The sequence below is a fragment of the Phyllostomus hastatus genome, unplaced genomic scaffold (genome assembly GCF_019186645.2).
Source record: "Phyllostomus hastatus isolate PE091 unplaced genomic scaffold, TTU_PhHast_1.1 phas_contig_64, whole genome shotgun sequence".
NCBI lineage: Eukaryota > Metazoa > Chordata > Mammalia > Chiroptera > Phyllostomidae > Phyllostomus > Phyllostomus hastatus.
Genome location: NW_025333928.1, coordinates 8,868,613 through 9,149,854, shown reverse-complemented (window position 1 = coordinate 9,149,854; position 281,242 = coordinate 8,868,613). Strand labels below are relative to the sequence as shown.

The window sequence follows — 281,242 nt, the reverse complement described above, 5'->3', positions numbered from 1 at the left end:
CCTCAGCAAAGAAGTCATAAAGAGAGGGAAGCCTAAAGCCAAGTTGCTTTACAAGAATGAACTTAAAGAGCCCTAAATCTAATCCATTGCCTCCAGAGAATAGTAGGATCTGGCCCATGAGTCTCTTTGCTCCTCCCAGGCACCCAAGAAGGCCAAGAGAAGGGCAGCAGAGGGCGGGAGCTCCAATGTCTTCTCAATGTTTGACCAGACTCAGATCCAGGAGTTCAAGGAGGTGAGCAAAGGGAAAGGGGAGACTGAAGACTGACCAAAGGCACGCCCCCACCCTTCCCCCTATACCCATGCCCCAGCATGTGCACCTGTTTTAGTGGGAGGAAAAGGGTTTAGAATTCCTTGCTCCCTCCTTTCTTGGCATGTAAGAGGACAGCTGGCTGGGGGCCAGAATCTGATCTGCCTAGAGTAAAGATGCTAAAGCCTGGCCATGGGGGACCTAACTCCTCCCTGCCCCTGCCCCTGCCCTCCACAGGCCTTCACAGTAATTGACCAGAACCGTGACGGCATTATTGACAAGGAAGACCTGCGGGACACCTTTGCAGCCATGGGTATGCCCTGCCCCCCACCCCACCCGTAAATAACCAAGGCTGTAGAGTCCAGGGAATTCAGCAGCTTTGGGAGCCAGCCCTGCTGGCTCCACTCTGGGCCTCAGTCTACTCTCATGAAAAATGGGTTGATGATCTGAATTTATGAGAAGCATTACTCTAATGGACCCAAGATCCCACTCCAGCCGATCTTTCCCCCACCCCACTCCAGGGCGCCTCAATGTGAAGAATGAGGAGCTGGACGCCATGATGAAGGAAGCCAGTGGTCCCATCAACTTCACTGTCTTCCTGACCATGTTTGGGGAGAAACTCAAAGGTGAATGAAGTGTCCTGGGTCTGAGCTCCCAGCTGCCCCTTCCCGGACCTTTTAGGGACAGACCTTTCAGGGATCCTTCAGCTTCATGTGCCCTCTGACCCCAGGTGCTGACCCTGAGGACGTGATCACTGGAGCCTTTAAAGTCTTGGACCCTGAGGGGAAGGGAACTATCAAGAAGCAGTTGTAAGTGATCTCCGCCAGCTGCTTACCCACAGAAAGTCTCCTTAAATTCCTACCAAGGGTTAAGCACTGCCAGGGATAATGGAGAAATGAGGACTGTGGATTAGGATTAAATTTTCACAGCACATATGAGTAGAAGCACAAAAGCTAGGAAGCGTTTTGTGTTTGTGTTCGGAAGATCACTGGAAAGATCTAGAAAGACCCCGTTATTTTTAAGTCTTTATTTATTTTTAGACAGAGGGGAAGGGAGGGAGAAAGAGAGAGAAACATTCAGTGTGTGGTTGCCTCTCCGGCGCGCCCCCTCTGGCCCGCAACCCAGGCATGTTCCCTGACTGGGAATCGCAACCGCGACCCTTCGGTTCGCAGGCTGCAGGCCGCAGGCCGGAGCTCAATCCACTGAGCCACACCAATGAGGGCAGACCCCGGTTTTCAAGGCAAAACTGGGAATAGCAACAAGAATGAGGTGAGGGTAGAAAGAATTTACAAGGCCTAACCTCAACTCCTCCCATGTCACCTCTCTCCAGCTTGGAGGAGCTACTTACCACCCAGTGTGACCGCTTCTCCCAGGAAGAGGTGAGTCGGGGAGGGGCCCAGGTGAAGGGGAGGATGGGGGAAGGGAGCCTAAGGAACCGTTAGGAGACCCAGTCTTGCAATCTTTCCCCAGATTAAGAACATGTGGGCAGCCTTCCCTCCTGACGTGGGGGGCAACGTAGACTACAAGAACATCTGCTACGTCATCACGCATGGCGACGCCAAGGACCAGGAGTAGAGGACCCATTTAGGCCTCCGCTAGCCTTCCTCTTCCTGACAGCCTGACCCCCACCCCGAGTCGAGTCGTAATAAAATTGAACTGGTCTTTGTTTCTTATCCCCAGCGCCTTCGGTGTGCGGTTCCGAGGGACTCAGGTGGGAGAGTGGGCTGAAACGCTGCTGGTGCAAAGCGAGTGCCCAACAAAGGGAGGAAGGACTGAATGAAAACTGCACCCGCAATGTCCGCCGCTTATTCCCACTGGGAAAGAGAAGACGCTTGGCCTCAGGAAACAGTTTTTATAGAAGACACAGTTCGGGTGTAGAGGGGCGAGGGGCGGGGGCGGGGGGCGGGGGGGCGGGGGGGGGGATGGTGTGGTCAGTTAGGGGCTGGGCTGGAAGCTCGGGGTCCCGAAGTTGGGGGTGGGGGGCAAAGGCAGGACTACACTGGGATTGGGAGAACCTTTTAGCCGGAGAACCCCGTGCTTCTGTAGGCTTCTGGATTAGGCGGCGAGGCAACCTGGGCTTCAGGTATTGGACAAGACACGAACCCAAGACTGAGCCAAAGTAGAACTATACATCGGCGGGGGTCTCAGAGAGCGTCCGGCTGCTCCCCTTGAGCCTGGCTCTGCTGCATCTGGGCCTGCATCTTCTCCAGCATCTCTTGCATGCGACGCAGCTGTGCGGGGCAAGATTGCAGGCGATGGGGCTGGCGGAGGCCAGAGAGGGACTTTTTCAAAGAGGACAGGGGAGGCGAGGTGTTTGCTCACCTCTTCGTCTTTCTCACGGATTAATTTCTCTGTCTCAGCCAGAGGCAGCATGGGCAGCGGGATCTCTGTGGTGCTCCGGCGGGAAAGCTTACTAGGGGGTACAGAAAAGGAACAAGAATCAAGGGCAGGGACTGAGGTTGTGTCTGCAACGAGATTGGACTCCAGGAGGAGTGCCCTCGTTCTTGACAGTAGAGCCAAAAGTGGGTGGGGAAAGACTGGGAGAGAGGTCTAGAGGGTGAAGGTGGGGTCATGGATGTTGTTAGAGCGAGGCTTTGGAAGCACCTAGGAATCGACTCCGACTCTCACCTACGGCTGGCTCGATCACGTGCCCCAGGTCGGGCCAGGCTCTGTAGGCAGCGGGCCCGGTAGCCTTCATAGAGCAGATCATGTGTCACTTCCTTCAGGTCCTGCAGGTGTGTCTGCACCAGCATCCGACGCAGGTTCAAGAAATCACAGTGATGTGGATTCTCCACTGGAGGATATACCGCATGCCTCAGGGAGCTGGGTGGGATCTTGCTGCAGTCCCGCCCCCGCCCTAGGGGGAGGTCCACGCTGGCCCCCTCAAAGACCTCTCATTTGGCTCCTAGAACCTCCAAGACAAGAGCTGGCCCCATCATCACATGTTGGCTTGGAGGTGGCCTGGTCTCCCTGCTGGCTTCAGAACATGTGCCCGGCCTTACCTTCCACGGTACCCCAGGGGTAGTGGCGTCCCCTCACTGGTCGGGTCCCGCTGTCCCTCACTACCTCACTTGAACCAACAACTGCGAAAGGGATGCTTTCCTAGAGGGCAGTAGTCAGGGATCAACCTCTAAGGCAGAAACTTTCTCAGTTTCTACCTCCACATCCACCTCCCATGCTTCCTCCCTTCCTCACTTCCCCCCTTCCCCCCTTCCTCTGCACCTTCATCTCTGCATCCTGCCTCTTGAAGTCTTCATCCTCATCAGAATCACAATCAGGGAACTGGTAGATGTTGATCTCTTCCTCCTGCAACTGGTCCCGGATCTCGGAGAAAACAGGTATTGAGACAGTGAGTATGCTTCACAAAGGCGGTGAGCAACAGACATCACATGGCCAGAGACAGATTCAGATACATATATCAGGAAGTCAGAGACAGGAGGATGTGAAAGACAGAGATGGTGAGAAATGAACATCCAGGATGACCAAAACCAAAATCTCAGTGATAATGAGACAGACATAGATGGTGAAAAACTGAAACAAGGATACCCTAACAGGCAAGGCAGAGGCCTGGGAAGATTCTAAGATGCGGCAGATACCAAAATACTAGGAGACAGAGACATAAGCAGAAACAGCAGAAGAGGGCTCTGAAGACCCTGGGGGTGGGGTCATCATTCTATGCCTCCACCCTGGGATGGGCCTTGGCTAAGCATCCAGCCCAGGAATTCCATTCTGGGCTTCCAGAGACAGTTCCCCCAGGCAGCTTACTACCCACCTTCCTCAGAAACTCTCTAGGGCAGTGGGGGGAGATAGAAGAAGGTAAAGGTGGGATTAAAGGGTAATGGAAAGAGACGATTTGGGGTGGTAAACACAATGCAATATACAGATGATGTACTGTAGAATTATATACCTAAAATGTACATAATTTTAATAATCAATGTCACCCTGATAAATTCAATTAAATAACTTGGGGGGGAATAAAGAAACTTTCTTAGATAATGTAACATCATACATCATGCCCCAAGAATCCACCCCAAGATCAAATAAGTCAAAGCTGAGTTCAGGTTTAATCATCACTTTTGGCTTCACGTAGGGCCAAAGATCAGAAGTGACCACACACCTTCTGCTTGAGGGCCTGGGTTTCCCTAGGCATCAGGGCATCTGCTTTGCCAATGACTGGGATGATATTGACCTTCTCATGCACCGCCCGGAGAAAGGCCACATCTAGAGGCCGGAGCCTGTACCCAGGGATTGGTCAGGGTTTGGTGTCAAGGTACAGAGACACCCCCCAAACCCTCCCCAAATGCCCCAACCCCCAGGGTGCCCCCCAGACCCCCTGCCAAAGGGTGAGATGAAGTAGAGGCAGCAGTGGACACGGGAATCCTGGATGTTCTTCCGGTTCAGGCCACTCTCATCCCTAAGATACTGCTCAAATTGTTCCTCAATGAAGCGCACCACGGGCAGCCAGCTGGGGTGTGGGGAGAGGAAAGAGCTGTGGTCAGAGATCAGAGGCCACATGGTGGGGAAGAGGGCAAGGCTAGCCAGGTCTGTGGGGGTGGGAAGTAGTTCCTTTGTCTCTAACCAAAGAAATTAGGAAACTGGCAGGGTCATAAGTGAGATGTTGGGAAGCACAGGGCACTCTGGGCCACATGGCCATCAGAAACAGGCCCCCTGCATTTGGGTCAGGGTGGGTGGGAGACCATGGCAGACCAGCCCTATAACTGATCCCTCAGTCTCCACAGAGTAGCCAGTTTGGGAAGCCTATCCCTCATTCCCTCCCCCACTCCTCACCAGTCTGAGCAATCCACAGAGTCCCCAAAGCCAGGTGTGTCCACCAGGGTCAGTTTCACCTTAATACCCCCCTCTTCGATCTCCACACCCCGACGCTCGATAGTCAGCGTTTGTGTCAAGCGAGCTGTGGGGAGAGATTGGGAAACTGGGTAGGGGTCTGAAGTAGAACCAGTTTCCTTTCTCAGTATCACAGTCACCCCCACCTATTTTTTTCAGGGGAGGAAACCGTCTCAGAGAACAGTAAGCTGCCTGAGTGCCCCAAAAAGCCATGGGAGACCCAGATGAAAAAGAAGAGGGTGTAGCCTGGAGATCTAGGAAGGAGACAGAGGAGGGGAGAGGTCTTACCACTGGAGAGGTCCCCCTGGAGAGGAGGGGATGGGTCTTACCACTGGCCTCAGGCAGTTGCCGATCCTCATAGAGGTTGGTGAGAAACAGGCTGTTGATGAGGGTGGATTTCCCCAGGCCTGACTCCCCTGTGGACAGGTCAGGCCCAATTGCTCAAGTGAGGGGACAGCTAGGGTCTCTTGAGGACCCACCACCAGTCCCCTCTCCAAAGACCCCAGACCTGCCACCATGAGTGTGAAGTCAAACCCCTTCTTGATGGACTTGCGGTGCAGCTGGTTGGGGAGGGCTGCAAAACCCACATACTCCTTGTCCTGTTGGTGGAGGGTAAACAATATGAGGCTGCTGGGAGCAGCAGACAGGGCCACCAATAGAACCTGATCTCAAGGACTAGGAGAAGTCAGATCTTCTGTGGATTGACCTCGGCCTGGCTACCCTGGCGGTTGGAGCTAGGGGCAGAGATGCCTAGATTCCTGGGCATAAGGACTCACCATGGCCCGGCTAGCTGTTGCTGCACCTGCTGTCTCTCCCCACTTCCTCTGGTGGGGCAGGAAGTTGAGTGCAGCAAACAAGGGGGCGGGCAATATAGGAAGCTGAGATGCTTTAACTTGCCCAAGGAAAGCCAAGACCAAGAACACCTGGGGCCCTCACCGTCTGGATCCCTCTGTCCAGTATCCCTATAGGATTCTTCAGCTCCTCCTTTCTTCACACACCTTTCTCCCAAGCCCCATTGTCCCACCCGTCACTCTGGTGTGAGGTGGGGTATAGGCAGAGAAGAAGGAAGGAAGATGGTCTCTCTAGCTGTGAGATGAAGGCTTTGATAGGGATGGTTAAAAAAAAAAAATCCTAGGTCTGCTGGATCAAAAGCCAATAATGGGATTGGAGGTGGGAGGGGCTGTCGGTTTTTCCTGCTAGCTCACACAATGGATTTTTTTCTAATGCAATGAATTCTTAAAATGACATCAGGTCTCTGGACGACACAGTCAGAAAGACCTTCCTTACAATCCTGGCCAATGTGTTCCCCTGCTTGAAACCCTTCCAGGGTTCCCCACTGACCTCAAACCAAACTTCTGACCTGGCAGCCAAAGCCTTCCCTGTCTGGCCTCATCACCCCATGACCCACTCGCCCTTAGCAAGTGCCCACAGCCTTGACTCTGCCCATATTGAGCTATTCTTTCTTTTGCATCAGGTGAACTCTTCATCCTTCAAGGGTTTGCTTCAAAGGACTCTTTGTCTTTTGAAATCTTCCACAACTACCCCAGGTAGAGTCATTTTCCCTCCTTTGGACTTCCCAGCACCTTTAACGCGCCCCTCCATGACCACATTTGCTTACCCGGATGTCTCTTCTATTCACGGCTGAGCTTTCTAAGTGCAGGCACCATGTTTTCCTAATTTCTGTATCCCCAGTGTCTTACACAGAGTCTAGCACAAAGAAGATGCCAATAAACAGTATACTAGATGAATGCATGCATAAAAGAATCGATAAATGAAGTCAGTCAGGGCCAAAGGCTGGGAGGCTGTAGAACATGTAAAAAGAGCCTTGCTTTAAAGTCAGAAAGAACTTCCACCTACTATGGGATCTTGGGCAAGTCATTTGGCCTCTCTGAACTCCATTTTCCTAATGGTAAAATGAAATACACACATTCTACTTTGTTATCAGGACTCAGAATAGTTTTGGATGACATGAAATTTGGAGTCAATCAGTTATGTACAAATTGGCATTAGCGTTTGTGAACTTAGTGACCACTCTGAGCCTTTAAAGCCAGTCTCCTTACTATGGCTTACAAGGGCCTGCTTGATCTGGATCATGCCTACCACTTCAATCCTATTCTCTTTCTCCACTTCCTATGGATTTATTATTTCCCTTTTAGCCCATGACTGACTTGTGTTCCCCCAGAATTTATTTGTTGAAACCCTAACCCCCAAAGCGACTGTATTTACAGATAGGGCCTTTAAGGAGGTAATTCAGGTGAAATGAGGCCATAAGAGGGGGACACTGATCCGATAGGTCTGGAGTCATAAGGGATACAGCAATCTCTCTCTGCAGAGACGAGTGGCCATGTGAGGACACAGTGAGAAGACAGCTGTCTGCAACCTAAGAAGAAAGGCTTCACCAATACCAACCCTGCTGGTACCTTGAATTTGGACTTCCAATCTCCAAAACTGAAAAATAAATGTCTGTTTAAGATTCAGTCTGTGGTATTCTGTTCTAGCAGCCTGAGCAGATTAATACAGCCTCATAGTTCACCGTTTTCCCCTCTTCACTCTAATGAGCTTAATGTGTATTTTTTTTTGGTTTGTATATGAATTTTGAAAAGTGTGTGGTATACAGAACATGTTTATGCAAATCATCTTTTATATATATATATATATATATATATATATATATATATATATATATATATATATATATATATATGAATATACATTTCTGTTCATTGTTTCATTCAACACTATTTTTTCAGACTTATCTATGTTGCCCTGGCCAGTTTCTTAAGTTGGTTGAAACACCACCTGTACACCAAAAGATTACTGATTCAGTCCCCAGTCAGGGCACACACCTAGGTTGTGGGTTCAATTGGGGGACTTATGGGAGACAGCCAACTGATGGTCCTCTCTCACACTGATGCTTCTCTCTCTCTCTCTCTCTCTCTCCCCCCTCCACCTCCCTCTCTCCCTAAAATCAATAAAAATATCCTCAGGTGAGGATTAAAACAAAAGATTTATCCATGTTGCCATGTGTATATCTTACCCTTACTTCAGCCTCATTTCTAGTATTGATACCTTCATGTAGCCTTGGGAAGAATCACCTTTCTGTGCCCTACTTTCCTCATCCACCAAATGGGATTGGAAGCTTCTTCCACACTGAACTCACAGAAGTTGTGCAAACTTCATCTGGTTATAGAAACATGAAGAGCTGTGTCATTTTATTAGCTGTGTAACCATGGGCATTTTACTTTAACCTGTGACTTAGTTTCTTTATCTGTTAAATGGCATTATTAATAAATTCTACATAATAGGGTCATGATGAAGACTACATGCTCTAATACACAAAAAGCCTTTAGTACCATGCCTGGTGGATGAAATGGGCTCACACAGAATGCTAGTTATTGCTATTACATGAGCGGAGGGGTATGACAGTGCCACTAGCTCAAATCTAGTGATGGTTCTTGCACATTAGTTACTGAGGATACAAACAAAGTGGATCACTCAGGGTTACAGTCCTCTGGGGAGACAGAAACAGCCAAAAGTAAGTGTGGAAGCATTGTTGCCCAGGTGGTGTAAGAGAGGATAAATGGTCTTTCAAGAAGCCGAGGGAAGAAGAGTTCCAGCTAAGATGGACGCATAGGTAGAAACCCTTCACTTCCTCACTCAATCAAAAGGAGGAGAACAACCAATCTAAAATCAATAAACAACCAGAAAGTGCCAGAAAAATCAAACTGCATAGAACTCCAACAATCAAGGAATTAAAGAAAAAATCAACCAGAACAACCAGACTGGTAGGACCAGTGGATGGAGAGAATTCGAACAAGGCTGTGCAGGCAGGGCTAACTAAGAAAAAACACAGCGAGGCAGTGGACCCGTGGGCAGGGATGGCTGAAGGTGAAACTGACACTCAGAGCTGACTGTGGACTTTGGCAGTTGTTGAGGTGGGAAAAACTCTCAGTCTCACACCAGAGTCTTTGGAAAGTACGCTAGAGACTGGCGGGCAAGTTGCACTGTTCCCTCTCTGGCCCCTCCCCCACAGACAGTACTGCAGCACAGCAAGGAGGGTTGCCTTGCCCAGGTGAACACCTAAAGCCCTACCCCCTTACACCTTATCAGGAGCACCAAGGCAAAGAAATATGGCCCAAATGAAAGAACAGAGCAAAACTTCAGAAAGAGACCTAAGTGATGATGAGATAGCCAACCTATCTGATGGAGAATTTAAAGTCCTGGTAATCAAAATGCTCACAGAACTGATTGAACTTGGTCAAAAAACAAAAAAAAAACAAGTGAAAGATACCAAAAATGAAATAAAGCAAAATATTCAGGGAACCAACAGTGACAAGAAGGAAACCAGGACTCAAAGGAATGACTTGGAACAAAAGAGAAAAAAAAACATCCAACTGGAATAGAATGAAGAAATGAGAATTCAAAAAAAGTGAAGAGAGACTTATAAACTTCTGGGACAACCTGAAACATTCCAATATCCAAATTATAGGGGTGTCAGAAGGAGAAGAACAACAGCAAGAAATCGAAAACTTATTTTAAAAAGTAATGAAGGAGAACTTCCCTAATTTGGCAAAGGAAATCGACTTCCAGGGAGTCCAGGAAGCTCCAAGAGTCCTAAAGAAGTTGGACCCAAGGAAGTACACACCAAGGCACATCATCATTAAGCTACCCAAGATTAAAGATAAGGAGAGAATCTTAAAAGCAGCAAGAAAAAAGGGGACAGTTACCTACAAAAGAGTTCCCATCAGACTGTCAGCTGATTTCTCAAAAGAGACCTTGAAGCAAGAAGGGGCTGGAAAGAAGTATTCCAGGTCATGAAAGGCAAGGGCCTACATCCAAGATTACTGTACCCAGCAAATCTATCATCTATTCTAGATGATAGCTTTTCCCAGAAATAGTTTTTCCCAGAATAGTTTTTCCCAGATAAGGTCAAGTTAAAGGAGTTCGTCATCACCAAACCCTTGTTATACAAAATGTTAAAAGGACTTACGTAAGAAAAAGATCAAAACTATGAACAGTAAAATGATGACAGACTCACATCTATCCACAACTGAACCTAAAAACAAAAACAAAACCAAAACCAAAACCAAAACCAAACAGAGCAAACAACTAGAACAGGAACAGAAAGAATCACAGAAATGGAGATCACGTGGAGAGTTATCAGTAGGGAGGGGGAGCGGGTAGAATGAGGAAAAAGGTACAGGGAATAAGAAGCATAAATGGTAGATACAGAATAGACAGGGGGAGGTTAAGAATAGTATAGGAAATAGAGAAGCCAAAGAACTTATATGTAGAACCCATGGACATGAACTAAGGGGGTGGGAGCAGATGCGGGTGGGGGCAGATGCAGGTGGGAGGGGAGGTGCAGGGCACAGGGGAATAATGGTGGGAAAAGTGGGACAACTGTAATAGCATAATCAATAAAATATATTTAAAAAACAGAACTAAAGCTCTGGCAGATGTGGCTCAGTGAATTGAGTGCTGGCCTGTGAATCAAAGGATCACGGGTTCAATTCTCAGTCGGGGCACATGCCTGCATTGCAGGCCAGGTCCCCAAATAGGGGGCGTGTGACAGGCAACCATGCAGTGATATTTCTTTCCCTCTCTTTCTGTCTCTCTTCCCTTCTCTAAAAAATAAATAAAATCTTTAAAAAATATACAAATAAAATTTAAAAAAAAAAATTTACATCTAATATCACTACCATGATATAACCCCATTTTTTCTCTTTTTTTAAAGGTCCACTAAATGAATGTTCTGGGAACCCATCTGTATCTGTACTAGCTGGCATTGTTGTGAGAGGCTGCGTTCGGCTTCAGCAAATTTTTTTTAAGACTCTTTCAACACTCTGCCCATTTCACAATGGGTGATTTACGAGTGTACCTGCCCACACCACACTGAGTGTTCAGCAGTTTTTGACCAGAAACAGCATGACCCCGCCTCATCCCCCACTTTCCCTATTCACCCAACCTTGCTCCTAGCAACTGTTTGTTTCCCCAGATGAAAAGAGTCTTCAAAGAGAAACATTTTGCTGACGTGGAAGAGGTGAAACCAAAAAAAAAGGCAGAAGCACTAAAAGGCATCAAAATGGATGAATTAAAAAACTGTTTTGAGCAGTGGGAAAAAACATCTTGGTAGGTGTGTTGCATTGAATGCAGAATAGTTTGGAGGTGACCGAAGTTTAAACATGTAAGAATAAATACACAATTTCTTTGTAAATAAACTCTGTGTTCTTTTGGGGGTCCCATTCATATATTTATAATACTAGGATCATACTTTAACTTTGTTTGGAAACCTGTTTTTATCACTTTATGTGTTCTGTACGTCTTTCTATGATAATAAAGACACATCTACATTATTATTCTTTTAAAGATTTTATTTACTTTTGAAGAGAGGGTCAGGGAGGGAGAAAAAGGAAGAGAAATATTAATGTGCAAGAGATACAAAAATCGGTTGCCTCTTACATGCCCCCAGCTGGGGACCTGGCCTGCAACCCAGGCATGTGCCCTGACTGGGAATCAAACTCATGGCCTTTTGGTTCACAGGCCAGCACTCAATCCACTGAGCCACACCATCCAGGGTACATTATTATTATTATTATTATTAAAGATTTTATTTATTTATTTTAGACAGAGGGGAAAAGAGGAAGAGGGAGGGAAACATTAATGTGTGGCTGACTCTCGCACACCCCTACTGAGGACCTGACCTGGACCACAACCCAAGCATGTGCCCGGACTGGGCATTGAAACAGTCACCCTTTGGTTCACAGGCCTGCACTCAGTCCCCTGAGCCACACCAGCCAGCGTACATTATTATTTATATAGCTGCTTAGTATTTAGGTCGATTCCCATTCTTCACTATGATAACCAATGCTGAGCTGGGATGAACATCTTTATGGTAATATCATTGCGTACTTGTCCCACCATTTCTTTGGGCCTAATCCCTATGAAATGAATTACTGAATCAAATGAAGTCACATATTTAAGACATTTGTACCTAACAAACTGCTCTGTAGAAAAGGCACTTGGCTGGTCTTTGTGTTAAGTGTAGGGATGACAAGAGTTAATAGTGACAGAATATTCCACTTACATACTTTTTAACTCCAACAAATCATGCCTAGTCATCCATGTAATAAGGTCTGGGACTTGTTTAGAAAAAGGAAGTTCCCACCTTGAGCTTCCTATGTGGCAATGAGACAGCAGTAGACAGCAGTTTTTCCATTTAATACTCTTCTGGATTGATTGTTTTTAATCTTGCCATGTCTTCATAGCTACCTATGACCGCACCAGGCATTTCTGGTGGGGCTTCCGTATCTTTAAACCTGAATTCAGATTCAACCCTAATAACTCCAGGCTTTGTCTCTCAAAGTCAGAGCTAGCTCTGTCCCAGCCAATGTGGCTCAGTTGGTTGGGTGTCATCCTGGAAAGCAAAAGGTCACAGGTTCAATTCCCAGTCAGGGTACATGCCCAGTTTGTGGGCCTGGTCCCCAATTAGGGTGTGTGCTAAAAGCAACCAATCAGTGTTTCTTTCCTTCTCTTTCTCCTTATCTTCCTCCCCCTAAATAAATAAAATCTTTTTTAAAAAAAGCTAGCTCTGCAAGTGAGTATGGCATGTGCGCTGGTCAGCTTTAGGGGAAAGGTTTCTCCACAAAGGGTTGGCTATTTTGCCATTTTGTATCTTCTTACTGGTTTGCTAGCACAGGTGCCTGGCACATTTTGGACCTCCAAAAAATGTTTGTGATGCAAATGAATAAAGTTACTATACCATCTTTAGCTTCCAGTGCTTTCCTATTCTGTAAATTCATGACACATTACAATAAGACTATTCTCTATTTCCTTCTTTGAGGGTAGGTCTTAACCATCTTTGGATCCGAAGCTTCTAGCACATAATAGGTTTTCAGTCAGTATGAAAACCTATTCATTTCATACTGGGCCACTGTTCATTTCATTCCCTCTCTCTGGAGTTCTTCATTCAGCCATTTCAGCTAGACTCTGGACTTTGAAATCTTAGATGTCCTTGAAGTATAAGGTCAAAAATGCCACATCTTCCTTTGTTATTCCAGCCAAAAGAGAAATAATTGATATTTTTTTGCAAAGTGTTGTACACATATTCTCAACCATTCAAATTAGGTATTATGGGCCCTGGCTGGGTAGCTTAGTTGGGTAGAGCAGCGACCCAATACGCCAAGGTTGCAGGTTTGATCCCTAGTCAGGACACACACAAGAATCAACCAATGAATTAGTAAATAAGTGGAACAATAAATTGATGTTTTTCTCTCTCTCCCTTTCTCTCCTTTCCTGTCTCTAAAATCATAAAAAAAAAAAAAATAGCCCTGGCTGGTGGGGCTCAGTGGATTTAGCACCAGCCGGCGAACCAAAGGGTTGCAGGTTTGATTTCCAGTCAGGGCACATGCCTGGCCTGGGGCCAGGTCCCCAGTAGGGGGCGTGCAAGAGGCAATCACACATTAATGTTTCTCCCTTCTCCTTTGTCTAAAAATAAATAAATAAAATCTTTAAAAAAAAATAAAAATAAAGATAAAAAATAAAGAATCAAATTAGGTATTATTGTTCTCATTTTACCATTCAGGAAACAGTAGTAACCTCCCCATGGTCAAACAGTAGTAAGTGACAAGGCCAGGAATCAAACATAAACAAATGACCTTAAAGACATGTCCACAGCCACTAAACTCTACAGAAGTATCTCTTGCTCTTTCTCTGCAGTATGCTATTTTGAGTATAGGTTCTGTAATATCCTCTGCACATTTCCATACTCTAATGGGCTGAGAGCTCTCTGAGGAGTTTCCTTGCATTTCCAAGGCCTGGACAGTGTCTAGACATTCATTGGTGATCCTTAAGTATGTGTTGATTTGTGGTCCCTGTTTCTGTATCTAACATCCATACATACCAGGCACAAAGAATCAAGCAGACTCATTTCCACAGATTAGAACTCTTCCTGCTTTCCCACTATGGGTGCAAGTAACTCACACCTTATAGTTCTTCCTCACTATTTGTGTGTTTGTCCCTAAACTGACAGCACCCCAAGGACAAATCTTACATGTATTTTATCTCATTATGCCAAACTATTGGCTTATCACTGAATTGCTAATAATGTGAATTAATATTTGGTTACTGTTACCCCTCCCCATCGTCAGTTGGCTGCAGAAACATCAAGACACTCCTCCTTCCCAAAGGCAAGCTGGCCCAAAGTAGAGATACTGGGGATCATGCCCCTGGTTCCCTGGAACAGCCCCAGCAGGGCCCCACCATGCTGGAAACAGGGATTAATGTTCCAGCCTCTCCAGGCTTGGTTTCTGCAGGGCTGTCGACCTGTCCCCTAGTCTCCCCATGGCCTCTTTGTGTCTTTGCTTGTTTCATTGTCTTTGTTCCTCTGCCTCTAAACCTGTTTCTCTCGACTCCTGGCTTTTTCATGCAGCCCTCTGACTCAGCTTCAATGAGTTTTTATCTATCTCTTATCTGTTTCTACATCTCTGTCTCGGGCAGTTCAGGTTTTTTTGGTCTGCCTCTGTCTCGTCTCTCTCAGCCTTTGCATCTTCTCCGACTCAATGCTCTCAGGTTACGATTTTGAGTCTCTGGTTCAGGGGCTCCGTTCTGGAACCCAGATCTGAATCTATCTGCCCGCCTCTCCTTAGAGGCGTCCCGATTAGCATTCGCCTCTAACCTCTTCAACTTCGGTCGCTCCCCTTCCCCAAGCCCATCCCCCACGTGGGGCCTCAGCTTCCCCAGCCAGCCCCGCTTTTGTTTCCTTAGTCTCGCTTGGCCCCGCTTTGTTTCCTGCGTCTCAGAGCCCCGCCTCCGCCCCCCCGTCTGAGGTCTCTGCCGCCCTTTGTCTGCCTGGGTCTTTCCCCCGACCCCCTTCCCTGGGACCATCTTTAGATCTCTTTGTCTCTCCAGGTCTGGGTGTTTGGCATTGTCAGCGGACCCCACAGGTCCGCGCCGGTGGCCCAACACAGCTACAACTAGGCACAGTCTTCGGCCCTCATTGCCCAGCTCCAGCCCAGGAGGCACACGGTTAATACCACTGAGTTCGCGCCGTCGTCCTGGGCTTAGAGTAGCCCTCCTCGTGGCACACGGCCACCCACCGACCACCGAGCTGAGGCGGACGGGTCGGGGGCCCCTAACGGCGTGCAGCTCCTCCAGGTCCTAGAGCGGCTCGGTGGGGCCCAGCTCTTCCGCTTCCCGTCCCCGCCCACGGCAGCAGCCCTAGGGACACTTGGGGCCGAGACCCCCTCCCACCCCCGGTGGAACGCGGAGACTGCATCCTAGAGCTGTCGGTGGCTCAGGCACCCAAGCCTCGCCAAGGAGCTCCGGAGAGCACGGGGTGGCGGAGCCGGAGGCGGCGGGAGGTGAGGGATGGCTGCATGCCGGAAGGAGCAGCAGGTGCAGGAGCGCGGGCTGATGGGGTGGGGGCACTGGGAACCGCGCCCTGCACCTTGGACCCAGATGCTGCCCAGTGCTCACGCCAGCCAGCAGAGGGGGCAGGGCACGGGCCGCTTATGGCTGTGTGACCGAGGGATTGTTTCTGTCCCCTTACTCAGGTGGCGTGCCGGTGATGGAGCGCGTGGTGGAGCCATGGGATCCAGATCTCCATGGCCGGGAGGGAAGGGAGCAGCTGAGAGGTGCCCGAATAGGTGAAATCCGCGGCGATGTGCCACCTTGTGCAGGTAATAGCGGGGTGAGGAGTGCGATGCTGGGCTCCAGAAAAATCGGTAATGAACTGCACTTACAGGAGATGGGGAGGAGAGCAATAACCGACTGGGGAGTCAGTGTTTCTGCATCTACTGTGCACCAGGCCGGGAAGGGAATCATCTCAAGGACTCTGCCCCACCTCCCCAACAACGTCCTTACTGCCTCTGCCCTACTTCAGGCCTCATTGTGCCTCATCAGGCAGTTGCAACAGCCTTCTCTCAACCCTCTTCTTTCCAATGATGCACTCTGCAGCCACGCTGATCCTAGTCTAGGTCTAATCAGGTCTTCCCTCCCTAGCTCCCTTCTGCCCAGCAATTAAGAGCCTTAGCCTAGAGTTCAGTTCAGCCCCTAGTCCCAACATCCCTTTCTAGCTTTATCCTCCAGTCCTCTCCATGGTTTACTTTTTTCTTGCTGTGAAAGCCTGTTCCTATATCCTCATTTTCTCTCTCTTTTGTAGCAGCATAGTTATTCTGAGCCCACATGTATAATTAGTTTTGCTTTACCTTATCTGTCCTACCAGCCCTAAGCATCTTAGGGGATAGGTATGTGTCTCAGGTAAACACCAGGGTGACTGTGGTAATAAATTACAGAATGGGCTAATATAAAGAGATAATTGAAATAACAAATAACAGGTTTTTCAAATAGAGATAATATAATGTAGTAGCTAACACAGACTTGGGGATCAGACAGACCTGAGTTAGAAACCTGGCTTTACTACTTTATAACCTTGAGCAAATGACTTAAGCTCTCTGAGTCTCCAAATGAGGATAGTAATAGTATTACCTCCTAGGATAGTTTGCAAGTGTTCAGTAATGCTTAGTTCAGTGATTGACACATATTAGGGGCGGGGTAAAAAGAAATCACTATCACAAATGAGAGGCACAGGCAATAGTAAGTTCTTTAGAAGTTCAGAGAAGAGAGAGAGATCCTTGTGACCACAGATTGTCAAGGAAGCCTCTGGGGAGGTTGCAGCGGAAGATGAGCTGAGCCTAAGGACAGGTCTACAACTCCCTTTTCTTTCCCCAGGTCTAGAGGGTGAGCATGTGGAGATGTCTCAGACGGATGAGTTTGAACATACCCCACAGGAGGATGACTTGGCATTCAAGGAAGAAGATTTGGCCTCAGGTCATGAAATAGGAAATGCCTCTCTCAAACCCCAAGGCATCCAGACATGGGATGACTTGTGGGTCCAGAGAGAGGCGCCAGGGAAACCTCAGGCTAGAGACAGAGGCTCCCAGCTCCTGGGAGAATCACGCTGGGGCCAGGCTAGTGATCGGGCTGCTGTGTGTGGCGAATGTGGCAAAAGCTTTCGGCAGATGTCGGATTTGGTGAAACATCAGCGGACACACACAGGGGAGAAACCCTACAAGTGTGGGGTCTGCGGCAAGGGCTTTGGGGATAGCTCTGCCCGTATCAAACATCAGCGAACTCATAGTGGTGAGAAGCCCTACCGAGCTCGACTGCCAGCGCAGGGTCCCCCAAAGATTCCTCGGTCCAGGATCCCTGCTGGCGAGCGCCCCACTATCTGCGGTGAATGTGGCAAGAGCTTCCGGCAGAGTTCTGACTTGGTGAAACACCAGCGAACACACACGGGTGAAAAGCCCTACAAGTGTGGCATCTGTGGCAAGGGCTTTGGAGACAGTTCTGCCCGCATAAAGCACCAGCGGACACACCGTGGGGAGCAGCCCCCCCGGCCCATGGTGCCCGGACGGCAGCCCTCTCGTGCAGCCACGGCAGCTGCACAGGGACCGAAAGCCCAGGACAAGCCATATATTTGCACTGATTGTGGCAAAAGATTTGTGCTCAGCTGCAGCCTTCTGAGCCACCAGCGTAGTCATCTGGGACCCAAACCTTTTGGCTGTGATGTATGTGGAAAGGAATTTGCCCGGGGCTCAGACTTGGTGAAGCACCTGCGGGTGCACACAGGAGAGAAGCCCTATCTCTGCCCTGAATGTGGCAAGGGCTTTGCTGACAGCTCTGCCAGGGTCAAGCACCTCCGCACCCACAGTGGCGAGAGGCCACACGCCTGCCCGGAGTGTGACTGCACCTTCAGCCTCAGCTCCACCCTTCTCCGCCACCGCCTGACTCACATGGAGCCCCAGGACTTCAGCTTCCCAGGCTACCCTCTGGCTCCCCTGATCCCCAGCCCACCGCCCAGCTCAAGTCCACCCCCACCTCCTCTTGGTACCAATCCCCCACTAACACCTCGAAGCCCTTCACACTCAAGTGATGGGCCTTTTGGGTTGCCTGGCTTGGAGCCACAGGCTGGGGAGCCACCCCCACCACTAACAGGTGACAAGCCCCACAAGTGCCCTGAGTGTGGCAAGGGCTTCCGCCGAAGCTCGGACCTGGTGAAACACCATCGTGTGCACACGGGGGAGAAACCCTACCTCTGCCCTGAATGCGGCAAGGGTTTTGCTGACAGCTCAGCCCGAGTCAAACATCTCCGCACCCACCGAGGTGAACAGGCTCGGCCGCTACCACCATCCACACTCCTGAGGCCATATAACTCCCCAGGCCCAGCCCCCATGGCCCCTCGACCCCGAGTCCGGGCCCAGCCCTCTGGACTCAGCCAGCCCCATGTGTGTAGCTTCTGTGGGAAGGAGTTCCCCCGGAGCTCAGATCTAGTCAAACACAGGCGCATACACACTGGGGAGAAGCCGTACAAGTGTGCAGAGTGCGGCAAAGGTTTTGGTGACAGTTCTGCACGTATCAAGCACCAGCGTGGGCACCTGGTCCTGAGGCCCTTTGGGACTGGGGATGGTCTGGCGAGGTCCATCAAGGAGGAGCCACCAACAGGACTGGAATGATGGGGTACAGGGAGGGTGGAGGCCCAGGAAATCCAAGGGGTAGCACTTGCCTAAGTAGGGAAGAAAGGGCCTGGGAGGTGGTGGGAGGGAGAAGGAAAGCAGGTGGGAGGGGAAGAAATGGGAGAAAGGAGTGAATAGATGGAGATTGGAGACAATGACCTTGAAGCTCAGGAAACTGTCCCAGCTGGGCTCAGTAAGGGCCTTGCCAGTGTGGTTTATACCCTCAGCTTCTAGAACACTGCCTAGTACACAGTAGGTACTCAATAAATACTTGTCGAATTAATAAACTGGTCTTAACCTAAGGGCCCTTAAAGAACCCTAAATTTCTGCTGCCTCTTAATCTGTGAAGAACTGATCCCTCCCAACCTTGTCCCAGAAGACCAGCATCCTGATCCATGGTTTGTTTCACCCTTATGAGCTGCAAAAAAGACTTGGAATTCAGGGTGACAGAATTAGGCAGGGGCATCTCGATCATCCTTCTGATGAGAGTATTGATGTATGGCAGGCTGTACCCAGCCTCAGGCCACTGGACATGGTCTTAGCCAGGAAGGGAACTCTTGGTCAGAGGCCAGACCTACCTGTCCTAGGGGACCCCAACCCACCCTGACACCTGGACACTGGCACAATAGACCAGAGACAGCAGAAGGCACACTACTCTGTTCTACATGCTAAGCCCAGGTCCTGGTGCACATCAGCAGAGCGAAAGTGAGAGGGCAGGACTGGAGTAAGGAGAAGCCAGGGAAGCTCCAAGGTCAGACAGCCACATCATGTGTCTCCTTGCCAATAAACTGCTTCTTGTCTGAGGCTTGGGCTCCTGTCTCTGTGTATACGTGGTGAGGGGTGAAAAAAGTGTTGAAGTGTTATCATAGATAGCTGATTATTTTTTAAAATTTTACTTTTAAAGAGAGGGAGAAAGAGAGGAAGAGAAACATCAGTGTGCAAGAGAACCTCAAATTGGCTGCCTCTTGCACGCCCCCAACCAGGGACCTGTCCTGCAACCCAGGTGTGTGCCCTGACTGGGAACTGAACTGGCAACCTTTTGGTTCACAAACTGGCACCCAATCCAATGAGCCACACCAGCCAGGGTGATAGTTAGCTAGTTATTAGTAAGGGAACAAAGAGATAATTAGACATTGAGCTTAGTCAACCAGTTTGCCCCACCAGGAAGCTACAGTTTTCCACACTCCAGAAGATCACAGCATTGCCCACCCCCAAGGATTAACACCCGTCTATTCCTGCCTCCAGCACCTGATTCTGGTGGGGAGCAGGGGAGGGTGAGTCCACACACAATAGAAATCAAAATGGTACAGCGAGGAGTGCTTGACCATAGTAGCCTCTCATTCTAAGCAGAGGGTGGGCCCACTGTAAGTCAGGAAAGTTGATTGGGAAGTTGATTGGTTACTTAAACAAAACAAAACAACAACAAAACTGGTGCCCTGGCAGGTTGGCTTAGGTGGTTGAAATGTCATCCCATACACCCAAAAGTTGCAGGTTTGATCCCCAGTCAGGGCACATACCTAGGTTGTAGGTTCGATCCCTATTCGGGGTGCATACAGGAGCCAACTGATCAATGTTTCTCTCACACATTGAAAGTTTCTCTCTCACTTTTACTCTAAAATCAATAAAAATATCCTCAGGTGAGGCTTCAAAAATAATTAAAAATGCTTCTGATCGATCCTTTCCATGATATTACAATAATATAATCCCAGGGGAACAAAGAAGCACTTTCTCCCTGCATCCCAAGTCCCATCCTGAACATGTACTTGTCCTGTTTTCTCTTGCCTTCTCTACCCATAACCATGTGGCCCTATGAGACTCTAAACTCAGGCTCCAGCCCTGGCTGGTGTCTCACTTGGAGCGTTGCCCTGTAATGGAAAGGCTGCAAGTTCAACTCCTGGTCAGGACACATACATAGGTAGTGGGTTCGATCCATGATCGCCAGTTGGGGGCGTATGATCCCCAGTTTGGGAGTGGGCAGGAGGCAGCCAATATGTTTCTCTCTTGCATTGCTGTTTCTCTTCCTCTCTCCCTCTCTCTGTAAAAGCAATGAAAATAGGCCCTTGGGTGAGGTAAATAAATAAATAAAATGAACACAGGCTCCAAGTGGGACCCTGGGTGACAGTGCTAAGCTACCGAGATGGGGACTGAGATAGTTTAGCAGCTGCTGCAGGCTCTGAAGGACAAAGTTTTAATATGAGATGAATACTCTATAGACATTGGCCTTTGTTTTGACCTTGCTGAAGACATGGCTAGAGTTTTCCTACGGTAAAACCACAGAGATGGGACATGGGGGCAGCCTTCCACCCAAATAAACTTTGCTACACCACAGTCTCCCATGTGGGCTGGTGAAATGCTTTTCTCTCCACCCATAAAACAGCCCCACTTCTACTGCCAATAGAACAGTCACTGATGCAAAATCACCAAGCCCTGTATAAACTTGTGTGGGTTCCTTGCCCTCTTTGCACCAGTCAAAGTTGGTTTAGTCAGCTGATTTCTAGCTCCCACATCTAGTTAAACATCCACTGGGTCTGTCAGCATGTCCCAGACCTGAATTTTTCATGCGCACAGGCGCCACACATGCGACACCATCCAGCACCACCCTTAAAAGGGAAATCCACAGACACCAGGGGGTGGGGGTGTTCAGTGACTTCTATTGCTATGGCAACAAGCCTTTCTGGTACAAGCACAGAAGGCCCTGACAATGATGCTCTGACTGTGAAACCCCGCCTTTCTGAGACCCTTTTTCATTTGTCAAGAAACAGGTCATTTGGCTGCACATCGCAAAGAGAAGGCAAAGAGGATACCTCTTTATCCCCTGGAAAAGGCAAATGCATTTACCAGCAGTATTAGGAGCAGGACACCAGTTCCTAGTTTTTCCCAAGGAGGGCACCAATAGGCAGGAAAGGGTGAGAGGAACTGATATGACTGGCCAGGGGAAAAAAAGAATAGGCCAGTTCACCCACCTAGAAATAAAGTACAAGACTTCTTTGCAACTTCTCTGGTTCAGCCTCTCAGCTAATCTGCCTGCAGGAATGGTACCGAGACAGATGATCTCTGGTGAGATCTTGACCTTTGGCCAGGCTTCCCTTGGAACCAATAAAGGCTTGTTACAGTGTGGTCCCTGCTGGTCCTTCACCCCCTGCCAAGTGGTTATACACACTCGAAACCTTAAGTTTTGTATTCAGGCCTGGGATTCTTTGAGGCTTTGGCACAAACACCCAGGGCCTAAATGGAGGCCCTTTGGGGCTTTGCAACATCCTCTCTGCTGGTTTCTGCTCCTTGTCTCCCCTCCTTACCAGATTGGCCTTGAAGCGGGCCTGCAGTGAACTTTGCAAAATTACATCTGACTATGGCACTCCCCCAATTAAAAACCCTGCCATATCTTCACTTTTTAAAAAAAGATTGTATTTATTTAGCCCTGGCTGGGGTGGCTCAGTGGACTGAGCACAGGCTGCGAACCAAAGGGTCGCTGGTTCGATTCCCAGTCAGGGCACATGCCTGGGTTGTGGGCCAGGTCCCCAGTGGGGGGCACATGAGAGGCAACCACACATTGATCTTTCTCTCCCTCTCTTTCTCCCTCCCTTCTCTCCCTCAAAATAAATAAGTAATATTAAAAAATATTTATTTATTTTTAGAGAGAGGTAAAGGGCTGGGAAAAAGAGAGAGAAACATCCATGTGTGAGGCACGTGCCCTGACTGGGAATCCAACAGGCAACTAACTCTCTGACCCTCCAGCTTGCAGGCCAATGCTCAAACTACTGAACGACACCAGCCAATGCTAGTTTCAGTAAAATGAAAACTCCTAGGTTGGCATTCAAGGCCTTTCACTAGTGTAGTTTCAGCCCTGTGCCTCTGAAATGCTGTTTCCTTTAAGTGAATGCTCCTCCCCACACACACACTACTTGATTAACCTCTCCAGTCAAAACACCTGGAGCATTATCTCCTCTCAGAAGCCTTCCCTGAATCTCATCCTGGGTTAGAATCCCCTTCATCTGAGCACTTAACACATCAAGAGTTCCTTGAGGATACTTAGTCACTCTACAGCATTACCCAGTGTGTGCTGGTTACTGGAGATAGAAGGATGAGTAAGACAAAGTCAGCCCCCTCAGTTTCTATGCAGAAGAGTGACACTGAAGAAGTGATGCCAAGTGTGGTAAGGACTATGCAGGAAGCATACATGCAGGAGAGAATCCTACAGGATCCAAAGGCCTCTCCAAAGAAGCAGTAAAGAGTGACTTGGAGACTTCTGGCCAAGATGGAGGCGTAGGTAGACACACTGTGCCTCCTCACACAACCAAAAGAAGGACAACAACAATTTAAAAACAAAAAACAACCAGAACTGACAGAAAATTGAACTGTATGGAAGTCCAACAACCAAGGAGTTAAAAGAAGACATACTCATCCAGACTGGTAGGAGGGGCGGAGATGGGGGTGTGGAGAGAGCTCACAGCAAGGAGGACCTCAAGTGGCTGGAGGACCGGGGCACGCAAGGTGGCGGCTGGCTGGCAAAGGCTACGGCAGCAGGTGGTGGAGCAGGCAGTTCCACACTTGGGCACAGATAAACCGGGAGGAACAATTGGGGAGAGAGACAGACCATTCAACCCAGAGCTCCAGCGTGGGCAAATAAAGCCTCAAACCCCTGATTGAAAACACCTGTGGGGATTGAGGCTGCAGCAGGAGAAACTCCCAGCCTCACAGGAGAGTTGGTTGGAGAGACCCACAGGGTCCTAGAATGTACACAAACCCACCCACCTGGGAATCAGCAACAGAAGGGCCTAATTTGCTTGGGGGAAGTGGGGGAAGTGACTGAAATCTGGCAGAGAGCAGAGCAAGTGCCATTGTTCCTTCTTGGACCCCTTCCCTGAATACAGCGTCACAAAGCGGTGAGACGGGTTGCCCCTCCCAGGTGAACACCTCAGGCTCTGCCCCTCACTACCCAACAGGCCCATTAAGGCAAAAAAAAAATAATAATAAAGAAAGAAAGAAAGAAAAAGAAATAAGAGAAGGCCCAAATAAAAGAATAGCTCCAAGTTCTTGAAAAAATACAACTAAGCAACGAAGAGATAGTCAACCTATCAGATGCACAGTTCAAAACACTGGTAATCAGGATGCTCACAGAATTGGTTGAATTCAGTCACAAATTAGATGAAAAAATGAAGGCTACACTAAGTGAAATAAAGGAAAATGTACAGAGAAACAAAAGTGATGGGAAGGAAACTGGGACTCAAATCAATGGTGTGGACCAGAAGGAAGAAAGGAACATCCAACCAGAAAAGAATGAAGAAACAAGAATTCAAGAAAATGAGGAGAGGCTTAGGAACCTCCAGGACATCTTTACACATCCCAACATCCAAATCATAGGGGGTGCCAGAAGGAGAAGAGGAAGAGCAACAAGTGGAAAAGTTATTTGAACAAATAATAAAGGAGAACTTCCCCATTCTGGCCAAGGAAATAGACTTCCAGGAAGTCCAGGAAGCTCAGAGAGTCCCAAAGAAGTTGGATCCGAGGAGGAACACACCAAGGCACATCACAATTACATTAGCCAAGATTAAAATGAAGGAGAGAAGCCTAGAAGCAGCAAGAGAAAAAGAAGCAGTTACCTACAACAGAGTTCCCATCAAACTTCCAGCTGATTTCTCAAAAGAGATCTTGCAGGCAAGAAGGGGCTGGAAAGAAGTATTTCAAGTCATGAAAGGCAAGGACCTACACCCAAGATTGCTCTATCCAGCAAAGCTTTCATTTAGAATAGAAGGGCAGAGAAAGTGCCTTTCAGGTAAGGACAAGTTAAAGGAGTTCATCATCACCAAGTCCTTATTATATGAAATGTTAAAGGGACTTATCTTAGAAAAAGAAGATAAAAAATATGAACCGCAAAATGACAGCAAACTCACATTAACAACCACACGAAAACAAAAAGAAACTAAGCAAACAGCTAGAACAGGAACAGAACCACAAAAATGGAGATCACATGGAAGGTTATCAGCAGGGGAGTGGGAGGAGAGAGGGGGAAAAGGTACACAGAATAAGTAGCATAGATGGTAGGTAGAAAATAGACAGGGGGAGGGTAAGAATAGTATGGGAAATGTAGAAGCTAAAGAACTTATGACACATGGACATGAACTGGGGAAGGGAATGTGGGTGGGAGAGGGTGTGCAGGGTGGAGGGGAGTGAAGGGAGGGAAGTGGGACAACTGTAATAGCATAATCAATAAAATATATTTAAAAAAAGAGTGACTTGGAATAAGTAAGAAAGGAGGAGGAGGGGAATGGGATGGGAGGCGGAATGTTCTAAGCAGAGTGAAGAGTATGTACCAAGTCCCTGGGGATTCAAGAACTGAAGTTCCAGTGAGGCTGAAGGCAAATAGTGAAGTGCACAGTGATGAGTAAGGTAGCTTTTTCCAAATTCAACTTCAACCTCCCAGTTCTGAAAGGGGCCTGGCACACAATAGGCCTCACTAAATACATTAGTGAAATGTCATTGGACCACAGGGAGCTCCTCACAAGACATTATAATCTCACAAGCTGCTACTCCCTTGTCAATCTGGCAAATCTCTACTCACCTTTGAAGGTCCTGCGCGTGTATCTCCTCAGTGAGGCCTGCACCCAATATCCACTCCCTTCAAGGGAGTTATTCACTTTCCCCATGAGTCTGCCAGAACACCTATGGTTTCCTTTGCGTGTATATAGAAAAGTTATTTATAAATACTTACATGTATTTTTAAAAGATTTTACTTGTTTATTTTTAGAGAAAGGAGAAGGGAGGGAAAAAGAGAGGAAGAGAAACATTGATGTTTCTTTGTGTGTGAGATACATGGATCGGCTGCCTCTCACACCCCTCCAACTGGGGACCTGGCCTGCAACCCAGGCAGGTGCCCTGACTAGGAGTTGAACCTATGACCGTTTGGTTCGCAGGCTGGCACTTAGTCCACTGAGCCACACCAGCCAGGGCTCATGCATTTTTTATCACAGTCTTCTTTACTAGACTCTAAGATTATCAAAAAACAGGAACTATCCCCAATTCCAGCTAGATATTTGTACATGTTTGTAAAACAAATGGATGGAGTCATTGTCCTCCTTTTCAAAAGAATCCGTTTCCAAGTCCTTCCACAGCAGAACCCTCTTCCTGCTCCCAGCAGGGTCTCCTCACTGACTTCTGATCAGGGCAAGCAAGCCTTGCCTTTTGTTAGAGGTGGGGTTCCAGCCAGAACTTGGTCCCCGCCTACCTCTCTTCCACCTGCCACACTACATTTTCCCTCACTAACTTACTTGGCTCCAGCCACACAAGCCTTCTTTCTTTTTCTTAAACATGCCAAGCTTCTTCTTACCCTAAGGCCTCTGCAGCTCTGTTTAGAACTACACACTTCCTCCAGAGTTACAAATGGCTAACATTTTCTCATCATTGGAAGCATCTCAAATATCATTTCCTCAGAGATGCAGCCCCTGCCCACATTAAAGAAGTCCCCCGTCAAACCACTCCCTAGTAGTGCATCGTCTTGCTCTATTTCCTTCTTGCACTGACCAGTATCTGAAATTATCTTTATTGCTTGCAGTTTTGGATGTTTTTAATTCTCACCCGAGGGTATGTTTATTGATTTTAGAGAGAAAGGGAGAGAAACATCAATGGAAACATCGATCAGCAGCCTCCCATTCGCAGCCTGACTGGGGACCAAACCTGCAACCACAACCCTTTTGGTGTGTGGGACGGTGCCCCAACAGACTGAGCCACATGGGCAGGGCTGTAGTTGACATTTTTTTATACCCTTACAATGACCATAATAGTCAAGGTTTTTGTCTGTTTTAGTCACTACTGCATCTCCAGTACCTAGAATGGGGCCAGGCACTTAGTAGGGCTCAATAAATACTTGAAAGAATGAACACAATCAAAGTGGCTTTGGGGATCCTGAGTGTTGAGTATCCTGGCATTTGCCACCTCTTGCCAGCTCTGGGGAAGAACACAAGTTTGACCACATGTAATCCCGACATTCAAATTATGTCCCAGGCTCTGAGGACTGAGGCTCGGGGTTTGTGTCCCGAGCTCTGCTACCAAAATCCTCATGTAACCTCATTTGTGAGAGAGAGCTTAATGCAACAGAGAGAACACCAGCTTTGGAATCTGTTCCAGCTATATGACTTAGAACAAATTACTTGAGGTCTGTCTCCAAGCTTTAGTTCCCTCAATTGTCAAAGGGAGATACTGTTACTGATCCTCACACAGGAGTTGTAAAGGCGATGTGGGGATTTTAAGCATTTACTGAATGTTATTTCTCTTTTCTTTCTTTTTTTTTAAAGATTTTATTTTTTATTTATTTCTAGAGAGGGAAGGGAGAAAGAGAGAGAGGGAAACATCAATGTGCGGTTGCTAGGGGCCGTGGCCTGCAACCCAGGTATGTGGCCTGACTGGGAATCGAACCTGCAATGCTTTGGTTCACAGCCTGTGCTCAATCCACTGAGCTACGCCAGCTAGGGCTTATTTCTCTTTTCTTTCATCATACCTGATTCTTAGTTATCCCATTCATAAAATGGAAGAATTAGATGTCTTTTTAAAGAGATATGGGAAATACAGAGTTTTTACATGAACTATCCCACTTTTGAAATGTTGGGAATAAAAATGTGTTAAACACTTTTTTTTAAAGGTGTTTTTTTAATGTAAAAACACCCTGAGGGTCAAACAAGATACTTCTGTGGTCTGGACTTGGACTGTGAGCTATCAATTTTCCATTTAGGCTACTGGGTGTCAGGGATAGTTTACTTCCCAGAACTATTAGCCCCATCTTTGTAAAATGGACCCGCCTTTGTGCATATGAAAAGAAATCAACAAATTCAGATAGAGAGAACAGAGGGGAAAGGAGTGGGCAGAGGAGGATCAGGGTAAAGGTGGTCAAATATATGGTGTCCAAAGGTAACTAGACTTTGGGTGGTGATATTTTACCCCAATGCATTTTTTAAAACATTTTATTTATAATTTTAGATCTTTTTAATCACAGAGTTTAAATCGTAGTCGATAAAAAACATTGTTATCCGTTGTTGATTTTGCAAAAACACAGGATTGGGACCAGATCAGAGATCCCCCTGAATTCTGTGAGTGTGTGTGCTCCTCTAGTGCACGACTTATCGTGGGAAGGAGGCAGGGTGAACAGAGCATCTGTAATGTGCAGTCACTGTGCGGCTGTTAGCCGCTTTATAGAGTAGCATGCTTAAATTTTGTATCATGACCTCCACTTTCAGAAATGGAAATTGAGACTAATGTCGACAGAACAGAGGGATGTTTATTTTTTAGAGATGGGGGAAGGGAAGGAGAAAGAGAAGGAAAGAAACATCAATCATTTGTCTCTCAAAGGTTCCCAACTGGGCACCCAGCCTTGCAACCCAGGTATGTGCCCTGACTAGGAATCGAACCGACAACCTCCTGGTCCTCAGCCACACCAGCAAGGTCCCATTATATTTAACTAAAACAACAACAACAAAACAACAACAACAACAGACCCTTAGGGTGGCCCCAACCGGCGTGGCTCGATTGAGCGTCATCCAGCAAAACGACAGGTCACCAGTTCGATTCCGCTCAGAGTACATGCCTGTGTTAGGGCCTGTCCACGGTACTGATGGAGCGCATGCGAGAGGCAACCACACATCCACGTTCTCTCCCTCTCTAAAAATAAAAAAAATAAAATCTTTTTAAAAAGACGTGAGGTGTGCGAAGCTCTTAGCACAACGCTGGCACTTAGCAGGCCCAATACAAAACGGGTCAGCGGTATCTTTTTGTGGCGGTTGATTTAGTAAGTATGTATTCAAGGAGCAAGATATCTCAGGGACCAGATGACCGGAAAAGCGACCCCCGGTAAAGCAGAAAAGACAGCAAAATAGGAAAGGGAAAGAGTGAGGAGGTAACAGGGTCCGCCCTCCAGGCGGGGCGCCACCCTGAGGCCCTGGCCAGTGCTGGAGTGCACGTGGCCTAGTCTGGGCGGAGCGGACGCGCCCGGCCGCAGACTACACCTCCGAGTCCTCTGCCACGGAGGACAAGCCTCGAAGGTAGCAGGTTCCAACCGGACTGCGAGGACCTTGAAAGACCGAGTGGAGCGGCATGGGGTCTTTTGCGTTGAAGGACATAGGAAGGCGCTGGATTTGAGTTTCCCATCCTCCTGGGGCAGTTCGGCCCGGACATCTGGGTCCTCTGGATCCCTCCCCTAGAGGGCGGGGTTAAGTTTTCTGACCAATGACAGCGCGCTCCCTAGGCTGCCCCGCCCCCAGAACGGGGGTCTTACTGAATACCCTCACCACCCCGAACCCCGGCCTGGGGCTGCGCGAGCGCGGAATTTGCGGTGAGTGCGCCATCCCCTAGGTTTCCGCCTGGATCCATCCTCCAGCTGGTACTAGGCCGCTGACCCAGGCGCGGGAGAGTGACTGAGCACCGGGAGGGTGGCGATTTGCTGGGACTGGAGGTTCGAACTGCTCAGGGTCTTAAATGCTGGAATAAGTGGGGTGAACGAGTGTTCTCAGAGCTGGTCCCTAGGAAGTGCTGGTGCCTACGGCTGAGCTGGGGTGAGAGGGGAGAGGGCCAGACCCAGAGACCAGGATCGGGCTAGAGAAGCCAGGACTACACCACCTTGCCTGGGCCAGGGCCACGGTGGGGGGCGGGTCCTGAGCTTCTGACTCAGCTGCCCTCCCCAGGACACCAAGATGCCCGGCGAACAACAGACGGAGGAGGAGGAAGAAGAGATGCAAGAGGAGATGGTGCTGCTGGTGAAGGGTGAGGAGGATGAGGGCGAGGAGAAGTATGAGGTGGTGAAACTCAAGATCCCTGTGGACAACAAGGAGGTACGTGTCCCACACTCTGGGGCCCCGTTTCCCCTGACCTGGTTCGGTTCCAGTCTCCATGCTACAGAAGCCGGGATCCTGTCCCTACTTTTCCATGAATCTCAGGTTTAGGATCTGAGGGTTGGCAAAGCATCCTTGTGCCCCCACTTCCCATGCTGACGTCAGACAGATGTCACACCTACTGTGCCAAGCTCTGTGCTGGGTGATGGAGAGTAAATGTTATCCTTGGTTCCCCATGGAGCCTGATGTGTAGCAGGATAGACTGCTAAGTAACCACGCAGCTACAATTCTGTATGATGAGTGCGGGCACCAGGGTGGGCGCTGGGAGCTTAATGCAGACTTGAGTGGAGGCAGGTCCAGGTTAGGCAACAGTGACCTCTGACTCTTGGTAGCATTTACTATTCTTCAGACACTATTTTAAGCATCTTAGTTCTATAACATAGGTAGTATTTGTTCCAGGTGAGGAAACTGAGGCCCAGGATACTGGACAGTTTGGTGACTGGCCCAGGGTTTCAAAGTTAATAAAGAGATGGCTTATCTGAGACCAGGAAGAGTGAGGGGTAAAGTGGGTGACTACTCCAAACAGAAGAAACAGGACTTCAAGTGGCTCTGAGTGAGTGAGTGAGGAGGCACTGGGAGAAGTGAGTGCAGGTGGTTCAGCCGTGCTGTAGTGTGGATGAGGTTAGGGTGTTTGGCAGGTCAGATAGGATATTTGGGTTTCATCCTGAGGGTGATGAAGGTTTAAATAGTGTAGTTTTAAAAAAATTAAGAGCGGTGTTTTAATATCAGAATATGAGTTAGATTTCCCCATTCAAGACCCTAACTGCCGCCCTGGCCAGTGTGGCTCAGTTGGTTGGAGTGTCGTCCTCTGAACCAAAGGTCGTGGAATCGATTCCTGGCCAAGGCACATACCCCAGTTGCCAGATTCCGTCCCTGGTGTGGGCACATGCAAGAAGGAGCAATCCATGTTTCTCTCTCTCTCTTCCTCTCCCTTACACTCTCTAAAGCAATGGGGAAAAAATATCCCCGGGTGAGAATGAAAAAAATAAAGAAGACCCGAACTCCCACCCGCAGCCAGTGCAACTCTGCTTATCGCTGGAGAACTCCAATTGGGCCAGGTGTCTGGGACCAGGTTCTGATTTCTTCCTGCACTGGAGCCAGATCTCTGCGAAAGAAAGTTCTCCTGCCCCCTAGTGGGCATGATGGACACAAGGCAGAGGCTGCTTGTAGCTTGGGTTTCCTCCAGTAAAACAGAACTACTTAATTCTGTTTTCCTTAGGCCTCATTGGCCCATCATTCTAACTTAGTCTGACTTTTCTGATCCTGTGGATCTCCTGATCTCCCCATTCCTCTTGTAAGAACTCAGACACCAGCCTTGACCGGTGTGGCTTGGTTGGGCCACACCCAGCCAACTTTAGTTTCTCGATCTTTCTGAGAACTAAAGGTTAAGTGATCAAATCCTGGTGAGGGCAATGCCTGGGTTGTGGATTCGGTCCCCTGGGTGGGTACAAGAGGCAAGCAATTGATGTTTCTCTCCATCTCTTTCTACCTCTATTTCCCTCACTGTAAATCAATCATTAATCAATAAATCTTAAAAAGTAAAAAAAACCCTCAGACTCCAGAGCTTAGAGTGGATTTCCATCTTCATCACTTATCAGCTGTATGACCTTGGGCAAGTGAGGCAACGTCTTTTTGCCTCATGTTCCTTCTGCAGGTTTTTCAACTCATTTTTATCAAAGGCCTTTTTAGGCTGAATCCTGGGTCTGGGGGTGAAAGGGGAAACCAATAGAGAGGCCTAGACAGCATCGAGGGCAGCCAACTCAAGGCAGTGGGGCAGGCTTTACAGAGAAAGCTTAGTGCGGATTTGGAAAACGGAGGCAGAGGAAGGGCATCCCAGGAGGAGGAAAAAACAAAAGCAAAGGCTCAGAGGAGATGGGGCCCCGAGAGTAAAAGGCATTGAGAGCCAGCATAGGAACTTAACACGTTGTGTGAAGTTATGCCGTGTTATCCAAAGCCTCAAATCAGAAGAAAAACTTAGATTTTCTATTTAGAAGATTTCTTGTCTGTTGTGGGAAGAACAGGCCATATAAGGCTGGTAGCTTGCTCTAAGGTAGTGACAGCAGTGGAGAGAAGTCGGAAAGCAGGGGATATTTGGGCACCTTGGCTGGACTGGCTGGAGCTAAGGATGGGGAGGTGGAGGGTCATGAGATGTAAGTGGGGACAGACTGTACATGGTACCTGGAGCAGTTAAAAGCATTGGTTCAAATTCTGACTACACTGTTTATCAGCTTTGCCTGTGCTTTCTTGTCTGTAAAATGAGATGTTGAAAATCAGATGTTTGAAAGCCAGTCTAAGTGTCATCTGGGTGACTGCATTTGGAGGAAGAGGGTGGAAATGAGGATTACTCACACACACTCCATACACATTTAGCACTGCACTGTGCCCACAACATAACTCATCAACTTGCAGTGTGGTGTCCCTGAATCCCAGTTTCTATGAAAATAGTGATCTCAAAAGCCTCTTCCAGTGCTGACATCCTATAACTCTTAGCTGTCACCCAGTCCTAAGGCCAGTCATTGTCCGGGACAGGCCTTAATTATGCTCCACAGAGGGGCTGAAGCATTCTCTCACTGCCTGTCAAAAGCCAATCTCTTTAATGAATACAGAGATTTCCTCAAAGGGCTCTCTGCACATCCAATCCTCTCTTTCTCTCCCCCCTCTCCCTCTCCTTAAACCCATGGGTTTCTGTTTCCCTCAGGATAAAGTCCTGGCTCCGAAGCCTGGTGGCATTCAAAATCTTCTCCATGGGACTCGTGTACTGGCTTCATCACCCAAGCCCCTTCCTGTGCCCCAGCTTCAAACGGCTGGAGAACTGTGGCTGAGCACGTTTTCTGGGCCCAGGCTCAGACTTCGCACATGTGGTCTTTCAGCCTGTAAAACCCTCTTCACCTTTCCATCTGCTTTCTCCAGGAGTTTCTCCACTCTCTTCTGGATAGTGTCTAATGTCAACATGCATGGAAATCACCTGGGAATCTCGTCGCAGTGAAGATTTTGACTCAGCAGGTCTGGGGTGGGACTTGAGATTCTAACAAGTTCCCAATGATGCTGATTCGGCTGGTCTGTGGACCACACTTCCTGCAGCAAGGGGATGGAGGATAGGCACCACATTTTATAGTTGGTGCTGAAAAGAAGGGGTTTCTGAAAACGTCCAGGGGAGGGAGGGACCTCCCTAGGGAGTGACCTCTAACTTGTGAGATAGAATTGCATCATGACTAAGAGAACAGGTGTTTTGACAGTGGCAGACTTCCAGTTCAGACCCTGCTTCTGCCATTGATTAGCTGCAGGGCCCTGGAGAGTCGCTTTACTTCTGAGCCTTATTTCCTTATTTATGAAGTGGAGCTCATGATACCTAACCCAAAGGGTTGTGAGAGTTTAAAATGAAAACAGGGGTGAAAAGCACATAGCACAGTCCCTGGCACATAGACTGCTCCATAAATGGTAGTTGTAATTGTTATTTTAAAGATTTTATTTATGTATTTTTAGAGAGGGCAAGAGAGGGAGAGAAACACCAGTGTGTGGTTGCCTCTCATGTGCCCCCTACTGGGGACCTGGCCTGCAACCCAGGCATGTGCCCTGACTGGGAATCAAACTGGTGACCCCTGGGTTTGCAGCCCACACTCAATCCACTGAGCTACACCAGTCAGGGCTGGTACCCTCTTGTTATAGTGCAGATACCATTTACTCTCATTTAAATCTAGTAGTTGTAGAATTTAAGACAGGTGAGGTCCTTTAATGACCACCTAGTCTCGTATTTGCCAGTCACCATGTAAGTCGCTCCCCTGCTGGCCTCATTTACTTAATGCTTTTCTTCTTTAAATCCACCTTCATCCACACCATATTACTGATGGAATTGTGGGTTTCACGTTGTCTATTGTTTTTCTAATATCTGTGAGAATGAATACATAAGGACTATAATGAGATAAAAGTGTGCCTACAGAAGACTTAGAATCCTCTTGTGTCCTGTGATGTGTGCATACCTCAAGTTTGGTAATTTTGATCTCACCTAGCCTGCCTCACCTTCCTTGGTTCACCATGGCCTGGGAAGGAGGTGACTTGCCTGGGGTCTCAATGAGCTAGGCTCAGCCCCTCTTACCTTGAGTCCCTGGAGCACCCAAGGCCCCTGTCCTGGAGCTGCAGATAACCAAGAACACTTGTGTGGAGAAGTTCTTCCTAAGTCAGTGAACCCAGCCTAAGGAAGCCCTCAGGCTGGTCAAAGTCATCTGAAAGAAGGGTGCCAAAGAAAAAGGGGCCAGAAGAAATACAGACATAATAGGGAAAGTTCTCTCTGCAAGGGCTGACCTGTAGAAATAAAACCAATAGGTGTCAAAACCCAGGCAAGTGTGACCGGGCAAGTGTCAAAAACCAGGAAAGTATGACCTTGAATTCAGACTGCCAAATCTGCTATGGGGAGTTTCTCAGTTTAAAGTATGAACTTGTAGTTTTAACTTTGAATCCCTCTTGGAGTGTAGCAGGGACTTGGAGTCCGTCCTCTGTCACATCTTGGCTGTGCAAGTGCAGGGAAGTACAGTGTAGCCTACTGCATGTTAAGGGTCCTGACCCCCACTGGCTATGGGGATTTCATCTCCTGTGCCTCAGTTTTCTTTCTTCCTTCTCCCGCCCCCCCCCCACCACAATTTTGTTTATCTATTGTTAGAGGGAAAGACAGAGAAAAAGAGAGGGAGAGAAACATGAATGTGTGAGAGAAACACCCATCAGCTGCCTCTTGCACATGCTGCTACCAGGGACCAGGCCAGCAACCTTTCTCTTTGAGGCATGATACCCAACCAACTGAGCTACACAGTCAGGGAACACCTCAGTTTTCTCAATTATCAAAGATAACACCTGACTCAAGGGGGTGAAAGGAAGATTTAATACAATAATGTATATAAAATAGCATTGTTGAAGATTCACACTGTAATGTTGGGATCACTATTACCACTCTGTGTACCGTTTAAAGTAGAGTTCCCTTGGCTGGTCATTAATTTCTCAAACTGCCTTCTGTTCCAATTTCTGAGTTACCAAAAAGTGACTGCCTTTTATCCAGGTTTCAAGACCTTGAATTTGCTGTCATTGCAATAAGAAAAATAAGGTGTTAATTGCTCCTTAGCTGTCACTTAGCCTCTGTTAACCTGTTTCCATATCTATAAAATAATATTGTGCCCTGGCTGGTGTGGCTCAGTGGATTGAGTGCCGGCCTGTGAACTAAAGGGTTACTGGTTCGATTTCCAATTAGAGCACATGGCTGGGTTGCAGGCCAGACCCCAATCGGGGGTGCTAGAGAGGGAACCACACATTGATATTTCTCTCTCTTTCTCCTTGCCTTCCCCTCTCTCTAAAAATAAATATGATCTTTTAAAAAATAAAATAATATTGTAATAACTACTCTGGGGAGAAGTTGATGTTGTCTTGTCCTTCATATGTGCTGCATATTTATTCATTCATGAATTAATAATGTGCATAATTGCTTGGCCAGTAGAAAATACTCGGCATGACTTTTGCAGGGATTAGCCTTCTCTTTTCTAGGGAGGGAGCCGTATGCCCTCAATATTCATGTTGTTTTTACTGTTAACACAAAATAGTAACATAATACAACATATTAATACTGTTAATACATTTTCCCTTCACCTGCCTTTTACAGAACACTTCTTTTTCTGACTTTATCTCTAGAAGCCCAGACTTTATGAACCTGGCTCATTTTCAGTTTAGGCCTCAGAATTGTATTTGGGTTTTACCCTTGCCTTCTTCACAGCTTAAAAAATGGTGGATCCTGGATCTTCAAAATTATTAAAAGGCCTGGATTTTCTCCTGGCCTGCCTTCTAAGACACCATCCTGCTCCTACCCTTACCTCCCCAGGCTCTCACTGCCCATTCCCTGAGTAACCTTATTCAGTTTCAAGGCTTTAAAAACCATCTATGGGCTGATGGCTTCCCAATTAACATGTCTAGTCTAGGACTATCTCCTGAGCTCCAGATGTGTCGAGAATGACAGATCACATCTGTCATCCTCAATGTGACAGGTCTCACATGTCAACTTGTTCTTCCCCAGCCATCCTGGTAGTTGCCAAATTCAAATCCTTGGAGTAATTCTGACTCCTTTTTCTTTATGTCTCCTATCTAATCTATTGATCAAATCTGTTTTCTCAAATGGCAAAATTATATTCAGAAGCAGACCATTTCTCACCACCTTCACTTCTCACCTGTCACCTGGATCTGAGCCACTGTACTCTCTTGCTAGACACTGCAGTACAGTAGCCTCCTCCAAGGGCCCCCTGCGTCTGCCCTCTTGCCTTCTGCAACCCCCAGCAACCTGATGGAGGCTTTTGAAATGAGTCTGATCTGGTCATGTCCCTACTCAAAACCTTCTGATATCTCCTCTAATGGTTCCGCATCTCATTCATATCGCAAGGCCTTAAGCTGAGAGATCCCCTCCAGGAGCACCCCATGGATTACTCTCCCCCTCATGCATTCTGCCCTAGGCACCTTCTCTTGCTCTTCCTGGAACTTGCAAAACTCCTACCTCAGGGTCTCACTGTTCCCTCTGTAGCCTGCTTTCTCACTTCTCTTAGATCTTTGCTCATGTTACACCAGTAGTTTCTTAATCTTATTAAATTTGCGGCGTCCCCCTACCACCAGCACTCCTTATCCATTCTTCCCAAAAGCAGGAATTTAGAAAATTCAATACTGAATCCCCAGTGCCTAGAATAGAGTCTGGTACATTGTATGTCCTTAATAAATATTTGTTGAATTCATAAAGAGTAGCCAGCATGACTCTGAACATTGTGACATGTGCATTAATGTAGTATGTAATTTAATGCGCACAGCCGTTCTGAGGCCGGCACCCTTGCTTTCCTGTTTTGCATAGGGCAAACTGAATGATTACAGCTTTCAGACACCTAGGTCCCTGGCTCTCAGGCTATATGGGTCAGGACTGACCTATCCCTTCTCTTCCCCTAGGTCCCAAGCGAGGCTCCAGCGCCGTCTGCCGATCCGGCACGCCCACATGCGTGCCCAGACTGTGGCCGGGCTTTCGCTCGCCGCTCCACACTAGCCAAGCATTCGCGCACGCACACTGGCGAGCGACCCTTCGCATGCACTGAGTGCGGCCGGGGATTCTCGCAGAAGTCGGCGCTGACCAAGCATGGCCGCACGCACACTGGGGAGCGGCCCTACAAGTGCCCTGAGTGCGACAAGCGCTTCTCGGCTGCCTCCAACCTGCGGCAGCACCGGCGGCGCCACACTGGCGAAAAGCCTTATTTATGCACACACTGCGGTCGCCGCTTCGCGCAGAGCTCCAACTACGCACAGCACCTGCGCGTGCACACGGGCGAGAAGCCCTATGCCTGTCCAGACTGTGGACGTGCCTTTGGTGGCAGTTCGTGCCTGGCGCGCCACCGACGCACGCACACAGGTGAGCGGCCTTACGCATGCGCTGACTGCGGTACGCGCTTTGCGCAGAGCTCAGCGCTGGCCAAGCACCGGCGTGTGCACACTGGAGAGAAGCCGCACCGTTGTGCGGTGTGTGGCCGCCGTTTTGGGCACCGCTCCAACCTGGCGGAGCATGCCCGCACGCACACGGGCGAGCGGCCCTACCCGTGTGGCGAGTGCGGCCAGCGTTTCCGCCTCAGCTCACACTTCATTCGCCACCGTCGTGCGCACATGCGGCGCCGTCTCTACATCTGCGCTGGCTGCGGGCGAGACTTCAAGCTACCCCCTGGAGCTACGGCCGGCACTGCCACCGAGCATTGCCCAGAGTGTAAGAGCAGCTGATCTCTAGTCTGGTGGCTGTGGGGTGCTAGTGTCCAGTACACCAGTGTTCCTGAACCAACTCTGAGGATTGCAACCCTTCGGGGCTAAGTTAACGTGATGGACTACTCCCCGGCACCCTGGTTTGGGAGAGGGTGGGATGGAAGGCCTGGCTTCCCAGTACTGGGACATGTGCGGATCCCTGCGAACCGTGCTCACTTCCCCTCACAAGTCCTCAGCCCGTGCTAGTAAATGAAGTATATCCTCACCTGGCCCTAGCCCGTGATTGAGGTGATTGGGGGGAGGAGCCAAGTTGGGGATTTCCCCAGACTAGGCAACTTAGGTGAACTCTCATGGAACCAAGTGGGGATATAAACCCAAAAGCCTACCTGGAACTGGTTTTGTATGTGTGGAGTCCTATCTAGAAGGGTCCATAAATATAGCACACTTGTGATCAAACAGGCATTACATTCCGCAGGGCATTGGTGAATTGCATGAACTTCATGGAGCTCAGTGTGTAATGAAGAGACAATATTTTATACCACTGTGTTTAGAGCTTTAAGTGCTTCATTATTATTAGGTCAGCTCATCTTCAAGCTCAACATCCTAAAGTTAAGTAAGTCTTATTTCCACTCCTTCAGGTAAGTATCTGACAGCCAGTGAAAGACAGACCCCTGTCTGTCTTTCAAGTAAATAGTAAATAGACAATTGCAGGCCATTGTCATTAGAGCTTTCGTGGAGAAAGATTGTTGGTTAGGTCTTTAATGCAGTCCTCAACTTCAGAGGTGATCATTTTAGGTGGTCTTGAAGGCTAACAAAGAGATGGGGATAGGGAACTGCACAGAGCCCCAGAAACTGCTTCCCAGACTTAACAGGTTGTAAACCTTTACTGGTGGAAGGCAGGGACAAAGAGCAGGAGGTTATCAGGCAATAGACCACTAGGGGTCTTAGAAGCCAGATGAAAGGATCCAAAGCAGCAAAGAAGCCTTGAGGGATGAGAGGGGAGGGATGCAGTGGACAGACTAAGGAGCTACAATTTGGGGGAGAAGGAAGATGGGGCTGACCTCATTTCTTAGCTTAGACGATAACAGGTAGTGTCACTGAGATGTGTAGGACAGTAGAAGTGGCAACAATTGTGATACCCAGTCCAGACATATTGAATGTGAGGTAAATGTGAAGGGGTCAGGGAGGTGATTGGAAATAACAGTTTGGGGATTATCAGGTCTGCAGTGCATGATACCTCATTCAGAAGACAGTAGCTAAGAAAAATCTGAACAGCCAAAGGTGGAAACAAATCCAGAAGTGTCACACTTGGAAAATCGAGAGGCAAGTTTCACACAGAGTGGTCCGCACAGATTCTGCTCTGGTGCCTGCTGTTTGTAGTTCGCAGAAGTGGGGGCAGTTTCAGTGGAAGGGTACGGATAAAAGCCAGCCTTGAGTGGGTTAGGGTATAAATGGGAGGATGGGGAAGCTAAGTGGCTGGGTATAGACAACCCTTCTCAAGAGGCTTGGCTGTGAAGCTGGGAAAAGTTTATTGGTTTTGTCTACGGGGAGATTAGTTTTTGTGCCGGTGGGAAGGCTAATGGGAAGAGGAGCTGATTGTATTGGGGGGACAGGGAGATAATTGACCAAGGAGCGGGAATGAAATCAAACCAGGAAGGATAAGGCTCCCGCTCTCACTGGTAGGGAGGAGCAGGGTGGTTTGGGAACAAAGCTGAAGCAGTTCCAATCTGGATACTTTTAGCTGGTGAGTTAGAGGTCACTGGTGAAGAGGGATAAGGTCACTAGAGGAATGAGGCCATTAAAGGGGATGATGACTCATCTCACTGATGGGGAAATAGGCCCATAAGGGCAAGAATAATTTAAAGGTCTTTCCCCCCAGCATTACCTCACCCTATGAGGGAGGCAGGTTACAGGCATCTCAGAAAGGAAGCGATGTGCCTGAGGTCACACAACAGATAAATTACACACAACTACCATATCTTTAGGTGTAAAGGTGGGATGAGAAATTGGTCTTGGGAGGGTAAGGGAGGGGGCAAGAGGCCCAAGCCCAAGAGGAGTGGAAGCCCTGTTCTGTTCCACATCCGAGACCTGACCCTGATTTGCTCTGGGTCCTGAGGCTCAGTCCTGGGCCCGGGCCTGCCTTAACTGGTGACGTTTCCTGCTGTGGGATCCAAATGTTTTGAGTTGAAAGACACATAACTGCAAACTTACTAAGTACCTACTATGTGCCGGGCACTGTCCTAAGCATTCTACCTGCAATAACTGACTTAAACTTTACCGCCCTATCAGGGAGATACTATTATTTTCACTTTAGGTGAAGAAACTGATGAACATCATCCAGCTGGTAAGTATCAAATACAGCATCTGAACTCTGATGTGCTGTCTCGAAAATCTGGGCTGTTACCACTAAGTACAGCCTCCAATCTTCTGTTAGAGGCTCCAAAGGGGAAACAGACCTGCAAGAGATCCCACAGGGGGGCCTGCTAGAAATGAGATCTCTGCACAGCAGGTGGGAGGTGCAGCAGAGAAACATGGGAGCTGGGTTCAGAGCAACCCTGCTGCCCCCCCCTGTAGTACCTGCTGAGACAGCCTCCCCAGGAAGGATCCAGAAGTTGCTAGACAAAACTTTTATTGAGAGAGGAGTACCAAGAAGCTGTCTTCCAGAGGTTCTTGAGCCTCAGACCTCAGACGTTGGGCTGCCAGGCCAGTGAGCTGGAAAGAAAGGGCTAGAATGAGGTTCCATGGCCAGGCAACCACCTGTTCCTCAGATGCCATGCTGAGTTGCAGGTGGTGGGTCCACGGTTCTAGGCTGAGGCCTCCTGGCGTGTGGATTCACAGGCAAGGTCTGTAGTCCCCACGGTCTGGTCTTCAGAGGTGGCCCCATGGGGCAAGTCCGTGTATTTGCGGGAGGAGCCACGGGACAGATGTGCTGGGTAGCGTCGCCGGTTTGTGTCCATCTTGGAGAGCACTGCTTGGGGCAGGTCCACACGGCAGCGGGCTGCTAATGCTACCAGGTAGATGAGGACATCGCTGAGCTCCTCCTGAAGGGCTGCCCGTTCCTTGGGGGGCCAGGTTTGGGGGCCAGGCTCCTCATCAGGCTTCCACTGACTGGGGGTGGAACAAAGGCACAGACACAGGTGTGACTAGGACAATGGGCTTCCCCTCTCAGAGCACCCTAGTCCTTGTAGCACTCAACTCCCACCTCCTAGAAATTTCCTTCAAGGACAGCTCAACCCGTCTGGGCCCTGGGTAGAGCCAGGGTGGGGAAGAGACACCAACATATGATTCACCCAGACCTCTGTGTCCTCACCTAAGCCACAGAGTTGGCAAGAGATCATTTTAGTCGTCAAGACCTGATTCTCCTTCTCTCCAGGTCTAGCAACTGCCACCCCAGACTAAATCTCAGACCTGGACCACTGGAGAAGCCTGCTAACTCATCTTCCACTCTTGCCCGGTATCAGCTTTTAAAAGCACAAATTACATTTTGTCCTTCCTCTGCTGAACCTCCCCTAGCTGTGCTTGGAATAAAATCCAAACTCCTGACCATGCACACCCTCCAGGTCCTGCATGAGCTGACTCCTGCCTCTTCCAATGTCATTATTCACTACTTTCCCAACTCCCCACCTACAAGTCACTCTGGCTTTTTCTGCCTGGCAAACAGGTCAAACTGTACAGGCCTTTGCACTTTGCCTTGAATGATCTTCCCCTGCTCCCCCCAGAGCTTCCCCATGGCTGGCTCCTTCCTGTTGTCATTCAGGTCTCAGCTCACATTTCTCCTCCTTAGAAAAGCTGTCTTCCTGTTTCCTTCCTTCTCACAACCTTGGGTTATTCTCCCTATAGAACTTATCACAATTTCCAATATTTTAACATTAGTTCGCTTATCTGTTGTCCATCTTATTGCACTGTGGAGATGGGAATGATGTGTATCCTTTGGAAGGCCACATCTCTTGACTTTAGAAGACCAAGTACACAGATGGTGCTCATAAATCGGTAATAAATGAACAGCCTGCCCTCACACACACCTCTGTGCCATCCCCACAGTGACTTCACTGGCTTAGACTTCACCACCTCTCCCCTGGTCTACACCAGCCCCCTCACTGGTCTGGTCCCACCCTAGTTCTCTTTCTAAAAAGTTTGTTAATACTCACCCGCAGATATGTTTATTGATTTTACAAAGAGACGAAGGGAGAGGGAGAAAGAGAACATCAATCAGTTACCTCCCCTACATACCCTGACAAGAAATTGAGCCCTCACACTTTTGCTTCACAGGAACACGTTTCAACCAACTGAGTAATCCCCACCTGGGCTTTCCCTGCCCCAATTCTTCTGGGGACCCAAACCACCCTGCAGGCACAGTGCTCTTTCTACCATTAAAATCTGTTTATGTCTTCTGTCCAAACTCCATCAATTCTTACCCCAATTTTATAATTCTCCATTCTATTCCACCCCTCTCCTCCAGAGCCCTACCAATTATTCAGTAGATATTTACTGAATGTCTGTTGTGTGTCAGGCAGTAAGAAGACAGCAGAGAATGAAACAGATACAAACTCCCATTCACCTCCTGTTTGGTGGTCAGATTCCTAACCAGAATATGGCCCAATTGTAGGGGACCCCAGTTCTATAGAACGCCTTTCATTCCACCCTAAAGGCAGGACTAACAGAAGGTTGCCACCCACCCCTTCTTAGACCTGGATCTGCCTCGCTGTTTTCTCTCCCAGGAAGCTGGGTGCCCCGAGAGGGCAGGGACTCATCTCATTATCACCAGCAGGAAGATCAGACCCTTGCAGTGAGAAGGGGAGATTGAATACATGGATATTTGAAGATCAAATAAATGTCCCCACCCCCACCACATTAAGACTCTTCCAGGAACCCTTTCATTTACTCACAAGAGCTCTGCCAACTCCCCCCACTTTCCCCCACCAAGGCCAGGAGGAGGTTCCGAGGCTTGTGGAACTGGTCCCAGTCTCTTTCAGCAGCAAACTCAGCATGGAGGCGGCGGCTGGTATGGAAAAAAGGGGTGGAAGCTCAGGTCCCAGGGTTAGGGGTGGGGGAGGACATGCAGGGCCCAGGCAGGTATCTCAGTGATATGTAATGGGGGACATGGGTTTCCAGCGGGAATCTGCAACTAACACCTTAGATGCTCTTAAACAAGCCATCTCTTTTCTATGGGACTATAAAATAGCCAAGCCCCTACGCAGACCCTAAACTCCATGGAAACCTAACAATAACCTCTTCCCCATTCCATCTCCTGCTGCTGCTTCTGCAGTTTCCTCCACCAGACACACCCCTATCTCTGCATCTATATCTATGTCCTGTGTTCTTACAGAGAACATGCAGGTCCACGGCACTGCCCCTAAGAAGCCTTTCTTGGTTTCCTCCAGCTAGATATAAGTGCCTCCCTGCATTTGCCACGTTCTACCTCCCACTCCTGGTGGGCAGAAACAGAAGCAGCAAGGAACCAATATTTCCCCTCAGGGCTGCTTCTAACATTCTTCACCTGGCGTCACCAATTACCCTGCCTCGTGTGTACATCGCTAAGCCCATTTTGCATATGAGGGCAAAAGTTTCACCCGCGGTCAGACAGCAGAGCTGGAACCTGAGAATTGGGACAGGAGCACAGGGGCTAGCTTCCGACCACGTGGAGGGACCCTCCCTAATAAAAGGGAGAAAGGGGGGCGATTTCCCCAGCCCAGACTGGGTAAAGACATCTTACATGTCCTCGAGCGTGGGCTCCGGGCTGAAGCTGAAGAGGCTGCAAGCATTAGTGCCGTCTCCTCCGCTGTCCCTACGCTCTTCCCCACCTGCACTGGACATGTCGCCCACGACTGCAGGCTCAACTGCTGAGAGGAAACCCGCGCTCAACTTAGGCCCGCCTCCAGAGGCTGTGACCAATCACAGGTCAGGTTAGCGATTGCTTACCGGGGCGGAGCCGCAGGAAGGCCCATCACTTCTGTGGAGTTTGCTATACCCCGCCCCTTATGCGGCCTGGACCAATTTGAGCAAGTTTCAAGCATCCGCTCTTAAACGGCTGCTCTGGAATTTTTTTCAGACGTAACCAAGCCTCTTAAAGGTGTAGGTATTGTGCCAGTTACCACCAGGGGAAAAGACAGAGGGCCGAGGTGGGGATTAGCGCAGGCGTGTCACTTCACTTACCGGCGCCTGCCTAATGACGATGCCGGAAAGGGAGAGGCACTTGGTGTAAGACGCCGGAAATGCAGGGTTTAAGCAAGAAGGGAGTTTATTGTATCGGTACAACAATATCTCCAGAATACAGCTGGGCTCTGGCAATAAATTGACACTAGGGTAGCTGTTTTAAGCATTTCACTTATTTAATCCTTACAACAGTAGGTAATAGCATCATCATATTCATCATGATGAATTCTCATCCCTGTTTAACCAAAATTACATTGAGTAATTTAACTTAAAAGCTACGAAAGTGGTAGCCAGGTTGCAAATTTCAGTTTGGCCTCCAAGTATGTTTGGCGTACACTATATTGCATCAAATGGTGATAAGTACCATGAAAACAAATTTAAACGTATTTAAACATGCAAAGTGAGGGCAACTAGGTTCCATAGTCCTGGGAAGATGCGGTAAAGCAACGTTGGTTACCTTCTCAGCTGCCCATTTCACGCCTGTATCTTTGCAGAACCGTGATTATATTCTGGGGTACACCCTTCTCTACTAGGCTGATCATGTGTCTGTCTCCTTTGCCCTGCCATCGGTCGATTTATGAGGTGAGCATGTGGCCCATTCTTGACAATGAGCAGTTACAGGAAGTACGTTAGAGACTTTGGGGGAAGGTTCTTGGTTCTTTTTCAAAACAGCACAAAGGAAGTTTCTACCTTTGATGTTGGTATGTGAAGAATGGATTGAGAGGAGAGCTAGCCCAGGAGCTGAGGCTGGTAGATGGCAAGATACAAAAGACTTGGGTCCCTGATGATATTGCTGGGCGACTTTTTTTTTTTTTTACAAGTTCCAGAAATGACCTAATTTAGGATGCTGGCTATGTAAGTTAATAAATCGCTCTGTTGCTCAAGTCACTTAATTGGTTTTTCTGTTATTTGCCTTTGAGAAATGACATTTAAGCCAAGCAAAAATCGAGTGGACTAGAATTCTAGGTAGAGGGAACCCCAATGGTTAAAGCAGGAAAGGTTCATCATGCTCTGAAGACAAAGGAATTCCAGTATAGCAGGGATGTAGTGAGGAAGGGAAAGAGTGGTTGGGTATGGTTTTAGAGAAGTAAACCGAGGCCAGGTTAGATCAAGTAGCCATGAATTTTCTATTACTTTGAATTTTAAGTATTACAGAAGCCCTCTGGGGGGTCTTAGGGAGGGGAGCCATATAATCATATTTTGTATTTATGAGCCCTCTGTCTGCTGTGTCCAGGACGAATTGGAGGAGGGCAAGAGTAGAAGGAGGGAGATGGGTTACTGCAGTTGCCAGGCCAAAGATGATGGTGATTTGGGCCAGGCCGATGGTGGGCACAGGTGGAGAGAAGTGGATGATTGGGAAGATATTTTGGAGGTACATCTATACATGGGCTTTGTTGGTATTGAAGTACAGGGAGGGGAGAAAGGGTAGAATCGAGCATGGTTTACAGGTTGTGAATGTTGAACAATGTAGTGGATAGATGACTCATACTGGGATGAAGAAGATGAGGTGCAGGATTGAACACACATGGCCTCAGCAGTTTGATTTATGACAAAGGAAATTGAAGATGCATGTCAAGTAGGCAGGTGTGTTTGAGCCTAAGCTTTAAATTAAAAACAATTTAAAATATGTTTATTGATTTGAGAGAGAGAGAGAGAGAAAGAAACATTAATTGGTTGTCTCCCATACATGGCCCACCCAGAGATCAAACCCATAACCAAGGTACATGCACTGATTGCGAATTGACTCCCCACACTTTGAGTGTAGAGCATGACTCACCAACCAACTGAGCAACACTGGCCGGGGCTATGAGCCTAATCTTCAGTGGAGAGATAGGAGAGATCCAGATTTGGTGGCCTCAGACATTTAGACAGTACTTGAAAGTCATGGAACTGCAGAAGCATAACTAATACAAGAATCTGGGCAGACAACACCGGACCTGGAGTACTCTGACAATTAGCGGTTGAGCAATGGAGAAGAGGCAGGTGAGGCAGGAAGAAAATTGGCCAAGTGTGTTGTTAAGGAAGCTAAGAGAGGAGAGTGTTCCAGAATGAGTGGACACTTGATTTGGATGCTGCTGAGCTACTGGGTTAGGTGAGAGCACTGAATTTGCCCCTGGATTAGGCATCATGGAAGTTGGATAGGGGACACAGGAGAATAGAGGGAGTCCTGGGTAACTGTTTTGAGTTTCTGGCTTGAGCAAATAGTTGGGTAGTTTGGCCAACTGCTGAAGAGACGACACAGGATCCGTGGAAGTTGGGGTGGGAGGGAAGATGACAAATTTAGTTTGGGACACATGGAGAGTTAGTTGGCTCTAGGGCATCCAGATGATGTGCAGCGGGCAGGTAGACACACAGGCCTGACGTTCAGAGCAGTGAGCTATGTTAGGGGTCTGTGAACTGGAAGTTTCAGGAGCCAAGGACCTCCCCCAGCACCTTCCTTGGTGTTTGCTAAGCTTCTCATATAAAAACCCAACTCTTTTACTGGAATATAAAACACACTTGGAGAGCAACTTTTTCAGGAGTCTTCTGCACCTCAGAGTTTTTGAAGAGCCAGGGACTGGGACTTCTAGAGCTCACAAGTCAGATGGTCTTTGGGGACTGACAGAAAGGAGGAGGCATTCTCTCTGGGAATGTCTCTACCTTCCTCCCATGAGACCTGCGAGTGATCTGTAAGGCTCTTGTGAAGTTTCCTTCAGAGACATCTAAGTTCTTTGCTCCACAGCATCATCCTCTGAAGACCAACCAACCCCAGCCACAGTACAGGACATAACTGGAGGGCAGGGGAGGCTCTCATGAGGGAGAGGGAACAGACCTGAACATATGATTGTACCTATCACCTAGACTTCTCATCCCAGACTCTTTCCACACCCTCAGCCCCACATGCAGTCAGTTTTCTCCATTCCTCTCAGCAATATCTAGGCCATGGGACCTTCCTGCTTTAGTCAGTGTGCTTGGTCTTGTCTTTTGGTCCACCTTTGTGATTGGCCCTGTATAAGCCTACCCCTGCCCCCCCAAAGATTGGACTGGGTGTCCTAGTCTTCCCAAACTAAAGATGTTTCCCAAGTGCAGGCCAATAAATGTTTAATGTAGGATGGATGGGTGGAGACAGACAAACGTGTGCATCAACACACATGGCCTTCTCCTGCTCAGAAGTGTTTGGCCACCTTCCCCATTAAAGTCAAGCTGTGCCACTGCTCTTTGGGAAGCCCTGGAGAGTGGAAGAGGTGGCAGCAGCTGGACCACAAAGTAGCAGAGGCCCATTAGCTGGTTGGGTGGGAGAACCTGGGCCAGTCAGAGATCCCAGAGACCACACAGTATGATGGGAACTGGGAGTCAGGTGGCTGGGACCCTATTGACCAATGCCCTTGGGAAGATTGTTTCCCTTCCTGAGCCTCAATTCCCCATGTATATAATGATGGCCTCCAAGGACCCTTCATGGTGTGCTGGGAGGACCAGGGCAATATGTATTGTGTTCATGGTTGTATCTCCAAATTATCACAGTGCTGTTCTTCCTGGAGGCAGAGCCATAGGGCTTGATAGTTTTGTACTGGGGGAAGGGAGAAAGAGTGTTGCTATAATTAAAAGGGTTTGTTTTTATTAAATGTTTCAGGGTGAGTCATGACAGAGGCTTTTTAGGAATCTCTGCCTTAGCCTGTTTGGGATAAGTCACCAACACTCTTTAGAACTCCTTCCCTGACTTATTTATCCAGCCTTGCCCCCTCCACACATGCTGAAATCCAGCCAGACATTCCCTGCTCTCCCACTTCCTGCCTTAGCTCATGCAGTCCACTGCTTCTGGAATGCCCATTACCCTTCTCTGCATATCCAATTCCAAATTCCCCCCAATCTGCAGAGCCATTCTTCAAAGCCACCTCCTCTGGGAAGACCTCCATGACTTCTTTCCCAAAGGAGGTAACTTTGTTTTCTTTTTTAAAAATAGTATTTTATTGATTATGTATTCCATTTTCCCCCATTTATCCCCCTTGGCCTTCCTCCACCCAGCACCACCCCCGACTCACTCAGGTAATCCCCACACCATTGTTCAATCCATGGCTCATGGATATATGTTCTGTGGATGGTCCATTCCTATTCTGTACTTTACATTCCCCATGCCTATTCTGTAGCTATCTATTTGTACTTCTTTATCCTCTTCACCCATTTCCCCACACCCCTCCCATCTGGCAAGCATCAAAACACTCCCCTGTATCCATGATTCTCTCTGTGTTCCTCTTGTTAGTTTAGTTTGTCTTTTAGATTCAATTGTTGATAGACATGTATTTGTTGACATTTTATTTATAGTGTTGATCTTTTTCCCAAAAAAGTCCCTTTAACATTTCATATAATAATAGTTTGCTGATAATGAACTCCTTTTTTTTTAATTTGGTCTGGGAAGCTCTTTATCTGCCCTTCAATTCTAAATGATAGATTTGCTGAGTAGTGTAATCTTGGTTGTAGGTTCCTGCTTTTCCTAACTTCAACTTTCTCTTGCCAATCCATTCTGGCCTGAAAAGTTGCTTTTGAGGAATCAGGTGACAGTCTTATGAGAGCTCTCCTGTAGGTAACTAAGTGCTTTTCTCTTGCTGCTTTTAAGAATCTCTCTTTATCTTTCTTAGGTTAAGAAAGGTTAAGAATCCCTCTTAACCTTTGGCATTTTAATCATGATGTGTCTTGGAATGTGCCTCTTTGCATCCATCTTGTTTGGGACTCTCTTTGCTCCCTGGACTTGCATGGCTATTTCTTTCACCAAATTAGGGAAGTTTTCTTTCATTATTGTTTCAAACAGATTTCCAAGTCCTTGCTCCTTCTCTTCTCCTCCTGGCACCCCCTATGATGTGAATGCTGGAACGCTTGAAGTTGTCCCAGAGGCTGCTTACACTATCCTCATGTTTTTGGATTCTTTTTTCTTTTTGTTGTCCTGATTGCTTATTTTTTGCTTCCTTATGCTCCAAATCATTGCTCTGATTGTTGGCTTCATCCACTGTACTGTTGCTTCCCTGTAAGTTGTTCTTTACTTCAATTAGTGTGTCCTTTGTTTCTGACTGGGACTTTTTTATGCTGTTGAGGTCCTCACTAAGTTCCTTGAGCATCCTAATGACTTGTGTTTTGAACTCTGCATCTGATAGACTGTTCATCTCTATTTTGTTTAGTTCTTTCTTCTGGAATTTTGATCTGTTCTTTCATCTGGGCCATGTTTCTTTGTCCCCTCGTTTTGGCAACCTCCCTGTGTTTGTTGCTCTGTATTTGGTAGAGCTTCTATGACTCTCTGTCTTGGTAGCATGACCTAATGTAGTTGGTGTCACATAGGGTCAATTGGCACAGCCTCCCATAGCACCCAGTTTGGGTGCTCAAGGTATGCCCTTCATGTGGGCTGAACACACCCTCCTCTTGCAGTTGAGCCTTGATTGCTGTGGGCAGGTCACTGGGAGGGATTTACCCAGGCCAGTCAGCTGCAAAGACTGGCTGTGAGCACTGACCACCAAGTTAGTTATCTGTAGCAGTTCACCCACACTAGCTCTCTTGGTACTACCACTTTTCAGCTTATTTTGGAGATGCCTGATGTCCCTTTTCTAGATGTCACTCCAGAGTGGGTCTCCTGGAGAACAGAAGCAGTGTCAGGCATTTGTTTCTCCAGGGCCTGTACTTGACTAGATCAAACAAATATTAACTGATGGAAGTATGTCCTATGGGATCTACACTCTGACTCCCCTGCTCTAAGTGGGTATGGCTGCACCTGTTTAATGGATGAGAAGACCGAGACCCAGAGACTCGTCTGAAATTGCCCAGAAAGGCATAGGCTGCAGCGCATCACAGTCTTCCGTGCTCCTCAGCAAATGAAAGGAGTCTCCCCTACTCCAGCAAGGGAGTAAAGGAGGCCACTCACACGTGCGTGGTCTGTGCTAAGGTCACCTACTTACTCACTGGCTTTTCTTCTGCCTTTCTGTCCCTTTTCTTCATCTTCCTCAAGCTTCAACTTCCCTTTTTCTTTTGTACCTTTGGCTCCCTTTTCCTTTTCTTCCTCTTCCTTTTCCTTCATTGCCTTCCTTACCTTTGTTTGTACCTGTGATTCTTTTCTAATATCTGCCCAAGGCACTGCTACCTTAATTTTGATGCCCAGACCCCAACAAGGGAATGTTGGATACGCACTTGCTCTGAACCCCTCTTCCTTTCTAAATTAACTAAGAGAGCCCAGGCCAGGGAAGTCCCAGTCATTTTCCTCCCCTTTTCTACTACCCACCCCAAGCTCGAAAATGAACCAGTTAGAGAGCTGTGTAAGTGGGCAAACAGAACCAGTGTTCAGATTTCTTTCCCAAAGACTTGCTTTAAGAGATTGGTGGTCTCAGCTTCTACTGCCAGGAGACAACAGGAGCAAGGAAAGTTTGAACATAGAGGGTCACTGCTCTAGATGCTTGGGAATACAGAACATCCCCTGCTATCTTGGAGTTTATATGCTAGCAGAGAGAGATAATTATAAAGTAAACTAGAAAAGTCCCAAGATTATTACAGATTAGGATAAGAGATATGAAGCCAATTAATAGGTAGAGTTAGCTAAGTGTTGGATAAGGTAAGATGGGGCTTTTATGAAGAGGATTTGAGTTGAGCCAGGACTGTGAGTGAGCCAGCCAGGTAGAGAGCCTGAGGTGAGGCTCCAGATGGAGGGAACTGGGAGCACAAAGGATCCTGGTTTGTTTAAAGCACCATGGAAAGGTTCATGGGCTAGAGTTTGCTGAGAGGGGGCAGGGGCAGTGCCATGAGATAAAGTTGGAGATATGTAGCAGGAACTTTATGGAAAGCCATTTAAGAGCTTTGTGCAGAAGAAAAACTGATGTGATCAATCAGTTATCTTTTTTTGTTAAAGTGTATTTACTTTATTAGCTATGTAAATACTTACTGCTATGGAGATCACATGGAGGGTTATCAGCAGGGAGGTGGAGGGTGGAAAATGGGGGAAAAGGTACAGGGAATAAGTAGTATAAATGGTAGGTACAAAATAGACAGGGGGAGGTTAAGAATAGTATAGGAAATAGAAAAACCAAAGAACTTATATGTATGTATGACCCATGGACATGAAGTCGGAGGGTGGGGAAAGCAGGTGGGAGGGAGGGCAATAAAGGTGGGTAAATGGGACAACTGTAATAGCATAAGCAATAAAATATATTCAAAAGAAAAAAGAATAAATAAAAATTCATTGCTGGGTACTGTATATGATTATATTTAATTTGTTATACAAGGTTTTGGTTTGGCCAGAGTCGATCTGCCTCATTCTTTTTAATCTTTGCTGGTTTCTATATTGTTGTTACATGCTATTGGTCAGCTCCAAGTCCTGGCTTGAATGAGTGATGTCCACAATGTCCTGCCCCTGGCAGCCCTGCTCAGCTCCTGTAGACTCATGGCTATGGCTCCTTTTACTGAGTTGATCCATCTCATATTTCATCTTCCTCTTTTCCTGCTGCCTTCTATTCTTCCCAGCATGATCGCCTTTTCCAAAGTACCCTGCCTTCTCATGCTGTGCCCGAAGTAGGACAGATTCAATTTTGTCATTTTTGCCTCCCCTGATGTTTCAGGCTTAATTTGCTCTAGGACCCAGTTGTTTTCTATATAATTATCACTACTTCTTTTTTACATCTTCCATTAACTTTCCAATACAACATTTTACAAAAATTAAATGCATCGTTATTGCATCCATTCCACTTTCCTTTTCCGAAAAGGAAAGCCTCCCAGGCCCCCCGTTCCAGCATGGACTGTTGTTCTCCAGGCCTGCTCTACCTAGATACCTCCCTTCACCTTCCTCCTCTGCTGAGTTGCATTTCCTGAACCCCATGTTTTTTCTTTCTTGGTTTGCTCCCTTGTTTTGCAGGAGTACATCTCCCAGTGGTTTCTTGAGAAAGAGTGCATGGGCTGAAACCACTTGGACACCTAACATGTCTATAAATATCTTTATGCTACATTTTTGAAAAATGTGGGTAGGTATAAAAGTATACATAGCAAAGTATTTACTCTTGAGAATTTTGAAGGGATTTCTTCATTGGCTTTTAGCTTCCAATTTGCTGTTGAGAAGTCTGATTCCATTCTTATTCCCAAAGTTTTGTATGTGATCTTCCCCTCTCTCCAGAAGATTTTAGGAGAGCATAGTGATTAGAAGCATGGACTGTGGACTTAGACCACCTAGAAGACTGCCTGTGTAACCTTGGGCAAATTTCTTAATCTCTCTGCACCTCAGCTTCCTTATTTACAAAAATGAGGTTGTTGGAACTTGTTATTTATTGATCTTTAGAGAGAGAAAGAGGGAGGGAGGGAGAGGGGCAGAGAGAGCGAGAGAGTGAGACAGAGAGACAGAGAGATTGATTCATTTGTTGTTACACTTATTTATGCATTCATTGGTTGATTTTGTATGTGGCCTGGCTGGGTTTTGAACCTGCAAACTTGGTGTATCGGGACCAACTGTCTAAGTGAGCTACCCAACCAAGGCCAGTTATTGGAATTTTAAACGAGTTGATACATATCAAACACTTGGCACAGTGCCTGGCAAAGAGTATCTACTATGTAAACATTTATTATTATTATTATAGGTTCTCTTTATTAAATTTGAATAATAAAATTAGTGTCTTTTTTACTCACCATGCTGGGTAACAAGAGGTAGTTACACAGCTTTTGAGTTTCATAAAACTTTCTTGTATTAGTCTTTGGTAAATTTTCTTTCTTCTCTCTGCTTTATTACTTCTTCCTGGAATGCCTCTTAGATGTTGAACATCCAGGCTCACCTGTGATTTTCATATTTCTCCTCCTATTGTATATCTTTTTTTAAAGACATTTTATTTATTTATTTTTAGACTGAGGGGAAGGGAGGGAGAAAGAGAGGGACAGAAACATCAATGTGTGGTTGCCTCTTGCCCTTCCCACACCGTGGGGAACCTGGCCTGCAACCCAGGCATGTGCCCTGACTGGGAATCGAACCAGCAACACTCTGCCTCACAGGCCTGTGCTCAATCCACTGAGCCACACCAGTCAGGGCTGTGTATCTTTCTTTTGGTTCTACTTTCTGGTCAATTTCCTCAGCTTATCTTGTATGTCTTCTGCTAAATTTTAAAATCGTAGCTGTACTTTCTGTTCTAAGTGCTTTGTTCCTATCTCTTTATGAATACTTTACCTTCTTTTATGTCTGCCTTCTGGTTTTTCTCCCATTCCCTATATTGTCCCTTTCCTGAATTTTTTTGTTGTAAGCTGTCTTCCTTCAAGTTGGAGGCTTGCCTCAGATGACTGCTCATTTTTAAGAATTAGGTATTAAAAAGAATGTGCTTGAGTGAAGCTTTTCAACTGGGAGGTTTCCACACACAGGGATTTTGACTGGGGGCTCCTTAAATGTTTCTATTTATAGGCCTTTTGGTGGGGGGGCACATTCATTTTCTCCAGTAGTGGTATAAGCTTCCTGCAGTGTGTTTTTAACAGCTGAGGAAGGGGTTTGGGGCCTCATTTTCCAGGTTTTATTCTGTTTTGGGTCAGGCCCCCTGTCTTCTGGTGTGCCTAGTAGCTCTGATTTTGCAGTACTTTTTTTTTCATTCACATTTTTTCCAGAGTATAAACCTCCCTTTACCTGCCAAGGTGAGGAGCAGTCTTCTCCCCGCCATTTGAATAGGGGAGATGTTTCAGAACGTCAAAGATATAATTACCCTGGATAAACTTTCAAGGAGTATGTTTTTACACCCACCTTTGATCCCACCTGCCCTAGTACCTCTGGGGCATATCTCCTCACTGCCGGTTAGTATTCCCCAACTCTGAAGGCATTTACACTTTGGCTTCTTCTCTTCTGCTAAGTCAGTTACCCCTCTTCCACCTACTTTTCATTTTCCAACAACTGTGGACACTTTTGCTATTTCCTCTCCCACCTTCTAGCCCCCTGGGGTTTCTTATGCTGTTGAGTCCTTTTCTGTCAACTCAGGGGAAGATGCAAACCTAAATCTGGGTGTTAAATCCCCTGGTCCAGGACTGGAGAAAACATGAGAAAACTCTCTACTTTGCCAGACTCTAAATGTATCAGTTGATTCATTTTTATCAGACTTTAAAAGACTCAGAATTCCAAGGATCCAAACATTAGCCAGAAGAATTTCCAACAAAGTCCTTTTAATTTATTACACTAGAAATCATGTCGCTGACTAAATCACCAGGAATTTTCAGCACAAAGTTTAACATCTCAGTGACCACCAAGGCCTGGGCTCTGGGGCTAGCTCTGCCTCTCCCAGTCCTTAAAGGGGTTTAGAGGGAGAGACTTCATTAACAGAGACCAAGTCAGTGGTTGCAGGTCCTCCTTTCCCAGTCACTGGACAAGCTGCTCAACTCTTGTCCAGAGCAGGAAAGAGACAGTATTTCAGAAAAATCTAATCAAGAATCTGACACTGCATTATAAGATCTTTCTCAACAGTTTAGATTTATCAACTCTATTAATCCAAATTTATTTGCTTCTGATATTTCCCCCCTGGCACTTCCCTCAAACTGGAATAACCTCATTTTGCTCTTGGAAAGAGGAAACAGGTTTTTCTGCTCCTCTTCCAAGCAGAAATTGAACAAACCTCCCCACCGAAGTCCAAAATGTTACTTTTGGCCCTGGAATGTGCAGTTTGTGACGGGCTGATTGAAATCACCTAGAAAGGGCAACTGTGCAACTGATATTCGGGCAGCCGCCTCTGGAAATTTGTTCCTAAAATCAACTCTTGAGAATCATCCATGACTGCGTACAAAGGCTCCAAGGTCCAAACAACTTCTGCTACTCCATCTCACAAGCTCGGCTCAGAAGAGGCACTGGAATTGTCGTGGGCAAGAGCCGCGGCGGTGGTCCCACGAGGTAGGGACCTCAATAACCCGAGGCTTGTCAATGATCCTGGCCGTCCGGTTTCCCTTTTCCACAATGCCCACGATCCATGCTTGGTGACCCTCCCCATACTTGGAAGACTTGATTTCAGAACAAAAGCGAGCAGCCTGTTCCCTTGGCAAGCAAATCAGCAACCCCCCCAGAAGTTTCTGCTGAGGTTCCCTGAAGGAGCCCAAAGCGCCCACTGGCCTTGCTGATGGCAGCCATCTTGGCAATGATTGGCAGATTATGAATGACAAAGGAAACCTCATTTCTCTGTTGTTTTGCAAGGTTCTGAGAGTGTCCCAGAATACCAAAGCCTGTGATATCCGTGGCGGCATGGGCATTAAATGTGTGCATTAACCCAGCAGCAGTTCTGTTTAGGGTAGCCATGTTGAACATGGCTTCCTGATAGGCCAGCTCTACCTCTTCTTTGGACACCACCATCTTTATCTTATTCCATCTTTCAGGATTGTCCAGCCATTGGTGGGCATTGACAGCAACTTGGGTGCCTAAGGGTTTGGTTAACACCAGCACATCCCCAACAACTGCACTGTCAGGCATTATGAATTCATTTGGCTGACACACCACAGTGGCAACCCCACCCACGATAATCCAAGGGTTTACCACAGTTTGTCCACCAGTCACTGCAGTCCCTCCTTCCTCGGCAGCATCGCGAAAGCCTTTGATCATGAGTGGGGTTATCTTTTCTCGTTCCTCTTCAGACATATTCTGGCTGACGCTGAGTAACATCAACATGTTGTCACACTCAGTGATGCCCATGGCATAGAGGTCACTCAGCACATTGGCACAAGCTATGCGTCCCATCATGTAGGGATCTTCCACCAAGGGGTAAAAGAAGTCTGTGGTTTGCACCAGCGACAGGCCTCCGTGCCTCAGGGGTATGACACAGGAGTCCAAGCCAATGCCCAGGGCTGGAAAACTTGGGCTGGATTCCGCCATGACCGGCAGGCCGGCCTCCTGGGCAGCCTCCTCCTGGCCTCCGACCGGTCCCCGGCCCAGCGGGGGCCCGCACGTCCGGCCGCGTCAGTCCCGCCAGGAGTTTGAGCAGCGTCTCCTGGGGGACCTTGCAGCCTCAGCCTTTCATGCCTGAGAAGCCGGTCAGCCGCCAGCTGGGGCTGAGGCCCAGCGCCTGGGGCTCGAAGGGCCGGTAGCTCGAGAAGCCGCGACCCAAAGACCAGCCCGCGGCTCCCGCGGAGCCTTCCACCGCCGCCGCCGCCGCCACCGCCGCCACGGCCTCCCCGCTGGCTCCAGTCACTGCGGTTTCTGCCATTACGCCTGCCGGGCAGGGAAGGAGAAGAGGAGACGTCCCTTTTATTTTCTACTCCACTTAGTACGGAGTGCCGTCAGATATTACCGCAGAGACGGTAACCCACGCGCTTCCTTCGCCCGGAGGGACTCAAGCCACGCCCCACCGCCCTGGCCTTCCTGAGTGAGCAACCGACAGCCACTCATATAGAGTCCCTGCTGATTGACAGTCGTTCTATCCAATAACGGCCTTGCCACGGAGAGGCGGGCTTCCTTTGGTCTAAAAGACTTAAAGCATTACAAAATCGACCACCAACTTTCGAAATTTGGTCCCGGGTAGATTCCAGAGCAAGTGCTTTGGTTTGCTCCGGGTGTTGTGAATTGAGTGACCTTTAAGGGGTGAAGGTGGCTGACGGAGCTCGGCTCCCCTAGAGGCTGTTTACCAAGTACCGCCTTTTGAAAGACTAGGGAAGATCCATAGCTTGCAAACCTCTAGCCGGCCAGAATTGTCCAAAGGTCACTTGTCAGCGCGCATGATGATCAATTCGGGGTAAGAAAATAGCTAGTGGAAAAAATCATAAAGAACAATAAGAAATTAGATAAGTAATCTGTAATATCAAAATAATGAAATGTTTAGAAGGGCTTTAATGAATTTTAGGACCCTGTACACCTGCATAAGTTCTGGTGATGTTCCCACCATTAGGTATCTGAGTTACTTTCCATCTCATTGTGTCAACAAAGTAGCTTACCTAGGTGTCTTCTGTTCTGAAGTTTCTGTATCTCTTTAATTTAATATATATGAGAACATAGATGTATCCATGAACGATAGCTTGGCAATATCTATTAAAATTATAAGGACATTTTTCCCTTAATGGCTTGTGTCGCTCAGTGCATTGAGTGCTGGCCTGTAAACCCAAATGTTAGTCAGGGCACATGCCTGGGTTGTGGGCCAGGTCCCTTTCTGGTGCCTAGAAAAGGTACCAATCAATGTATTTCTTTCTTTTTTTTTTTTTTTGAAGATTTTATTTATTTATTTTTAGAGAGGAAGGGAGGGAGATAGAGAGAGAGAGAAACATCAATGTGTGGTTGCTGGGGATCATGGCCTGCAACCCAGGCATGTACCGTGACTGGAAATCGAACCTGTGACACTTTGGTTCGCAGCCATTCTCAATGCACTGAACTACGCTAGTCAGGCAATCAATGTATTTCTTGCACATTGATGTTTCTCATCCTCTTTCTCCCTTCCTTCCCTTCTGTCTAAAATATATATAAATAAAATCTTAGTAAATGTTACAATGGCATTTAATACATTAAGTGCAGTGGTTGCAATTCTAGGACTTTATCCTATATCCTACAGATGTGAGTGTGAAGTGATATGTTAGTTATTCCTGTGCTGTTTGTAATATCAACATACTGGAGACAACTTAAATGTTTATCCACTATGGTTAAAAAATTGTGATACATTGACATAACAAGCTACCAAGCAATTGTAAAACAGAATCAGAAAACATTGATGGAATTATACTGATAACAATTACAGTTCTAATAGGCACAGTTCTAAATGCTTTACATATATTAACTAATTTCATTCTCATAAAACCTTTTGAGTTACGATTCTTTCCACTCCTTATAAACATGGTATATAAGACACCGAGTAATAAAATCACCTAGTGGAGGTTACAGGCAGTTTATTGTGAAGCACTATATTCATTATGTATCCAATCTGCCCCAGAGACCACCAGGTTAGACTGCCTATGGTGTGTGTTAAAAGAAATAAGCAAGCTTCAGAACAGTATGTATAGAATGATACTATTTGTTGTAAAAGAGGAATTACATACTTTAGTCTATTTCTGGAAGGGTAATCACCAGAAACTGGTAATACTGATTGCCTCTGGAAACAGAATGAGGTGGTTAGGGGATGAGAGATTTTCAATTGTATTGTCTTTTTGTTCCTTTGACATTTGGAACTTGAATAACATTTTAAACCATTTGAAGATACTACATACTTTTAAAGCATTTTAAAAATTTAAAACCTTAAAACGTTTTAAAACATTTAAGACATTTGATGATATTGCATACTTTTTTTAGAAAAGGAACTGCTTATGGGAGTATAAATTGGTGCAGCCATCTTGGAAAAGAGTTTGGCCTTAACTGATAAAGCTGTGCATTCTGCCCATGGGTGGAATGCCTCAGCAATTCAACTTACAGGACATACCCTAGAGGAAATCTGGCACATGTGTGCCAGGATACAGGTACAAGAATATAAGAGCACTGGAGATGGATCACACAACAATGGGAATGTTCTTAACACTACTGAACTGTACAGTTACAAATGGTTAAGATGGTAAATTTTATGTCATCTTCATTTTTTCAGACTTTTGTTTTGCACGGGGGTGGGGGGGGGGACCATTAATGGAATTGCCTCTCACCACCACCACCACCACAAAAAATAAAATAAAATAAAAAGTTGCTTCTCCCATGCCCCCAACCGGGGACCTGGCCAGTGAGCCAGGCATGTGTCCTGACCAAATCCAACTGGTGACACTTTGGTTCTCAGGCCAGCACTCAACCCACTGAGCCACACCAGCCAGGGTATGTGCCATTTGTATTTGGACATAATTAAAAATATAGGGGCTACTTATAGATCCTATAGTATCGTGTTGGCCAAAAAGTCCAAATGATTTTTTTCATAAAATAGAAGACACATTTTTCATTTTCACCAGTAACTTTATTGATTTGGATATTTTGAGTATGTTGGCTAGTGGTATACAACACATGGTATAATGTTGCTTATTCTCAATTAATGTTTCCATTTGATTGCTATCAACTTCAACTTGATAAATAAAAGTCTGAAAAAATGAAGATGACATAAAATTTACCATCAACTGATCTCCCTGACCATGAAGCATCGTCCAGCGAGAAATCTCCAGCGCAAAACTTCACAAACCACTTCTGACACTGTGGGGTCAATGGACATGACCCTCACCCCTCCCATGGCTGAGGGTATATCAGATGGCCACTGGCCAGAAGGAATGTGTATTGTTTTGGGACTGGATTGTAACTCCCTCCTTATCCCTTTTTGGGAGCAGCTTTTTGTCCTATGCTGCTTCTTGACCTTTTACACACTGAGGTAATCTAGTTTAGAGTCACGCACAGGACATGTGCCTCCTTTGTTTGGGACCCTTTATAATGATCCTCAGACTAGAGAAGGCGAGGTCTTTCCTAACCTGCTGCCGTCGGTGCACCCCCATGTGATGTAGGTAATAAACAGCATGTCCACATCGGCTAGTCCACCAGGTGGGTTTTTTTTCAGAATATCATGAACACTTTAGCAGCTCCCAGGTTTGCATTTGGAGCTCCTGTGCTACAGACACATTTCATCAGTCACAGCACCTTCTCCACACACTACACAAATCTTTTATTGTGTTTTGGTCACATTTTTACCTTTCTTGAAATAATAAAGTATAATATGCTGAAAATGTTGCATATTTTCTTCCATCTTCAATATTAAAATGGCTACAGAAAAATTCACCAGTTTTGATGAGTTTTTTTTTAATGCACGCTGATATGACAGCTGTCACACTACAATCTAATGAAGTTGTTTCAAATGTAGTTAAAGACAACTAAGTGTGACTAGAGTCATCTTATGGAAAAAATTAAAGTTTTTGCTAACCCAATACATCATTACACTTGGTTTTTATTAGTGCACAACACAGTATTAGGGCATGGAGTGAATTAGAAGAACTTGTACATTAGAATAAGACTGTTGCAATCTTGGCTTGGGTGAATTGACCTTGGGTGAATTATCTAATCTCTAGAAACATAAGTTTCTTTTGCCTATAAAATAGTCCTGTCACCTGAAGATAACACATACCAGAGAGTAATGTTATGAAAATTCAATTTAAAAATGTGCGTAAAGCACCTAACATAGTTCTTGGCTGATAGTAAACTCAAAATAAATGGTAGAACCTATTATCACTCAATACTGTTAAGGTAGATATAGAACTGGAATTTAAATTGACAAAACTTAAAACATCTTGGAAAGATTTATTATATTTATTTTTTATTTTAATGTTGTTCAAGTACAGTTTTCTGCCTTTTACCCCGTCCCAGCCCATACCCCGAGCCCTCCCCACCTCCCTCCCATTTCTACCCGCCCCCTTGTTATTGTCCATGTGTCCTTTATACTTGTTCCTGTAAACCATTCACCCTTTTCCCCTGAAATCCCCTCCCTTCTTCCCTCTGGTCACTGTCAGCCTGTTCTCTATTTCAGTGTCTTTGCTTATATTTTGCTTGCTTGTTTGTTTTGTTGATTAGGTTCCTGTTAAAGGTGAGATCATATGGTATTTGTCTTTCACTGCCTGGCTTATTTCACTTAGCATAATGCTTTCCAGTTCCATCCATGCTGTCGCAAAGGGTAGGAATTTTTATAAAAATAAATTCATTTATCTTCCTTAAAAGAAAGAATATTACAGGGAATATATAAATAAACTATTTATGAAAATGAATTAAAGCCCTAAGAATCAATATGGATAATATAAAAAAGTGTTGGTAGTAAGAAGCAAGTTACAAAATAATACATAAACTAAGATTCCATTTACATAAAGTTCAACACAAGTAAGGGAGAAATGTGGCCAATGGCTTGGGCATAGGCATAAAGGCCCCAAAAATGATGCTTTTCCTACTAGGAAACCTTTTTCATTTGTCAAGAAACAGGTCATTTGGCTGCACATCGCAAAGAGAAGGCAAAGAGGATACCTCTTTATCCCCTGGAAAAGGCAAATGCATTTACCAGCAGTATTAGGAGCAGGACACCAGTTCCTAGTTTTTCCCAAGGAGGGCACCAATAGGCAGGAAAGGGTGAGAGGAACTGATATGACTGGCCAGGGGAAAAAAAGAATAGGCCAGTTCACCCACCTAGAAATAAAGTACAAGACTTCTTTGCAACTTCTCTGGTTCAGCCTCTCAGCTAATCTGCCTGCAGGAATGGTACCGAGACAGATGATCTCTGGTGAGATCTTGACCTTTGGCCAGGCTTCCCTTGGAACCAATAAAGGCTTGTTACAGTGTGGTCCCTGCTGGTCCTTCACCCCCTGCCAAGTGGTTATACACACTCGAAACCTTAAGTTTTGTATTCAGGCCTGGGATTCTTTGAGGCTTTGGCACAAACACCCAGGGCCTAAATGGAGGCCCTTTGGGGCTTTGCAACATCCTCTCTGCTGGTTTCTGCTCCTTGTCTCCCCTCCTTACCAGATTGGCCTTGAAGCGGGCCTGCAGTGAACTTTGCAAAATTACATCTGACTATGGCACTCCCCCAATTAAAAACCCTGCCATATCTTCACTTTTTAAAAAAGATTGTATTTATTTAGCCCTGGCTGGGGTGGCTCAGTGGACTGAGCACAGGCTGCGAACCAAAGGGTCGCTGGTTCGATTCCCAGTCAGGGCACATGCCTGGGTTGTGGGCCAGGTCCCCAGTGGGGGGCACATGAGAGGCAACCACACATTGATCTTTCTCTCCCTCTCTTTCTCCTCCCTTCTCTCCCTCAAAATAAATAAGTAATATTAAAAAAATATTTATTTATTTTTTAGAGAGAGGTAAAGGGCTGGGAAAAAGAGAGAGAAACATCCATGTGTGAGGCACGTGCCCTGACTGGGAATCCAACAGGCAACTAACTCTCTGACCCTCCAGCTTGCAGGCCAATGCTCAAACTACTGAACGACACCAGCCAATGCTAGTTTCAGTAAAATGAAAACTCCTAGGTTGGCATTCAAGGCCTTTCACTAGTGTAGTTTCAGCCCTGTGCCTCTGAAATGCTGTTTCCTTTAAGTGAATGCTCCTCCCCACACACACACTACTTGATTAACCTCTCCAGTCAAAACACCTGGAGCATTATCTCCTCTCAGAAGCCTTCCCTGAATCTCATCCTGGGTTAGAATCCCCTTCATCTGAGCACTTAACACATCAAGAGTTCCTTGAGGATACTTAGTCACTCTACAGCATTACCCAGTGTGTGCTGGTTACTGGAGATAGAAGGATGAGTAAGACAAAGTCAGCCCCCTCAGTTTCTATGCAGAAGAGTGACACCGAAGAAGTGATGCCAAGTGTGGTAAGGACTATGCAGGAAGCATACATGCAGGAGAGAATCCTACAGGATCCAAAGGCCTCTCCAAAGAAGCAGTAAAGAGTGACTTGGAGACTTCTGGCCAAGATGGAGGCGTAGGTAGACACACTGTGCCTCCTCACACAACCAAAAGAAGGACAACAACAATTTAAAAAACAAAAAACAACCAGAACTGACAGAAAATTGAACTGTATGGAAGTCCAACAACCAAGGAGTTAAAAGAAGACATACTCATCCAGACTGGTAGGAGGGGCGGAGATGGGGGTGTGGAGAGAGCTCACAGCAAGGAGGACCTCAAGTGGCTGGAGGACCGGGGCACGCAAGGTGGCGGCTGGCTGGCAAAGGCTACGGCAGCAGGTGGTGGAGCAGGCAGTTCCACACTTGGGCACAGATAAACCGGGAGGAACAATTGGGGAGAGAGACAGACCATTCAACCCAGAGCTCCAGCGCGGGCAAATAAAGCCTCAAACCCCTGATTGAAAACACCTGTGGGGATTGAGGCTGCAGCAGGAGAAACTCCCAGCCTCACAGGAGAGTTGGTTGGAGAGACCCACAGGGTCCTAGAATGTACACAAACCCACCCACCTGGGAATCAGCAACAGAAGGGCCTAATTTGCTTGGGGGAAGTGGGGGAAGTGACTGAAATCTGGCAGAGAGCAGAGCAAGTGCCATTGTTCCTTCTTGGACCCCTTCCCTGAATACAGCGTCACAAAGCGGTGAGACGGGTTGCCCCTCCCAGGTGAACACCTCAGGCTCTGCCCCTCACTACCCAACAGGCCCATTAAGGCAAAAAAAAAATAATAATAAAGAAAGAAAGAAAGAAAAAGAAATAAGAGAAGGCCCAAATAAAAGAATAGCTCCAAGTTCTTGAAAAAAATACAACTAAGCAACGAAGAGATAGTCAACCTATCAGATGCACAGTTCAAAACACTGGTAATCAGGATGCTCACAGAATTGGTTGAATTCAGTCACAAATTAGATGAAAAAATGAAGGCTACACTAAGTGAAATAAAGGAAAATGTACAGAGAAACAAAAGTGATGGGAAGGAAACTGGGACTCAAATCAATGGTGTGGACCAGAAGGAAGAAAGGAACATCCAACCAGAAAAGAATGAAGAAACAAGAATTCAAGAAAATGAGGAGAGGCTTAGGAACCTCCAGGACATCTTTACACATCCCAACATCCAAATCATAGGGGTGCCAGAAGGAGAAGAGGAAGAGCAACAAGTGGAAAAGTTATTTGAACAAATAATAAAGGAGAACTTCCCCATTCTGGCCAAGGAAATAGACTTCCAGGAAGTCCAGGAAGCTCAGAGAGTCCCAAAGAAGTTGGATCCGAGGAGGAACACACCAAGGCACATCACAATTACATTAGCCAAGATTAAAATGAAGGAGAGAAGCCTAGAAGCAGCAAGAGAAAAAGAAGCAGTTACCTACAACAGAGTTCCCATCAAACTTCCAGCTGATTTCTCAAAAGAGATCTTGCAGGCAAGAAGGGGCTGGAAAGAAGTATTTCAAGTCATGAAAGGCAAGGACCTACACCCAAGATTGCTCTATCCAGCAAAGCTTTCATTTAGAATAGAAGGGCAGAGAAAGTGCCTTTCAGGTAAGGACAAGTTAAAGGAGTTCATCATCACCAAGTCCTTATTATATGAAATGTTAAAGGGACTTTATCTTAGAAAAAGAAGATAAAAAAATATAAACCGCAAAATGACAGCAAACTCACATTAACAACCACACGAAAACAGAAAAGAAACTAAGCAAACAGCTAGAACAGGAACAGAACCACAAAAAATGGAGATCACATGGAAGGTTATCAGCAGGGGAGTGGGAGGAGAGGGGGGAAAAGGTACACAGAATAAGTAGCATAGATGGTAGGTAGAAAATAGACAGGGGGAGGGTAAGAATAGTATGGGAAATGTAGAAGCTAAAGAACTTATGACACATGGACATGAACTGGGGAAGGGAATGTGGGTGGGAGAGGGTGTGCAGGGTGGAGGGGAGTGAAGGGAGGGAAGTGGGACAACTGTAATAGCATAATCAATAAAATATATTTAAAAAAAGAGTGACTTGGAATAAGTAAGAAAGGAGGAGGAGGGGAATGGGATGGGAGGCGGAATGTTCTAAGCAGAGTGAAGAGTATGTACCAAGTCCCTGGGGATTCAAGAACTGAAGTTCCAGTGAGGCTGAAGGCAAATAGTGAAGTGCACAGTGATGAGTAAGGTAGCTTTTTTCCAAATTCAACTTCAACCTCCCAGTTCTGAAAGGGGCCTGGCACACAATAGGCCTCACTAAATACATTAGTGAAATGTCATTGGACCACAGGGAGCTCCTCACAAGACATTATAATCTCACAAGCTGCTACTCCCTTGTCAATCTGGCAAATCTCTACTCACCTTTGAAGGTCCTGCGCGTGTATCTCCTCAGTGAGGCCTGCACCCAATATCCACTCCCTTCAAGGGAGTTATTCACTTTCCCCATGAGTCTGCCAGAACACCTATGGTTTCCTTTGCGTGTATATAGAAAAGTTATTTATAAATACTTACATGTATTTTTAAAAGATTTTACTTGTTTATTTTTAGAGAAAGGAGAAGGGAGGGAAAAAGAGGAAGAGAAACATTGATGTTTCTTTGTGTGTGAGATACATGGATCGGCTGCCTCTCACACCCCTCCAACTGGGGACCTGGCCTGCAACCCAGGCATGTGCCCTGACTAGGAGTTGAACCTATGACCGTTTGGTTCGCAGGCTGGCACTTAGTCCACTGAGCCACACCAGCCAGGGCTCATGCATTTTTTATCACAGTCTTCTTTACTAGACTCTAAGATTATCAAAAAACAGGAACTATCCCCAATTCCAGCTAGATATTTGTACATGTTTGTAAAACAAATGGATGGAGTCATTGTCCTCCTTTTCAAAAGAATCCGTTTCCAAGTCCTTCCACAGCAGAACCCTCTTCCTGCTCCCAGCAGGGTCTCCTCACTGACTCTGATCAGGGCAAGCAAGCCTTGCCTTTTGTTAGAGGTGGGGTTCCAGCCAGAACTTGGTCCCCGCCTACCTCTCTTCCACCTGCCACACTACATTTTCCCTCACTAACTTACTTGGCTCCAGCCACACAAGCCTTCTTTCTTTTTTCTTAAACATGCCAAGCTTCTTCTTACCCTAAGGCCTCTGCAGCTCTGTTTAGAACTACACACTTCCTCCAGAGTTACAAATGGCTAACATTTTCTCATCATTGGAAGCATCTCAAATATCATTTCCTCAGAGATGCAGCCCCTGCCCACATTAAAGAAGTCCCCCGTCAAACCACTCCCTAGTAGTGCATCGTCTTGCTCTATTTCCTTCTTGCACTGACCAGTATCTGAAATTATCTTTATTGCTTGCAGTTTTGGATGTTTTTAATTCTCACCCGAGGGTATGTTTATTGATTTTAGAGAGAAAGGGAGAGAAACATCAATGGAAACATCGATCAGCAGCCTCCCATTCGCAGCCTGACTGGGGACCAAACCTGCAACCACAACCCTTTTGGTGTGTGGGACGGTGCCCCAACAGACTGAGCCACATGGGCAGGGCTGTAGTTGACATTTTTTATACCCTTACAATGACCATAATAGTCAAGGTTTTTGTCTGTTTTAGTCACTACTGCATCTCCAGTACCTAGAATGGGGCCAGGCACTTAGTAGGGCTCAATAAATACTTGAAAGAATGAACACAATCAAAGTGGCTTTGGGGGATCCTGAGTGTTGAGTATCCTGGCATTTGCCACCTCTTGCCAGCTCTGGGGAAGAACACAAGTTTGACCACATGTAATCCCGACATTCAAATTATGTCCCAGGCTCTGAGGACTGAGGCTCGGGGTTTGTGTCCCGAGCTCTGCTACCAAAATCCTCATGTAACCTCATTTGTGAGAGAGAGCTTAATGCAACAGAGAGAACACCAGCTTTGGAATCTGTTCCAGGTATATGACTTAGAACAAATTACGTGAGGTCTGTCTCCAAGCTTTAGTTCCCTCAATTGTCAAAGGGAGATACTGTTACTGATCCTCACACAGGAGTTGTAAAGGCGATGTGGGGATTTTAAGCATTTACTGAATGTTATTTCTCTTTTCTTTCTTTTTTTTTAAAGATTTTATTTTTTATTTATTTTTAGAGAGGGAAGGGAGAAAGAGAGAGAGGGAAACATCAATGTGCGGTTGCTAGGGGCCGTGGCCTGCAACCCAGGTATGTGGCCTGACTGGGAATCGAACCTGCAATGCTTTGGTTCACAGCCTGCGCTCAATCCACTGAGCTACGCCAGCCAGGGCTTACTTCTCTTTTCTTTCATCATACCTGACTCTTAGTTATCCCATTCATAAAATGGAAGAATTAGATGTCTTTTTCAAGAGATATGGGAAATACAGAGTTTTTACATGAACTATCCCACTTTTGAAATGTTGGGAATAAAAATGTGTAAAACACCTTTTATTTTTAAGCTGTTTTTTAAATGTAAAAACACCCTGCGAGTCAAATAAGATACTTCCATGGTCTGGATTTGGACTGTGAACTACCAATTTTCACTTAGGCTACTGGGTTGTCAGGGATGCTATATAATTTAGGCAAATCAGTTAATTTCCAGAACTTCAATTAGTCCATCTGTAAAATGAACCCACCTTTGTGCAGATCATAAAAGACGCCGAACTCAGATATAGACAACAGATTGAAAGGAGTGGGAGGAGTATGAGAATGAACGTGGTCCAATATATGGTCCGCGAAGAAGACAAGCCCTTGGGTAGTGATATTTTGCCCCAATACATTTAAAGTTAAACAGACGTGAGGGTGTGAAACGCTTTGCATACCACTGGCAAATAGCAGGCCCACCACAAGACACGACGGCGGTAGCTTTTTGTGGCTGTTGATTAGTAAGTATGTGTTCAAAGAACAAGATAGTCATGAGACTAGGAAACCGTAAAAGCGACGCGGAAAAATGAGAAAAGGTGGCAAAGGAGGAAAAAGAGGAAAGGGAAGAGGTGAGGAGGCAACAGGGCCCGCCCTCCTGGCGGGGCGCCACCCAGAGGCCCAGGCCAGGGCTGGCGCGCACGTGGCCTGGTCTGGGCGGAGCGGACGCGCCTGGCCGCAGCCAAGACCTCCGAGCCGGCCACGGGAGACACAACCCTTGAAGGTAGGTTCCAACCGGACTGCGAGGACCTTGAAAGTTGGGGTTGTGCAGCCAGGGGTCCTAGGAACTAGGACACAGCTGAGATCGCAAGGTCTGAGCTCGCCTCCCTCCAGTGGCAGTGCGGCAGGGACGCCTGGGTCCTCTGGATCCCTCCTTTAGGGGCGGGGTTAGGTCTTCTGACCAATGACCGACCGCCCCCGAGGCCCTGACCCGCCCCCGGAACCGCGGTCCTACGGAGTGGCCAACCACTGGGACCCTGGCCTTGGGCTGCGCGAGCGCGGAACCCGTGGCTGGTGAGTACGCGCACCTCAGGGTCTCCGCCCCATCCCTCCTGCAGCGGGTACCCTGCAGCTCTCGGCCGCGGACCCAGGCGTCAGGGAGTGACTCAGCGCCCGGGGAGGGTGGCGGTTCCTCGGGACTGGAGATTCAAACTGCTCAGGGTCCAAAATGCAGAGATGAGTGGGGGTGAACGAGTGTCTTCAGAGCTTGATCCCTGGGAAGTGCTTGTGCCTAGGGTCGAACCGGGGGGAGAGGGGAGAGGGCCAGACCTAGAGACCAGGATCGGGCTAGAGAAGCCAGGACTACACCACCTTGCCTGGGGCCAGGGCTATGGTGGGAGGCGGGTCCTGAGCTTCTGACTCAGCTGCCCTCCCCAGGACACCAAGATGCCTGGCGAACCACAGACGGTGGAGGAGAAGGAAGAGATGCAAGAGGAGATGGTGCTGCTGGTGAAGGGTGAAGAGGATGAGGGCGAGGAGAAGTATGAGGTGGTGAAACTCAAGATCCCTGTGGACAACAAGGAGGTACGTGTCCCACACTCTGGGGCCCCGTTTCCCTTGACCTGGTTCGGTTCCAGTCTCCATGCTACAGAAGCCGGGATCCTGTCCCTACTTTTCCATGAATCTCAGGTTTAGGATCTGAGGGTTGGCAAAGCATCCTTGTGCCCCCACTTCCCATGCTGACGTCAGACAGATGTCACACCTACTGTGCCAAGCTCTGTGCTGGGTGATGGAGAGTAAATGTTATCCTTGGTTCCCCATGGAGCCTGATGTGTAGCAGGATAGACTGCTAAGTAACCACGCAGCTACAATTCTGTATGATGAGTGCGGGCACCAGGGTGGAACCCCAGAGCTGGGAACTTAATGCTGACTGGGGTGGGGGATGGGCCAGGTTAGGCAAGGGTAACATCTGACTCTTGGTACAGTAGCATTTACTATTCTCCACTGTTTTTTTTTTTTTAATGATCTTTGCCATGTTTTTTAAAATTGTATTTTATTGTTTATGCTGTTACAGTTCCAATTTTCCACCCTTTGCTCCCCTCCATCCAGGTTCTCCCCTCCCCCCACCACACTCCCTCTGGCAGTCCATGTCCATGGGTCATGCATATATGTTTTATGTCTACTCTATTTCCTATGCTGTACTTACATCCCCATGACTATTCTGGAACTAGCAATTTGTACTTTAAAAAAAAATAATGTTGCCCTGGCTGGCGTAGCTCAGTGGATTGAGCGCGGGCTGCGAACCAAAGCATCACAGGTTTGATTCCCACTCAGGGCACATGCCTGGGTTGCAGGCCATGGCCTCCAGCAACCGCACATTGATGTTTCTCTCTCTTCCTCCCTCCCTTCCCTCTCTAAAAATAAATAAATAAAATCTTCAAAAAATAAAAAATAATATTTATTTTATTTATTTTTAGAGAGAGAGGGAGAGAAACACCAATATGTGGTTGCCTCTCATGTGCCCCCCTGCTGGGGACCTGACCCACAACCCAGACGTGTGGCCTGAGTGGGAATCAAACCAGTAACCCTTTGGTTTGCAGGCCAGTGCTCAATCCACTGAGCCACACCAGCCAGGGAAATATAATAATTTTTATTTTTAATATTTTTAATATTTTTATTATTTTTAATATTTTATTTATTTATTTTTAGAGGGAGGGGAGGGAGCAAAGGAGACAAGCATTGATGTGCCAGAGAAGCATCCATTGGTTGCCCTTGGCATGCTCTAGCTGGGAACCTGAACCACAGCCCAGTCATGTGCCCTGACTGGGAATCAACCTGTGACCTTTCGGTTCCCAGGCTGGCACTGAATTCACAGAGCCACACCAGCCAGGGCGCAATTTGTACTTCTTAATCTCTTCGTTTGTCACCCATCACCCTGACCTCCTTCCATCTAGCAACCATCAGAACATTTTCTGTATCTATGATTGTTTCTGTTCTGCTTGTTTATTTTGTTTTTTAGGTTCAATTGTTGATAAATGTGTATTTATTGCCATTTTATTGTTCATATTTTTTATCTTCTTAAAGAAGACCCTTTAACATTTCATACAATATTGGTTTGGTGATGATGAACTCCTTTGGCTATTTCTTATCTGGGAAGCTCTTTATCTCTTCTTTGATTCTAAATGGTAGCTTTGCTGGGTAGAGTAATCTTGGTTGTAGGTCCTTGCTTTTCACCACTTTGAATATTTCTTGCCAATGCCTTCTAGTTTGCAAAGTTTCTTTTTTTCTTTATTTAAAGATTTTATTTATTTATTTTTAGAGAGAGGGAAAGGGAGAGAAGAACAGAGGGAGAAAAATATTGATGTGTGAAACAGTGGTTGCCTCTCGCACCTGCCCCAACTGGGGAACAGGCCTGCAAGCCAGGCATGTGCCTTGACTGGAAATCGAACCAGTGACCTTTCACTTTGCAGGATAAAACTCAACCAACTGAGCCATGCTGGTCAGGGCTACCTGCAAAGTTTGTTTTGAGAAATCTGCTGACAGTCTTATGGGAGCTCCCTTGTAGCTAACTAACCACTTTTTTCTTACTGCTTTTAGGATTCTCTCTTTGTATTTAGCCTTTAGCATTTTAATTATGATGTGTCTTGGGATGGGCCTTTTTGGGTTAATCTTGTTTGGGATTGTCTGTGCTTCCTGGACTTGTGTGTCTCTTTTCTCACCAAGTTAGGAAGTTTTCCGTCATTTTTTCAAGTAGGTTTCCAATTTCTCTTTCTCTTCTCCTTCCAGCATGCCCACGATGCAAATAATTGGTATGCTCAAAGTTGTCCCAGAGGCTCCTTATAGTATCTTCATTTTTTTGGATTCTGTTTTGATTGGTAGTTTTTTGCTTCCTTATAACCCAAATCACTGATTTTATTCTTAGCTTCATCCACTCTACTTTTGATTGCCAGTAAATTGTTGTTTATTTCAATTAGTGTATCCTTCATTTCTGACTGGATCTTTTTTTATGCTGTTGAGGTTCTCACGAAGTTCATTCAGCAACCTTATAATCAGTGTTTTGAACTCTGCACCTAGTGGATTGCTTGCCTCCGTATTCTTTCATTTGGACCATGTTTTTTGCCTCCTCATTTTGGTAGCCTCTCTGTGTTTGTTTTTGTGTATTAGGAAAGCTGTTTAATAGAGTAGCCTAATGTAGTAGGTGTCGTGTAGGGTTCAGTGGTTCAGCTTCTCCTGTTATCCAAACTGGGTACTCAAGGTGCGCTCACTAGGTGGTCTGTGTACACCCTCCTCTTCTAGTTGATCCTTGATTGCTGTTGGCACATCCAGGGTCAGCCATCGCCTGTGTTCTCTCTGGGATCACACACCATAAGCTACACAATGATCTGCAGATGGATGCTACTTGTGCTGGGCTTGAAGGTGCCCATGCGAGGCCAAGCTGTGAACCAAGCCTGACTGCTGTTAGTGCTGGGATCAGGACAACTTAGCAAGATGTACAGGACTCCCAAAGCCAGATGTTGCTTGAGAGAATTTAGGAAAATCTAAAGCATGGTGCAAGAGAAGCCATTCGTGGAAAGCCAATGGACAGCTTGGGTGGGCCCAAAACTTGGGTGGGTCCAGGCTGCAGGGAATCACCAGGGTGGGGCAAACAGTGTGAACTAGGTTGATTGGTGTCAGATATAGCCCCCACCTGCAGGCTCCATGGAGATGCTGGACAATTCAGTTCTTCCCCATATGTCTGATGCCTTTCAACCTGCTGTTCCTCAGTGGAGCTCAGATGAAGTGAGCTCACGTAACTGTGTATGCAGGCCCTTTAAGAGGAACTGCCTGGGACTCCAGAAGTTTCTGTTTTCCACACCTCAATCCCTGCTGGTTTTTACAGCCAGGAGATGTGGACACTTCTTTTCCTAACTGGAACCCTGGGTTGGGTGGCCTGGTGTGGGGCTGGGACTCCTCCCTCCTGAGAAATCCCTCCTGATTTTTATCTTCTACATGTGGCTGTGGGACCAGCCCCTTCCTTGTCTCTGCTCCTCCTACCAGTATTGATGTGGTTTCTTTGATTCTGTATTTGGAAGACTTCCATTCAGGTTGATTTCTGATGGTTCTGGATGATGGTTATTTTATAGTTTAGTTGTAATTTTGTTGTGTTTGGGCAAGGAGGCGAGCCATGTTACCTACACCACCATCTTGACTAGAAGTCTCCTCCAGACACTGTTTTAAGCACCTCAATTCTATAACATAGGTAATATTTGTTCCATTACACGGGTGAGGAGACTGAGGCCCAGGAAACCACAGTTGGGTGACTGGTCCCAGCTCTCAAAGTTAGTAAAGAGATGGCTTATGTGAGACCAGGGAGAGTGAGGGGTGAAGTGAGTGACTACTTTAGACTGAAGAAATGGGCCTTTCAGTGGCTCAGCAAGAGTGAGGAGCACTGGGAGAATGAGTGCAGGTGGTTCAGCCATGGTGTAGCGTGGATGAGGTTAGGGTGTTTGTCAGGTTAAGTAGGGTATTTGGATTTTAGCCAAAGGATGATGGAGTTTTTTAAAAAATTAAAAGAGAGGAGTTTTAATATCAGAATATTAGTTAGATTTCCCCATTCGAGACCTGAACTCCCACCAATTCCAAGAACCCTACAGAACTCCCAGCCTCAGCCAGCCCAACACTATTTAGAGCTGGAGAGCTCTGGCTGGACCAGGTTTCTGGGTGCAGGCTCCAATTTCTTTCTGCACAGCAGCCAGTTTCTAGGGAACAAAAGTTCTGCTGCCCCCTAGTGGGCGTGGGTGTTTATTCATCTAAAAATGAATAGGTAAAATCTTTAAAAATAAAGGACTGACACTCCAGAACTTAAGGTGGACTTCCAGCTCCATCACTTACCAGTTTGTATGACTTGGACAAGTCTCTTAACCTCTACGTGCCTCACTTTCTTCATCTGTAAAAGCAAAACCGTAACAGCTCATACTTTTTCAGTTTGTGAGGATTAAATGAGTTAATACATGTAAAGAGTTAGAACTGGGTATGACACATGATAAACACTGTAAATATTTCCTGCTATTATCCATTCTTCTCACTAAAGTTTAGGACTTGGGTCTAGGTCATCCTTCTGGAAATTTTTCAACTCTTTTTTTTTTTTTAGATTTTCTTTATTTATTTAGAGAGGGGGGAAGGGAGGGAGAAAGAGAGGCAGACAAACATCATTGTGTGGTTGCCTCTCACATGGCCCCCACTGGGGACCTGGCCTGCAACCCAGGCATGTACCCTGACTGGGATTCGAACCAGTGACCCTTTGGTTTGCAGTCTGTGCTCAGTCCACTGATCTACACCAGCCAGGGCACAACTAGTTTTTATCAAAGGCCTTTTTAGGCTCAATCCTGGGGCTGGGGGTGAAAGGGGAAATCAATAGAGAGGCCTAGACAGCATCGAGGGCAGCCAACTCAAGGCAGTGGGGCAGGCTTTACAGAGAAAGCTTAGTGCGGATTTGGCAAACGGAGGCAGAGGAAGGGCATCCCAGGAGGAGGAAAAAACAAAAGCAAAGGCTCAGAGGAGATGGGGCCCCGAGAGTAAAAGGCATTGAGAGCCAGCATAGGAACTTAACACGTTGTGTGAAGTTATGCCGTGTTATCCAAAGCCTCAAATCAGAAGAAAAACTTAGATTTTCTATTTAGAAGATTTCTTGTCTGTTGTGGGAAGAACAGGCCATATAAGGCTGGTAGCTTGCTCTAAGGTAGTGACAGCAGTGGAGAGAAGTCGGAAAGCAGGGGATATTTGGGCACCTTGGCTGGACTGGCTGGAGCTAAGGATGGGGAGGTGGAGGGTCATGAGATGTAAGTGGGGACAGACTGTACATGGTACCTGGAGCAGTTAAAAGCATTGGTTCAAATTCTGACTACACCGTTTATCAGCTTTGCCTGTGCTTTCTTGTCTGTAAAATGAGATGTTGAAAGTCAGATGTTTGAAAGCCAGTCTAAGTGTCATCTGGGTGACTGCATTTGGAGGAAGAGGGTGGAAATGAGGATTACTCACACACACTCCATACACATTTAGCACTGCACTGTGCCCACAACATAACTCATCAACTTGCAGTGTGGTGTCCCTGAATCCCAGTTTCTATGAAAATAGTGATCTCAAAAGCCTCTTCCAGTGCTGACATCCTATAACTCTTAGCTGTCACCCAGTCCTAAGGCCAGTCATTGTCTGGGACAGGCCTTAATTATGCTCCACACAGGGGCTGAAGCATTCTCTCACTGCCTGTCAAAAGCCAATCTCTTTAATGAATACAGAGATTTCCTCAAAGGGCTCTCTGCACATCCAGTCCTCTCTTTCTCTCCCCCCTCTCCCTCTCCTTAAACCCGTGGTTTTCTGTTTCCCTCAGGATAAAGTCCTGGCTCTGAAGCCTGGCAGCATTCAAAATCTACTTCATGGGACTCGTGTACTGGCTTCATCACCCAAGCCCCTTCCTGTGCCCCAGCTTCAAACGGCTGGAGAACTGTGGCTGAGCACGTTTTCTGGGCCCAGGCTCAGACTTCGCACATGTGGTCTTTCAGCCTGTAAAACCCTCTTCACCTTTCCATCTGCTTTCTCCAGGAGTTTCTCCACTCTCTTCTGGATAGTGTCTTTTTTTAAAAGATTTTATTTATTTTATTTTTTTTAGAGAGGGGAAGGGAGGGAGAAAGAGAGAGAGAGAAACATCAACATGTGGTTGCCTCTCACGTGGCCCCCACTGGCCTGCAACCCAGGGATGTGCCCTGACTAGGAATAGGCCTGTGATGCTTTGGTTCGCAGCCCGTTCTTGGATAGTGTCTTAATGTTAACATGCATGGAAATCACCTGGGAATCTCGTCACAGTGAAGATTTTGACTCAACAGGTCTGGGATGGGACTTGAGATTCTAATAAGTTCCCAGTGATGCCGATAGGGCTGGTCTGTGGACCACACTTCCTGCAGCAAGGGGATGGAGGATAGGCACCACATTTATAGTTGGTGCTGAAAAGAAGGGGGGTTCTGAAAACGTTCAGGGGAGGGAGGCAAGATGGGTAGGTGACCTCTAACTTGTGAGATAGAATTGCATCATGACTAAGAGAACAGGTGTTTTGACAGTGGCAGACTTCCAGTTCAGACCCTGCTTCTGCCATTGATTAGCTGCAGGGCCCTGGAGAGTCGCTTTACTTCTGAGCTTTATTTCCTTATTTATGAAGTGGAGCTCATGATACTTAACCCAAAGGGTTGTGAGAGTTTAAAATGAAAACAGGGGTGAAAAGCATGTAGCACAGTTCCTGGCACATAGACTGCTCCATAAATGGTAGTTGTAATTGTTATTTTAAAGATTTTATTTATGTATTTTTAGAGAGGGCAAGGGAGGGAGAGAGGGAGAGAAACACCAGTGTGTGGTTGCCTCTCATGTGCCCCCTACTGGGGGCCTGGCCTTCAACCCAGGCATGTGCCCTGACTGGAAATCGAACTGGTGATCCTTTGGTTTGCAGGCTGGTGCTTAATCCACTGAGCCACACCAGCCAGGGCTGGTAGTTGTAATTATTAATAAGGAAAGCAGTGGCTAAGGAGGAAACTGGGAATTTTCTCTGGTTAAAAAAAAAATTGTACAGAAAGACAAGATCACTATCTTCAAATACTTGGATTACCATACTACTAAACTACATTGTATGCCCATGGTACCCTCTTGTTATAGTGCAGATACCTTTTACTCTCATTTAAATCTAATAGTTGTAGAATTTAAGACAGGTGAGGTCCTTTAATGACCACCTAGTCTCGTATTTGCCAGTCACCATGTAAGTCGCTCCCCTGCTGGCCTCATTTACTTAATGCTTTTCTTCTTTAAATCCACCTTCATCCACACCATATTACTGATGGAATTGTGGGTTTCACGTTGTCTATTGTTTTTCTAATATCTGTGAGAATGAATACATAAGGACTATAATGAGATAAAAGTGTGCCTACAGAAGACTTAGAATCCTCTTGTGTCCTGTGATGTGTGCATACCTCAAGTTTGGTAATTTTGATCTCACCTAGCCTGCCTCACCTTCCTTGGTTCACCATGGCCTGGGAAGGAGGTGACTTGCCTGGGGTCTCAATGAGCTAGGCTCAGCCCCTCTTACCTTGAGTCCCTGGAGCACCCAAGGCCCCTGTCCTGGAGCTGCAGATAACCAAGAACACTTGTGTGGAGAAGTTCTTCCTAAGTCAGTGAACCCAGCCTAAGGAAGCCCTCAGGCTGGTCAAAGTCATCTGAAAGAAGGGTGTCAAAGAGAAAGGGGCCAGAAGAAATACAGACATAATAGGGAAAGTTCTCTCTGCAAGGGCTGACCTGTAGAAATAAAACCAATAGGTGTCAAAACCCAGGCAAGACAGCAAAGTGTGACCTTGAATTCAGACTGTGCCAAATCTGCTATGGGGAGTTTCTCAGTTTAAAGTATGAACTTGTAGTTTTAACTTTGAATCCCTCTTGGAGTGTAGCAGGGACTTGGAGTCCGTCCTCTGTCACATCTTGGCTGTGCAAGTGCAGGGAAGTACAGTGTAGCCTACTGCATGTTAAGGGTCCTGACCCCCACTGGCTATGGGGATTTCATCTCCTGTGCCTCAGTTTTCTTTCTTCCTTTTTTTTTTCCCCCCACGATTTTATTTATCTATTGTTAGAGGGAAGGCAGAGAGAAAGAGAGGGAGAGAAACATGAATGTGTGAGAGAAACACCCGTCAGCTGCCTCTTCCACATGCTGCTACCAGGGACCAGGCCAGCAACCTTTCTCTTTGAGGCATGATACCCAACCAACTGAGCTACACAGTCAGGGAACACCTCAGTTTTCTCAATTATCAAAGATAACACCTGACTCAAGGGGGTGACAGGAAGATATAGTACAATAATGTATATAAAGTAGCATTGTTGAAGCTGTACACTGTAATGTTGGGATCACTGTTATCACCATATGTACTGTTTAGAGTTCCCTTGGCCGGTCACTAATTTCCCAAACTGCCTTATGCTCCAGTTTCTGAGTAGCGTACCAAAAAGTGACTGCCTTCTTACACAGCATTTTTAAGACCTTGAATTTGTACTCACTGCAACTTAAGAAAAACAAAAAGATGTTAACTGCTTCTTAGCTGTCATTTAGCCTCTGTTAACATGTTTCCTTACGAATAAAATAATAATGTGATAACTATGGGGAGAAGCTGACATTGTCTTTTCCTTCATATGTGCCAAGTATTTATTCATTCATGAAATAATGTATCTAATGGTTTGGCCCATAGAAGATACTCAGCATCACTTTTGCAGGGATGAGCCTTCTCTTTTTTAAGGAGGGAGCCGTATGCCTTCAAAATTCCTTTTCTACTGTTAATATAAAATGTTAACATGATCAGTGTTAATAGTGTTAATAGAATGTTTTTCCTTCACCTCCCTTTTACAAAATGTTTTCTGATTTTACCTCCACAACCCCAGTCTTCATGAGCGTGGCTTGTTTTCAACTCAGGCCTGAGAATTGTATTGGGGTTTTTACCCTTGCCTTCTTCACAGCTTAAAAATGATAGTTGCTTCCTGAGTACCTCATTCAGTCTTAAGGCTTTAAAAACCATCTATGGGCTGATGGCTTCCCAATTAACATGTCTAGTCTAGGACTATCTCCTGAGCTCCAGATGTGTCGAGAATGACAGATCACATCTGTCATCCTCAATGTGACAGGTCTCACATGTCAACTTGTTCTTCCCCAGCCATCCTGGTAGTTGCCAAATTCAAATCCTTGGAGTAATTCTGACTCCTTTTTCTTTATGTCTCCTATCTAATCTATTGATCAAATCTGTTTTCTCAAATGGCAAAATTATATTCAGAAGCAGACCATTTCTCACCACCTTCACTTCTCACCTGTCACCTGGATCTGAGCCACTGTACTCTCTTGCTAGACACTGCAGTACAGTAGCCTCCTCCAAGGGCCCCTGCGTCTGCCCTCTTGCCTTCTGCAACCCCAGCAACCTGATGAAGGCTTTTGAAATGAGTCTGATCTGGTCATGTCCCTACTCAAAACCTTCTGATATCTCCTCTAATGGTTCCGCATCTCATTCATATCGCAAGGCCTTAAGCTGAGAGATCCCCTCCAGGAGCACCCCATGGATTACTCTCCCCCTCATGCATTCTGCCCTAGGCACCTTCTCTTGCTCTTCCTGGAACTTGCAAAACTCCTACCTCAGGGTCTCACTGTTCCCTCTGTAGCCTGCTTTCTCACTTCTCTTAGATCTTTGCTCATGTTACACCAGTAGTTTCTTAATCTTATTAAATTTGCGGCGTCCCCCTACCACCAGCACTCCTTATCCATTCTTCCCAAAAGCAGGAATTTAGAAAATTCAATACTGAATCCCCAGTGCCTAGAATAGAGTCTGGTACATTGTATGTCCTTAATAAATATTTGTTGAATTCATAAAGAGTAGCCAGCATGACGCTGAACATTGTTGACATGTGCATTAATGTAGTATGTAATTTAATGCGCACAGCCGTTCTGAGGCCGGCACCCTTGCTTTCCTGTTTCACACTTGGCTAACTGAAAGATTACAGCTTGCAGGTCCCCGTCCCTCAGGCCTATGGGTCAGGACTGACGTCCTCCCTTTTTCCCCAGGTACCAAGCCAGGCACCAGCACCATCTGCTGACCCGGGGCGCCCACATGCGTGTCCAGACTGTGGCCGAGCTTTTGCACGGCGCTCCACACTAGCCAAGCATTCGCGCACGCACACTGGCGAGCGACCCTTCGCATGCACTGAGTGCGGCCGGGGATTCTCGCAGAAGTCGGCGCTGACCAAGCATGGCCGCACGCACACTGGGGAGCGTCCCTTCACGTGCACCGAGTGCGGCCAGCGCTTCTCGCAGAAGTCGGCTCTGACCAAACACATACGTACGCACACCGGAGAGCGGCCCTACAAGTGCCCTGAGTGCGACAAGCGCTTCTCGGCTGCCTCCAACCTGCAGCAGCACCGGCGGCGCCACACTGGCGAAAAGCCTTATTTATGCACACACTGCGGTCGCCGCTTCGCGCAGAGCTCCAACTACGCACAGCACCTGCGCGTGCACACGGGCGAGAAGCCCTATGCCTGTCCAGACTGTGGACGTGCCTTTGGTGGCAGTTCGTGCCTGGCGCGCCACCGACGCACGCACACAGGTGAGCGGCCTTACGCATGCGCTGACTGCGGTACGCGCTTTGCGCAGAGCTCAGCGCTGGCCAAGCACCGGCGTGTGCACACTGGAGAGAAGCCGCACCGTTGCGCGGTGTGTGGCCGCCGTTTTGGGCACCGCTCCAACCTGGCGGAGCATGCCCGCACGCACACGGGCGAGCGGCCCTACCCGTGTGGCGAGTGCGGCCAGCGTTTCCGCCTCAGCTCACACTTCATTCGCCACCGTCGTGCGCACATGCGGCGCCGTCTCTACATCTGCGCTGGCTGCGGGCGAGACTTCAAGCTACCCTCTGGAGCAACGGCTGACACTGCCTCTGAGCGCTGCCCAGAATGCGAGGGAAGCTGAGCGCAGATCTTGTTGCTGTGAGTTGTGGCTGACTACGGAGGGGTCAGGGACCTGCCTCCTAGGGGCTGAATTAACTTGGGCAATGACTCCAGGTCTCTGGTCTAGGAAAAGCTGTGATGGCAGGCAGGCTGGACCTAGGACGCATGGCGAATCCCCTACTGGAACCCTGGAAACCATGCCCAGTCCTTCTCAGTGCAAATTTTCAGCCTGTGTAAGTAAATAAAGTATTGTCCTCACCCCCATCTGTGCCTGTTAATGAGGTAGATGGGGAAAGGAGCAAAGTTGGGGCCGGGGAAGGCTTAGATGACTTAAGTAAAATGTCACGGAACCAAGTGTGCCTATAAGACCAAAAGGTATTCCTGGGACTCTGTGTGTGTGTGTGTGTGTGTGTGTGTGTGTGTGTGTGTGTGTAATCCCACATTCCTCCCTTGGGTATGTCCTTAACCTTAGATCTGGAAAATTCTATAAATACAGGCATTTGTGATCAGATAATGCATTCCGCAGAGCTTTGGTGAGCTGCCAATGAAGATCATGGAGCTCAGTGTATACAGTTTAAGCTGGCCTTGAAGGCTGACATATAGGGTTGGGGAAATAAATGGAGCATCTGAAACTGCACACTAGTCTTGTTAGATCTTGTTCAGATCCCCAAAAATCAAGGTTAACAGCAGATTGACCTCTAGAGACCTTAGTGGTCAATCCCCTGAGAGGAAGAAAGGATCCGAAGCAGCAAAGAAGCCTTGAGGGATGAGAGGGGAGGGATGCAGTGGACAGACTTAAGGAGCTACAATTTGGGGGAGAAGGAAGATGGGGCTGACCTCATTTCTTAGCTTAGACGATAACAGGTAGTGTCACTGAGATGGTACAAGATGTGTAGGACAGTAGAAGTGGCAACAATTGTGATACCCAGTCCAGACATATTGAATGTGAGGTAAATGTGAAGGGGTCAGGGAGGTGATTGGAAATAACAGTTTGGGGATTATCAGGTCTGCAGTGCATGATACCTCATTCAGAAGACGGTAGCTAAGAAAAATCTGAACAGCCAAAGGTGGAAACAAATCCAGAAGTGTCACACTTGGAAAATCGAGAGGCAAGTTTCACACAGAGTGGTCCGCACAGATTCTGCTCTGGTGCCTGCTGTTTGTAGTTCGCAGAAGTGGGGGCAGTTTCAGTGGAAGGGTACGGATAAAAGCCAGCCTTGAGTGGGTTAGGGTATAAATGGGAGGATGGGGAAGCTAAGTGGCTGGGTATAGACAACCCTTCTCAAGAGGCTTGGCTGTGAAGCTGGGAAAAGTTTATTGGTTTTGTCTACGGGGAGATTAGTTTTTGTGCCGGTGGGAAGGCTAATGGGAAGAGGAGCTGATTGTATTGGGGGGACAGGGAGATAATTGACCAAGGAGCGGGAATGAAATCAAACCAGGAAGGATAAGGCTCCCGCTCTCACTGGTAGGGAGGAGCAGGGTGGTTTGGGAACAAAGCTGAAGCAGTTCCAATCTGGATACTTTTAGCTGGTGAGTTAGAGGTCACTGGTGAAGAGGGATAAGGTCACTAGAGGAATGAGGCCATTAAAGGGGATGATGACTCATCTCACTGATGGGGAAATAGGCCCATAAGGGCAAGAATAATTTAAAGGTCTTTCCCCCCAGCATTACCTCACCCTATGAGGGAGGCAGGTTACAGGCATCTCAGAAAGGAAGCGATGTGCCTGAGGTCACACAACAGATAAATTACACACAACTACCATATCTTTAGGTGTAAAGGTGGGATGAGAAATTGGTCTTGGGAGGGTAAGGGAGGGGGGCAAGAGGCCCAAGCCCAAGAGGAGTGGAAGCCCTGTTCTGTTCCACATCCGAGACCTGACCCTGATTTGCTCTGGGTCCTGAGGCTCAGTCCTGGGCCCGGGCCTGCCTTAACTGGTGACGTTTCCTGCTGTGGGATCCAAATGTTTTGAGTTGAAAGACACATAACTGCAAACTTACTAAGTACCTACTATGTGCCGGGCACTGTCCTAAGCATTCTACCTGCAATAACTGACTTAAACTTTACCGCCCTATCAGGGAGATACTATTATTTTCACTTTAGGTGAAGAAACTGATGAACATCATCCAGCTGGTAAGTATCAAATACAGCATCTGAACTCTGATGTGCTGTCTCGAAAATCTGGGCTGTTACCACTAAGTACAGCCTCCAATCTTCTGTTAGAGGCTCCAAAGGGGAAACAGACCTGCAAGAGATCCCACAGGGGGCCTGCTAGAAATGAGATCTCTGCACAGCAGGTGGGAGGTGCAGCAGAGAAACATGGGAGCTGGGTTCAGAGCAACCCTGCTGCCCCCCTGTAGTACCTGCTGAGACAGCCTCCCCAGGAAGGATCCAGAAGTTGCTAGACAAAACTTTTATTGAGAGAGGAGTACCAAGAAGCTGTCTTCCAGAGGTTCTTGAGCCTCAGACCTCAGACGTTGGGCTGCCAGGCCAGTGAGCTGGAAAGAAAGGGCTAGAATGAGGTTCCATGGCCAGGCAACCACCTGTTCCTCAGATGCCATGCTGAGTTGCAGGTGGTGGGTCCACGGTTCTAGGCTGAGGCCTCCTGGCGTGTGGATTCACAGGCAAGGTCTGTAGTCCCCACGGTCTGGTCTTCAGAGGTGGCCCCATAGGGCAAGTCCGTGTATTTGCGGGAGGAGCCACGGGACAGATGTGCTGGGTAGCGTCGCCGGTTTGTGTCCATCTTGGAGAGCACTGCTTGGGGCAGGTCCACACGGCAGCAGGCTGCTAATGCTACCAGGTAGATGAGGACATCGCTGAGCTCCTCCTGAAGGGCTGCCCGTTCCTTGGGGGGCCAGGTTTGGGGGCCAGGCTCCTCATCAGGCTTCCACTGACTGAGGGTGGAACAAAGGCACAGACACACAGGTGTGACTAGAACAATGGGCTTCCCCTCTCAGAGCACCCCAGTCCTTGTAGCACTCAGCTCCCACCTCCTAGAAATTTCCTTCAAGGACAGCTCAACCCGTCTGGGCCCTGGGTAGAGCCAGGGTGGGGAAGAGACACCAACATATGATTCACCCAGACCTCTGTGTCCTCACCTAAGCCACAGAGTTGGCAAGAGATCATTTTAGTCGTCAAGACCTGATTCTCCTTCTCTCCAGGTCTAGCAACTGCCACCCCCAGACTAAATCTCAGACCTGGACCACTGGAGAAGCCTGCTAACTCATCTTCCACTCCTGCCCGGTATCAGCTTTTAAAAGCACAAATTACATTTTGTCCTTCCTCTGCTGAACCTCCCCTAGCTGTGCTTGGAATAAAATCCAAACTCCTGACCATGCACACCCTCCAGGTCCTGCATGAGCTGACTCCTGCCTCTTCCAATGTCATTATTCACTACTTTCCCAACTCCCCACCTACAAGTCACTCTGGCTTTTTCTGCCTGGCAAACAGGTCAAACTGTACAGGCCTTTGCACTTTGCCTTGAATGATCTTCCCCTGCTCCCCCCAGAGCTTCCCCATGGCTGGCTCCTTCCTGTTGTCATTCAGGTCTCAGCTCACATTTCTCCTCCTTAGAAAAGCTGTCTTCCTGTTTCCTTCCTTCTCACAACCTTGGGTTATTCTCCCTATAGAACTTATCACAATTTCCAATATTTTAACATTAGTTCGCTTATCTGTTGTCCATCTTATTGCACTGTGGAGATGGGAATGATGTGTATCCTTTGGAAGGCCACATCTCTTGACTTTAGAAGACCAAGTACACAGATGGTGCTCATAAATCGGTAATAAATGAACAGCCTGCCCTCACACACACCTCTGTGCCATCCCCACAGTGACTTCACTGGCTTAGACTTCACCACCTCTCCCTGGTCTACACCAGCCCCCCTCACTGGTCTGGTCCCACCCTAGTTCTCTTTCTAAAAAGTTTGTTAATACTCACCCGCAGATATGTTTATTGATTTTACAAAGAGACGAAGGGAGAGGGAGAAAGAGAACATCAATCAGTTACCTCCCCTACATACCCTGACAAGAAATTGAACCCTCACACTTTTGCTTCACAGGAACACGTTTCAACCAACTGAGTAATCCCACCTGGGCTTTCCCTGCCCCAATTCTTCTGGGGACCCAAACCACCCTGCAGGCACAGTGCTCTTTCTACCATTAAAATCTGTTTATGTCTTCTGTCCAAACTCCATCAATTCTTACCCCAATTTTATAATTCTCCATTCTATTCCACCCCTCTCCTCCAGAGCCCTACCAATTATTCAGTAGATATTTACTGAATGTCTGTTGTGTGTCAGGCAGTAAGAAGACAGCAGAGAATGAAACAGATACAAACTCCCATTCACCTCCTGTTTGGTGGTCAGATTCCTAACCAGAATATGGCCCAATTGTAGGGGGACCCCAGTTCTATAGAACGCCTTTCATTCCACCCTAAAGGCAGGGACTAACAGACGGTTACCACCCACCCCTTCTTAGACCTGGATCTGCCTCGCTGTTTTCTCTCCCAGGAAGCTGGGTGCCCCGAGAGGGCAGGGACTCATCTCATTATCACCAGCAGGAAGATCAGACCCTTGCAGTGAGAAGGGGAGATTGAATACATGGATATTTGAAGATCAAATAAATGTCCCCACCCCCACCACATTAAGACTCTTCCAGGAACCCTTTCATTTACTCACAAGAGCTCTGCCAACTCCCCCACTTCCCCCACCAAGGCCAGGAGGAGGTTCCGAGGCTTGTGGAACTGGTCCCAGTCTCTTTCAGCAGCAAACTCAGCATGGAGGCGGCGGCTGGTATGGAAAAAAGGGGTGGAAGCTCAGGTCCCAGGGTTAGGGGTGGGGGAGGACATGCAGGGCCCAGGCAGGTATCTCAGTGATATGTAATGGGGGACATGGGTTTCCAGCGGGAATCTGCAACTAACACCTTAGATGCTCTTAAACAAGCCATCTCTTTTCTATGGGACTATAAAATAGCCAAGCCCCTACGCAGACCCTAAACTCCATGGAAACCTAACAATAACCTCTTCCCCATTCCATCTCCTGCTGCTGCTTCTGCAGTTTCCTCCACCAGACACACCCCTATCTCTGCATCTATATCTATGTCCTGTGTTCTTACAGAGAACATGCAGGTCCACGGCACTGCCCCTAAGAAGCCCTTCTTGGTTTCCTCCAGCAAGATATAAGTGCCTCCCTGCATTTGCCACGTTCTACCTCCCACTCCTGGTGGGCAGCAAGGAACTAGCATTTCCCCTCAGGGCTGCTTCTAACATTCTTCACCTGGCGTCACCATTTACCCTGCCTCGCGTGTACATCACTAAGCCCATTTTGTATATGAGGGTAGAAAGTTCGGCTGAGGTCAGATAGCAGAGCTGGAACCCGAGAGATGGGTAGGAGCACAGGGGCTAGCTTCCGACCACGCGGAGGGACCCTCCCCAATAAAAGGGAGAAAGGTGGGCGATTAACCATCCCAGGCTGGGCAAAGACATCTTACATGTCCTCGATCGTGGGCTCCGGGCTGAAGCCTAAAAGCCCGGAGGCATCAGTGCTCTCTCCTCCGGCTTTTCCCCACCAACACTGGACCGGTTGCTCTGCGCCCTGCAGGCAGGACCGCACGGAGGAAACTGGCGCTCAGCTTGGGGCCCGCCTCCAAGGGGCTCTGACCAATCACAGGTCAGGTTAGCGATTGCTTCCCTGGACGGAGCCGCAGGAAGGCCCATCACTTCTGTGGAGTTTGCTATAGCCCGCCCCTTATGCGGCCTGGACCAACTGAGCAAATTTCAAGTATGAGCTCTTAGACCTCTGCCTTCCACTGTTTTCAGACGTGACCAAGTATCTTAAAGGTGTAGGTATTGCCCCAGTTACCACCAGGGGAGGAGACAGAAAGCCGAGGGGGAGAAAGAAAGCCGAGGAGGAGAGAGCGCTGGCGCGTCGCTTCACTTTTGGCCCTGCAAAGGACCACGGTGGAAGGAGGGGGCCGCTCCGTCTAAACCGTAGGAAATGCAGGGTGTTAGCAAGGAGGCAATTTATTGTACGGCTACAAGAATATTTCCAGAATACAGCTGGGCTCTAGGAAGAACTGACACCAGGGCAGCTGTTTTAAGCATTTCACTTATTTAGGCCTCACAACAGTAGGTAATACCATCATCATCCTCATTCCTATTTTACCGAAATTACATTGAGTAATTTAATCGGCTAGGAAAGTGGTAGCCAGGTTTCAAATTCAGTTTGGCCTCCAAGTCTGTTTGGCGTACACTATATTGCATCAAATGGTGATAAGTACTATGAAAACAAATTTAAACGTATTTAAACATTATGCAAAGCGAGGGCAACTTTAGGTTGCATGGTCCAGGGAAGATGCGGTAAAACATTGTTGGTTACCTCCTCAGCTGCCCATTTCATGCCTCTGTCTTTGAAGAACCGTGATTATATTCTGGGGTACACCCTTCTCTACTAGGTTGATCATGTGTCTGTCTCCTTTGCCCTGCCATCGGTCGCCTTATGGGGTGAGCATGTGGCCCATTCTTGACAATGAGCAGTTACAGGAAGTACATTAGAGACTTTGGGGGGAGGTTCTTAGTTCTTTTTCAAAAAAGGACAGGAAGTTTCTACCTTTGATGTTGGTATGTGAGGAATGGATTGAGAGGAGAGCTAGCCCAGGAGCTGAGACTGGTAGATGGCAAGATACAAAAGACTTGAGTCCTTGATAATATTGCTGGGCCACTTTTTTTATTTTTTTTTACAAGTTCCAGAAATGACCTAATTTAGGATGCTGGCTATGTAAGTTAATAAATCGCTCTGTTGGTCAAGTCACTCTTAATTGGTTTTTCTGTTATTTGCCTTTGAGAAATGACATTTAAGCCAAGCAAAAATCGAGTGGACTAGAATTCTAGGTAGAGGGAACCCCAATGCTTAAAGCAGGAAAGATTCATCATGTTCTGAAGACAAAGGAATTCCAGTATAGCAGGGATGTAGTGAGGAAGGGAGAGAGTGGTTGGGTATGGTTTTAGAGAAGTAAACCGAGGCCAGGTTACTGGCCATGTAGCCATGAATTTTCTATTACTTTGGATTTTAAGTATTACAGAAGCCCTCTGGGGGGTCTTAGGGAGGGGAGCCATATAATCATATTTTGTATTTATGAGCCCTCTGTCTGCTGTGTCCAGGACGAATTGGAGGAGGGCAAGAGTAGAAGGAGGGAGATGGGTTACTGCAGTTGCCAGGCCAAAGATGATGGTGATTTGGGCCAGGCCGATGGTGGGCACAGGTGGAGAGAAGTGGATGATTGGGAAGATATTTTGGAGGTACATCTATACATGGGCTTTGTTGGTATTGAAGTACAGGGAGGGGAGAAAGGGTAGAATCGAGCATGGTTTACAGGTTGTGAATGTTGAACAATGTAGTGGATAGATGACTCATACTGGGATGAAGAAGATGAGGTGCAGGATTGAACACACATGGCCTCAGCAGTTTGATTTATGACAAAGGAAATTGAAGATGCATGTCAAGTAGGCAGGTGTGTTTGAGCCTAAGCTTTAAATTAAAAACAATTTAAAATATGTTTATTGATTTGAGAGAGAGAGAGAGAAAGAAACATTAATTGGTTGTCTCCCATACATGGCCCACCCAGAGATCAAACCCATAACCAAGGTACATGCACTGATTGCGAATTGACTCCCCACACTTTGAGTGTAGAGCATGACTCACCAACCAACTGAGCAACACTGGCCGGGGCTATGAGCCTAATCTTCAGTGGAGAGATAGGAGAGATCCAGATTTGGTGGCCTCAGACATTTAGACAGTACTTGAAAGCCATGGAACTGCAGAAGCATAACTAATACAAGAATCTGGGCAGACAACACCGGACCTGGAGTACTCTGACAATTAGCGGTTGAGCAATGGAGAAGAGGCAGGTGAGGCAGGAAGAAAATTGGCCAAGTGTGTTGTTAAGGAAGCTAAGAGAGGAGAGTGTTCCAGAATGAGTGGACACTTGATTTGGATGCTGCTGAGCTACTGGGTTAGGTGAGAGCACTGAATTTGCCCCTGGATTAGGCATCATGGAAGTTGGATAGGGGACACAGGAGAATAGAGGGAGTCCTGGGTAACTGTTTTGAGTTTCTGGCTTGAGCAAATAGTTGGGTAGTTTGGCCAACTGCTGAAGAGACGACACAGGATCCGTGGGAAGTTGGGGGTGGGAGGGAAGATGACAAATTTAGTTTGGGACACATGGAGAGTTAGTTGGCTCTAGGGCATCCAGATGATGTGCAGCGGGCAGGTAGACACACAGGCCTGACGTTCAGAGCAGTGAGCTATGTTAGGGGTCTGTGAACTGGAAGTTTCAGGAGCCAAGGACCTCCCCCAGCACCTTCCTTGGTGTTTGCTAAGCTTCTCATATAAAAACCCAACTCTTTTACTGGAATATAAAACACACTTGGAGAGCAACTTTTTCAGGAGTCTTCTGCACCTCAGAGTTTTTGAAGAGCCAGGGACTGGGACTTCTAGAGCTCACAAGTCAGATGGTCTTTGGGGACTGACAGAAAGGAGGAGGCATTCTCTCTGGGAATGTCTCTACCTTCCTCCCATGAGACCTGCGAGTGATCTGTAAGGCTCTTGTGAAGTTTCCTTCAGAGACATCTAAGTTCTTTGCTTCACAGCATCATCCTCTGAAGACCAACCAACCCCAGCCACAGTACAGGACATAACTGGAGGGCAGGGGAGGCTCTCATGAGGGAGAGGGAACAGACCTGAACATATGATTGTACCTATCACCTAGACTTCTCATCCCAGACTCTTTCCACACCCTCAGCCCCACATGCAGTCAGTTTTCTCCATTCCTCTCAGCAATATCTAGGCCATGGGACCTTCCTGCTTTAGTCAGTGTGCTTGGTCTTGTCTTTTGGTCCACCTTTGTGATTGGCCCTGTATAAGCCTACCCCCTGCCCCCCCCAAAGATTGGACTGGGTGTCCTAGTCTTCCCAAACTAAAGATGTTTCCCAAGTGCAGGCCAATAAATGTTTAATGTAGGATGGATGGGTGGAGACAGACAAACGTGTGCATCAACACACATGGCCTTCTCCTGCTCAGAAGTGTTTGGCCACCTTCCCCATTAAAGTCAAGCTGTGCCACTGCTCTTTGGGAAGCCCTGGAGAGTGGAAGAGGTGGCAGCAGCTGGACCACAAAGTAGCAGAGGCCCATTAGCTGGTTGGGTGGGAGAACCTGGGCCAGTCAGAGATCCCAGAGACCACACAGTATGATGGGAACTGGGAGTCAGGTGGCTGGGACCCTATTGACCAATGCCCTTGGGAAGATTGTTTCCCTTCCTGAGCCTCAATTCCCCATGTATATAATGATGGCCTCCAAGGACCCTTCATGGTGTGCTGGGAGGACCAGGGCAATATGTATTGTGTTCATGGTTGTATCTCCAAATTATCACAGTGCTGTTCTTCCTGGAGGCAGAGCCATAGGGCTTGATAGTTTTGTACTGGGGGAAGGGAGAAAGAGTGTTGCTATAATTAAAAGGGTTTGTTTTTATTAAATGTTTCAGGGTGAGTCATGACAGAGGCTTTTTAGGAATCTCTGCCTTAGCCTGTTTGGGATAAGTCACCAACACTCTTTAGAACTCCTTCCCTGACTTATTTATCCAGCCTTGCCCCCCTCCACACATGCTGAAATCCAGCCAGACATTCCCTGCTCTCCCACTTCCTGCCTTAGCTCATGCAGTCCACTGCTTCTGGAATGCCCATTACCCTTCTCTGCATATCCAATTCCAAATTCCCCCCAATCTGCAGAGCCATTCTTCAAAGCCACCTCCTCTGGGAAGACCTCCATGACTTCTTTCCCAAAGGAGGTAACTTTGTTTTCTTTTTTAAAAATAGTATTTTATTGATTATGTATTCCATTTTCCCCCATTTATCCCCCTTGGCCTTCCTCCACCCAGCACCACCCCCGACTCACTCAGGTAATCCCCACACCATTGTTCAATCCATGGCTCATGGATATATGTTCTGTGGATGGTCCATTCCTATTCTGTACTTTACATTCCCCATGCCTATTCTGTAGCTATCTATTTGTACTTCTTTATCCTCTTCACCCATTTCCCCACACCCCTCCCATCTGGCAAGCATCAAAACACTCCCTGTATCCATGATTCTCTCTGTGTTCCTCTTGTTAGTTTAGTTTGTCTTTTAGATTCAATTGTTGATAGACATGTATTTGTTGACATTTTATTTATAGTGTTGATCTTTTTCCCAAAAAAGTCCCTTTAACATTTCATATAATAATAGTTTGCTGATAATGAACTCCTTTTTTTTTAATTTGGTCTGGGAAGCTCTTTATCTGCCCTTCAATTCTAAATGATAGATTTGCTGAGTAGTGTAATCTTGGTTGTAGGTTCCTGCTTTTCCTAACTTCAACTTTCTCTTGCCAATCCATTCTGGCCTGAAAAGTTGCTTTTGAGGAATCAGGTGACAGTCTTATGAGAGCTCTCCTGTAGGTAACTAAGTGCTTTTCTCTTGCTGCTTTTAAGAATCTCTCTTTATCTTTCTTAGGTTAAGAAAGGTTAAGAATCCCTCTTAACCTTTGGCATTTTAATCATGATGTGTCTTGGAATGTGCCTCTTTGCATCCATCTTGTTTGGGACTCTCTTTGCTCCCTGGACTTGCATGGCTATTTCTTTCACCAAATTAGGGAAGTTTTCTTTCATTATTGTTTCAAACAGATTTCCAAGTCCTTGCTCCTTCTCTTCTCCTCCTGGCACCCCTATGATGTGAATGCTGGAACGCTTGAAGTTGTCCCAGAGGCTGCTTACACTATCCTCATGTTTTTGGATTCTTTTTTCTTTTTGTTGTCCTGATTGCTTATTTTTTGCTTCCTTATGCTCCAAATCATTGCTCTGATTGTTGGCTTCATCCACTGTACTGTTGCTTCCCTGTAAGTTGTTCTTTACTTCAATTAGTGTGTCCTTTGTTTCTGACTGGGACTTTTTTATGCTGTTGAGGTCCTCACTAAGTTCCTTGAGCATCCTAATGACTTGTGTTTTGAACTCTGCATCTGATAGACTGTTCATCTCTATTTTGTTTAGTTCTTTCTTCTGGAATTTTGATCTGTTCTTTCATCTGGGCCATGTTTCTTTGTCCCCTCGTTTTGGCAACCTCCCTGTGTTTGTTGCTCTGTATTTGGTAGAGCTTCTATGACTCTCTGTCTTGGTAGCATGACCTAATGTAGTTGGTGTCACATAGGGTCAATTGGCACAGCCTCCCATAGCACCCAGTTTGGGTGCTCAAGGTATGCCCTTCATGTGGGCTGAACACACCCTCCTCTTGCAGTTGAGCCTTGATTGCTGTGGGCAGGTCACTGGGAGGGATTTACCCAGGCCAGTCAGCTGCAAAGACTGGCTGTGAGCACTGACCACCAAGTTAGTTATCTGTAGCAGTTCACCCACACTAGCTCTCTTGGTACTACCACTTTTCAGCTTATTTTGGAGATGCCTGATGTCCCTTTTCTAGATGTCACTCCAGAGTGGGTCTCCTGGAGAACAGAAGCAGTGTCAGGCATTTGTTTCTCCAGGGCCTGTACTTGACTAGATCAAACAAATATTAACTGATGGAAGTATGTCCTATGGGATCTACACTCTGACTCCCCTGCTCTAAGTGGGTATGGCTGCACCTGTTTAATGGATGAGAAGACCGAGACCCAGAGACTCGTCTGAAATTGCCCAGAAAGGCATAGGCTGCAGCGCATCACAGTCTTCCGTGCTCCTCAGCAAATGAAAGGAGTCTCCCCTACTCCAGCAAGGGAGTAAAGGAGGCCACTCACACGTGCGTGGTCTGTGCTAAGGTCACCTACTTACTCACTGGCTTTTCTTCTGCCTTTCTGTCCCTTTTCTTCATCTTCCTCAAGCTTCAACTTCCCTTTTTCTTTTGTACCTTTGGCTCCCTTTTCCTTTTCTTCCTCTTCCTTTTCCTTCATTGCCTTCCTTACCTTTGTTTGTACCTGTGATTCTTTTCTAATATCTGCCCAAGGCACTGCTACCTTAATTTTGATGCCCAGACCCCAACAAGGGAATGTTGGATACGCACTTGCTCTGAACCCCTCTTCCTTTCTAAATTAACTAAGAGAGCCCAGGCCAGGGAAGTCCCAGTCATTTTCCTCCCCTTTCTACTACCCACCCCAAGCTCGAAAATGAACCAGTTAGAGAGCTGTGTAAGTGGGCAAACAGAACCAGTGTTCAGATTTCTTTCCCAAAGACTTGCTTTAAGAGATTGGTGGTCTCAGCTTCTACTGCCAGGAGACAACAGGAGCAAGGAAAGTTTGAACATAGAGGGTCACTGCTCTAGATGCTTGGGAATACAGAACATCCCCTGCTATCTTGGAGTTTATATGCTAGCAGAGAGAGATAATTATAAAGTAAACTAGAAAAGTCCCAAGATTATTACAGATTAGGATAAGAGATATGAAGCCAATTAATAGGTAGAGTTAGCTAAGTGTTGGATAAGGTAAGATGGGGCTTTTATGAAGAGGATTTGAGTTGAGCCAGGACTGTGAGTGAGCCAGCCAGGTAGAGAGCCTGAGGTGAGGCTCCAGATGGAGGGAACTGGGAGCACAAAGGATCCTGGTTTGTTTAAAGCACCATGGAAAGGTTCATGGGCTAGAGTTTGCTGAGAGGGGCAGGGGCAGTGCCATGAGATAAAGTTGGAGATATGTAGCAGGAACTTTATGGAAAGCCATTTAAGAGCTTTGTGCAGAAGAAAAACTGATGTGATCAATCAGTTATCTTTTTTTGTTAAAGTGTATTTACTTTATTAGCTATGTAAATACTTACTGCTATGGAGATCACATGGAGGGTTATCAGCAGGGAGGTGGAGGGTGGAAAATGGGGGAAAAGGTACAGGGAATAAGTAGTATAAATGGTAGGTACAAAATAGACAGGGGGAGGTTAAGAATAGTATAGGAAATAGAAAAACCAAAGAACTTATATGTATGTATGACCCATGGACATGAAGTCGGAGGGTGGGGAAAGCAGGTGGGAGGGAGGGCAATAAAGGTGGGTAAATGGGACAACTGTAATAGCATAAGCAATAAAATATATTCAAAAGAAAAAAGAATAAATAAAAATTCATTGCTGGGTACTGTATATGATTATATTTAATTTGTTATACAAGGTTTTGGTTTGGCCAGAGTCGATCTGCCTCATTCTTTTAATCTTTGCTGGTTTCTATATTGTTGTTACATGCTATTGGTCAGCTCCAAGTCCTGGCTTGAATGAGTGATGTCCACAATGTCCTGCCCCTGGCAGCCCTGCTCAGCTCCTGTAGACTCATGGCTATGGCTCCTTTTACTGAGTTGATCCATCTCATATTTCATCTTCCTCTTTTCCTGCTGCCTTCTATTCTTCCCAGCATGATCGCCTTTTCCAAAGTACCCTGCCTTCTCATGCTGTGCCCGAAGTAGGACAGATTCAATTTTGTCATTTTTGCCTCCCCTGATGTTTCAGGCTTAATTTGCTCTAGGACCCAGTTGTTTTCTATATAATTATCACTACTTCTTTTTACATCTTCCATTAACTTTCCAATACAACATTTTACAAAATTAAATGCATCGTTATTGCATCCATTCCACTTTCCTTTTCCGAAAAGGAAAGCCTCCCAGGCCCCCGTTCCAGCATGGACTGTTGTTCTCCAGGCCTGCTCTACCTAGATACCTCCCTTCACCTTCCTCCTCTGCTGAGTTGCATTTCCTGAACCCCATGTTTTTTCTTTCTTGGTTTGCTCCCTTGTTTTGCAGGAGTACATCTCCCAGTGGTTTCTTGAGAAAGAGTGCATGGGCTGAAACCACTTGGACACCTAACATGTCTATAAATATCTTTATGCTACATTTTTGAAAAATGTGGGTAGGTATAAAAGTATACATAGCAAAGTATTTACTCTGAGAATTTTGAAGGGATTTCTTCATTGGCTTTTAGCTTCCAATTTGCTGTTGAGAAGTCTGATTCCATTCTTATTCCCAAAGTTTTGTATGTGATCTTCCCCTCTCTCCAGAAGATTTTAGGAGAGCATAGTGATTAGAAGCATGGACTGTGGACTTAGACCACCTAGAAGACTGCCTGTGTAACCTTGGGCAAATTTCTTAATCTCTCTGCACCTCAGCTTCCTTATTTACAAAATGAGGTTGTTGGAACTTGTTATTTATTGATCTTTAGAGAGAGAAAGAGGGAGGGAGGGAGAGGGGCAGAGAGAGCGAGAGAGTGAGACAGAGAGACAGAGAGATTGATTCATTTGTTGTTACACTTATTTATGCATTCATTGGTTGATTTTGTATGTGGCCTGGCTGGGTTTTGAACCTGCAAACTTGGTGTATCGGGACCAACTGTCTAAGTGAGCTACCCAACCAAGGCCAGTTATTGGAATTTTAAACGAGTTGATACATATCAAACACTTGGCACAGTGCCTGGCAAAGAGTATCTACTATGTAAACATTTATTATTATTATTATAGGTTCTCTTTATTAAATTTGAATAATAAAATTAGTGTCTTTTTTACTCACCATGCTGGGTAACAAGAGGTAGTTACACAGCTTTTGAGTTTCATAAAACTTTCTTGTATTAGTCTTTGGTAAATTTTCTTTCTTCTCTCTGCTTTATTACTTCTTCCTGGAATGCCTCTTAGATGTTGAACATCCAGGCTCACCTGTGATTTTCATATTTCTCCTCCTATTGTATATCTTTTTTTAAAGACATTTTATTTATTTATTTTTAGACTGAGGGGAAGGGAGGGAGAAAGAGAGGGACAGAAACATCAATGTGTGGTTGCCTCTTGCCCTTCCCACACCGTGGGGAACCTGGCCTGCAACCCAGGCATGTGCCCTGACTGGGAATCGAACCAGCAACACTCTGCCTCACAGGCCTGTGCTCAATCCACTGAGCCACACCAGTCAGGGCTGTGTATCTTTCTTTGGTTCTACTTTCTGGTCAATTTCCTCAGCTTATCTTGTATGTCTTCTGCTAAATTTTAAAATCGTAGCTGTACTTTCTGTTCTAAGTGCTTTGTTCCTATCTCTTTATGAATACTTTACCTTCTTTTATGTCTGCCTTCTGGTTTTTCTCCCATTCCCTATATTGTCCCTTTCCTGAATTTTTTTGTTGTAAGCTGTCTTCCTTCAAGTTGGAGGCTTGCCTCAGATGACTGCTCATTTTTAAGAATTAGGTATTAAAAAGAATGTGCTTGAGTGAAGCTTTTCAACTGGGAGGTTTCCACACACAGGGATTTTGACTGGGGGGCTCCTTAAATGTTTCTATTTATAGGCCTTTTGGTGGGGGGGGGGCACATTCATTTTCTCCAGTAGTGGTATAAGCTTCCTGCAGTGTGTTTTTAACAGCTGAGGAAGGGGTTTGGGGCCTCATTTTCCAGGTTTTATTCTGTTTTGGGTCAGGCCCCCTGTCTTCTGGTGTGCCTAGTAGCTCTGATTTTGCAGTACTTTTTTTTTTTCATTCACATTTTTCCAGAGTATAAACCTCCCTTTACCTGCCAAGGTGAGGAGCAGTCTTCTCCCCGCCATTTGAATAGGGGAGATGTTTCAGAACGTCAAAGATATAATTACCCTGGATAAACTTTCAAGGAGTATGTTTTTACACCCACCTTTGATCCCACCTGCCCTAGTACCTCTGGGGCATATCTCCTCACTGCCGGTTAGTATTCCCCAACTCTGAAGGCATTTACACTTTGGCTTCTTCTCTTCTGCTAAGTCAGTTACCCCTCTTCCACCTACTTTTCATTTTCCAACAACTGTGGACACTTTTGCTATTTCCTCTCCCACCTTCTAGCCCCTGGGGTTTCTTATGCTGTTGAGTCCTTTTCTGTCAACTCAGGGGAAGATGCAAACCTAAATCTGGGTGTTAAATCCCCTGGTCCAGGACTGGAGAAAACATGAGAAAACTCTCTACTTTGCCAGACTCTAAATGTATCAGTTGATTCATTTTTATCAGACTTTAAAAGACTCAGAATTCCAAGGATCCAAACATTAGCCAGAAGAATTTCCAACAAAGTCCTTTTAATTTATTACACTAGAAATCATGTCGCTGACTAAATCACCAGGAATTTTCAGCACAAAGTTTAACATCTCAGTGACCACCAAGGCCTGGGCTCTGGGGCTAGCTCTGCCTCTCCCAGTCCTTAAAGGGGTTTAGAGGGAGAGACTTCATTAACAGAGACCAAGTCAGTGGTTGCAGGTCCTCCTTTCCCAGTCACTGGACAAGCTGCTCAACTCTTGTCCAGAGCAGGAAAGAGACAGTATTTCAGAAAAATCTAATCAAGAATCTGACACTGCATTATAAGATCTTTCTCAACAGTTTAGATTTATCAACTCTATTAATCCAAATTTATTTGCTTCTGATATTTCCCCCCTGGCACTTCCCTCAAACTGGAATAACCTCATTTTGCTCTTGGAAAGAGGAAACAGGTTTTTCTGCTCCTCTTCCAAGCAGAAATTGAACAAACCTCCCCACCGAAGTCCAAAATGTTACTTTTGGCCCTGGAATGTGCAGTTTGTGACGGGCTGATTGAAATCACCTAGAAAGGGCAACTGTGCAACTGATATTCGGGCAGCCGCCTCTGGAAATTTGTTCCTAAAATCAACTCTTGAGAATCATCCATGACTGCGTACAAAGGCTCCAAGGTCCAAACAACTTCTGCTACTCCATCTCACAAGCTCGGCTCAGAAGAGGCACTGGAATTGTCGTGGGCAAGAGCCGCGGCGGTGGTCCCACGAGGTAGGACCTCAATAACCCGAGGCTTGTCAATGATCCTGGCCGTCCGGTTTCCCTTTTCCACAATGCCCACGATCCATGCTTGGTGACCCTCCCCATACTTGGAAGACTTGATTTCAGAACAAAAGCGAGCAGCCTGTTCCCTTGGCAAGCAAATCAGCAACCCCCCAGAAGTTTCTGCTGAGGTTCCCTGAAGGAGCCCAAAGCGCCCACTGGCCTTGCTGATGGCAGCCATCTTGGCAATGATTGGCAGATTATGAATGACAAAGGAAACCTCATTTCTCTGTTGTTTTGCAAGGTTCTGAGAGTGTCCCAGAATACCAAAGCCTGTGATATCCGTGGCGGCATGGGCATTAAATGTGTGCATTAACCCAGCAGCAGTTCTGTTTAGGGTAGCCATGTTGAACATGGCTTCCTGATAAGCCAGCTCTACCTCTTCTTTGGACACCACCATCTTTATCTTATTCCATCTTTCAGGATTGTCCAGCCATTGGTGGGCATTGACAGCAACTTGGGTGCCTAAGGGTTTGGTTAACACCAGCACATCCCCAACAACTGCACTGTCAGGCATTATGAATTCATTTGGCTGACACACCACAGTGGCAACCCCACCCACGATAATCCAAGGGTTTACCACAGTTTGTCCACCAGTCACTGCAGTCCCTCCTTCCTCGGCAGCATCGCGAAAGCCTTTGATCATGAGTGGGGTTATCTTTTCTCGTTCCTCTTCAGACATATTCTGGCTGACGCTGAGTAACATCAACATGTTGTCACACTCAGTGATGCCCATGGCATAGAGGTCACTCAGCACATTGGCACAAGCTATGCGTCCCATCATGTAGGGATCTTCCACCAAGGGGTAAAAGAAGTCTGTGGTTTGCACCAGCGACAGGCCTCCGTGCCTCAGGGGTATGACACAGGAGTCCAAGCCAATGCCCAGGGCTGGAAAACTTGGGCTGGATTCCGCCATGACCGGCAGGCCGGCCTCCTGGGCAGCCTCCTCCTGGCCTCCGACCGGTCCCCGGCCCAGCGGGGCCCGCACGTCCGGCCGCGTCAGTCCCGCCAGGAGTTTGAGCAGCGTCTCCTGGGGGACCTTGCAGCCTCAGCCTTTCATGCCTGAGAAGCCGGTCAGCCGCCAGCTGGGGCTGAGGCCCAGCGCCTGGGGCTCGAAGGGCCGGTAGCTCGAGAAGCCGCGACCCAAAGACCAGCCCGCGGCTCCCGCGGAGCCTTCCACCGCCGCCGCCGCCGCCGCCACCGCCGCCACGGCCTCCCCGCTGGCTCCAGTCACTGCGGTTTCTGCCATTACGCCTGCCGGGCAGGGAAGGAGAAGAGGAGACGTCCCTTTTATTTTCTACTCCACTTAGTACGGAGTGCCGTCAGATATTACCGCAGAGACGGTAACCCACGCGCTTCCTTCGCCCGGAGGGACTCAAGCCACGCCCCACCGCCCTGGCCTTCCTGAGTGAGCAACCGACAGCCACTCATATAGAGTCCCTGCTGATTGACAGTCGTTCTATCCAATAACGGCCTTGCCACGGAGAGGCGGGCTTCCTTTGGTCTAAAAGACTTAAAGCATTACAAAATCGACCACCAACTTTCGAAATTTGGTCCCGGGTAGATTCCAGAGCAAGTGCTTTGGTTTGCTCCGGGTGTTGTGAATTGAGTGACCTTTAAGGGGTGAAGGTGGCTGACGGAGCTCGGCTCCCCTAGAGGCTGTTTACCAAGTACCGCCTTTTGAAAGACTAGGGAAGATCCATAGCTTGCAAACCTCTAGCCGGCCAGAATTGTCCAAAGGTCACTTGACAGCAAGCATGATCAATTCGGGGTAAGAAAATAGCCAGTGGAAAAAAATCGAAAAGAATAATAGGAAATTAGATAAGCAAACTGCAAAGTCAAAATAATGATCGTAAGAGTGCTGGAGGTGGGTTGTACAGCAATGGGAATTTATGTGTATTTTGTTATAACTAAAAATATTGAAACTAGCCCTTTCCAGTGTGGCTCAGTTGGTTGAGCATCTTCCCCACAAACCAAAAGGTCGCAGGTTTGATTCTTGGGCAGGGCACATGCCTAGTTTGAGGGTTTGGTTCCTTATCAGGGCACTTATGAAGGGAAACCAAGTTATGTATCTCTCCCTCTTTTTCTCCCTCCCTTCCCCTGTCTAAACCTTCTCTCCCTTCCTCTCTCAATAAAAGCAATAGAAGAAAAATATCCCTGGGTGAGGGTAAAATACATATGTGACCTACTAAATATCTTATAGTACATGATTACGCTGGTTTATTAGTGCACAGCATAGTATTAAGTGATGGAGCGAATTGGAAGGAACCTGGATGTCAGAATTAGACTCAGTTGCAATGTTGGCTTGGGTGAATTGACCTTAGGTGAATTGTCTAGCCTCTAGGAACCTCAGTTTCTATTGCCTATAAAATAGTCCTTTTACCTTTGAAGATAATCCATACCAGATAGGAATGTTATGACAATTAAATTTTAAAAATGTGTGTAAAACAGCTAACATAGTTCCTGACTAATTGTAAACTGAAAATAAATGGTAGAACCTATTATATATTGCTGTTAATGTTGATATAGGACCTGAATTTAAACTCACAAAACTTATAACATCGTGGAAAGGTTTTTATAAAAATAAATGCATTTATCTTCCTTAACAGAAAGAATAGCTAAAACAGCAAAACACAGGAAATAACTCAAGTGTCTGTTTAAAAGGGGAATATATAAATAAATGTGGTATCATCATAGTGAAATATTATTTATTTGTGAAAATGAATTATAGGTCTATGAATCAATATGGATAATATCAAAAGCAAAATGTTGGGAATAAGAGGCAGGTTAGAGAATAATACAAAAACTAAGGTGCCATTTATCTAAGTTCAACACCAGGCAAAGCAATAATATATTAAGACAGACATAAATGATAAAAAATGTTTTTAAAAGGTAAGAGTGAATGAATAACAAAATTTAAAATAGGGATTACTTTTGGGGAAGGGTACATAGAGGGATCTCTGAGGTATGTTAAATTCTGTTCTTCCTCCTGGGTGGTAGTTACAAGGTGTTCTCTAAACCATACACATATATTTTCCTACACCTTTTTGTAAGTAAGGTATATTTTAACATTAAAAAATGAAAGCTTCTATATTTCAGAATAAAAATTCAAAAAGAAAAAAATGAGATCATGAAAAAGCAATAGATATGGAAGCAAAAGACCTCTGGATTTTGTCTTACCTTTGGACAGCTATCAGTGAGGTGTCTGGCTTTGTGGAAGTTACCGTATTTTGCCATGTATAATGTGCTCCCATGTATACTGTACACCCACAGTTTTCACCCAAACTTTCAGGAAACCAATCTTTCACTTCAATTATTTATTTATATTTAGATACTTGTTTTTTGTATTTCTAAAAGATTTCATTTATTTCTTTTTAGAGAGAGGGGAAGGGAGGGAGAAAGAGAGAAAGAGAAACATAGATGTGTGGTTGCCTCTCACATGTGCCTGGATTGTGGACCTGGCCTGCAACCCAGGCATGTGTTCAGACTGGGAATCCAACCAGCGACTCTTTGGTTCGCAGGCTGGTGCTCAATCCATGGAGCCACAACAGCCAGGGCTGCATTTTGTATTTTTAAAAAAGATTTTATGTATTTAGTTTTAGAGGAATGGGAAGGGAGGGAGAAGGAAAGGGAGAGAAACATCGATGTGTGAGACATACATGGACTGGTTGCCCCTTGCATGCCCCCAACTACAGACCTGGCCCCCAGCCCAGGCATGTGCCCTAACTGGGATTCAAACCAGCGACCTTTTGGTTTGTAGGCTGGTGCTCAATCCATTGAGCCACACCAGCCAGGGCTATTTTTTTTTGTATTATAAAGGAATTTTAGCTTTTATTTTTGAACATATTATGGTACAAGAAATTTTATGTAACAAATAATTATAAAACATAAGAACAGATACAAGGTATTTAGGTACTACTGATATATAATGCTCATCCTTATTTTTCCTCAAAAATTTGGGCAAAAAAGTACACTTTATACATAGCAAAATATGGTATATAACCTCTCTAAACCTTGTTTTCCACTTCTGTAAAATGAAGGTCATAATCTCTGCTTAGGATCTTGTGAGAGGATCATATATGAAAACCTCAACTATGAAAAGTTCTTTGCAAAATGTTCAGCATATTGTACACGTGAAGGATCCTCACGTCACTAAAGGAAAACAAAAACATTCTACCTGTAGTTACCTCACCTAGGTTAAAAAGTGACTAGCTCAGTTGCCCCTGGTTATTTGCTCTCTCCTTTGGACTTTTCCCTCTGGACTTTCCCCTCTCTGCATTTATCACATTTTTTTATTCCTTTTTTCTTCTAAGTTTTTATTAACTCGACTTTTAAAAAACAAGCATCCATACCAGGTGGGGAGTGAGGGTGGGAGAGTGGGGAGGGGAAGGGAGGGCAGGCCAGGGGGAAAGAATTCTGCTCTATTGGAAATAAAGCTCCAGGTTTATCCCATCATGGATTTCATCTCCAATTTGTAGTTCTTTATCCATGTAATTACACCGTGACTCTCTGTCTGCCCCACTAGCCTGTGAGCACCACGAGGCAGGGACTACAGTGTTTTGCCCACCCTGGTTTGTCTAGCACTTTATGTGGTAATAACATTTGTTGAATGAATATGTCATTTTATACATTACACTGCCGAGCACATATGATGAGCATTTCACATTTATTTACCTCCACATTGGTGTCACAGGAGATTAGCATTATTATCTCCATTTTACAGATGAGAAAACTGAGGTTCCATATAGGTTAAGAGTCTTGCAGAGGGTCACCATCTGGAAACCAACCTGTGAGAATTCAGACCCAGGTCTCTTTGAACTGAAGACAGGCATTCTATCCTTCATCCTGAGGTCTCCCTCGATAATTACAATAAACCTTACCATACCCCTTGAGTAACCAGGACTCTTTTAGGAAAAGTTTTCATTCTCATAGTTCCCTGTTGCTTCTACTTGGAAACCATGTTCACTTGGACCAGTGCACAGAATCTAGTCATGAATTTGTCTTGGCCAATAACCAACCCACTAGGCTCAGAACAAGTTCATGTGCCAGCGATTCACCTGGGACTCTTTTTTTTTTTAAGATTAAAAAAAAAGATTTTATTTATTTATTTTTTAGAGAGAGGGGAAGGGAGAAAGAAAGGGAGAGAAACATGGATATGTGAGAGAAACAATGATTAGTTGCCTCTCACCTGCCCCCAGTCAGGGACCCAGGCACGTGCCCCAACCTGGAATGGACCCTTTTTGCGGGACAATGCCCCACCCACTGAACCACACTAGCCAAGGCTCATATGGGACTCTTGAGGGTGATCTGTATGACTGTATCATGGACATCTGAAAGCATCCTTTAAAAAAAAAATCTTTTTCTTTTCTTTTTTTTTTTTTTTACTGAGAGATCCATTGATCTACATTTACCACTTGGGTTAAAGTGTGTGGGTCAAAGATCATAAAGGTAAAAACCAGAAGGTAAAGTTGGGAGAGCAGGCGAAGGAGGAGAAAGTAGAGTTTTAAAGTTAAGATGGTCTGAGTACCAGTCCCTCATTTGTTTTTAAAATGCAACAAAAGCACTGGGGCCAGGGCTATGTACAGTTTATTTCCCATTATGATAATAATTTAGAGTTACAACACTACATTTTAAGGTTCCGTATACTTTTTTCCAATGAATAAATGTATTCTTAATTATAGTTTATGCACATATTTTATCAGTTTTAGCCCACAACATAGTGATTCAACATTTATATGCCTTACAAAGTGATCACAGCAATAAGCCTATCGATCATGTCACCATACATAGTTATTATGATATTATTGACTCTATCCCTATGCTGTACATTACATTCCTATGACCTATTTTATAACTGGAAATTTGTATTTCTTAATCTCCTTCCCTTTTTAAATATACTTTATTGATTATGCTATTACAGTTGTCCCATTTTTTTCCTCTCCTTTATTCCCCTCAAACGTGTAACCCCCTCCCACCATCATTCTCCTACCTTAGTTCCTGTCCATGGGTCGTACATGTAAGTTCTTTGGCTTCTCCATTTCCCATACTATCCTTAACCTCCCCCTGTCTATTTTGTACCTACCATTTATGCTTCTTATTCCCTGTACCTTTCCCCCCATTCTCCTCCGCCCCTCCCAGCTGATAACCCTCCATGTGATCTCTATTTCTGTGAATCTGTTCCTGTTCTAGTTGTTTGCTTAGTTCATTTTTGTTTTTGGTTTTGTTTTTTTAGGTTTGGTTGTTGGTAGTTGTGAGTTTGTTGTCATTAATCTCCTTCTCTTTTTGTGCTCAATCTCCCATTACCTCCCTCTCTCAACCATCACTTCGTTCTCTTTATCTATAAGTTAGTTCCTGTTTCATTTTGTTTATTTGTTTTTGTTTTTTAGATTTTACATACAAGTGAAATCATATGGTTTTTGTCTTTCTCTGTAAGACTTATTTCACTAAGCATAATACCTTCTAGGTCCGTCTATGTTGTCACGAATGGCAATATTTCATTCTTCTCTCTCTTATTTTTTTTTCCTACAGCTTACAGGCAGAGGCTAGGGAATGGTTCAAGGCCACATTTTGCTCCGGCAAGGGGCACTATGAAAGACCCAAGGGACAGGCCTGCCATAAAGATTTCATTTTTTTAGTGGCAAAGTAATAAAGTAATTATGGATAGGTATGTGCTTATTGCCATTTTATTGTTTTCTGTGGGGTTTCTTTTTTGTAGTTCTTCTCTGTTCCTTTCTTCTTTCTTGCTCTGTTATACATTGATGACTTTCTTTAATGATTTGTTTGGGTACCTTCTAAAAAATTTTTTTTCTGTATCTATTATAGCTTTTTTATTTGTGATTGCCAAAAGATTCATATATAAGAACCTATATAATAGTAGTCTATTTGATTAAAAAAAATGTTTGTCCTCACTCGAGGACATTTTTTTTTTCATTGCTATTAAAAAGAAAGTAATGGTGGTGGAGAGAGAGAGAAACATTGATGTGAGATACAACAATTGGTTGCCTCTCGTAGGCTCCCCAACGGGATCAAACCCACAACCTAGGTATGTGCCCTGACCAGGAATCGAACCTGTGACCTTTAGATGTATGGGATGATGTTCCAACTAACTGAGCCATACTAGCCAGGCCTATAGCACTCTATTTTAAGTTTATGGTCACTTATGTTCAAATGCATTCTAAAAGCACTACTTTTGGGGGACCCAGAGTTATAAAAGAATAAATAAAAGCATCACTTTTAAAAATTCACCCCAACATTTGTTTTTTATTTCATATTTACATCTTTTTGTGTGTATATGTATCTCTTAATTCATTACTGTAGTTACACTTGCTTTTACTACTTTTGTCTTTTAACCTTCATACTAAATTTGTAGTCTGTTGTTCCACTACAATGACTGAATGTTTGCTTTTATCAGTGAGTTGTTTTTCTTTCCTGTATTTTCTTTAGTTTTGGCCTTTTATTTTTCACTTAAAGGAATCACTTTAACATTTTTTTAATACTGGTTTAGTGGTGATGGACTTCTCCAGCTTTTGCTTGTCTGGAAATTCTCTCTTTTTCAATTCTAAGTAGCTGCTGGATAGAGTATTATTGTCTGCAGGTCTTTCCGTTCTTCATTTTGAATATATTATGTCACTCCCTTCTGACCTTGTGTGCCACTAGCTCCTTTTCTCCTGCTTCTTTTAAGATTCTCTCTTTAATTTTTGGCATTTTAATTATGATATATCTTGGGGTGGGCTTCTTTGGGTTCATCTTTTTAAGATTTTATTTATTTTTTTTTTTTTTTTAGAGAGAGGGAAGGGAGGGGGGGAAAGAGAGGAGAGAGAGAGAGAGAGAGAGAGAGAGAGAGAGAGAGACATCAATGTGTGGTTGCTGGGGGTTCTGGCCTGCAACCCAGGAATGTACCCTGGCTGGGAATCGAACCTGGGACACTCATCTTTTTAAATATTTTTTTATTGATTGGTTTTTTTGAGAGAGAAAACAACATCATTTTATTGTTCCACTTATTTTTGCATTCATTGGTTGATTCTGGTGTGTGCCCTGAGTGGGGATCGCACCCACAACCTCAGAGTATCAGGATAACACACTAACCAACTACTCTGCCTGACCAGGGCTGGGTTTATCTTGTTTGGGACTCTCTGTGCTTCCTGTACTTGGATGAGTTTCCTTCACCAGGTTAGGGAAGTTTTCAGCCATTATGTCTTTAAATAGCGTTTCTGTACCTTTTTGTCTTTCTCTGCTTCCTGGGATTCCTATGATTCAAATGTCCCAGAGATCTCTTAAACTATCCTAATTTTTTTGGATTCCTTTTCTTTCTGCTGTTCTGATTGGGTGATTTCTACCAACTTGTTTTTCAGCTCACTGACTTGTCCACGCCAACTAATCTGCCATTGATACCCTCTAATGTGTGTGTGTGTGTGTATTTTAATTTCAGTTATTGTATTCTTTAGTTAATGATTGGTTGTTTTTAATAGTTTCAGTATCTTTTTGTTCTCACTAAGTTCATCTATTCTCCTGTGTTTATTGAGCATCCTTATAACTTGTGTTTTTAACTCTTTATCTGTGGAGATTGCTTGTCTTCATAACATTTACTTCTTTTTTCTGGGCTTTTGCACTAGTCTTTTGTTTGGAACATTTTTTTCTGTCTCTTCATTTTGGCTCTCTATGATTCATTTTGAATCATTTTGGCTGTCTCTATGTGTTTGTTTTTATGAATTAGGCAAAACAGAAACCTCACCTGGTCCTGAAGGAATGGCCTTATGTAGGAGCTTTCCCCTTGTAGACTGCATGTGCTCTGTGCTGGTATCTTTGACAGGCTAGCTGGAGCTGGAGCTGGCAGGAGCCACGGGAAGACCTGGGGGAAAGGCAGGTCAGAGCTGGTGCTGAAGCAGGCAAGTACCATATGAAGTCTCTGGGACAAGACTTGTTGAGGCTGCTTTGGTGGGCTGGTTGGGGCACTAGTTGGAGACAGCTCAGGCCATGCTAGTCCCTGGGGTAAAAAACTCTGGGGCCTGGAGCTGTAGTTGGAGCAGGTGTGGGCCATGGGAACTCTCAGGAACAAGCTGTGGAGCTGGTGTGGGCCTGGGGCCTAGTGCACTTACAGACTGCCTTGGTCACTTGGCTAGAGCACCTGGATTGTGCTCCTGCCTGTGTGATCAGAGGGGAGGGGGAGGGCCACAAATGGCATCTCTGACACAGGAGAGAGTTCCTGCAGCCCCCCTCCCATTTGGTAGATGCTCTAGTGGATTTCCTTTCCATATAGTCTACATGCTCTTTAAATCATTGGATTTTTTTTTAAGTCCTCACCTGAGGATATGTTTATTGATTTTTAGAGGAAGAAAGGGGCAGGGAGAGAGAGAATCATTGATGTGAGAGAAATATTGCTCAGTTGCCTCCCCTACACACTTAGACCGGGATCAAACCCACAACCTAGGTATGTGCCTTGACCAGGGATCAATCCCACAACCTTTTGGTGTACGGGACAATGCTCCAACCAACTGAGGCACCTGGCCAAGTCCTAAACCACTGTTTTGTTTTGTTTTGTTTTGTTTTACTGGCCTTTGAGTCTGCGAGCATGCCCTCCAATGATCCCTCTTAACAGCAGAGCAGTGTGTTGAGGGTGGGATATGGTATGGTATTTCCATTTTACCTACTATTTCTTAAGTGGTCTCTCTCTTGCTTGTTATGCAGAAGGTGTTCAGTCAGCTTTCAGTTCGTCTTCAGGGGCATGGCTCTGTCTGTAGGTGTAAATTCTATGTGTTCAGGGGAGGATGTGAGTTCAGGGTCTTCCTGTGCCCCCATCTTGGACTGGAACCAACACTTAAAAAAATGGTTTTTATTGTGGTAAACTACGCACTCAGTATATTTTCAGTACACTGAAATACTTCAGTAAGTTTAGTATACTTCTAATTAATTTTTTCTTATTCAAAGTCATTCTGTTATTGTAGGAAAATCACAAAATGCAGCTTAGTAAGAAAGTTAAAATAACTTGAAATCCCTCCCTCCTGGACTGAAATACTATTAGCATTTTAGCTGAGTGTATTTTATACAGTTTTCATGTACGTGGAGGGCTACTACCTCACACTGAACTCCAGGGGGCACCCCGTCCCTCCTTCTAAGCTGTGTTAAGCAGTGTACTGTGTGCTCTATTACACATACTTTTTTAAAAATGGGATCATCCCATTGTTGTTGTTTTTTTTTCTAGTAAGAAATAAAATAATGGCTGGAAAATATCTGGCACATTATAAATGCCCAACACTCTCCCTGGGTTCATTCACAAATATTTCTTGAAGACCACCTTTGTGCTAGTCACCACACTAGATACTAGAGTTACAGCAATGAACAGAACAGATCAAAAAACAAACAAAAACAAACAAACAAACAAAAAACATGTCCTCATGGAGCTGACATACTAATAGAGGTAGCAATAGTTATGATCAATCATTTGTTTGTTAGGGGTAGATACCAAGCAGAAAAAAATGAAGTCTGGAGAAAGGAGGGTAGGAATGTGGATTGTGTGATTGTGGTCAAGGAAGAACTGACTGAAAAGGTGACTTTGAAGTAAAGGACTAAGTAAAGAGAGAAATAACGTAGTTATCTGAGAAAGAGTGTTCCAGGCAGAGAAAATAGCAGTGTGATAGCAGCACAAAAAGGTAGGAGTGTGCTGGGGTTATTCTAGGAACAACAAGGAGGCCAGGGTGCCTGGTGAACAGTGAGAGGAGAGAGTTGTAGGAAATGAGGACGGACAGATGTGGCACAGGGTAGAGGAAGGTAGCCCAGGACTTGGGGCCTCGTAGGCCAAGATAAGACTGATGTAATCTGACCTTGCTATAGCTTTTAATCTGCATTCAAACCCCAGAGGTCAAAAACCTTTCCCATCAGTCTGAGCCCCCACCACTGTGGCCCAACATCCAGGTCAGTGTCCTCATTGCTGGTCCCTGATCCGGGCTTGGCACAGCCCGAGTTCTCAACCCTTACTCCCCTAGGCTTGCCCCATGGGGCTCCAGCAGCAGACTCTGCCTCAGGATATTTGAGAAATGACACCCATGGCCACAGCCCTCACACACTTAACCACCTTCCACCATCCCAAGTGACAGGGAGCTTCAGCTTTGTATCTGGGGCAAATGTGCAAAGCCCTGGTGAATCATCTCTTGTCATAAGAACGAGAGAAAGAGAGAGGTGGGAAAGAGACTCAGAGTGACAACAGAACTCAGGGAGTAGAGAATTTGGAGATAGAGAGAGAGAATGAGAGGATGACTTTGAAGTTGGTAAGGGAGAAAGTCATATGATATTCTGGGGGAACAGCATTCCAGTCAGAGAAACAGTCTTGGCAAAAGACCTGAGATGAAGCAAGGCTTATGCGTTGGAGGAACTGAAAGGAGGCCAGTGTGGTGGTTACAAGTGGACAAGGGAGAGAGCAAGAGGAGGTAATGTGAGAGAAGATATGAAAGGCCAGATGTATAAGGCCACTGTAAGGCCTTTGGATTTGGCTCTGGGTAAGATAGGAGCCATTAGAAATTTTAGACCAGAAGAGTGACATGATTACTCTGGCTGTTGGGTGAGGTTGGAAGGGGTAAGGGAGTGGATGCTGAGAAACTGTGAGGGAGTTCCAGCCAAAATCCAGGGGAGAGAAGATGGTGGCTCGTACTAGTTGGGCTACATTGGAAATGGTAACAGGTGATCAGATGCTGGATATTTCTTTAGTGCAGAGCCAACTGATTTCTGATAGACTGGATGCAAGGTCTGATGGGTCATGTGAAGGATTTTTGGACTTTTTGTCCTAAAAGAAAGAGGAAGCCACAGGATTGGTTTTAAACAGGTGTATGACATGGTTGCATTTGTTTTTTTGAAACATCATTCTGGCTGGTAGAGAATAGACTGGAGGGGCAGGATGCAGCAGAGGACCAGTGAGGGCTGTGGCTTGGCCTAGGATGGAGCAGGGTGGGGGGTAAACAGAAAACAACTCAGCTCTCCCTGTCTCTGGGCCTTTGCACAGGATGCTCTCAATCACCCAAAAGCCTTTTACTCCCAACAAACAGTATTATCTTCAAAACTCCAGGAAGTTCCTCTCCTAAGATTTCATAACCCTAGGACTTATTCTGTTCTACCATTTATTATGCCAGGTTTTCTCTGACATCTGTGAACCCCTCACAGCCGGGCTCCATAGCCCAAGGCCCAGTATGGGGTCTGGAGTAGAGAAGGCCTTAGAGAGCATTTGTTGAATGAATAAATGAGAAGCGTGTGACTGAGGGAAGAGATCAATATCCTAATATTCAGAGCTCACCAAAGGATTGTAAATCCTTTATTATTGCTGTTTTTTAATTATAAAAATAATATGTGCTCTTTATTTAAAAAAGAAACCAAACACTACAGATATATGTCATAGAATGAAAGTCCCCCAGACTTCATCCTCTATACTCTAGAGGTAACTTGACATCTCTAGAATTTAGAAATAAACCATGCATAATTCAGTAAAATCACCCCCCATTTGTTTAATATGTACACTAAAAAATTAAATGTTTAAGAGACAGAGATGTGGGAGAGAAAGAGACTGAGGAAGACAGACTGCCTGCTTGAGACAAATAAGATCTAACACACACAGTTTTGTAATTTGCTTTTTTCTACTTGCATCATCATGACAGTCTTTCTATGTTAATCCATGTAAATCTATTATATTTTCTTAAAAGTTTAATAGTATTCTACAAAATGGATTTATTTAATCAGTACAACCAACTTCCTATTATTACTGTTATTTATTTTCTTCCCTTTTATATTAAAAGATTTCTTGAAACATTGTTGTTGCATTTATTTTGAGACACCAGATTTTAGGAGGGTAGTTGAAATAGATGTTTCTCTTGGGGTGGTCAGAGGACTTGACACTGTCTTGTGGGGAAATAGATATAAATGACAAAAGAAGATTAAGGGGTGACATGAGCCCTGACCAAATTTCTGAAGGGACTTCCAGGTGGGGAAGAGAACAAACTTGTCCTGGGCATTTTCACAGGGAAGAACCTGTCTAAAGCATGGAAGTCAACAAGAAGGCAAATTGGCATGTAATATAACAAATCCTTTTTCTATAGGCTGTGCTACTGAAGACTCAGTGGATCTCCTTAAGAAGTCATGAGCATCTTGTCTCTGGAAGTGTGTGTATAAGCAGGGCCTGGTTGAAGATTTAGTAGAAAGTAACAAATAAGGGATTGTGTGAGATGGTGGAGGGTTGAATTAGGTGATATTCAGGAGTCCCTTTCAAATCTGAAATTTGCTACCACACTTCTAGTCAAAAGTATCACAAAGGATGGCAAGGGAAAGTTGGCATGATGCCACTGGGAAGATTTTGACAAGTGGTGATGGGGAATGCACAGTTTAGGCAATAATAGTAGGCTAATGAGGGACAGAGGAAGAAAAGTAGAAAATGAGGCTAAAGAAAGTTTGAGCCAAGTTATGGAGTAAGATTGAGCTTTACCCCAAGTAACAAAGAATTTTGGTGTTTCTGCCTAGCCCTACAAACTCTGCTTGAGAGCCATTTCCTCACCCACAGGTTGAGGATGAGATAGCCAGATGCTGGTTTGTATTTAGGATGTGACCTTGTTCCCTTGGCCACAGCTGATTGCTGTAGGGTGGAGATTTGACTCCAGCTGGCCCAATCAGATTCTCCCTCCTAATGGTGTAGAAATTCAGAGATCTTAGCCTCCTGGTCTTTTCAGTTAGATATAGGTAAAGTTGAGATGAGTTGCCCCCACTAGGGGCAACCACCTGCAGGCTTTGCTGAGGAGGGGAAAGGAGGCCTGCAGGGAGAGAGAGGGAGAAATGGGGGATATGTGGTGCCCTTTCTAATCACTTGGAAGACTGGAACACCCGATTGTATTGGGGTTCCTCTAAGGTCTTCATGATATCCTTCCAACAAAGTTCTCCTTTTCATTTAGGCAGCTCAAATGAGTTCCTATTACTTGCCAAAATATGAGATTTGACAAAGACCATCTAAATTGATATGGAGTCATCCAAGTGGTTGATGGGAGCCATCCACGGTTCCTGAAGGAGCTCCAAACATTCAGCTGCAGGAGTTGTGGCAGAAGGGGTTCAGAAGAGTCTGACTGGTGGTGAGATCAGGGAGGAGGCCTTGCTAATCTTTTAGATACCAGAGATAGTTGCCGCTCCCCACAAACACTCCACCTCATTAAACAGTGCAAACACATCACACAGTAATAAGCCTCCATGTTCTCTTTGATTTGTTTCCTAGATAAACTCAAGCTACCTAGTGAGAAGACAGGAGATATTTCCCTTCTGCCCACTTAGGTAGAGTGATGGAAGGGAGTTCTCTTTCCTCAGTGCAACAAATAAAACACGCTGAACATAGTGATAGCCCCATGATATATGTAGCAGGCCACACTTGGGTTTAGGTCACTTCTGAAGTTTAAGAATGACTGGGCATGCCTGGAGAATTAACAAAAGTGACCCTACAGAAAACCTTTTCAAGAGGGAGTAGAGGAACTTCCTGAAGGTGAGTGGGGGTGCAGGGGGAGGCTCAGAATAAACTTGATCCAGGGATAAAGACTTAGTTGTCAGAGGTGAGTATTGATGCTTCACATACATAGTGGCTATTTTTCAAGTATATGTCTGGCTCAGGCCCCTGAATATAAATCAGGGTTCAAAAGAGACAGATTAAGAAAAGGAACATGAGTAAAACCTGAAAGAGCAACTTCACTAGACTGCACACACTGGAGCCCAAGAAGTAGTGCCTGGGGACACCTTCTCTCGATGTAACAACAGAGAGAGTCTCCTCAACTCTACCACAATCTCCCCTCAGCTTTGGCATTTTCACAGGTTTGAGGCCAACAGTCAAGAATTGCTATATCTATATCTCCTAGGACAAAGGAAACAAAGGAAAAAAATAAATGGGATTACATCAAACTAACAAGCTTCTGCACAGCAAAAGAAACCATCAACAAAATGAAAATGGAACCCACTGTATGGGAGAGCATATGTGCCAATGATACATCTGATAGGGAGGTAATTTCCAAAATTTATAAAGTGTTTATACAACTCAACACCAGGAAGACAAACAATCCAATTAAAAAATGGGCAAAACCTGAATAGACACTTTTCCAAAGAGTACATACAGATGCCGATAGACATATGAAAAAAAAATGTGCAACATCATTAATCACCAGAGAAATGCAAATTAAATCCACGATGAGGTATCACCTTACACCTGTCAGAATGGCCATCATCGATAAATCAACAAAAAACAAGTGCTGGAGAGGATGTGGAAAAAGGGGAACCCTAGTTCATTGTTCGTGAGAATGCAGACTGGTACAGCCACTGTGGAAAGCAGTATGGAGTTTCCTCAAAAAATTAAAATGGTACTTGCGGCAAGATGGAGCCATAGGTGGATGCACCATACCTCCACACATAAGTAAGATTGGAACAACAACAATTTAGAGGCAGAATAACACCCAGAACTGATAGAAAATTTATCTGAATGGAAGTCGGACAGCCAAGAAGTTGTAATAGACCCGTTCATCCAGACTGGTAAGAGGGGCGGAGACCAGCAGCCGGGCGCGGGTTGGGTCGCTGTGCGGAGAACAGGGAGAATTGGGTGCATAAGGCAACCAGGAGCGTGTAAGGCATCTGGGGCGCACAGGATCGCAGCGGGTGGACCCTGAGTACACAGGCGGCATCTGGCAGACCCAGTGGGGCAGCGATTGTGGAGCAGGGCAGAGCACACAGCCCAGGATCCCAGGGAAGGGACTGAGGTCCCACGGAGAACAGAGCTACTGCCATTGTTCCCTCTCAACCCCGCCCTCACATTCAACGTCACAATCTGGCGACTGGGGTGCCCAGCCCTGGGGAACACCTAAGGCTCCACCCCTCACCATAACAGCAGTGACCAGACCAAAAAAAAAAAAAAAGAAAAGAAAAGAAAAGAGAGAGAGAGAGAGATGGCTTAAACAGAACAAATCAGTGCCCCAGAACTCATCATTTTGAGCAACCAAGAGATAGCTAACCTATCAGATGCACAGTTCAAAACACTGGTGATCAGGAAGCTCACAGAATTGGTTGATTTTGGTTGCAAATTACATGAACAAATGCAGGTTACCATAAAAGAAATGAAGGAAAATGCATAGGGAACCAATAGTGATGGGAATGAAACTGGGACTCAAAACAGTAGAGTGGACTAGAAGGAAGAAAGAAACAACCAAACAGAAAGGAATGGAGAAATAAGAATTCAAAAAAACAAGGAGAAGCTCAGGAACCTCCAGGACAACTTTAAACGTTCCAACATCTGAATTATAGGGGTACCAGAAGGGGAAGAGGTAGAGCAACAGTTTGAAAATGTATTTGAACAAATAATAAAGGAGAACTTCCCCATTCTGGCAAAGGAAATAGACTTCCAGGAAGTCCAGGAAGCTCAGAGAGTCCCAAAGAAGTTGGACCCAAGAAGAAACACACCGAGGCACATTGTAATTCCATTAGCCAAGGTAAAAATGAAGGAGAGAACCCTAGAAGCAGCAAGAGATAAGGGGACAGTAACCCACAAAGGAGTTCCCATCAGACTGTCAGCTGATTTCTCAAAAGAGACCTTACAGGCAAGAAGGGGCTGGAAAGAAGTATTCCAAGTCATGAAAGACAAGGACCTATATCCCAGATTACCAGCAAAGATTGCTATCCAGCAAAGCTTTCATTTAGAATGGAAGGGCAGATAAAGTGCTTCTCAGACAAGGTCAAGTTAAAGGAGTTCATCATCACCAAGCCCTTATTTTATGAAATGTTAAAGGGACTTACCTAAGAAAAGAAGATTAAAAAAAAAACATGTATAGTAAAAGGACAGCAAACTCACAATTATTAACAACCACACCTAAAGCAAAACCAAAAGAAACTAAGCAAACAACTAGAACAGGAACAGAACCACAGAAATGGAGATTACATGGAGGGTTAGCAACAGGGGGGTGGGAGGAGGAGAGAGGGGGAAAAGGTACAGAGAATAAGTAGCATAGATTGTAGGTAGGAAATAGACAGGGGGAGGGTAAGAATAGTATGAGAAATGTAAAAGCTAAAGAACTTATAAGTATGACACATGGACATGAACTAAAGGCGGGGGGGAAGTGGGTGGGAGGGGGTGTGCAGGGTGGAGGGGAGTGAAGGGGGAAATGGGACAATTGTAATAGCATAATCAATAAAATATATTTTTTAAAAAATTAAAATGGATTTGCCTTTTGACCCAGTGATCCCACTTCAGGGAATATACCCTAAGAATCCCAAAATACCAATCAGGAAGAATATATGCATCCCTATATTCACTGCAGCATTATTTACAATAGCCAAGATTTGGAAACAGCCCAAGTGCCCATCAGTAGATGAGTGGATAAAAAAGATATAGTACATTTACACGATGGAATACTGCACAACTGCTAAAAAAAAAAAAGAAGAATTCTTACCCTTTTCAAAAGCATGGATGAACCTGGAGATCATTATGCTAAGCGAAATAAGCCAGTCAAAGAACAACAAATACCATATAATCTCTCTTACATGTGGAATCTAATTAACAAAGTAAACTGACGAACAAAATAGAACCAGAGGCATGGATATGTGGAGCAGGCTGACAGCTGTCAGAAGGGAGGGGAGTGGGGGGCCTGAATGAAGGGAAGTGAAGAGATTAGCCATACAGGGTCCGGCAGAAGTACCACTGTTGAGTGTTGTTGGTAGGGTGCGTGAATGTCTTGCATGAGACAGCAATTTGAAATTTCATCTAAAATGTCATATGGTGCGCTTGAGTGTGATATTGTTATGTTACAGAATTACATGGTTATGATTTTGTAAAAAAAATATTTTTATGTAATAAAAGAGGGCCGTCATTTGTGCTGGGCCCTGCATATGCACAGCCCATTGCCAGGGAAGAGAGGGGGCAGGGGCTGCAAGGAGGTGGGCAAAGGAAGGGGGAAATGGATAACATTTGTAATGGTGCCGACAATCTAAAAAAATGCTATATGTAAGGTTTTGGCTACAGGACAATAGCCAAGGTGTGATCAGGAGCGGCTCACATGCCAGGGAGTAGAGCACAAGTAAAATACCACTGGACTCTCTGGAGTTACATGGGAATTTGCAGGAAGCTGGAGATCTTTTACTAGCGGGTGGGAACAATATGAGAATATTAAGATTAATATGATCCTATTTCAACTCACAGATTGGTGAGTCCCATAGAAATCTGAGCTACATACAGAGGAAGGAACCGAGACCCGAGGAGGTGAAATTCAACTGCACAATGTGGCAAAACACATTGTCAGGAACATGTTCCCATGTCTCTGTCCTGAACTGTATGCTCTTTTGACCACAAAAATCAATCACATGCCTAGAAGCTGGAAATGGAGCCTCTGGAGTGAGGTCACGCCGTGACAACTGAGCCCCATGGACTGGACTATATGTGAACACCCAAGGCATGCAATCCTTACTTAGCAAATTCCTACCTGTGGTGCGTTCAGCTCAGCCCTCCCTCAGAAATTTTGTGGGAATTTTCTAGAGTTTTCCAGAACTTTAGAATGTCCTGGCCCACCTTGCCATGATGTCATAAGGGCCTCAGAATAGGGTGTTAGCCTCCAAGCCCACCCACTGTGGTCCTGATGGATTAAAGGGACATTGAGAATCTGCCCTGTTTTTGCCTGAGCTGTGACCTTTGTTGTAAGAATGAAATATAGGCATGCTGTCTCCCAGGGAGAACTGGCCCTTCTCCCTGGGGAGATTAGTACTTTTAATATTTAACAGTTCCTTCGGGGAGAACTGGCCCTTCTCCCAGAGGGACCTGTTGGTTAGTCAAATCACACAAGGTCCTTGGTGCGTAGCTACTTTTGTCTAGAACATATTTTACCATAGCCCCTGAAGTGAGACTTGGGAATCTCACTGGAAAGGAGGACGCTTTGCTCGGAACTTTTCCCAGTCGGACCCCGAATGCCATCTCTGGGATTCCCCAGTGTCTGATTTCCAGTGTTGGTGATTTCCCATCTGGTGATGTATGATCTTGACTCTTGCTTTCGCTTTGTTCTCACTTAATAAAGTGCTTAGCTATTCAACTTTGACTTGAGGTTTTCATTGTCTGTGAATTCAAACTTCCAAATTAAGTGGCCACGATCTCATGCATGCCCCTTAATGGCACAGGGCCCCACTGGGGCTTCCTCCCCTCTAGTGAATTCCTTTCCTCTCCTCTTCTCTGAGGCAGGTAGGAAGAAAGGTAAAGATCAATGTGGTGACTCAGATATTTGTGTCAGAACCATCCTGACAAAAGTGGCCTTTGTCACTGTACCCAGGAGGAAGCAGTGGGTGGGGAGCCTGGGCCAGGAGATAGCAGTTGATGGCAATGAGCAGCATTTGCACCAGCAAATCTTTTGTGTGAATCTGAAGAGAGAACTTTGCCCTTATATACAAAAAAGGGGTTCTATGGAAGTAACCTCACAGGGTAACCTGATCGTTAATTCCTAACTGAGCAAGTGATGATGGGTAGTCATGCCCCAGGTCTATACTTCTGTAGTAAAAAGCTTATTTTTACCTTAAGCAACCCCTGTCTATTGTTTCTGCGCCTTTAGGTTAACACACCATTGATATGCCCCCTTTCAGACCTCTCCTTCTGAAATACATCACCCATAAGAGAGTGTATAATCTTAACTATCTGTGTGATCTTTCTTATGGTCACTCTTTACTTTCTTTTTTTTTTAAGATTTTATTTATTTATTTTTAGAGAGAGGAAGGAAGAAAGAGAGGGAGAGAAACATGGATGTGTGAGAGATACATCAATTGGTTGCCTATTGAATGCCTCCAACTGAGGAGGCATTCGTGCCCTGACTGAGAATCGAATCTGTGACCTTTTGGTTCACAGGCCAGCACTTAATCTACTGAGTCACACAGTTAGCGCTCACACCGTAATTTCAAATGCACAAAAGAAACTGCAAACTGTTATTCTCTGGAGCATTTGAGATCCTGCTCCCCAGCATATGTAGTCAGTTTGACTCAAATAAACTCACAAATTCTCCACATGTTTGGATGTTTCTTACCCCAACACCTGATTAATGCTAGGTTTGTAGGCAGTTGGGCCTGGTGGACTGGTTGGGGTAGGAAGGCTTCAGCCTGCTTTTCCTGCTGCACTCTTCATCTGCCAGAGGCCCACAGGTCCCCAAGCATGCCCAGAGGCTCACTGCTGTCACACCCCTGATTTTCTACATTTCATTTGTTCAAGAGCCACAAGAGAGAAACAGTTCAGCGTGAGAGTATGTGTGGGCTAGGACTAGAGAGGCCTCTGGGAATGGAGGTAGCCTTCCAAGTTATCAATCACTGTTCCTCATTCAATGACCTCACGGTTTATCTCTCATGTCTACTTCTCTGTTGTTCTGCACCATTCTCCCTTTATTTATATCTCGTCAATTCTCTCTACAGTCTTGGAAGGAACCAACTGATTGCTTACCTGCCTCCAGCTTATTATTTATCTTTATATATTTATTAAGTAAATTCCTAACTCTAGAAATTTGGCCTTCTTCTTTTAACTCCTTCAACCTTTTCCTTTTGGAGATAGAGCTTATTGCTTCTGAGAGCCTAGACCTTGGAAAGCAAGAAGCTTCTGAACTATCCTCAGGAGCAAGGCAGCCCCAAACAAGCACTCACTCACTCAGTTAATATTTACTGAGTATGTGTATACCTACTCTGCTCCAGGCACTTTTTTAGGTACTGAGGATAGAGCAGTGAATAACAATAAATAATATTAATGTTCCAGGGGAGTTTGCATTTTAGTTAGGGAAGATGGGCAATAAATTGGATGAATAATTAGAAAGTATAAACAGAAGTCTCTAAGTGTTAAGGATCAAAGATCTAAAGGAGATAAAGGCAGGAGCCATAAGGCTTTCTTGAGAAAGTCCAGAGAGAGCACAGCGAGAGTAAGTACAAAGGCCCTGAGGCAGAGGTGTGCTGGAGTGATGGAAGAGAGTGGCTGGAAAGGAGTGAGCTAGAGGAGGGTGAGGTTAGAGAAATAATGAGATATTTGATAGGTTAAGGCTTTGTGGGCCACATCGAGAACTTTGGTTTGTAGTTTGAATGAAATGGAAAGCCAATGGAGGGATCTGAGTGAGAATGTGACACAGTCAGACATAGTTTCAAAGGATCCCTCTGGCTGCTGTATAGAGAATAGGCTGTAGCAGGGGCAAGGATGGAAAGAGGTAGACCAGTTAGGGGAGTGCCACAAAATCCAGGAGGCACAAGATGATGATTTTTTGGACCAGGGAATGACCAGTGATGGTGATAAAAAATGGCCGGACACAAAATCCTGTTTACTCTTTTAAGTGGAGCAATAGAAAATGCTCTCTCATTGTTTATTGATAAATCTATAGAAAAATAAGACATTATTACAATAATTTTACTTTACAAAGGACACAGGGGACTTGAGGTATCCAGACTGCTGGCTCTGTGTTAGATGCACAGATTCTGTGTGCCCCAGAACTTCCCAGTCTAGGATCGCATTTGTCATTCATCTATGAGATTATACATTTGAGTCCATTTTCATGATCTTGCATGGAACAATTCATAGTCAGTAGAGTAACCAAGCCATCTTGAAGAGAGCTGGTATCTGTTGGGTTCAGTCTATCCATGGCTACCTTTTCCCTGGGCATTGATTTTGGGTCAGTCAGCCATCACTTGACCAGCAGGATCAGTTTCACATTGTTCACTTGATGAAGCCAAGATGACATCATGTAGAAAGCACCTACTGAAACTGCTTTCCTTAGAAGAGGCTGCCAGTATGGCCAGTGCTTCAAGTTTCATATGCTCCTCTATGGATACTTGGTCTATTTGAACACTGATGAGAAGTTTTGTAATTTAGAGCACGGGGTATGGAGAGGCAATGAGCCTCTTGAAAGCCACGCCAATGAGCTTGGACTTGATTTTGTGTATGCAAAAGGGGAATCATGAGAGATTGTAAAGACTAAGAGAGAGATGCTCAGATTTCTCAAGGTGAATTTGGTAGTACCTGGAAGATAGAACCTTCTCTAGGGGTGGCCACCTGAGGAAAGGAAATTGGAGTAGCAATAATGGTTCTATTGAGACCTGATGGAATTGCAAACGAAAGGAATAGAAATGAGAGACAGTTTGGAGGCCTAGGGCCCTCAGAAAACTGACAGTCAGAGATATGACGAAGTCAGCCTTGACTAAGAAGTGTGTGTGAGTGTAAGGCACATCCTGCCTCAGGACATCCACCCTGCCTCTGGGGCTGAGAGTTCTGCAGCCCAAGTCTTCAGGGGAATTTCCTGCTGTCTGGGCATTGAGCCCCTGACTAATTTCCAGAATCCTTGGGGTTTACTTGTAGTTTGTAGCTTCCTCAGCTTTATAGTCCTCAACCAGAGCAAGAAAAAAGTATTCTTTTCTTCTTAAACAGAACATGATAAATATGTAAATGAATATATTTTGCCTGCTGAAACATACACATAACCTGTATCCAAGCAGTAGACACTTTGAGATTATTTCCTGAATTCCTTTTATCCCAGGTGTTGCTATGATACACTTAGAGCTTCTATAAACTTTTTTCCTTTTTTTAAATATATTTTATTGATTATGCTATTACAATTGTCCCATTTCCCCCCTTCACGCCCCTCTACCTGTACACCCTCTCCCACCCATTCCCTCCCTTTAGTTCATGTCCATGTGTCATAAGTTCTTTAGCTTTTACATTTCTCACACAATTCTTACCCTCCCCCTGTCTATTTCCTACCTACAATCTATGCTACTTATTCTCTGCACCTTTTCCCCCTCTCTCCTCCTCCCACTCCCCTGTTGCTAACCCTCCATGTGATCTCCATTTCTGTGGTTCTGTTCCTGTTCTAGTTGTTTGCTTAGTTTCTTTTGGTTTTGCTTTAGGTGTGGTTGTTAATAATTGTGAGTTTGCTGTCCTTTTACTATACATGTTTTTTTTTAATCTTCTTTTTCTTAGGTAAGTCCCTTTAACATTTCATAAAAATAAGGGCTTGGTGATGATGAACTCCTTTAACTTGACCTTGTCTGAGAAGCACTTTATCTGCCCTTCCATTCTAAATGAAAGCTTTGCTGGATAGCAATCTTTGCTGGTAATCTGGGATATAGGTCCTTGTCTTTCATGACTTGGAATACTTCTTTCCAGCCCTTTCTTGCCTGTAAGGTCTCTTTTGAGAAATCAGCTGACAGCCTGATGGGAACTCCTTTGTGGGTTACTGTCCCCTTATCTCTTGCTGCTTCTAGGGTTCTCTCCTTCATTTTTACCTTGGCTAATGGAATTACAATGTGCCTCGGTGTGTTTCTTCTTGGGTCCAACTTCTTTGGGACTCTCTGAGCTTCCTGGACTTCCTGGAAGTCTATTTCCTTTGCCAGAATGGGGAAGTTTTCCTTTATTATTTGTTCAAATACATTTTCAAACTGTTGTTCTACCTCTTCCCCTTCTGGTACCCCTATAATTCAGATGTTGGAACGTTTAAAGTTGTCCTGGAGGTTCCTGAGCTTCTCCTTGTTTTGTTTTGGTTTTTTTTTTTTTAATTCTTATTTCTCCATTCTTTTCTGGTTGGATGTTTCTTTCTTCTTTCTGGTCCACTCTACTGTTTTGAGTCCCAGTTTCATTCCCATCACTATTGGTTCCCTGTGCATTTTCCTTCATTTCTTTTATGGTAACCTGCATTTGTTCATGTAATTTGCAACCAAAATCAACCAATTCTGTGAGCTTCCTGATCACCAGTGTTTTGAACTGTGCATCTGATAGGTTAGGTATCTCTTGGTTGCTTAAAATGATGAGTTCTGGGGCACTGATTTGTTCTGTTTGAGGCATGTCTCTCTCTCTCTCTGTCTCTTTTTCTTTGGTCTGGTCACTGCTGTTATGGTGAGGGGTGGAGCCTTAGGTGTTCCCCAGGGCTGGGCACCCCAGTCGCCAGATTGTGACGTTGAATGTGAGGGCGGGGTTGAGAGGGAACAATGGCAGTAGCTCTGTTCTCCGTGGGACCTCAGTCCCTTCCCTGGGATCCTGGGCTGTGTGCTCTGCCCTGCTCCACAATCGCTGCCCCACTGGGTCTGCCAGATGCCGCCTGTGTACTCAGGGTCCACCCGCTGCGATCCTGTGCGCCCCAGATGCCTTACACGCTCCTGGTTGCCTTATGCACCCAATTCTCCCTGTTCTCCGCACAGCGACCCAACCCGCGCCCGGCTGCTGGTCTCCGCCCCTCTTACCAGTCTGGATGAACGGGTCTATTTCAACTTCTTGGCTGTCCGACTTCCATTCAAATAATTTTTCTATCAGTTCTGGGTGTTATTCTGCCTCTAAATTGTTGTTGTTCCAATCTTGCTTATGTGTGGAGGTATGGTGTGTCCACCTATGCCTCCATCTTGCTGGAAGTCCAGCTTCTATAAACTTAAGCGATAATTCAAGCATCCAAATTTTGAAGATGGCCTAAAGGAAAACTGTCACACTGGAGGTGGCTAATTTGACTGTTAATTCCGAGTTAGATGTTCTTTGGTGAGATAATTTTTCCAAACAGGTCAAACCTTTATGGTCAACTAGAACGAACAATTTTTTGTCATAAAGAATGTGTGGCTCTAAATTGTTAACAATGGTTATTTTTGAGATTTAGGAGCAGGAGTGTTGGGAACCGCCCTGCCTGGTTTCAGAAGCTGTAACCCCCGCCAAGACTAAGGCTAGGTGAGCGATCTTGGGACCGTAAGCCACCAAGGAGGCAAAAGCTTATCTCTCTGGCAGGAGCACTGCTTCTGCTCCTTTTACTTCATCCGTAACTGTCCCCCAATGCTTGGTCGGTTAGCCAATGACGGGTAAGATTCCCCAAGGGGGGAACGACTTAAGACAGGCACGATCATGTGAGAGGCCCCCAAGGAAGGACTTTGGGGGTACAGCAAAAGGGGGTGATGGACCCTCACCCCTCAGCTTTGACAAAGCCTGAGTGCTCATTCTGTCTGCAAGAAGTCTCCTAATTCCTTGACTGCCTTACTTCCCCCGCCTGACTTAAGCCTGAAACAATGACAGAGGGTGGTGCAGCCCTGTGCTGGAAAGGGTGGGTTCCCCGGGCAATCAGACCTAAGAAAGAAGATGTAAAATCCTGTGGGACCTGCTTTGTTTAGAATGCTCTCAATTAAATGACAAGGGTCCAAGCAAGAAGAAAGTTTGTTCCTCAAAGTTTTATAGCTCTTTAGCTATCTGACCCTGACTCAAAATAGGCCCTCGGAGTTCTTTGTTAACTATTGTTTGATCCTTACTGCCTAACAATGATTAATGAGCTTTACCTGTATTCTTGTGCAAACGAACCCAATAAAAGCCCATTGAGGAAAAGGCTCTTGGCACTTCTCCTTTGAGAGATTGGCCACCTTTCCTCCCCAAGCAGATCACATCTTGGTAGACTTTTTCTCATCTGTCTAGGCTGGGGTGGGAGGGGCCTGTGGGTGGAGCCCCCCCACACGGGAGGTGGTTGTTAAAGAGAGTCATCATCCTTTACTTTAAATACTTCTGTAACTTTTGAATTTTAACATGTATATGTTTAAAATTTCAGAACAAAACAAAGAATTTGGTTAGATGTACATTGGAACTGCTGCACAGAGAATCAAAGGAGTTGCTCTGAACTATCTGATTTTAATTGAATTTGAAAAAGACCATCTGACTTGATCTAATTACTAGGTGCCAACCTAGCAGATTGAAGCTGCCTAGCAGTAGATTAGAAATAATCTACCTGCAAAAGCCTTCCCTGGGGCAGTGACCTTTTGGGTTGAGCTGGCTTTCCTTACAACACAGGGAAAATCTCAACGCCCTTTTCACTTTCCCATAAACAAATGCAGTTCCTCTATTCTGTTGTGTTTTTAATATTTTTGTTTTTCCAAAATTACCCATTTTACATCCTCATTGTAAAAACATTTTTTCAGACAATAAAGAAATGTATAAACCTTATTCTGTTTCAAGTTTGGTTGTGTCTTTTCAGATTTGTTTTACACTCATACATACATATACACATAGTTTCAACTCCCACTTTTAATTTTTTGAGATATAATTCACATACCATAATATTACAATTTTAAAGTATACAATTTGTGGTTTTTGATACATTCATAAAGTTGTACAACAATCATCACTATCTAATTCCAGGACATTTTATTGCCCCCAAAAGAAACCATATACCCACTAGCAGTCACTTCTTCCATACTTCCCCCGTCCCCACCACCACTAATCCACTTTCTGTCTCTATAGATTTGCCTATTCTGAACATTTCATTTAAATGGAATCATACAACATGTGACATTTTGTGCCTGACTTCTTTAACTTAGTATATTTACAAAGTCTATCCACATTGTAGCATGTACCAGTATTTTATTCCTTGTCATGACCAAGTAATATTCCACTGTATGCACACAAACCACATTTTGTTTATCTATTTATCAGTTGATGGACATTGCATTGTTTCCAGTATTCCTGATATGAATAATGCTGCTATGAGAATTTGCATATAAGTTTCTGTATAAACAACATATGTCTTCAATTATTTTGGGTCTATACCTAGGAGTTACTGGATCATATGGTAACTCTATGTTTACCATTTCTCTTTTTGGAGAAACCATCAAAATGTTTTCACAGTGGCTGCATCATTTTATATCCCCACTGGCAAAGCACAAGGGTTCCAATTTCTCCACATTCTTTCTCACACTTTTTATTTTTCTTTCTTTTTCATTCTAGCCATCCTCATGAGCATGAAGTGGTATCTTCTTTTGGTTTTGATTTCTATTTTTCTAATGACTAATGATGTTGAGCATCTTTCCATGTGCTTGGTGGCCATTTGCATATCATCTTTGGACAAATGTCTATTCAAACTTTTTGCCCACTTAAAAAATTGAGTTGTCTTTTTATTGTTGAATTACAAGAACTCTTTATATATTCAAGGTACCCATATCAGAACATATTAGGTCCCATATCAGAATATATAATATGCAAATATTTTCCCTCATTCTGTGAGTATTATTATTTTATTTTTAGAATTAAAATGAATTTCTAAATATGCTGTTCTGTAACCTGCTCTTTTTCTTTCACAGTGTGTTGTGGGCATCTTTTAATGTTAAGACAAAGCTATCCCATTATGGTTGTACCACAATTTATTTGATCTGTCCTCCCCTGAGCTGTAAAGAGTCTGAAGTTCATAAGTGGATGAAGACGAAGCTACAGCAGTTCTTGTCTGCCCCTGGATGATGTGAAAAATGCAAGCATGCACAGGAAATGTCTCTAACCTGCTTACACTTCCTCTCTGAACCCTGTGGTTTCACAACCCCTATCACCCCCTCCTTCTCCACCACCCAGTGTCATCAGCCTGGTGCCTCTGAGAATGTTCCACTGCAAGAGGCCTTGGAGCATAATCATTTTCCTCTTTCACCCTGTCTAGGTTGCCAGCAAATCCCAAGGGTCCTCTGAGACTGAGTCTGGGTCAGAATCTGACACCTGCTTGAAGGATGAACTCCTGCATCATCGTAATGAGGCTGCTGCTGTCCGGGCCTTATCTCTTTGGTAAGCAAAGGAGGAGAGGAGGGGAAGCAACATGTGTCTGTGATCAGGGAACCGCAAGGCTTTATGGACCAAGAACAAAGGAGGAGCTGCTGTAAGGGTGGAATTGTCCATATGTAATGTGGAGCCCAGGAATCCTAGGGAGAGAGGGGGACAAAGAAAGAAAGAAAGTCAGAGTCCAAAGCATAGGCAAGGTATGGAGACAAAGACACAGAAGGGAGACAAAGATGGCAATAGTGAAAGGTGGGGGAGTGAACCCCTAAAAAGGCAGATGGTAATGGGTGCCTAGAGCTGGGCTGGGGTCTGGTTCCACCGATGGCACCTCCCTGTGCCATCTTAGGCAAGTCCTTTCCCCTTTCTGGGCCTCAATCTCTTAATCTGAACAAATGGTGGGGCCTCATCTCTGACACCCTAGGATGCTGTGTAATAAGCCTGATGTCTGGAAGGAGATCAGGGTCTGAAAGGACAGTTTGGGGCTTACAGATGATGCCTAGGCTGCCTGAGATGGGGGAATCTGAGATGTAATGGTTAAGGAAGACACTGGACCCTGGTGGAGTGGGGAGTATGGGAGCATTAGAGGAATGAGGAGGCAGCTTCACAGGGATCAGAGGATCTTGAAACCATTAGTCTGTGGGAGAAAGCCTGGGGCTAATTATTTGAGTTCTCTGGGTGCCTGTGCCCCAGGACCAAGGGAGAAATGAGTGTGTGGGGAGATGCACCCCACCTTGAAGCATCCCCATCTCCTCAGAGAGGCCCTTCAGCCTGCTCCTTTCTCAGGAGCCTCTGCCTTCTCATCCTTCCTCCTTTGTTGAGAGGCTAAACGGGAAGTGTGTCCTTCCCAGGCCCTGGGACTGCCAGAGCTCTGGGTCGTAGGGAGTCACTGCTTCCATATTTCCCTGACCCAAGGCCCTCAAGGGGAAGTCCAGGGAGACCGGTTGCAGCTGTGCCTTGGGTGTGGGCTGCCTGGTTAGGAGGGAGCTTGGTTCCTGGAGGTTGGCCTGCCCCTTTGGGGCAAGTGGGTAGCAGACAATCTGCACACTGGACATGGAGTTGGGGGGATCCCTGGCAGAAAATGGCTAAAGTGCCCCTTGTCTCCCCCAGCCCTGGTCTCCAGCTACAACCTGGACGTGCGGCGTGTGCAAAATCTGTCTTTCCCACACGCCGGGAGGCACTTTGGGTACCGTGTCCTGCAGGTTGGAAACCGGTGAGCTGATGCCCCAGGTCCTCCCTGTCCCACAGAGCCCCAGAAGAGGTGCCCCCATGCCAGCTCTGGGGTTGGCCAGTGAAACCAGCAGATCACAAGGAGTCCGTGGTGGGATTTCTCAGAAATAGGAGCAAGCCCATCAGATAGTAGGATGAGGGCTATTCACAGTTAAAATGCCACATATGTGAAATAGAAAGGGAAACACCACAACCCCTAAAACACTTGGTAATACTTCCTAGGTTCCTGAGTCCCTCCCTAGCTAGACAATGAATTCCTTCCTGCTCCCCCCACCCCCAGCCTAGCACATAGTAACTATGCCATAAATTACTCTTGAATCGATGACTGATTGAATAGTTATAACATTCTGGCATATTCTCTGGGCCTCAGTTTTTCTAGACTTTAGATGGAAAAAATTCTTAACTTTCTAGAATTCTAACATATTGGATGATTTACCGGGAATTCAATAGGGAAGAAATTGGCAGGGACCTGAAAGAGAATGGTCCCTGAGCTGTATTGCTTTGAGATCCCTGGTAGAGGATTGGAAACCCCTTATTAGGTAGGAGTAGGTAGGTAAAGACCTGGGTAACTCCCTCTCACAAGTGAGATTTCTCATCAGGGTTGTTGTGGGAGCTCCAGGTGAGGGGAACAGCACAGGAAACCTCTATCAGTGCCAGCCTGACACTGGAAACTGCCTGCCAGTGAACTTGAGTGGTGAGTAACTGGCGAGGGAGCTGGGAGGAGTTGTGTCTCAGGGAAATTGAGGTTGGCCCCACCACACTGGGCTTGCCTAAATCCCTCCAGACCAATCAATCTTGCTGTGTCTACAGGTTCCAACTATACCTCTAAGTACTTGGGAATGACCTTGGTGACAGACCCCACATATGGAAGCCTTTTGGTAAGAGTTTTGTGTAGTGTGGTATCAGAGTCTATGAAGTTCAATGCTGGTAAACAGATTGAAAAGACAAGAGGAAAAAATGAATTAAAGACCCTGCAGAAGATTAAAGGTATCAGAAAGATTCAGATTCAATTAGTGTTTACTGAGAACAAATTATGAGCTAGCTATTTTCAAGACCTGACTTACCTAAGTTTTCTTCCAAATATTATACATCTATTAACAGTTGATAGTCAAGATAATTTTTGGTGGTACACAAACCTAATATTTTGATTGTTATATATTTATGTAATAGATTAGTGGAAAAATACACAAGCACATCAAATTCATGATTTCTTAAATTCTATTGCTTAGGGCAAGACTAAAGTTTTTTTTAAAGTAAATTTAAAGTAAATACAATTTTAAGTAAACAATAGGATGAATGATACCATAAGGCAGAAATTGTGAAGTGGTACACAAATGCCTAAAGTTTGGAAAACATTGCTTTATTTCTTAACCCTCAAGGCAGGTGAGTTAAGAATTAGTGCACACATTTTATGCATGAGAAAACAGGGCCAAAGGGGAGAGACTTGGCCAAGGTTACATGGTTTTAAAGAGGCAGAGCCAGGATTTGAATCAAATTCCCATTTGATTCCAAGTCTATTACTCTTTACAAGTCATCCTGGCAGCATGTGACAGCTACGTGAGAAATAGAAGACTGAGTGAAATATGGATTGTGTTTAATTAGAGCTTGTTTACTTAGCTGCTGCTATATGCCATACACTGTGCTAGGTTATGGCAGGGGAAGAGGAGTGAGATACAAAGATGATTGTGACATGAGCCCTGAATTTCAAGAAATTATAGTCCGGCAGGAAAGATAAGTCACAAATGAAAGGCACATCATTGTATATTCTGGGGATAGTGAATAATTTGATTTAGTTAAACACAGAATGTGTGATTGGAATGACAGAGGGTGGGCCTGGAAATGCAGGCTAGTGCCCAGCTGTAAACAACATGAATGCCAAACTAAGGATTTTAGATTTTATCCTCTAGGTGGTGATCATCCACTGGTGCAGAACATTGGTAGTAGGGACAGAGATTTGATATGAGAGACCTGGAGGCAGAAGTACTTTGGCTCAATAACCAGTTGGATGTAAGGCGTGACGTCAGGAGATGATAACCCTGAAGGATTTTGTTCTTGACTGATGATACCCAAAAAACATAGCAAGAGGAAGCTGCGACCATTTTATTTTTGTTTCCTTCAGGCTTGTGACCCTGGGCTGTCTCGGACATGTGACCAGAATATCTATCTAAGTGGCCTGTGTTACCTCTTCCACCAGGATATGAAGGGTCCTGTGCTGCAAGGTCGTCCTGGTTACCAGGGTAAGGAACTGGGGATCCAGTGGGTAAAAATACCTCCAAGTGGCTGCCCGTACATGGGACCCAGTGCAAGCAGGCCAGCCATCAGAAACACTTTACCAAGTCCCTTTGTGTCTGGCTTCTGTAGAATGCCTAAAGGGCAACGTAGACCTGGTATTTCTGTTTGACGGCTCAATGAGCTTGCACCAATACGAATTTCAGAAAATTGTGGACTTCATGAAGGATGTGATGAAGAAACTCAGCAACTCTTCCTACCAGGTAAATATAACAGTTAAGATTCCTGGTTGTAGGCAATAGATGTCTACCCAAACCAGCTTAAGGCATAAAAGGAAAATTTAGTAACAGGTGTCTCCAGAAGCTAAGGGCATGCCTATAAATTGGACCCCTGGAAGGGACAAGAACCAAGAAGTAGAAAGCTTCTGAAATTTTCTCTAGTTCTCATTTCTGTTTCTTTTTGGCTTTTGCTTCCCTCTTCTCTTTCTTTCTGTAGAATGACTCCCTCGGCTTCTTTCGATCACGTGGGCCTGTGGAAAGCTCTTAAGCTCATGTTTTCAAGTTTCAGGTTTCTTTTTTTCTCTTAATCTTTGTTTCAACTAACCCCTCCCACTGCAAATCCCAAATTCTTAGAGAAAAAGTTATTACTGGCCATTATTACTGGCCTCGCCTCAGTCAGGTGGCTGTCTTTGGCCAAGCCAACTGTATCCTATTTAGCAGGGTCACTCGCAGAATTATGGCTACTGGGAACCCTTCTTACTGGTGAGGCAGACAGACCCAGAGAAACTGAGCCCAGCGACAGTACTATACAAAGGGTCAGAGGTTTACTTAATTTTATTTTTGTGTTTGTTTATTTTCCAAAGAATGATTTGAGCCCTGGCCAATGTGGCTCAGTTGGTAGGAGCATTGTCACATAGACTGAAAGTTTGCAGGTTCAGTTCCTGGTCAGGGCACATACGCAGGTTGTGGGTTTGATCCCCAGCTGGGGCATGTATGAGAAGGCAACCGATTGATGTTTCTTTTTCATATTGATGTTTCTCTCTCACTCCCTCCCTCTTTCTCTGAAAGCAATGGAAAAAAAAAATCCTTGGGTGAGGATTAAAAAAAAGAAGAAGAAGAGTGATTTGAGGCCAGGGATGTGGAGTAGGGTTGCCCAGGTCCCGGATAAAAAATAGTGATTGGAAGCCCTTTCCGGGTAGCTCAGTAGGTTAGAGCATGTTCCCAGATGACCAAGGTTGTGGGTTTGATCTCTGGTCAGGGCACATATATGAAGAACAAATGAATGCATAGATAAATGGAACAACAAATTGATCTCTCTCTCTCTAAAATCAATAAATAAAAATTTTAAAAAGAAGGAACGATTGGAGCAGACAAGTGAGAAGGGATATATACTGTTTCATTTCTTCTTTATTCTTACAGTTTGCTGCTGTTCAGTTTTCCACAACCTATAAAACAGAATTTAATTTCTTGGATTACGCGAAGCTGAAGGACCCTGACCTTCTGCTGGCCAACGTGAAACACATGCGCCTGTTGACCAACACCTTTGGTGCCATAAACTATGTAGCGTGAGTTCCCTTTTGCACTATGTCGCATGAGTTCCCTTTTGCAGGAGAGAGCCCGTCCATCAGTTGTTCTGTGTGCACTAGCTTCTTTAAGTTGATATGTAGAGCTCAACAGGTGGGCCAGGAGGGGGAAGGTTATTGTAAGAATTCAGCCTGGCTGGGGCTCAGCAGATTGAGCTCAGGCCTGCCTGCAAACCAAAGGGTCACCAGTTTGATTCCCAGTCAGGGCACATGCCTGGGTTGCGGGCCAGGTCCCCAGTAGGGGACACTCAAGAGGCAACCATACATTAATGTTTCTCTTCCTCTCTTTCTCCCTCCCTTCCCCTCTCTCTGAAAATAAATAAACAAATAATCTTTTTAAAAAAAGAATTCAAGTGGAGCAAACTTTAGTCCAGGTTCTGGACTGTAAGGAACAGAAATTGACTTTATACTGACTAAATAAATCCCAAAGGGATATTGCAGGGATAGCTCATCAGCCTCTGGGACAGGGAGTATTGCCAGCCTCACAATGGACTAGAACCAGGACTTGCAAAGTGACTGTGAACCATGGAAGCCTCAGTAGAATTGCCTTGTAGACGGGGCCCAGCTTGGAAGTCAGTGTATGAACAAATAGTCAAAATTATCCTTGAAGAATTCCTTGAATTGTTCATAAAATTCAATATATTCAAGTCCCACACTGAAAATGAGCATATCTTAATTTCCTAAATTTGCTACATAAATTTATTCCCCCAAAGTTGGATCAGATTAACATGTTTAAATTGAGACCTAAGTGAACATAGCTGGATTATGTTGAAGGGCCATACTGTATATTTTTAAGATACCTATTTTTAAGCATTACACTAGCCATGGAAACTGCTACAGTACAGGAATTTGAAGAATAAGAGAATTATAGCTCCTATGCCATGTACCCCCTGGGTATACTGTCAAGTTGATGAAATAGCCAGAAAGATCTCCTGTACTATTGCACTTATTTCTCTCACTTTCATTTCTTTGCCAAGCATGTATAGTTGAATTTGCATAAGTTAAACATGCATGTGGTATATATCTCAAAGCTCTGCATGTGTGTTTCCAGATCTTTCCTTCTGGGGCTCCCTCAACCCGTCATGTTCACTTCATTCTTTTCTCTCTGTGGACAGCTTTGGTGGGTACACAGTTAAGCCATGTTCCCTGAAAAAATGGCAGCCTCAGTTCCTCTACCTGAATTCCAGCCTCCAGTTGAGAAAATGATTGGCTAAGCCTGGGTTAGGTGTCCACGGGTCCACCCAGCTATGGCCTCGGTCTGCTTTATGGTGTAGAGTCACACAGCACAAACATGAATTCTAGGGCCTCTCCATGGGAAAGGGGCAGTTCTTAGAGAAAAGGTCACCACAGGATGGGAAGACACCCTGAAAGGTGTCAAATGTGGGAGCAAAAGAGAGCAATCGTGGGAATGTATTTCATAAATACTTCTTGACCATCTGGCTGTGTGCCAGGCAGTGTTCCAGATTAGGAGTTGGCAAATTTTTTCTGTAAAGGGCCAGAGAGTATATATTTTAGGTTTTTCTGGCCACATACAGTGTTGGCTACATATTATTCTTTGTTTTTGTAACCCTTTAAAGACAAAAATATTTTTAAAAATTTTAGTTCATGGACGGCATAAAAACAAGCTGTTAGCTGCTTTGGCTGGCAGGTGGTTGTTTGCCACGTTCCAGGTGCTGGGACTATAGCAGCAAATAAAACAAAGAAAAATCTCTGCCCTCTTGGGAATTAATATTCTAGTAAGTGAGAGAAATACAATAAACAAGATAAATAAGTAAGTTAGAAAATACAGGAGGAGATATAAGTTTGATTAAATAATAAAACAATATTCAATAGAAAGGTCAGGGAAAGCTACATTTGAACAAAGACTTGTTAGAGGTGAGGAAGTGAGCCATGTGGAAACCTGGAGGAAGAACATTCTAGGCAGAGGACATAGCAAAGGCCCTGAGATTCTAAGTAAGATGAGAAGTTGTCAGAGGTTTGGAGCAGAGGAGTGATGATCTGCTTTGTTTTTAAAGGATCCCTCTGGCTGCAGGGTAGATATTAGACTGTGGAGGTACCAGGGATGGAAGCGAGGGGGCCAGTTAGGAGGCTATTGAAAAATGCAGATGAAATGATTTAAAATGGGGTGGAAATCCATGAACAGGAATTATAATAGGCCATGTCTGTGTGGATGGAGGTTAGAGAAATGTTTTGCTGGCCCTGGACAGGTAGCTTAGTTGGTTAGAGCATCACCCCTATGGCAAGGTTGCAGGTTCAATCACTGGTCAGGGCACATACAAGAATCAACTAATGGATGCATAAATGAGTCAAACAACACATCGATGTTTCTATCTATATCTCTCTCTCTCTCTCTCTCCCTCTAAAATCAATTTTTTAAAAAAATCTATGAAAGCCCTGGTTGATGTGGCTCTCACCCTGGTTGTGTGTCCTTTCATAAACTGAAAAGTTGCAGGTTCAATTCCTGGTCAGGGCACCTGCCTAGGTTGTGGGTTCAGTCCCCTGTCAGGTGTGTGTGAAAGGCAACCAATCGATCTCTCTCACATTGATGTTTCTTTCCTTTTCTCTCTTCCCCCCGCCCTCTACAATCAATACACATGTCCTTGGGTGAGAATATTAATTAATTAATTAATTAATTAATTAATTAATTAATTAAAATGCTAAAAAATAAAATAAAGTAAAAATAAAAGTAAGTGGTTTTCAAAACAAATCTATAGGAAAAAAAGAAAGAAAGAAAAGTTTTGCATCCAAGAGAACTAGAGGTCTTGACAGCAGGTGTTTCTGCCTCTGCCCACCAGAGCTCCTCTGTCTTTGGCAGCTTCCAAGTAACTCTTCAGCCCTCCTCTCTCTATCTCTCCTCCACCTGCCACTGTAGCCTCTCCATATGAGTTTCAGCTTCTACTACTAAGGCAGGTCATGTCACAGGCAAGGGCTGTGAATTGGCTGCTCTTGGATCAACTGTCCATCTCTGGTTAGCTGTGAGGTGGGGAGAGAAGGATCAGATGGTTCAAATGTAACTGTTGTCCCAGCAAAAGCTGTGGGCAACCTATCTTGCATCATAAGGAGGCTGTGGACAGGGCAGGAATTGGGAGAATTGGCCTGTCCAGTATTCAGTCCTCCCTTCCTTTTATTATTTTACATGCACTGAGCACCTACTCTGGGTCAGCAGCCAGGGATACAGCAGCAAATCAAACATGGTCCTTTCCTTGAGGAACTCATGTCATGTGAGTTTGATGGGAAACCAACACAGAAATTAGCTATTTCACATCCCTAGGAAACTTGCTGTAACAGAGATCTACAGGCAGCCTGGGATGGTAGGGGTGGCAGAGAAGGTACTATATGAGCTTTCTCTGGACAAGTGACTTTCCAGTTTTCTTTGGCCATTTGGAACCCATTTTTCTCTATTGAAATCTCATCTAAATCACCAGCATATGTGATTGAAGTGATAGTTGCCATGTAATTGAAATGGAGGGTAGGAAGCCCAGTTTCCCCTTACAAAATCTCCCCCTTACCACCCATAGACTCTGGGACAACTTGCTGACTACTCAGAATTCAGTTAAGACACTGGTTTAGAAGGAGAGGTGTGGCAGCAAGGGCAAGAAAGAAGGTTCAGTAGAAAACTTGAAAGTCTGGGAATAGCTACTGAGGAATGCAAGAAAGGCTTTTGCATAATCAGCAGGGAAATGACTTAGGGAAAGGGGGAAGTAGTGGAGGAGACTTCATATGATTTGGGGGGGAGTCTCTCATATTCCCTCTTCCTGGATGCAGGACCAAGGTATTCCAGCAGGACCTTGGGGCCCGGCCAGATGCCACCAGAGTGCTTATCATCATCACTGATGGGGAAGCTACTGACAGTGGCAACATTGACGTGGCCAAAGACATCATCCGCTACATCATTGGGGTATGGGCCGCTGGCCCCAGGCCTCTGGCTTCTTCCTACACCTCATCTTCCCTCTCCTATTCCTGAACCCTGTCCCCTTTCTCCTTGGGGCCATGGTCTTGTGAAAATAGTAGAAAATTGGTCCGAGATTCTGGGAATGTCAGCACTTCACTCTTCTCTCCCTCACAGATCGGAAAATATTTTGAGACCAAGAAAAGTCAGGAGACACTCCACAAATTTGCCTCAACACCCACTAAAGACTTTGTAAAGATTCTGGACACATTTGAGAAGCTTAAAGATCTATTCACTGAGCTGCAAAAGAAGATCTATGTCATTGAGGGTGAGTGGTAGACCTTGGAGAGAGAGTTCAGGAGATCGTATACAGAAACTCATCTTGGGATATTAGGTTAGAGACACATTGAATAATAGTCAGAAGCACTTACTCAGTATCTGACAGTGAGCTAAGAGCTCTCCTAAAAAAAACACCTTGAGTAGGAATTGAGGAGACAGCAAGTCAGGAGCAACCTCTATTCCCTCTGAAATTCTATCTTCTTGAAATTTAGCTTGGTCCAGGGTGGGGCCCAAAACTGACCTTTGTTTTGCTCGTGTCAGCTGAGCCCTGTAGAAGGACTCGGCTCTCTCATTTTCACTTTTCTTAGGACTCAAATTACTTAAGATGGGCAAGCGGGCTGGGGCTAATTGCAAGTATTCCATAGGCCCTCTTCCTTGGTCCACTATAAGAGAAGATTTTGATTGGCATTACCAGATGGAGGACTGGCTATGGGAAGGTATTTCCCCAGGAAGCCTAGTCTGCAGGAAGATACATGGTTCCCATGGGGAATGCCCTTTTGCTAGGACACAGCCTTGGTGTTCAGTTCAGCACTTTGGTGACTTCTGGCCCAGCCCCCATACCTTGCTGAAATATCTTGGTCCTGTGTCCAGGAAGGGGGAATGTGAGAATTCAAGAAGTAATGTGGTGTATATAGTAGAACCAGGCAGACCTGCTCAAGAATCCACTCTTGTGCAGTGTGACCCCAGCCCAGTGCCCCCAGTGTAACAGGACAATGAGCATCATTGTTCTCTGTTAAATGGTGATAGTAATACCAATCTCACAGAATTGTAAGGTTTAACTGTTGTATTAATTTCCTAAGTATGCTATAACAAAGTACAAAAAAACAGTGGTTAAAGCAGCAGAAATTTATTATCTCTTAGTTCTAGAGACTAGATATGAAAATCAAGGGGTCAGCAGGGCCATGCTCTTTCTGACAGTTCTGGAAGAGAAATTCTTCCTTGCCTTTTCTAGCTTCTGGTATTTGCTAGTAGCAATCCTTGGCAAACCTTGACTTGTACTGAATTGCTCCAGTCACATGGCTGTCTTCTTTCTGCATGTCCTCATGTTATCTTCTCTCTGTACATATCTATCTCTATGTCCAGATTTCCCATTTTATAAGGACATCAGTCATATTGGATTGGGGCCCACCCTAATGACCCAATTTTAACTTTATTGCCTCTTAAAGATCATATTTCCAAATGAGGTCATATTCTGAAGTACAAGGGATTAGGACTTCAACATGCTTTTAAAATATATTTTATTGATTATGCTATTACGGTTGTCCCAAATTTTCCTCCTTTGCCCCTCTGCCTGGTACCCCCTTCCCTCCAGCAACCCCACAACTTGGTTCATGTCCATGGGTCGTGCGCATATACTTTTTGGCTTCTCCATTTCCTACAGTATTCTTAACATCCCCCTGTCTATTTTGTACCTACTAATTATGCTTCTTATTCCATGTACCTGTTCCCCTACTCTCACCCTTCCCCCTCCCAGGTGATAACCCTCCTAACAATCTTCATATTTATGATTCTGTTCCTGTTCTGGTTGTTTGCTTAGTTTGTTTTTTTAGATTCAGTTGTTGATAGCTGTGAATTTTTTACCCTTGTAATGTTCACAGTTTTGATCATCTTTTTTTTAAATAAGCCCCTTTAACATTTCATGTAATAATGAATTGGCAATGATGAACTCCTTTAATTTTACCTTGTCTGGGAGGCATTTTATCTGCCCTTCCATTCTGAATGATAGCTTTGTTGGATAGAGCAATGGAGGTTGTAGGTCCTTGATTTTCAACACTTTGAATACTTCTTGCCTACAAAGTTTCTTTTGACAAATCAGCTGACATTCTACAAAGGAACTCCTTTGTAGGTAACTTTCTGCTTTTCTCTTGCTGCTTTTAATATTCTCTCTTTAACTTTTGGCATTTTGATTATGATGTCTTGGTGTGGTCCTCTTTGGGTCCAATTTGTTTGGGATTCTCTGTGCTTCCTGGACTTGTATGTCTATTTCTTTTGCCAAATTAAGGAAGTTTTCTTTCATTATTTTTTCAAATAATTTTTCAATTTCTTGCTCTTCCTCTTCTCCTTCTGGCATCCCTATGATTCAGATGTTGGTACGTTTGGAGATGTCCCAGAGGCTTCTTATACTATACTTATTTTTTTAAATTCTTTTTTTCTCTTTACTATTCTGGTTGAATGCTTATTTCTTCCTTATGTTCCAAATCCTTGATTTGAATAGTAGCATCCTCCCCTTCACTGAGGGTTCCCTGTGGAGTTTTCTTTATTTCACTTAATGTAACCTTCATTTCTTCCTTTATATTGTTGCCATCCATACTCAGTGAGTTCTTTGAGCATCCTGATCACCGGTGTTTTGAACTCTGCATCTGATAGGTTGGTTATCTCTGTTTCATTTAGGGGTTTTTTTCTGGGGTTTTGTTCTGTTCTTTCATTTGGGCCATATTTCTTTGTCTCCTCAATTTGGCAGTCTCTCTGTTTTGTTTCTGTGCATGAGGTAGAACTGTTTTGACTCCCTATCTTAGTAGTTTGGTCTATTGTAGAAAATGCACCTGTAGCCCTGGCTGGTATGGCTCAGTGGACTGAGTGTCAGCCTGTGAATCAAAGGGTTGCCAGTTTGATTCCTGGTCAGGGCACATGCTTTGAATGTGGGCCAGGCCCCCAGTAGGGGCCCTATAAGAGGCAACCACACATTGATGTGTCTCTCCTTCTGTTTCTCCCTCCCTTCTCCTCTTGCTAAAGATAAATAAATAAAATATTTTCTTTAAAAAAAAAAAGAAAGAAAAGGCACCTGTAAATTGTGTGGGGCAGAACCTTAGGTAATCACCAGGGCAAGGCAACCCGCTTCGTTGCTTTGCAGCTCTGTATGGGGGCAGGGCTTGGAGAGGGGACAGTGCCACTGCCTGGCTTCTGGAGGTTTGTCCAGCACTCACCCCATTTCCAGTCACTTTACCCACTTCCCATATGTGATTGGTTCCCCTTCCAGCTGTTGCTCTGGTTGCTCTAGTGCTGAATCCCACAGTGGGTGAGTTTGTGTTCATTCTAAGTCTGTGTGGGCCCTTTAAGCCAAGTCTCCTGAAAATCCAGCAGTCTCTTCACTTCCCAATCCCCCACTGGCTTTTACAGCCAGAAGTTATGGGGATTTATCTTCCTGGCACTGGACCCTGGCCTGTGCCTGGGGCTGCAATCACTCACTCCCAAGGTATCCCTTCTAATTTTTATCCACCATATGTGAATGTGGCTTTATCTGTTTTGCCACCACCATCACCTCTGCTCTGCACCTGCACCTGCGTGCTTCTCAGCCAGTCTCCATGACTCCACCCTTCTTACCCATCTGGATGAATGTGGCTTCTCTAAATCCTTGGTTGTCAGACTTCCATACAGCTCAATTTGCTGATGATTCTGTTATTTGTTTTGAGATCTAGTTGTAATTCTTTCCATGGTTGTGCAAGGAAGCAAAGAGTGTCTGCCTACTCCTCCATCTTGACTGGAAGTCTCAACATACCTTTTTTAGAAAACACAATTCATCCCCTAACAACTACTTAGCAAATTGCTTGGTGCCTTGTAGGCACTCACTAAATTGTAGCTCTTTTTATCTGTAGCCTTTATCTTCTCTCCTAATCTGCCCTTACTCATTCTTTAGATCTTAGGTTAGATGTTACTTCCTCTGGCAAGTTCTCACTGGTCCCCAAGCCTGGATTAGGGGTTCCTTTCCATGTACTTCTGTAAAAGAAAAAGGAAAAGAAAATGAAAATGAGATAGTCTTAACTGGATGAAGCCACTTTAGAGAGACTTTTCAAGGAAGATGCCTTTTTTAGTTGAGGTAACATTCACTCTGACATGACTTTTAACTAAGACATGAAAGATGAGAATCAAGCAGCCATGTGAAGAATGTGGGCAAAGGGCATTTCAGTCAGAGAGAAGAGCAGGTGCTATGGCCCAGAGATGGGGGAGGCATACTGGAGGAATAGAAGGAAAGGTCAGTGATGGGAGTATGGTGAGTAAGGGAGAAGAAAGGTTGGAGAGATAGGCAGGGACATTGAAGGCCCTAACAGGACTTTGAATTTTTGTCTAAAGAGTAATGAGAACTAATAAAGTATTTTTAAGAAGGTGATAGATTGGTCTGATATACCTTTTTTAAAAAGTTTACTCTGGCTTGCTCCATAGAAAAAAGGCATGAAAAGACAAAGAATGGAGTCAGAGACCAAATCAGTAAATTACCACATTAGTCAGGGAAGAGATGAGATTGGCTTGGACTACCGTGATAGCAATGCAGACTATTCAAATGTGTTTAGATGGTAGAACCACTATGATTTAATGATATGTTGGAGATCAAACAGGGGGAGGGGAAGAATTAAGGATTATTCCTGGGTTTTTAGCATGACTCACCAGGTGGGTCGGGGTGGCATCCACTGAAGTGAGGAAGTCTGAGTAGGAACAGAAATCAAGTGCTGCATCTTCGACATGCTGATTAGAGTAACTAGATACCCATCTGGGTTCATGGACTGTCACTGAGGCTCCAAGCATAATCCACTTCCCAGTCTGTCTGACTCTAAAGTTCATGCTCTTTCTATCTTGCAAATGCCGTGCTTCTTTCTCTGTCCTTTCCTGAATATCACTGTTTTTACTGCTTCTTGGGTCCCAGCCCATTCTCCTCTCCTTTTGTCTTAGGCACAAGCAAACATGACCTGACATCCTTCGACATGGAGCTGTCTTCCAGTGGGATCAGCGCTGACCTCCACAAGGTGGGTGGCAGGCCTGAAGCTATGGGCCAAGTGTTCTTGGGGGAATGTAGCTGTCCCTGCTTTGACCCTGCTTGTCTCCTTCCCTGGGCAGGGCCGTGGCATTGTGGGGACAGTTGGAGCCAAGGACTGGGCTGGGGGCTTTCTAGACCTGAAGGCAGACCTGCAGGATGATATATTTGTTGGGAATGAGCCACTGACACAAGAAGTGAAAGAAGGGTATTTGGGTGAGTACTTCTCCTTTATGTTGAGTTCTTTTGCTTTTAGGGGCCAGAGAATCACTCAGGCTGACTTTCAAAAAATAAATGAAAGCAATTAAGCAACAGCATGAATAAAACTCAGATTTTAAGTGTGGTTATAACATTCTCAACCTTTCTTTTAATAACTCCTCACCTGTGTATTAATCATGTTTTTATTTTCTGTACTTTATGAGATCTTGATATCTTGAAGCCTTGCTAATCATGGAGAGACTGCCCCTCCCAAGGCCGGCTCATTCTTACAAAGAGTAAACAACATGGCAGTGAGCAGGCCTTGCATATACCAGCCAACCAACCCAGAGGTTGTAGCCCCAACTGCCCCTTTTAGCTGACTTTGGCAAACCAAATCAACATTCCCCCTGATCTAACTCACCCCAAGGCCAGGTATTAGACACCTGAAGACCATCCTCGTAGCCCGAAGCCTGCCAACACTACTCAAACTATCCAATCCTAAACTTGCTCAAGCTTGCCCCCGCTGCCTCACTCATTCCTTCCCTCAGAAACCACAACAAAGACTCAGGCCATACTCACCCAGGCTCCTTCTGCCTCCTTACTAAGCCTGATGCTTCTCCCTGTGGCCCGGCATGGCCTGCCAGCCTGCCTCCTGCTTTGGGGAGCTGTAAGTAATAAACTTCTTTCAATGGCAGTGACCTCTTTGTGTTGTCACTTAGTCATACCTCTAAATTAAAGCCCAGGTCCATTTGAAAACAACCTGCCTCATTAGTAGGAGGAGCAGCAGGGACTCACTGAAGCTTCCTCCAGTTGAATTGTCCAGGAACTCCAGGGACTGAGTCTCCAGAGTTCTTCAGATGCCAAGCACAAAGGAAATGCATCTGGTCAATTCACAGTTGCTATTGTGTGCCTCTGCTTCCCCGCCCCACTGTTGCAGTCTTGTCCTGCCCAGTTCTGTAGATGCTTGTCTACCCAAGGTGATGGCCGCCTCAGACTACAGAGGGGCCCCACCTCTATGCTCGGAGGTTATAGCTCTTTTCGTTTACGTTCATGTAGTCAGCATGTCCCAAGGCCCAAAATGGCTCCAACAGCCCTGGAAGAGAACTGCTTCCAGGTTCTACCTTCTCACAGATTGAGAACCACCCTGACTCACCCATGACCTTTTGTCTAGGCGTGGGCCACTCCTTTATTAAACTCTCAAAACACTAAGATCTTATCAAATTCTTTCCTCGAGAAAATTTATGCCATTCACCTAGTACCTACCCTTCTAAGGGAAGCTGCCCTTGGTGATTTGGGGTTTTTTTTTTTTGACATTCTTTACTGAGCAAGACACTGTTATAAGTGCATGGCACGTATTAACATATTTTATCTCATTTTATCTTCACAACAGCTCTGTGAGTTGGCATTTTTATTATCTCTAGTTTACAGATGAAGGAACTAGATAGGTTAAATAACTTGCCTAGCCCTGGCTAGTGTGGCTCAGTGGACTGAGTGCCATCAATCAGGGCACATGCCTGAGATGTAGGCCAGGTTCCCAGCTGGGGGTGTGCGAGAGGCAGCTGGTCGATATATCTCATACATTGATGTTTTTCTCCCTCTCTTTCTCCCTCCCTTCCCCTGTCTCTAAAAATAAATAAATAAAATCTTTAAAAATAAATAAATAACTTGCCCAGGGTCACAAAACTGGTAGGTGGAGCCAGGGTAGTCTAGTCCCAAAGCCTGTGCGAGTACACCGCAGTGCCTGCACCACTGCTTTCAAGGTGGTTTTTCGTTCTTCAGCATCCTGCAGAAGAGCTGGCAGCGTTGCTCCAAAGCTAGGAACCTGGCCCACTACACAAGGGGGGACCAAAAAGAAACCCAGAATTATCTTCGGGAGGGTGGCCCTTTGTAGTATAGACTTCCCATGCTAGATGAGTGTTCTAGGAACCCATCTATATCAGTGTACCAGCCGGTGCTGTTGTGAGAGGCTGAGTTTGGCCTCGGTGAGTTTTTTTTGAAGACTCTTTCAATGGGTTTGCCCATTTCATGATGAGGGATTTATGTTGAGTTCTTTTGCTTTTAGGGGCCAAAGAATCACTCAGGCTGACTTTCAAAAAATAAATGAAAGCAATTAAGCAACAGTGTGAATAAAACTCAGATTTTAAATGTGGTTATAACATTCTCAACTTTTCTTTTAATAACCCCTCACCTGTGTATTAATCATGTTTTTTTTATTAAAAAACACCTGGCCACACAATGCTGAGTGTTAAGCAGTTCTTGACTAAAAATGGCCTAATCCCAATGTCCCATCCTCCATAGTCACCCAATCTTATCCTGAGTGAATCTTTGTTTGTTTGTTTCCCTGGATGAATAAAGTCCTCAAAGGGAAACTTTTTGCTAATGTGGGAGAAGTGAAACAAAAACAGCAGCAGCACTAAAAGGCATCAAAATCGATGAGTTCAAAACTGTTTCGAACAGTGGAAAAAATGTCTAGATGGGTGTGTTGCATTAAATGGGGAGGACTTTGAAAGTGACTCAAGTTTAAACGTGTAAGAATAAATACACAATTTTTTATAAATAAATTTTGTTTTTTGGGAGGTTCCTCCCCACACACATATGTACATATATATGAATAAATATAATCTTGAGAGTCTATTATGCTACTCTCTTTTAGGTCTTAGTTTAGACATCACTAGCATAGTGCTAAGCATTTTATATCCTTGGTCTTACTTACTCCTCAGAACCACACTATAAGGTTGGTACTACCCCCATTGTTTTTAGAGAAGAAAACTGAGGCTCAGAGCAAAGCAATTTACTCAAGATCACACAGCTAGGAAGCAGTAACACTAGAATTAAAACCCGTCTGTCCGATTGAAAAAGGCAAGTTCTTAACCCGTGTGCTTCAGCACTGTGTATGAATGAGTAGGAGAGTGGTTCAGCCTCCTCACTCTTCCTTTCACGTATGAAGATACGTGAAGCAATGTATGTATGTATGAAGATAGCCTGAAGCAATACCTTTAAGCAGGAAATTTTGTCAAGTCGCCTCCTTTATCTTTAATATTTCTGCAAACTTTGCATTCTTTTTACTAATATATCCCATTTTATGTTTTTTATTTTGTTATTTTTTAATATTTTATTGTTTATGCTATTACAGTTGTCCCAATTTTTCCCTCTTGCCCTCCTCACCCTCAGCACCCCCCCCCATATTTTATTATGTTTTTAAAAATATAATCTCACCAATCCTCAGGTGAACTGAGGCTCAGGAAGATGCACCACATTTAACTCATGGCTGCTTTCCTTGGGTGTATGTGTTGTCCACAGTGTGAGAAATGCAGCCTCAGATCAAGACAGGAGTTGTATTGCTTGGAGCACGTGGCTCCTCTTCCCAGGAGAAGCTCTTCTGGATGTTTCAGTGCATCTTTGCTACTGACCCAGTTTCCCAGGGTCTTCACTCCCCCTCCCCTGGGCTCTACCTTCTTCCAAGGCAGTCATTGTCTCTCCAAGTCCCATCCTCTCTCCTCAGGTTACACGGTGACCTGGCTGCCCTCCCGAGGTCTCATGTCACTGTTGGCAGCTGGAGCCCCCCGATTCCAGCATGTAGGGCGGGTGCTATTGTTTCAAGAGTCCAAGGACAAAAGACAATGGAGCCAGATCCAGGAGATAAATGGCACCCAGGTGAGTGTGACCCATGGGCGCTGCAGGTCAGGGGCTGGTATGACACTGTTCGTGCTCCCTGCTGCTTTCTGAACACTTACCCGCTTGCTGTGTGGCAGGCCCTGACAAGCGCTGTCACATTTGTTCCTCACAAAGTCCACTGAGGTAAACTATGTCATCCCATTTGCCAGTTAAAGAAACTGAACCTCAAAGAACCCAACTTGTCTTAATTCATACAGGCTCCAAGTAGGATCCAGAATGCAGACTTTCGTTTGAGACAGTGGATATAGCTGAGGGAAAAGGTGTATCCTGTTCACGGGCTCATCCTCAAACATCTTCCTCTCCCTGCAGATTGGCTCTTATTTCGGTGGTGAGCTGTGTGGCGTTGACATAGACCAGGATGGGGACACAGAGCTGCTGCTGATTGGAGCCCCCCTGTTCTATGGGGAACAGAGAGGAGGCCGAGTGTTTATCTACCAGAGAAAGCAGGTGGGGGTCAGAGCACTGAGCTGAGGGGGTGGGAGAAACAGATTTCCCAGGCCTGCGCAGGTCCCGGTTACTCTGAAAGGCCTTCCCTGTCTGTTCCCATGTTAATCAGACATACAATCAGACATACGATCTTTAGATCAACAATAGACAACAGCTACCACTCACTGACGGTAGACTGTATGAGGCCCAGTGCCAAAACTGTTACATATATAAGCTCTTCTTTGATCCTCACAATGGCCTCACAAGGAATTAGGAGCTTTATCTTACAATGGGAACACTGTGGGTTAGCAAGGCTGGGTGCTTTCCAAAGCCACAAAGTCACACACACAGCAAGAGGTGGAACTGGGACCTGAACTCAGGGTAGTCTGATGGAATTACCCGGATTCTGTGAGGGACCACACCCAACATTTCTTTAGTGTTCTTCACACATGAAATGTCTCACCCTGTGAAAGCCGAATGATTGAAGTGGAACTTGTCACCTTGCTCCTTCTTAGTGGGGGTTTGAAAGGATCTCAGAGCTGCAGGGAGATCCCGGCTACCCTCTTGGGCGATTTGGAGCAGCCGTCACTGCCCTGACAGACATCAACGGGGACAGGCTGACGGACGTGGCTGTGGGAGCCCCTCTGGAGGAGCAGGGGGCTGTATACATCTTCAACGGGCAGCGTGGTGGGCTGAGCAAACGGCGGAGTCAGGTGAGGCACCCTGCCTGCCAATTAAAGCCCATTCCCCAGATACCTGGAAGCCTCTAAGCCCAGACTCTATTCCCCGGCCTGACCCTTCCCACCCTCCAGTCAGTCCTCTTCCTAGCTTAGCATGAATTTCTCTCTTGGTCTCAGCGGATAGAAGGGATCCAGGTGTTCCCAGGAATTCGGTGGTTTGGACGCTCCATCCACGGGGTGAAGGACCTCGGAGGGGACGGCCTGGCAGATGTGGCTGTGGGGGCCGAGGGTCAGGTGATGGTGCTGAGGTAAGATGGGACTCCTGGGCGGCACCTAGCAGTAATTTCAGCTCTCATCCTTTGAACAGTTACTGTGTACAGGGATTGTGCTAACTGCTTATAGGCGTTAGCTCATTTGGTCTTCCCTCCAATCCCATAAGATGGGTTTTCTTTTTATACAGCCTCATGCCTTACTCCAAGCGAAACAGCTGCTTTACAGTGACAGAGTAGGATTTGGGCCCAAGCCTATCTGATGTTAAAACCTACAGAAGCAGCAACATGTGATGGCTTTAGAACCTAGTGACCTGGATTCAAGCTGAAGCTCTGCCATTTACTTGTTAGATGATCTTACCCCAGTCATGTAGCTTCACAGGACCTCAGTTTCCTCATCTCTGAGATGATGATTAAATCTCCTGCCTTACCCCATCTTAGAGTTTATTGGAAGCATCATGGAACATCATATAATGAATAGATATTTACTGAGCACCTACTATGTCTTAAATACTGAACTGGGTACAGAGTAAATGTGTGGGAAAGTATATAATAAAAAATTAAGCCAATAAAGATGTAATTATCGTTGTGATGAGTTCTATGAGGGAAATGAACGGGGTACTGTGAGAGAGAACAGCAGGGGTACCTACTGTAGATTAAGCATCCAAAAAAGGCCTCTCTGAGGAGGTGATATTTGAGCTGGTATTTAAAAGGTGAGAAACAGCCAGGCCTGCAGAAGTCGGGCTTAGGAGTTGTCCATGAGGAAAGCCCAGGAGGTGCCAAGGCTGCAACGGAAGGCAGCAGTCTGATATGGCTGGGACGGAGCCAGCTAAGGGCGAGTGTGGAGGAGGAAAGACTGGAGAGGAAGGCGGATGGTATGGATAGGAAAGAATCTGGACTTTATTGTATCACGTGGCGTCAGAGATGAGTTATAAGCATGGAAGTAGCTTGGTATGATTTCTCTTTTTAAAATCTCACTCTTCTGTATGGAAAATGGGCCAGAAGACTGCTAGCGTGAACTGGGGAGCCCTAATCACATACCATTTTTATCATTGCAAAGAGACATTGATGTTGAGGTCTACTTAGAGATGGAGGATCCCCCTGGCCTCTGATAGATGGAGCAATCCCTAGGTCTGCCTGGGGATTGCAGCTGAGGCCAAGGGAGAGAGTGGACTGTTTCCTGCCCTGCAGCTCCCGGCCTGTGGTGGATATCATCACTCTGATGTCCTTCTCCCCGGCTGAGATCCCAGTGCATGAAGTAGAGTGCTCCTATTCAACCAGCAACAAGAAGAAGGAAGGAGTTAACATCACAGTCTGTTTCCAGGTCAAGCCTCTCATGTCCCAGTTCAAAGGTCAGTACTGTCTTCCAGCTCCCCAGAACATCTATGCCCTTCCCCAGCACCCCGCCCACCAAAATCCAGGCTTATGGCCCCAGGATCCGCCACCATTCAACTCCTCCTTTTCACCCTGCTCAGGACTCCTGGTTGCCAACCTCGCTTACACTCTGCAGCTGGATGGCCATCGGACGAGAAGCCGGGGATTGTTTCCAGGAGGGAGACATGAGCTCAGCAGGAACATAGCTGTCACCCTAGTCAAGTCCTGCACTGAATTCTGGTTCCACTTCCCGGTAAGGGAACCGGCAAGGCTGCCCCAGGAAATGAAGGGGTAGAAGAGCTGATGCCCTGAGAGGCAGCACTGGGTGCAAGGCTTAGCTCTGGGTCATAGCTGAGTGACAAGTCACTTTGACCTCTCTATACTGTCATTTCCTCTACTGCACAACAGTAGTGATAATCTTAGTGTGTTTTCTTCTAGTCCTCCATCCATGTACAAAGACCTTTTCCACATGATTGTGATTATAAAGTACTTTCCATTTTTCCTACTCTTTTTTATACATCATGTATTAATAATGCTGCTACTCAGCTTTCATAATTATTTGTATGAGTTACAGAATATTCAGTTGGGGTAGTGTGTTATTATTTGCCTAGTACACATGGTCATTTATTATTCACATCCATCCCAGAAAAAGGTTTTTTTTAAATATTGATTTAAACAATTACTAAAACACTCAAAGACAGTTAGTTCATCATGGCCCTGTATAAAGTAGGTGTGACTATAAATTATTTGGTATATGATTGGTATATAAGATCTTGAAGTTGGTCTTATATTTTGTTATTATGGGAATTTTCAGACATACAAAAGTATAAGAAATAGTTGAATGAACCCCCGAGTACCTATCACCTAGTTTCAACAATTATCAATTGAATTTTATTTCATTCCTAACTCATCTTGGGGCCTCCTCACACCCTTATCTTTCTACCTCCCATCAGAAGACTTCAAAATTTTAAACATAAATGTGCCAGAGAAGAGGCATTGTGATGTGCTGGGGAAAACTAATGTTCAGACTTGGGAGCTGAAAAGATTTGGGTTCACTTATTAGTTCTAGTCCTTAGAAAAGCTATGCCACCCTTTTAGACCTTATTATCCTCCTCCTTAATGTGGATATGATATGCTTACCTCTCTGGGTTGGTAGAAACTTCAGGTGAGTGCGATTTGAGTGCCTTTAAAGTGCCAGTGTCAGGCACTGGCCAAAACAGAAAAGACTAAGCCCCACCTCTGCTCTCAAGGAACTAGGATTTCTAGAATAGTCTTTTTTTTTTACAGATTTTATTTATTTATTTTTAGAGAGGGAAGGGAGGGAGAAAGAGAGAGAGAGAGAGAGAAACATCAATGTGCGGTTGCTGGGGGCCATGGCCTGCATCCCAGGCATGTGCCCTGACTGGGAATTGAACCTGCGGTGCTTTGGTTCGCAGCCCGCGCTCAATCCACTGAGCTACGCCAGCCAGGGCTTAGAATAGTCTTTTATTGTGCAAATGTTAATAATGGTTGACTAGAGCAGTTTGACAAAGATTCAGGGGCTTCTGTCAGGACTCCTCTGAAAAAAGTGCGGTGCTAGGTTAACAATGTCTGCAGTGCAGTTGGGGTTGAGGAACAACACGAGTGCCAAGAAGCAACCCTGATGCCAGTAAATCCCTTTCTGCTGCTAGTAAGGAAGGCAACTAATTACTAGAATTTCATCATTTGTAAACTGTGGACAAGGTGTGTGTGTACCTGGAAGTGTAGTAAAAGTTTGCCTCTTGACATAAGATACATTCTTACCACCCTCAGGTTTGCGTTCAAGACCTCATCTCTCCCATCAACGTCACCCTGAATTTCTCTCTCTGGGAAGAAGAAGGGACATTGAGAGACCAAAGGGCGGTAAGCAGAGATCAGCTGGGGGAATTGGTAAGAAATAGAAATTTAATTTAGCAAGAATGTATTATAAAGGGGTCTTTGGATTAAAGCAACGAAAAAGCAAATATGGCTTACTTAAGCAGCAAAGGAATTGATGGGAGTTTGTATTTAAGAGAAATTTAGAAAAGCAAGATTGGGAGGAAGGGGTAGTAGGGTGGAGGCTCTGGGGCCCCTCCAGGGGAAGGAAAATGGGTGGACTCTCCAGGGCACACATCTCATTGGTCAGAACATAGTCACGTAGCCACACCTAATTACGAAAGGGCCTGAGAAACACATGAGGTCATCTGACCACATTAAAAAATAGAAGGGGAAGGTGAGGGAGGATATCCGGGGACAATGAGCAGTCTGCCATCAGCCTAATTTTTAAAAGGCCAAACTGTGTGATATAGGAACTCAGGATAGAAAAGAGCCCTGAGGTCACAGTTATCCAAAAATATTTTCGGGGGGAGGTGTTACTGTCTCAGGATCCTGCAGAATAAGTAGACTTCGGATGGGTAAAGAAAGGACAAGCAAAGCGAACAACAGCATGAGGAAAGGTATGGCGGTACGTTCAAGGTGAATGAGAGGTGTGCTCGGCTTCTGGCAGAGGGGCAGCTAAGCAAGAAAGAGGCCCTCAACGTCCATTTGGGAACTGGCTGTGGCCCAGGGGGTGGTGGGAATCCGTATGAATGTTGAGATTGGGTTCGAGCAGTCAGCAGAAGCTGCCAGGACTCTTGCCCCTCAAGAAAGAGTCTAGACGCTGCTTGGCAGGTGACCTGAAAGCACAGGACCCTGGAATCTCACTAGAATATACAGCTGGAAAACCATGAACTACTTCTGACTTCATTATGCTCAGAATGCAGTCCCACCTGCCTCACAGGGCTTACAAGGCCCAGGGGAAGCTGGACCCCTCTCCTCTCTCCTGCCCCTCTGGCGCACGGCACTCCAGCCAGCCTGAACGCTGTCCTGCTCCTGCTCCTGCACGGCACAGTCTCTCTTGCCTTGACCCTTTGTGTAGATTGTTCTTTCTTCCTTCCTCTCCATTTTCTTCACTTGGCTCCCTCTGGCTCATCCTTTAGATTTCAGTTGAGAGGCTATTCCTTCAGAAAGCTTCCCTGACCCCCAAGTGTGGGGTAGAATTTTCTTCTACATGCTCTAAAGATACCCTGTCCCATCATAACCCTGAAGATGCCAGGTCACTTCTCCCACCAGATCAGGAGGGCAGACCATGCATCCATTTTGTTCTTGGTGTTTCACAAATGAGTCCTGATCTCGCCCTGGCAGGGTGGGTCAGTTGGCTGGAGCATTGTCCTGGGGGGCATACCGGAGGCAACCGATCCATGTTTCTCCTCTTTCTCTCCGTCTCTCCCTCCCTGCCTTTTTTTCTCTCTAAAAATCAATAAACATATCCTCAGGCAAGGGGGGGAAAAGAAACTTAAAAAAAAACAAAACCTGGCCTTTATCTGACTAGAGAGCTGTTCTAGGGGGAGATGGGGTTTACAGAGGAGAAGCACAGTGAGAAGTCCCAGGTGGGTTTGCCCAGAGGCTGTGCAGCAGGCATTCCCACCAGAGGAGGGGACAGGCTAGGGGCAACTGTGGGAGCTGCCTGGTCAAAGCCCAGATCTCCTGCCCAGGAGAGGAAATGGACACACTGATCCTCAAGTTGCTGCCACAAGAGGAGGACTGCACAGATGGCCTTGGGCTGCATCCGGAGGGTCGGGCCTGCCTGAGAGGGGGCTGGCTCCTGAGAGGGGCTGACCACAGCTAGCCGGCTGAGCCACCGGCCCTGAGCTACAACCCTCTGCCTCCTTCATGAGTTCTGCTGCCTCAACTAACCTCTCCTGTCTCCCGGCCCTCCCACCCCTCCGTGTTCAGCAGGGTAAGGACAGACAGCCCATCCTGAGACCCTCGCCACACTCAGAGACCAGGGAGGTAAGAAGGGAAGAGTGGCCGACAGAGAGGCCAGGGCCAGGCCCTCCTGGGTCTGGGGGCCTGAGACTCCTGGTCCTTTCTTCTTGTTTCAGATCCCTTTTGAAAAGAACTGTGGAGAGGACAAGCAATGTGAAGCAAACCTAGGGCTATCCTTCCACCCTGCAAGGTCTGTAAGGCTCCCCACCCCTCCTCCTGCCCCACTCAGAAGACCCCTATCCACACTTGAGAGATGTTTTATCTGGCCTCATTGGCCTCCTGTGCGAAAGCAAGTCCCCCAGGCACTCTCGTCAGGATAAATGAGATCACAAAACTTAAAGCTGGTGCATAGGAGCTTATTTTGTGTGTATTTATTTTTTTCTGGACTACCAGATTCCTCCGTTGAGGACACCCCCACCACTGATCCTGCTTCCTTCACCTTGGCCCCAGTAACTTTTCCCTGATCTCCCCCTCAGATCCAGAGTCCTCCGTCTAAGCCCCTCTGCCAGCCTCTCTATGGAGCTGACACTGAACAACTCGGGAGAAGATGCTTACTGGGTCCGGCTCAGCCTGAGTTTCCCCTGGGGACTCTCCTTCCGAAAAGTGGAGATGCTCAAGGTGAGCGAGAAGGCAGGGCCTGCCCACATTACCCGCTTGACCCCGCAGCTTCTGGGAGCCATAGGCAGCTAGAACAGCCTGAAGACATGGGCAGCGGCTGGCACTCGGAGGTCCTAGGGCCACGTCTGGTTTTGCAGCCTGGTGGCCACCCTCAAGCCATATGACCCGAGATACAAGGTTCACCCAGTGTGAGCCTCAGATTCCACAACCAAAAAATGAGGCTGGGGACACCCACAGGATGAGTGAGACGGTCTCATGAAATGGAGCGTGACAGAGGCTCTGGGACCTGGGAACCAAGAATATGTTCACAGGTTTAGTGAAATCAACCTACCTTTTATAGATTGAGGGATGGCCTGGGTTGTTTGAAATACAACTTTTATTTTTAGAATTATTATTACAAAAGTAACACCCGATCCCCGTGGAAACTTGGAAGTTACAGAGAAGTTTAAAGAACATAATCACCCATATACTCAGCAATTACTACTTTTGCTATTTTGGTGTTTATGGTTCTGTTTGTACTACAAATCACAGCACTTATTTATTCTATATTTGAACTGAATTGGCATTTTGCTCTCCATACGGTTATTTTTTCTCCATGTTTAAAAAAATGTTTTTGTTGTGATAAAACATACATAATACAAAATTTGCCATTTTAACCACACAGCTCTGCGGCGTGGGCCACACTGACGACGTTGTGCAACCTTCGCCACTCTCTACTTTCAGGGCTCTCGTCATCGCAAACAGAGCCTCTGTGCCCCTTGAGCAATAACTCCCAGTTCCCCACCTTCTTCCCATTGTGACCTCTAATCTACTTTACATCTCAGTGGATTTGCACATTCTATATATTTCATATGAGCACAGTCATATATTTGTCCTTTTGTGTCTGTGTTACCTCACTCGGCATAATGTTTTTGAGGTTCATGTCATAGCATGTATGAATTTCATTCCCTTTTAAGGCTCAGTAATATTCCATTTTGTTTATCCACTCACCTGTCTGTAGACACTGGAATTCTTCTTATACAGCAATATTAAATGCTTCCTGAAGGGGCATCTAGTAGAGTGATAAAGAACTTGAGATCTGGAGTCAAACCAGCCCGTGTTCAAGTTCCTACCAGATCCCTGCCAGCTTCCCCAGCTGTGAGACTTTGGGGAAGTCACTTGACTTCCCTGAGCCTCTATTGCCTTATCTAATGCCCTTCCCAATCTGAGGCTGAAATTTTCACTCACAGAATGTGATGAAGATGAATGATTTTATACTGCTTAGTCTAGAATCAATCTCTTTTTGAAAATAATTGCTGCCCTAGCTGGTGAGGCTCAGTGGATTGAGCATCGGCCTGTGAACAAACCTAAGGGTCACAGGTTCAATCCCCAGTCAGGGCACATGCCCAGGGTGCGGGCCAGGTCCCCAGTAGGGGGCACGTAAGAGACAACCACACATTGATGTTTCTCTCCCCTCTTTCTCCCTCACTTACCCTCTCTCTAAAAATAAATAAATAAAATATTTTAAAGAAATAAATAGTTGCTGAATGTGCCAGTGTAGCAGCATTTTAACAGTATCACAATGTCCTCTCCTATAACCTCATCCCGGTTGACTGAACCACTCCAACTCTTCGAACTGCTTGATCACCTCCAGTTTTTCGCTATTATAAATAGTGTGGCAGTGAGCATCTTAGCACTAAACCTCTGGCTGCACCCCCGGTTCTTTGACCCCACCTTTCTGAGAATGTGCCCTGAAAGGGGCAGAGATGGAGGAGGTGGGCCCTGGGCACTGGTGGCCTCTGGGGAACCCCTCACCTTTCCTACTAAAAAGCTCGTCTTCTCTCCTCACCCCCAGCCCCATAGCCAGATACCTGTGAGCTGTGAGGAGCTTCCTGAGGAGCCCAAGCTTCTGACCAGGAGCCTCTCTTGCAATGTGAGCTCTCCCATCTTTAAAGCAGGCAGCTCGGTGAGTGCTTCAAGCCCCTAGGAACCAAGCAGCCAGGGCCTTTGAGCTCAGGATGGGAGGGGGCTCCTGGCCCTGGAGAAGGATGCTGGTGATTGGCAGAGAAGGGCTTACACCCCACCACCCCAAAGGGTATGTGTGCAGAGGTGATTTGTGTCATGTTTGAGAGCCTAGAATCACAAACTTGGAGTTGAGTTACTCATTTTCTGACCTTATACACACATGACTTAACTGTGTGTGATGGGGATAAAACACCTAGCCCAGAGCCTGAGATGTAGCAAGCCCTCAGTAAGCGGTTGCTGTTATTATGGATGTTGAGTATGGGAGCTGTGAGGAGCTAAGGCTGGCCCCTGAGGCTCAGGCCCTTCTTTCTTCATTGCCCTCTCTTCCCCTGCCAGGTTGTTATCCAAGTGATGTTCCACACGCTGCTGAACAGCTCCTGGGGGGACTTTGCCAAGCTGCACGCCAATGTGAGCTGGTGAGCAGACCCCAAACAGCACCCCCGGCATCCTGCCCTGGTCTCAGACTGCCATGCAGCTCTGGCCAAGCTCTGCTCTTGATACTGCCCTTCCTTTGCCCCAATGCAGTGACAATGAGGACTCAGGCCTCCTGGAGGACAACTCGGCCACCACCAGCATTCCAGTCCTGTATCCCATCAACATCCTCACGGAGAAGTGAGTCCTAAGCAGCATCTCACCCTCTCCTCCCACCCTCCCCACCCAGGGCCCAGACCTGGACTTCCTGAGTTACCTATCCCTCAAAACCCCTTCCCTGTCCTAGAGTACTCCACCCCCAGGGTAATTAGAACTGACTCCAGCTACAACCCCAACATTTTCAACACTCAGAAGGGCAAAGGCCCTTTAAGAGCTCTGAGTCAGATCAACATTTATGGATGGAAGCAGAAGCACATTGAGTACTGAGCTTCCATGAGGCCATGTGCCAGCTGTGTGCACAGCTGGTGACTTTCCCAAGGCTTTCACACCTCTTAAGCAGCTGTGCCTCCCTCCATTTTACTAATGAACAAACTGAGGCTCAGAGAGGGGAGGGACTGGCTCAGAGTCATACAGCTAGGACGTACTGACGCTGGAATCTGAACTTGAGTCTGAGTCCAAGTCTACAGCCAGTCTCTCTATTGTTTTCAGCTATGCTAGGTTCCTTTTTTTTTTTTTTTTTTTTGAGGGCTAGCACTGCTAGGAAAGGTGGGAGAAGAGTTTTCAGAAGGCCCTTGCCCACATAGAGCTTATATTCAGATTGAAGAGACCAAACTCACGCACACACAGGATCAGTGAGTCTCAGAATATTGCGGAAGGAAATGACCCATGAGGATCACTAGTTGGATTTTCTTATTTACAGAAAAGGAGATTAAGGCAGAAAAGTGGAGTGGCTTTTTAAGTTGGCTCAGTGAGGTAAAGACAGGGCCAGCATCTGAGCCAGGGTCTCTGGTGCTTTTGAACACAAATGCCAAACACAATGATATTGTTGGAATTGTGCTATAAAATTAGAGCCAGGAAAGATGATGTGGGTTAGAGGAGAGATGGAAGGGGTCGTGGAGAAGTTGGGGCTTGAACTGGGGTCTGGAGGGTGAGGACAAGGGCCAGGGAGGAAGGAGGACATTCTCATCAGGGACAGGAGCCTAGGTGAAGGCTCAGAGGCAGCAAACAATCAGACAGGTCAGGGAGCAGAGAGCAGGCAGGCAGACCGGGATCTGCCTTCAGACCTGACCCTGTGGGCAGCTAGGAGCCTTTGATGGATACCGTGTAGGTTTGTGGCAGGATCAAAGCATGGTGTTAGGAAGGTCAAGGGAAAGGCGAAGTGGGAGAGGGAGCCAGGGGCTGGTGCAGCTGTCCGGGAAATGAGCAGCGGGACCCGTACAGTGGAGACCCTAGGGAGGTGGTGTGCAGGGAAAGGAGCATGGCTCCAGAGACACATTCCCCTGGGTTCCAGGCCTGGGGCAAGAGGCCGACCCCTTCCATGAGCCTTAGTTTCCAAAAGGAAACAGCAGGGCCTTGTGAGGATTACATGAGGTCATGCCAGGGAGGTCCCTCGCACAGTGCTGGCAATTAAAAGTCTTCCCCTGGCCCCAGCCCCCAGGTTGCCTCTGGGTTGCTGTCTTCTTCACCTTCTACCTTGGCTCTTCTCTCTCTCCACAGCCAGGAGAACTCCACACTCTACATCAGTTTCACCCCCAAGGGTACCAAGATCCACCAGGTCAAGCACATCTACCAGGTACAAACCTTAATGTAAAAAGGTCCCTAAAGGTTGCATATTCACTCGGCCCCATCCTGGGGACCGAGGATACAGAGACCAATTAGACTCAGTCTTATCCTCAAGGGAGTCTAGCCCCCCACCTAGTTCTCCAGTCCTTTCTGTGTGGTTTCACAGCCTCCACCGACAGCATACTCACCAACTCCTTCCCACCACTGGGTAAATCTTTCTAGAATCACAGAACTTGAGAACCAGAAGGGCTCTGAGAAGAGAACCTGGTCTTTCACTGAAACATTTGATGAGACACTGTGCTCGTTTAAGTACTTTGCTAAGGCTCTGAGCAGGAATAGATAAAGCAGGGTCCCTGTCCACTTACCAAACCCTAGTAGTTCTGTGCCTGGTGCTTATGTACCCACCCCCTGTAATTCTCACACCAGCCTGTGAGAGCCCTATAACCTGCAGGAGGCGCTGTCACTCCCGTTTTACAGGTGAGAAGTCTGTGGCACAGACAGGTCAAGTAACTTGCCCAGGTTATACAGCCAATAAGGGGAAAGATGAGATCCAAGCACTTACTTGAACACCAAGATCCATGTGTTTAACCTCTAAGTTAAGGATCTGTCCTTTCTCATGCAACTGGCTCAGTGCTGTAGTAGTAGTCCTCCTTACAGGAACTCAGAAGAAGGAGGCTACCCCCCGAGCCCAAAGCTTGAGGAGTCTTAAGCTTTCTTAAAGTTAAACTCAGGAGAGGATTAGGCACTGACTGACCAGTCAAAAGCATTTTCATTTTACTGTGGAGAAGACAGAGGACCCAAAGAGGAACTGTCTCACCCGAGGCTGCACGGGGGTCAGGGCGGACTCGGAGAGGAGCCTGGAGCAGGTTTGGCCCCTTCAGAACAGAGGCCAGAGCCATCTCCCCTGGAGACTGTGAGGAAGGAGAGTGCCCTTTGGGAAGGTTGGATATCCACCCACTTGCATGGAAGTGGAAGGTTTGGAATAGCCAGTTGAGTTAGCTTCTAGTGCTGCTCGTTGGGATGGCTCGAGGTTCCCCCAGGAGGTTAACCGGGCCACTCCCTTCACCAGGAAGGCAGGATCCAGACCCCAGATCTGCCATTTGCACACTTATGTGGCCTTGGGCCAGTAGTTTATCTGTCTATGCCTCAGCTCCCCTGTCACAAATGGAGTTTGGAAAAAGAATTTCACAGGTGGCCATGAGGTTCGGTGGGTTACTTTCTGCCTGTCCAATGCTCGGCACCATGCCTGGGGAAGTGGAGGTTGTTAGAGGGGTGAGGTGGGTATTACGTGTGGCCCTGAGGTCCCCTGGCTACTGTGGAAGCCTCCTTACATTCTCGTCTCACTCAGCCCAGAACCATCTCAAACCCTTTGAGCTTCCTCTTCCCCTCAGAAGAGTCATCAGGACTAATACCTCCATCCACCTCACCACCCTCCAGCATCTTAAGCCAAGCAGATGGCTCCCCACTGCCTGGCCTCCAAGCAGCCACTCTTGCTGAAGGCCCTGATATGGTCTCTGTTTTCACTAAACCTGGCACAGTATGCGACATCGGTGATCCACACCCTCTTTCCTGAAACTGTCCTGTTACTCAGACCCTTTTTGCCACAAGGAGGTCAGCTGTAAGAACTGAGGTTTATTACAAGCTAGACAAGCATGAAACCCAGTGAGAACAGGACAGCTGGGCCATAGAGTCTCCTTCCTCAAGGTCACCAGCTCCCCTAGCTGGTAAGGAGCACAGGCTTCGTTTGGACCTGAAATCTTTTTGAACTCTGCATTTAAAGCTGTGTGGCCATAGGCAGTTTACTTGACCTCTCTGAGCCTCAGTTTTTCAATCTATAAAACAGAAATACTAACACCTACTTTATGGGTTGTTATGAGGAGCAAATGAGAAAATACGTGTCAAGTGCTTAGCCTAGTAGTTGATACATAAGGTATCTATCAACTTGCATGTCTTTAGAGTTATTATTACCACTGTTGCCTGAGGAATGTGATGGGGCGTAGTGATCTCAGCCTCTGGGTTAAAATGTCAGCTCTCAGACTCAGTAACTTCAGACAAAATAACTCAGAACTAAAGGAGATGATGCATGTATTGAGAAGCAGAAGGGGCCTTGAGCTCTCAGTGCTTGGAATGATGATATTATACACGGGTTCTAACCCTTTGTGTTCTGCTTCGCCACCACAGCCATTCCCTCACAGCAGGCATGTGCCCTGGGCCGGTGTTACTGACTGCTCTGGGTCAGTTTCCGTAGGGTCAGTGTGCCCCTTCCAACTGACAGCTCCAGATCGCGCCCCTCCTCCTTCTCCAAGCACCTGTCGCTGCAGCTTGTCACTCACCTCCCCTGGGATGTCTTCCTAGCATCTTTTTATTTTTGATCTTTTGACAGCTTTATTGATTCACATATCACACAGTTTACATGCTTAAAGTGCACAATGCAATGGGGTTTTTTAGTACATTCAAAAGTCATGCTGGCATCACTATAGTCTAATGTAAAACATTTGCACTGCTCCAAAAGAGAAACCCTGTGTCCATGTGTGGTCACTCCTTCATCCTCCCCCCGCCCCTGGCAACCACCACTTCTGTCTCTGCATAAATTTGTCTACTCTGGACAACACATGTAGCTGAAACCACACAACATGTGGTCTTTTGTGCCTGGCTTTTCTCACTTAGCATAATATTTTCAGGGTCAATCCATGTTGTAGGCTGTCAGTATTTCATTCATTTTTATTGCCAAATAATATTCCATTGTAAGATAGGCCACATTTGATGTATACATTCATCAAATCATGAACATTGAGGTTGTTTGCTTTTACTAGTATGGATAATGTACTTAAACATTCCTGTACAAGCTTTTGTGGGGACATGTTTTATTTCTCTTGGATATACAACTAGGACTACAATTGCTCCTCTTAAAACTTTGGTCTCAACATGTTCGAAATTTATCATCTTTTCCTATACCAGCATCTTCTCTGGCTTGCTTACACTGCTTTAAAAACACCAGTTTTTCCTCAAGCAAAATTCCCAAGTCTGGGTGAGTTTTTCCTTCCAGCGTGTCTGGACCTCCTCGTGCTCTGTAGTTTATATCCTCTTCTCTCTTTTGTCTCCGATACCGCTCCGCCTGGATTTCTCCTCTTCTTGCAAGGACTGCTGGCCCTGGCTCCCAACTTGGGCCTTGACCCACTTTTCCCAGCTTCTTCCCATTCCTGCCTGCAGTGGATGAGTCCCCTGGAACCGCCCCCTCCTCAGTTGCTTTCTATGACTCCCCCCTGCCCAGACAATGGTCCGCTGACTTCTTGCCACCAGGTCTTCTGGGCCCCAGTCTGATCCCTTGTCCCCTTTCCAGACTTATCTCCTACCTCTTCTTCCAAGTGCCCTGCCCTCTGGCCACATCACACTCACCTGGGATTGTCCTAACTCCCTGCACTTTCTCTTTCTGTATACCTTCCCCCATTCCACATGTTAATTTCCTATATTTCACAGTTAAATTCAAATGCTGCCTCTTACATTAATTAGACCTTTTAGTTCAGTATAACTGACATGTTTAAAGTGTCCACAAATGGTCCTGGCTGGGAGGCTCGGTTGGCTGAGCATCACCCTATGCAGCGGGGGCTCGCTGGTTCGATCCCCAGTCGGGGCACATACCCCAGTCTGGGCACATTTGTGAGGCCCATTGGAGGTCTCCCTCTCTTCCTCTCTCCTTCCCTCCCCCTTCCTGTCTCTCTCAGATCAGTGAACATATCCTAGGATGAGGATTAAAAAAATAATTTTTTAAGTGCCCACAAATGTTTGCTGAATGAATAAATGATAGCACACTTTAATTTGGATGTATATTTTCCCGCTCAACCTCCCTGAGACTTTCATAGCACTACTCTTGTGTCACTTTTTTAAACACTTACGGGTCTTCCAACCTAGCACAGGTAGCTTTTTTGCACAAAAGGTACTCAGGAAATATTTCTTAAACTATTGAACAGGGCTCAGTTCAAGCACTTGCCAAAACAAATCTTTCCCAACCTCCATTGTGCAAATAAGACTTGCATCTATCCTTGTTGAACATTACTGATTCTTTCACTCGTTCAGAAAACTGCTTTTCTGGAGCCTGTTATGTGCCAGCTGCTGTGTCAGGCAGTAGTGCCCTGCAGGGTAAGCGAACCACAGCTCCCGCTCTCACGCTCGCAGCCTGGTGCAGATGCAGACGCACAAGCAGACACGCTGGCATCTGGCTGGAGCTGTAGAGTGCTGGGGAAATGCAGGAGTGGGAAGCTGCCCTGTTCTTGAGGCAAACTTTCAGAATGATGTTTGAGCAGCCCCTTGCAGGATGTGTGAGGAAAGCAGAGAAGCACGTGTAACTCACACACGTAATCGAGGACAGGGCACAGCGCGGTGGTTACTGCCCAGAGCCTAACATGGGGACTGTTGTGCCTCAGCCAGTGAGGACTGGACCTGGGGTGACAGTTAGAATGGCTGGCATTCAGGGCTCAGCAGCCCTTTGTCCTCTGTACCAGGTGAAGATTCAGCCATCTGAGCATGACCATAACATGCCCACTCTGGAGGCTTTGATTGGGGTTCCACCGCCTCACCGTGAGGGGCCCATCACTCACACGTGGAGTGTGCAGATGGTGAGTGCTGCCGGAGGAGGAAAGGATGCCTGGGCCTGTGGGGGTGAGCTCGTAAAGGGGTGTTTGGGGAGGAAGTGAGGACAGATGAATCCTGTCACACTCAGTGATGTCTGAATCTGCCAAGAGCCAGGAGGAGAGAACTGGGGTACCAAGGTCATATCTTGGGGGTGGAGAGGAATGCCAGGTTCTGGCTTTAAGGGGCCAGTGTCCTCTCTCAGCTCTGGACTAACTAAAGATCCCACCTCATCATTCCTAGGAGCCTCCTGTCGACTGCCAGTATGAGAATCTGGAAAGGACACCCGGTGTGGCTGAGGTATGGACCTGTGGGCTAAGATGGGACCTGTGTACTGGGCTGAGTACAGGGAGAAAGACAAGCCTCTCCAAGCCCCCTGCTGTTCCCTATTCCTAGCAGCCTTGTTTGCCTGGAGCCCAGTTTCGCTGCCCAGTGGTCTTCAAGAAGGAGATCCTCGTCCAAGTGATGGGGACTGTGGAGCTGGTGGGGGAGATCAAGGTAGCACCTGCTGGCAATGGACATGAAGTGGTTGTGGGAGCCTCCTCCTTGGGTAGGGAATGGGCCCCCCACTAGGTGGCCTTCCTGCGTGTCCTGTTTTACCTTGATGAAAAGATCCCCAATGTTTACACAGTTGTGGGTAAAAAGGAACCGTGATCTGTTTGAAATTTGCAAGGCTGTTTCCATGGGCCTGTGCATAATTTTGATAGGTTCTTTATAGGAACACTTTCCTCCCAGCAACGGGAGTGGCATGTGGAATGCAGAGCTTCATAGGCGTGATGCTCCCTGCGGGGACCTGTTTCCTCTGCCTCTGCTCCTTGGGTTGAGGTGGGGCAGGAGTCAGTGGGTACGGGCCTCAGGCCTCGGGCCTTGGGCTCCGGCTCTGATGCCTTCTCTCCCCTTTCCCACAGGCCTCCTCTATGGACAGCCTCTGCAGCTCCCTCTCCATCTCCTTCAACAGCAGCAAGCACTTCCACCTCTACGGCAGCAACGCCTCCCTGGCCCAGGTATCTTTTTATCTCCTCAGAAGACTCGGGAACAGAGGTCAGCAGAGAGATCTGAGAAACCACAGGGCAGAGCTGGAAGAGTCAGAGCTAGAAATGGGCAGCCATGCGGGAGAAGGTTTTGGATTAGCACAGTAAGAACTTCCCCACAGCCAGAGTCATCAGCCTTGGCACAGGCTTCCATGGAAGCCACAAACATTCACCACAAGGTGAGCAAGCAGACCACGAGGTCCCCTGTCTGAGGTGCATCAGGTAAAGATCATTTTGATGGCGGCTCATCAGAGTTACCCACTCCACTGGCAGAGCACATGGGAAGACACTCTAAGCAGAGAGAGCAACAAGTGCAGGGCCCAGAGCTGAGAGAATGGGCAAGGCAGGTTTAAGAGCAGAAGGCTCAGAGCAGGAGAAGGGCAGTTGCAGCTAAAACGGTCAGCAGAAACCAGATTCTGGAAGACTTTGCGTGCTGAACTGGGATTCTGGCATTTTCTCCTGAGACTAAGGGGAGCCGTGTAAGGATTTAAGATGGGTCATGGTGCCTGTTTGCCAGTTCACTCCGGAGGCTGCTGTGGGAGGCATGCTGGAGAGAGGGGGCCTGCACCGGGGTCTGGTGTCGAGACACGGCCCAGGCTGGAAATGTGAAGACCTAGAGATTGAGGCCAGACTCCCAAGACATGTTAGGGGGTGGGGAAGGCTTCTTCCCTCCACTTCCCTCCTCTCATCCTCCCCCAGGTCATCATGAAGGTTGACGTTGTTTATGAGAAGGATATGCTGTACCTCTACGTGCTGAGCGGCATCGGGGGGCTGTTGTTGCTGCTGCTGATTTTCCTGGTTCTCTACAAGGTCGGACTAGAAGGAATGGGCATCACTGAAATGGACAGGCTAGGGAAGAGGGATTGGCAGGAGTCAGGAAGGAGAATGCCAAGACCAGGGAACATCAAAGCTTAAAAGGGGCCTCAGCCTACTCCCTCCATCTACAGATAAGGCTACTGAGGCCCAAAGAGCAAGCAAGACTTCCCCCATTACTCCACCAAGCACTGGAAGGGCCAGGGCTAGGGGCCCAGGAAGAGGGAGAGGGCTCTCCTGTATACACAGAGCCACGCTCTGCAATACAGAGGCACATCCCACAAACATGGCCCCTGCCTTTGTAAAGCTTCCAGTCTAGTGGGGGAGAGAGACAGGAACACACACGGTAAAGGCTCCTCTGTGGAGCCTGTATATTCTGGGGCTTGCAACGCAGGGGCCCAGCTTAGGCTGGGGTATCTGGGAAGGCCTCCCAAGAGAGGTGGCATTTGAGTTGGGATTTGAAGGATGAGTGGAGGTTAGCTAGATGAAGAAAGCTGGAGGGCAGATATTCCATGTAAAATATTCAAATATTCCAGAAAACAGAACATAAAAATCAAAGTTTCTGCCTATTGTAGCCCCAGAGGGTTGTCATGAACAACTTTTTTGTTTCTATTCTTCTAGGTTATAGTTTCATTGTTAACATATGTATGTACGTGTGAGCATGAGAGAGAGAAAGCAGTGCATGGGTGCATGTGTAGAACATGTAAATGGGATTAGACTGTACATACTGCTTGGGAACCTGTGTTCTCTCCCCCGCCCCGCATATTATACCTTGGTGTCTTTCCGTCCGAGCACCATCAGACCCCTTCTTGCTCCGTAACCTGGGTGGTTTTCTGCAGTCTGGGTGCCCTGCCTTTTATTTAACACGTTCTCTATTGATGAACAATTAGGTTGTTTGTAATTTATGTCTATTTCAAACACTATGACAAAAAGGCTCTTGTTGCCCACACCTTTGCACACTTGTCCAGATATTGTTTCAAATTAATTCCTAGACCTGGGATTGCTGAGCTAAATTATATATATTGAGCTTTCCACAGAGAGTAAGTATACACTTACTAAGCACTATTAGTATCACTAGATATTGTCAAGTCACCCACCTAAAATATTGTACATAATGGTTTTTTCTTTTTTTTTGTAGGGTTTTATTTATTTACTTTTAGAGAGAGGGGAAGGAAGGAATAAAGAGAGGGGAACAAACATAGGTGTATGAGAGATACATTGATCTGGCCCACAACCCAGGCATGTGCCCTGACTAGGAATCAAACCAGTGAATTTTGGGTTTGCAGGCTGGCTCTCAGACCACTGAGCCACACCAGCCAGGGTGTTCATTGATGATCTGATGAGCCTAAAGAATGAACCGGTTAATGTACAGCTTTTCAACATACTGCCAAGAACCAGGTGTGGCAGATACCTTCACCCCATCCCTGGAACGGACACCACGTGTCTGGGGCACATATGAATTCTTAACATAAAGAGTGTTTTCATGTTTTTCCAGGGCCAACTTGATCCATGGACTTCCTGCTCACTCAATTGTTGTCTTCCCACAGGTTGGCTTCTTCAAACGGAACCTGAAGGAGAAGATGGAGGCTACGATCGATGCCTCCAATGGAATCCCTGGAGAAGACTCTGGGCAGCAGGAGTCTGAGAAGGAGGCCATGGATCCGAGCGGCCTGGATCTCCTCCTCACGGAGAAGAACCAGGATGGAGGTAGCACAGACTGAGGCCCAGGCCTGATGCAGGGGGCCCAGGACTGGACTTGGGATGTCTTGTAGCCATCTGCCTTTACTTGCATGTCACTCTGTGTCCTCTGGCAAGTCGCTGCCTCACCCTAGGCTCCAGTTTTTCTGTCTTGAACATGGAGTTCATTCCTACCTGCCTCCTTTGCAGGATCATGGTGATTCACTGAGGGGTGGGCCAGGAAGGCTACCGAGGTGAGGCCTGGTAATTTGGTGCTCCTGGCTTCTATCAACCCCTCTTAGTTTCCTCCCCTGGAGGAGCATGTCTGATCTCAATTTGAAGAAACTATAGTCCCAGGACCCAGTGACATTCCCGACCCTCACACCCACCTGTCCTTGGAGGTCCATGGAGGTCCACAGAGGTCTCCAACTCCCAGAACTTGCCCTGCACTCTCTCCCGCATGGAGTCCAGTCAGCTTTCCATTCTGCTTCCTGAGAGCAGATCTGCTACATGTCACTCATTGCTACTGCAGACCCCTTGCTCTTTAGCTAAAGACCAAATTCCTTAACATGCCCTACAAAATCTGTGAAGTATCCTTAATGCAACACCAATGCAAAACTGGGCCCTTTTGCCCTTCTGGCCTCCTGTAGAGAGAGACTTCCCACCTCCCTTCTAAGCTCCAGTTACACAGGCCTTTATCACTTGCCAAGCTTTTTCTGCTCTCACTGCCTTCACCCAGATAGCTCTCTCTGCCTAGAACATCACCCTCCTTTTCCTAGCTAACTCTCTCATCAGTCTCCAGGTCTCAGCTCATGTATCACTTTCTCAGGGCAGCCCCCTGACCCCGACTCATTTGGGGTCTCATATATGCATGCAGACTATTATGCAATTGTCTGTATTAGCTGGGATCATATTTGTTAATTGTTAAATAATATACTTAATATTCATATTTCAAATCAAACAGTGAACTCCATGGGTAGGGATCATACCTTGGGAACCCTAATGATATCACAGAGCTAGACACATAGTAGGTAATTGACACAATTTCAGTCAATTAATGAGAGAGCCATGTGTGTGATAAGAGGAACAAATTTGGATGGGCCCACAGCGGGCTCAGTCTTCCACAGGTGCCTGCCCCCTCGATCCACAGCCCCGCCAGGACTCCATCACACCCTCACTCTGGCCTCCACCATGAGACTCTGAGCTCATGTCCATTCATCTGGCTCCCACTGCCAAGCACACTGCCTGTGTATATTTACCCAATAAATGTGAAATTCTGTCCAACTTTGTGATGTTTCTGTCTTGGTGCAACATTCTAGCCTGGCTCAATTAAATGAACATTTTGTTCTCGACCCTCTCACTAAGTGGGAACCAAATATAGCTCTCATTTTTCTTTTCTCGTTTTTCTTTTCTTTTCTTTTCTTTTTTCTCTTGTCTTCTCTTCTCTTCTCTCCTCTTCTCTCTCTCTCTCCCCCCTCCCTCTCCCTCTACCCACTCCTTTCTTCTCTCTCTAAAGAAATAAACATATTCTTTAAAAAGAGAGAGAGAGAGAGAAAGAGAGAGAGAGAAGCAGGGAGAGCTCTGGCCAGGTAGCTCAACTGGTTAGAGCATCATCCCGTGCACCCAAAGTTTGTGGGCTGGATCCCTGGTCAGTGCACACACCTAAGCTGCACAACTGATTGATTGACATTTCTCTTTCACATTGATATTATTTCTCCCTTCCTCTTTCTAAAAATCAGTAAAAAAGTATCAGTTGGGTGAGGATATTAAAAAGAGAGAGAAGCAGGGAAAGAGACACAGAAAGTGAGGAAATGTTAAAGAACCATTAACAATTTACTAAGACGTGAGAATAGACCCTCCCTTGCTACTGCTCCCTCCCCCATACCTTTTTTAAACCCTGAGTCCATCTCCAGCAGGGACTGAAGAGGCTAGTCACTACTTCCCTCTTGTGGTCAGTTTTAACAGGACTCGCAGAACTGCTAAAAAGTACAGCAAAGTGTCTGTAGGTAGGTCTGGTGAAGCATGTCAGGTTGTATTCATTCACGCAGTATTTCTTGAGTGCTTTGTGTCATACTCTGTTCTTTGCTCTAAAGACATGGTGATGAACATGACAGACAATTCCCTACCCTCAAGAAGCTTCACTCCAGTGAGGAAACAGAATGAAAATGTAGAAATGTGATTCCGGGCAGTGATAGGACTGTGAAGAAAATAAAGCAGGATAATGGGGTTAGAGGGCAATGGAGACAGTCCTTTTATACAGGTGGTCAGGAAAGTCTCTCTAAGAAGGTGATATTCTATGAGGGGAAAAAAGTGGATATTTGCATCCAGGTTGGAAGCAAAAAAAAAAAAAACCCACAAAATGGGAGAGCACAGTGTGGGAGTGCGGAATTGGGACAAATGTAATTGAACAATAAAAAAAAGCACAGAAGATCTGGGAGGCTCAGTTCAGAGCAGACCTGCCACCATCATCCCCAGGAGTCTATGTACCAACTCACTCATCAGCACCTGTCCTTGAATGCCTACACATCCTGTCCCACCTGTGTGCCTTTGTACGTGCTGTTCCCCTCACCAGCACGTGAAGTTCTACCTCTTTTCTACCCACAAACCCCCCTATTTCAAAGCACTTTGAAGCATTTCTTAATCCCATAATTTCTGGACAAAATGACCCATTCCATCACCACTTTGTTTATACCTCATTGGGGCACACAGCACTGACTGTTTGGGTTCCTGTCTCAAGAGTAGAAAGTTCTGGAAGGTAGGACTCAGGCCTCACTCATTTATGTTAAACATTGACCCCTCATCGGGACTGGCACAAAGGTTCAAATGTGGCCCTCAAATGTTTTGGTCTCAGGGCCCCTTTATACTCTTAAAAATTATTGAGAATCCCCAAAGAGCTTTTGTTAAATGGGATATACCTATTGGTGTTTGTCCAGTTAGAAATGAAAATGGAGGGAGCAGTTTAAAACATAACACCCAAGTCCTACATTCCACATAAGCTATCAGAGTGATGACATCTGCCATGACAAGTCATGCAACCTCTCGGAAACACTGTCCTCATGGGAGAAAAGCAGTGAAAAAGCAAATAACATCTTAGCATTGTTAGTGAAGTGGCCAGACCTGGTTAGCCCAAGGCTTGAATCCAGGCTCTGCTACATGTTGTGGGGCAGTCACTTCTCCTCTGTGGGCTCATTCCTTCATCTGTAAGATAGAAACAATGACTGTGCAAGGGCGGGTGCCAAAGTAGGTTTACAGTTGTTCTTATGGAAAATAATAAATAATAATACAAAAATAAACTCTGTTCCATGTACTCACAACTCTAAGCCTATGCTGCTCCACCCTGTGTATGAGTATACCTCAGAGCTGGTATGAGCGTTAAATGAGATAACACTTGTAAACTGCTGAGCACTGTTCTGAGCCCATCAGTGGTGGATAGAAATGGTTGTTTAGGTGAGCAGGATGGTGTGGTAAAAGCAGCGTCCTGCACCACAAATCAAGACATCTGGTGTTAGGAGTTCTTACCTCTTCCATTATTAGTTCTTCCACTGCGATCTCAGAGAAGACACATGCTCTTTCTGGGTTTGGTCTGCCCCTCCTGGCATCTGGAGGTACCTCAGGACTGTTGTAGAAGAGAGGGGTGGGGGCTGAGCAGCGGAGTCGCCATCCTCATTTGATGAGCTTTTATGTACTAATATTCTGTCCCTACAGGCTACTTTATCAATTAAGCACCACAAGCACCGTGCCCAGGACACCCCAGCTTTCAAGGGTCTATGAACATGGTTTGGAGGCTGAAAAAGCATTCAGCTCTAAAATATGAAAATTAAATTGTATAATTGAAATAAATGTTGAAGTCTACAAAAGTGGTATTCATTTCAGATAAACCAAATGCAGTTCTGTGTATATACTTACATATACAAACTACAGGGTCCAGCAGAAGTAAGGCCTGCCTGAGTGTGGTTGGTAGGGTAATCATACAGGTATAGTGATTTATAGTTTTAATGTGCACGTTTCACCTAAAATTTCATATGGTATATCTGAGTGTGATAGTGTTATGTTGCAGAATTACATGCTTATGATTTTGTAATAAAAAAGGGGTATTATTTGTGCTGGACCCTGTATATTAAATGTGGGAGTATTTTAAAATTTTGTGTGGCAGAGTACCTGTACAAAAATGTGCGTAAAGTTTACAAAGGTCTTTAAAAGACTGAAATTTTACTTTAAAAGTGTTCTACTTCCAAAAATAATTAAAACTTTGAAAACCACTAAACACAGCCAAAGTCTATTGAACTACATGATTCTTTTTTTAAAAATATTTTAATTTATTTTTAGAGAAAGGGAGAAAGAGGAGAGAAACATGGGTGTACAAGAGATTCCTCCATCAGTTGCCTCTTGAACACCCTCAAGTGGGGACCTGGCCTGCAACCCAGGCATGTGCCCTGACTGGAATCGAACTGGCGACCTTTGTTTGCAGGCTGGCACTCAGTCCACTGAGCCACACCAGCCAGGGCTGAACTACATGATTCTTAAGGCCCCTTCCAGGCTTGCAGACCATGAGAGGCCAGACTGAAAAGTGCTTAGGCCTTGGCACGGTAGCTCAGTTGGTTAGAGTGTCATCCTGATACGCCAAGGCTGTGGGTTTGATCAGGGCACATGCAAGAAGCAACCAATGCGTGCATAGACCAGTGGAACAACAAATCAGTGCTTCTCTGTATCTCTCCCTTCCTCTCTCTCTAAAATCAATAATTTTTAAATGTTTTTTTTTTTTAAAGAAAGAAAAAGAGATGTGCTTAGCCCTGGCTGGTGTAGCTCAGTGGATTGAGCGCTGGCCTGCAAACCAAAGGGTCACCAGTTCGGTTCCCAGTCAGGGCACATACCTGGGTTGCAGACCAGGTACCCAGTGAGGGGTGCTCAAGAGGCAACCGCACATTGATGTTTCTCTCCCTCTCTTCCTCCCTCCCTTCCCCTCTCTCTAAAAATAAATAAAATATTTCTAAAAAGAGGAAGAAATGTGCTTAGAGAAGTGATCTACCCTTGACAAGTTATAAGGCCCCAAGGATGGACATGGGGCTGGGGGTAATGTCAGTATCCTGAGGCCCATGAGCCCTTATAGAGCTACAACTGTAAGGTCTCTTGAGGCGAAGCTCCTGGGGGCAGGTGAAGCCAGACAGATGAGGTCTAAATGTCTGATCTGCCTCTTAGGTATGGAATGACTTTGAGCAGGTCACTTAGTCCTGTGACCTCCACTTTCCTAATCTGTGAAATAGAATAAATAAATCTTCACAGGGCACTGTCAGGCCATACCCCAGAATCCCCCAGAATCACTGATGACACCAACTTCCCACTCTTTCCTGAGGAGCCAACTGTTAGGAGAGCTGAAGCTCAGATGAAAGTAAGATAAAGGTGGGGTGGTAGCAGGGTGCTTACACCAAAAGGTCCAAGGATCCTAAAAAAGGAGGTGGAGCTGTAGCAAATCAGTAAATCAGCCCATTCTGGTCTGAGGATCTTAAAGGCTGACATCCAATTCTTGTACTGAGTCCAATACATGAACCCCTATGGGTGGAGTTGGAACTTGTGGTGGCCCTGACTCTGGTCAGGGTCTGCACAGAATGGTGGCAAGAGGTTGCAGCTGGGTTGGGGGAGGGAGAAAGACACAGCTGGGTGCTGGAAGCCAGGGAGAAAAGGTACACAGGTTCTATGCCTGGGTATGAGAATCAGGGTCTGCTTTCTAGCCCAAGGGCAGACACTTCACATTTGGGAAGAGGGATATCAACAAAGTTGAAGGGCTTTCTCAAACCCACAATAGGCCCTCTGTATCCGTGCAGCCTTCAAAGCACAGATGAACTTGGGCGGATATGGGCAAGTTGTGTCTCCCGAGCCTCTGATAAGGTTACAGTGAAACGCTTACTATAAAAGCACTTCCCAGGCAGAACTCTATAGCTGCACTGACTGCTGGTAGTTATGACCTGATGTCTCCCACTGCCCAGGACACTTCAAATGCACACATGTTAAGGACAGATTTCTTTCAGCACATAGAGGTTTTTATTGAACTCAAATTCAGGGGCTCAAAAGCCTGAGGAAGACAAGGGAGGCTGGGTTTGCACTGAGGCCCAGGCCCCACTCTGGGCTTTACTCCTCACCCCACCTACCCTAACCCCTTCCTGACTCAACAAGGGTCTCAGTAGCTACTGATCTAAGCTAACCCACTCTAAGAAGCCCTCCCCCTCCCCCCTCCCCCATCTAGCACTTTGCCAAGCAGGCATCCACCAAGAGGCAGGCTACTGCTGAGGCCAGGTCTCTGTTGACCTCTCTCTGGATTCTCCAAGCCTCCTGCTGCTTATTTGGCTTCCCTCCAACCCCTTTTCATTACCCATTTCCCATAAGTCTCCAGGGCACGAAACTTCCTCCACCCTAGCCCCTCTCCTCCTAATATCCTCAACTCCTCTTTTCTCCCCCAGCTTTTCCACTATTCTAAAGATTTTTCTAGCTCCGTGTCCCCACCTCTTCCAACCAAAACAGGCCTGCCCCTGACAGGGCCCCAGGTCAGCGACGGCCGGCAGCATGGGTCCGCTGGTGGCGGATGAGGTCAGAGCTCTGTGAGAAGGCTTTTCCACAGTCATCGCACTTGTAGGGCCGCTCCCCGCTATGGACTCGGTGATGCTGCAGCAGTGTTGAAGATCGGCAGAAACCCTTACCACACACAGCACATCTATAGGGCCTCTCGCCTGTGTGGGAACGCTGGTGCTGAATCAGCGTAGAAGAGCGATTGAAGGTCTTGCCACAATCTGGGCAGCTGTAGGTGCGGCCTGGCAGGTGGGTGCGTGCATGGATGGCCAGCACAGAGCTCTGACCAAAGCGCTTGCCGCACTCAGGACACTTGAAAGGCTTCTCACGGGCATGGCTTCGGGCATGGGGTATAAGTGCCGATCGCTGGGAAAAGCTCTTGCCACAGATGCCACAGCTGAAGGGCCTCTGCCCAGTGTGCACTCTCTGGTGACTACGCAGGGATGAGTTCTGGCTGTAGCATTTACCACACTCAGGGCAGCTGTAGGGCCGCTCATGGCTGTGAGTGCGCTGGTGCCGCAAGAGGTAGGAGCTGTCTCCAAAGGCCTTGCCACAGTGCGGGCACTTGTAGGGCTTCTGACCAGAGTGAGTGCGCTGGTGGCGAAGCAGGTAAGAGCTGTCAGCGAAGGCCTTGCCACAACGGGGACACTTGTAGGGCCGCTCCCCTGTGTGGGTACGCTGGTGTTTGATGAGGTCAGAGCTCTGGGAGAAGGCCTTGCTACAGACCTCACATTTATAGGGCTTTTCACCCGTATGGATGCGCTGGTGCTGGATCAGAGTGGAGCCCCGGCCGAAGCTCTTCCCACAGATGCCACAGATGTTAGGCCGAGGGCCCTGCCCACCCCTGGCCCGGCTCCCCCTTCGGCCTGTTCCTCGCAGGGTCCCTGTCAGGCCCAGGGGATTCTGGAGCATCTCAAACTGGGGTGTAGCCAACAGGGCCCCTGTGGGCATCTCAAAAGGTGGCCCTAAGGGAAGGTCCCCTGTGGGCTGCTCCCCAAACCCCTGGGTGAAGGAGTCCAAAGGATGGACTCCCAAGGGGATGCTCAAGGAAGTCTTTTCCTCTGGATTGAGAAGCATCTCTGTACTTTCCTGGAATTTGGAATTCTGAGCTTCAAATTCAGGGCTTTGGGTTTTGAACTCAGGGTTTTGGGGTCCATACCCTGGGCTCTGGGATTCATACCCAGGACTTTGAGGCTCATACCTAGGGCTTTGTGGTTCAAACTCAGGGCTCTGAGAATCTGACTCAGGACTTCTGGGTGCAAATTCAGGGCTTGGGGGCACTAACCCAGAACTTTGGGACTCAAAATCTGGACTTTCAGGCTCAAACTCTGGGCTTTGTGGCTCAAACCCAGGGCTCTGGGGTTCAAGCCCAAAAGGAATCTCTTCGACCTCATAGTCCCCAGTGCCTTCTTGCTGAGAAATTTCCTCTTCCTCATTATTCTCATGCATGTTGCCTGCAGGATCAGAGAATTACAGAAAACCCAGATTGTGTGGAGCCTGGAAGGTCATTGGGTCCCACCATTAGTTGCCACAAACCTCTCCCTCCTCCTCAAACATGGTTGCTGGCCCTTGAGCAGGTGCTGAAATTCCCACCTTCCCCTCAGCAAACCCGAGAGACTCGGTTCCTGCCCCCACCCCCTCCAAGTACCAGATGTCCAAGTCCCCGGATCTCTTTCGCTCCCATGGACCACCACCCCATCTCCCGACCCCAGACACGCTCCTTGGAGGGGCACTCCTTCCCTCACCTTTGAGGGACCCTTCAGGCCCCATTTCGTCAAGACTTTGCATATCCTGCGGCTCGAAGCCCCACTGCGACGCCTCCTGTTCCATCCCCGCTGACTCCCAGTGCAGCTGCGGCGGCGGCAATGGCGGACGATCCTGCGACCCGTCCTGCGGTCCCTGAGACCCAGGACCTCGACGCCGGCCCACTCAGCGTCGCCCAGGCGACCTGGCTGCCTAGCCTCGGCCCCCAAGGCCGGACGTTTTGACCCTGGGCCTCTCCTGCCGGCAGGGCCCCTCCCCTCCCCTCCCCGCCCCCACCCACAAGGTCTCAGCTTGCCTTGGGGCCCTCACAGGCCCCCACTCGTTGTGGCCTCGGAGATGGGGCGGCTTCACGACTCGCCCTGCCGCCCCCAGACAACACTCCCCACCTGAGACCCCACCGTCAGGCCCCCAGCCCCAGGCTGGGCTGCGGCAGTCGACCCCCTCCCCCAACACAGGAAGTGTCCGTCCACGGCCAGTTCCCCCCGTTGGCTAGCGCCGCGGCCTCTCTAGGAGTGGCTGGAGGTGGAAACTCGTTGGCATTAACCCTGGGCTGGATGGCCTCGGAGTTGAGGTGGGGAGGTCGAAGTATTCTGAAGCCGGCGGGAGAGGCTGGGGCAGTTTGTGTGTCTATGTCCTAGGTCTCCGTCTGTCCAGTGGCCTATCTGTCCTTCTACCGGGCTCTGCGTCCGTCAGTAACTGTGGCCAAGGGCGAGATCACAAGCGAGACCAAGGTCAGCGAGAAGGAGCGACGCTTCCCGGCGCCAGCGGGGGCGGTGTCTAACTTCTCACAGCTCTCGGGCTTCGGGGTCAACTCCGGCCGCGCCTGGGGAACCTAGACGGACCCTCGCACCTCCTGTAGCTCTACGACACTCTGGGACACCCTTCTCCCACTTCCCGCTCTAATTCCCCTACCCACCCACCGGCGTGCCTACCCCCACTCCGCCTGGCTCCCTCCTTTATCTGCTCCTAATTTCCACCCTCACTACCTCCGGCTGAGCTAGGATGGTTGCCAAGGAAACAGCTCCGCCTCTGATTTCCAAAGGCACCGCCCCTACCTCTGAAATGCTTAGGGATTGGCCAGTGAAGCTCATGCTCCTATCGTCCTGCCTTCTCCCACTACACCCACAGCTGCACATTAATGGTTGCCAGGAAACACGAGGTACCCTTTTTGATTCGTTGGAAGGTATTCAGGCTGGTTCCACCTCCCTTGTCAGCCAAAAGCTCCCTGTAGAAGGATCTCTACCTGGCGTCTTCCCTCGAGCTGGGCCTGTGCTTTCAGAACTTTCCCCGGTTGGGTTTACCCTTCATTTTGTTTTAACTTTCTAAGGAATAAAAGCCCAGGGATCTAAGGGCAGACACTCCTCCACTCTTTCTCAGCACTTTCCTGAAAAAGCCTGTCGGGAGATCCTTCCTCAGAAAGGAAGCTGCTTTCTTTTCAATTACCCTGCCTCTTCCCTCCACATTCCCCAAAGCCTGTGTTTAACTCAATCCTTGGGAGCCTTAGCTCATGGTTCCTGAATTGTCTCACAGGGAAGCAATGGTCATGTGGGAATTTCTTCCAGGTAAGGGTGGGGTGATAAGAGTTCAGAAGTGGAACTGGAGAGAACCATCGGTTCTTAAGACAGCTGAGAACTCTCCAGCCCTGTTCGCCTTGGATAGAAGCTTGTAAAGAAAGGAAACTTGAGAAACATTGCCCTAGGTGCAGCTTTGAATCAAGGGGGGGAAAGGACCCTGGAAAGACAAACTTAACAGGATCCAATTCTTGTCCCTCGCTGCTGAAAACTAGTTTGGTAGCTGTGTTGATAGCTAAAGAGCCAAATTTCTCCTGCCTGCTAAAAACTAGTTTGGTAGCTGTGTTGATAGCTAAAGAACCAAATTTCTCCTGCCTGAGCAATGCAGAGTCATGGTTTGTGTTTTCTTGCTGCTTTCCCAGATAAATGAAGGGAAGAAACTGGTTAAGAGGAAAATGGCACCTTCCATTCTCCTTAAAAGAGACAAGCACAAGAATTTGGAGAATTCCAAGTGGTAAAGGATGAAAGGATGATGTCAACAGAGGCTTACAATTAGAATCACAGAGATCTTCCTACAAATACAGCAGAAGTACTTCTCTGCCCTCCACAGCAGCAGCTTCCAGCTTCATACCTCTCTCCATCCCGATGTCTGTACTAAAACCTCTCCCAAGAATGGACACCCTACAGGAACTGGTTGGAAGAACTGGACTTGGTGTACTCCCCGGTCAGCCCCAAAGCACTCACACAAATGAAGAGACAAGTCTCCTTCATGAGACATGACTTTCTGACCTGCTTACCCACCAGAAATTTACACAGGAGAGCAGCTGCTTCTGCAAAGTGAATGGCAAAGATTCCAGCCACAGGTTTAAGATCCACTGCCTGCACTCTTCATAGCATGGATTAAAAGCCCACAGGTAGCAGAAGTTGGGCCAGGGCTTCAACCTGCTTTGGCACCATCATTTGCATGTGGAAATTCAGTCTCACTAGTGCCAAGAATAAGAGTGGTTGGCTGACTTCGAGACAGCCTCCTCTAGTACCAGAACTATGTAATAAACCTTCAAGAGGCAACCAGCCTCTGTCTGCCACCAGCCCAGAGCAGTGAGTCTCTAAGCACAGGGAAGCCTCTGATGAGGGTTCCAACTTGGCCTAGCACTGACTAATCCAAGGTGGAACTCCACTGACCTTGTTCTACCACTCTGTGCTGGTAAGGAGCCTTGTGTATGTCCCAAGCTGGGCAGTCACTTTCCCCATAGCATCACCCCCTGGTGTGCAGCACTACTGGGGCAGAGCTGTTAGTGTACACCCAAGGCTTATAGTCAGCCCACACTTGAACAAGACTTTGCAAGGGTCTCAGTGTGAGAGGAGCTCCTGAATGAACTGCTCCCTCCCTGCATGCAAAGGACAAGCTAAGAGGCCTTCTGTTATGCTACAAGAGATGCACCAGTATATTCAAGATTTGAAGTATACAGGAAGATACCAGGTACAGCACAGGACCCTTTGTCAAGAGCAGAGGAAATGGGAGTCCTTGTGTATGGCTAGGTCCTTCCCTGGCCTGTTATTTGGAACAGGCCCTGAGACCAACCCTTTCTCTTACAAAGCTAAGGGCAGCTAGAAAGGAACATTTTGTTCAAAGCAGTGGTTCTTAAAGTTCAGCAGGCATAAAATTCCATTCCTGGATCCAGACTCAATAGCTAGAGACAGGACCCAGGAAGCTAGCTACATTTTCAAGAAATAGTATGTGATTCTTTGGCAGGAAGATTCTTTTCTTTGAAAAATACGGGCCTAAAACAGGTTTTAGCTTCTTTGCATCACAAACATCTTTACAAATCCTGTTCCTATAGGTGCACATAAACATTCCTACAAATTTTAGAGATCTTTGGAATTCAAGTGAGTACTTACCCTTATTTTAGTTGGCTCGGACAAACTAGGGTCATGTGGTCATGGCCTGACCTCACACTGGCCATATGGATGGGCTTGTGTCTGGCACAGACAAGCATTTCTCTGGTGAAGTCCTAGAAAAATTCTCTTCCTGGCCTAAACTGCTTCAGGTTCTGAGCCTCAAAGACCCGCAGTAGCAGAGAGCAAGCCCTACCTTTGGTGGAAGTATCCATGCCAAGAAATGAGGAGCTAAGAATGGAGGGAGGCTGAGGCTTAAACATTTTCATGACATTCAAAAAGTGATTTACTAGTGGAAAGTGGGTCATGAAGGGAGGAAGCAGAGGAGTTAGGTACAGTGTTTGGGCCTGGAGCAAGCCTTGCAAACTTCAAAGCACTCAGAGAAAGTAGTAATTATAGCACCTTTAATTGGCAAGCTGAGGGTAGGGTCCAGATCTGGCTTTGAGTCTGAGCTGAAAACTAGCATTTCAAGCTGGGCTTTCCCCAGGCAGTCCTGAGAGTTAGAGGATGGGAGGGGTTGTACACTGGCTTCTCTAGGGAATTAAAAGCTGGTACATAGGTAGTTCCTACTACCAATGTGCCTCCTCTCTCACCATGTCCCACTTGGTGGCACATAAGCCAATCCTCCCAGAAAAGTTTAGGATGGGGAATCAACTCAGTTCATTACTTCACCTGAACAGTGTCTTTTCCCCGAATCTTCTACCTTTTTCTTTAGAAGTTTCTCCAGGTTGACAAATCTGGTTTCTTCCTCCCTAAGGTAGGCCAGACAAGAGGCTGAATTCAGTAAAGAAGGCAAGTGCACACAGGCCAGCAGAGGACACATCCTCTGCTACTCCTCAAGTCAAGGGGCATCCTGACCAGAGGCAGGACAGGGTCTGCCCAGGGCTGGTTGCTTCCATCACCTGGACAAGGTTGGGTTCTAACCACAAAGGAAATCATAATAGCTGTATAATGTACTCACATGGTGAGAGGGGAAAGAATGTGTACAGAGCTTGGGAATACAGATGAGTACAGTTCCCTCTGGCTACTAATCCCAGTGTTCCTAGGCTAGTTCCTCTCAGTTCACAATGGTGGGTACCTGAAGAGAGTGAAGATCAGGCTTTGCTCATTTGCCCTGAACTCTCAGGTTGGTTGCTGCCTTGCCTTGGTCTGCCATGTGGCTGTTTTGTCACTTATCCTACACCTGGGCTTCACTGACCCTGGGCTGGTCAGTCCCCAGTTCTGGTCAGTACCTGGGTGCCCTCATAGGGAATGGCAGATGCCTCCAGAATCCTGGCTGAGACACTGGCAAGAAATTCAGGAATGGTGTGGTAAAGAGAGCAGTAAACCAAGACCTTACCATCCGTGTGTGTGACCTTGGACAGGTTGCTTAGCCTTCCCCAGTTTCAGTGTCCCCAACTGCAAAAGTTTAGATCCCTTCCAGTTCTAGAATGTGATAAGGCTGGCCCTGCTGACTGGGTCTAGGGTAGATAAGGCCTGAGCCATAGGGCTCTCCCAGGGAGGCCCAAAGAGGGCTGGAGGGTGCTCTCAGGGCCTTCCCCTTTAGACCCAGGAACTGCTGGCCAGCTGAAAGCAGTGCTGTGATACAGCAGAGATGCCACTGGTTTGGGGAAAAAGATTCCGTGTGACTGCCTCTTCCAAGCAAGACGCTCCCCTCCTCGGGCAGTTATGAGGGTGAAATGAGTTTATGGAGAAGACAGTACTTTGTTAACAATAAAATACAATGCAAGCAAGCTCTAAAATAAAGCCTTTTACTTTGTTCCTGCCACCCTTTCACATACATGCTCTCTACCTGAATCCCTGATTTGGGAAAACTTGAATGCTATATGCAGTGGTTTGCAAACTCCAGTGACCACAGGAGCCCAAAAGGTCCTGTAAAAGAGCAGAAACTGGCCCTGGCTGGTGTAGCTCAGTGGATTGAGCGGGGGTTGGGAACCAAAGTGTCCCAGGTTCGATTCCCAACCAGGGTACATGCCTGGGTTGCAGGCCATAACCCCCAGCAACAGCACACTGATGTTTCTCTCTCTCTCTATCTTCCTCTCTTCCCTCTCTAAAAATAAATAAATAAAATCTTAAAAAAAAAAAAAAAAAAAAAAGAACAGAAACTACCAGATGGAGAGGGCCTGCTTTGCCAGAGACACGGTCAGACCACAAGTGCCAGCTGATGCTGGTCAGGAGCTGATGTGGAGCAGTGAGCTTGCTAAGCAAAGGGTACAGCTGCCCCCAGCTCCCACCAACTGTGGTTTTGTGGGAGCTTAGGGAGAGTTGCCAAATCTTTTGAACTTCTCAGGAGAAGTCAGAAACCTGGATTTTTGTATGAGAGCTTAACCAGTAATTTATAAGTTTTTAAAATTCTGACTCAACCAAAAAAATAAATAAAAAGATAGCTATAGGCCAGATTCAGTACATGGCCATCAGTTATTAACCCCTGCAGTAAAAAAAACAATGGGTAAAACAAGGTTCCCTTCTACCTCAATCCTCTTAACACATGGAAGCTGACAAACAGCCTTTTCTTCCTACAGTGGAGGCCTAGTGGGGGGTTCTAAGCCCAGCCCTAACTCAGTAAAGGGGACTTCTAGAGTCTAAGACAGTAAAGAATGAGGTGTCAGCACATCAAGCTGGTGAGGGCCTAAAATAAGATGGTTCTCACCCCCCAGGTCCAGCTCTTACAAGGAATTCTATGACCTCCCTGGACTTCCCAGAAGTTGAATACCTATTCCAGCTTGGCCCTCAGGAAATGTTCAGGTCCTCACGCTTTCTCTTTTCACCTTTGAGGCTATCACCCACATTCCTGGAATATCTCTGGGTAGTGCTGGAAGCCCACAGGTGGGTCTAGGTTCCCTCGCCCAGGGGATAGAGGTACAGGCAACCCACTCGTACCCTGACCCCTGCGTCTCCCAGCACCAGGCCTATGGACCCACTGGTGTTTGGCCATGGCTGACTTCTGGGCAAAGCACCTGCCACACTGAGGACAGGGGTAGGGGCGTTCCCCACTGTGGGTGCGCCGGTGGGCTGCCATTTCGGAGCTCTGTCGGAAGCAGCGTCCACAGTCTGGGCACGGGTAGGGCTTCTCGCCTGTATGGGTGCGCCCATGGCGCCGAAGGTCTGAGGCATGGGCAAAGGCACGGCCACAGTCTGGGCAGGGGAAGGGGGTCTCGCCACTGTGGACCCGCTGATGCTGGTAGAGGGCAGAGCTCTGGCTGAAGCAGTGGCCGCAGTCAGCACAGCGGTATGGCTTCTCACCCGTGTGGACCCGTAGGTGGGTGGTAAGGGCAGAGCGCTGGGTGAAAGCCCGGCCACAGTCAGGGCAGCGGTGAGGCCGCTCCCCACGGTGAATGGCCCGGTGCTTGCTCAGAGAGGAGGCTTGGCCGAAGCCCTTGCCACAGTCAGGACAAGAGAAGGGCTTCTCACCAGTGTGGGTGTACAGGTGCTCCACCAATGTGGAGCGCCAGGCAAAACTCTTCCCACATAGATAGCAACCATGACGCTGATCTGCCCTTGGAACAGGGGGATGGGCAAAAAGTGGGGGGCGACCCCGGTGAGGCACCTTGGATGATTGCTCCACACTGTAAGGGAGCCCAGCAGAAAGGGGTTTGAGAGCCTTCAGCCCAAGAGGCCAAGTGTCCATAGAAAGGATCTTCTCCAGTGCCTCAGTGCCTTCTCTTTGTCCTTTCTCTTCCTTGTTTCTGGAACCTGCTAGGAAACAAGGGGAGAGCTCAGACCCTGGCTCATTTCTCCTGGTCCTTGAAGCCCACATCCTATATCAGGAGCATCAAACTCATTATCACTGGGGCCCACATCAGCCTCATGGCTGCCTTCAAAGGGCTGAAATAATTTTAGGACTGTATAAATGTTACTACTCCTTAACTGTTAAGGAGTTGAAATTACATTCGGCCCTTTGAAGGCAACCTCGAGGTCGATGTGGCCCCCAGTGAAAACGAGTTTGACACTCCTGCCCTATAGGGTGACAGAGAAACCTCATATATAGCCACCTTCTGGACCCACAGATGCCCCTGGGACTCAGCTCAGTATAGGCAAGGAAACTTGGAGTGAAACTTTTCCTCAGCTGCAGAGGACAGAAAGAAAAGGAGCAGAGACAAAGTGGGAAGAAACAGTACATTCTACCTGAGACCTGGGGAAATGGCTGGGGGACAGGCAGAAGACATTTTAGTGGGATCAGTAGACGCTTAAGAGTGCTTCAGGCATCAGAAACAGCACAGAGAGGGATGTGAACCACGTTCAGAGGGGCTGGGTATTGTGCAACCAACTGCCAGGATGAACTGCTAGAAGAAAACAGTAGAAGCCAAGAGAAAGGAAGCAGCTACAAAAATAAAACAGAAAATAAACTCAAACACAGGATGTGGCAGAGGAGCTAGATGCAGGCAAACAGGAGGGATGACGTGGAGCTCAACAGAGCTTAGAGACCAATTAGATGCGAGGGGCTCAGATTTGCAGGAACTGGGAGTGAAGGCAGGTATGCCAGGGACCCGCACCCCAGCAGAGCCAGGACACACTCACAGCCCCTTTCTAGGCAGAATCCAGAAGCTGGGCAGCGGCCAGGCATCATCGCCTTAGCTGGGAATGCACATCAGGGAAGAAACGGATAAGCAGAGTAAGGAAGTGACAGAGGGTAGCAGGTCTGGTCAGGCCCTGAGGAAGACCTGAGACGGAGTCCCCAGTACTTCACCTGTGTCTTCTGACAGACACTCTCCCAACTCGGGATCTCGGGCATCTGAACCCCACAGTTCAGCCTCTTCCTCCATCCAGGAGATGAGGGCCGGCTTGGTTTCTTGGAATCCTGGCGGAGAAGAACGCAAACGCTGCCGAGGGGCCACCGCCCACCCCGCAGTCCCGACTGTCCCGACGTCCGGGACCGAAGAAGTCACACTCCCCGTGCACAGCCCGAAGGCTGGGCAGGGTGGATGGGGATGTGGACCCAAGTGAACAGTGGGGCTCTCACCGAGCGCGCCCAGGTGGCCGTAGGTCTCCCGCATCACGTCCCGGTACAAGGCCCTCTGCACAGGGCGCAGACACCCCCACTCCTCCGGGGAGAAGTACACGGCCACGTCCGCGAAGCTCACAGGCTTGCGGCTCCTCCCCTCGCGCACGGCCCCCTCTGGTTCACGTGCGGAGAAGGGGGCCGGAGGTGGCGCCATGGGAAGTGCCAGCCCCGGAGACAGGCCAGCGCTGTCCCTCGGTCCGCCCGGCCTCACGTGCTTCGGAACGCCTGCCCGGCCCGGGCGCCCCAGGTTCGGGGAGCGGTCAGTAAGGCCGGGGAAGCAGGCAGAGGCTTCCCCAGGGACCACGCGGGTGGCTGAAAGTTGGTTGCTGGAGGCACAGAGAATCGGGACTGGAGGACGTCTTCTTAAGAAATGGCGGCAACGCGGCCTCACGAACCTGGAACCTACGTAGTTTTGCCCAGATGATGTCAGCCCAGGGTCTCCAGGTTGCTTGGTCGCCAGCCCACAACCAAAATGGCCGCAACAGCTACCTGTGCCGGAGCAGGCGTCCTGCTAGGTTTCAGGACCAGCCGGACCACCCTTCTCCGCGCCGTCCCCGCCCCACTGCGCCCATTGGCGGGGCAGCGGCTCCGCCCAAGTCTGGAGGACCAACCTGGCGAGGCAGGAGGTTAGCGTGGGGCCACAGCTGTTCCAGCCCTGACCTGCCATGCCCCGCCTTTGGGAGTTATTTTTTGTGGTGAGGCGTTCATAATTAAGCCCCAGCGGCCCATTGGATGACAAGCAGCGTTTTCTCCAGTGCTGAGGGTAGAAAAAAGTAGTGAGTAAAAATGTTTTCTATTGGAAGATTGTCCGAACCTGAAAATCTGGGAGCTTCTATTTCAGGAGATCGTGAGGGCTGCTAGGAGAAAGTAAGGGTAAAATCTTAGAAAGGTCGGAAGGAACCTCTTTATGAAGGGCATGAGCCTACCCTCCCTCCACATGCCCTGCAGGTCGCATCTCGAACATCTGTTTGTGTCTAGCTCAGGCCTGGCTCCTGAGCTCCTCTTGATCAGAGAACCACCTACCACTTTGCCTCTGCACGGATGTCCCACAAGCACCTCAGACTTGGCATGGCTCAAGCTGAACTCATCGCTTCCTTCCCACAACCTGCCCCTTCTGAGTCTTTATCTCAGCAAATGGCACCAGCAATCCCTGGCATGTATAACTCCAAACCTCCTTCTCTCACTGGGCATATTTATTGACTTCCCACTCTGTGCTCCCACACACCTTCCTAAACATGCTGCCCTAAGAAGACTTGATACTTTTTTCTTCGGTCAGCTAAATCAATCACAGCATTTCACACATTTCTGGGAAATGCACTTGATACCTTTAATGGGTTCAGGCTCTAGTCTGAAACTCTTCTCTGTTTGCCTCCCTCAGTAGTAAGTAGTTAGGCATGAAGAGTGGAAATAATAGGCCAGGTACAGAGGGTCACCATCACAAGAGACCCAGGTACCTAGCAATGGGCAAAACTACAAGCCCTTGCAGGACTACTCTCCTAAGCATTAACCCCTGGAGATGACATCTAGGCCTCAGCTGGGTTTCAGCTCCAGGCCCAGACAAGCAGCAAAATCAGCTACTGCCATAACTGACATTAGGGCCAGCTACATTGACTAAAAACCCCATGCTCGCACTGACCAATCAGTGGGAACCACAAACCTGATGGGGAACACCTGGAAAGCTGATGAACACTTGAGATCCTCCCCTGAGACGTTACGACAGGGACCTTGTGTGTGCTCTCTTTCTGGAGTGTCCCGGTGCCTTTCCTCTTTCTTCCTCTCTCCCATCTCTCAAGGTACATCATATCTATCTATCTATCTATCTATCTATCCTTCCCCCCCACCACTGCCAAGCTCCAAGGCCCTTCTTTTGTAACTTGTTTCCTGAGCCCATTTCTTCTATGGCTCACTTCTTCTACCTCTGTGACTTTCTAAATAAACTTTCTCTTGCAATTTGAGTCTTGACTCTGAAGTATTTCTTAGCCAGAATTCAAGTACCAACGGGTTTGTGGAACTGAGGTCTAACACCCGGTGCCATTTTGCCACCAACACTTCCAAAGGCCTTCTTGAGTCTTCCGCCTGACACCTTGTATCTGGTAGATGCTTCTCCCTACAGCTGGGGAGCTTGAAAGTAAAGAGTTGATCACAGTAAAAAGGGGAGAGGAGAAGACAAAGTCTAGAAAGGGTAAGGACACAGAGTTGCCCAGGGACTCAACTTCAGTCCTAGCTCTGTCAGCCTCTCAGGCCCCTGAAGAACACAAGAGAAAACAGAAAATTCCCATTAAGTGCAACAGCATTTTGTCACCTGTCAGTGCCCACCCCTCACTGTGGTGCCTATGACACATAGGCCTAGAACAGCTCTGGGTAGCTCTGGAAACTTACAGAGGGTCTGAACCCTCCTGGGGAATAAACTAGGGCAGTTTGCCTGTGGTACCAGGCTGGTAGACCTCTGGCTGAAGCACTTTGCACAGCAGGGACAGAAGTAGGGCCACTTGCCTGTGTCAGTCAGCAGGTAGCATGAGAGGTACTAGCTAAGGCAGAGGCAGGTGCCACACTAGCTGGGAAGTGTCCCTTTTCAGAGAATACATTGGACCATGGTTAAAAGTGATGGCAAAGCGTGACTGCACTAGGGTGCTGCATTAGTGCTAGATATTAAAGACTGGGTGAAGACAGGGGAAGGGCAATGGAAAGGGCCTGGTTATGGGAAGCCTTGGCCACAGGCCAGGGAACAGGTCAGTGGTTGTTTTTTTGTTTTGTTTTAAGACTTTATTTATTTATTTTAGAGAGAAGGGACGGAGGAACGTCAATGTGTGGTTACCTCATGTGCCCACTACTGGGGACCTGGCCTGCAACCTGGCATGTGCCCTGACTGGGAATCGAACTGAGGACTCTTTGGTTCACCAGCTGGTACTCAATCCACTGAACCACACCAACCAGGGCCAGGTCAGTGTTCCTGACCCTGGGGGGCTCATGACAATTGATTCCCAAACAGGCTCTTTCTCCTGGCCCTTTCCAAATGTATTGTTTTTCTGAATGGCTGTTGTGACTGAGCAGATTCAAAACTGCTGTCACAACTTGTTATGACTGTTAATTGCCTTGTTAATTCTCTGAGGTCTACCAATGTTTGAGTGATGGAATCAACCTTTACAATGGCAGAAGCACTGAGATGGGTACCTAGCCCCTGGAAGCTCCCGCTAAACTGTGTTAGCCAATTAAAGGGCTCATGAGTCAGGGACATTCCCAACTACCTCAGGATCAACCAAAGAAGATACCTTCCACTGGAGGAGCAATGGTTACAGGGCCCAGGCACCTGGAGACAGAAAGGTGAGGTGCCTCCATCCTGAACTTGAATTCACATGCTGCCACTGAACTAGATTTTGGATGATTCATACAGCATGACTTGATCATGGGACCACTGGAGGCCTCAAAGTCACTTGAGAATGAGAGGGTTAAGATTTCAGTCTCCAGTGGGTGTCGTAAATTCAGATCAAGAAAAATAACGAACATGTATTTGATGGTTCTTGCTCAACAAAACATATTCCCTTCTGGCTGGAACTGAGACATTGCCCCCACTTCTCACCTTTCCATCTTTCGATGTTCTAAATGTTAGAGGCATTGGTGAACCAAGCTAACATTCCTGTTCTATATTTACACTAAACTCTAAATTTGCACTAGGGAGAGAAATAACAGGTATAAGGTCTGCTGGCAGAAGTATGGAGACCTTTGGGCAGACTGCTCAGGTCTATACAGACAGAGCCCCAGTTTTGTGGATATTTTCAGCAGGGGACAGAAGAGCTCCAAGAGGAACTTCTTGGAGATAGCATTTAAGAAGGATGTTACAGAACAGATGGGGGGTGGGGTGGGGCAATTATTGGTCTATCCAGGGACACCAAAAACTGTTACAGAACACATCCACACAGGACCAAGGGGGGGTTACTATATACTACTACCAAAAGGGCCCCCCACTAGGTTCGTTATGTCCACCACCTTATAGGAAAGACATCTCTCAATGCCAGAGATTTGTGGAAAGGAAAGGAAATGTTTATTTAAAGCTATACAGACTTAAAGTAGTGACCCAATGTCTTCATTAAAATATCAAAGTCCTTTAGGATACCCACAGATGCCCACAGTGCTTCCTTCTCCCCCGTCCTAATTTGGGGTACCGTATCTCAGGAAAAGAAGTAGACATCCGTGATTCTGGCCACAGACACCATCAGCTGTGTCGCCATCCAGGCAGGATCTCTAATTAATCCAAAGCCATGTAGCACCTTCTCATGGCCTACTGGCAAGAGTTCTTTGTACTCATTTTCCAGGCAAAGTGTCTCCTGCTTCCCAAGCCAAGTGATCCTCTTCTACCAAAGCTACAGGGGTCCCCACTCTGGCTAAAACTGCATGGTTCTTTCTTGGCAAAGCTGCGGGGAGGGGAGGGTCGCCACTCTGGCCAAAGTCAAAACCACTATCACCTCCTCTCAGCTAAAGCCGCATGGTGATTCTCTCTACCCATGCTGCGTGGATCTCCCCCTTACAGGGCTGCGGGGGTCCCCACTCTGCCAGAAGCGCGTGGCTCTCCCCTTTCTATTGCCACAGCCCCATAGTCCTCTTCGCACTGCTACAGCCACATATTCTCTCCCCAGTGGCTGCCACATCTGCATTTAAATCCCCATGCCAATCTTCCTCTACCCCATTTCCAACTCCTCCTACAATCAGTTACACCTGACAGCATTTCTGCATTATTCCAAGTTCACTGGGCTGCCATCATGAGTATGGGCAGGTGTGGCCCCATGTCATAGAGTCAATTTTCTCCAAGCTCTCATGCAGGCACTGTAACTCGGGGGACCTGCCCCCCAGTTACATCTTGGGGGGAAGTTCCTTCCATTCCCCTGGCTCAGAGTATGGCCACAGCTATTTAACATATCTATGCAGCCTGTTAAAGGTTATAGATACATTAAATGACCCTGCCAGAGGTTAGCTGCAAAGCTGTTGCTGTACAAAACAGCCCTGCATATTCCTGCTCCATGTGTCCCTTCCCCCAACTCACACCTGTGTGTGTGTGTGAGGGGGGGCGGTGAGGACATCCTAATATTTCCTGGACACCCTGAGTTCTGGACCCCATTCCAAATCCCTATTTGGGGCCCCCACCTTGGCTGCACACTGTATCAAGGGCATTGAAGGCTGTTAGATTTGGAGATATAGTGTATACAGAGCAGAACAGCAAGTATACAAGCCCATTGAGCTGGAGGCATGTCAAAAAACCAAAGACCCCATTTAGCTGGGACCAAATGGGACTGCTTGTCTGTAGGGAAAGATCTGGTTTGAATTGGAGGTTAGCATGCCATGGGCCTTCGCCTTGTGGCACGGGTGCTTACGTTTTTGCAGGAAGTACTGGAGAGCCAGTGGGGGAGTCTGTCGGGGGAGATTCAGTTATGAATTTCAGTTAGGGTGATCTGGCGGGAATCACATGAAACGGAGTCACCAGGGGCAGGAGTAGGGGCAAGTCAGGCACTTGATCATGCCCATCCCACCCGCCCCCTTCCCTTTTCAAAGATCAGGGAGGGACGGCCCTCACAGAGCACGCCCAGGTACCCCTAGGTCTTCCACATCACGTCCCAGACAATCCCACTCCTGGGGAAGAAATACACGGCCACCTCCATGAAGCTCACGGTGCCTGCCTGTTCACCCCCAAATCACCTTGCTTCCGGCCGGGCCTTCCCGGGCACCTCTGCTGGAAGCTAGGAGCAGGAACCGGGATAAAGCCATACCCTGCCGGGATCCAAAGTGGGATGCTGCCAGGGATTCGGCCTCGGGAACCAGGATCCTCTGGACCCAAGAGACCGGAACTAACTCCGGTTGGGGCCGCTCTAGGACGCGAGAACTAGTTACTGGAACTCGGTGGTCCCAGGACCGAGAAAATGAAGGCCCCTTCAGACAAGATGGCGGAACTCCAGCGTCTTATAGTTTTAGAGAAAGGCATTTAACAGCTTCAGTGTGGGTCTGGTGTTGATGACCAGGTTTATAAACCCCCTCGAGTTTCTTCTCTTGCTGTTCCGCAAGCGGCTTTGGAATCGCCCTCGCCCATAGGTAAGATGGCCGCAACCACCTCGGCGTCCGACGCTTGGCGGCTGAAAAGTGAGGCTAGGGTGTGCGAGCGCGGCGGGTGGCCAGGGGTCTAGCCCAGGGGGCTCCTGGCCAGACGTCCACTAACTCATCTCTTCTAGAAGGCCCACTCAGTGACCTGCTTTAATAAAAGAAATTTTTTATAAAGTAGTTCATTTCTAAATTTCTTTTTTCATTTACAAGGTACCCTGTTCCTCTCTTAACAGTTTCCTAAATATCCCTCCAGAGGTTGTGTTTATGTATGTATGTATGTGTCTATCTGTTATCTGTATTTCTGGTATTTCCAACATTTACTATGTCTTTAATTGAGGACACTGGGGTGAATGCCTCTCTGCCGTAGAGTTCACTCATTTCACAGAAGAGGAAGCTAAGGCCCAGTTGTTACCCGAGCTCAGGCAGCCCAGTAGCGACTTGGGTCTTCAGACTCCTAAATCGGAACCTTTTCCACCACCTCGCCCTGCCTCCTCCAGGCCTTTTCAGAAAAGCAACATGATTCTTTTGAATTTACTGACCCCTGCTAACCTTGTGAAAATGAATTGGATTCTTAATTTATTACGTTATGATTGCATAAAAAAATTAGATGAGCCCCGACCTGTGTGGCTCAGGGCATTGTCTGGCAAAGTTAAAAGTAGCTGGTTCTATTGCTGTCAGGACACATGCCTGGATTGCATCCTAGTCTGGGCTCGTCGGACAGGCAACATATCAGTGTTTCTCACATTGATGTTTCCCTGTGTCTCTTTCTCCCTCTCTTCCCCTCTCTCTAAAAATAAATAAATAAAATCTTTTTTTTTAATTAGATGAGTTAACGGATGACAGGGCTCATTGTTTTGATGCTCTCTTTAAATGTGCCCCCTGATTTCCCAATTCCAAGCTCTCCTAAACAGAATAATGGCAGACTATGCAAGAGCTGCAGTTGGTTTTGTGATATGACTAAGACTAATAATCTTTGCTTACCTTGATGTATCACTTATTGTATTCCAGACTAAGTGCTTTTGCTTGTTAACTCAGTTAATCCTCACAACACTTCAGAGATAGGTACCTTTCTGGATAAGGAGGCGGAGGCACAAAGGGATGACCTTGCCCCAGGCTTCACAGCTAGTAGTAACTCAGGATTCAAAGCCAGGCAGCCTGACTCCATACAACTGCATGCTGTACTGCCTCAAATTATTGAAGGCACAGTCTCAGCAGCCAAAGAGAAGTGGGATTTTAGGCCAGGTTACTAAGATGTAGTTGTATTGTGAGGTAGTGCAAGAAGCAGGGACCTAGGAGGTCAAGAAGAGCTGCTTCTGATCACACATACAATTCTATACTGTTATATAAATGTAAAGAGAAAAATTTTTAATGATGGGCTATGATATAAATATTGAAAAGCAAACACAAGGGTTATGTTTAGGGATCATGTCATGGGGGAGAAAAATGTCATTCAGTGTTTGGGAGGTATATGATGTTTGGGAGGTATATGAAATTGCCCTGGAGCAAGGCTGAGAAGCTTCACTAAAGATAGCAGCTCTCACCAGCGGGCTTCTCTTGCTCAGACCCTTGTTGGTTTGGGCCTGGGGTCTCCCAGCTGGTCTCTGGGCTTCCAGCCTTTTGCCTTTCCCATCCATCCAGCATTGCAGTCTTGTCCAGTGAAAAGAGGAAGTATATCAGCTGAGAAATTGGGAGGTCTGAGTTCCATGCTTACCTCTGCCACTAACTCAGCTGTGATCTTAAGTACCTTCCCTTCTCTGGGCTTCAGCTTTTCTCAGAGCCTATTCTGTGGACCAACATTCCCATGAGATGCTTGGTGGAAAGACAAGCATTCTTCCCTATGCCCCTTAAAGAGTCCCATCAACAAAGAAACCTATTCCACCTTCTGCTTCCCAAACCCTTCTTAAAACATAGAACTAGACATCTCCAAGAGCTCCCTTCCAGCTCGAAAATGCTGTGGTCCACCCTGTCATCACCCCCAGGGCCACCCCAGGAACTGGTTCCTCCATCTTCCCCACTCAGCTAAAAACCTTATTATTGTTTTGGGCTCCTCTGATGCTCTCAGCCACCACATCCAGCCCACAGACAGGCTCTGTCCATTCATCTTCCAGTGTTTACCTCTGGTGATACTACTCCCTATCTCTACTCTGCAGTCCATTCTCAGAACAGTCAGAGTGGGTTTTATTTATTTATTTATTTTTAATTAATTAATTAATTAATATCAGATTATCTTGACACTCTGCTTAAACGCCCCCCCAATGGTTTATATGAGGTACCTAAAGTAGTCAAATACATAGAGACAGATAGTAAAACGGTGGTAGCCAGGGGCTGGGGGAAGGAAGCATAGAGCGTTGTTATTTAATGGGTACAAGGTTTCAGTTGGGGAAGATGAAAAAGTTCTGGTGAGGGATGGTGGTGATGGTTGTACAATAGTGTGAATGTACTTAATGCCCCTAAACCATACACTTAAAAATATTTAAAATGGTACATTTTGTTATGCTCTCCCCTTCCTGGTGGCACTGCCTCTCTCCAGCTCCACCTTCTCTTTGACTCACCCCTCTCCAGTTCTGGTCACTCCTTGGCCTTCACACCCTCCCACTCCTGACCGCCCCTTGCCCAGCAGTCAGGCTCCCTTGCTCCAGCTCTCTATTCTCCATCCTTCAAATCTCTGGGGCTTACTTGTTCACAGATCATATTGTCAGTCACTGAGCCATACAGATTCCATGGCAGAAGCCTCTCATGGGTATCTTTCTTCCCAACTCCAAGGTCAGGAAGCAAGAACAACTGCAAGAAAAGGTCTTGCTCTTTAACTTGGTCCCAGCTCCTGGTCACCTCTATTTGGGGGCAGATGTCCTGTCTCCTCCCACAGGTCACACTGCACACTGTTTACAAAGACACCTTCTGACAGTACCTCTCGAATAGCCCTGCTCCTGCTCAAGAACTCTATGTACCTACAGTGCCTGTGGGGTAAAGCTTAAGCTCCTTTGCTGGGACCTGTGGCCTTTCCAGTTTGGCACGCACCTCTCTGCTGCTGTCTGCCATCATTCATTACCTAGTTCTTTATGGTTCAGTCAGGTAGAACTACTACCGTTCCTTATGCATGCCTATCCTGGTTGAAATCTTTCTCATTCTTCAAGGCCAATTTGAACCACTTCCTCCAGGAAACCTTGTTTCAGAAGACCTGCCTAGGTCTCCTCTTGGTCCTCCTTACATACTATTTTATATTGATTAGAATAACAACCACTCTTTATTAAATACTAACATGCAAGGTACTCTTTTATATTATCTCATTTAATCCTTGCAGCAATTTTATGAGGTAGGTGCTATTATCATCCAGGTTTTATAGATGAAAATACTAAGGTAAGAAGTGACTTGCCCAAGATTGCATAGCTGAAAAGCAAGTGAGTCAGGATCTGAACCCAGACAGTCTGCCTCCAGAGACCATGCTCTCACCTCTACTCTACACTGTGTCCATTTTTTATCCTCTTTATGAAACAAGGCTACCTGGCTGCTCCCTTTGCCTGAAAATCTCCCACATGCCAACTACCTAATGCTATGGGAGGTACAACCCTCTCCTTCTCTAAGGTCCATTTTCTGGTTTATCACCAACCAGGTGGGTTAGGTGGTGCCTCTGAACACCTTTCATCACAGCCCCAATCACTCTTCTGAGTCAGGGTGTGCTGGAGCCCAGCACAAAAACCGAGAGGCCTCAGATGTTGCTCGTTGAATGACAGAATGGAGTCAGCCTTTCTCAGCCCCAGAACTCCCTTATCAACTCCCTTATCACCTCCCTCCAACAGAAGGTCACTGAATATTGTCTGTACTTTTTTTCCTTTTTCTTTTTTTAATCCTCATCAGAGGATATGTTTATTGATTTTTGAAGAGAGAGACAGAGAAACACTGATGTGAGAGAGAAACACATTGATCAGCTGCCTCCCCATACACACCTCGACCAGGGATCAAATCCAAAACCTAGGTATGTGCCCTGACGGAGAATCAAATCCACAACTTTTAGGTGTGTGGAATGACGCTCCAACTGAATAACTCAGCTTGGGCTCTACTTTTTTTGGCGAAAGATCATGGGCTTTGGTGGGGCTCTGTTTTCCTGCTGAGACTCCCCCAGACAGGTAGGGTTGGGCCCTGCATCCTGAGGAGCCACCTCTAGCCCCAAGGGGAGGCCACTCTGGCTGGAAGCTAAGGACCAAAAAAACCTTTCTTGTAGTTGCCATTGTTTACTGTCCTGCTGCTTTCCTGCCTGGATCTCAGCTCTTACCTCACTCTCACTTGAGACCCTGATCATGTTCTGCCCAGATCTGACTACTCAGAGAAAGTGGTAGAAATATCTGGACTCTGTGTCAGTTTCCAGCTTTACTGCTTTAAAGCAGTGAAATGTTGAAAAAATCACTTTGTCTTTCTGAGCCTCAGTTTACTCATATGCGAAACATGGCTATGGATAATTGATATCCACACCCTGCCTCCTTAGCCTTTCTGAAGTGTAAACTAGATAATTCACTCTTTCAACACATGTTTATTGCACATTTGCTATGTCATACATACTATCTTGTTAAAATTTCAGTCGTCACAGTAATCCTTTCCTTTGAGGTAGATATTAGTCATCCTCATTTTACAGATGAGGGAGTGAGGCTGAGGGGGCGCCTAATTTACCAGCTGTGCCTTGTGCAGAGACTAGCTCTGTGCTGGGGACTGTGCTTTTTCCACCCACCCCACTTCCTGGGCTACATGCTGGTGTCAGTTAGCTAGGGCCTGACCATTCCCTTCATCTGGCCCCTTCCCCAGACCTTAGCACTCCTCAGCATTTACCTCTCATGTAGATACACAGCAAGGGGGTATTTTTTGAGACAGTGGAGAGAGCTTGGTGGCACCTGCTACTGAAATAACACTGAGAAAAGTCTAGCGTCTCACTCTCTTCATTTTTTAGAAAGACTGGAGGGGGGAGGGGTCAAGTTTAATCTATTTGAATCTTTACAGGCACTTTCCTTTTTACACGTTTGAAAACTTGAGGGAAGCCCAAGGAATGATTTAGGTTCCCAAGTTTCTGATTTAGGAGGCTCCTTCAGGGCCCAAACAGTCCTTATCACAGAGGTCAGGCTCAAACCCAAAGGTGGGAGCCACTCACCCGCACTCCTCAAAGATGTCCGGGTAGTGCCTGAATAGCACGGGTGGGTCCCGGTCACCCCTAACAGGGGCTCGAGGCACAGCCCGGATTCCAGGTCTCCGGCCCCGTCGCCCCCCAGAGCAGGAGCGGTGGATCCACTGGTGTGCTTCCACCGCAAACTTCCTTTTGAAGCGCATGCCACACTCCGGGCAAGGGAAGGGCCGCTCACCAGAGTGCATGCGCCGGTGGCTGACCAGCAGCGATGGGTAGGTGAAGCGGCGACCACAGTCTGCACATACATGGCGCCGCTGGCTGTCTTGAGAGCTCACTCCGGGTACCGGAACTGGGGGCTGCGCAACTGTGCTCTGGTCCCAGGTCGTTTTTGTGGGTGGTTGTGGTCGTGCTGAGGTCTTGATCACGACTGAGTCAGGGTTATGTTTAACCAGCTCCTCAGGCCTATGCTTCCCAGGAGTCTTTCTGGGTCCCGTGGCTCCTGGTAGTTCTTTTGGTTCCTCTTCCTTATTGTTTGGGGAGTCTCCTGGGAAACAGGAATCAAGATACATTTTAAAACACGTTTGTCTAGATTGTCTCAAGTTATAGGTTACTTTTACTTAAGAAGTGCCAGAAAAGTACTGCCTAGTGACTAACACATAGGCTTTGAAGGACAGGAAACAAGTTCCAATCTCTTAAGAGTGACTTATCTGGTTTCTCACATATCAAATGGGAATCATAATGATTTCTCTACAGGGTTGTTGGAAGGATTAAATCAGTAGAAGCATGTTAAGCATTTAGTAAGTCCTCAATAAGCAGTAGCTAGTATTGTTTTTTTCAATTTTCTGTGGGGTAAGGTGTTTACAGAGAAGGAAACCTATACGCTGGAGATCACTCTGCTGGGGAATGATTAAGAGAGAAGAGCCAGGTTGTCCATGCCTGGGCATTTTCACATGTATGAATTTGCTTTGCTTGAGGAATGTGAAAGGCAGATCTGAAGTCATATCCGTTCTTAGGGTGTTTTAGTTGTTCCTTAAATAGGGAGAATCAGTGGTGTTTTCTACCACAGGGACTCGAAAACGCAAGTTTGGACTTGAGCTTCTGGTTTTCCTACTCTGGTCTCAATATGAGGACTGTCTCAAGTTCTGAAAACTGTACCAGGTTGGCCTCCTTTCCACTATTATCCAACATTGGGTGGCTCTTTCATTCCTTTAGGGATGCTGGAAGTGGGGATCTGGAAAAAAATATATATATTTTGCTAGACAGGAAGCCCTGGAGTGCCAGGTGGGGGTAGACTTGGGACAATCCCTCACCTCTCAGAGCTCCTCCCACGCTTTCCCCCTCCTCAGGATCCTGGGCGTCGGTGCTCCAAGCCTCACTCTCTTGTTCCATCCAAGAGATGAGATCTGGTTTAGGGCCTGGGAATCCTGGGAGAGAACAGGGATCACAGTACTAGCCTGAAAGGCTGTCCTAGGAAAATGGCATCCCCCTGCCAGGGTGAGGGCACTTCCTCAGAATTTATGTTCAATGTGGCTACAGTTTCAGTGCTTCCTGCCTGAAGGAAGTGGATTCGGGATGGAAGAACTCCCAAAGGGGTACCTGAAACCCTGGGAATAGGAGGTGGCTGGTGCTGTTGGTGGAATAATTCGGGATTAGGGCACTCACTCCTTCGAATCCCTTTATCTCATCTCCTTTGTGAACCCCAGTGAAGGAGGAGGGGGCGCTCTGACCGGGCCTCACCGAGCGCGCCCAGGTGGCCGTAGGTCTCCCGCATCACGTCCCGGTACAGGGCTCTCTGCGCCGGCCGCAGACACCCCCACTCCTCCGAGGAGAAGTACACGGCCACGTCCGCGAAGCTCACGGACCCGGGCTTCTTGCAACCAGGCCGGGTCTCCCCAGCTGTGAGTGCCTGGAGCAGGGCTGGGGGCGGCGCCATGGGGCCTTCCAGCCCCGCGCTGTGGCCACCTTGTCCCCAGGGCCACCGCCTCCCCGCTCCCGGATCAGCTTTGGTCCTCTGCAGGAACGGCTCCCCAGGCCACGGCCCCTCCCAGCCTAGGCGTCGGAACGCAGCCCAGGGAACCGAAGTAGCAGAGACTATCTGCTAGGGATTCAGGGATTCTCATAGGGACAAACCAACTCCCTCGGTGTTTATTCATTTCTTGGCAGCTTGGCCATAGACACCCTGGTTGAGGGACCCGGAAGGTGCCTTCAGAAAATATGGCGACATCCTGGGTTCAGTTGTCAAGGATTGCTCTTAAGGGCGCCGTCCCTCCATCATATCGAACATGGCGCCAGTCTGGCTTCTCTGGTCTCACCGTCCACTTGCCCTCAAATAAGATGGCCGCTGAAGGTGGGTTTTTAGAGGGAAGACAAAACCGAGGGGAGGTAGTGGGGAGCCTTCTTGCCTTCAAGAAAGATGGACGGGCCGGCAACTTACAGCGCCTTCCTTGCCTGCACGGCAAAGCGACCGATGATTGGCCCCTAGCGGAGGAAGCGGCTGCGCTGCGAGGCTTGGGACTGGCGGGGCGTTGGAAAAGTCGCCTGTGTCCCCAACTTTCGGTTGGCTGGCTCTGGAACGGATCGAGAACCTTGGGCATTTGTGGAGTCTAAGATTGTGTTTCCGAAAAAAGTCTTCCATGCCTGCCGAGGGCGGAATGCGGTCCCCAGACCCTGCGGGAAGAGGCTCACACGGTGGCCCAACTCGGAGGACAGCGAAGGTAGAAAGCTTGTTCGCGTTTACAGTAGCAACTACAGCTGCGGAGCCCGTCCGACTCCTTGCACCCACGGCTTGGTTTACTCAGCCAATGGACTGGAGCAGCTGGCCAAGAAATGTGTTTGGTGAGGTTGGAATTGGAATGGGGAAATTTTTTATTACGTTTTTTCCAAATTAGTTAATGTATATGGTTTTCAAAAAGTGATATACAAAAGTTATGTAATGAAAAAAGCAGTCCCTCTACCCTTTCCCCGTTCCCTAGAGGCAGCTACTTTTAACCTTTTTTATTCTTTTGAATGATATTGTACATAGAGTAAAATGCACCTATCTTCAGTGTAAAATTCGCCCAAGTTTAGACAAATATATACCATCACATTAACCATCACCCCAGACAAGGTATACGATATTGATGTCACCCCTGAATGTTTCCTTATGCACATTCCCCACTCAAGACACATTTTTTTTAAAGATTTTATTTATGTATTTTTAGAGAGGGGAAGGGAGGGAGGGAGAAAAACATCAATATGTGGTTGCCTCTCGCACGCCCCCTACTGGGGACCCGACCTGCAACCCAGGCATGTGCCCTGACTGGGAGCTGGTGACCTTTAGTTCTCAGGCCATCACTAAATCCACTGAGTCACACCAGCGGGGGTCAGTATGCAGGTTTTTTTATTGTGGTAAAATACAAATCACAGAAATCATTACATATCAGCCATTTTAAACACAATTCATTGGCGTTTTCACTACTAATTTGCTGTTTCTATGGATTTGCTTTTTCTCAATACATTATGTGGCCTTTACTGTCTGGCTTCTGTTTTTAACATAGTGTTTTCAAGATTTATCCATGTACCATGTGTCAGTACTTCATTCCTTCTTATGGCTAAATAATATATAAATAGTATCCATTGTATGGATATACCATATTTTGTTTATTCATCACTTGATGGAGATGGACATTTGGGTAGTTTCCACCTTTCGTGTAGTGCTGCTTTGAACATTTGTGTACAATTTTGTGTAAAAACTTTAAGATGTAACTCAGTCATGCAATTCACCCCTTTAAAGTGTACAGTTCAATGGTTTTTTGGGTATATTACATTATTTGATTATTTTCAGATTGTGGTAGAAAGTATGATATATAATTTGCCATTTTAACCATTTTTATATTAACAATTCAGTGGCATTAATTACATTAACATTGTTGTGCCACCATTACCACTATTTCCAAAATGTTTTTATCATCACAAAAGGAAGCCTAGCCCTGGCTGGTGTGGCTTAGTGGATTGAGCACTGGCCTGTGAACAGAAAGGATGCTGTTTCGATTCCCAGTCAGGGCACATGTCTGGGTTGCGGGCCAGGTCCCTGGTTGGGGGCATGAGAGAGGCAACCAATCGTATCTCTCACACACTAATGTTTCTCTCTTTCTCCCTCCTTCCACTCTTCCTAAAAGTAAATAAATACAATCTTTAAAAAAAAAAAAAGGAAACCCAGAACCCATTTAGCAGTCACTTGCTATCCCCCTCTACCCCACTCCCTGATAACTTTTCATTTTTCTGTCTCTCAACTTGCCTGCCCTACTATCTCATATAAGTGGAATCATGCAATATTTGTCCTTTTGTGTCTGGCTCATTTCACTTAATATAATGTTTTCAAGGTTCACCCACGTTGTAGCATGTATTAGCACTTCATTTTTTTTTAATCCTCACCAGAGGATTCATTTTAGAGAGAGAGAGAGGGAGGGAGAAAGGAAAAAAAAAAAGCAAACATCTGTGTGAAAAAGAAACATATATTAGTTGCTTCCCGATATGTCCTGACAGGGGATGGAACCACAGCCTAGGTATGTGCCCTGACCAGAATCAAACCCACAAACTTTTAGTGTATAAAATGATACTCCAACCAACTGAGCCACCTGGTCAAGGCAGCACTTTATTCTTTTAAAAATTGTGGTAATACATAACATAAAAGTTACCATTTTAACCATTTTAAGTGTACAGTTCAGTGGTATTAAGTACGTTCACATTGTTGTGCAGCCATCACCACCATCCCTCTCCAGAACTTTTTCACCTTCACAAACTGAATCAATACACTTTATTTATTTATGTATCTATCTATCTATTATTTATAAAACTATCTTAACATCTCATCTATTTTTTTTTTAGATTTTATTTATTTTTAGACACGGGGAAAGGGAAAGAGAAAGAGAGGGAGAGAAACATCAATGTGTGGTTGCTTCTTGTGCACCCCCCACCAGGGACCTGGCCTGCAACCCAGACATGTGACCTGACTGGGAATTGAACCTGGAACCTGCAACCCATTGGTTCACAGCCTGCACTTAATCCACTGAGCTATACCAGCCAGGGCTTTACTTACTTATTTTTAGACAGAGGGGAAGGGAGGGAGAAAGAGAGAGAACCATCAGTGTGTGGTTGCCTCTCATACGCCCCCTACTGGGGACCTGGCCCTCAACTCAGGCATGTGCCCTGACTGGGAATCAAACCCATGAGTTGGCTGGTGCTCAATCCATGGAGCCACACCAGCTAGGGCTGAATCAGTACACTTTTAACTCTTAGCCATTTCTTCTGGAGTTTTCATTAAAAAACACACTTTTACTGCTATTTCTTGATACCTTAACTTTAGATATACTATTTATGGACATCCTGCTATGATACTTGCTTAGTTTCTAGCCCCATTCCCCTCACCTCTTTTCCCAACATATTTAGTGTAATAAACTATTATAAATAATGTTTCCTGTACATTCTATATTTCCTTTCTTGTCAACTGTTGTGGTTTTTTAAAAATTGAAATATATTTGACATATAATATTATGTAAATTTAAGGTGTACATGTTGATACATGTATATATTATAATATATACATGTATAAGTTTCCTGGGAAACTTTCCTCCTGAAGCCCTCAGGCCTTTTTCTCCAACTTGGACTTGGCCTCAGCCGTCATGCAGGGTCTTCCCTTTCTGCTCTCCTGGGTTGTATCCTCTGTTTCCTAGACTGAACATCTTTCTGTATTTTAGTCCAGATGGTTCATCTTAATGGATTGTAGCCATAGGTACTAGATGTCTTCATCCTCATGTTTGGAATATTCCTGAAATGAGGCAGGTTATCTGACAGCATTTGCTCAGTATGGGGCTGGTCACTGGAAGTAACAAGACCTTCAAGGTCTCTGTTGGCAGCATCCCACAGTCTGGCCTTGGAACCAATTTTTGCTTGGCTCTCTAGCACATGCTGAGTCTCCCCTTTGTGTTCAAGAATGTTCTTCTTTGCTGATCAAGCTAGTGCCTTTTCAGTCTTCATATTTTTTGGCCCTACCCTTGCTTTTTTTTTTTTACCTGGAATAGTTTTTGGCTAAAGTGTGACTTCTGCTAATTTCGCTTCTACAATTATATGCTCATTTTTATAACTTTAACTTTGAATTCTAGAGGTATCTCACTGCACTATTGTGATGAATAGTGTGGAAATGGAATAAGGAAAAATAAGTGCTCAGAAATGAATCTACTTTTAAATGGAAGGATTAATTTTACCTAAAGAGATATTATTAAGCATATCACAAGTACCAAAAAATACTTTTGTTTACTCAGGTACTGTATTGTAAGTTGATTCTCTTTGCACTAGGGATGGAAAAGACTTATGAAGATGGAGCTAAACAACAAACTTGGCTGTTAACTAGTCAGACTGAAACAAACTTTTAAGACTAAAGCTGTTCCATTATAAGTGGCTGATATCATGTTTTTTTTTTCCTGACAATCATGATAAAAATACAAAGATGCTCTTACTTTCAGATTGTTTTATTGCTCCCCAAATTGTAAATATTTGTTCAATAACCTTGATCAGATAATTATGAGATGTTATAAAATATACAGATCATTATGGTTCATAAATTTTATTTGTCAGTAATACAGTGCATCTGAACTTCAAGGGACAGCTAAAGTTTCTTGCATATAAAGCTCAGTCTTACTTTGAAGTATTAAAATTTAGGTCAGTCAGAATATAAGTGATGGACAAGAGTATTCACTTTCAACTCTGAATTTTTTTTAAGATTTTATTTATTCATTTTTAGACAGAGGGGAAGAGAAAGACAAAGAGAGGGAGAGAAATATCAGTGTGTGGTTGCCTCTCAAGCACCCCATACTGGGGACCTGGCCCACAGCCCAGGTATGTGCCCTGACTGGGAATTGAACTGGCGACCCTTTGGTTTGCAGCCCTCATTCAATCCATTGAGCTACACCAGTCAGGGCTGAATCTTTGAAAATTTTTAAAATAAAATGTTGGAAAGGAGCTGTTATTTGTTCTTCAAACTACAAATACATATTAGGTACCTTCATGTTTTATCTCAGAAAATTCTATGAAGGTGACATTAGCCCCATTTTACAAGTGAGACAAAGGTGCAGGTATGTCCAATAATATGCTTAAGGCCACCCAGCTAGTGGAGACTGAGCTGAACCTGTCCAGGTCTGCTAATTAAAGAAAGATTATGTGGTGAAGTAAAAATAATACCCAGTTCCCATTAATAATCATCTTTGGAACTCAAGGGTTGGGAGAAGCAGTCTTTTGTTGAGGTATTTGAGTCACTAAGTACCACTCCTGGCATGCAGACATGCTTAGTCCTACCCACCTCCATGGTTATTTCTTCAACAACTTCTTGTTCTTAAGTAGGGCTAGCATTTCTAAATGGGTCAGAAAAACCTCTGAATTTCTGACATATTACAGAAAAAATTAGACTGAAGATACTATGCCTTGATTTCATAGAGTAATTCAAGTAATTACTCTAAAACAAACAAAAAAAACCCCTTGCACCCTGCCCTGGCCAGGTTGCTCAGTTGGTTGGAGCATCGTCCCTGTACATCAAAATGCTGCAGGTTCGATCCCAGTCAGGGTACATGCCTAGGTTGTGGGTTTGATCACTGGCTGCGGTGTGTACAAGAGGCAACTGATCCATGTTTCTCTTTCACATCAATATTTCTCTGTCTCTCCCTTCCTCTCTCTCTGGAATCAATAAACATATCTTTAGGTGAGGATTAAAAAAATAAAGTCAACATGTATTTCCAGCTTCTGTGACCCAAGAATACATCTTTATTCAAAAGATGTAAAATCCAGGGAGCATGCAGATATCTGAAGAAGAAAAACATTGTAGTCAATAATTCATAAAAGTTTTGAAAAAATTTAAATTCATTAAGTTTAATACCTTTGCATGCTGTGAGCAGAGTGAGCATGGGAGCCTTTTTCCTCTTTATGTTCATCTCTAGGTCTTAAGAGCAGAGTGCCAACAAGGCTTGATGCCACATGTATCTCCTTGCCAGATATTTCACGTGCATTGACTAAAAGGCAGAATCTTTTAATGAGCTTCCCCTTCAGCTCTTCTTTTTCCTTGCTCCCATCCCTGGATCCTAAGACAGGGAAAAAGATAAAACTTGAAAGTTAGCAGCATGTTCCAGACCATGACCTGCCCTGGAGGCACCATGAATAGCTGAGTATATGGCCCCCTGGAAGTAAGGCTTGAAAGCCACTGTCTTTTTTTTTTTTTTTTTTTAAGATTTTATTTATTTATTTTTAGAGAGGGGAAGGGGAGAGGGAAACATCAACGTGTGGTTGCCTATCCAGCGCCCCTAGTGGGAGACCTGGCTCTTAACCCAGGCATGCGCCCTGACTGGGGATGGAACCCATGACCCTTTGAGCGAAGGCTGGCGCTCAATTCACTGAGTCACACCAGCCAGGAAGAAAACCACTGTCTTTAAGTTAAGCAGAATAGCCCTGAAAACTGGAGATAAATGAAGAGTCAACAATATTAAGCCCCTACTCTGTCTCAGTCATTGAGGGTAGTGATGGTCCCAGCCTTTATGGAGCTTACAATCCTGAACCTGTTCATGATACTCTTGCAAAATGGACATTAAATAACCTCCCAGGGTGCCACTGAAAGCCATCATCCAAAAGTCTACACTTGGACTGCACTCTAGCTTCCACAGGAACAACTTCTGGAAACAGATATTTATTATGACGTCATGGCTGCAGAAAAAAACAAGTTTTCTTTAAAAAAAAAAACCCTCTGATGAATGGTATTATCCATTACACTGTGGTCCACACAATTAGTATCCAAAAGGAACGTTTGTCTTCATTCAATCACAACAAAAATCAAATTACATGAGCTTCCCCTGCCCCTTAACTGCTTTGGAAGCACAAGCTCTATTTTGCATTAAACTGCGGTTGTCCAGTATGATTAAGTGGTATTATAAGGCCCAACTTGGCTGTTCTCTTGAGCAATTTTGTAATGGGATAGGAGCCTTCCTGGAGATGTGATGCAGGGAGACATGATAAGGCTTTGGAGGTGTAGTGTGTGCTGAGGATCTGAGAGAGGAGAGAGGGTTCTCAAAAGTCACATACTGGGTGAAGTATGTGAAATGTTAAAGTGAAGTATCTGTGACCTTTTCCTTGCCTCTACTGACAGTTGCTGGGCTCTCACCCTCTGGATCCTGGGCCTCCTGGCTCCACGCTTCCACCTCTTCTACCCAAGAGATAAAAAAGGGTTTGGGTCCTGGGAATCCTGCGAGGAGAAACATTGGACTGGGCTGAGGACCCGAAAGAGAGTGAGGCTGCTTCCTCAGTGCCCCACACTTCCAGGCCACTTGCCTCTAGGGCCAACAATCCCTCTTTGCACAGACTACAGGGTCCAGGCCCGAGGCCCGGCCCTCACCGAGCGCGCCCAGGTGGCCATAGGTCTCCTACTTCACGTCCCGGTACAGGGCCCTCTGTGCGGGCCGCAGGCACCCCCAAACATCGGTGGGGGTGGGGGGATACACGGCCACGTCCGCTAGGTTCACAGCCCCTGAGCGGCTTTCCCTCCTCCGCCAGTCAGGCCTCCCCGGGCACACCCTCCGGGAGCGGGACCCCTAGCAGCGAAGACCTCTCAGTACTTCGCAAAGAAAGGTTCCCAGGATTATGGAAATGCTAGAGCTTTCCCGGCTTTCCTCAGAAAAAGGAATCAAGGGCTCACAGTCCTGCCCGTAACCAAAATAGCGCCTCTGCGGCCTCAACATCCCTGGCGCTTCCTCTTCGTCCTTTCCTACCTAGGAGGAACGGGGTCAAGAGGTTGGACTCACAGAGTAAGAAACCAGTCGGTGATGTGCGTTGATTGGACAGCGTCGGCGGACGGGAAGAAGGGAGGCTGTGATTGGTTTTGCCAGAGCGGCCTCTTCGAAAGCTGCGAGTGAGGAGCGACTGGTCTGGAGCTGGCAGGTGGTGAGCGTCCCCAGGCTCTCCTGATTTGGCTTTCCCAGGCCTGGAGATAGGAGAGGGGTTTCTTTTCTGGCCGGTTGAAGCTCCTCCCTTCTGATATTTACTTGAGGTCCGGAAGTCCGGGACTTGGAAGTGAATAAAAGCTGAAGGGCTAAAACCGAGGTGGATGGAGCCGGGAAGGAGAGTTGGGGGGGTCTGCACGAACACCGTGCCCTGGGGACTCATGTGCGGTTAGCCCTAGCCCGCTGTGGGAACAGCTTTCCATTGAGTATTTGATTTGGCCCATGCTCAGAGGTCACAAATGCCGTCCCTCTTTCAGACACAGAACCCGAGCGATAGAAAGGCCAGGTCACTGATAACCAAGGCAGAGTCAGATTCAAAGTGTTAGAAAATAAAATTTAGCCGAGTAAACTTGAAGATATAATTGGCTTTATTAAGCAGTTCATATATCCGGCAGCATCCCATCTCGTAACTAGAAGGGCGCTCCAAGGTGTACAAATGGAAAGATTTTATAGGAAGAAAGTTGGGGCAGGAGTGCTCTTAGCGAGGAAAAAAAAAGAATTATTTTGGGGCCTGCAGATATTTTTTTGTATGAAGAGAAAGGATATTTTTTGTATGTTTTTATTTCCTAGATTGCCTCTTTTGGTGGAGTGGGGGAATGGAGAAGGGTCCCCCACACAGATTACCTTCCTAGTGTTGACCAGAAAATTCCATATTGGTTGATCAAGATTATGTTTCTGGGAGAAGTTGAAACTGCAATTAGATCAGGTATTAAATCTAGGTTTGGTATCATGGACTTTTAGCATGAGTGTCGCCATTTGGGGCCTGTGGTTTTTTCTTTAAACCTGGCTCCCAGGTTTAGCTAAGTGCTTAGTGTAGAACCCTGCACAAAGTAAGTACTTAATAAGTATGAATTTATAGTTGTAATTATGAGGAGGGACCCAAAAAGCCAGAATTTATTTATATATTTTTTTAAGAATGTATTTATTTATTTTTAAAGAGAGAGGAAGGGAAGGAGAAAGACAGGGAGAGAAACATCAATGTGTAGTTGCTCTCACATGCCTCCTACTGAGGACTTGGCCTGCAACCCAGGCACATGCCCTAGACTAGGAATTGAACCAGTGCCCCTTTGTTTCACTGGCTGACACTCAATCTACTGAGCCACACCAGCTATGGCAAGAGTCTTAAAAGAACAGTTCACTGAAGCACAAGGCAGCCTCCACAACACCACCAGCTGGCACTCAACACGGATGGGTTCCTAGAACACTCACTTAGCTGGGGAAGCCTGTACTACAAGGGGCCTGCGGTCCAGAAGATAATTCCAGGTTTCAGGGGGGTCTCTCATATATTTCTGTACCCGGCCTTAATCAGAAAACCTATGTACAAATTATAGCTCATAAATTAATGATAAAACTGGGAAATGAATCAGATAATCTCTTAAGATTGTTTTTTCAAGTATTTCCAACCAAGTATTCAAAAGAGCAGAGAAGAAAAGTTCCAACACTGACTGGTGTGGTTCAGTGGATGAGAGCCTACCTGTGAACCAACAGGTCAACAGTTCAATTCCCAGTCAGGGCACATGCCTGGGTTATAGGCCAGGCCCCAGTAGGGTGCCCGAGACAGGCAACCACATACTAATGTTTCTTTCCCTTTCTCCTTCCTTTCCCCTCTAAAGATAAATAAATAAAATCTTTTCTAAAAAAAAAGAAAAGTTCTAGAGGTGTAACAAAAAGCTGTCCACCCCAGCAGTGAAACCACTTTGAAGACTAGTATGGCTTTAAAATTCATGTAAATTTGCATACTATTTTATAATATAACCAAATTCAAAAAAATATGTACTCAAAAGTAAGTTTTGCAAGTGTTGAACACTCTTATACCACTGGTAGGGTATAAGTTGTTACTACCACTTTGGAAAACTGGCAGCATCTACTAAAGCTGAATATATACATACACTATGACCCAGCAGTTTCACTCCCAGGTATACACCTAACAGAAATGCATACATATGTTTACTGTAAGACATGTGTGCAAATGTTGACAGTAACACTAGTTGTAGCAGCCAAAAACTGGAAACTATCCACAACAGTAAAAAGAATAAATAAATTATAGGATATTCATTGAATGGAATACTCTTCGGGTACGAGAATGGTCTACAACCACATGCATAATGTCGATGAATCTTGTAGACAAATGAGTGAGAGAAGCCAGACACAAAATAGTATATATAATTCCATTCATATAAAATTAAGAAATGGAAAACTAAGCCAAGCTATTAAGAATCAGGATAGCCCTAGCCAGGTGGTTGCATTGACGGGAGAGACCTGGTTCTTCTTGCTGACGCATGTAAAGAATTACATATCAGCAAATCTAGTAGTGTGTAATCAGTTTATTAGTGGTCTGCTTCCATGGAAGAGAACAGGACCGGGTAGAATAGAGGGTGAAAGGGAAAGTTTCAGAGTAAAGCAAGGTGAGAGAAGCAAGAGCGGCTGAAGGCCAGGGTGGCAAGCCCCTGGGCAGCCTAAGGCCGGGTGGCCAGAGGCCCTGTGGCCCGAGAGCCAAGAGCCTCCTGAGCCCCAGAGAGAGAGAGAGAGAGAGAGAGAGAGTCTTTTGTTCTCAGGATTTATATAGTTGGTGGGATAGGAGGGGAAAAGTTACATATCAATTAACGGGTAAATGTGCCAGGTGCCAGCTTTCCTGGGAGGATATGACTACCCAAACTTAGGTATGTGTGGGAGTCTGTTAGCCCGAATTCCTATCTTGCTCCAGACTCCATTTGGTCATCTTGTTGTAAAACAAATATGTGACAGGAGGCAGTTAATTAAAATTGGGGCAATTTCCAACTTTATTTATGGGCTCTTTCTGTGAGCATCAGGGACCCTTTCCCACATTCAGGCCTTGGGATGAAAGCACAGTTTCAAGGACTTTCTTTCTTGCTAATATAGTGTTTCTTGTGATATTGAAACACCTGGCGATATTATCAGACCAGGCTCAGGACTGCTGAGTTAGCGTGTGAGACTTGTCTCCTTCTTCCTCCCTGCCTCGGTTTACTATTTATTCCACCTAATTGGTAAAAGGTGTTTCCTGGCAACCAGGGTGCTAAATGTTGGCTAGTGACAGTATTGCAGTCTCAGAGTTCTTCCTATGCTGTCTCCTGCTTCAGTTGAAGCATCATCCCAGCACCAAAAAGGTTATGGGTTCAATCCTCAGTCAGGGCACATACCTAGGCTGCATGTTTGATCTCGGGCCAGAGTGTGTCCAGGAGGCAACTGATTGAAGTTTCTCTCTCACATCAATGTTTCTCTTTCTAAAAATCAATGAACATGTCCTTGGGTAAGGATTAAAAGAAAAAAAAGAATCAAAATATGTTACTCTATTGGCTTCTAAGGTATTTACTAATACTATGTTTCTTGATCTAGATGCTTATTGCTCAGATGTGGTTAATTTTGTTAAAATTGTTTTTTCTTTTATTTAATTTTAGAGAGAGGGGAAGAGAGGGAGAAAGACAGGGAGAGAAACATCAATGTGTACTTGCTTCTTGAGCACCCCTCATTGGGGACCTGGCCCACAACCCAGGCATGTGCCCTAACTGGGAATCGAACCGGCGACCTTTTGGTTCACAGGTCAGCGCTCAGTCCACTGAGCCACACCAGCCAGGTCTATAAATAACAATTCTTAGAAAAGAAAACAGAGATCTCTCAAAACATTTGAAAATATAATATTAAAAAAATTTAGATTTTATTTATTTTCAGACAGAGAAAGGGAGGGAGAAGGAGAGGGAGAGAAATATCAATGTGTGGTTGCCTCTCATGTGTCCCCCCACCACCTTGGGACCTTGCTCAACCCAGGCATTTGCCCTGACTGGGAATCAAACTGACAACCCTTTGGTTTGCAGGCCAGCACTCAATCCACTGAGCCATACCAGCCAGGGCTGAAAAAATATTATTTCATATTATTCCTTATAGTAGAGATTGTACTATCAAATGAGCAAGGATTAAAAAGTTTTTTGATACTCCTATTCAAAATAATACCCTCATCACTTTCATCCACTCATACTGCACTGACTACTTCCTGATATTGTCTCCCTTTTCCTTATAGCCTCTAATCTCCATAGGGGCAAGGATGTTGTATTGTGCACTACTACATCTCTATCTTCTAGAACATTACATGGCATTTTGCAGTTGCCCAAGATAATTGTCAAATGAAAGAATGAATGATACACTGTGTTATTAAAGGTGTATGTAGAGGAACTCTCGTATATTGCTAATGATAGCATAAATTCATTCATTCACCCTCCTTGGAAAGCAATTTGGTAATAACTATCAAAATTACAAATATAACATTTGTGTAATTGTTTATTGTTTATTGGGTACAGAGTTTCTATTTGGGGCAATGAAAAAGTTCTAAAAATAGTGGTTATGGTTATAGAATATTGTGAATGCGCTGTATATTTAAAAATTGTTAAAATGGTCAATTTTACCACAAAGAATCACAATTTTGCACCCTTCATAGTAATTTTTAAAACATACTTATTTTGCTTCCAACCATATTTCTTGAACACCACTCAGAATTTGTACAAAGTATCCTGTGAGTATAATATTTATTTTATTTGCAAGAATGACTCATTGTTATCAGTTGATTCATTGTTAGCAGCAGGACCAGGAACACAGACTTACAACATGGCAACAGCTATAAGCAAAACTACCTGATCCTGTTGTGGTATCTTTTCTTCTAGGGGCTTCTGCCTCTTTCCCAAATATATTAACATTAACTTTCAAATCGGCATGTCAGCATTTTCTGCTTTTGCTTTCAGTGGTATCCTCCAAACCAGTAACTCCTCTATGACTTTTTTTTTTTTTTTTTGAGAGAAGGGAAGGAAAGGAGCGATCAAGAGGGGCATGGATGTGAGAGAGAAACATCAATCTGTTGCTTCCCAAACCTGCCCTGACAAGCGACAGAACTTGCAACACAGGCATGTGCCCTGAGCAGAATTGAACTGCTGACCTTTCACTTTGCAGGATGATGCCTAACCAACTAAGCCACAATGGTCAGGATATCTCTATATTGATTGTTAAGTTTTAATTCAAAGATAAATTAATAATACTTTTTTCTTTTTTGCTTTTTCCCAGTTTTTTTGTGTTTTTTTGTTTGTTTTTGAAGAGTACTGTCAGTGAAACATATGGATAATACCAGCAAATGTGGGCTAAGGGCAAATTTTTTTTAATGCTCTGTCATGTAATAAAACCTCTTTTTCGATTACAGTTTACATTCAATACTTTGATATTTTGTACCAGTTTCAGGTGTACAACATACAAAGTGCCCCCTCCGATGTTTCCAGCACCCCACTGGCACCATACATACTTATTACAATGTTATTGACTGTTTTCCCTATGCTGTACTTTACATCTCCATGACTATTTTGTATCTACCAATCTGTACTTCTCAGTCCCTTCACATTTTTCACCCAGTCCCCTACCCTGGCAACCATTAGTCTGTTCTATCTGTGAGTCTATTTCTGTTTTGTTTGTTCATTTGTATTGTTCTTTAGATTCCACATGTAAGTGAAATCATATAATAATTTTTTTCTCTGACTGACTTATTTCACTTAGCATAATACCCTCTAGTACACTGTCACAAATGGTAAGATTTCATAGGGTTGTTTTTTTTTTTAATGGCCAAGTAATGTACATATGTACCACAGCTTTTTTATCCACTCATCTATTGATGGGCACTTGGGCCACTTCCATAGTTTGGCTATTGTAAATAATGCTGCAATGAACATAAAGGTTTATATATTCTTTCAAATTAGTGTTTGGGGTTTCTTCAGATATATATCCAGAAGTTGAATCACTGGGCCATAAGGTTGTTCCATTTTTAATTGCTTGAGGAACCTCCATATTGTTTTCCATAGTGGCTGCACCAATCTGCATTCCTACCAACAGTGCATGGGGATTTCCTTTTCTCCATACCCTTACTAACATTTGTTGTTTTATTAATGATAGTCATTCTGACAGGTCTGAGGTGATATCTCATTGTGACTTTAATTTGCATTTCTCTGATAGTTAGTGATGTTGAGCATCTTTCCATATGTCTATTGGCCATCTGTATGTCCTCTTTGGAGAAGTGTTTATTTAGATCCTTTGCCAATTTTTAAATGGGATTGTTTGGTTTTTGTTGTTGAGTTATATGAGTGCTTTATAAATTTTGGATATTAACCTCTTATCAGATGTATCACTGGAAAATGTGTTTTCCCACTCAGTGAGTAGTCTTTTCATTTTGTTGATGGTTTCTTTTTCTGTGCAAAAACTTTCTTAGTTTGGCCCTGGCTGGTGTAGCTCAGTGGATTGAGCACCAGCCTGCAAACCAAAGTGTTGCTGGTTCAATTCCCAGTCAGGGTACATGACTGGGTTGTGGGCCAGGTCCCCAGTAAGGAGGGTGTGTGAGAGGCAACCACACATTGATGTTTCTCTCCCTCCCTTCCCCTCTGTCTATAAAAATAAATAAAATCTTTAAAAAAAAACCTTTTAGTTTGATGTAGTCCCATTTGTTTATTTTTTCCCTTTGTTTTCTTGACCAAGGAGATATATCAGAAAAAAGTATCACTAAGAGAAATGTCAGATTTTGTTGCCTATGTTTTCCTCTAGGAGTTTTATTGTTTCAAGTCTTACATTTAAGTCTTTAATCCATTTTGAGTTAATTCTTGTATATGGTGTAAGAAAATGGTCTAGTTTTGTTTGTTTGATTTGCATGTGTCTGTCCAATTTTCCCAACACTATTTATTTAAGAGACTGTCTTTACCCCATTGTATATTCTTGCCTCCTTTATCAAATAGTATTTGGCCATATAGGCATAGGTTTATTTCTGGGCTCTGTATTCGGTTCCATTGATCTATATGTTTGTTTTTATGTCAGTACCATGCTGTTTTGATTACTATGGGTTTGTAGTATAGTTTGAATCAGGTAGTGTGATTCCTCCAAATTTGTTCTTCTTTCTCGAGATTGCTGTGGCTATTTTGGGGTCTTTTGTGGTTCCATATAAATTTTCTGGATTATTTGTTCTAGTCCTTTTTTTAAAACATTTCAAAAACATTTTATTTACTTATTTTTAGAGAGAAAGAAAGGGAGAGAGAAAGAGAGGGAGAGAAGCATTGATGTGTGAGAGTTACATTGATTGGTTTACACACCCTCAGCAGGGCACCTGGACTACAATGGGGCACCTGGCCCACACCCAGGTACATGCCCTGACTGGGAATCAAACCAGCAATGTTTTGGTTCGAAGGCTGATGTGCAATCACTGAGCCACAGCAGCCAGGGCTGTTCTATTCTTGAACTTCATTATTGTATTTTGGTAGGTATTGCATTGAATCTGTAGATTGCTTTGGGTAGTATGACATTCTAACAATGTTATTTCTTCTTATCCATTAGCAGAGTATATACTTCCTTTTACTCATAACTTCTTCAATTTCTTTCTTTAATGTCTTATAATTTTCTGAAAACAAGTCTCTCACCTCCTTGGTAAAATTTATTCCTATATATTTTTAATGCACTTCTTAATGAGCTTTCTTAGTTTCCTTTTCTGATAGTTTATTATTGGTATATAAAAATGCAATGGATTTCTGAATATTCATATGTATCCTGCTACTTTGTTGTATTTATTTATCAGTTCTAGCCACCCTGGTGAATGGCTGCACATACATTTGGAAAAGGCCAGGAAGATCTACTGCATATGTTTTTGCCAATGTAACATGGTCCTTAACCAATAGTACTCAGCCTCCCCTCATTCATTCGAGCTCAAGATCTGGAATTGGCTAAAGCCTGAGAATTTGAGGCAGGGCCTTGCATTTTTGACATACTCAGCAAGACAGGTAGCAACATGAGAAACCCATGGAGGAACATCTCCTAACACCTACTTCATGGGGTTCTTGTCAAAATTAGATTGGAATGTACATAAAATGTTTAACACAATACATGGTATACCATAAATGCTCAACAAAGTGGCTGTAATACTATTACAGTAGGCCACAGAATAAACAGAATGGGTTCCGGCTAAGATGAAGGTGTAGGTAGATATAGTTTGCCTCCTTGCACAACCAAAAGGACAAAAACAAATTAAAAAATAAAATAACCAGAACTGCCAGAAAATTGAATTGTATGAAAGTCTGACAACTAAGGAGTTAAGAAAAAACATTCATTTGGACTGGTAGGAGGGGCACAGATGGGCAGTTGGGGTGGAGAGGACACACAGCAAGGTGGCAGTTGGAGGACCGGGGTGGGCAAGGTGGTGGCTGGCAGACCAGGCGGTCCCACACTTGCGTATGGATAACTGGGAAGAACAACTGGGGAGTGAACTAGACCTCATAACCCAGGGTTCCAACTCAGGGAAATAAAACCTCAAAACCTCTAGCAGTAAAAACCTGTGGGGGTTGTGGTGGCAGGAGAAACTCCCAGCCTCACAGGAGAGTTCATTGGAGAGACCCACAGGGTCCTGGAACATCCACAAACCCACCCACCCAGGGATCAGCACTAAAAGGGCCCAATTTGCTTGTGGATAGCAGAGGAAGTGACTGAAAGCTGGTCAAGAGCCTGACAAGCAGTATTTTCTCTCTCACCTCTCCCTGACAGACAGCACCACAACGCAGCAACCTGGGTTGCCCCACCCTGGGGAATACTTAACCTTCCACCCCTTACATCACAATAGCTGTGCTAAGACCAAAAAATAAGGCCCTAATGAAAGAACAGATCAAAACTCCAAAAAGAGAACTAAGCATGATGAGATAGCCCACCTATTAGATTCAGAGTTCAAAACACTGGGAATCAGGATGTTCACAGAAATGGTTGAGTATGATTGCAAAATGGAGGAAAAAGTGAAGGCTATGTGAAGTGAAATGAAGAGAAATGCACAGGGAACCAACAGTGAAGGGAAGGAAACCGGGACTCAAATCAACGATTTGGAACAATAGGGAGAAATAAACATTCAACCAGAACAGAATGAAGAGACAACAATTCAAAAAAATGAGGAGAGGCTTAGGAACCTCTGGGACAACTTTAAATGTTCCAATATCTGAATCATAAGGATGCCAGAAGAAGAGGAAGATCAAAAAGTTGAAAACTTATTTGAAAAATAATGGAGAACTTCCCTAATTTGGCAAAGGAAATTGAAGTCCAGGAAGCTCAGACAGTCCCAAAGACGTTGGACCCAAGGAGGAACACACCAAGATACATCATAATCAATTTATGCAAGACTAAAGATAAGGAGAGAATCTTAAAAGCAGCAAGAGAAAATAAGTTACCTACAAAGGAGCTCCCATAAGACTGTCAGCTGATTTCTCTCAAAAGAAACCTTGCAGGCAAGAAGGGGCTGGAAAGAAGTATTTGAAGTCATGAAAAGCAAGGACCTACATCCAAGATTACTGTATCCAGCAAAGCTTTCATTTAGAATGGAAGGGCAGATAAAGTGCTTCCCAGATAAGGTCAAGTTATAGTTCATCATCATCAAGCCATTATTATATGAAATGTTAAAGGGATTTATCTAAAAAAAGTAGATGATCAAAAATATGAACAGTAAAATGACAACAAACTCTCAACTATCAACTGAACAAAAAACAACAACAACAACAAAAAACACCTAAGCAAACAACTAGAACAGGAACAGAATCACAGAAATGGAGATCACATGGAGGGTTATCAGCTGGGAGGGGGAGGAAGGAATGGGAAAAAAGGTACAGGGAATAAGAAGAGTAATTGGTAGGTACAAAATAGACAGGGGGAGGCCAAGAATAGTGTAGGAATTGGAGAAGTCAAAGAATTTATATGTATGAGCCATAGACATGAACTAAGGGAGGTGGGGGATGCAGGTGGGAGGGGGAGCTCAGGGCAGAGGGGAATAAAAGGGAGGAAAAAAATGGGACAATTGTAATAGCATAATCAATAAAATAAATATTTAAATAAACAGAATGGCTACTGCTTCAAGAAATTAGCTGAAAATGGGAGATGACAGAGGCCAAAGGGAAAGTTATTGTTGTTAAAGATTTTAGCATGTTTATGCTAAAGTTTGTTTAGCATGTTTATAGGCTGGAGTGTATGTGTGTTCCACATAAGAGAGGACTCTATAATCATGAAACTAAGAGGAGAGAGAAAAATAATAGATGGAGCAAAATCCCTGAGGGGGCAGTTGATGAATAACAAGCACAGGTATGTTGATTAGCATTGCATATGATGGGCTTTCTTGAGGTAGGGTAGAAGCAAGTGAGTATGAGTGTCCACACTGGCAAATTTGGAGTCAGAGTGGGGAGTGGAATGTTGAAGGAGTTCCTATTTAATACCCTGTTCTCTTAGTGAAGAAGGTACTCACTGGCTTAAGATATATGGAAGACTTAAAGTGATACTGAAGGTTTAACTGAGGTTGGAGATCAGAAAAGGTATCAGAAAAGAGATCAGAAAATTTTCCTCACAGTTACTATAGAGGCATAAAGGCAGATGGGTGATTAACCCATATTGGAACTGTGTATTAGTTAATTCTTTTGGTTGCAAGTAACAGAAAGTCAACTTAAACTACCTGAAGCAGAAGGGGGAATTTACTTGAAAGATACAGCTCTTCATCAAATGGACCCTGGGATTGAAACCTAGAAGTTGTCTCCCATCTCTGCCCTCCATAGACCACACAATAGAACTTGGCCACCAATAGCTCCCAAGTTTTAATGAGTTACAATCAGGCCCAAAGAAAGTTATAAATTCCTAAGTAAGGAAATAGTTGGTCAACTTGGTGATAAAAGTAGGGAAAAGAGCGAGTCCTAAAACAGGGTTCTAGGCAAGCATCTAATAGGTCTCTGCTACCATAGGGCAGGTCTCCATCAGAACTGTGAAAATTTCTACTTAGCATGGAACTAGATTTACATTTTATGAACAGTAATTCCACAAGGAACCAAATTCACTCAACAGATATTTTAATAAGACCCAGTCTGGTCTGACCCCTACCTTGGGGTAGCTCATTATCCAAGGAGAAAGTGTTACAATGCAACTTGTTAAACACCAGAACAGAGGTAATCACAAAAGCTGGGTTCCCCAGCTGCTCCCCCACTCTGGGGCTGATATCAGGAGAACTGAAAGAAGCAACAGGAGTAGGATGACCCCTTCCAGGTGTTGGAATGAGACAAGTCAGGCATGGAAATTCCAATTTGGTGTAGCTACCCAAGGTGAAGTGATATAACTGTTCATTCAATTCAGTAAAGCTTTACTGAGCACCTACCTACTCAGGGGTGGGTGCCATGGAAGCAAATAAAAAATTAAGACACAATGCTGACTTCTGGAGCTTATGTGAGGGGGCAGGCATGAACACAACTCAGTAACTCTATGTATACTCTTTCTGCTTCATATGTAATCACCTAACTTTCTACCCTCCTTGAATGACCTCACCTCACTTTATGGGGAAAAAAAAAAGTTGACTGAGAGCTCATGGAAGGTTCTGGGCTGAAGTGAGACCTAGGGTTTTCCAACCACTAGCTGCCAAGAACCAATCCAAATCCACCAGGTAAAGTACAAGCTGGTCTTCTTTTCACTTCTTGCTGCTAGCCCATACTGTCCCTGCTTTTCCTTAAGATCAATCTTTTCCCAAAGTTCACAGCACTTGTGTGCTAGAACCAACTTGAACAAACACAAGGTGCAGAAAACCTAGCTTCACACCATGTGGTTTAAAAAACCTTAGGGCCCTGGCTGGGTGGTTCAGTTAGTTAGAACATCGTCCTGTACACCAGGTTGTAGGTTTGGTCCTCAGGACACATACAGAAGGTAGCTGATTGATTTTTCTAAAATCAGAATTTGGGGGGGGGCCCAACCTTAGGTATTTGGAAGTCTGCAACCCAATAAACCCCTGGTACAGTGCTGCACTCCTCCCAGATCCAATGCAATCTAGAGCTGTTAAAACAAGTATAGAACAAAAAGGTATGCTGTCTTATTCTTGTATGATCCTTTAAAAGGGATAGTAAAAAACCAGCACCTATTGGAGATCATATGTGGGAACTGAAACCCCATCTTTAAGGACTGATTGACCAAATTAATGCTGAAAACATGGGGGCAAAGTAGTTGTGACTAAGTTATCTGAAAGGCTGCCATGTAGAATTAAACATATTCTGGGCAAGGCTTACAGGGAAGGAGAATGTGCCATTTAACCATGCTCTAAAGATCACAGCTATCCCACAATGAAATGACCTGCCTTTTGAGGTAGTGAGCTCCCTGCCAAGGGAGTTTTAAAGTTAGGGTAGAAAACCACTTGGCAGGAGTGTTGTAAGAAGGGGTCTAAACAAGGTTATTTAAACCTGGTATAGAGGAAGAGGCAGAGTAGGGTAACATCCTGCCACCTACTGGGAGCCTCCTGTCTGCATGCAAGGGGACAGATATTCCCTACATGCACGTTTGAAAGGCAGGCAGACCCTAAAATATATGGGGAGAACTTTTACCCTGATGTCCACACATAGAAATTCTTGTAAGGTAGGGTAGCTTGCTAAACTTGAAGCAAAAGATGTCACCTCTCCTAATGGGACTGTCTGTTCTAGACAGAATAAGGCAGCCAGTGTGGTGGAATATACTAAAGTTCAGGTCTGTGCAGGATACCTGAGTTATAGTACTCAATCTGCCCTGGGCTTCTCCTTCCCTTCTCTGGGCCTATGAAATGAAATGAACTTAAGACAGTTCAGTGACCTGGGGCTTCTCCTTCCCTTCTCTGGGCCTATGAAATGAAATGAACTTAAGACAGTTCTTCCCATTCTAAAGGGCACTGTCCTTCTGACTGGGTCCCTCTATAACAGATCTAGGCCTACAGTTTTGGACCCTGGGGCTACACTTGTGGACTGCCAGAGACCACCTCTGGCGAAAGCAACGGCCACACTCAAGGCAGGGGAAAGGCTTCTCCCCAGTGTGCAGAAGCTGGTGCTGCGCCAGGTGGCTCCACTGGGCGAAACGCTTAGAGCACAGGTCGCAAGCATAGGGCCGCTCGCCTGAGTGAACACGCCGGTGACTGGCCAGTAGTGAGGGGTAAGCAAACCGACGGCCACAGTCATCACACGCGTGCAGCTTCTCCTCGGTGTGCGTGCTACGATGTATGGCTAGGGAGCCGCTCCGACGGAAGGCACGACCACAGTCTGGGCAGGGATAGGGCTTCTCTCCTGTGTGCAAGAGCTGGTGCTGGAGCAGCGTACTGCGCTGAGAGAAGCGGGCCTCACAGTGTTCGCAGGCATAAGGACGCTCCCCAGAGTGTACTCGCCGGTGGCTCACAAGGCGAGAGGAGGAAGAGAAGCGCCGCTCACAGTCTGGACATGGGTATGGCTTCTCACCAGTGTGGATGCGCTGGTGGATGACGAGAGCGGTGCGCTGGCGGAAGCGGCGGTTGCATTCGAGGCAGGTGTAGGGCTTCTCTCCCGTATGTGTGCGCTGGTGGATGGCTAGCAGGGATGGGTAGGCAAAGCGCCGCCCACAGCTAGAACACTGGTGGGGTTTTTCACCCGTATGTGTGGTCCGGTGATTGGCCAAGGACCGGCTCCTACGGAAGCAGCGGCCACAGTCAGGGCAATGGTAGGGCTTTTCCCCTGTGTGGATAACCTGGTGCTGGGAGAGATTCTTACGCTGGGAGAAACGCTTGCCACACTGGTCACAAACATAGGGACATTCACCAGAGTGTGCCCGCCGGTGACTGACCAACAGGGATGGATAAGAAAAGCGGCGCCCACAGTCTGGGCAAGGGTAAGGCTTTTTTAGATTCTGGGCACACTTGTGGCTTTTCAGAGCCAGGTGATCAGGGAAGGTACAACCGCAGTCAGGGCAGATGGGACCCCCAGATGTCTGTCTGGGAATCAGTCGGGGCTTGCTGGGCCTCCGCCCCCTCTTCCCCTTTCGTGGTGCCTCCTTGGGTGGAAATACTTCCTTCTCTTCAGTCTTCTTTCTGGTTCTGGTTTCTACAGGGACACAGGAGAAATTAATTTAACAAATACTGGGCTACTACTCTTGCTTATTGTAGTTACAGGTTATAAGACAAATAGACTCAGCCTGTCTTCAGGGAGTGTTAGTAACACAAACTAGTTTAATACCCTGCTATGAAAATATGGAGGGAATTACAGGAGCCCCTAACCCAGCCTGGAGAAGTTGGGAAAGGTTTCTTGGAGATTTAGCTTTTAAAATTAAAAGTTTTGCCCTGGCTGTTATGGCTCAGTGGACTGAGTGCTGGCCTGTAAACCAAAGGGTCACCGGTTGGATTCCCAGCCAGGGGCACTTGCCTGGGTTGTGGGCTGGGTCCCCAGTGGGGAGTGAGCCAGAGGCAGCCACACATTGATATTTCTCTCCTTCTCTTTCTCCCTCCCCTCCCTCTCTCTAAAAATAAATAAATAAAATCTTTTAAAAAGTGTTTGAAGAGGTTAAGTATAAGGCAAGAAGTGGGAACAAGGTTATGAGCTGGCAACTAAGTCATAGGGCCCTCTAAGCCAATGGTTCTCAAATTTTAGTGTAATCAGAATCATTTAGAAGGCTTACTGAAACAGACTGAAGGGCCCTGCCCCCAATTTGGATTCAGCAGGTCTGAGGCAGGGCCCACGAATTTGCATTTCTAAGGTGATCAGGAGTGATGCTGCTATCTGTCTGAGGACCATACTCTGAGAACCACTGCAGTAAGGACCTTGAACTATATTTTACCCAATGGTTCTCAAACCTAAGCATACATCCAAATCAATTAGGGCTATCAAAACACACACATTCCTAGACATCTATAACACTAAATAACTAGTTCTGGGATGGGTTCCAAGAATCTGTATTTTTATCAAGTGACTAGATATAACTGACAGCCATTTGACAACCCACTTTGGCAAAAACTGAATGATTTTAAGCAAGAAAATACCATGGTAAGATCTGAATCTTAGACAGTCCTGGCCTTGGAGAATCTGGTATAGAAACTCCAGCCCAGACAATTCCATCTGCCCCTGTGGTGAATCTGGGACCCTTCTACCTGAATGGAGTTAACCAGAGCCTTGCTTGATCCTGAGGGGAGTGCAGTACGTCTTAAACTGATCAGGGTTCTGCCAGAAGGGCAGAAAGAGGTCCCTGTACCCCGAGCAGCTGTATTCTCCATGAGGTCCCTTCATCCAAACACAGAAAACTCAGAGGTATAGGGTCGCTCAGTCAGAACCCAATTCAAAGGACGACGCTGGGGACGGGAATCCTAGGAAGGAGACAGGAGAGTACTGGTTTGTTTTAAAAGCTCACTGATTCATTCACACAATAGAGAACTGCAGATCATTGGCGTGCAAACTGATATGTGAATCTCTGTGTGGTGGGCCGACCCAACACCATCATAAACAATACCCTAGAACTGTGGAACGAACTCGGCAAATGGAGCCCTGCAACATGGGTCATGGGTACTCCTAGCCACCATAAGTCTGGATTGAGTCATCAGAAGCTGTAGGCCCTCCACGGGCATTTTTTTCACTCACTTCTTTGGACTGTTAACCCCCTTGGACACTCCTGTGGATCCAGGGCGGCTGGTTCCCAGTCATCGGTATTTCGTTCCAACCAGGAGATGAGGGCTGGTTTGGGACCTGCGCAACCTGGAGAAGAACCTTAGTCAGAGGTCTAGCTCATACGTAACTCTAGATAAATATCTACCCGGTGCATCTTCTGCCAAGCCCCCGTCCTCCTCCCCTGACAAAATCTGGTCGCAGGCCAGGAGCCTGGACACTCTGCCCCCCAACCGCCAAGCTCCTCCAACCCTTTCGCCCCGCGGAAGCAGACTGGGCCGGGCCTCACCGAGCACGCCCAGGTGGCCGTAGGTTTCCCGCATCACGTCCCGGTACAGGGCCCTCTGCGCGGGCCGCAGACACTCCCACTCCTCCGGGGAGAAGTACACGGCCACGTCCGCGAACTTCATAGCCCTTGGTTTCCTTCCCCTTCTCCGGCCGGGTCCGGCCTTTCCTGCTCCCCCTGCGGAAAGCGGAGCCGAAGGCGGTGCCATTGGACCCGAGAAGCAGACTCCACGAACTTCTCCGTCCCGGCCTTGGCCCCTGGCGGACCCCGGGATTTGGGAGCTGCCGCCGGACTGGGACTTGAGTGCGCCCAGGGCAGGTCAGGAGGGAATCGGAATCAACCGCCTGCACGGCTAACGGAAACCTCTCGCTGTTATTCAGGAAACTCCTGCCCAAACTTGGGGGAAAGGCACCGGAAGATGCCTTCGGGGAAAATGGCGGCGCTGCTACTGCACTGCCTTTGCCTGAAACAGAGGCAGCTTCCAGCTATCGATTTTATTGACCAGAGCGCCATGCCGGCTTCCTACCCTCTTTGCCCTCAACTGTGATGGCGCTGCGATTGGGCTTCACGCCCTTTTTTCCTCCCATTCCACGTGTTTATTGGGCGGCGGCCGAAGATCGAGCTTTCTGATTGGGTGTTAACGAAAGCGGCCTGTTTGAACGAAGTCAACGCAAGCGTAGGGCAGGAAGCCGGCCCCTTGGTGTCGTGTGACTAAGTTTTGAGGCGGGAACCCGCGACGTGGCCTGGGGTTAGCAACCCGCCCCAGTTCTCCGGCCAGCGCTGCCTACCAGAAGGAGGGGCAGACTTGAGCGAGGGAGCCACTCCTACCAACCCAAGTTGAGAAGCCTTTGGGTTCAGTACTTGTTTCCCTTTCGGGAAGGGAATTAACGTTTCCTCTGTCTGGGCACCATACCCAATACATTACACATTCTATCTTATTTATCCTTAGCCACCACTGTATGAGGTGATGGTATCATCCCGGTTCCACTATTGAGGAAAGATCTCAGCGGGTTACTGCTAGTAAAGCAGAGGGATAGATTTAAACGTGGGGCTGATAGGCCCTTTATTCACGCCACTGAACTAGGCACTCTTCTCTCTCCCAGGATCTTAATTTGCTTGGAAACTCAAGAATCCACCTGAGCGCACCTGGTCTCTTCTCGGGTTCAGTCTTCTGCGTATCTCTACACACACGCTTTTTTTTTTAAATGCCCCAAATGAAGTTTACAGTAATATTAATAATATTGTAATGAAGTAATATTACTGTAATGAAGTAATATTACAGTAATATTATAATTATTATGATGAATTATAATGAATATTATAATAATGAAGTTTACAGTAATATTATTATTATAATTCACAACTAATAATAGCAGAATGATACAAGCATGTATGGGAAAGACGTAAAGAAAAGGAAAATTGCGGGTGTAACCCGCAGCCACCCCCATAGGTCTGTCCCTACTCCTGTGTAACTGTTGTCATGCAATTTCACCAACTTAATGTCATTGCCCACGGGAGCTGGGAACAGGAGACTATTCCATTTGCTACATCTCTTACCTCAGCTGGTAACATACACATTTATCTTTCCAATCCATTAATATTTTAAAGTACCTGCTTTGAGCAAAACTTTACCCCAAAGCCTACAGGGAATAAAGACAATGTGACAGGAAGTCACATGATAACATAGGCAGACCCTGGCAGGTGTGGCTCAGTTGATTAGAGCATGATCCCATAGACTGAATGGTCGTAGGTTTGATTCTAGGTCAGGGCACATAACCCAGGTTGTGAGTCAGGGTACATATGAGAAGGCACCCAATCAATGTTTTTTCTCTCTCACATCAGTGTTTCTCTCTCTCTCTCTCTCTCTCTCTCGCTCTCTCGCTCTCGCTCTCGCTCTCTCCCCGCCCCCACCACGAAAAAAATGTCCTTGGGTGAGGATTAAAAAAAAAAGATAACATAGTAAGACATTCTGAGTATAATTTTTGAAAAGAGGAAGTAGAAAAAAACTGCAGTAAATCTTCCATTTAGTTCTCCTCTGTTGTAAGGATAGTGACTTTATTTAACAAACTACTGGGGGAGCAAATAGAATGTCAAGACTGCCCAAATGAGTAATCAAGAATCCTTTCTCTTAATGACTTTCTAGACTGATGCATCACATGAGAAATGAGTTTGGTCTAAAAGGGGTGGGCAGTGGTGCTCATTATGTATTTGTTTTATAAATAGCTGAATTCTATGGTGGTTACAGTTCTCTGGCATAAAGCCAGGAATTCAGGCAAGTTCTGAGTGTGAAGAGAATAATGCTGCTTTCTAATGTAGCACAAGATACACATATGGTAAAACTGAAGGACTGAAAGGGTAGGTTGGTACCAAATATCAAAGGGCTTCATTCTGTACTTTGGAGAACTCTAAATAAGTCAAGAGAAGTAAATGACCTTCTAAACTGGAAGCTTGCAGGATGAACTGATAGCTTTTTGCTCACTCTTTCTGTCTACATGTAGCTCAGTTTAGAGAAATAAGAATGTGAATTTAAGCTGCTAAGGGAATAAAAAGTCAAATGGATAGCACATTTTATTTTGAAGGAAGAAAGTGACTACACAGAGGAGGCTGGGAAGAGTCAGACTTCCTCTGTGGACACCCTGCCTAAACAATAATAATGTGCTGTCAACTGAACAAGGAGAAGATGCTGACACTGAACGGGAAAGATCATTAAATACTGAGGTATTAAAGTGCTGGGAAGGCAGGTTGGACTAAAGGTGCAACCTTTGCCTAGCCTTTTTGGCCCTACGCTCTAAAGAACCCATTTGGCCAGTATGAAAATTAATTAAGGAAACCTCAATTAAAACTGGAATTGGGAAGGCCTGTACAAGGAGCTGTCATGCCCAATCACTGATCCTCAATTACCTCAAACAGGAAGAGATATACCTTGCATCTCCAACTGGAAGATGTATGGAATGAGGGGAGATTTCCAGCCCAGCCAATGGAAAGTGTGCAGCTCAGCCAATGAGAAGACACTGTCACTGTGAACTCTTGTTTTCATCCAATGAACTTTTGGTTCATTGTTTTCCTTCTGCTAATAACATCCTCGCCCCATCCTCCTTTCCATTTTGTGTAACTTCTTGGAGTACCACTCTGCTTGCTAGATGAGATGCTGCCCAATTCATGAATCACTTAATAAAGCCAATTAGATCTTCAAATTTACTCAGTTGAATTTTTTTTTAACACCAGGCTTGCCATCATTTTGATGGGAGCCACTAAGGTAGAGCCTAGAATTCAGGTAGAATCAGAAACTTCTTACTTCAGGGAAACACTTTGAAGAAAAAAAAAAACAACACTCATGACTTGATAACAGCAGAGCCCCTTGCTCCTTTCTGTATAAATTCCTGGACCCACATTGGGCATAGGGACAAGCAGGGCTCCTTTTGAAGGAAGGCCATCCACTGCAGAAAGGGTGGAGAAGATCCAGGGAGTCTACATACCAAGAAGCCATATAAAGACCAAAGGCACCCTGTTCTGGGTAAAGAGAAATAGTGTTCAGGGCCAACTAAATACCAGGTACCACTGTGTGGGCAGTGATATAGGTGATCTTAGTTGAAATTCACCTTCCAGAGCCCTTATAAGGATGATTATCTTTATTTACAATTATCAAAAAGTTGAGCAGCTTGTCCAAAACCTCTTAGTAAAGGCAGGGCTGAGATTTGAACCTAGAATGTTCTCTGGATTGCACTGGCAGGTCTAAACCGGGTGAAAGGCTTTGACATTAATTCCTCCTCATTTCATGCTTAGTGAGGAAAAGTGCCTAAAAATGCAACTTCAGTTAAAGTACACATAGATTGCACCTTATAAACTGACTAGACTCCAGACCTGGGTGAACAGTGTCCACCCTAGGGGAAGGCAATGAAAGATTAGGGAGTCTCACCTTTCTTAACAGATTCACGTAAGTCAAGTTCTAACCTGTTTCATTTCTGAGTGAGGGAACTCACTAACACATTTCTGATTACCTCTATATCCTGCTCTCTGATGGGGTACCTCAAGGTACCTACAGACCTATTACTTTGTACATCTTTTTCCTCTCTCTCCTGCCCCTGCTTGCTCTGCATGGCCAACATTTGATAAGGGGGAATCTCATCCATTATAAACTCCTTCACAGTGCCTGATCCAGGTCATCTACACTCCTGCAATTTATCTGAGAAATAGTGGGCATGAACTGGGGAACCATAAGGTCAAGAGCCTGGCATAGGGACTGCCCAGAAAGTCCCCAACACTATGCCTCACCCTCTTTGCCTGATGGATCCACCGATGAGCTTTCAGGGCATACTTTCTCTTGAAGGCTTTCCCACACTTGGTGCAGGGAAAGGGCTTATCGTCAGAGTGGATGTACCTGTTGCTGAGCAGGAGAGAAGCAGATAGCTTACTCTGGGCAAGGGTAAGTCTTCTCACCTGTGTGTGTCTGCATCTGCCAAGGGACCTTCTAGTGGAAGTACTACCTACAGCCTTGAGCTGGTGCTGGAGTAAGTTTTCCTGGTGAGCAAAGTAACTGCCACATTGCCCACCCAAGTGCACAAGCTGGTGGTAGGCCATGAGGGGAGAGTATGCAAAGCGTGGCACCCACTGTCTGTGCACATATGTCTGCACCTGTGGATATACATGCCCCTGCTCAGGTGGAAGTGGCAGCCACAGTCAGGGTACAGGTAGGGCTTGTCCCTTTTGTGGAGCAGCTAGTGCTAGACCAGGTAAGCACACAGGTAAAAGTGGACACTACTTGACCCACAAACATGGGGACAGTTACCAGAGTGAACCTGCCAGTGTCTGACTAACAGTGAGGGGAAGGCAAAAAACTCCCCACAAAGCCCTGGCTGGCGTAGCTCAGTGGATTGAGCGCAGGCTGTGAACCAAAGTGTCGCAGGTTCGATTCCCAGTCAGGGCACATGCCTGGGTTGCAGGCCATGACCCCCAGCAACCCCACACTGATGTTTCTCTGTCTCTCTGTCTCTCTCTCTCTGTCTCTCTCTCCTCCCTTCCCTCTCTAAAAATAAATAAAATAAAATCTAAAAAAAAAAACTCCCCATAATCAAGACATGCAGAGGGCTTCTTCCTTATGTGGGTGGCCAGTGCCCTGCTTTTTCAAAAGCAGCAGCCACACTGGAGCCAGAGAAGTGGTGTCTCACCTGTGTGGATGAGTTGATGCTGAAGCAGGTTCTTGCACTGAGAAAGCAGTGCCCATACTACCACAGGGAAGGCTGCTCAGCAGACTAGACCTGCTAGTGACTGGCCAGGAGAAGGACAGCCTTAACATGGGCTTCTTTGGAGCTTGAGAGCACAGTTGCCCTGTGGCTAAGAGCCCTGAGGCAATTACTGGCAACAGCCCCTGCAGTTACTTCTAGGGGGTATTGCCACAGCTTCAGTGACAGTCTCTCTCTCTCACACAAGCTGAATTAAGTTCTTAGATTCCCCATTTCTTCCTTATTTTCTTACTCTTACTTTCTGCAAAGACAAGTGGAACCAAAGACTGTAGGGTACTTTGAATAACCACAACCATCTTTCTCCTGGAATCAAGCAGTTGGAGCTGGAGCAACACAAGTGCCTGTTCATCCAAGGCATAAGGATCCAAGCGTAAATCCCTCAATGTCCCATCTAGCTCAGGTGGAAGTTTCCATTATCCAAAAAATTCTATCCCTTCTTTCTTGCTCATGGCCTCCAAAACTGTATAAGCTTCTCATAAGGAAGGGCCAACTTCTTTTCAGAGGTAAGCTGACACTTCTCTCTGGTTAGAGACCTTAAATATGTGCATTTCAAAGCAAACATTTCTTAAAAATTTAAGCCCTCCTGCTTTTTGAGCACCTAAAAATACCTGTTTACATTCTAACTGGAAGTTGAAAAGTCATCAGATTTGTTTATATATGTAAAGAGTGCTCTAGACAGCTTCAAATAGCTGCCCTGAGAGACAAGGGCAGGCCAACAAACTTGACTAGGTGAACCTCTAGCCCCGTTCCAAGGCCAGTAAAAGTGTAGTGTGCAGACCCTCTCAGGCTGACTAGCTGCATTTCAAGTGTTAAACAGCCATCTGTGGTGGCTTGTGCCTTCTCTGTTGGATGACACAGATATAGAACATCTGCATAATAGAAGAAAGCTCTTTCACACAGCAATGCTTTAGGTACTCAGCAGGAAGTAGGCAAAAGACCTCACCTCAACAAGGGCACTTCCCAGGAGGAAGACCCTACACCCCCAGTTGGGCCCAGCAGGATCAGCTAGCTACCTCTTAATGCAAGGAAGACTCTAGGTCTGGGAAAGAGAACTTTGGAAGAGAAGGTTCAGAGGATTCTTACCAACTGTGGTCTTTAAAAAGAAGAGTGGGATGTAGGTGTAGGGTGAGGGGAGCTGCTGGGAGGAAGGGCAGCCCCAGTTTACTACCAAGAGGCTGAATTCCACCTTAGCCCCCCTTTCCTCACTTATTCCCCAGGTCCTGAGTGCCTCACCCCCTTCTTGGGATCCTCAGCCTCCAAGCTCCACGCCTCCTTCTTTTCTCTTCATCCAAGAGATGTGAGTGTGTTTGGGGCCTGAAAATCCTAGGGAGTGTGGGACCAACAGCATAAGAGAATGGGTAAGAGAATGGGGCCTAGAGAAGTTGCTTCGTCTGTAATGGTGGGGTACATTCTTCTGAACCCTCAAAGAGAAGACCTCCTCAAGAGATATGCTCTCAGATGCATCCAGATGGAAGCCTAATGATCTCTGAGTTGCAAAAAGGAAGAGAAAAAGAGGGTCCAATCTCTTTGATCACACCCAGGTATCCAGGGTGGGCCGTACCACTAATAGGACAAAAGACCCCTTCTCAGACCTTCTTTGCCAGAATTAGCTGGACCCCATAAAGCATGACTGACCCTAATTGTTTTATGAGCCTTTATCCTCAGGACTAGAAAATTACTGGAAGTGCCCTGAAGGCACAGAGTCTCTGGAAGCTTATGAAATAGGACATGCTAGACTACTATGATCCAGCCCGTGCACCCAAAGAGCATGGAAACACATCGTAGCCTAATTGAAATATCCTGCTCTACAACCACTGCTATATAAAAACTCAAAGACCCAAACCCTCAGGGCTGGTGCATATCTCTGCACCTAGGCCTTTCCCTCTCATGGGAAAGTCAAATAAAAACTTTAGCCCAGCCTGGTATGGCTCAGTGAATTGAGTGCCAGCCTGCAAACCTAAGGGTCGGCGGTTCAATTCCCAGCCAGATTCTCAGGAAGGGGCGTGTGAGAACCTAGCCAGGTTCCCAGTAAGGGGCGCATGCGAGGCAACAAACAAGTTTCTCTCTCTCCCTCTCCCTCTCTTTCTTCCTTGTCTCCTTCTGCACTGTAGGCTTCACCACTCCCCCAGGAAGAAATGCAAGGACTTGGTGGTGAAGCTTCCTCCACAGCCCAGAGTGGGCAGCGCTCTGGAGTCTTTCAGCCCTGAGGCTGTTTCTTAGGGGGCTGAGGAGACACTGCTCTGCTGTTTCTCAGACTGGAACAACAGTACCATCCCAGATGCCCTAAGGAAATATGGCGGTGGTGTACAACCATCATTCAGATATAGTCGGAAGCTTGACATTCGTCCCTTCCAGCTGATCTTAAGGACGTTGCTCTGACAGTACTCAGTGATATGTCTGCTGATTGGCCTCTTGGTCTGCACTCTAGGATTCTGTTGCTAGGTAACACTTGGCTGGACGCTGGCTTCTTACCTCCCCAGAGGGCCACGAAGTGGCTTACAGCGGCGCAAAGAGCCAGCCTTAGCATAGTCTGGGAGATTCTACCTCAGCCTCTCAGGTTCCGCTGACTCACAATGCCTCTGAGAGCTCGTCCTGAGAGAAAACAATTCCGGGAAGCTGAGCACATTTATGGACTTGTACACGCTCGACTTGAGGGCAGAGAATAAGAAAATTGAGCTCTGACCGGTGTGGTTCAGTTGGTTAAGAATGCCTGGAGCGTCTTCTGTAACCAAAAGGTTGCGGGTTCAATTTCCCATTGAAGCTAGGTTGCCGGGTTTGGTTCCCCTGTCCTTGGGGGTGGCAACCAATGATGATTCTCTCTCCCTTCTGACTGGCCCAGGTTTAAAGTTCAGTGGCTTTTCTACTGATTTAATCACTAGGGATTTCCCTTTTGAGCCGGCATGGCCTTGGAGGGCTCACACACGCTTCTGGGATAGAAGTCCCTGCCCATCATGATTTACAGAAGCACTCTCTTCTCTTTTCTCCACCGATTTGAGGGCTGAGTAGACAAAGTCAGACTCTTATTCATTGTTGCGCTTAAGAATAATTGTAGTAAAAATAAGAAAAACAAAAACCCACGCAGTGCTCTGGGAATTGTGCAAAACACTCCAAATACATTCTATAATTTTAATACTGGAGACAAACCCATGAAGCTGATCATATCACTTTCCGAATGGGGGCGCTCATGCTCAGTCCAGTAAGAAATGCAGAAACAGAGCTAAAGTGAGTCAGCAATAGAATCCAATGTATCTGACTTTGAAGCTCAAGTATCCTCATCATCATGCTATACAGCTTCTCTTCAGCACAATAGTTCAAAAATAAGGAATGAAATTTTTTTTCTTTGCTTTCCCTTTGTCCCTGTGCCACCTGTGCCACCCTCCTCCCAATGCCCAGAAAGAGACCCTCATTCCATAATTAACTACCTTTACAGATATGAGGTACAGGACCTGCTCTTGCCTTGCAGTCAGGCAAAACTATTGAGCCCCTGCCTCTCTACCTCTTGGCATCTGTGTAATGTAAGCACATTTCTTCACCTTGCCATTGTAAGTTTCTTCATTTGTGAAATTGGGATCATACTATCTACCTCACAGACATGTCACCAAAATTTAAAACAGTTAACTGTCCAGTGTGAGACCTATGGTAGGCAGTTAGTTAACTGAGAGAGATGGAACTTAGCTAGCAAGAGGGATGCTGTTGGTTCACAACCTGGGAACTTTCCTAGGTGAAATCTAAAATTGCTTCTCATACACAGAGGTTAAGGAGAAACCAAAGAAAGAGGCAGACTATTCCATATTGATAGGTGGCAGGTTTAACAGGCCATGGAAGTTAAATACAAAGCTTGTCTTAGGCGGCTGCAAGACGAGTTGGTTTCCACCCATGCCCACCAGAATCTTAAAAGTTTATACAGAGGCCTTAATAGGGTTCAGTCACCTATACTGTCCAAATGGTCTCAACAACACATTGCTTTCTCAAGGCTGTATCCTTGAAAATGGCTCCCATTGTGGGACCAGTGGGCAGAAGATATATTCCAGGGACAGGAGAGAGGGTGAGGAGTCTCCAATTGCTCAGGTTGGGCTCACAGATCAATCAATAGTCATGTTCTCTCAAGATTCATCCATGTTTTCACAAACAGCAATATTTATTTCATTTTTTATGACTGAAAAAATGTATATATGTATCATTGTATATATGTATCACATTTCTCTTTCTAATTTTTATTGTATTTTTCCATTACAATTTAAGTCCTCTTATACTCCACTCCCCCTCACTATAATCACCCACCATTGTCCATGCCCATGAGTCCTTTTTTATTTTTGCTTAATGCCTCCATCCCCAACCTTAGCTGTCCTCTCCCCTTAGCTGTCATCCTGCTCTCTATCTAAGAATCTGCCACTGTTTCACTTGTTCAGTTTGTTCATTAGATTCCACATATGAATGAAATCATATGGTATTTGTCTTTCTCTGACTGGCTTATTTCACTTAGCATAATGTTCTCCAGGCCCATCCACAGTGTCACAAAAGGTAAAATTTTCTTTTTTTTACCTTCTTTTTTCTACAGCTGAGTAGTATTCCACTGTGTAAATGTCACATAGTTGTTTTATTCATTCATCTATTGATGGACACTTAAGCTGCTTCCATATCTTGGCAATTATAATGAACATAGGGGTGCTTATGTTCTTTCAAATTAGTGTTTTGGGTTCTTTAGTATATATTCCCAGAAGTGGGATCACTGGACCAAAAAGCAGATCCATTTTTAATTTTTTGAGGTACCTCTATACTGCTTTCCACAGTGGCTGCACCAGTCTGCATTCCCACCATCAGTGTAGAAGGGTTCCCCTTTTTCCATATCCTTGCCAACACTTGTTGTTTGTTGATAGCCATTCTGACAAGTGTGAGATAATATCTCATTGTGGTCATTTAAAAAATATTTTTATTTATTTATTTATTCATTTTTATAGAGGGGAAGGGAGAAAGAGAGGGAGAGAAACATCAGTGTGTGGTTGCCTCTCACACACCCCCAACTGAGGGCCTGGCCTTCAACTCAGGCATACACCCTGACTGGGAATCGAACTGGTGACTCCCTGGTTTGCAGGCTGGCACTCAATCCACTGAGCCACACCAGCCAGAACTCATTGTGGTTTTATTAGCATTTCTCTCATGATTAGCGATGTTGAGCATCTTTGCATTTGTCTATTGGCCATCTATATGTCCTCTTTGAAGAAGTGTGTATTCAGGTCCTTTGCCCATTTTTTAATTGGATTGTTTGTTTTTTCAGTATTGAGTTTTGTAAATTCTTTATAAATTTTGGATATTAACCCCTTTTCAGATGTATTGGCTCATATGTTCTGTCATTCTGTGCATTGCCTTTTTTTTTTTATTTTGGGGGGTATTTTCCTTTGCTGTGCAAAAACTTTGTTAGTTGAATATAGTCCCATTTGTTTATCTTTTCTTTTGTTTCCCTTGCCTAGGAGATATAAGTCATGTTCTCTTGATGACCTCCTCCAACAGATGCTTTCTAGCATGTTCTATTATCTTGAAGCAGGTTTTTTTTTTTTTTTTAAACACCACATGCATGTAATTTTATTTCTTGGAGAAGCCTTAAAGGTTGGGGATGTGGTTTTCACCCCCACCTTCTTCTGGTCCTATCCCATGGTTAATTAGGTATCTTCCACTCCCATATCTCCGGTGCCCACCCCCTTCACTCTCCCAAGCTGATTCACCTAGACTTGTGGAAGATATCTGGGTAATGATTAACTTCAGGAAGATATCTCTGGATCTGGATCTAAAACTAAGACTCAAGCTCTTTGCTGCTTCTTAACATATATCTTGATATTTGTTCTGCCATTGAGGGCAGTTCTGCTGATGCTAATTCAGCTAATGTCCTGTGACAGTTGAATAGGGACCTGCACCTCATGCACAAGTAGTGAGAAATTTCTGGGTACTTCTTTTGTGGCTAATCAGTTCCTAGATTCCTAGAGAAGCAACGGCCACACTCAGGGAAGAGGTAGTAAGGCCATGTACTTTGGGTGAAAATCCAAGGTAGAGTTTGAACAGGCCAGAGACAGTCTAAGCAACATATCTGACACAGGGTTTGCAGTGGGAGATTAACATAGACCTGAATAAAGATTTCAGGTTGAAAGGTTAGGGCACAGTGAGCGTCAGGCCATGGTTCTTTGTCTCAGGATGAGACACCTGCTGTGGCACTGGAATCCTTATCTCCCAATGTCTCTTGACTTTTGGTCCCTTCTTTCTACATCTTCCTCCCCTTCATTTCTTCTGGAAAAGAGCGAGAACCTCAGGACTTGGGCTGTAAATGGTTTTAGTCCATGAGGCTTTTCACATTTTTGGAGGGATGAGGATGAGAGCAGTGGGAAAATTCAAAGACTTGAGCCAGACCTCCCTTGGACAGTTGATTAAGAGAGGTAGATCCTCAAGCTCTCACACCTGGCTCATAGTCCTATAGAATCCTGGGACCACTGACCCTTCACCAAGAGTCCCTCTTGTCCATGGAGATTGATAAAACCACCTCAGGCAGGGGCATTGTTCCCCACCTGTGAAAGACCTTCCTCCTATACTCCTCACCAAGAGGAACCTTCTAGGAACTCCCTAGGGCCAGCTCAGGGAAAAAACAAAACAAACAAAACAAAACAAAACAAAAAAACCAAACCAGAATCCTGAGATCCTGAACCTGTAGAGAAACTACTTCAAGATCCTTTATATTTCAGGCTTATAAAGGCCTGAGATTAGTAAACATGAATATTCAGGACAATGAATATTCAGGACAGTGTAGCTTGAAAGTTAAAAAAAAAAAAAACCCCACTAGATCTCAAGATCATTTTAATGAGTAGCACATTAAAACCCTGATCTTCACCTTGGAAGGGATGTTGAATGTTGACTAACCTTGCACTCTCTCACTCCAGCCAAAGGATATGTATCCCAAGCTTCAACACTTAAGTCATCTTTGGGCCCCTTTCCAAAGAGCTCCTGTTTCATTGAGAATCCTTGTCCCTCATTAGCAAGGGACTCAACCTCTCTGCCTTAATTTCCTCATTTGTTAAATGGGCATAATCATTTCTTTCTCTTAGGGATGCTGTGAAGATTAAATGAGAAGCAATGAGGTTCAGTATGTGCTGAACAAAATTTACTTCCCTTCCCTAACCCCACATATGACTCTCCATAGCATTCACTGGAGAAAAGATGGTCAAGAGTTATTTTTAGAAATCTATAGTTATATTGTATATTCCCCAAACCTGGAAGCAACCTGGTGCCACTTGGAAGCTGAGAGAATGGAACTGACCCAGAACAGATACTGAAATTGCACTGGTTAGTTCTTCAAAGGGAAATCTTTGTCAATGATGGGCCCTTGAGGTCTTCCAAAAAGTCTCAACAGGCTCCTTCGGTACCTGCATTCTCTTTGGGATCCCCAGCTCCAGAGGACTACAGACCTCAACTTACTGTTTTATCCACAAGACAGAGGTGCTTTTAAATTCTGGGGATGAAGAAAGGAGTTGACTTCTGGCAAGATGGAGGCATAGGTGGACGCACCGTACCTCCACGCACAACCAAGATTAGAACAACAACAATTCAGAGGCAAAATAACACCCAGAACTGATAGAGAATTTATCTGAATGGAAGTCGGACAGACAAGAAGTTGAAATAGACCCATTCATCCAGACCGGTAGGAGCGGAGGAGAGGAGCAGCTGAGTGCGGGGTGGCGGCGTGGGGAGAACAGGGAGAACTGAGCGCACGAGGCAACCGGGAGCACATAAGGCATCTGGGGCGCACAAGATCGCAGCGGGTGGACCCTGAGTACGCAAGTGGCAGCTGACGGACCCAGCGAGGCAGCGATTGTGGACCAGGGCAGAGCACACAACCCAGGATCCCAGAGAAGGGACTGAGGTCCCAGGAGAACGGAGCTACCGCCATTGTTCCCTCCCGCCCCCGCCCCCAACCCCACATACAATGTCACAATCTAGCGACTGGGGTGCCCAGCCCCAGTGAACACCTAAGGCTCCGCCCCTCACCGTAACAGGAGCGACCAGACCAAAAAAAAAAAAAGAGAGAGAGAGAGAGAGAGAGAGAGAGAGAGACATGTCTCAAACAGAAGAACAAATCAGTGCCCCAGAACTCATCATTTTAAGCAACCAAGAGACAGCTAACCTATCAGATGCACAGTTCAAAACACTGGTGATCAGGAAGCTCACAGAACTGGTTGATTTTGGGCGCAAATTAGATGAAAAAATGCAGGTCACCATAAAAGAGATGAAGGAAGATGCACGGAGAACCAATAGTGATGGGAAGGAACCTGGGACTCAAAACAATAGAGTGGACCAGAAGGAAGAAAAAAACAACCAAACAGGAAAGAATGGAGAAATAAGAATTCAAAAAAAATGAGGAGAAGCTTAGGAACCTCCAGGACATCTTTAAACGTTCCAACATCCGAATTATAGGGGGTACCAGAAGGGGAAGAGGAAAAGCAACAGATAGAACACGTATTTGAACAAATAATAAAGGAGAACTTCCCCATTCTGGCAAAGGAAATAGACTTCCAGGAAGTCCAGGAAGCTCAGAGAGCCCCAAAGAAGTTGGACCCAAGAAGAAACACACCAAGGCACATCATAATTCCATTAGCCAAGGTAAAAATGAAGGAGAGAATTCTAGAAGCAGCAAGAGATAAGGGGACAGTCACCTACAAAGGAGTTCCCATCAGACTGTCAGCTGATTTCTCAAAGCAGACCTTACAGGCAAGAAGGGGCTGGAAAGAAGTATTCCAAGTCATGAAAGATAAGGACCTATATCCCAGATTACTCTATCCAGCAAAGCTTTCATTTAGAATGGAAGGGCAGATAAAGTACTTCTCAGATAAGGTCAAGTTAAAGGAGTTCATCATCACTAAGGCCTTATTTTATGTAATGTTAAAGGGACTTATCTAAGAAAAGAAGATAAAGAAAAAACATGTATAGTAAAAGGACAGCAAACTCACAATTATTAACAACCACACCTAAAGCAAAACCAAAAGAAACTAAGCAAACAACAAGAACAGGAACAGAACCACAGAAATGGAGATCACATGGAGGGTTAGCAACAGGGGAGTGGGAGGAGGAGAGAGGGGAAAAAGGTACAGAGAATAAGTAGCATAGATGGTAGGTTGAAAATAGATAGGGGGAGGGTAAGAATAATATGGGAAATGTAGAAGCTAAAGGACTTATAAGTATGACACATGGACATGACTAAAGGGGGGAAGTGGGTGGGAGAGGGTGTACAGGGTGGAGGGGAGTGAAGGGGGGAAAATGGGACAACTGTATTAGCATAATCAATAAAATATATTTAAAAAAAAAGAAAGGAGTCAGAGTTAGTACAGAAGTCCTAGAAGGGGGCATGGCACAATGCAACAAGGTGCTATTAGAACAATTTTATGTTAAAGAAAAAGGTTCAGGAAAATTAAATGGTTTTCCCATGTCCACACTGCATGTAAGAAGAAATGGAGTGAGTCAGGATCAGAATCCAATTCTGCCTGACATCAATCCCCAACGCTAAACCATTGTGAGGCATTGAATGTGCTACCTCTGTGACACACAGCTTTAGGGCCTCAGCAGCTTGGTTTGTGGGTAGAGGGACAAGACAGAGTATCTTTGTTCCAGGCCTCACTTTTAGAAAACTGTAAAATTTAAACTTTTGATTTTATCCTCAAACAAGTAGTCTGGACCCAGAGACCATCCTAGATCTCACCCTATTTTGGCTTTATGCATTATTTTTCTCTTATAATTATTTTATGAGTAGTACAATTACATTGCATCAGTTTGCTAAGTGTGTGTAGAAAATACCACTATTTTAGGTTTTTGTTTTTCATTTTTTAAATATGATGGCAGCTGGAAAAAAAAAAGTAAAAGGCTAGGACCTCTCCCAACTTTTTCATTTTTTAAAGATTTTATTTATTTTTAGAGAGAGGAAGGGTGGGAAAAAGAGAGAGAAACATCAATGTGTGGTTGCCTCTGGAGTGCCCCTTACGGGGAGACCTGGCCCACAGCCCAGGCATGTGCCCTGAATGGGAATCGAACCAGGAACCCTTTGGTTTGCAGGCCATCACTCAATCCACGGAGTTTTTAAATAGACACATGATGGTCTTGGTCAGCAGTCCCGTCTCCTTCCCTCTCAGTGATCCTCCTCATTCCAGTCCCCTGGAGGACCTCTCACTTTGGATAAGGATCCTAAGAAAATCACTTGAAAAACTTGGCGACATCAGCTTCACCACTTATTTCCCTAACGCAGTGACGTCCTTTCCCTGGTAGGCCAAGTTAACCTTACTAAACCAGGCACAGGTTGGGATCCTCTTCTCGCACAGGGACCAACATAAACTGAGTGCCGGTCCCCACAATTGCCTTGGTTGATAGCAGCAATCAGAGGCCTACACCAGGTGCGATGATTGGGCCTCGAAGGGCGGGGGAGGTTTGAATGGCGCATGTGTAGGTGTAACCTGCAGACAAGCCCTTAGTGGTTCTTGTGGGGCAAGTGACCTGGGTGGCAGAAGGAAAAGCCAAAGCAGGAAGACAGCTCAGGGGTCTGCAGGACTCAGGGACTGCACCTGCAGCCACCTCTTCTAGCTATGCAGTAGCCAGAGTGCTGGGGGAGAACCAGGAAGCTCTCCCTGAAACTCGGTGGCCAGGGTGAGCCCTTTCCATCCCTGGCTCAACCCCAGCTGCACTGCGGGAGGAGGTTGAACTTCCCACTGGAGAGCTCAAGATCTAGGCTAGACTCTGTAGGGGTGGTACTCAAAATCTGGGTGAGAGCTTGGCACTCACGAATCTTCAATAATAGTCAACTTTTTTCTTCTAAAATAGGGGTGTTGATCCCTAGATCATTGTGAAAAATACCTATAAAGACCAGCCCTTGTAGTAGTAAAAAAAAAGTATCAAACTTTATATGAAATGTCCAAAATAGACAAACTTCTTTCTGTAGAAGTGGGAGCCAAGAAAAGGGCAGAATGGGAAGTGACTGCTAATGAATGTGAAATTTGTTTTAGGGGTGAAGAGAATGTTCTAAAATTAGACTGTAGTAGTGATTATATACAAAAAGCCATCAAATTGTACTACTGAAATAGGTCAATTATGTCACATGAGCTCTATCTTAATAAAGCTGTTTTTAAAATGTGTGAAAGTTTGTAACTTCACTGAAAAATTTAGGGCATTCTACATATTACAAAATTTCCCCATCTATTATCTCATTTTCCCTCCACCCAATCCTTTAAGGTGATCAGCATTTGAGAAACACAAATAATTGGAGGGCAGAAGGGACAGTGAGACATGGCCTGGAGAAAAAGAGACTGAAGAAGGCTTCAGGGAGGAGGTTCTATTTGAGCTGCGTACTCAAGGATGATAGAATCTGGATGAATGGAGACACAATTATGTCCTAGAAGATGGGAAAGCATAGGACATATATCACAGTAATAATTGGATCAGTTTGGCTCTAGCATAGAATATTTGAGGAAGAGTTTTTGCAAATATCTGGGTAAGATCATGCTACAGAAAATGAACATTATATTTGCAGCTTGATAGGCTGGGTAGGGACAATTCAACTCTGATATTAATTATCTTTGTGACATTTAGTAAATCACTTTACATCTCTGAGCCTCAGTTTAATTATAGTTTCTACCTTGCAAGGTTGTTGTAAAACTTAAATAGCACTGTTAGGGGTTGACTTGTGTCTCTATAAAGATATGTTCAAGTCCTAATCCCTAATGCTTTCAGAATGTGACCTTATTTGGAAATAGAATCTTTGTATATAGATGTACTCGAATTAAGACAAGACCACACTCGATTAGAGTGGGCCCAAATCTAATATGACTGGTGTCCTTGTAAGAAAGGAAAGCAGACACACAAAGCAGACATAAGGAGACACCATGACTGCAGAGGCAGGATCAGAATGATGCAGCCAAAGAATGCCGAGGACTGTTGGCTACTACTGAAAGCTAGTAAGAGGAAAGGAAGGATTCTATTCAGGGTTCAGAGGGAACATGGCCATACTGACACCTTGATTTTGAACTTCCAGCTTCCAGAACTTTAAGAGAATAAATGTCTGTTGTTTTAAGTCACCCAGTTTATTGTGCTTTGTTATGGTACCCCTAGGAAACAAATACATGTAGCATATGGTAGGCATTCATACATGTTTCCCTAAGAATTGAACTAGCATTTTGATCTTCACACTGCAGGCTGCAGGGAGGTACTAAGTACTCATGAGCAAAGGAAATACACAGTTTTAAGATTTGAAAGAGGAGAACCTGGGGATAAGAATAAGGGTTTTGTTTTATTTTTTTATTTTTTACTTTTTAGGGTTTTGCTTTAGTTCATCGACTGGAGAGTAAACAGGGGTTTTGTCTCAGGATGGTTCCTTCCAGAAACTTCTGTGGTCTACTGTGTTCTAAAGGAATGACACGGTCTGAGAAAATTCTTAACAGATTTCAACCTAGTAAACCACTCTCTTGAAATTAGTCCAGGGAAACCAAGGGTTGGGTCCCAGATTCCACTTCATGGTTTCCTCCTACTTTATTTGTTAAAGCTCTGCTCCTTGCCCTGGATAGGTAGCTCAGCTGGTTATAACATTGTCCCAATACACCAGGGTTGTGTGTTTAATCCCTGGTCAGGGCACATACAAGATTCAATCAATGAATGCATAAATAAGTGGAACAACAGAACTCTCCATTTTTTTCTCTCTCTAAAAAAATCATTAAAAAATCAATAAAATAATAATAATAAAAAAAGCATTCCTCCCTTCATTCCTTCAGCAAACTTCCTTCTCAAGATGGAAGGATGATTGATACTTTGTCCTTTCCAAGACTCTCTAAGGCTGGAGAATGCAGTGGAGTGTATAACTGCTCTCTCATTTCTCCTGCATCCTCACTCTCTCTTGAGTCCTTCTCTCTGCCTTGACTTAGTTGTTCCAGGTGTGCTTTGTTGCTTTTCTGTCACTGGCTACTAGACTGTATCTGTTTTTTTCATTGCCTGCCCCACCTAGGACGTAAATGTGTGCCCCTGCTCACTGCAAACACATTCCAACAATGCTTCTGACTCTATTCCACTGTGACAATTCTCTCCAAATCCTGCTAACCTCCTCACTAAAACACTGCCATTTTCTTCCACCAGGCAGTCCTATTCAATGAAAAACAGCAGCTTAAAAGGCATGAGGGACATATGGGGAGAAACTGAATTGTGTGGCTTCAGGGATAGGGCTGAAGGGTCACCTGCCATTGTTCCTGTGTATAGTCCTCCTCCCACACAGCTTGTGTGTGCAGGTGCAGGCAAGCACCAAATCTGAACCTGCATTAATGTGGTAAGTACCACTTACCCAACCCTGGTGTCTTCCTGTGACCCTGGAACACCCAACTCACATACTGTCTAAGGATCTCTCAGCACCTTTCCACACAGGCAGCTGGCCTTGGCTCATGCTGGAATTTCCTAAAAACTCTCAAAGATCAGGACCCAGGAAAGCGAGAGCAGGCCTTGACGTGCCCTGTGCCTCTTACTGTGCAGCTCCAGGCCTGGCACTGGTGTCAGCTGGCTTTGGTTTGCAGCATGGCCTCTCCCACATGCCTCTGGGCCTAACACAGTCAGCTACCAACTGCAGATACTTTTGTAGCTCCTACTAGGTGGCCCAGGGTGGGCACAAGGAGCAGCTGACCTTGGCCTGCAATGGAGTCCCTCCCAGTGGGCCTCAGAACCAACATGCCTGGTGGCCACCTTCAGGCCATAACAGAGCACCTCCAGATTAGCTCCATAAATGGTATACTCAAAAGTTGATCTCAAAAGGCATCAGAGCCCACTGGGGCAAATCCCACTCTGCTAGGTCAGCACCTACACAGCAGTTTGTCTGGGGTGGTCATGGCTAGTCCCCACAGTCAGTCAGTCTGAGGGTCGACTCTATCCACTGATGCCCCAACAGCAATCAAGGTTCAACAACAGGAGGGTGCACGCAACCCACACAGGGACACCTCTGGAACACCAGCTCAGGTGACCAGGGGCGACTGTGTCCCTGTGCCCTATAGGACACCTGTATAAGACCACCCTGCCAAGATTGAGAGATATGGCAGATCTACCTAATATATAGAAACGAACACAAAGATGCAGCCAAAATGAGACAAAGAAACATGTCCCAAATTAAAGTAACATGACAACATTCCAGAAAAAGAACTAAACAAAAGGGAAATGGGCAATCTCCCAGAAGCAGATTTCAAAACACTGGTTAAAGAATGTTAAATGAACTTAGAGGAAGAATAGATGAACTCAGTGAGAACTTCAACAACGAGATAGAAAACACACAAAAAAGGACATGGAAACCATAAAAAGAACCAGTTGGAAGTAAAAAAAAAAAAATAAATGAAGAATACACTAGAAGGAAACAACATATGATTAGATGAACGACAGGATCAAATCACCGATTTGGAAGACATGGTAACAGAAAACACCCAATCAGAACAGTGGAAAGAAAAAAGAATTTAAAAAATGAAGATACTTTGCCCTGGCTGGTGTGGGTCAGTGGACTGAGTGCTGACCTGAGAACCAAAAGGTTGCCAGTTCAATTCCCAGTCGGGGCACACACCTGGGTTGTGGGCCAGGTCCCCATTTGGGGGTGCACAAGACAACCACACATTGATGTTTCTCTCCCTCTCCCTCACTACTCTGTCTCTGAAAACAAAATATTGGAAAAAAGCCCTAAATATACATATATACTTATACATGTTTATATATGTGTATAATACCCCCCAAGGATATGTGTTTATTAATTTTAGAAAGAAAAGGAGAAACATCAATGTGTGTGAGAAACATCGATTAGTTGCTTCCCATATGCGCCCCAACCAGGGACTGAACCTGAAACCTGGGTATGTGCCCTGACCAGGGATTGTACCCACAACCTTTTGGTACATGGGATGATGCTCCAACCAACTGAGCCTCCCAGTCTGGGTAGCACTTTTGCATATAGGGACAGAAACTCCAAACTCTTATGGCACCTGTGTATCCACAGGACATAGCATACAAGAGCCACAAATTTTGTTGATGCAAACCAGAGCAGCAACCCAAACTCATCTCAAGGCCCTAAAGCCACATCCTAATCCAACCTACCTGGCTGATCTGGAGCTCAGGCTACAGGCTTCCAGAGAAAGGTACTGAGAAGAGCAGCTGGCTTGGGGACCAGAAGAAGACACAACTCTCCAAGAGGAAGAAGAAGCAGTTTTTATCATCCTCTTTTTACATGTAGCCTGAGACTTAACTTATTTATCAGGCACATTTAGATGTGATTTCTCATTTATCTTGATTTTCCAAGTCTATTTTGATATAGGCATGGCAGGGTTTATTGTTCTCATTTTACTGAAGCCAGGGAACAGTTAAGCAGGTGGGAGATGCAGAATCTAAAAGGGCCCAGGGTCCCTTTAGAACAATACACTGATGTGCCCTAACAGCTAATCTCCAGGCACATTACCTGCCTTACTGGAGGCTGTGTGGGGCCTCCGGCCGCACCTTAGAGTGTGAACACAGGTGGTGGGTAAGTTAGGGGTTATTGAAATGGTAGTCACAATGAGGGCAGATGTAAGACCTTGAAGCTATGAAGGCTCACAGTTGTTAGCCTGGGCTGGGGGCCAAGACACCAGATTCTGCTTTAGACTTCAATTTGATGAACTCTAGTGCCCAGGTTAGGGTTATAGGGCTGGGCCCTCCCTACCTTATTTCTCAGTTTCAGGCCCTTTCTTTAAGGAAGACTACTTCCTTTGCCCTTGGTGTTGAGTTCTTCAAGACACCTAGAGAATTAAAACTCAGATCTGGCAGCTTTTCTTGGGCCTAGGAAGCACCTGTATGTTTAAGCAATTAATGAGTCTACAGGGGGACCTCTTCACTCATGAAGGTTGAGAAGGATCTCCAAACACTACCATACCCGCAAGGAACATCCTCAGGCACTATGTAGCCAGTCCTGATCCAGAGGGAGAGAATACCTGTAGCTGAAAGAAATGCTGCCTACTTCCACCAGAGACCTCATCATGAAATTCCAGAGAACCCAGCAGGCCAATACAGAGTTGCCATAGTCCTGGGAGAGCTGAGAGCTATCTGGATGAGTCCTTGATCATGAAGTTGGGGAGTTTTCATTTCCCACACCAACTCTTACTGAATCTGCTCTTTCCAAATCTTTTCTGTCATTACTTCTATCATTTAATTCCATAAGAAGAAGTATGCTGGGCTGCATATGCACCTTCATCTAAGGCCAAGAATTCTAGGCTTCAGGCTCTCATATCAAGAAAACATGTACTGGCCCTGGCTGGGCTGCTCAATTGGTTAGAGCATTGTCCAGATATGCCAAGATTGTGGGTTCTATGTCTAGTCAGGGCACACACAAGAAGCAACCAATGAATGCATAACTAAGTGGAACAACAGCAACAACAACAACAAAGTGATTTCTCTCTCTCCTCTCTCTCTCTCTAAAAAGAAGAAAGAAAAAAAAAATGTACTGGTTTGGACCAGGGAAGAACTAGTGGAGGAACAGGCTCTGGTTAGGAGGGGAGAGCGTCTTCACAATGCAAAAAGGCAGGACTTACCCACTTCCTCCCCACCAACAGCCTGGCTGCTGATAAAGGTTCCATAATGCAGCCTCTCAAGGCAGCGGGATTACATCCCTGATCCCTTACTACTAGGACTATTTACACGCCCCATCAGCCATGCCCCTTTTGAAAAAGGGTTCGTGGGAGACTGGAGCCGAAAGGAAAGAGGCTGGACCCCACCGAGCACGACAAATTGGTTATTGGTCTCCTGCAAGGACGTTCCTCTACTTAGATGTATGCAAGGTACGCAGAAACCCCTACTTCTCCTGGATGAGGTGCACAACACCTCTTGAAGCCCAACGCCCCCAGTCTCTTCCCCTCTGGCTCGGCTCAGTCTCTACAGGACACCGCGCGCGCACAGCGGAGCCAAAAAGGGTACCTACTGTCTAGTCTCTGGCAGTGGCCACCCACCCTGAAACTCTTGCCTGTGAGGTGGGAACCAGCTGAGGTACCCAGGGCGGTACCGAAACCGGCCTCGATGAGGCCTCTCTAGGAAATTGGGAATTTCACATATCGTTAGCACTCAGTTCACAATGATTGGCCTAAAAAAAAAAAAAAAAATCGAAGGAACCGGAAGATGCCCTTAAAAAACGTGGCGGCACTCCAGCTTCACTACTGTTGTCCCACTATATCAAGAAACTTGGCGTAGTCTTCCGCCACTGCCTGAACAGCCGAAGGTGACGCTACCCGCTTCGCTTTGGTTCCTTGAGGACAGCAATATCTGCCCTCAACCACAATGGCAGTGCTGTCCAATTTGGCTGCATGCCCCTAGGGATGATGGCTGCCAGGTGGCTTCACTTATTTTCTCACCACACAGGAAGACGCGGACCGGCGATTGGATACTACCTGGAGGCTCCGAGAAGAAGGCCTTCCGCGGTTGGACAGCGCAGGGTAAGGCTGATTTTAAAGGAGCCGCAGGTGGGAGCCGTCGAAGACCCGAGATCGGCGGGAGGCGGCGGTGAGCAGTGCGCGGGGGAGGGCACCGAGCGGCTGGAGAAAGGGCGGGAGGAGGGAGGGAAGAAGGAAACATTTGAGCCTTCTGGACCCGGGCTGGGGAGAGCGCTGGGCGGGGATAAGGAGAGGGTGGAGGGAGGGGGTCTGTGGGCGGGACCTTCCAGGATTGGAGTGGAGGGGGTATCTGCTGGACAGTGGATCCCCGGGGATCCTGACTGAGTTTGTGATGCTCAAGCGCGGGCCGCCCTTGAGTGAAGCTTTGCAGAGTCGAAGCTTACAGGGAGAGGAGGATCCTCTCGCGGCGTCTGATTGGAGGAAACGCACTGTAGGATTCTTTCCGCTTGGATCCAGTTTAGGGGATCTGGTGGGAGGGAGAAACGTCGGTGTGTGGGTGTATTGCTTCGGAGTCCTTGGCCACTCACTGGGAGTGGATGGGGATCGCAGCGGGATCAGGCGGAAACCGAGCCTCCCAGGACCGGGATCCCAGCTGATCCCGGGGGGCTTCTCAGGGTGGAATCTACAGGGACAAAGGCCCCAGGAGTCCCGGGCCGTGGGAGAACCGGGGCCGCTGCAATCCAGGTTCTCGCGGCAAGTGCCAAGTCTGGCGCAAGTGATCCTTTGATCGCGGCGGCGGCAGCGGCGGCAGCAGCAGCGGGAAAAGGCCCGCTCCGGACGGCCGACCGGGGGCGCCCTTTTGCACCCCAGTTCTCAGGCCCTTGGGCTACCGGGAGCTGCGGGCTACCATGAAGGGCGGAGCCCCAGGGAAAGGGCTGGCCCTCACTCCCCACTCCCCCACTCCCCACCTCCCACCCCAGGCTGCAGCCTGGGATCCCCCAGGGACTCCCCGGAGCCACCGCTTCCCCAATGGACTTGCCGGGGGAATCCAGGTGAGAGCGCACCCCGCCAGCCTGTGTTGAGCTCGGGAAGCGGGGAGCCTGGCGACTGTACTGGGGAAATGACAAAGCCAACCACAGGCTCAGGAGACCGTCTTCTGCTTTCATCCTGCAGCCCACCTGGCCAGCCACGTCTGTGCCGCCAGCCTTTGAGTCGAGCATCATGGGGAGCCAGAAGCCCGAAACGGCCGAGGCTGCAGCCCCCAGTGGCCCCTTCACCCTTGGAAAAGGCCTCTCGGAGGGTCCTGGCCGTGGTACTGGAAGATGTCATGGCTGCCCATATGGTGAGCCCCCTGAACTAAAGAAGCTCTCTTCTTTCACAGGTCCCTTCTCAGTACCAATCAGGCCAGATCACTAGTGAGGATAATTGAGGTCCAAACACCTCATTCTCTCTCACACACCACTCAAGCAGCCTTACTAATACTAGAGTTCTGCCTGGCTCTCTAACTTCAGCTTCAAATTGGGCAGGGTCTCTAGTGCCCATTCACCACAGCCAACACTGCTGGACTGGAACCACATCCCTACAATTCTTTAAGTACAAGAAACCCTTCTGCTTTCTTCCCAGCCCAACTTTTAGGCAATCCTTAAGGTGCAAGCTCATATCACTGGCTCCATTGTACAGTGAAAAACGGAGGCCCCAAACACAGCAGTAACTAACCCAAAGCCACTCTTTTTTTTTTTTTTTTTTTTCATTTCTTCAAAGAGCCTGGGTGAGATTACCCCAAGTCCCACACCAGTAGCTTAGAATACTATGTGGCCCCCAATTCAGGATGACTCGCTTCTTTGGAGGTGTTGAGGGAATTCAAGCCACAAACTCTGTCATCTTTTTGGCATAGGGCACAGTTAGGCACAAGGAAGCCCTATCCACTCCAACCTCATTCTATCACCTTGTTCTTAATACTTCTCCTAGGTCCCCCTGGTGCCTCAAGAGGAGACCTCTACTCCACGGCACCGCAGCAACCGTTGGGATTCTGTCCAAAACCAGCTGCCTGCCTCACCACCCCGACAGGCCATGTGGTCATCACAGGCCAGGTGAGCAAGACAGAATGAGGGTTAAGCTGGGGACACAGCTGAGCCCCTCTGATTTTTGTGTTCCCTCTCTAGGCCTCACTACCCACTGCACTTATGCCGAGAGCCCTTGAGCCGCATTCACCAGTCTTCTTCCACCCTGAGGCATCGATCAAGGACAACCCCTGGCCCAGAGGAAGGCCCGTCACAAGAGGTGGACCGGGCCCCCCAGCCCACGCTGGTGGTGATGCTAGAAGATGTTGCCAGTCCAAGACCCCCAGCTGAGGTATGGGAACTTCTAGTAAGGATATGAGGGGTGTATCTGGGGGCAGGCACTCCAGTGTGGATAGACAACAAGTGTAGGTGAGTTGAGTCTGTGGTAGATTTTGCTTAAATAGGACAGCATTTTAGGTGGAAGACACTGCTTGAACAGAGACCTATATGAAAAAGTTTTTGGTGTGAACCCAGGCAGGTACCTGGAGACAAGAGATTTGGGATGTGGGAAGCTAAGGAGGCCATAGGGGGCTTCCCTACCTGTTCACAAACATCCCGTTTGTATCCAGGGCTTCACGGATGAGACTCCCAACTTCATCATCCCAGCAAGAAGGTGAGAGGGCTGGGGAAGGAATTACCAAGATGTCCAGACAACAACCATTGTCCACTCATCCAGAGCTACGGGCATTAGAATTTTCTTGTTCAGTAGTTCCATATAGCACCCTCAGTAGCCTTAAGGGACAGTGGAGGAGCTGACTCAGGTGGGATCTGGATCTGGAAGCTTCCCCAGCTTTTACCTTGCCCCTTCACCCCAGAGCTGAATCCATGATGATGGTTCACCAGACAATGCCTCCGTCCAAGGACCTGGAAGCCCCATTCCAGGCATCTGTCCTGTCTGCAGACCCTCTGGAGAACTCATCACCAGGTAAGGACTGAGATAGAGGGATGAGATTTGGAGCTCTGGAAAATCCTAGCTGAGCTTAGAAGTGTGAGATGCAGAGGTGAGGATGGGGATTAACCCCCTTCCCAGGGCAAAGCTTGGTATGTGAAGATGGGATTTCAACTTCAGAGGCCTGATGTCCAACTCCTAAATTTGGGGCTTAGTTTTATTTAGGAATGGGCTTCCTCTGGGCAATTTAGTGTTTGGGGAGGGACTGAGGCTACTGAAGTGGGGCTTAGCCACCTATAGCTAAGGAATGCCCACCTGTGACCCTCTCCTTTCCTCAGCCCCAGATCCTGTTCTGGAAGCCCCATCGACCCCACCGCCATCCAGCCTTTTACGCCCCCGCCTCAGCCCCTGGGGCTTGGCACCCCTCTTCCGTTCTGTTCGTTCCAAGCTGGAGAGCTTTGCTGACATCTTCCTCACACCCAACAAAGCCCCACAGCCCCCACCCCCATCACCCCCCATGAAGTTGGAGTTGAAGATTGCCATCTCAGAGGCTGAGCAGTCCAGGGCTGCTGAGGGTACTGCATCCGTCAGTCCCCGCCCTCCTATCCGACAGTGGCGAGCTCAAGACCATCATACCCCAGTACCTCTCCCTAAGCCACCTCTGGGCCGAAGCCACTCCTGCCCTGACCTGGGGCCTCCTGGCTCAGATACCTGCAGCTGGCCCCCTTCTTCACACCACCCAAGCCGGCCACGGCCTCGGCGGCATACTGTGGGTAGTGGAGAGATGGCTCGAGCCCCGCCACCACCACCCCCTCGACCCTGTCTCCGGAAAGAGGTCTTCCCTCTTGGAGGAGTGGGAAGCTCTCCTCCCCTCATCACATCTTGTTCGTCCACTGCATCCACTTCCTCCTCCTTCTCTGAACCTGCAAAACCCAGGTAGTGCTCTCAATAAACCCTTAAATCCTTGGCCACAGTCCAGGCCTAGCCTCCTTCCCTAGTATGCAATGGGCAGGAATTGGGGATACTACTGTGAATGTTGTCTGACCCTGAACCTTTACATTCTCTGTAGGTTGGGCTCAACCAAGGGAAAGGAGCCACAGGTCTCACAGGACCAAGTGCTGTCAGACCCTGAGACCAAGGTAGGCATACAGATGAAGGGGAGGAGATTAGTGGGAGCCTGTTCCCATGCTGCCTTCTTACCTTCTGCCCCATTTTTGCAGACCATGGGAAAGGTTTCTCGATTTAGAATACGCAGGACAGTGGCCCGTCCTCAACTAAACCTTACACCAATGGGGCTGCCTCGACCAATCAGGTGAATGCTTATTGTGTATGGAGCTGCCCTGGCCAAACAGATATAGATTCACATTCTCTGAAGTGTGATTTTGTCTCCTCTCAGGGAGCCCAGTACAATTTGGTCTGAATGTGGTTTGTGCTTAGAACCATCTGTCTGTCTCAGGCAGTACTCCTGGCACCTGGCATGTCCCAGAAACTGAAATGCAGACTAGGCCTTGCTTATCACTTCTCCAGACCTCACTGGTTCCAGGTTTTTTAGTGGTTTTTGCTCTTTGCTCCCAGGTTGAACAAGAAAGAGTTCAGCTTGGAAGAAATTTACACCAACAAGAATTATCAATCACCTACAACCAGGAGGTGAGAAGCTTTAAAGGTTTGGGGTTGATAAGGGGGAAGGCTAGAACCAGGAGGGCATGCTGGTAACCAGTCCCCCTCCCTGCCTTGTCCAGGACCTTTGAGACCATCTTTGAGGAACCAAGGGAGCGCAATGGGACTCTGATTTTTACCAGCTCAAGGAAGCTGCGGCGGGCTGTGGAATTTCGGGACAGCAGCCTTCCTCGATCCCGGAGGCCATCTCGTGGGGTCCGGGCTGCAGCTGGCAGGACCCTTACTCCTAACGTGGCCCCCAGCCCAGATGTGGGACCCCTGCTGCAGCAGCGGCTGGAGGAGCTGGATGCCTTGCTCCTGGAAGAGGAGGAAGTGGATTAGGGAGCCGCCCCATCAGACCTAGGAGCTCCATCTGTTTATCTGTACATCCATCTGGGAGGGAGAAGCCTTTGAGGCCATTTCATTTTTTTCTCTATATTTCTAGTAAAGTTTTCAATATACTTCTGATTCTTTTGTATGTTCCTAGCTGAGCTGGAGATTGATTGGCAGTATTGGCTGATGTTTCTACTTTGGCACTCAAAAACTGGGAAATGGGGGAAGTGTTAGGGAAGGCAATGAGGGTTAAATAGCAGGAAGGGAATCAGGAAATGGTCATTGGAGATAACTGAGGATTTTTCCTGTGTGGAGGGGTACTTCTGAATCTGTTCCAGAAGATACTGTGATCCTAGACCCTAATCAGGGTTCTCCCAATTCATTTACAACAAAGAGGAGACTGAAAGTCCCAGAGTGGACCAAGGCCATGATCAAGATGGCCCTGAACTCTTCCTATCATGCAGTACAGCACCTGCTGCTGGATTCAAGAGCTAAGAGTAATCAACTATAATTGGGCACCTACAAAAAATTGTCATGGTACTTGATTTGCACATAACCCAGTGAGAGGGGATTATATCCATATAAACATTGGAAAGCACACTGAGTGTATCATTGTGATGTCAATATTAAAAGGATAACCCAGTCAAACAGGTCCGAAGTGGCACTCTACAGCTTTCATAACGTGGAAGCAAAATACAGCAGTGGCTAACAGCACAGACTAGAGGTAGGTCAAGCCCAAATCCTGATTAGCAAACTAAATGTTTGTGCATCGATCCCTTCTCCCTCTGTAAAATGGGGCTAACAGCAATACTTTCCTAAAATAATCCTTACTGCTCAATGAGTTAATATGTGAGAAAGTGCCTGGCATGCAAGAGCAAGGTCCTTTTTCTGTTAGCACGGAGATATCACAGGCCAGCACTTTCCCATTAAACCGAAAGAAAATGCGACGCGGCTTCCTCCCCGCGCGTCTGGCGGTCGCCAGGGGCGCCGCGTGTCCTGGTCACCCCACTCCATGGAGCTGATCCTGCCTAGCTGCTTGCCAGGCGACGGTATTGACAAGCGCGTGAGGGAAGCCAGGCGGCGGAAAGGCAAAGACGACGTAACTGGAGGTCGACAGGTACCTTCCGCAGCTGCGCGCCGCCCAGCGGTCAACCGCTCCCCACGACTCGCGCACCACATCCCGGCTGCTCGGTTTGATGCCGTCAGAATGTGGACCAATGGCCGAAGAACAGGAAAAGGCGGAGTCACTTGTAGAACCGCCCAAACACCTACTTCTAACCAGTGAAGTCACGAGACCTGATGAAGGACGGAGCTAATCTGACGTATACCCAATCCAGAATTTGAGGGCGGTTACAAATTACCCACTCCCGCACTTTGACTCCGCCCTCCACCCTGACGTACACTTTTCTACCTATCAACGACTAAACCTGTGGAGGGGTGCGGGGGAAAGGGGCAAAGAGTGGGAGGAGGCCGAGAGAGGAAGGAGGCGTAGGCAGAGGAGGAAGAGGGAGGAGGGGCAGGGAAGTCTAAGCGGAGAAGAGGCCCAAGACTCCAAAGGAGAGAAGAGGGTGCGCTGGAGCTCCCCTGCTGACCAACGGCCGTCTTTTGGATCTCTTCAAGAGCGAGTCACACAGAGACGAGGAAAGGAGGAAGAGACGTTTATGTCGGCTGACAGAGAAACTCTACCCGTCACCGTTGCCTCACATCCGGGGCTTTGGAGGGCTGGCCGTCGCGGTCCCGCCCCCACCTCGAGCCTTTCATGGCGACCGGAGGCGGAGGCTGGAAGAGCTGGGACTGGCGGAGGCCCCTTTAAATCTCCTTAAAGGGGTGGCCACTGGGCTCGGCAGACTACAACTCCAGCCTTAAAGGGGAAGTCGCCGAACTGAAGCTGACAAATTGAAAACTGTGCTGTGGGGAGAACTGGAGCCAGTGAGGATTCTTACCTCTTCCCCCCACTCCAGAAGTCCTTTAAATTCAGCTTAAAGGGGAAGTGGCCGCTTGTGGAGTACTGGAAACAAACTACGACCCTGTAAAGCGGCGGCCTGCTGTTTTGAGGACCCTGGACTCCTTAAAGGGGTGGCCTCTTTTAGCCGGAGGACTTGAGACACTTTTAAAGGGAAGGTTTGCGTTTCGGGGCGAGCTTTCGGTCCCTTTTAAAGGGGGTGGTCCTTCCTCTTCTTCGGGGAGTCTAGTCTCGACCCCTGGCAGGGGGCGGCCACCGCACTAGGCCGGCCGGACACCGTCGAGTTGTCTTAAAGGGGCCAGGGGCTGGACAACTTGAGGTTTCGCCTTAAAGGGACGGCCGCCCCTTTTTCGCCGTCTCGTCCCCTCCGGCCCCACGGGAGGGGGGGTGACCCTCCGGCTTGTCGCCCCGGGGGCGGCGCCGGCTCCCCAGACCTTGGCCTTGGGGCAAGCTCAGGGCCAGCAGAATCTACTTTAAAGAGGAAGCGTGGCCTTCTCGTCCCTGTGCAGCCGCCAACGCCGCGCCTGCGACCCCGGGCCTGCGGACAGGCCGCTTCGGGCCCCGCCGCCTCCGGATGCGGCACTGAGGGCGGTCGCCATGGAGACGGCCGCGGCTCCCGGCCCGGGCTGGGCAGTTGAGGGAGAGCGGCGGCGGCGGCGCTGCTCGCGCCGAGACCGAGACCGGGAGCAGCGGCGCCGCCGAGGTCCTGGCGGCGACGCACCCCGGGCCCTGCTGGCCGCCCCGCGAGGATCCTCGTCCTCATCGTCGCCGCCGCCGCCCGCCAGGCCCTGGTCGTCAGCTTCGTCTGGAGAGCGGCCTGGAGGCCCGAGACGGCGGCGGCCCCGTCCCAGGCCTCGGCCACCGCGACCCCGAGCTCGGAAGCGCCCTGCCGGCTCCGGTAGTCGCGGAGAGGAAGAGGAGGAGGAGGAGGGGGGTGCAGACGACGGAGAGGCCGAGGAGGAGCTTGAAGAGGAGGAAGAAGAGGAGGAGGACTTGATCGATGGCTTTGCCATCGCCAGCTTCGCCAGCCTTGAGGCCTTGCAGGTGGGGTCTGATGGGGCTAAGGACCTTTGGGGGGCTTCACAGGGGCAGAGAGAAGGGTATGGTGCTTGGAGTGGGTGGAGTTGTGGGGGGAATGCTGGCACCCTAAACCAGAGCAACCGGCTCCTCTGGCCAGGCCTCTGCCCCGCCCTGGGGTGGGAGGAGGTAGAGCTAGTCTCCAGGGACCAACCAGGTTACCCCGCCTGGGAGCTACTTCGGTATCCTGGTCACCCCTAAAAAGGTTGGGAGCTTTCCTTTTTCCATCTACTTTAGTCCCACCTCCTTCTTCTCCACAGAAGGATGCCTCTCTTCAGCCCCCAGAACGATTGGAACACCGGCTAAAGCATTCTGGGAAGCGGAAGAGGGGGGGCTCCACTGGGGCCACTGGGGAGCCAGGGGACAGCTCTGATCGGGAGCCTGGGCGGCCCTCTGGAGATCGTGCCAGAAAATGGCCCAATAAACGGAGAAGGAAAGAGGTGAGTTGGTCGTAGATCCCTGTCCTTTAAAACTCTGGATCTAAGGACAAATATGAAAGCAGAGCAGATTTGAGCTCCTTATTCATCCAAGTCTAACAAAGACATGTCCACAGTAAGATTTGTCTGCTTCTGGCTGGAACTAAGTCAGCCTCAACATACTGATAATTCAGAGATATATCAAAGGGACTTAGTTGAATCATAAATTAATTAAATGTCCTAATTCATTGCCTTCCCTCTCGAGGTGGTGGCAGTCTAGCAAGGAAGAAACAGTCTACAAGCAGATACTTATACCAAAACCTGAGAAGCTAAAGAAGGCAGAGGTCTGGGAGAGATGCTGCAGAAACCCACATGAGGAAGCCACTCATTCTGCCTGGGGGATGGGAGGAGGGTTGTGGTTAGGGAAAGCCCCCTAGGATATCTTAGTCAGGCCTTGAAGAATAGTCATGTAAGTTTTGCTGAGAGAAGAAACAGGGCAAAGTTGTTTTGGACAAAGCACAGAGATATGAGAGTCTGGTGTATTTGGGAAATGGCCAGAGCATTGGGAACAAGGGTGGGCAATAGTAGAAGAAGCTAAAAAGAGATTGAGAGTAGGTCACAAGGGGCCTTGAGTGCCCTGTAGGGGAGTTTAGACATTGTCCATAGGCCTCACCAGTCAGCTTCCCTTATCTCTGGACTCTGATCTTTCTCAGGCCTCCTCCCGTCACTCTCTAGAAGCTGGATACATAGTAAGTGCTCTCTACCTGTACTGGCCCCGCCTCTTGTACTCCATCTCTGGGCCTCACTCCTTACCTTTTGTGACACTTCTGTCTTTCCTTCTCCCCAGTGTGATGCGGAAAGCGATCTCGACGAGAGGGTGAGTGGAGCTAGAACTTGTTGGGTGGGCAGTGTTACAGCTTATAAAATGAACTGCAGCTTAAGGGGCTCCTGTGTGCAGCAGACAAGAGTCTCCTCTTGAGTGGGAAACATGGGTCAGGTTGAGCCAGAATTAGGTTTCTGGGAGGGGGGGATTGAGAGACTAAATGATTTCTTTGGTGACTAGAGCCAGTCAACCAAAGAATAGAAGGTTCCTACCCTGATGTGTCATCCTTTCTAAAGCTCTTAGAATGCCAGTGGTTCTCTCCAGAAATTCAGAGTGGCTATGGAACCAAGTTGGTCCTTCCTGCTGGCCATTAGTCTTACAGGTTAGAGTCTGAGCAGAGACCATGGCACTGAGGATACTAAAAAAATGAAATTGGTATAAGAACATACACTATAAAGATGTATTTCAGTTTATTATTATTTTTTAAGATTTTATCTATTTATTTCTAGAGAGGGAAGGGAGGGAGAGAGAGAGAGAGAAACATCAATGTGGGGTTGCTGGGGGTCATGGCCTGCAACCCAGGCATGTACCCTGACTGGGAATCGAACCTGCGACACTTTGGTTTGCAGCCCGCTCTCAATCCACTGAGCTACGCCAGCCAGGGCCTTATTTCAATTTATTATTAAGGCTGATTTGTTTATTTTGAAATAATGGGTTCTAACAATTGGTGCTGTACCCCTGTAATTACCTAAGTTTGTATTCCCTGGTGTGTATCTTGTTCTAGTTTTAAAAGTTGGTTGGACGGGGACTGTGGTGAACCAGAGAGTTCTTGTCCATTTTAAGGGGGCAGCCACTATCTAGTTACTAGCTCATTGATGCCATGTGAGACTAGGGGCCCATTCTCAAGAGAAGCTGCAAGTCTGAGTTTTTATAAAGAATCTGGATTTCTAAATATCAGCAATTAGTTTATAATTTTTTGGTAACACTTATGGACCAGACAAATAAGTCAGGTAGGCCTGTTGGTCTTTTTAGTGATATCTGACATTTTTACTTTGATCTCCTTGCTTCTCTGCTATTTTAGTGCTGACGTGATTTGGGCCTCCTGGTCTTATCAGATTCTTAAGCTCAGCTGCTTTTCCCTTTTTGCCCAAGCATAGGAACCCTAGAACACGGTCTTTGATGGGTTTTAACTAAGGTGATGGAATAGACTTGCCACCACTGCCAGTTCCTAGCAGGCTGCAGAGGTTGTTGGCCTTCCTGGGGAAGGGTCTGGCCTAATCAGAACCTGACCCTGTCCCTACTCTTCTTCCCTAGGTCTCCGATGATGACCTTGATCCATCCTTTACTGTCTCAACCAGCAAAGGTTGGTCCAAAAGGCTGGGGCTGGAGATAAAGGAAGGAATTGGGTTGAGCATGGATCTTAATATATCTGCTCTTCTGCCTTCACAGCCTCGGGCCCTCATGGCGCCTTTAATGGGAACTGTGAAGCAAAACTCTCCATAGTCCCTAAAGTGTCGGGCCTGGAGCGGAGCCAGGAACAGCCCCCCGGGCCCGATCCGCTGCTAGTGCCTTTCCCCCCGAAGGAACCACCACCTCCACCAGCCCCTCGGCCTCCTGTCTCAGCCCCAGCATCCCTGCCGGCCGCCCCCAGTCTGCCACCCCCACCCCAGCTGCAGCTTCGGGTCTCACCCTTCGGCCTCCGCACTTCTCCCTATGGCAGCAGCCTGGACCTCAGCACTGGCAGGTAAGTGGTCTAGGGGTTTGGTCTGGAAAGAGCTGGTCATTTTGGGACTAACCCTTGCATTCTATGGCTGGGACATGGGCTGGTACATTTGAGATGTAATCCGAAAAAGGGTTCTGAGACTGAAAAGTTTGAATACACTAGGCGAAACAAATTTAAAGGGATTACTGCAAAACTCACAGAACGTTTTATATATTTTCATGCAGGGGAATCCAATTTGTGCCATTTCCCAGTACTATTTGCTGCTGAGGCATTTTTGCAAGGCATATCTGCTAGAACTAGTCTTCTTCAAAACATACTTTGGGAAATGCTGTCATGATGATTAAGAGTGCTGGCTTTGGTGTCAGACCTGGATTCTGCCCCTTACTGGCAGTGTGCTTTTTGAGAAGTCACTTAACCTCTCTGAGCCTCAATTTCCTTTTTCTACAAAATGATATAATAATGGTACTTTCATCCTAAAGCTGTTGTGAGGACTAATTGTGAGTTAATGCGGTGTTTCCCAAAGTGTGTATGCTCATCATTAGTGATATGTGATATAATTTCAGATGTTATGGGAGTAAATTTTTTTCAGTTTTCACGTGCCTTAGAAAAGTAGGAGTACCTCAATCCTTTGATTTCACGTGTTGTGGCTTGGGTGAAGCTAAGTAAAAAAGAAATATGTTGTGTTAAAGGAAGAAGTGAATGGTACAGGTAGTTATATGGGTGCAGCAGCAATTGGGAAGGTGATGTGAAATGTTGGAGAAATGTTTCTCCAAGTGTGAAATGTTGGAGACTTGGATTAGCGTGTAAAACAAGTGGCAGCACTTGGTCTACATAAGTAAGTGCTCACTAGTGAGTAAGTGCTCACTAAAGGGTAAGAATTACTGATACTATATTATTGTCATCATTGCTTTTTTTATTTTATTATTGAGAAAACTAAGGCTCAGAGAGGGGCAGTGACTTGCTCAAGGTCACCCAGGATGTTAATGGCAAGATGGGCCTAGAATTCTCAGGCCAGGCCAGCACAGTGCTGCTTCCACTGTCATAGGTTAGGAACCTAAGTGACCTGTTGTAATTAAGCTTCAAAGTGATTGATATGTTTTGTGGTTGAGTCAGAAAAGGGAAAGTCATGTGGCCAAAGACATCAGAGGCACCTGTATGAAAGACTAGACCTAGAGAGGGAGAAAGGGGGTGTTGGGTGTGGGAGGTACCTCAGTCTGAGGATGGGTTCCTTGTGGGATGGGGGTGGAGGTCCTGGGGGCCAGGTTCTACCACCTTCCATGTTGGAGAACCAAGGTCAAGGTGTGTCGCCCAGGCTTCTGACCCATTCCTGTCAGAGCTGGCACCTCCCAACCCTTCACTCATTTCCCCACTTCTCTCCCCAGCTCTTCACGGCCGCCCCCCAAGGCCCCGGCCCCTCCCGTGGCTCAGCCTCCCCCCTCATCATCCTCTTCGTCCTCTTCCTCCTCATCTGCCTCCTCCTCGTCCGCGCAGCTCACCCACCGGCCCCCGACGCCCTCACTGCCCCTGCCTTTGTCCAACCACGGCTTTCCTCCCCCTGGGCTGCGGCCCCCCCCCCCACCACACCACCCCTCCTTGTTCTCCTCTGGCCCCACCCTGCCCCCACCCCCACCCCTGCTGCAGGTGCCAGGGCACCCTGGGGCCTCAGCCGCTAACGCCCTTTCTGGTGAGTTTGGGATCCTGGCCGGGCGGGGGGTGGGGGGGGGGCATGGCCCTGGGCTTAAACCCAGTGGGCTTTGGGGCATTTGGACCTTAGCAGACTACAGGGCTTGAGGAGGGAGTGGCTCAAGGCCAAAAGGGAAGGCCAGTCACCTGGGCCCAAGGAGGCTGACATGGTGGCAATAAATATTAAAGCCTTCTCCCCCTCCCCTCCCACAGAGCAGGACCTGATCGGCCAGGACCTGAACTCTCGCTACCCCGAGGTGGTGGGGCCAGGGGGCTCAGCCAGGCCCCTGGCCTTCCAGTTCCACCAGCACAACCACCAGCACCAGCACACCCACCAGCATACCCACCAGCACTTCACCCCTTATCCCCCGGGTCTGCTGCCACCCCACGGCCCCCACATGGTGAGCTCCTCATTGGGCCGGTGATGAGGCTCTGAGACTTGGGGGGAGGGTCTGGCTTCCAGGGGAAGACCCTGGGTCCCTGGCTAGCAGCTTACTCTTCCCTTCTCTTCCCTAGTTTGAGAAATACCCAGGAAAGATGGAAGGCCTTTTCCGGCATAATGTGAGTGCATGTGTGTGGTGTGTGGGCATAGATGTATCAGTGTGTGTAGCCCTAACTGTTGGGGTCCAGTCTTCAGCTTGAAAAGCAGGAGCTTTGAGCCTGAGAGGTCTCCCTGGGGGGCTTTAGGGTGGAGGCCAGAGAACTGATGGGCAGACCAGACATGGGCTATACCTCCACCCCCAGCTTGGACTAGTCCCCTTCTCTCCACAGCCGTACACGGCCTTCCCTCCTGCAGTGCCCGGTCTACCTCCGGGCCTCCCGCCGGCTGTCTCCTTTGGCTCCCTGCAGGGGGCCTTCCAGCCCAAGGTGAGCTCCCAATCTGGACACCACCACCACCTCCCACCCCTTAAAACCCAGGTCCTCCAGGTCCATGTGCCTTCTTCCTCTTCCCCAAACCATGCCCATCTTCCTGTCCTCCCCTAGTGGACCCAGGTCTCCTCAAAGCCATGTTCCCTTCCTGCCCCAGTCCCCAGCTTGGTTCTAGACCTGTTTTATATTTAGTGCCAGCTCTTCTGACTGATCCCTCCATTCCCCTTCCCCAGAGCACGAACCCCGAGCTGCCACCACGACTGGGGCCAGTGCCGAGCGGGCTTCCCCAAAAGGGGACACAGGTGAGGGGGGCCAGGGCAGGTTCTGCTGGAGCAGGAAGATCTGTTCAGTTAAACAGGAGCATTGACTTGAGAGTGAATTACTGATTCCTTCCTTTAATATGTGATTGAGGGTGTCCCTTATGTCAATGATATGATTTCCCAGGCATGAGGAATAGGAATCTTGTGAAGTTGCCCAAGAAATAAGATTACCAGGGCAGTGGTTTTTGTAGGGGTTTTCAAATTTAAGCGACAAAGCTTTTTTTTTTTTCAAATGACATCATACCAGGAAGTCCTGTCCATAAAACAGTGAAAAGATAAGCTCTCCCTTTGTGAAAGGGGCACAAGGAGCCCTAGCCTTCCCTCCCACTCAGAGGCCAGGGCTCTGGGCACAGTGTGGAAAAACACAGGATATATTTCCTAAAGGATAAACTAGAGGTTTTCCAATCTCTTTTAGCAGTAGTAATTGCTTTTCTCTGAAGAAATCTTAAACAGAATCTCATTATGTAAAGCTGTTCATAGGGTATCTTCTGTTGAGGAATGTGTCCTGCCTGCCCACCAACCTGCTCCCTAGCTTTCCAAGTAAAGGATCTTCCTAGAACTGGTTCAAGAACTTGGTGCTGAAGGGATGAAGCCCAGAGTGAGAGAGGTGGGGGAAGGAGTCTCATCACAAGCAGGAAAGGATTGAGGGAGCCACGCAGGGTTCAGGGAGATGTTTGGGGGGATGTGGGGGCTGAGACAATAAGGTGTCCAGGTCAGTAAACAGGTCTGAATCGCCACCAATCTCTGCTTTGCCATCCCCAGATCCCTGATCATTTCCGGCCACCTTTAAGGGTGAGTTTGGTGAGGACCTCAGGTTGCATGAGGCTGGGGGCTGGTGTCAAGGTGTTTGGCTGAGGGGTGGAGGGTGGGGGTTCCTGCTTGAGAATAAGTGAAAAGTCCAGACATGGAGGCAGCCAGATGTGGAACAGCAGAAAGCGAAAGGACCGTAAGCCAGAGACCTGGGTTCAGATGTAACTGGCTATGGGACCTTGGGCAAGACAGTTTATCTCTCTGAGCCTCAGTTTCCTAGGCTTTGAAATGGACCTAGTCATTCCTCAGTTGTAGGGATGATAAAAGGAGATTATTTGTAGCAAGTCTGAGCCCAGGGCCAGGCCTGGAGTGGGTGATGAGTGAACATTCTTTCCTTCCCTTTTCCTTTGGTCATCTTTTTGGGGCGGCAGAAACCAGGGAAGTGGTGTGCCATGCACGTGCGTGTGGCTTACATGATCCTGAGACACCAGGAAAAGATGAAGGTACTGGGGCTGGAGGGCTGGGGAGAGTGGGCCTGCCTGAACTCTGGGCATCTACCTTCAGTAGAGCTTGGCAGCATCTTGGCCAGAAACATCCCATCCTGTCCCCAGTCACTGTCTGAGCAATTCTGCAATTAGCACTAGGTTCTCTGGCTAACTAGGAAGGTGGTCAGAGAAGGCCCCCAGTCCCCTTTCTGCCACTAGCCAGCCCTTGGGACGGGGTTCAGGGGTGGAAGGGCAAGAGCAGGACCAAACCTGGCTCCTCACTCACTGCCCCTCTCCCTGTCCCATGCAGGGTGACTCCCACAAGCTTGACTTTCGGAACGACCTCCTGCCCTGCCTTCCAGGGCCCTATGGGGCCCTGCCCACTGGCCAGGAGCTCTCCCACCCAGCCGCCTCCCTCTTCACTGCGACTGGTGAGTCCGGCCAGACTTTTTGGGGGCTGAAGTTCCCCATCTCTAACCTGACGCCCACTTTGTGCCCACTTAGCCTCATTAGAATCTCCCACCTCTCTGCCCCAGGTGCCGTCCACGCTGCAGCCAACCCTTTTACGGCAGCTCCCGGGGCCCACGGACCCTTTCTGAGCCCCAGCACCCACATTGGTAAGAGCCAAGGGCATGTGGGACATTCAGGCTTTGTCTCTGACTTCCAGGAGTTCCCAAGCTGGGGATGGAAGTTAAACCTGAAAGGCAGCTGAAATCAAGAGTGGACCTGGTTCCACTTGCTTTGTGACCTTGGGCAAGTTACTGTACTCCCTCTGAGCCTTGATTCATCATCTGTAAAATGGGTAGGAAAGGGCAGAGTGGTTGTTAATCTCTGCCAGCTCAGATATTTCTCTGAAAATAGTGGTGGTAAGAGGAAGGTGGAAGAAGGCTGCACAGCCCCAGAAGAGAGTGTGGTCCCTGGCTCCTAGCCTTCTCAGGCCTGCTACTGGGGGAGATCTAACCTGGGTTTGGGTAGACAAGGAGGATCTGAGCCCGATGGCATAGGGAAAGGTGTTCCTGGAAGAGGAAATTGTGAGGTCCCACAGTGGGCTAGGTTAGCTGTTCCAACCAGCTGTGTGACGCATGCATGCAAGTAGGGTCAATCTGGGAAGGGCCCTGCATGTCAAGTGGGAGGAAGCCAGCAGAGGTCTCCAAGCAACTGGCTTGCTATAGACTATAGAACTGCTCTGGGTGGTTGGTGTGGGGGACAGTGGGTTAAGAGTTTGACCTCTGGAGTGAGAGAGGCTGTAGGTTGGAGGTACCACTCACTGGTTAGTTGACTGTTGGCAAGTCACTTCACTTCTCTGAACCTTTTTCATTTTCATTAAGTAAGAATGATCCTGTCTGCCTAATGAGGTTTGTGCAGTTAAACAATTCATGCATGTCAGAACTCAGTGCCTCGCCTGGGCCAAGAGGAAGTGCTTGGTACCTAGCTGTTAAGACAAAGCTGCTGAGGTCTTCTGGGCCTGCTTGCTGACCAGCCTTTTCCATTAGTTCTTGGTAGCTGCTGAGAGCGGGCTGCCCAGTGCTCTAACCATCCCCTTTTCTCCCACAGATCCCTTTGGGCGTCCCACAAGCTTCGCCTCCTTGGCTGCTCTCTCCAATGGGGCCTTTGGAGGCCTGGGCAGCCCCACATTCAGTGAGTGCTAGCTGGGATAGGGTGGTGAGGGGCAGTGGCAGTGAGTTAATGTGTTAAAGCAGGAGGCTGAGAGGGTGCCTAAGCGGGGCCTCCCATTCTTGGCTCCTGTCAATCTCTACTTTGCTCTCTGTCTAGACTCCGGCGCCGTCTTTGCCCAGAAAGAAAGCCCAGGGGCACCACCAGCCTTCGCCTCCCCGCCAGATCCATGGGGTCGCCTGCACCGCAGTCCTCTGGCCTTTCCTGCTTGGGTCCGGCCCCCTGAGGCTGCTCGGACTCCAGGCTCAGACAAGGAGCGGCCTGTGGAGCGGAGGGAGTCTTCTCTCACCAAGGAGGAGAAAGACAGGTATGCTTCCCAAAAACTGCCCTCCCAGCTCCTTACTCTCTCCCTCCCCCTCAGCCTGTATCTGACCTCTGGAGTACCTTTATTCTCTCCCTCCATACCTGCCCCCCAGGGACCTCCCCTTCTCACGGCCCCAGCCCCGAGTATCTCCTGCTACTCCCAAGACCCGGGCTGGTGAGGAAGGGGCCAGGCCAGCCAAGGAATCTGTGCGGGTAAAGGAAGAACGGAAAGAGGAGGCTGCTGCTGCTGCTGCTGCCGCTGCAGCCGCCGCTGCTGCCGCTGCTGCCGCCGCCGCTGCCGCCACTGGGCCTCAGGGCCTTCACCTGCTGTTTGAGAGGCCCCGGCCATCCCCCTTTCTTGGCCCAGGTCCTCCTGAGCGCTGTGCTGGCTTCCTGGAACCAACCTGGTTGGCAGGGCCCCCTCGCCTTGCAAGGCCACCCCGCTTCTATGAGGCGGGTGAGGAGCTGACTGGACCGGGAGCAGTGGCTGCTGCCCGCCTCTATGGTCTAGAGCCTGCCCATTCTCTGCTATACAGCCGTTTGGCTCCTCCACCACCACCTACTGCAGCCCCAGGAACCCCTCACCTGCTCAGCAAGACCCCACCAGGAGCCCTTTTGGGGGCACCACCTCCACTTGTGCCCGCCCCTCGGCCTAGTTCCCCACCTAGGGCCCCTGGCCCAGCCAGGGCTGACAGGTGAGGGAAGGGGAGGGGCAGGGGCAAAGCTCCATCCCCCTTTCCTTTTGATAAGGTCCTAGAGCTGAGGTTTTAAGCCAGGGCTGGAGGGCAAAGGTCATGACCTCACCAGCCACCTCTGAGTTCATGGAACCTGAGAGCAGAGCCCCAGCCCCCATAAGATCAAGCATCTGATGAACCTTGGGGTCATCGGGAGGGCAGAGGTCACAAACCTCTAGAGAGGAGTGTGTGTGTGTGTGTGTGTGTGTGTGTGTGTATACACATACATTAGAATGGGGGTCATTTCAGAGGTCATAGCTCATGATCTCCTGAGGTGCACCATTGCCCCCTCTGAGGGCCCCTAGGCCCTTGGCCTGCCTCCCCAAGGGCTCACTAAGCCAGAGGCCAAAGTGCCCCCCCTCCCCTTCACCTACCACCCAAGTCCTCATGCCCTCTCAGGGCTGGGGAAGGAGGGGCTACAGGAAGGGGGGTTCCATGTACATATTTATCTCCCCTTTCACATAGCCCCCAGACTTTTGTACATTTTTACAGGGGTGCCCCTCCCAGTAATCCCCCCTTCCTGATTAATTAAATCCTCAGACTGGTGCTGTGTTTCTGGCCTCTGGCTTCTCTGTGGGGGAGGGGGGGTGAGATTGCAGGGGGAAGAGCTGGAAGGGGACAGGCAGGCCCAAGGCTTATCCCTCAGAATATGAGGTCCAGCAGGAAGTGGACCAACAGGAGAAGGGACCTGGGTGCCTATGCTGGAAAGAAGGGCAAATGCTTCCTGCTTGGCTGACAGCCCAGGTTCCCCCTACTTCTTCCTATTACCTCTGAGTGCCCCCATCCCCAAAAGGCTCAACCTTTAAACTTCAGAGTCTACTTCTTTGTTAGTGGCTCAGTCTCCTCACTCCATTTCCAAGTGCCCCCAGGATTCCTGGGCCCTGCTCTCTAGAGCCCTATTCCCAGCACCCTGCCCCAGACTAGAAGGAGGGCCAGAGAAGGTCACCATGTACCACACACCAAAGAAGGGGGTCAGCTTGGGGGTGGGCCACACAGGCAGCTTCTTCAGCAGCCTCGGCAGCAGCCCTAGCCTTCCCACAGCAGCAGGTGCCTCCAGGCTGGGTCCCAGCCTAGAAGGCAGGGGTCAGGTTAACAAAATAATGTTGACTTTTTTCCCAGGTGGGGCTTATTCTGTAACATGACTTGCGGATATTTATATAAAAATGAGTGTTACAATGAGGCCCCTTGGCTCCTCTTTCAGTGTGTGTGAGTCACCTGGGCTTGGGGATTGGGGCTGGGTCCTGGGGTCAGGGAGGGATAAAGGCAACACTGCCCATGTCCTGACAAAGGTGCCCCTGCCCCGCACAACCTGGGGAGATGTTTTACTACTTCCAGATAGATGGACTAGAGTGTTGGGTACTGGAGTTTTTCACATTTTCGTACAACCCAGGAGTACACATATAAGATTCAAATTACAGAAAGATAAAACCAAGTTACCCATTCATCTGCCAACATTCGTCCCCAGAAGCAGTCACTGTTAACCATTTGGTATGTGTTTTTTAGGCCCTTCGGCTATGTATTTACCTGCACATACATGTACATGCATGGTTATGTTAGAGAAGATCTGTGTTTTAAAAATCTGTTGGTTTTTCTTTTATACATGATTATTATAAAACACTTCAATCGCAGTAGTACAACAGGAAAGTCCCTTTATAATCCCACCCCTCAAAGAAAACAGTTAATTGTCAGAGATACATTCTTCAGTTCTATTGCCTAAAATGTAGAAAAATGGTATCCTGTGAAATGTACTATTTTGCAACTACCTTTTTACACTTAACATTATTCTCTGATGTAATCATTAAACAAATGACTACTTAAAATGAGCTAGAGATGGTGGCTCCCATTCAAACCAGCCAGGATTGACTTGTTCCAAGTGTACCCATCACCTTAAGAAAGATACATGCAACATTTTCTGTTGCCACTACACATACCCAAGACTTCTAGGGAAAACTCAGGCCTAGATTATCCCAACAGAAATCAGAAACAGGTGACCAAGAGTAACATGGCTTGCAAACATAATTTCACATGGCAGTCCTTGTTTTCAACTTAGGAAAATTAAAAAAAAAAAAACCAGTTAACACTACCTGCTTTCCCTATGACTGTAGGGATGGGACATAATCTCTCCTGAGTGCCAGTGTCCCACTCTGCTGTTGAGGAATGGGCCATTGCCACTATTCATGGTAGTTTCCTGTTCTCTGTAAGCACTCACAGATATTTTCTAGATAGGTATATCTACCGTCTCCTAGATTTCTTCAACATAACTCAGATATCCTCTAGGCCTAATACTGTGCTCACCTGACCCCACTTCCATCTCTGTGTTACCAGTACCTAAGTAGCCAAGTCAGAGAAGCCTTCCTGTTACCTCGCTTAGTTCACTGTGAACTGCCCTTTATTCTTTCAACCACTTCATCTGTCATGCTGGGAACTGAACTAGTGGCTGGGGGTAAACAAAATTTCCTGGAGCTTACAAGCTACTGTGAAGAGCAAGAAACATACTGTGAGAAGAAAAAGAGAAAAAGGGAAAGAATCCTAAGGGTTGCCTTCTAAGGGCCTGTCATCATAGCCACTGTGCTCCATTGGTTCATCTCCACATGTTCTGATCCTAATGCAGGCAGCTCCTCAGGCAGAGGTCAAAGAGAAGTCTGGAAATGACTTTCAACATTGGGGAAAACCAAACCAAACCCAAATCATTCACCATTGAGAGGCTGCTATTTGGAAATGCATTTCTTTATTCTGAATGAGCTCAGCAGAGTAGCTATGTATTCTTGAGCAGTATGTTTCTTTCTGTGCCATGGTTTGTCAAATGTTTGTTTAAAAACAACTTTATCGAGATATAATTTATTCATATACCATAGAGTTCACCCAATCTTTCTAACTGGCTTCTTTCTCTTAGCTTGATGATTTCAGGGTTCATCCATGTTGTAGCTTGTGTCAGTACTCATTTCTGTTGATGTTGACCTTAATCACCTGGCTGAGGCAGTGCTTGTCAGATTCTGTTGCAAAATTACTCTTCCCCATTAGTTCCATGTTTTGCTCTTTTTTAAAAAAAAGATTTTATTTATTTTTTAGAGAGAGGGAAGGGAGGGAGAAAGAGCGAGAGAGAGAAACATCAATGTGCAGTTGCTGGGGGTCATGGCCTGCAACCCAGGCATGTACCCTAACTGGGAATTGAACCTGCGACACCTTGGTTCGCAGCCCGTGCTCAAGCCACTGAGCTATGCCAGCCAGGGCTCATGTTTTACTCTTTAGGAGGCAGCCACTATGTATAACCCATACTATAGTAGTTGGGAAATTATGCTTCACCTTCTTGAGAGCAGAGGATCTACATAAATTATTTTGAAATTTTTTGCGCAGGCAATTTGTTATTTATTTATTCAGTCAGTCACTTACGTCAGTTTCGTGGGCATTTATTTTATCCTTTAGGTTACGCTCTAGTACTACTTTATTACTCTCCAGTATTTGGTTAGCTCCTGTGTCCCTTTGACATACCCCATCATAGTGGGGTTTCCTGTTTTGTTTTGTTTTTTAGTGGAGACTTTTTACAGTTTATCCTTTTGTATCTCTGGGTTTTTCTCTCATGTGCATGTATTATCTGTTTTGAAAAATTAAAAACAGCAGCTAATGTAATTGGCATTAAAGTTTCTAGCTGTAGCTAGACCAAAACTATATAGAAACCAGCAGACCGAAAGGTCGAGATTCAATTCCCAGACAGGTCACATGCCTGGGTTTCAGTCCACGTCCACAGTTAGAGGTGTGAGACAGGCAACAGGTTGCTGTTTCTCTTCCTCTCTTTCTCCCTCCTTTCCCTTCTCTCTAAAAATAAATAAATAAAATATTTTAAAAAAAAGTTTCTAACTTGTGCCCTGGCTGGTGTGGCTCAGTGGATTGAGTGTCAGCCTGCAAACCAAAGGGTCACTGGTTTGATTCCCAGGCAGGGCAAATGCCTGGGTTGCAGGCTAGGTCCCCAGTAAGGGGTGCGCAAGAGGCAACCACACACTGATGTTTCTCTCCCTCTTTTTCTCCCTCCCTTTCTCTAAAAATAAAATCTTTTTAACAAAAATTTCTATCTTGTAAAAGGAAAAAAAGGTAAAAACTCTACTCCTTTCCTTTGATCACTCCTCCCCTACTATATTCTGCCCTTCCAAAGACACCATATTGATTTCTTGTTTATTTTTCCAGAGTAATTCCTTTTATCTTTTTTTAAACAAATGTTTACATATGGTACACACAGTTGTATATACTTTTTAATGTAACTCTCTTGTGGGTTATATCTTTTTAGTGATAGAGATCTACTTCCTTCTTAGCCTCTGCATTATATTCCATTGTAAAGTTATAATATATTTAAAACCAATCTCCATCAGTGGATATTTACATCCTTTCAAGTCCCTTACTAGAACAAGAAGTGCTGCAGTGAATACCCACATCTTTATATACTTGAGCAAATAAGTCTGCAGGATAAATTTATACACATGGAATTGCTGAGCTAGAGTATACTTTTAAAATTTAGATGCTGCTAAATTGTCTTACACAAACCTTTCACCATTTTCACTCTCAGCAACAAAGTCTGAGAGGACCCTTGCTAACAGGGAGAAGTGCCAAGCTTTTTGATCTTTGCCAATCCAGTGGATGAAAGATACTTACTCATAGAAGTTTTAACTTGCACTTCTTTTATTATTATGAATGAAGCCAAATATCTTGCCTGACATTAACAAATCATTTGTGTTTTTGTTTTCTGTGAATTGTCTGTTCAGGTCCTTTGTCCATTCCCCCTCCCCCCACCCTTTGGATTTCTTATAACCTTTGTTTTGTGCCTTAGTGAAAGCTATTTATTTGTTTATTCCGTCAACAAATATTATTGATCACCCATGGTGTACCAGACTCTATTTTAACAACATGGCAGTGAACAAAAAGGACAAAGGTATTTTTCTCTAGGAAATTAAAATTCTAGAGAGTTTCTTCTCTCAGGATTAAAATTCAGACAGAAAGTGAATAAATATACATTGATTGGAGAAAAAGAAGGGTATGGGCTAGAAAGTTCTAGGGTGCTATCTTATGTAGGAGTATTAAACCAGATTTCTCTTAGGGGTGCCAAGGGAGCAGAGATGGGAGTGAAGTGAGGAAAGGAGCCATTTAGTTGTCTGGAAGAGAAATGCTTTTGGCAGAGGGAGTAGCACTGTGAAGTCCCTGAAGTGGGAATGTTCTGGGTGAGCTGGAGTGCCAGCCAGGAGGCCAGTGTGGCTGGAGCAGAGTGAGAGAGGGAGAAAGGTAGGAGATGAGTTTGGAGAAGTGAACAGGGACCAGATCAGGGAGGGCCTTGCTGGCCTTTGTAAGGACTTTGGCTTCTACTATGGGTGAGATGCTGGCCATTGCAGAGTTTATTTATTTTGGCTGTACTTTGTGTGTGTGTGTGTGTGTGTGTGTGTGTGAGAGAGAGAGAGAGAGAGGAATTTGAAGCAGAAAAATGACATTTCCTGTTTTTTAAAGGATCATACAACAGCACGGTCTGTGAATTAAAACATTACAGTGCACACGTTATTGGCGCAGTTCCCATCATTAGCACGTACTAACTGGAACATCTAGCGGTCTGTCCTGCTTACCGCTAGATGGTAATCCAGATGGACCTCACTTTCTCTAAGGGACTGGGTAGTGATTGCCATGGCATGTGTACAGTGTGGCATGAGTAATGTGGTGACTCCAAGCCTTTAGGGCAGGGGTGTCCAAACTTTCAGCATCTCTGGCCATACTGGAAGAAGAGTTGTCTTGGACCACACATAAATACATAAACACTAACAAAAACTGATGAGCAAAAAAAAAATTTTTTCTTAAGTAAATTCATGATTTTTTTTGTGGGGCTGCATTTATAGCCATCCTGGACTGTATGCAGCCCATGGACCTCGGGTTGGATGCCCCTGCTGGCCCAGGGGTTTTGCTTGTGGGTGATCGACAAGCCCCATCTTATTTCCCATTGGAAAGAATCGTTTCTCTAAAGCTTAGCAATCACACCTCTAGAAGTGCCTTCTTGTCATACAAAGTCATACAAGGCCACAAAATGTGAGTTTAATGATGTTCTCAGAATTAGTGTAATAATTGTACAACTTTGTGAGTATACTAAAAAAAACCTCAATTCTTAAAAAGGGTGAATTTACGGTATATGAATCATAAATCAACAATGATAATGAGTGTTTCCAGAACCCCTGTTTGTCATTGCACAAAAACTGGAAAAAAAAACAAATGTCTATTCACAGGGATCTATTAAATAAACTTGTACAATCATCAATACATAAACACAATGGAGCAGTTAAAAGGAATGGAGTATGTCTGTATTTGTAGATGTGAAAGACAGAAAAAGCTCTGTGATGTATGTTAAGTTAAAAAAATTAAGGTGAATAACTGTGTGTGTATAATGTGCTAACATTTGTATTGGAAGAGCATATATACATGCACATAGAATATTTCTAGAAAGATATCTGAGAATTTTGTAATAGGAACTTACAGGGAGTGGAGATAGTTTCTACTCTCTCTACCTTTTTTTTACTTTTTATCCTCACCCAAGGACATTTTTTACTTGCTTTTAGAGAGAGAGGAAGGGAGAGAGAGGAAAAAAAACATTAATGTGAGAGAGAAACATTAATGGAAAAGAGAAGTATCAATTGTTTGCCTCCCATATGTGCTGGACCAGGAACCAAACCTGCAACCTAGGTACGTGCCCGACTAGGAATCAAACCTACAACCTTTCAGTTACAGGATGACGCTCCAACTGACTGAGCGATACTGCCCAGAGCATACCCTTTTTAAAAAAACACACAGATATTTATACATATAATTTTTATTAAAACATAACTTTAAATTATTACAAGAATTTAAAATATCAAAGTAAAAAAGTGAGGAGAGGGATGCTTTAGGCAGATGGAGCAGCAGTGCAGTCCCTGAGCAGTGGTTAGGTGAGCTGGAGGACCAACCAGATAGATGGTCAGTGTGGCTGTTGCTGGCTACTGCATGGAGAATAGACTATGAAGAGTGTTTGTGGAGCCCTTGCCAGGTGACTTGGTTAGAGCATCATCCTCTATACCAAAAGGTTACAGTTTTGATTCATGGTCAGGGCATACCTAGGTTGTGGGTTCAGTTTCCCATCAGTGTGTGTATAGGAGGCAACTGATCAATGTTTCTCTCCCTCTTCCTCTCTAAAAATCAATAAAAAAGACTGTGGAGCACTTTCTACATTCCAGGCATTTTGTTAGGTTCTAGAGTGGTAGGCAGGCAGTGGTAGGGGGGTTGGTGGGCTCCCAGTTCCTCCCAACTCCTCCCAGAGTTGGTGGGAGGCCCTACCCTGGATCTTGGAGGGAGTCCTCTCTTGTCCTCCTTCACCCACTCCCAGCTTAACTCCAGGACCCATCAAATCCAGAGTAGGCAATGAACCTTGAGCAGAGCAAATGACACTTTTCTTCATTTTTAAAAAAAAGGTTTCTTAAATTAATTTTTTTAGAGAGGGGAAGGGAGGGAGAAAGAGAGAGAGCAGTGTCAATGTGTGTTTGCTTCTTGTGCGCCTCCCACTGGGGACCTGGCCTGCAACTAAAGCATGTGCCCTAGACTGCGAATTGAACTGGCGATTCTGTTGTTCAGAGACTGGCACTCAATCACTGAGCCACACCAGCCAGGGCTGACTTACTTTTCTGAACTTCACTTTTCCCATCTGCAAAATGGCCATAATAACAAAGCTTATCTCAATGAAGTTATTGTGAGAATTACTGGTGTTCTAAAAATGGATAGAATTATTACTAGTATTAGTCTGCCTCCAGTACTACTAATAGAAATATAATGCTCACAATTATACAGCAAGACAGGCAAAACTAGTAGGACTATCCCCATTGTATATGTAAGTACACCGAGGCACAAAGATGGAAGGGCTCAGAGTCCAAACTTAGTGAAAAATTCAAGATGGGCTGATTTTAGGGTGAAACAAATAGGGATTTGAATCCCTGCTTTACCATATAACTACTGCTTTGTGATTTTAGTCTGGTTATCTATGTGAGCCTGAGAGTTAATCATCCCTGTTGAAAAGGAACAAGGCCTTGGACTTTGCAGGACTTTGAGGATTAAAAGCTGCTGCAAAAGAAAAAAAGTGCTTGGAGCATGGTGTATGTCCAGGAAATAGCACCTATTAGGGTAGTTATAATGAACATAATAACATTTGCAGACTAGAGCTCAGACCCATTGTTAGGTGCGGAGATCAGATGAACGAGAATCAGGTCTTGTGGTTACTTCACTCTTTCCCTAATCCAATTTTCTGCCTTCCCTAGCCCCACCGTGAAAGAGGAGGGGAGGCCTTCAGTGATGCAAATAGTGTTGACTTTTCATTAACAAAACAATGGGCCCGTTTAGAACTTTGAAAGGAGAAAAATTGGTTAACAAGTGTGTGTTGATATACTCACACCCTGCTCTACTTGTCAATGAACATTTCCTAAACCCTGCTGGGAGATAACCTCAGGAATCCATTTGAGGTCTCTCAAATGCTGTGTGAACTTGGGTCTCACAGTGTCTCCAGCTAAAGTAGGAATAACAGCAGGAAGGTAGAGATGCTAACTCATCTCTCAGGGCTGGTGGGTGGCTTTGATGAAATGTGTCTGAAGAACTTGGCACCCCTTAAAATCAAAGCAGTTTTTTTCTCATCTAAGGAAATCAGTTTATTTTATCCTAAATTTCTCCAACTCACCCCACCCCTACATCAAGAGAAGCAACTGTAGATTCTATTGGGGTCCCTGACCCCAACTCTGGATATTACAGAGCTACTGCCAGACACCTAAGGCCTTTGTGCTGGGTGCAGAACATACTAGTTAAGTAAGCAGTAGAGAGATACTTTAAGGGAAAAAAAAAAGACAACACTTTTTCATATACACTGCTTGTGTAGCCACCAAGCTACTGTTTCTAGAGCTAAAGAATGGAAACATTCTCCCTGGCTGATATGGCTCAGTGGATTGAGTGCCCGCCTGCAAACCAGAGTCACTGATTCGATTCCCAATAGGTGCACATGCCTGGGTTGCAGGCCAGGTCCCCAGTAGGGGGCACGTGAGAGACAACCACACATTGATGTTTCTCTCCCTTTCTTTCTCCTTCCCTTCCCCTCTCTCTAAAAATAAATAAATAAAATCTTGAATAAAAAATGGAAACAATTCAAGTGTCCAAAATAGAGGGTTTGACATTCATACAATGGAACACTGTGGCCTTTAAAAATCTTAGGAAGATCCCAATGTGCAGATCTTCAAGATTATTAATAAGTAAGTGGAACTATCTTGTGTTCATGGATATACGGTGACTTGATATTGTAAATATAACAGTTCTCTCCATGTGGATCTGTTAGAGTCAATGCAATGCTAAGAAAACTTACCAACAGGGTTTTGTTTTTTAAATGAAACTCAACAAGCCAATTAAAAAAAATAAATAGAAGAAGCCCTGGCTGTTGTGGGTCAGTGGATTGAGAGCTGGATTGCAAACCAAAAGGTCACAGGTTCAATTCCCAATCAGGGCACATGCCTGGGTTGGGCCAGGTTCCCAGTTGGAGTCATGTGAGAGGCAACCGATAGATGTATCTCTCACACTTTGATGTTTATCTCTCTCTCTTTCTCCCTCCTTTCTCCCCTCTCTAAAAGTAAATGAATAAAATCTTTTAGAAATAATTGCTGACTGCCAGCCAAGATGGAGGCGTAGGTAGATACACTTAGCCTCCTTGCACAACCAAAAGAAGGACAAATTTAAAAATAAAAAATAAACAGAACTGCCAGGAAATCAAACTGTGTGGGAGTCTGATAACCAAGGAGTTAAAGAAGAAACATTTAGACTGGTAGGAGGGGTGAAGATGAGCAGCTGGGGTGGAGAGGACGCATAGCAAGGCTGGAGGGCCGGGCAACCCACGTTTGTGTGCAGATAACCAGGAAGAACAATTGGGAAGCAAGAGAGACTGTGGTATCCAGGGTTCCAGGGTGGGGAAATAAAGCCTCAAAACCTCTGGTGGTAAAAATCTGTGGGGGTTGCAGTGGTGGGAGAAACTCCAGCCTCACAGGAGAGTTCATTGAAGAGACCCCACAGGGTCCTAGAATGTACACAAACCCACTCACCTGGGAATCAGCACAAGAAGGGCCCAATTTGCTTGTGGATATGAGGGAAAGGACTGAAAGCCAGCAGAGAGCTGAGCAAACGGCATTGTTTCCTCTGTGCCTCCTCCCTCACAGACAGCACCACAACGCAGCTACCTGGGTTGCCCCACCCTGGTGAATACCTAAGGTTCTGCCTCTTACATCATAACAGCTGTGCTGAGACCAAAACATATGGCCCTAATGAAAGAACAGATCAAAGCTCCAGAAAAAGAAGTAAGCAACGAGGGGATAGCCAACCTATCAGATGCAGAGTTCAAAACACTGGGAATCAGGATGCTCACAGAAATGGTTGAGTATGGTTGCAAAATGGAGGAAAAAGTGAAGGCTATGTGAAGTGAAATGAAGAGAAATGTACAGGGAACCAACAGTGAAGGGAAGGAAACTGGGACTCAAATCAATGATTTGGAACAATAGGGAGAAATAAACATTCAACCAGAACAGAATGGAGAGACAAGAATTTTTAAAAATGAGAAGAGGCTTAGGAACCTCTGGGACAACTTTAAATGTTCCAACATCCAAATCACAGGGGTGCCAGAAGAAGAGGAAGAGCAAGAAATCGAAAACTTATTTTAAAAAGTAATGAAGGAGAACTTCCCTAATTTGGCAAAGGAAATCGACTTCCAGGGAGTCCAGGAAGCTCCGAGAGTCCTAAAGAAATTGGACCCAAGGAGGAACACACCAAGATACATCATAATCAATTTATTCAAGATTAAAGATAAGGAGAGAATCTTAAAAGCAACAAGAGAAAAGGGGAAAGTTACTTACAAAGGAGCTCCCATAAGACTGTCAGCTGATTTCTGAAAAGGAAACTTGCAGGCAAGAAGGGGCTGGAAAGAAGTATTTGAAGTCATGAAAAGCAAGGACCTACATCCAAGATTACTGTATCCAGCAAAGCTTTCACTTAGAATGGAAGGACAGATAGAGTGCTTCCCAGATAAGGTCAAGTTAAAAGAGTTCATCATTGCCAAGCCCTTATTATATGAAATGTTAAAGGAACTTATCTAATAAAAAGAAGATGATAAAATATATGAACAGTAAAATGACAACAAACTCACAACTATCAATGACTGAACCTAAAACAAAAACAAAAACAAACTAAGCAAACAACTAGGGCTGGGACAGAATCACAGAAATGGAGATCACATGGAATGTTATTAGTGGGGAGGGGGAGGGGAGAGAATTGGGGTAAAGATACAGGGACTAAAAGCATAAATGATAGGTAGAAAATAGACTGGGGGGTGGGGGGGATAGGCGCAGCAGTCACTGTTAGTGATTTTGTGGCCCGAGTCTGCTGGACCGGGACCTGAAAGATACCACAATGGCTGAAAATGGTGATGAAGAAATGGCTGCTCTGGAGGCTAAAATCTGTCATCAAATTGAGACATTATTTTGGTGACTTCAATTTGCCACGGGACAAATTTTTAAAGGAACAGATCAAACTGAATGAAGGCTGGGAATAAATGGAAATACCTTTGGAAGTAATGATAAAATTCAATAGGTTAAATCATCTAACAACAGACTTTAATGTAATAGCAGAAGCACTGAGCAAATCAAAGGCAGAACTCATGGAGATAAGTGAAGATAAAACCAAAATCAGAAGATCTCCCTGAAGTGACTGATGATTATAAAAATGATGTAAAAAATAGATCTGTTTATATTAAAGGCTTCCCTACTGATACAACCCTTGATGACATTAAAGAATGGTTAGAAGATAAAGGTCAAGTACTAAATATTCAGATGAGAAGAACATTGCACAAAGCATTTAAGGGATCGATATTTGCTGTATTCAATAGCATTGAGTCTGCTAAAAAGTTTGTGGAGACCCCTGGACAAAAGTACAAAGACACGGATCTACTAATGCTTTTCAAGGAAGATTACTTTGCAAAAAAAAAAAAATGAAGAAAGAAAGCAAAACAAAGTGGAAGCTAAATTACGAGCTCAACAAGAGCAAGAAAAACAAAAGCAGAAAATGCCAAAATTAAATCTCTAGAAGAAAAGATTGGCTGCTTGCTGAAATTCTCGGGGGACCTAGATGATCAGACCTGTAGAGAAGATTTGCACATCCTTTTCTCAAGTCATGGTGAAATAAAATGGATAGACTTTGTCAGAGGAGCAAAAGAGGGAATACTTCTATTTAAAGAAAAAGCTAAGGAAGCACTGGATAAAGCCAAAGATGCAAATAATGGTAACCTACAACTAAGGAGCAAAGAAGTGACATGGGAAGTACTAGATGTAGATGTGGAAAAAGAAGCATTGAAGAAAATCATAGAAGATCAACAAGAATCCCTAAACAAATGGAAGTCAAAAGGTTGCAGATTGAAAGGAAAAGGAAAGGGAAATAAAACTACCCAGACTGGGTCTGCTAAAGGAAAAGTACAGTTTCAGGGCAAAAAGACTAAATTTGATAGTGATGAGGAACGTGATGAAAATGGTGCATCTGGACCATGAAAAAGAGCAAAAGAAGAAACAGACAAAGAAGAACCTGCATCAAAACAGCAGAAAACAGGAAATGGTGCCGGAGACCAGTAGTTTAGTAAAAAACTTTTTATTCATTTTAATTAGGTTTTCAGCTGCTTTTGTCTTTGGAGGCTTTTAAAAAAGAAAACCAAATTAAGTCCACTTAAATGTCCACCTGTAAAAAAGGAAATTTTTTTGTTGTTTAGCTTGTCTCTTTTTTTGTTATCTAAATGAGGATATTTTTGATGTACAGTTCTATGTTGTTTCAGATAACTCAAATATCAGAAGAAAGATTCTTGTACTAAACTGCCTTTGTAATATGAGAATGTATTAGTACAAACTGATAAAATATACTATATAAAAAGAGCAAAAAAAAAGAAAATAAAATAGACTGGGGGAGGTTAAGAATAGTATAGGATATTGAGAAGCCAAAGAACTTACATGTATGACCCATGGACATAAACTAAGAGGGGGTGGAATGCGGGTGGGAGGTGGGGTGCAGGGCAGAGGGGGGTAAAGGGGGGAAATGGGACAACTTCCCATTTAATGAATGATATAATCATTAAAGTACATTGATTATAAAGTACTTTATAATCAATAAAGTACATTATAAATAAAAATTTTGTAAGTAAAAAAATAAAATAAATAAATAGAAAGAAAGGGCTAAAAACAGAAAGAGCGGGAACTTGCTCTACTACAATTGTCAACAGGCTAGAGTAACAAAGACAAGGTCGTGTTGGTAACAAAAACTCATTGAGATCAGCTCATGAATATATGAAACTTGGATAAGTGACAGGTGGCATGGCAAATCAAAATGCGGACTCTTCAATAGGTGGAACTGGGTAAAAATGATCATCCATATGGGATAAAAAGAAATTAGATCATTGCTTCACATTATACACACAAACTCCAGATATATAAAGACTTAATTATCAAAAACAAAACATTAAAACTTTCAGGAGAAAATATAAGGGAATTTCTTTCTGAACTTGAGGTAATAAAAAACCTCTTAAACAAAACACAAAAGATTAATTATAAAAGAAAATATGAATAAATGAAACTATTGAAATCAAAGAAAATTTAATTATAAGCTACAAGTTTGAAGATAAGTGCAAACACATGTAACCATTCAAGGATATATATTGAAATAACCTAAAAACCTTCTACAAATCAATAAAGGACAATAAACCATTAGAAAAATGGATAAAAGACTTGAACATACATTCCAAAGGAGAGGAGACATAGCTAAGAAGCTCATGAAGAGATAGATGCTCAACATAATTAGTAACCAAGAAATGAAGATCATACAAGATTCAAGTTTATATCCAGTCCCTTGGAAAAATTAAGAAATCAAATAACATCAAGTATTGAAGAACAAAAATCTATACATTGCTGCTGGAAAAGAATATATTCATATGGCCATTTTGGAAAATAATTTATTCCTTTCATGTAAAATTGAACATTTACAGATGTTAAAATCCAGCAGTTCCACTGTTGGGCAAATATCCAGGAGCAAGTCTCGCACAAATGCTTCAGGAGACACGGACATGAGTATTCAAAACAGTAGTGAACAAATGGCAAACACCCAGAAAACACAGAATGCCCTTCAACAGGAGAATAGATAAATACACTTGCGTGCCCTGACAAAGTGAAATGTTACACAAGAGTGCAATTCAAATGCTCCATAGTCACACTTAACAGAATGGGTGAATTTTATTAATATAATATTGAGTGTAAAAAAAGAAAGCAAGAACCCAAGGACTACCTACATTATGATATCCTTTTTCTAAAATTCAGAAACAGCTAAAACTAAACAATATATTGCATAATCAAAATATAGAGAATAAAACTACAAAACTAAAGGCAAGATTCCTGACCAGTGTGGCTCAGTTGGTTGGGTGTCATTCCACAAATTGAAAGGTCATCAGTTTGATTCCCAGTCAGGGCATACACCTAGTTCGCAGGTTTGCATTGGAGAATCAACCATGTTTCTCTCTCACATCAATGTTTCTCTCCTTCTCTTTCTCTCTCCCTTTCCCTCTCTCTAAAGATAAATATAAAATAAAATCTTTAAAAAGATAACCCAGCCCTGGCTTGTGTGGCTCCATAGATTGAGTGCCGGCCTGTGAACCAAAGGGTCACCAGTTCAATTCCTGTCTGGGGCACATGCCTGGGTTTCGGGCCAGGTCCCCAGTGGGCAGTTCAAGAGTCAACCACATACTGATGTTTCTCTTCCTGTCTTTCTCCCTCCCTTCCCCTCTGTCTAAAAATAAATACATAGCCCTGGCTGGTGTAGCTTAGTGGATTGAGCATGGGCGGTGTACCAAAGGGTTGCAGCCAGAGGTAGGCCATCCTGGATCAGCCTATCTCTGGCTTTACTAGGGACCTTACAGCCATCCCAGGCATCCTGTCAGATCGTTCTTGGAAAGTGAAACTTGGACCATGCCATTACTTGCTCAAAAACTTTCCATAGGTCCCTGTCATCTCCAAACTGATGCTGCACTACCTAGCCTGGCATGTTGGGCCTTTGGCTACTTGTCTCCAAGTGACCTATCCCAATCTGCACCATTACAGAAAAAGTTAAGTTGATCTATTATTCACTGTCCTCCCACCCCTCAACCTTATTGAGATTGTGTCATCTTGCTGAAGTGTCTGCCCTCATGTTTAAATTTTTCAAGGCCAGATTTAGGTGACACCTACTTCAGAAAGCCCTCCCTGATCTGACCTCACCCTTCTTTGACCACCTTCTCCCATAGCATCAAAACACTCTACCCTGATTTTTACCAAGCTCACAGATCATTCCCCAATGAGACTAAATTCTTGAGAACCCGGACTATATATATTATCTTTCCCCGCCAATCTCTCCCACTTCACCCAGCACAGGGCCTGACACTCGGTGGGCAGAGACCATGCTGGTCAGGAGAGTGCACCCACTAGGACTGTAGGAACAAGATGTCTCAATTTCAGCTGGCTTCAGGATCCACACAGATATAACAAATGTGTGAAATTGCCAAGTGCATATACCTTTGTGTTTAGGTGGTTCCTTGGAGCTTTCAAAGCAATTTTATACCAGCAAATCTATCCCCACTTTACAGATGAAGAAAGTGATGCTCAGAAAAGTGAAGTGAGTTGCTAAAGGTTACAGTAAGGAAATAGCATCACAAGGCTAGGTCCAACTCATTCAGACTCCAGCCTGGCCTCCTATCTTCTGAGGGTGATGGGAGGAAGGTCTAACAAGATGGGCATTGCCATGACCTGTGTGGTTCACTTGGTTGGGTGTCATCCCACAAAGAAAAGTTTGCCAATTCAATTTCCAGTCAAGGCATATGCCTGGATTGTGGGTTTGGTCTCTACTCAGGGCATGTACAAGAGGCAACCGATTGATGTTTCTCTCTTACATTGATGTTTCTCTCCCCTTCTTTCTCCCTCCATTCCCCTTAAAAAAATTAAGACTATTTTATTTAGATCAATTCTAGGTTCCCAGCATTGAGGGAAAGGTACAGAAATTTCCTATACCTCCTGCCCCCACACACCAATAGTCTCCTTTATTATCAACACCCATGAGAGTGGTGTATTTGTTACAATTGATGAACATACACTGACACATTATAATCACTCAATGTCCATAGTTACAGTTCACTTTTAGTGTCATACATTTTATGGGTTACGTATAATGACAGATAACAAATGTATAATGACATGTACTCACCATTATAGTATCATACAGAATATTTTCTGCCCTAAAAATCCCCTATGCTTTACCTGTTTATCCCTCCTCCCCCACCTCCCTAGCAACCACTGATCTTTTCATTTTCTCCATAATGTTGCCTCTTTTAGAACATCATATAGTTGGAATCGTTTTTATGTAGCCTTTTCAGATTGGCTTCTTTCACTTAGAATATGCATTTAGGGTTCATCCGTGTCTTTTTATGGTTTTATAGTTCATTTCTTTTTAGCACTGAATAATATTCTACTGTATGAATGTACCACAGCTTATTTTTTTCAAGTTTTATTGAGAAATAATTGACATACATCACTGTATAAGCTTAAGGTGTAAAGCATGATGGTTTGATTTACATATATTATGAAACAATTACCATGATAGGTTCAGCTAACATCCGTTATCTCGTATAAATACAATAAAAAGGAAAAAAAATTCTCCTTGTGAAGTGAACTTAAAGGATTTATTTTCCTAGCAACTTTCCTAGATATCATACAGCAGTGTTAAGTATAGTCGTCATATTGTATATTACATCCCTACTTATTTATCTTATAACTAGGGAGTTTGTGTCTTTTGACCACCTTCCTCTAATCCCCTCTCCCCATCCCTTAGCTCTGGTAACCATCTGTTCTATCTCTATTTCTTTTTCTTAAAAAAATATATATTTTAGCCCTGGCTGGTGTGGCTCAGTGGATTGAGTGCCGGCCTGTGTACCAAAGGGTCACCGGTTCGATTCCCAGTCATGGCACATGCCTGGGTTTCAGGCCATGTCCCCAGTTGGGGGTGTGCAAGAGGCAACCATACATTGATGTTTCTCTCCCTTTCTTTCTCCCTCCCTTCCCCTCTCTCTAAAAATAAATAAATAAAATCAATTGATTTTTTTGGAGAGAGAGGAGAGAGGAGAGAGAAAGAAAAACATTGATTTATTGTTCCACATATTTTCACATTCATTGGTTGATTTTTTTTCTATTTTATTTATTTATGAGAGAGAGAAAGAAAAGAAGGAAAGGAGGGAGAGAAACAAAGAAAAAACATTGATCTGATGTTCCACTTATCTATGTATTCACTGATGGCTTCTTGTGTGTGCCCTGATGGGGGATCAAACCCACAACCTTGGAGTATCAGGGCGACCCTCTAACCAACTGAGCTACCCAGCCAGGACCCTATCTCTAGTTCTATGAGTTTGTTTGTTTTCAGAGTCCACATATATGTGAGATCATACAGTATTTGTCTTCCTCTGTCTAACTTATTGTATTTAACGTAATGCCTTCAAGGTCCATCCATGTTGTCACAAATGGTAGAATTTCCTCTTTTTAATGGCTGGGTATCATTCCATTGTATTTTATACCATGACTTCTTTATCTATTTATCCACTGATTAACACTTAGGCTGTTTCCATGTTTGGCTATTGTAAATAGTGTTGCACTGAACATGGGGTTGCAGATATCTTTTCAAATTAGTGTTTATATTTTCTTTGGATCTATTCCCAGAAATGGAATGGCTGGATCATATAGTAGTTTTATTTTATTTTTTATTTTTTAAAAATATTTATTTATTTATTTATTTTTAGAGAGGGAAGGGAGGGAGATAGAGAGAGAGGGAGAAACATCAATGTGCGGTTGCTGGGGGTCATGACCTGCAACCCAGGCATGTACTCTGACTGGGAATTGAACCTGTGACACTTTGGTTCGCAGCTCGAGCTCAGTCCACTGAGCTATGCCAGCCAGAGCAGTAGTTTTTATTTTTAATTTTTTTAAATTTGTTTTCCATGGTGCCTGTTTCAATTTACAGTTCTACCAACAGTGTAGAGGGGTCCACTTTTTTTCCACATCCATGCCAGCATTTATTATTATCTCTTGTCTTTTTTAAAAAAAGATCTTATTTATTTATTGTTAGAGAGAGGGGAAGAGAGGGAGAAAGAAGGAGAGAAACATTAATGCATGAAAGATACGTTAATTGGCTGCTTCTCCCATGTCCCCAACCGGGCATATGCCTTGACTGGAAATCAAACCAGTGACCCTTAGGTTTGCAGGCCGGTGCTCAATCTACTGAGCCACATTTATTTAATTTTAGAGAGAAAGGAAGGGAGGGAGAAAGAAAGGGAGAGAAATATCAATATTTGGTTGCCTCTCACACACCCTCAACTGGGGACATGGCCCGTAACCTAGGCATTTGCCCTGACTGGTAATCGAACCCGTGACCCTTTGGTTCACAGGCCAGCACTCAATCTACCGAGCCACATGAGCCAGGGGTTGGTTTGTTTCTTTGTTTTAATGATTTTTAATTTTTCAATTGCAGTTGACATATGATATTACATTAGGTGTACAACATAGTGATTAGACATTTATATAACTTGTGAAGTGATTATCCCAGTAAGTCTAGTACTCATCTGACACCACCCATAATTATTACAATATTATTGTCTATATTCTTTATGCTGTACTTTACATCCTTGTGGCTACTTTTATAACTGTTAATTTGTGCTTCTTAATCCCTTTGCCTTTTTCACCCATCCCCTGACCTCCCTACCATCTGGCAACCATCAATATGTTCCCTGTATTTATGCACTTGTTTGTTTTCTTTATTTCTTTTGTTTTTTAGATTCCACATATAAGTGAAATCATATGGTATTTATCTTTCTCTGTCTCACTTAATTCACTTAGCATAATACCCTTTAGGTCCATCCATGTAGTTACAAATGGCAAAATTTCACTCTTTTTAATGGCTGAGCAATATTTCATTGTATATATGTACCACATTCTTTATCCATTTGTCTATTAATGGGCACTTGGGTTGCTTCATATCTTGGCTATTGTAAATAATGCTGCAGTGAACATAGGAATACATATATGTTTTCTAATTAGTGTTTTGGATTCCTTGGGATAAATACCCATAAGGAAGTTTATATTTTATTTTTATTTTTGATTTAATCTTCATCGTTTTTTCCATGACTATTCAGTCCCCTTGGTGGTGGTTTTTCATTTTTTTAGGAACCTTCCTTCTGTTTTCCATAGTGGCTGCATCAATTTACAATCCCACCAACAGTGCAAGAGGGCTTCCTTTTCTCCACATCCTCACCAACACTTGTTGTTTGTTGATTTATTGATGATAGCCATTCTGACAGGTGTGAAATAGTATCTTGTTGTGGTTTTAATTTGCATTTCTCTGATGATTAGTGATGTTGAGCACCTTTTCATATATCTGTTTGACATCTGTATATCTTCTTTGGAGAAAGGTCTATTCAGGTCCTCTGCCCATCCTTCTTTTTACGCGCGCGTGTGTTAACTTGTATGAGTTTCTTATCTATTTTGAATATTAAGCTTTTATCCAATGTATCATTGGTGAATATATTCTCCCTCTCAGTAGGTTGTCTTTTTGTTTTGTTGATGGTTTCCTTTGCACTGCAAAAACCTTTAAGTTTAATGTAGTCCCAATTGTTTATTTTTTCATTTGTTACCCTTGCCCAAGGAGACATATCCAAAACCAAAAAATTGTTAAGAGCAATGTCACAGAGCTTACTGTCTATATTTTCTTCTAAGAGTTTTATGGTTTCATGTGTTTCAGTCTTTCTGTCTTTAATACATTTTGTGTATATTCTTGTATATGGTGTAAGAAAGTGGTCTAGTTTCATTTTTTTTGTATGTGTCTGTCCAGTTTTCCAAACACCATTTACTGAAGTTATTGTCTTTACCCCATTGTATAGTCTTGCCTGCTTTGTCATAGATTAATTGGTTACATAGGTGTGCGTTTATTTCTTGGTTATTTTGTTCCATTGAACTATGTATGTTTTCAGGCCAGTGCCATGCTATTTTGCTTACTATAGCCTTGTAGAATAGTTTGACATTAAATAGCATGATAGCTCCAACTTTGTTCTTCTTTCTCAAGATTGCTGTGGCTATTTGGGGTCTATTGTGGTTCCATATATGCTTGAGGATTATTTGTTCTAGCTCTGTGAAAAATGCCATTGGGCCCTGGCTGGTGTGGCTCAATGGACTGAGCGCTGGCCTGAAAACCAAGGGGTCACAGGTTGGGTTCCTAGTCAGGGCACATGCCTGGGCTGCGGGCCGAGTTGGGTCACTAGGGGCGGGTGTGTGAGAGGCAGCCACACACTGATGTTTCTCTCCCTCTTTTTCTCCCTCCCTTCCTCTCTGTCTAAAATAAATAAATAAATAAATAAATAAATACATAAATCTTAAAAGAAAACAAAAATTTCATTGGTATTTTGATAGGAATTGGAGTCAGTCTGTAAATTGCTCTGGGTAGTATGGGCATTTTTGAAAAAATATTTATTTATTTATGTAGAGAGTGGAGAAAAACATGATGTGTGAGAGACACATCAATCTGTTTCCTCTTGCATGCTCCCACCTGGGGACCTCACCCAAAATCCAGGCATGTGCTCTGACTGGGAATTGAACCAGCAACCATTTGGCCCACAGACTAGTGCTCAATCCACTGGGCCACACCAGCCAGGGCAGTATGGACATTTTAATGATGTTAATTCTTCCTATTCATGAGTGCAGTATAGCTTTGTGTCTATTGTATTTTCTTCAATTTTTTTCTTCAATGTCTTACAGTTTTCTGACCTCAAATCTTTACTTCCATAGTTAAATTTATTTCTAAGTATTTTATTCTTTTTCATGCAATTGTAAATGGGATTGTTTTCTTAATTTAATAGTTAATTATTGGTGTATAAAAATGCAACAGATTTCTGAATATTAATTTTGTATTGTTACTTTACTAGGTTCCCTTATTATAATAATTTTTAGTGGCTCTTTAGGATTCTCTCTCTATAAAATCTTGTCTTTTTAATAATGGCTATTTTAATAGATGTGAGGTGATATCTCATTCTAGCTTTTTTTTGGTAAAATTTTATTTTTTTATTTATTGATTTTAGAGAGAGAGGAAGGGTTGATTCTTGCATGTGCCCTGACCTAGATCAAACCTGTAACCTCGGTGTATAGGGATGACACTCTAACCAACTGAGCTACCTGGCAAGGGTATCATTCTCATTTTAATTTGCATCCCTAATCACTAATGATGTTGAGCACGTTTTCATGTTAGCTTTTCATATGCCTTCTTTGAAAAAATGTCTATTCAGGTCCTTAGCCCATTTTTTAAACTGGGTTATTTGGGTTTTTATTTACTTATTTTTGCTATTTAGTTGTATGTGTCCTTCGTGTATTTTGGATATTAAGCCTTTATCAGATGCATGCTTTTTTATCACAGCTTTTTTATTTATTCATATACTGAAAGACATCTTGGTTGCTTACAAGTTTTGGCAATCACGAATAAAACTGCTATCTTATTGTTCCACATCTTCGTCAGTATTTGGTACTGTCAGTATTCCGGATTTTGGCCATTCAAATACATATATAGTGGTATCTCATTGTTATTTTTATTTGCATTTCCCTGATAACGTATGATGTGGAGCATATTTTTATATGCATATTTGCCATCTGTATGTCTCTTTTGTCTGTTAAGGTTTTGGCCCATTTTTAATTGGCTTGTTTTCTTATTGTTGAGTTTTTGTTTTTTTCATTGCTTTTAGAGGAAGGGAGGGAGAAACATTGATGTGAGAGAATCATTGATTGGTTAGCTTCTGCACGTGCCCGGACTGGGGATTGTACATGCCAGGATAAGGGATCTGACCTGCAAGCTAGGTATGTGCCCTGAGTGAGAATCAAACCGGCAACCCTTTGGTTATGGGATGATGCTCCAACCAAGCCACACCAGCCAGGGCATTATTGTTGACTTTTAAGAGTTCTTGGTACAAGGGGAGATCTCCCCCAAAACCGGGATTATCTTCTGAGGGTGGGCCTCTTGTAGTACAGGCTTCTCCCAATAGCTGAGTATTCTGGGAACCCATCTGTATCAGTGTACTAGCTGGCGTTGTTGTGAGAGGTTGCGTTTGGCCTCAGTGAATTTTTTTGAAGACTCTTTCAATGCCTTTGCCCATTTTATGATATACAAGCACACCTGCTCACATCTCACTGAGTGTTCAGCAGTTTTTGACCAAAACCGGCATGACCCTCCATGCCTCACCCTCCTTACTCACCAGACCTCACTCTGAGCAATTTGTTTGTTTGTTTCCCTGGGTGAAAAAAGTCCTCAAAGGGAAACGTTTTGCTGATGTGAAAGAGGTGAAAGAAAAAAATGGCATAAGCATTAAAAAGCATCAAAATTGATGCATCCAAAACTGTTTTGAGCAGTGGAAAAACGTGTTGATAGGTGTATTGCAATAAATGGAGAATACTTTGAAGGTGACTGATGTTTAAACATGTAAGAATAAATAAATATATTTATTTTATAAATAAATTTTGAGGTTTTTTCGGTCACCCCTCGTATACGTATTTTGGGTAAGTCCTTTATGAGTTATATCGTTTGCAAATATTGTCTCCTAGTATAGTCTGTGGCTTGTCTTATCATTTTCTTGACATTGTCTTTGGCAGAGCAGAAGTTTTAAAGTTTGTCTTTTGAAGATTGTATTTATTTGTTTATTTATATTTAGAGAAAGGGGAGTAAGGGAGAGAGGGAGAGAAACACTGGTATGTGAAAGAAACATCAACTGGTTGCCTCTTGCATGCCCCAAACTGCGGGCCTGGCCCACAACCCAGGTGTGTGCCCTGACTGAGAATCAAACCAGCAACCATTTGGTTTGCAGGCCGATATTCAATCCACTAAGCCACACTAGCCAGAGCCAGAAATTTTAAATTTTAATGAAGTCCTGCTTGTCAGTTATTTCTTTCATGGGTCATGCCTTTAATATTCTATCTAAAAAGTCATCATCATCATATCCAAGGTCAGCTAGGTTCTTTTCTGACCTTCTACTTTCTCCTGTTATCTTATAAAAGTTTTATAGCTTTGAGCTTCATATTCAGGTCTCTGTTCTATTCCGAGTTAATTTTTGTGATGGGTGTAAGGTCTGTGTCTAGATTAATTTTTTTGCATGTAGATGTCCAGTTGTTGCAGCATCATTTGTTATGAAGACCATCTTTGCTCTATGGTATTGTCTTTGTTCTTTTGTCTAAGAGCAGTTGATTACACTTATGTGGATCTACTTATGGACTCGTTACTGTGTTTCTCTATCTGTCTAGTCTTTCACCAATATCACACTGTATTGATTACTGTAGCTTTACAGTAAGTCTTTTTCTTTAAAAATAATTTATTTATTTCTGGTCACAAGGTACAGGAACGTGCAAGAGCCACACCTGTGACTCCATGGCTGGCCATCCCAGTCCATGCACCTGTAAATACCCTTCTACAACACCAGGTTCATCCTGCCCCCAAGCATTCACTCACATCCTAAACAGCTGCAGAGTATAGTACCTGATCATGTGGAAAGTTTAAACTTGAATTTTCCAGCTTACTTGTAAATACTGAAACTGAACTAGCTTTTCCAATTGTTATTTCCTAAAACTCTCATGAATGAATAGGTCATAGAAAATTATGCCATACAGCTCTTAGAGCCACTTAAACTTTTTTTTTTAAGATTTTGTTTATTTTTGGAGAGGGGAAGGGAGAGAAACATCAATGTATGGTTGCCTCTTGAGCACCCCCTACTGGGGACGTGGCCTTATATCCACGCATGTGCTCTGACTGGGAATTGAACCAGTGACCATTTAGTTCACAGGCCAGCACTCAATCCACTGAGCCATACCAGCCAGGGCTAACCTTAAAAAAAAAAAAAAAAAAAGATTTTACTTGTTTATTTTTAGAAAGAGGAGAATAGGGGAAGAAAGGGAGAGAAACATCGATGTGTGGGAGAAGCCACAACTGGTTGTCTCTTGCATGCCCTCCTACCGGGGACCCAGCCTGCAACCCAGGCATGTGCCCTGGCTGAGAACAGAACTAGTGACCTTTCAGTTCACAGGCCAGTGCTCATCCCACTGAGCCACACCAGCCAGGGTACCACTTAAACTTTTAAACAGCAGTGACTAAGGCCTCTTCTGTGTTCCCAGCTTCTAAGGCCTGGGTTACAACAGCCCCTGGGAGTCTCCTACATCCTAGGGTGGCCATGGAGCAAGGGCATGCCAGGACAAGCAGGAGGAATTAACAATAAATTTTATTGGTTTCAGACCAGGAGTCCATGAGTCTCAATGACCTCTGTGTATGCCAGGTGTTCTCCATGTTCTTTTTAGCCTGTTCTGTAGCCTCATGAGTTACTTTTTCTTCTGGTGATAGATCTTGGCCTTCTCCTTCCTCTTCTTCTCCAGAGTGGCTATGACTGCCTGGTACTTCCACATGGGCCAGGTGCCCTAGGGAAGCAAACTTCACCATTTGCTTTTTCTTGGCATAGGGTGGTGGTATCCCATCAAACACCCTGAGGCGGTTGGAGGTGGCCTGGCCTCAGTTGGGTTTGTTGAGCAGCATGCCTCCTTGCAGGGTCCACCAAAAGATGAAGCTGGGGTCTTGGAGGTGAAAGAGGCTGTGAGATGGGTTGGTGTTCATCCGTTTGTGGAGTCCAGGTACTTCAACCTGTCTCTGTGGAAATTGCCAGAAATGATGATGCCCTCACAGTGCACAACCACTACCTGCCAGCCCCAGCAGTACTGGTAGGCCACAGTGGCTGCTGGGCAGCCCAGGAGAGGGCCTCAGCCGCCAAGCACCAGGACCTGCCCCTCCACCATCCTCCTCGGCAGCTGCCTAGGAAAGCTATAGTACATTTTGATGTTATATTGTGTCAGTGTTTCAATTTTGTTCTCCTTCAATATTGTGTTGGCTATTCTGGGTCTTTTGCTCCTGCATGTCAACTTTAGAATCAGTTCATTGATATCCACAAAACAACTTGCTGAGATTTTGATTGTGATTGCATTAAATCTATAGGTCAAGTAGGAAAGAAGAACTGACATCTTGATGATCTTGTCTTCATCATTTCTCATTCAACCAAAATTTTATTTGTAAAATTGAACCAACAATCTCTTCTTCACAAGGTTGTTTCGAAAGTTCTTCATTAATTCCGTAATTATCTAGAAAGCACTGAGAACTCTGTGATAATGTTCCTGTTCTCTGGGAGGTTATCTTTTTTGGGGGGGAAGGGGATAGACAATAAACAAGCATACAAAGAAGTTAATAATGTCAGGCAAGTGAAGAAAGCATGTGATAGACTGACTGGCAGGGAAAGGGCTACTAGATATCAGGAAACCTTTCCAAGGAGGACTTTTGAACTATGACTTTGATGAAAAGGGATAGCTAGCCATGAGAAAAAAATTCAGACAAAAAAGATGAGAGCTCTGGAAACAGCAGAAATTAACTCGCAAGGTTTGTAGAAGGGCATGGTGGCTATAGTATAGTGAGCAAGAGGTAAATGAAGTAAAAAAGTGGACAGGGGTTATAGCCTGTAGAGTTATTTTATTTTTAAAACTTAAGTATAAAATACATGCTGCAAGGTATGTAAAGGGTATAAATTTTTAAGAAAGATTTTATTTATTTATTTTTAGAGAGAAGGGAAGGGAAGGAGAAAGAGGAAGAGAAACATCAATAACATCAATGTGCGACTTAACTCTTACACACCCCCTACTGGGGACCTGGCCTGCAACCCAGGCCTGTGCTTCCACTGGGAATTGAATGTCAATCCTTTGGTTCACAGTCCAGTGCTCAATCCACTGAGCCACACCAGCCAGGGTGAAAGGGTATAAATTTTAAGTGTACAGCTCAGTGAATGTTTGTATCTGTACACACCCATGGACATAAGTAACCTCATGCAGATCACAACATAGAACAGAGGTCAGGAGACTTTTTGGTAAAGGGTCAGACAGAAGATAGTTTAGGCTTTGCAGGCCTTTAATTTCGGTTACACCTACTCAGCTCTGCTACTGAAGCAGGAAAGAAGCCATAGACACTGTGTAAGTGGATGGACATGGGTGGGTTTCAATAAACCTTTAGTTAAGAACACTGAAATTTGAATTAGAAAAAGTTTTCATGTATCACAAAATATTGGTCATATTTTGATTTTTCCTCAGTCACTTGAAAATGTAAAAACCATTTTTAGCTTGTGGGCTATACAAAAACAGGTAGTGGGCAGGACTTGCTTGCCTTTCGGGTCATAGCTTACCAACTTTTGATATAATTCATTTTCAGTATCCCCTTTGTACCTCTTCCCAGTACAACCCCTTTCCCTTGGAGTTGTTGCTATGATTGTTATCACCATCAGTTAATTTTGCCTGCCCCTGAACATTAAACAAATGGATATCATATGCATATGCTCTTATGTTTGGCTTCTTCACCTTATCACAGTATCTATTCTGTGATGATTAAAGTGGACTAAGATGCCATTTGGAGGTTTTAAGTTTGAGAGAAACATGATCTAACTTACATGAAAAGGACACTGGTTGCTGTATGAATAATGGAGTAAAGGGAAACAGGAGTGGAAGTGGGGAGCCTTGTTAGGAGTAATCCAAGCAAGAGGTTATGGTGACTGGACCAGGGAGATAGTCATGGAAATAGAAGATTTGGATTTGAGTTTGAGATTATATATCTAATACCAGTTATTTTTTAAAGTATTATAAGGCAAGTAGCTCACACTAATAAATATCCTGAATAATCTTTCTGAGACTGGCATAGTGAATTTTCATGTATAATCTATGTCCCTACACTCAAGGGATTAATAATCCTTTTTGGAGTAGTGTGGACAGGCGATGAATCCAGACACAATTCAATCAGTACTTTAAGAAGCCTAGGAAGCTGTGGGAGCCAGGAGTATTACACCAGCCTGCAGTTGCTCGATAGAGATCATTTGGGGGTTACCTGTGGCCCTTGAGCTAAATTTTAAAGAATAGTTGAAAAAGG

The 281,242-nt window shown here is 46.0% G+C and overlaps 15 protein-coding genes, 2 long non-coding RNA genes and 2 pseudogenes across 32 annotated transcripts in view; 8 read left to right on the top strand and 11 right to left on the bottom strand.

Moving 5' to 3' along the window:
• The window catches only part of MYLPF (myosin light chain, phosphorylatable, fast skeletal muscle), a 2,538-nt gene extending 618 nt beyond the window's left edge, over window positions 1–1,920 (top strand). Inside the window, exons 2-7 of the mRNA XM_045848989.1 lie at window positions 140–232; window positions 485–560; window positions 769–873; window positions 978–1,056; window positions 1,578–1,626; window positions 1,718–1,920. Of these exons, the coding sequence (XP_045704945.1) occupies window positions 140–232; window positions 485–560; window positions 769–873; window positions 978–1,056; window positions 1,578–1,626; window positions 1,718–1,822 (507 nt within the window). The 3' untranslated portion in view covers window positions 1,823–1,920. The remainder of the gene's footprint in view (window positions 1–139; window positions 233–484; window positions 561–768; window positions 874–977; window positions 1,057–1,577; window positions 1,627–1,717) is intronic.
• Window positions 1,921–2,166: 246 nt separating this feature from the next.
• SEPTIN1 (septin 1) lies at window positions 2,167–7,186 on the bottom strand. The gene is made up of 12 exons (XM_045848821.1): window positions 7,153–7,186; window positions 5,869–5,984; window positions 5,601–5,691; window positions 5,422–5,508; window positions 5,036–5,159; window positions 4,578–4,712; window positions 4,365–4,482; window positions 3,470–3,571; window positions 3,250–3,349; window positions 2,876–3,041; window positions 2,570–2,660; window positions 2,167–2,478 (listed from the first exon to the last, which is right to left on the bottom strand). Exons 1-12 carry the CDS (start codon window positions 7,184–7,186, stop codon window positions 2,392–2,394), a joined length of 1,251 nt encoding a protein of 416 aa, XP_045704777.1. The 3' UTR covers window positions 2,167–2,391.
• Window positions 7,187–14,984: 7,798 nt separating this feature from the next.
• ZNF48 (zinc finger protein 48) lies at window positions 14,985–19,392 on the top strand. Of its 3 annotated transcripts, none has more exons than XM_045849091.1 (3): window positions 14,985–15,487; window positions 15,646–15,738; window positions 16,823–19,392. In XM_045849091.1, the coding sequence occupies exons 1-3, from the start codon at window positions 15,469–15,471 to the stop codon at window positions 18,604–18,606; spliced, it is 1,896 nt and encodes a 631-aa protein (XP_045705047.1). In that variant the 5' UTR covers window positions 14,985–15,468; the 3' UTR covers window positions 18,607–19,392. The 3 variants fall into 3 exon arrangements, with proteins under 3 accessions (XP_045705047.1, XP_045705044.1, XP_045705045.1); XM_045849088.1 differs by having other exon boundaries at window positions 14,986–15,487; window positions 15,646–15,771; XM_045849089.1 differs by having other exon boundaries at window positions 14,987–15,453; window positions 15,646–15,771.
• Window positions 19,393–28,570: 9,178 nt separating this feature from the next.
• Window positions 28,571–37,612, top strand: LOC123825497 (zinc finger protein 771). The gene is made up of 3 exons (XM_045848926.1): window positions 28,571–28,921; window positions 29,271–29,417; window positions 36,432–37,612. The coding sequence occupies exons 2-3, from the start codon at window positions 29,280–29,282 to the stop codon at window positions 37,242–37,244; spliced, it is 951 nt and encodes a 316-aa protein (XP_045704882.1). The 5' UTR covers window positions 28,571–28,921; window positions 29,271–29,279; the 3' UTR covers window positions 37,245–37,612.
• Window positions 37,613–39,835: 2,223 nt separating this feature from the next.
• LOC123825498 (dCTP pyrophosphatase 1-like) lies at window positions 39,836–43,342 on the bottom strand. The gene is given in 4 exon segments (XM_045848927.1): window positions 39,836–40,331; window positions 42,110–42,129; window positions 42,132–42,222; window positions 42,937–43,342. Coding segments are annotated over 4 exon segments (516 nt in total). The 5' UTR covers window positions 43,038–43,342; the 3' UTR covers window positions 39,836–40,027.
• Window positions 43,343–53,475: 10,133 nt separating this feature from the next.
• On the bottom strand, window positions 53,476–55,676 carry LOC123825495 (selenide, water dikinase 2-like). Its single transcript, XM_045848920.1, is given in 4 exon segments — window positions 53,476–54,214; window positions 54,216–54,377; window positions 54,379–55,245; window positions 55,247–55,676. Coding segments are annotated over 4 exon segments (1,365 nt in total). The 5' UTR covers window positions 55,511–55,676; the 3' UTR covers window positions 53,476–54,142.
• A 10,989-nt stretch (window positions 55,677–66,665) lies between these two features.
• Window positions 66,666–78,710, top strand: LOC123825496 (zinc finger protein 771-like). Of its 4 annotated transcripts, none has more exons than XM_045848922.1 (3): window positions 66,666–66,762; window positions 67,416–67,562; window positions 77,578–78,710. In XM_045848922.1, exons 2-3 carry the CDS (start codon window positions 67,425–67,427, stop codon window positions 78,472–78,474), a joined length of 1,035 nt encoding a protein of 344 aa, XP_045704878.1. In that variant the 5' UTR covers window positions 66,666–66,762; window positions 67,416–67,424; the 3' UTR covers window positions 78,475–78,710. The 4 variants fall into 4 exon arrangements, with proteins under 4 accessions (XP_045704878.1, XP_045704877.1, XP_045704879.1 ...); XM_045848921.1 differs by lacking the exon at window positions 66,666–66,762 and adding an exon at window positions 66,839–67,052; XM_045848923.1 differs by lacking the exon at window positions 66,666–66,762 and having other exon boundaries at window positions 67,094–67,562; window positions 77,578–78,491; window positions 78,580–78,710.
• Window positions 78,711–80,848: 2,138 nt separating this feature from the next.
• LOC123825448 (dCTP pyrophosphatase 1-like) lies at window positions 80,849–88,268 on the bottom strand. Its single transcript, XM_045848820.1, has 4 exons — window positions 88,187–88,268; window positions 83,938–84,067; window positions 83,127–83,237; window positions 80,849–81,344 (listed from the first exon to the last, which is right to left on the bottom strand). Exons 1-4 carry the CDS (start codon window positions 88,266–88,268, stop codon window positions 81,041–81,043), a joined length of 627 nt encoding a protein of 208 aa, XP_045704776.1. The 3' UTR covers window positions 80,849–81,040.
• A 6,199-nt stretch (window positions 88,269–94,467) lies between these two features.
• LOC123825687 (selenide, water dikinase 2-like) lies at window positions 94,468–96,666 on the bottom strand. Its single transcript, XM_045849302.1, has one exon. It carries the CDS (start codon window positions 96,500–96,502, stop codon window positions 95,135–95,137), a length of 1,368 nt encoding a protein of 455 aa, XP_045705258.1. The 5' UTR covers window positions 96,503–96,666; the 3' UTR covers window positions 94,468–95,134.
• Window positions 96,667–114,044: 17,378 nt separating this feature from the next.
• Window positions 114,045–161,407, top strand: ITGAL (integrin subunit alpha L). Of its 8 annotated transcripts, XM_045849027.1 has the most exons (32): window positions 114,045–114,243; window positions 122,652–122,773; window positions 123,872–123,974; window positions 124,591–124,685; window positions 124,802–124,869; window positions 126,111–126,228; window positions 126,353–126,483; window positions 127,639–127,784; window positions 131,568–131,700; window positions 131,869–132,019; window positions 136,693–136,766; window positions 136,858–136,990; window positions 140,475–140,626; window positions 140,957–141,094; window positions 141,589–141,786; window positions 141,931–142,061; window positions 143,214–143,374; window positions 143,498–143,649; window positions 145,188–145,304; window positions 147,168–147,224; window positions 147,317–147,390; window positions 147,677–147,818; window positions 149,653–149,763; window positions 150,159–150,238; window positions 150,348–150,434; window positions 151,911–151,986; window positions 156,476–156,589; window positions 156,846–156,902; window positions 156,999–157,100; window positions 157,511–157,606; window positions 158,333–158,443; window positions 159,994–161,407. In XM_045849027.1, the coding sequence occupies exons 2-32, from the start codon at window positions 122,719–122,721 to the stop codon at window positions 160,165–160,167; spliced, it is 3,537 nt and encodes a 1,178-aa protein (XP_045704983.1). In that variant the 5' UTR covers window positions 114,045–114,243; window positions 122,652–122,718; the 3' UTR covers window positions 160,168–161,407. The 8 variants fall into 8 exon arrangements, with proteins under 8 accessions (XP_045704983.1, XP_045704989.1, XP_045704987.1 ...); XM_045849033.1 differs by lacking the exon at window positions 114,045–114,243 and having other exon boundaries at window positions 122,571–122,773; window positions 145,188–145,277; window positions 147,171–147,224; window positions 157,002–157,100; XM_045849031.1 differs by lacking the exon at window positions 114,045–114,243 and having other exon boundaries at window positions 122,571–122,773; window positions 145,188–145,277; window positions 147,171–147,224.
• A 4,729-nt stretch (window positions 161,408–166,136) lies between these two features.
• ZNF768 (zinc finger protein 768) lies at window positions 166,137–168,710 on the bottom strand. The gene is made up of 2 exons (XM_045848792.1): window positions 168,427–168,710; window positions 166,137–168,135 (listed from the first exon to the last, which is right to left on the bottom strand). The coding sequence occupies exons 1-2, from the start codon at window positions 168,509–168,511 to the stop codon at window positions 166,661–166,663; spliced, it is 1,560 nt and encodes a 519-aa protein (XP_045704748.1). The 5' UTR covers window positions 168,512–168,710; the 3' UTR covers window positions 166,137–166,660.
• Window positions 168,711–172,619: 3,909 nt separating this feature from the next.
• LOC123825447 (zinc finger protein 764-like) lies at window positions 172,620–190,470 on the bottom strand. Its single transcript, XM_045848819.1, has 7 exons — window positions 189,783–190,470; window positions 189,356–189,469; window positions 188,073–188,589; window positions 184,005–184,008; window positions 176,813–177,365; window positions 176,540–176,650; window positions 172,620–175,548 (listed from the first exon to the last, which is right to left on the bottom strand). The coding sequence occupies exons 1-7, from the start codon at window positions 189,976–189,978 to the stop codon at window positions 174,632–174,634; spliced, it is 2,412 nt and encodes an 803-aa protein (XP_045704775.1). The 5' UTR covers window positions 189,979–190,470; the 3' UTR covers window positions 172,620–174,631.
• Window positions 190,471–195,682: 5,212 nt separating this feature from the next.
• On the bottom strand, window positions 195,683–197,824 carry LOC123825406. Its single transcript, XR_006786910.1, has 4 exons — window positions 197,752–197,824; window positions 197,221–197,301; window positions 195,949–196,150; window positions 195,683–195,875 (listed from the first exon to the last, which is right to left on the bottom strand). It is a non-coding gene; the product is annotated as an uncharacterized LOC123825406 (long non-coding RNA).
• Window positions 197,825–208,659: 10,835 nt separating this feature from the next.
• On the bottom strand, window positions 208,660–214,970 carry LOC123825405 (zinc finger protein 689). Its single transcript, XM_045848793.1, has 3 exons — window positions 213,770–214,970; window positions 213,457–213,570; window positions 208,660–211,932 (listed from the first exon to the last, which is right to left on the bottom strand). The coding sequence occupies exons 1-3, from the start codon at window positions 213,972–213,974 to the stop codon at window positions 210,749–210,751; spliced, it is 1,503 nt and encodes a 500-aa protein (XP_045704749.1). The 5' UTR covers window positions 213,975–214,970; the 3' UTR covers window positions 208,660–210,748.
• A 20,779-nt stretch (window positions 214,971–235,749) lies between these two features.
• On the top strand, window positions 235,750–241,438 carry PRR14 (proline rich 14). 3 transcript variants are annotated; one of them, XM_045848893.1, is made up of 13 exons: window positions 235,754–235,826; window positions 236,401–236,541; window positions 237,353–237,424; window positions 237,546–237,714; window positions 238,341–238,462; window positions 238,535–238,724; window positions 239,002–239,045; window positions 239,248–239,357; window positions 239,660–240,257; window positions 240,391–240,460; window positions 240,542–240,633; window positions 240,897–240,968; window positions 241,061–241,438. In XM_045848893.1, exons 1-13 carry the CDS (start codon window positions 235,816–235,818, stop codon window positions 241,317–241,319), a joined length of 1,950 nt encoding a protein of 649 aa, XP_045704849.1. In that variant the 5' UTR covers window positions 235,754–235,815; the 3' UTR covers window positions 241,320–241,438. The 3 variants fall into 3 exon arrangements, with proteins under 3 accessions (XP_045704850.1, XP_045704849.1, XP_045704851.1); XM_045848894.1 differs by lacking the exon at window positions 237,353–237,424 and having other exon boundaries at window positions 235,750–235,826; XM_045848895.1 differs by lacking the exons at window positions 235,754–235,826; window positions 236,401–236,541 and adding an exon at window positions 236,725–236,862.
• LOC123825483 lies at window positions 236,856–243,026 on the bottom strand. 2 transcript variants are annotated; one of them, XR_006786919.1, is made up of 4 exons: window positions 242,903–243,026; window positions 242,432–242,494; window positions 241,118–241,295; window positions 236,856–236,898 (listed from the first exon to the last, which is right to left on the bottom strand). It is a non-coding gene; the product is annotated as an uncharacterized LOC123825483 (long non-coding RNA). The 2 variants fall into 2 exon arrangements; XR_006786918.1 differs by having other exon boundaries at window positions 242,432–242,606; window positions 242,903–242,998.
• Window positions 242,741–255,311, top strand: FBRS (fibrosin). Its single transcript, XM_045848892.1, has 18 exons — window positions 242,741–244,317; window positions 244,611–244,790; window positions 245,480–245,515; window positions 245,614–245,643; window positions 246,904–246,952; window positions 247,039–247,333; window positions 248,695–248,996; window positions 249,209–249,396; window positions 249,512–249,556; window positions 249,767–249,862; window positions 250,099–250,167; window positions 250,948–250,977; window positions 251,367–251,438; window positions 251,731–251,851; window positions 251,957–252,037; window positions 252,975–253,058; window positions 253,194–253,401; window positions 253,511–255,311. Exons 1-18 carry the CDS (start codon window positions 243,871–243,873, stop codon window positions 254,094–254,096), a joined length of 2,919 nt encoding a protein of 972 aa, XP_045704848.1. The 5' UTR covers window positions 242,741–243,870; the 3' UTR covers window positions 254,097–255,311.
• Window positions 255,312–265,597: 10,286 nt separating this feature from the next.
• LOC123825655 lies at window positions 265,598–266,984 on the top strand (annotated as a pseudogene).
• An 11,544-nt stretch (window positions 266,985–278,528) lies between these two features.
• On the bottom strand, window positions 278,529–279,193 carry LOC123825660 (annotated as a pseudogene).
• Window positions 279,194–281,242: the final 2,049 nt, after the last annotated feature.

Bases quoted from the DNA above. Each gene is read 5' to 3' on its own strand.
- SEPTIN1 (XM_045848821.1), bottom strand. From the start codon at position 7,186: ATGATCCAGATCAAGCAGGCCCTTGTAAGCCATA. The intron at 5,692-5,868 runs GTGAGTCCTTAT...CTCCACCAACAG, and splicing joins CAACAGCTAGCCGGGCCATG to GACAAGGAGTATGTGGGTTT. The intron at 3,350-3,469 runs GTGCAGAGGAAG...ACTGCCCTCTAG, and splicing joins GGCAGGATGCAGAGATGAAG to GAAAGCATCCCTTTCGCAGT.
- ZNF48 (XM_045849088.1), top strand. The intron at 15,772-16,822 runs GTAATAGCGGGG...TTCTTTCCCCAG, and splicing joins CGATGTGCCACCTTGTGCAG to GTCTAGAGGGTGAGCATGTG.
- LOC123825497 (XM_045848926.1), top strand. From the start codon at position 29,280: ATGCCCGGCGAACAACAGACGGAGGAGGAGGAAGAAGAGATGCAAGAG. The intron at 29,418-36,431 runs GTACGTGTCCCA...CTCTTCCCCTAG, and splicing joins TCCCTGTGGACAACAAGGAG to GTCCCAAGCGAGGCTCCAGC.
- LOC123825496 (XM_045848922.1), top strand. From the start codon at position 67,425: ATGCCTGGCGAACCACAGACGGTGGAGGAGAAGGAAGAGATGCAAGAG. The intron at 67,563-77,577 runs GTACGTGTCCCA...CTTTTTCCCCAG, and splicing joins TCCCTGTGGACAACAAGGAG to GTACCAAGCCAGGCACCAGC.
- LOC123825448 (XM_045848820.1), bottom strand. From the start codon at position 88,268: ATGGAGGTCTTCCCAGAGGAGGTGGCTTTGAAGAATGGCTCTGCAGAT. The intron at 84,068-88,186 runs GTAATGGGCATT...GCTGAGCGCCAG, and splicing joins AATTGGATATGCAGAGAAGG to TTTCCTCCGTGCGGTCCTGC. The intron at 81,345-83,126 runs GTGAGTAAATGA...TTCCACCCTCAG, and splicing joins GGGGAGTTGGCAGAGCTCTT to TCAGTGGAAGCCTGATGAGG.
- ITGAL (XM_045849027.1), top strand. From the start codon at position 122,719: ATGAACTCCTGCATCATCGTAATGAGGCTGCTGCTGTCCGGGCCTTAT. The intron at 156,590-156,845 runs GTGAGTGCTGCC...CATCATTCCTAG, and splicing joins ACACGTGGAGTGTGCAGATG to GAGCCTCCTGTCGACTGCCA. The intron at 156,903-156,998 runs GTATGGACCTGT...CCCTATTCCTAG, and splicing joins GGACACCCGGTGTGGCTGAG to CAGCCTTGTTTGCCTGGAGC.
- ZNF768 (XM_045848792.1), bottom strand. From the start codon at position 168,511: ATGGAACAGGAGGCGTCGCAGTGGGGCTTCGAGCCGCAGGATATGCAA. The intron at 168,136-168,426 runs GTGAGGGAAGGA...CTGATCCTGCAG, and splicing joins GCCTGAAGGGTCCCTCAAAG to GCAACATGCATGAGAATAAT.
- LOC123825447 (XM_045848819.1), bottom strand. From the start codon at position 189,978: ATGGCGCCGCCCCCAGCCCTGCTCCAGGCACTCACAGCTGGGGAGACC. The intron at 176,651-176,812 runs GTGAGAGCCCCA...CTTCTCCGCCAG, and splicing joins CGGCCACCTGGGCGCGCTCG to GATTCCAAGAAACCAAGCCG. The intron at 175,549-176,539 runs GTGAAGTACTGG...CTTGTTTCCTAG, and splicing joins GTGTCTGTCAGAAGACACAG to CAGGTTCCAGAAACAAGGAA.
- LOC123825405 (XM_045848793.1), bottom strand. From the start codon at position 213,974: ATGGCACCGCCTTCGGCTCCGCTTTCCGCAGGGGGAGCAGGAAAGGCC. The intron at 213,571-213,769 runs GTGAGGCCCGGC...GTTCTTCTCCAG, and splicing joins CGGCCACCTGGGCGTGCTCG to GTTGCGCAGGTCCCAAACCA. The intron at 211,933-213,456 runs GTGAGTGAAAAA...GTGTCCCTGTAG, and splicing joins GGGGTTAACAGTCCAAAGAA to AAACCAGAACCAGAAAGAAG.
- PRR14 (XM_045848893.1), top strand. The intron at 237,425-237,545 runs GTGAGAGCGCAC...TTCATCCTGCAG, and splicing joins GACTTGCCGGGGGAATCCAG to CCCACCTGGCCAGCCACGTC. The intron at 239,358-239,659 runs GTAAGGACTGAG...TCCTTTCCTCAG, and splicing joins TCTGGAGAACTCATCACCAG to CCCCAGATCCTGTTCTGGAA.
- FBRS (XM_045848892.1), top strand. From the start codon at position 243,871: ATGGAGACGGCCGCGGCTCCCGGCCCGGGCTGGGCAGTTGAGGGAGAG. The intron at 244,318-244,610 runs GTGGGGTCTGAT...TCTTCTCCACAG, and splicing joins CCAGCCTTGAGGCCTTGCAG to AAGGATGCCTCTCTTCAGCC. The intron at 253,402-253,510 runs GTATGCTTCCCA...CCTGCCCCCCAG, and splicing joins ACCAAGGAGGAGAAAGACAG to GGACCTCCCCTTCTCACGGC.